Below are 243,793 nucleotides of genomic sequence, written 5' to 3'. Positions count from 1 at the left end.
GAAGACTCTCTTTACTAAGGAACCCAAGTAACAGGGGTTTATTTTAAGGCGGCAGGAGAAGTGGGGGGTGGTGGTTTCACCCCTGGATTCCTGTGGTGCATTTTTAGTAATAGAGAGGGAGGACCTTTTCGTTACAGCCAGCGAGTGAAAAAGAAACAATTGAGTTTGGGTTAGAAAGCAGCAGCTGTGGCAAACTTTCAGAGTGTGCTGCTGTTGGGGGATTGATGCTGCCTTGTGATTAAACACTGCTTACTTTCCTCTGCTCTGTCTGTACACCTGCGCATAAACACGTAGACCAGGAGACATGTGAAGTATTGGGCAGTTTCTGCCTGCCAGACAACTGACCCTGTGAAGCTTCTTCTAAACCCCCTAACATATGAAGCATGAAATGACTTGTCATAGATCAATGACTTAGTTGAACTGGGGAGGGAATCCTTTTCAAATGTGTGTATGCCATAAAACTGGCAAGCAGATCTGACACCTCAGAAGAAAGGAATAAAATTCAAAATGACCCCGAGAGAATAGAAAACTAGGGTGAAACCAAGGGCTCATCCACATTTCTTTGTTCCCCATTTCTAGGCACTGTCCAGGAGTGAGAGGTTTTACCGTATTTATTTTTTGGCCCAGCACTTTCCCCAGGAAAACCTGTGTTTTACCACTTAATTGGAGCAAATGGCAATCGGGTTTTTTTTGCAGATTGCTGCTGGTTCCAATTCAGCAGTAAAACGCAGGTTTTCCTGGAGAAAATGCAGGAACAACAACAAAAGGAACATTCAGACATGGACCTAGAAAACCCCGGACCCTCAAAATGTCCCTATTTTCCAAGGACGGTCCCAGATTTACAGAAGCCGTCCCGGTTTCTGATTTGATCCAGGAATGCCCTGCTTTTCCTTGAGGCTTAGGACACCCCTATTTTCATCGGAGAAATGTTGGAGGGTATGAAACCCAGAACTGCGCTTAGAAAGTGTGGAGCAAAAGTACTGTGAGTATGGATGAGGACAAAATGAAATTCAGCAGAGACAAACACAAAATTCTGGAGGGGAGGGGGGAATCAAATGCACAGGTTTAGGATGATTCCTGGCTTGGCAGCAGTACAGGTGAGAAGGATCTAGGGATTGTAGTCTATCACAAGTTGTACTGTACCTGAGTGCAACACACCTGGAAAAAAGGCTACTGCAATTTTAAGCTGGATGAATAGAACAAGAGTTTACAAGTCACAATAAGAAATGATTCCACTTTATACTAATTTTTGCATATTATGGGGTACTAGTTTGTAACCAATTTACTTTTATTCAGAGTAGACACTTGAAATAAATGGGCCTCAGTTAGTTTTAACTCTGAACATGGCTAATACAGTCATACTGTACCTCGGTTTAAGTACGCTTCGGTTTGAGTACTTTCAGTTTAAGAACTCCGTGGACCCGTCTGTAACGGATTTATCCACTTTCCATTACTTTCAATGGGAAAGTTCACTTCAGGTTAAGTACGCTTCAGGTTAAGTACAGACTTCCGGAACCAATTGTGTACTTAAACCGAGGTACCACTGTACTGCATACAACCAACCATGTCAAGTTCTGGCTGCCACACTTGAAAAAAGATTTAGACAAACTGGAACAGATTCAGTCAAGGGTAATAAAGTTGGTCAGGGATACAGAAAACAAGTCTTACAAGGAAAGACTGAAGGATCGTGATATGTTTAGCTGGGAGAAGAAAGAGGAGAGGCACGGCAGCTCTTCTTCCTCCAGTAAGCAGAACTAGATCAAATGGTTGAACATCAAGAGAAACTTAGGCTGAAGACAAGGCAGCATTATAAAATAGGCACAAGGGCAAATGTCTCTGGTGAGAGTGTTCTGTAGACAGGGCCTCATGGTGAGAGAGGAAATTATGTGTATTCTGTTAGTAAAGCAGTTGAACAATGCATTAATTACATATGACGTATAATTGTGTCCCAGTTTAAAAGCTACACCAGCTTTAAAAGCTAATAAATCGTCATCTTGATCTCACAGCAAGAATAATCACTGGGTGATTGTTCAAGACTACACAGGAATCACAATCACAAGGCCTTTTATATATAATTGGAGTGCTTTTATATGTTACATCCTGACTAGAGCATTTTAGGTCAGTCCTCAATAGGACTTTTGAGTATAGGATGTTTTGACTGTATTGTTATTCTTGTTTGTGTTCTGTTGTTGTGAGCTGCCTTAGAATGATGATTTATGATGAGAGGCAGGAGGAGGAGGAATACATCACTAAAATAAGTAACTACAAATAAAGGAGTATAAAGGAGTTTTTCTTTGAATGATTTTAGTGTTGGTTTTGCAATTAATAAATCAATGGTAATAAATAGTAATAATAGAAACAATAGCCTCTCCAAAAGGGAGAGAACGTGATGCTAGCATCCAATACCAAGATGAAGGTTTAGCAGGCTTGAATGTTGAGCATGCTGCTTTATGGAAGTGAGTCGTGGGCAACTTACAACCAGCAGGAGCAATGCCTCAACGCCTTCCACATACACTGTGTCAAGGAAGATTTTGGGCGTCTCAAACAAAAATGAGCTCTCTCAAACCCACATTCCCAGCATGTTCACACTCCTGTCTCAGCAACACCTATGCTGGCTCGGTCATGTCCACAGAACGGAAGATGGTAGGATTCCCAGGAACATGCTCTGCGGTGAGCTGGCTTCAGGCACCAGGCCTGTTGGGAGACTAGCTCTGTGTTACGAAGTTTGGAAACACGACATGGAAAACTTGGCAACACCAGCCCTGCCGTATGGGAGTCCCTTGCAGACGACCACAGTGCCTGGAGACAGGCATTCAGGTCATGCATCCATAGCAGTGAGCAGAGAAGGAATGACGGCTGGGAGGAGCGCAGAGAGAAGAAACGCCATGGTGCATCTGCAGCAGTATAACCAGATGCCTTCGTCTTCCCCGCTGCAATGTGTCTCTCTCACATCAGTCTCTACAGCCACGAGCAGGCTCTGCAACTCTCCCAATGGTTTGACTTCACCTCTGAAGGCACACTCTTCCATCGTCTGCCAAGACAGAGGGATGCCAACAGGCGAGGTGAACCGGGGTCTTCCTAACCACCTTCAGCAGAATTAACAAACCGCCATTTTGGAGCAGTTAAAGTGCTGTAAAACGGATTGTGCAGACATGGCCTTAAGTTCCCAGCACTTTATTGTACCTAGCTCAGTTGGCAGAGCGTGAGACTTAATCCCAGGGATGCAGGGTTTGAGCCCCATGTTGGACAAAAAGATTCCTGGTGTTATAAGAAAAAACTGCTCCTTTTTCCCTTATGCGGTATCCAAGAGCCTGTATAGAGTCTTTATGTAGGTTCTCCAGCGGTAGGAGAAAATAACAGAGGCCAACCAGAGAATACAGTAGTGCCTCGCAATACGAAATTAATTCGTTCCGCGAGTCATTTTGTATTGCAAAAATTTCGTCTTGCGGTTTTCCAATGTAAGCAAAGCAAAGGGGAAAAAATCGTCTTGCAAAGCGCGGCCATAGAAAACTTCGTCTTGCGAGTCAACAAAAAGATCGCAAAACGCTTTCGTCTTGCAAGTTTTTCATTGCGCGAGGCATTCGTTTTGCGAGGTACCACTGTATTAAGAAGCAAAGCAGCTATTAAGCATGATCTTTATTAAACTGTTGTAACAGGGTCCCCCACTCAACCCCATGCAGGGAGGGAGAGGAACCTAGAACAATGGTACAGTATCTGAAGAAGTGTGCATGCACACGAAAGCTCATACCTATGACAAACTTAGTTGGTCTCTAAGGTGCTACTGGAAGTAATTCTTTCTATTTTTTGTTTCGACTAGAAGAGCAATGGTGTGCAAGCTCTTATATAGACAATTGAAAGTTGCCTCCCCTGTAGCGTAAGACCACCACCACCACCCCCCCCAAAAATCATAGTCTACAGCAGACTACAGGGGCAGTCTACAGCAGAAAACCAGTCTGCCAGGAATCAGGATACCTGATAATGGCCACCGATTTGCTTTTACCTGGGCATCCTGGCCACTCTTTCGTGATGGTAAATACTCAGTTCCTGAATCCAGGTCACAAGCTCACCCTATTCATACACAGACACACCCTTAAGACAGGATTTGTGAGCAGAGACAATGGGGAGGCTTTCCCATTTCCTTCCTCCTTGCAGAGAAACATTTGAGGTCAATTTGGGAGTCAAAATAGTTTCAGGATTGCTCTCCTGTACTATTTCAGACACGTAGTTTATGTATGTGTTTGCTTTGTAAATTTATGAACCTATGATTTATACATATATGCAGCTCCTTTTTAACACCTGGGCGCGTGCGTAGCTGGGAGAGGCTCCGACCACAGCGCGCCTGAAGCTGAGGCAGGAGCCTCACAAAGCCTAATTATGTGGCTGAGGAGCGTCATGCCGCCACTGTCGACCTCCCCGCCTCAGAGGAGAGGAGTCCTCGGACTACGTAGCCGCCCAACAACGCTCCCTCGGCGACAACGGAGGTTGGTGGCAGTTAAAGGTCGCAGCGGAGAGGCGGCAAACAGCGCGGGGCGCTTGACAAAAAGGCGCGCGTGCGCGGCCGCGAGGAGGACGCCGCTCTCCGAGCGCGATGCCTGCCGGGAAACGTGCAGCTGCAGGCCGGAACCAAGCTCCTCCTTCTCCACTCCCGTCTCCATGGTAACCGCTCGCCTCTTCCGCCTCGCCATGGAGGCGCTTCACGTGACCTGTTCTCTTCCCACCCCCAAAGCTGGGGAAGTCACGTGATGTTTGGGTTATTTTTTTTGCTGCTTCCAGCCTGAGCAAAGCTGGTTCCGGGTCAATACAGGACGAGGCGGCTGGACGGGTAGCCTAAAAGCGGTTGGGGCCCCGGTGAGGAAGAGGGGGAGGGGGGACGGTGCAATGGTTTCAGTCAGGAGTGGGGTGGGGGGGGTGTTGGAGAATGTCAGCCCCACCCCTACCAGCTTCCCGTCAGGGCAGGCAGGAAGGCCCGACACGGAGAGGCAGGGGTTAAAAACCTGAATAGGAGAGGTGCTGAGGTGCGAGAAGCCTCCATGTTCAGAGGCAGTCTACCTCTAAGCATTGTGGGGTGGGGTGGGGCGGCCGGTCACCTTTGTCCCCTTCTTTGGAGTCCCTCCTCCCCCGGGGCATTTGGCGTGCCAACTGTTGTTAAGCAGCGGGGGGAGGGGTTGCGTGTTGCCTGATAGAAAAAAAATAGAAATAGAGGTAATCTTCCTCTGAAATACTTAGATGTAGGAGTCAAACGAGAAGCGTGAAGGTGGCAGTGCTGCCTTCCTGGAATGATCAGGCTGGTTAGAACAAGGTGCTGGAACAACATACAGTATTTAAGTAAGATGGTACCTGTGGTTGCTTTCAGAAACAGGATATTGAACTACGCGGACATTTGGCCAGATCCAGCAGCACCCATAGGATTTTAAGAGCAGGAACGGTTGGGTGGCTAGGTGACTAGATGTGGCTAAGGACAAACCTTCTGCAGTAAAACAACAACAAGAAAGCAATGTGGGTTTGCACAAGTTGTAAGGCTATAGCATCGGGGCAGCTGAGGACCACAGTGACAGAAAAAGCACTGTGTATCAGAGCGAGCTGATAATGGCACAGTGCTGAAGCTGGTGGGGCAAACTTCCACTGGCGAAAATTGCTTCTTTTTGAACTGTAGGGTTGGAAGGGACCCAGAGTGCCATCTGGTCCAAACCCCTGCAATACAGGAATCTCAACTAGAGCATGCATAACAGATGGCCATCCAGCCACTGCTTAAAAACCTCCCAGGACAGAGAGTCCACCACCTCCCGAGGTAGTCTGTTTCACTGTCGAGCAGCTCTTACTGTCAGAAAGTTCTTGCTGATGTTTAGCTTGAGATAGTCAAAACTTTCATTTTACAATACGTGTAGCCCAAAAGAACACATTTGCCTTTTGAGAAAGAAGGCAATTCCTGTCTCCCATTTGCACTCACCATTGCGCCCAGTAGGTGGTTGTGGTAAGCAGAGGTTGAATGGCCATCTGTCATGGATGCTTTAGTTGAGACTCCTGCATGGCAAGGGGTTAGTCTAGATGACCCTCGGGTCCCTTCCAGTTCTACAGTTCTTTGATTCTCTGATTAATTGGGAGAAGACTTAAACTTGACACTTCTGGCACTGGCATAGCTTGATTATGTTAGGTTTTTTTAAAAAAAAAAAGGTAAAAACCCTCTGATAGTCATTAGTTTTGTCAATTTTGAGGTTTGGAGAGGGCTGGTTATGAGATTACTTATTGTTGATCTATTGTCTCACAAACCTGTTTCAGATAACAGGCTCATATTCCTGCTTTTTACACAGCATAGACTTTAGATTTTAAAAATGGTGACTCGTTCAAGGACACACGTTGCATGTCCTTGGCTGATCTGAAAAAAGCTCTTCTAGGTGTGAAGCCAGTCCCAACTGGCTTAGGCACTCCGCTCTGGATTTGTATAGGGTTTACTCCTTTTTCTTCTGAAGATGTCCTGCAAAGCAATGGAGGTTTAGGATCAGAGTATTCCGTCTACCTTCTAAGGTTGATAAGCCCTATCAGTTTCCGCTGCAGCATGTGCAAAAACTGCTTTCTTTATCTATATTGGTCTTGTCTGCTCAGTCCATTGGAAGCCTGTCATTGCGTGCAGGGAAAGTTCCTAACTCACCAAGGGTTTGAGACCCATTGGCTACTCTCACCTGGTTTAGCCAGCCAGTCAAAGCCATTTCCCAGGGTGTGGCTGCTGACACATGCCGACAGCTTCTAGGAGCCACAGGTGAGAGATTAGTACAGGGTGGGGACCAAAGGTGGACAAACAACCCCAGAAGAAGCACAATGTGTCCCCCACCAGAGGTACTACCCCTCCTCTAATACACCATACATTCCTTGGAAGATGTATTGTAGCTAAATAATGCAATAAGGTACTTCTGCTCATGGTCTATACTTTAGCAAGATGATAAACCTTTTGGTATATTTGTAGTTATGTATAGATAAGTCATAATTGAAGATTTCCCCAAGAATCCATCGTGTTTTATTGGGAGTAATAGCTCAGCTTCATTAAGTCAAGGGCATGTCTTTTCTTGTAGTTTAGAGCTGATTGAGGACATTTTTTTTTCAGTTGAATCCTGACTCTTAGGAAAGAGGAACATGGGTGGCTAATACCAGGAAAATCTCCTCAGTAGTGTTATAGTGTCCTTCGGAAAAACTGAAGAAATAATTTGCTTCTAATTGACTTTTTCATTTGCATTCTCCATCTTTAAAGCTGAGGCCTGCCTCTTTAATAATTTCTGCTTCTCAGAGTGCAAGTGGTTTTAAGTTTGCTTCTTTTCAGGGGGGAAAGTACACTCAGATAAAAGGTTACTCAGCTCCCATGTATGGATTTATTGTCACTTGCGTTTTTGTGATAAAATTACTCCAGTAAGCCTGATGATCAGTACAATATACCTTTCTAAATCTCAGAAGCGGCAGTTGGTATTCAACCTATAGAACCCTTTCACTTTTAATCATTCCTCCGTAAAGTCTCTTGATTTTTATTTCTGTGCTCTTTTCACTAAAACAGGCTGCAGTAAATTCCTGTGTGTATGTAGAATACTAGCTTCTTAGAGGAGAAACGTTTGAGTTTCAAGAACATTTTGTTTGATGTTGTAGTGTGGTAGGCAGCTGCTAATATTTTTTTATACCAGAAAAGATGCAATTGGGATATGACCTATCTATCATACTGCTGGAAGAATTTCCTAATTTGGGGCTTTCAAATATAAGCACCAAGGAATCCTTACCAAGGCTACATCATTGGTAAGGAAATGAGGCATTTAATAGGAAAACAGGCTAAACCAACACTTGACAGTGCTTACATATTAGTGTTCTCTGCTTAAGGGTCCTGCTGGGTCAGGCCAAAAGCTTGTGTAGTCCAGCATCCTGTTTTCCACGTTGGCTAACCATATGCATCCAGGAAGTCAACAGGCATGGCTTGAAGGCTGATGGCCCCTGCAGCACAATACTGGTGACACTCTCATCTTCCATGAATTTCACTTAAGCTAGTGCCCATTGCTTCTTCCAAGCAGTGTTCAAAATTCACCAGGTGTATTTTGCACCTGACTGTGGCCACTCGCAACCAAGTGAAGATGCCTGGACACCAGAATGGCACCTGACATCTCCACCGTCTGGAGACACATGCCTGGGGATCCTTGGATCTTGACTGTTTTCACACACACTAGCAGCATATCCTGTAGAATTCTACCTGTTATATTTTATCAGCACAATCAGAATGAATTTCAGGAACCCAAAAGTCCTATTGCAAAATATGACTTTCGAGCTGTCAGGCCTAGATTATATATCTTAAGTTTCTAACACTGCTTCCAAGAAGTATATGGCTGGCTTCTTTTGAAAACAGAAACCTAGATCGAATGAACCTTAGTTTGAGCCAGAAAGGCTGCTATTATGGGTTGTATCCAATGCAGTGCTATTTTAAAGTCACTTAGCAGTATATTTGTCATCACTGGTGAAAGGTTTTGTGCCAGAGGAATGTTGTACAATCTGTAACTCTTGCATTGGATTCCTCTTGCTTAAGGGCCCTTGTGCTGGCAGGCAGAGAACATTGGATATAGCCCTGTGCTTTTAGAAGAGAGGATCAAATTGTTTGGTTTTTCTCAAAGCAAATAATGTTGCTTACAGTCTTTCCCTTTCTCACCCACCTTTCACACACCCCCAAAGAAAACCCTATGCAGTGAAATACATGGACATGTGATGTTTCTCCTCTGAAAACATGGAGTGGGTTCTCCTGAATGCCATCTGCTGAAATTCACATCTATTAATCTAGGGAGAGCTGATGCTGAGACCGGTAAGTAACCCCTTGAAATAGGCTTACAGTGGACTGTAAATGTATTCTGCTTGGTTAGTCCCAAGGTGTTCTCATTTATGTGTCTTTTTGACTACTGTGGTTCATAATTGTCAAATTTTAAAATATGCACACAACCCCAAAGGGAACCTCTTGTTCCAAGGATCAAGTAACGCATTATGTAAAAATTCTCTGCCTAGGTGGGCAAGTAGCCTAACTAGGTAAAAAGGAACTTCCTATGTTTCATCCCTGAGCGAGGCTGATGGGAACGTACAGCAGTGAGTGAGTTGATAACCTTTGTTGAATGGGTTTGTTTGGCTCACAGGCAGGGGCCAACAGATCTTTGATTAGCCAGAACCTGTGGTTGCCAGGATCCTTCCTTTCCTCCAGTGCGGCGGCAAAAAGAGTCTTATATCTAGCATCATACAGAGTTTCAGGACACCTCTGGGGTGCAGCATAATCTTAAGAGGACATCTCCCAGCCAGCTCCAAACTTTGAAGGAGAGCTTGATTTTTGTCTGTCTGCTGCATTCTTGAACTGCTTGGAACGCCTCCCAAGCGCTTCCCAGAGGTGAGGGAGACACTTGCCAGCACATGTGTGTTTGTGCACCCATGGCCGCTTGTCATTTACATCTCACATTTCCTTTATTTCTTACAGTATGCAGCTGGGGGAATTCCTGACAGCCAATCCCAAAAGGACAGAACGGCTGCTTACTTGTGTTTTTCCAAATGCTCTCGCTTAAGTAGGAGAATGGATCCTGATATTCGCTGCTGCAAAGTGTAATTTGGTTTTGTTTGTGTGTCTCCCACCCCCAAATGCTAGAGTTTCAGGAAGGGACCATGGATCTGCCCAGTGGGAGAAGTTTCATGCAAGTTCTCTGTGAGAAATACAGCCCCGAAAACTTCCCGTACCGCCGTGGTCCTGGAATGGGTGTTCATGTCCCAGCTACACTTCAGGGCTCACCTATGAAAGGTACCATTTCTGGCTGCATCTTGACTTATGTAGGAGTGTGTTTCTCTTGTCTGACATTCTAAGGGACATGGTTGAAAAGTTGTTTGAGATGGGGTTCCTTATTCAATGTTTCCTCCAATTACATGAATGGGGGGGAGTGGCTAAACCTAGATCTAGTTTTCTTTCTATAATGCAAACTCCCCTCCCCACCACACACACACAACATACCATTGCAGCGTAATTTTAAAGTGCTGTCAGGTTGATTTGTATCGCAACCATCCCCAAAGGGAGAAGAACGAGGAAATTATTTGGGTGGAAATGATGGTAACTGAGTTTGACAGAAAAGAGCAGAATTAAGTTGAGTCAGTCAAGGACAGAATGCACCATATGTCACTCAAAATGAACCACAATGGAGTCACCTTAACAAAAACTTCCAGGCTAGTCCTCTAAAGTCTTCATTTGTGGGCCTAGAAATGATTTAAAAGGTCACCATATCCATGAACCTATTCCGTCTTCTAACATGCTGAAATAATACCGTATATGTTGCAGCAGATTGCCTGTCTCTTATTTGATGTGCAGCCCTCAGACTGCCCCCTCCCCTCTGCTCAGCAGCTCCCAAAATGCACAGTTGATCTTACACTTGCCCTGTTCACATTCTTACTCATTATGTTGTTGTTCACGTGGAAGCACTTTGACATACAGAGAGGTAAGAGCTTAATACATGATTCCATCTTTGATGTTGCCATCGAGCGTATTCAGCAAACAGTCTTTTTGAGTGTTCTTGCTGATTTCCCCTCTTCAGTGGTTGTCCTAATTCACTGTCTCTGACATCTTAAATGGGGTTTGGGGTCCTGTTCAAAATAACCACCTGGTTGCATAATACAATTTTTGCGCATATTGGACTCATGATGAACTCATCGTGTCGCAAAAGCTGGATCCTGAGCTGGGGTATGTGATCAGGTTGTCTCAGGTTTGGCACGCAGTCTTCAGAAGTACACATGTCATGATTTTGCACCAAAATCAATATGTATTTATTTATTTAAAAGCATTTATATACTGCTTAGTATTTTCAAAAATATCGTTAAGTGGTATACGGTATCATTAAAACAGAAACAAACCTAAAAACAGGAGAACAGCAAAATTGAAAGCAAATGAAAACAAATTTGGACAATTCAAACAAATAAGCCTCATAAGAAATGCCTATTTACAGAGTGGCATCCAACTCAGTCTTACTCAGAGAACTATTGAAATCAATTACTTTGTTATTATTATTTATTGATTTTATATACCGCCCTATAGCCGCAGGTCTCAGGGTGGTTCAGAGAATAAAATCAGAATATAAAACCACAAAATACATAATCAAAATAAAACTACAACAACCCAATAAGACACACACCCCAACACACTATAAAAGGATGTCAATCAAATCAACCAAAGGCCTGGTTAAAAAGGAATGTTTTTGCCTGGCACTTAAAGGTGCATAAATGAAGACGCCAGGCGAATTTCCCTGGAGAGAGCATTCCACTTCAAGGGACTGAAGTCAGGCATGACTAAAGCTCATTGGTTTCAGTGGGTCCACTCTGCCCTAGATAGCAACCACGGATTTGGGTTTTGTTTTATTAATTGTAAGACATCTTTCTTCCACCAAGTGAGAGCTGAGGCAATTCATGGCATGTCAATAAAGCATCATGAAAGCAGCCCTTGATAACAAAAACAACGGAGCCATAAACACATATGAATGGCAATCAGGATGAATTTTCGGTGTACCCTTACTGGGAATTCCAGATGCTGAACCAGATGTGATTTTGCAGTCCTTGACATGGGGACATCCTGAATAAAGTACAGTAGTCTTCAACTTTTTCATGTCTGGTGACCACTGTTAATCTCAACCTATATATGCAACCCACTTAATTCTTTATTGTAGTTATTGGCTACATCTGTCTTTCCCCCCTCTTCTCTCTCTCTGTCTCTCCTCCTCCTCCTCATTCCAGAACTTAAAGAGAAATGGTGCCACCAGTATGAGCAGCCTTAGCTCTGAGCGCAAACCAGTTTTGGGTCATCAGCCATCTTTTTTTGAAGGCCAGTGAACCAAGTGACTTTGGGACAGCCTCCGTGTTGTTTTTACCTATGGCTGTCTATAAAATGTATACAGGGAAGAAAAGCACCTGAAGGCCCGAATCTTTGTAGCAAGTGAATTATCACATATAGTTGACATAAACCAGCCTGACGAGGCAAAATTGCTTATGAATGTGATGCATTGCCCATTGCTTCATTGAGCAATTTTTTTCACCGGTTATCGTGTGATGTGACTCGGCTTCCCCCAGCTTGTACAGGCGATTCTTTTCATCTGCTGAAATGAGACCACCCCACAAATTAACGCGCTGTCATTCTTGCCTTTCCAGATCGTCTCAACCTCCCAAGTGTGCTGGTGTTGAACAGCTGTGGAATAACCTGTGCAGGGGATGAGAATGAGATCGCTGCCTTCTGTGCTCATGTGTGCGAACTGGATCTGTCTGACAACAAACTAGAAGACTGGCATGAGGTAGAGGAGATTGTTCGAACAGTTACACAGACAGCTGCTTTTGCTGCAGGCAGATTTGGCTGTTCCAGGTGGATTCTAACTCACATTTGGAAATGCCAGCTCAGCTTTATTGTGATGGACCCAATAGCTTGTTATCTGGGAGGCTTTTGAACTTCTCCTGCCTTCCATTCCTTCTCCCAACTTCCCTGAAGCATGAGCTTCCTCTTCCTGAATCAGTAAGGCCTACTCTTAACTTCCATCTCTCAGCTCATGAGTCTCTTTAGGGCACCCAACACCAGTCTACTGCCCTGTGTGGCTCCTGCTAAGCTGCCACAGTTTCACCTACCATATGGGAGATAGTTGCCCTCTAACCTGGTACCTGTTCAGTTTCTCTGGGGTTCCATCTGGCTTGCGAAACATACCTGGCTGTTACCTGCATATGCAAAGATGGTTTCAAAGAAGTCATTCAACTTCTATACTAGCAGTATAGGTGGGCCAGTGGGCAAGAGGGGTTGGTTTATTTGCTACACCCTCCTATCCAACCTTCTGAAAGCCCTTAATTGTCGCTGTCTTTCTCTACCCCACCCCCGACCCTTGAGAAATTTGAATCATGCCTACTTGGACCTACGTGGAGTTCTGAATGTGCTCCAGTCAATAGTATGCCAGTCTCAAGGTCATGACCATCCAGCGGAATGGCCATGTTAGTTTGTTGCAGTGAAAGCAACAAAGATTGCATTCAAACATCAGCACATAAAGGCCTGAGATCCCGGGCTCATGTGCTCCATCTTCCCCCTTCCCTCAGACACAAGAGAGGAGATGGTGGCAAAGTGCAGTTTAACCGTTTTGTCTGAACCTGACAAATTACGTTTTTATGCCAAAAAAGGAATCAAATTGTGATGTGGGGGCTTGGTTTGTAAGCAAACTATGGTTTGTGCAAACTTTAGTTTGTCAAGTCTGAAAAAACTTCTTGTAAGAACATAAGAGCAGCCCTGGTACAAGCCCAGCATCCCATGTCACTTACCATAGTGGTCAACCAGGTATCTCTGGGAAGCCACAAGTCGTACACCAAGATACCCTCTCCCACGGTTCAGAGCGTGATCGGCAAGAGCTCTGATCGGGCGGCACAGGAGGTGTAGGAAGGCAAAGACAGACATGGCGGAAGTGGCTCACTGCCACTCTTTTCACATCCGCCAGACAGTGTGTGCATATTCTAATCCTGGAGACCAGAGGCTGTGGTACATGTGCTCACATAAGGCATTTGGGGGAATGTGTATACTGTATGTTGGCAAACCTTGGGGGTCACAGCCCTTCAGGACCTCAAACCTACGAATGGCAGGGGCCTTTCAAGGGACATTTCCAAGTCTGGCAAGCCAAAAGTTTTCTAACTAGCAATGCCAGCAATTGAATCTTGGACTGAAATTTCTGCATTGCTGGGGGTTGGGCTAGATGACCCTTGGGGTCCCTTCCTACTCTACAGTTTTGTTATTCCATGACTGTTCCATGTGCAGATCAACTGCTTTGCCACTGAGCTATGGGTACATTCCACTTGAAATAACACCCCGGTTCTCTGTTGGTTCTAAAACAATGCTGACTACATAGCCTCTGTGATTGATGCCCCAATTGCTTTATCGTGTCAGGGCCCACCTACCACGAAAACTCGCTTGCCTGGTTGTAGACTTGAGGTTCGTTCCCCATTCTTTTTTGCCAGAACTACTAACGACAATTTGTTCAGTTTTATACCACATCTCTTTGCAGCCTATTTTGTCAAATGAGGTTGATTTTGGTTGCAAGAGAGAGTGAGGTGGGTAAGGAAGGTTGTAGCAGCAGCTCACGGTAGGGATGCAAAGCCAGAGACAATATGAGATGGTCCATTGCCTGAAGGCTGCAGCCTTCTGACCACAGAACTGCTTGCTTTTTTTTTTCAAACTGAAGCCATAAGACAGCTGGGAATTTGCTTTGTGGAGTGGGGCAGAATGAAAACTCAGAATCTCTGGAATAAAAGTTCTTTCCTGGAAATGGAATTCAGTGCATGCAAGATGACAGAAATCATGAATAACCCTTGGTAAAATAGCCATTTTGACCAATGTTGGCTCTTGAGAGGTGTTTTATTCCCCCTTTAGCTGCCATTCAAGTAGATTTTATGAAACCTGCCAGTGATCTGGTTTTTCCCCTTATCACAGCTTTTTTTTTTAAGTGTGTAATTAAATGAAGCCTTGAGGTGAACAAGCAATTAGCCAATCAATCTAGATCAGCAAATAGCAGTGGTATGAATTACAGATAACTATCTTGAGTGCTGTTAGAATTCATATCATTCTTTGAGTCAGTGAGCCGTACTGGGAGTTTGGGTCCCATCCTGACCTGTCCTTATCCCAGCCCCCATGAACAGACTATTTGAGATTTGATTACTGCCTGATACGCATTTCTTTCTCCTTTCTTCTTCTTCTTCTTTCCCCTCTCAGGTCAGTAAAATTGTGTCAAACGTCCCCCACCTGGAGTTTCTGAACCTGAGCTCCAACCCTCTGAATCTGTCGGTCTTAGAGAGGACGTGTGCTGGGTCTTTTGCCGGCATTCGGAAACTTGTGCTCAACAACAGCAAAGCATCCTGGGAAACAGTCCATACGATACTGCAAGAATTGCCAGAGTAAGCCTGGAGCAGCAAGGGCAGAAAAGGGGGCAGGTGCCCTTTACGGACAAATTGGCGTATCAAACCGCAAGTAACAGAAGTTTGTGCATGGGATCAGAATCCCCCACTTCAAAGCTTGTTGCAGCTGTGAAATTCATTTAGGAAAGTAGCTAGAGCGTCGCTAGTCCTACTCAGAGTAGACCCATTGAAGTTAATGAACATAACTAACCTAGTAGCTCAAAAAGTTGTACTAGTCCTCTTGCCCCCATGTAGCTGTGTTAGTCATGCCGGCTTGAGTTGATTGCAACCTGTTGCTATCAGTTGGGCGAATGGCTGTTTCGAAGCCTGTCATTGTTAGCAGCCTGTTGCATTTATGATAAATAGTTTGCATGCATTTTAGAATGTTCAGAGATCTTCAGCTGCATTAATTCCTACAGTAACTCTGTAAGGTAGGCCAGGATGCCGATGCTGAGCTGTGTTAACCTTACACAAAAGAGATGGTCAATTTGCAGGCTCATGTAGAGGCGAAGATTTGAACCAGGACTTCCTAATATAGAAGAAAGTTGTCTTCTCTGCTCCCTACTTAGGGCTGTTCTACACATTGCCACGTAATAATGTGGTAGAATGAGTTGAACCACTTTGAAGTGCAGGTTGGAGTCTATGTATATGAATGCACCAAATTCCCTGCAAGTAGCACTTCGGCATAGGCCTAGTGCTGGACTAGAACTTATCTCTCTGCTGTGCTACCTTTCTGCTTTCAGGGATTTTAATTTTATGTGGTGGTAAGCATTCAGATGTACTTGTGCTCCACCTATAGTCTGAAGTGCTCCAGCTACATCACCTGAACAGTCCACAATCTTATTCTGCTGTATTTCAAAGGATTTGTGCCACATAAAAGATAATGTTATTTCCACTGATGCAAATTCCTGCCCCCCAATCTTGATTTGCAAATGATGGTGGTCCAGTGTAAATAGATTCTTTTCTTCTGAGATGCTATTCAATTATCAAGGCCAAAAAACTTGATAATGGAGATGCTGGGTGGCTGGCTGACAACTTCTGGTTAAAGATCTTGCAATTTTTTTTCATAAAAATCTAGATGTCTGGTTGCAGCATTCTGGGTGGGCTCCAACACGGCGTCATTCTTCCCTATACATGCCCCCGGCCTGTTGATTGTGGTGGGGGTTGTTGTTTTGTATTCATTACTGCTTGCTTTTTCTTGATAGCACTTCACACTTGATAGCACTTCACACGGAAGTGAGAGAATCTGGGGTAGTGTGTGGGGAGACTGACATTCCTGATGTGCAAACTTTCTACGTTGCAAGGCTTGTTTTGTTTTTCTCCCAGTTTTCCTACCTTCAGCCTAACACGTGACAGTTCAGGAAAACGACATTGCCACTTGATTCTGCTGCATGTCTATAACTTATTTCTATTTCACTAGAAGCCTTGGACGTATAATAACATCTAATTTTTTTCTTCTTGCAGCTTGGAGGAGCTCTTCCTGTGCCTTAACGACTATAAAACGGTGTCTTGTTCCCCAGTGTGTTGCCACTCTCTCAAGCTTCTCCACATAACTGACAATAATCTCAAAGACTGGACTGAAATCCGGAAGTTGGGGATAATGTTTCCATCACTGGACACACTGGTTCTGGCCAATAACTACCTGACAGCCATTGAAGACTCAGAAGATTCTCTGGCAAGGCTGTTTCCAAACTTGCGATCCATCAGTCTGCACAAGTCAGGTGAGGTCCCCAGTGAGGCATGCCCTTCTGGATCCAGATTTAAGACTTGCTATAAATCTTTCTAACATCCACACACACTTCAAATTTTGCAATTGAATGTGCTGCCTCTATCAACATGATCTTGTTAATATGGTAATGAGAAGGAAGGAAGCATTGGTCTGTGCCCACATTTAAATTTTATTTGGGTTTTATTGCTGACTCCTAAACTACACCTCATCACTTGTTTCTCAGTGGACCAGTGTTCTTCAGCATCTGCCTGTGCAGTTTCCAAAAGCATGAAGTTACTGTACTGTGAAGTACTATCTTGTTTACCATTGATGTATTAGCCTATTTTACTGGCTCTTGATTGCTTTTTGTGATCATGGACAAGGAGCGATGGGAGAGGGTATTGGGAGATACAAGCTTTTTAGAAAAATGAGGATGACACATCTCATTAGAATTCAATTTCATTTTTTCCATTCCTCAAGCCCTATGGGTCAGGAGTGGGGCACTCCAGATGTTGCTGAACCACAATTCCCATCAGCCCCAGCAAGCATGGCCATTGGCCAAGGGATGTTGGGAGTTGTGGTTCTGCAGCATCTGAAAGGCAAAGGGTTCCCTTTACCTAGTTTAGCTTCTCAGATTTTTACTGCTTGTGTGTGTATGAGAGGGTGAGGGGGTTTCTGCTTGATTCACTAGCATGTCTTGGTTTGCCTCTGTAACAGGCTAGGTCCATGCATTTGGCAAACTGAGGCAGTCATGAAATACTAGAATCCTGAGAGGATAGAACAGTCTTCATCACATCAGACTGAGATACATTTACATGGGTCAACATTCAAAAAATGTTCTGCCACATCCATCCAAAAATGGAAGTGGACCAATCCATTGTGTTACCTGATTTGACTGCATCCATAGACTAGGCTTGAGAGTAATTTATAATTCTGATTGCACATGTACTGGTGGAATGTCAATGTCTCCTTGTTTTCCCCAGTCGATTTTACGCACAGACACAAGAACACCCAATTACTTTGATTTGCTCCTTTCCGACGCCTTCCTTCCCTGAACACTCCCTTTCTTTAAAGCAGGTCTGCAATGCTGGGGAGACATCGACAAACTCAATTCTTTCCCCAAGCTCGAGGAAGTGAGGTTACTGGGCATTCCTCTCCTTCAGCCATACACCAATGAGGAGCGCAGGAAGCTGGTAATAGCCAGGTCTGCAGATGTTTTTTTTTGTTGTTGTTCTTGGTTGATTCTGGGTTAATGCAGCCAAAATAGTGTGGCCTTTAAACCCGTTGATGCCTCCGTGGGCTCCATTGGGAGGAAAGGCCAGATACAAAATCAATGAATGAATAAATCAAGCATGAATGGCTCAGATTTTTGAGCAGGTAGGGTGTGGGAGTAGCTGTAGAAAATGGCCTCTATGTGGAGTAGACAACTGTTGAGTCATATGAGCTCTGGACTCTTTACTCCTGGGGGGAAGATAGAAGCAGAAAATAATATTCTCTTGTGGGTGTTACATTATTCCACACATTGTGAGGCGCTACCACCTTGCTTCTAAACATGCCAAAATACCATCCTTGCATCCAAACTGAAGGAACTTTGGGAAAATCAGACCACCGGTAATCTTTCTGAGTGGAAGCTGTTACCTCAGTTTTGGCTAAGTGCTCTGCTGAGTACCAGAGGAAGGAAGTTATCCTGGCTTGGTTGGGGATTGGGTAATAGAATCCTTACTCATCAAAATCTTTTGAGGGGGAGCCCCCATCCATCAACATGCCTTGTAGTGTTCTCCTTACTTGTCAAAAACAGCTTTCTTGAGTGCTAATTATTTTCAAGTGCTCAGCAGGTCTTTTTCCATAATTGCAGTTCTCTGTTCCGAACTCAGCCTCAGTTCTGGGAGACAGTGTTGGTCTACAAGCCTTATTCGGGTTCCTGAACTGTTGTGGCTAGCTGTACTCTTTTTAAGAATGTTTGGATTATTGGGAATAAGTCTGATGACAGAATTATCCCACGTTTGCTACAAACTAGCAGCATAGGCTAGGTGCTGCTGAAATGAACTTTAGTGTACGTGTTCTTTGCATAGAATCTGCCATCTTGGCTAAACATGTTCATGGCTAAAACTCTGCACTTGGGACTTAAAATTATATAGCTTTGTTTACATGTTTAAAAGACAAATGCCCCACTTTTCTATCTAGTGAAGTAGCTTATGGAAATGATTTTTAAAAAATTATTTAGATTTAAGTATTTCATCTAATCATAAAGCTGTAGTAATAATAATAATAATAATAATAATAATAATTCTTTATTAAATTTGTATACTGCCCCATACCCACAGGTCTCAGAGCTGTTACAGCATAAAAACACAATATAAAAACACAAGATCCATTAAAAACAAACGAATAACCCCCACTCCCCAAATGCAAAATCTCAAACAGAAACCACCATTATTACAACATTTACTGGCAAATCCTTCCAAGAACTTGAGTAAATCAAAAACAGCTTTCAGTTGTCCTATAGCTGCATCAGATTAGGCACTGAGAGGGCACGTCCCAGGAGGGAATTCATTACACTGTTCCATGATTTGGGTGCTGCAACTGTGAAGGCCTTCTTGCTGTTGATTGCCTCCCTAACTTCCAAAGATGTGAAACTTTATGAAGGGGCACCTCTTTTGAAGATCTCATGAAGCGATCAGGTTCATGTAGGAAAAGATGTTCATGGCCCTATCTCTCAGAATCGCCACTTTGGGAAGCACAAGCCTGTGTTCCAACGATGCGCTAAGCCATTCCGTGGCTCAGCCCTGGGTAATATAAAAAGAGGAGGACCAACAGAGGAACACAGCAGCCACCATCTTCTGCTTGGTCACTTGCACGTTCACACTAAGCCACGGTTTGGCTTAGCTTTATATGTGAGCAGAGTCACTGCGTCATAAAATACCTACCTAACATTTGGTAACTCAAGTGAGCTCCCCATCTCCCCCCCCCCTTCCATTTTGCATTTGTGTAAATCTTATGAGTAGGCCACTATCAGACATGACCAAAACATTTGCGTCTCTAACTTGCCTTCCTGTCCTTGCCTGAGGGTTGGCTGCCTTTCTGTTTGCATTCTGCACAATCAGGAAGCAGCACTTAACAAACGCCTTGCTGAACTTACTTTGAGTGCCAGTATTTATTTATTTTAAAAAAACTGTCAGATATGCATTTATGTTCAAATTGTAACATGTGGTTTCAGATTAAATTCTCTTCGCCAAGGCACCTGCATAAAACACCTTTCCTTTAAGATTTCATGTTTTCAGTTATCTGGGGAAATCCCCTGGGAATGCAATACTCATCATTTTGCTGTTGTCTGTTAAATTTTGGGGGTATTCTTTTTTTCCCTTCTCGAGATGGTAACAAATTCCACCTCTTTTGAACATGGCAGGTTACCATCTATCAATAAGCTGAACGGGAGTGTCATTTTGGAAGGAGAGCGAGAGGACTCGGAGAGGTTTTTTATTCGTTACTACGTGGACTTTCCACAAGAGGAAGCCCCTTTCAGGTGAGAACTTCTGATCACAGAATTTTTAGAATGGGAAATGAGTTTGTTTAAAGTCCTTGAGTCATGTATGGTACCATAGTTCCTAGAAACTGTGAGCTGTAAACTGAGATCTCACCTTTTGCCTCATGCTCATTAGATAGCCATATAGCCTGTTTGCCCTACCTGTCATCAGTGTAGATATAATAATACTGACCTTTCCTTCAAGGGTGTTGTAAGGATTGCTGAATCTAAAATGCTAGACAAATGTTAAATTGTATGGGTAAAGTGTGGATATTTTCACCTGTTTATCATTTATACCCTATTGTCAGTGTCCCTGGCACCTTACAGTTTTATGTGGGCAGGATGTGGCTGTTAGTTCGGTGTAGGCGATTGATATTCCCACCTCACTAAACTGAGCCCCTACTGAGAAGTCAGCAGAGAAGTCCTCTGGGAATGGGTTCCAGTCCGTCAGTTCTGTGCCAGCACTCAGTAGCTAATCCTGGTGCCATCTGGTGTTTAAGCGCCCTTGAGCTCCAGAGACACATGTGCCCAAACCGAATGTATTTAGATGGCATCACCTGTGTGCCATTTTCCTCCTTCCTTCACAAAGGAGTGAAAACTTGGTCATGCTCCATCGGTTGGAATGCCTGGCCGCTCGTTGGCACTTTGCATCCCCAAGGACAAGAGCAGGTTTGAAAAGGGTGCCTTGTTGTCTCTCTCTCTCTCTCTCTCTCTCTCTCTCTCTCTCTCTCTCTCTCTCTCTCTCTCTCTCTCTCGGGCAGAGTCATGTGTGCAGGCTGACCTGACTGCTGGAAAAAGGTGTGGGGTTAGAGGAGAAAGCAGGAGGCCCAGGTGCAGAGAGGCCACTCCGGCATGAGGGCGGCTGATAGAACTTGGTGGCAGCCTTCTCTAATGGCACCAGAGTGTATTAACCTGGAATCCTTCAAAACCTTTTTTTATAAAAATAATAATGCCACAGTGTGCAACTAGCAGTCCACAGGGCAGCACTTCCTGGAGCAGTCTGTCTTGTAAAAGGGAAGGGGAAAGTCTTTCGAGATCCATAGAAGTGGGTTCAGGGTGGGAATGCAGGCCAGAAGGGATGGAGGAAAAGGACCGAAGGAGATCTCTGACTTGCAAAGGGTTCTGTGGCAAAATGTCCTACTATGTTTTGAGGCCCTGTTGAGTGGGGAAAATAATGACTGGAAGACTGCAGGGTCTGTCTGTGTGACCCCTATGAATAACTTGCTTGGAGAACAATACAGGCACCTCCCAGTTTACTTGGGGGTTACATCCAAGTGAAATTGTGTATATTTGAAACACCATTTAAAAAGCCTGCAAATCCTCCATCCCTCCCCTTTTCGTGACATTTGTGGGTCACTTTCAGGTTCGGCGCGACATGCACATGCACGTTCACGCACATACCGGATGGCCCTAAAACAGCCGCTCCCTGCACTTCCCTTGAAATATATTGCAACCATTTCTCCTTGGCTTCTGCATTAACAATCGTACATTCCTCTGGAATTGGGGGGGGGGGGAGGTATGCCACTGTGAAATGCTCAGATCTGACCCTCTGTAGGGTGTTTCATTTAAGTTTGGGCTGAAACCGCTCTCCGCTCATTTCTCAAAAAGTATGTCCCGTTCTTCTCCTGCTTTCTTTGTGTGAGTGGGGAGGAATTCCTCTGAAATCCCCAGAAGTTCTTTGTTGCTTACCTTGCTGGATCTCTCCGGAAAGTGTGGGCAAAGAAGACGACCTGGAGGAAGCGTTGTGACGTTTCCCACCAACCCCACTTCCCAGAATGCTTTGGAGTGATGTGAGGTTGCAAGGCATTCTAGGAAGTGCGGCCTGTGGGAACCTACGGAGAGAGTATCACCCCACATGGCTTTTCTTAACGTTGAAAAGGCAGGGAGGAAATGGCCACTCAGAAGTGGCAATTCCACCCTGAAATTTTTTGATAAATTCTCCTCCCCCACCACCCCGCAAAGCAAATGATATCCCTGCCCCCCCCCAAGGTTTTTGTTTGCCCTCCCTCACCCACCCAAAAAACGGTCAAGAATTTTTTGTGTCGATTTTTGCTTCCGTTCTAGAAAGTTGTTTTCTGCCTTTTCCAAACAGGTTTCGCGTAGGAAGCAAGGGGAGCTCGGATCCTTCCCCCCCCCCACTGCCCACCTGCTCCCCGGTTCATAGCCTTTAAAAAATGCTGCAACCTCTCCCATCCTTCTGTGCTCAATGGCCCTTTTGTCCGAATGCCCTCATCTGTGTGGGGTCTCTAAAAGACTTGTGCGCCCATTGAAAGCTGTTTTTCCGCTCCACAGAGCTAGTGTGCCGTTTCAGGGATATCCATGGACAAGGCTGTGCATGGCTGGGGTGGTCTCCCCAGTGACAAGGGTTCAGGTTCCACATCCTAGACCTTTGGCCCATGATCGATGTTCAACCTGTGGTTGTGTACTTTTCCCCCACCCCACCCCCCATTTCATTCTGGGTCTCCCTGTCCAGCCCATATTACAAACAAAAGCCTCTCTCTCTAGCCCTCCATTTCTTCCAGGGCTGTGACCTTTACATGAGCAGTGTCAGTCCTCTGCACCTACACACCCAAAACAACAACATTTAATTCATTGGTTGAGTCCTGCATGTGACATATAAGTGAAATAAAAATCACACGCTTTAGTGACTTTATTGAATTTGCAAGAACTTTGAGGCTTGAGGAGTTAAGCATAGCAGCCGTAGTGCAGAAGAACAGATAGCAATGCAGGGCACTGACTTTTTATTCCAGACCACCAAATGACCTGGTTTCTGAGCCAGCAACAGTGTCAGAAGAATTGCCTCCTGTGATATGAATCCACAGTAAGCCCACAACTTACATGGGGGCTATGCTTCAGGGATCGGCCCTAAAGCAAAACCTGTGTATAATCAACACACATTGGGTTCAATGGTGGGTGGAGACGCTAAAGTTATTTTTCCTGGATGCCCATCCCCATTCATTCATTCATTCATTCGTTCATTCACTTTTCCAAGCATGCAAAACTTAATGCGCACAAGTTAAATGCATAAGCTGCAGGCTTACTATACTTGATCCTGGAGATCTACTGGTGCCCTGCTCTGTGTCTCCTTACCTACCCTCATCTGCTGGATGTTGCAAGAGAAAGGAGCTTGTAATAGTGTCGTGCTGTTTTGTTTTGGTTTTTTTGAGATTTGTTTGCTAGATGTTATATATTTGTTTTTAACATTGTTTTAATTCTATTATAGCTTAATTTATTTTTTGTTGTTTTTAACATGTTTTTAGCTTATGTACTTTGTCCATGTCTGTTTGAATTTTTGTTAGCCAGCTTGAGTCCTGGTTCTGGAGGAAATCAGGATATAAATAAATAAAATAGTAATAGTAATAATATTTTCTGTTCCAGCGCTGAGGTGCTGAAATGCCCCATCACTGCTCTCCTTTCAACAGGCCCTTTTAAATAGTTATTTTAACTATATCATTTGGTAATATTTAAAATGTTTGTAGGTTTGCCGCTTCGATTTTTTTTTTCACGTAGGAAATTTTGAAAATGAAACTGTTCATTGTTTTCAGAATTTTGGTTGCAAACAAGATTGCTACAAACTTGTGTGTGAGGATACTTAAAAAAAAAAAAAGGACTTGAGGGAAATGCTGATCCAGCACTATGCAGATGTGCTGTTCATATGAAAGCATACGTGCTAGGCATGTGAGAGCCAAGCTGAAAATGCGGGAAGCAAAATGTCCTGGAAATTGCCATCTTTCTCATTTGGGGATACAGGCCTGCTTTAGAAATGACCTCTCTCAGTAGTTTAGAGCCAAGTTGAAGGAAATCCTTCTGTAGCCCCAAGTTTCCAATTCTTCCGCTTCATTTTGCTTTCTTCTTAGCCTGCTTGTTTTTCCCCCCTATATGGTTTTTGGACCTGGGGACAACAGGAACATCACCTCCGCTGATTGAGATGTTGTTTCCAAGCACTCTCAAAAGTGCGCTTTTGAGCTTTTCCATATAAGGCAGGCTTTTGTCCGGAACTGCTCTGTCGCTTGTACCTCTGCCCTAGTAGACCATGCTATATAACCGCAGAAGCAGTTGGGGGGCCCATGCTGTGTTAAGCCGTGGAAGCTGCTACAAAGTGCTTGGTGCAGGTAGAAGTGTTGAAAAGCACACTGGGAAGCTCCTCCGTTAACTTTCCCCACTACAGTCGTAGGCGACGGCCCCTTTTCTGAAAAACATATCTTCCTCCATCTTTGCCAAGTAATAGTTTCCCATGCGGGCCGATCCTATCTGCCGATTTGCAAGAGCAGGCGCAGCTGCCCCTGCCGGAGCTTTCCGCCCTGATAAAGGCTGTTTGTGTCCAAGATGCTGGGGAAATCATAGCGCACTGCGTCGGTTACCTCATCCTCCGGGCAGACAGAGGCTTCGCTGTTGAGAGAGCATTCCTACATTTAACATGAGTCCCTCGGGGGGGGCCTCCCTCTTCCGTTGCCAGGCTCCATCATCCTCTTGACAGGAGCAGTGACACAGCAGCGATCACGTTTAAGTCCCCGAGCCGGACAGGAGACAAAAGGAGCTTTCAGTCCCAGGCATCGTCTGGAGACTCTGAAATGTTACCTCCTCTCAGCCGCTCTTTGTCTTTGTTATTTCAATTACCTTGTGCTTCGGGTTGACTTTTTGCCACTTTCCCAGCCCCGGCAGAAGAGACGCTGCCTCCTCATTACCAATTGGAGAGATACCTGAAGTGAGGGCGATGGGAGGAGAGAAGCGAGGAAACACTGGTCTCTCTCTCTCTACCCAGGAGCCCAGAACAAAAGAGCATCTCTGGGAAGATGGCGAAACTTGCTGAGCAGGTTCATGACCGTCCAGGCAGACACAGCTCTCGTCTTCCCCTTCGCTCCTGATTTTTTTTTTGGAGGCACAGATACCTTGATGGCGCATTTGATGGCGGAATGAAATTCAGGCCATTTGCCTAGATCAGAGTGCAGAGTAGGGGAAAGTAATATTAACAGCTGCTGCTAAAGCAACATTAAACCATGTAGTGTTTTCACTTTGAAAGAATTAAGAGGAGAAGGGCTGATCTCTGCATGTCCGGTGAGAGCAGAAGGCGAGGCTCTTGTCACTGCTGCATCCTCACTTAGGTTATGTGCCTGCCTACTAGCATGGCAAATGACTCTTCAGTCACTACCGGTAGCAGTGCTGCTAAGGTGGAAATTCAGGAGTCGCAAGGCTCAGTGTACCTATTGCTGTCAGTTAGAATGTTCCATCAGCAGCAACCAGCAGGGCTTTGAGCTGGCAACAGTGGCAACAGTCTCTCTGAACAGTGGAAACAGCGAGTTTCAGCAGTGCTGTGCACAATCACCACTCTGGGCTTGCCTCAAATCTTACAAATCTCTCATGGATCAGTCCTGAGAATTCCAGTTAAATTACTTAATGACACATAATAATGTATCAGGAAGATTTTAATGCTTAATGTTTTACTACGTATTTTATATATGCTGTATTCCACCCAGAGTGGTTGGGGAAACCCAGCAAGATGGGCAGGGTATTAATAATAATAATAATGATAATAATAATAATAATAATAACTGCAGGAAACGCTTCCTAAAGTTGCAGCAGGGAAATTCATTAAATTGAAAGCATAGAAGTGAGAAGTCCATTGGCTTCTGCTTAGTTTGGGTGGTCCAGTTCCAGATTCTGGACCCTTTTAAAAATTCAAAATGTTGTAATTCCAGGGCACCTAAAGGATTATCTCCTCTCACTCAAACATTCTTGTTCTTTAAGTTCATCTTCAGAAGTTTGAGGAACAGTGACTAATACCTTTCCCCATAGTGGGCTCTGGGGTGCTGAAATGTCCTTCCTAAGGGTTTCTTGGTCCTCTTTGCTGTTGGTCCCTTCTGGCGGCAAACAAATAATTTTTCTCCTCTTCTCCCCACAAGGCTATTTGAAGCTGTTTTAGCTGCTGTAGTGGGATTTCTCTTCCCCTTGGTTTTATCAGTTCCTCTGCCGTTCCAGTGATTTTTGCTTTAATTTCAAGCTTCCGTTTTGTGTTTTATGCAGCTAGCCTCCTTGAAGGGCTTTGATGCAAGAATTATTTTAATAAAGTAACTGTATAGCCAAGAACACGTGAGTGCGGGGATTTGTGGCACCAGTTGTAATGCCCATCTCTTTCTCTCTCAGGTATCATGAGCTAGTGACGAAATACGGTAAGTTGGAAAAGCTGGCGGTGGTGGACCTGCGGCCCCAGAGCAGCGCCAAGGTCGAGGTTCACTTCAAAGACCAGGTGGAGGAGATGACCATACGCCTGGATCAGACGGTAGCAGAACTAAAGAAACAATTGAAAGCGTTGGTCCAACTCCCGACCAGCAACATGCATGTCACTTACTTTGACCATGAAGCTCCTTTCGGCCCTGAGGAGATGAAGTACAACTCGCGGGCTCTGCACTCTTACGGCATTCGGGATGGAGATAAAATCTTTGTGGACTCCAAAGCCAAATAGCCCGCCCCCATCGCCAGGGGGTTCACGGCCACCTCATGTACGCAAATTGAGGACTTTCTGGAAGTGGGGGGTTCGTTTCGGTTTGTTGTTTGAGCTTTGGTTTTCTATACATACCAGGTAGTTTCTCCAGCAGGCCCAGATCTGTGAGAGGTGTGCTGCGACCCAGTGCGGCGGCGGCGGCGAATTGTTAAGAGGAGGTGATTTGACTTCAAGTGTGTGTGTGGCTTTTCTTTGGTTTCTCCCCAACTGCTCCAGTATTCCTGTGAACCTAGCATGAAAGTCTTTCTTCAAAGCTTTAAGAGGGTTCTTGCAGTCACTCAAGTCAGGGAGCTCGCACTTTCAGGCCATACACGGGGTACGTGTTGAAAAGGTTTTGTGTGGCTCAGTAGCCGGGCTCCAATTACAAGCGGCAGAATTGGTGCCCCTTCACCTGGGTGGCCTCTCAATCTCTTTGTTTCCTGAGGGTTAGGTTGGAAGGGGGATGTTCTATAAGCAGTGTTTTACTAGACTTTGGTCTACTGGATATCCAGTGCCCTTCTGGATTTCACTTAAGCTGAAGGAGATCAAAACTTTGACAGGGGTTGACGTGTGTGTGTGTGTGTGTGTGCGCACACTGCAGCTTTCAGGTCACTGCTAAATCACAATCACTTGCATAACCTTTTTGGCTTGCTGACTCTCAAGGGTGTCGCAGGGGCCAAACTCAGTGCAGATAGTGCTGGACATTTAAATGGGAGCCTCTTCGTCTCATGGGCAAGTTCATGTTGGTCACCCGGTCATATGTTTGATCTGTTTCATGAAGGCTCGCTCTCTTCACTGCTGAGATACCCCTCTCAGCTTGCAAGCAGCTCTTAACGGACTGTCACCATCCTCAATGTGGCTGAAGAACCCTAAAACCCTTGCTTTTTTCTTTTTTTTAAAAAAAGCATTCTTTGATCATACCCTTCTTCCAAGGAGCTGCGGGTGAGGTACATGCTTCTCCCCTCCCCCATTTTTTTTTCTTTTTTTTGTTTTATAATAACCCTGTGAGAGAAAATGACTCTCAAGGTCACCCAAGGAGTTTTACAGCTAACTGGCAATCTGAACCTGGGTCTCAAATCCAAGTCCTATGCTAAGCTTCTACACCGCAGTGGAAACCAAAGGCCGGGCCTTCCTCCCCGTCCAGCGTTTGCTGATAAATTAGCACTTTTTTGAAGCCAACGCAGAAATACAACAGATGTACAGGTCCTCTGAGGTCACTGGGGTCCTGTCTCTGCATGAGTCGGTTTTCTAGACTTGCCTTTTACCACTTGAAAGGTGTATTGGAGTGGTGAGTTTTGCGGGGCCACCACAGATGAGCTCCTCTTACACCCCATGGAAGCAAACCCCCCCCCAAAAAAAAATTCTTGTGGGTGCACCATTTACTGAGGAGTATACGAAATTGTCATAAAGAGTAAAAGGCCGACCCCTGTTCTTGGAGATGTCTTCTACCCACTTTCATGTAGCTCAATATAATTGATTCTTATGATTCTTATGGCGGGGGGGGGAGAGAATTCATTTATTATTATTATTATTGAAGAATGCTTGCTTTGTAAATCAGGCAGGGCTCTCTCCCACAGCAGTGCCCTTCCATGCTCATCTGTCAGCTTGACAAGTTGAGAATCAACTGAGAATCGCTCAGTTTTACACATGTACATTTAAAGGAGGGGAGGGAGGAAGTGGGCTTCCCAGCAACCCCCCCCCCTAGCAGTGCCGCTAAGCTCTTGTTACCCATAAACTTTTGACCTTCCTTCCTTAGCTTCTCATGCAAGGTTTCTTTCCCATAATGCCTCTGTTCTCTTGTGGGAGTGCTTCTTTTTTATATACGTACATCTATCCAAGAGTTTGTGCATTTTCTTCTCCTGCGGTGTGCAAAACAAAACAAAATCCCAGTAATCTTATTTTTATTTTTATTTATGGTAAAAGTCCTTGCCTGGACGCCAAGCGTAGAAAAGAGGGCAGGATTTTTAAAAATTACAAATCTCCCCTCCTATGACCATATAAAGATGAGCAATATAGAGCAAACCAAGGCTTGCATGTGGAATGTGGTAGTCCATTCTCTTTTATTTCACTGACTCCAGTAAGAAATAATTGCCTATGTATTATGTGGAGTCATTCCAGGACATTGTGTTGATGAACTGGCACTGGGCTTTCTAAGCTGAGACAGAGCTGAGGTTCTTTCCTGTCCATTTGGGTAGCAAAGCTTCAAACCAACGCTTTGTTTATGGTGTGTGTGTGGGTATATGTATGTATCTATCTATGTATGTATATTTACACATAACGGGAAATGGCAATGTTAATAAGATATTTTATTATAAAGCAAAGTTTTATTGAAAGATAAGGTTGTGTAATAATATTAGATTATTATTTTATCTGTGGACCTACTGTATGAAGTATGTTAGCCCCGTAATCTGGGCCTCTGAAAGACTTTAGACTGTAAAGAAGTGGCCATTTGGGTTGTGCAGAACAGTATTTCCCACCTTCCTCCTGCCCATCTCCAAGCCCAATATTTATACAGTAGTAACAGGAGTTTAATGAAATATTTGTAACTGGTGGACATCCGACTGCACAGGTGTCTGTGTCTTAGAAGGAAACATTCCACATATTAAAAGTTTATGAAGGGATTCACTGAAGAACCATGTGTGTGTTTCTGTTATCAAAAGAGATTGCCATCTCAACCTTGTTTGTGTGTGCCTGCAAGGGAGTTGCGTGAACGCTGCACTAAATTTTAAAAGGGGGGGGGAGAGAACTGGAATTTTGCAGCTTGTATAATTAACTAATCAAGCAAGTTTTGCAGGTGTTTACATTATTCTGCTAGTCTTGAGGGAGAAGGAACGGGAACCAAGACTGTACTTGGCCACCAGAAATGGTATTTGGCCATCTCTCTTCTGAGACTCCAGGTGTGTGTTTCCATTCAGAAAAGCTAGAAACTTTTTTTTTTTAACGCTCGTATTCCGTGGAAGCGGAACTCTGCACCTAGCAGAAGGCGTTCGGCACTTGTGCAGAACCCATGCTGTTCTGGAAAAACCTGCCAAGATTGGGAGAAGCCGTACAGTGATACCTTGGTTCTCAAACTTTATCCATTCCAGTAGTCCGTTCCAAAACCAAAACACACTTTCTCATAGAAAGTAATGCAAAATGGATTAATCCATTCCAGACTTTTTAAAACAACCCCTAAAACAGCAGTTTAACATGAATTTTACTATCTAACGAAACCATTGATCCATAAAATGAAAGCAATAAACAATGTACTGCAGTCACACAGTCAATCAGTCAGTAGCTGAACTGGGTTCCACACAGTCACAAAAACAAAAACAAAACAAAGAGAGCCGCAAAAACAAGAACGCAAAATAGCAAAAACAGACAGACCTCACTCAAAATGGAAGCATGACACTCAAATTGGAAGCATAACACTCAAAACGGAGTATGTTCGTGTTCCGGAAAAAGTTCACAAACCGGAACCCTTCGGGTTTGCAGTGTTTGGGTTCCAAGTTGTTTGAGTACCAAGGCATTTGAGAACCAAGGTACCACTGTAATCTTAAAGTTTTGTTGTTTAACCAGATGGTTGCAAGGTGGCAGAAGGATTAGAAAAAAGGAGTAAGCATCATATAACCGTACCTTGCTCTCTCAAGCACACACACACACCCTGCCCAGATGTAAATTCTTTGGCAGGATTAACATGGTAAAGCTAGTGGACCATTATATTTTCCAAATGGTGCCAATCCCACAAGACAGCGTTCTCCAGCTATCCACATCCTGCACACGGCATTGACTTGAACATGCACTTTGGGGGTTTTTTATTTTTAAAAATGCACCCCAAAAAGGAGAGAAGTTGTGCACATCCTTGCCATGCTTTGATTGTGGAGCCGCACAAAAAGTTTACAACCAGTACTGATGATGCCATGTTGGATTGTCTCTGTGTCAAGTTCTTCAGCGGAGGCCGATCTTGGGGTTTTCGTTGAAGAATATATGCGCGACAGCCGCTTTATACAACATTACCCACCCGACGAACAGGCGAGCACACTGTTGCATAAAATGGCTATCGTTAAATATTGTTGATGGATTGCCTTCGACACAGCCTTCTCGAGGTGGTTTTCAATCAACCATCTGAAGTCAAATGTGTATGTGCAATAAGCTAAATAGCATGGATGGGAAGAATGGCTTCCTTGGTGGAAACATTCTGAATCATGAACATCTTTTCCAGCATGGACACCTGCACCCTCTTTAAGAATTGCAGCTTTCAGTTCCTAAGGCAGCAAGCTTATAGTTCTCATCAGGGTTTGGCGCCTGCAGAAAGCTCCATGCCTTAAAGAGGAGTTGCCGGGGGAGGGGCGGGTATAAAAGTCACCAGGAGGAGGAGAGGCTTTTACTGTTTATATATTGTTTTTCCTCCCCCCCCCCAAATCTCACATCGTTTCCAACTCCCAATCCTTCTCTTTGCAATTGGAATAAAATTTCCCAATTCGGTATAGGTAGCACTTTCCTGAAATAACTGGGCAGCCATTAAATGGCATGCCCAGAGTGGGTAAACCCCTAGAAAGGGTTGTATCCAGTAACTTCCCTACTCCCTGTGAACCTGCTGAAGTTAATGGATAAAACTAAGCCATGAATTTTAGTGGGTTTGCTCTGGGTAGAACTACTACGATTGCTTCATATTAACATTTCTGATCCTCTCTGGGAGCTTTTGTTTTTTGTTTTTTTTGGCTGATGAGAGGTATTAAAAATTCTTTTAAATCAATAATGAATCGTGTAAATTACCTACAACATTTAACGGGTTCATGCTGAACTTGCGGGATTTGAATGTACTAGCTTCAGAACTCAGGGAACTGTTGTCTCTGGGTACCAAGCTATAGCAAATGAGAAGCGATCTGTATGTGGTTCTAGAAATATGGCCTGAAGGAGGCCTGTTGGTCTACAGAACTTGAAGGAAACCAATTTCTGTGCATGCTAGACCCAAATTTAGCATTCAGAATAAATTATGCAAATTATCTAACCTGTATCTTCTATCATTAAGTTGGGCAAAGAAGTTGGATTCCCCCTCCCCCCCTTATGGAATGCAGGGCTAAAGCTTTATTGGGGGGAAATATATAGGATTTTATTTTTTTGTTTGCATGATAGAAGTTGGGCTAAGATTTTTTTTTTAATTGAAGATTGGCAGGGGGTTGGACTGGATGGCCCTTGTTGTCTCTTCCAATTCTATGATTCTATGAAAAGATAATTAAAAGGTTGTGAACTGAGCACAGAAGCTGTTGAAAATGTTGCATCTTCTCTGGCTTTTTCACCTTCAGTGAGACAAGAATGCCGAAAAAGTGAAGTGAGGAGATTGGAGTAACTTGTAACAAGGTCCATATATTGTTGACCCATACGCAAATATTTGCTGATTGAACCTTTAGGCACATAACTGTCTATATAGTGCTGGTTTCAAAAGATGTTCGTTGATCCTAAATTTCCCTAGATAGCACCTACCATTTCCATGCTCCAAAACGCCCAGCCGTGGTGGTTTCGAACTTCTGAACACTGACATTCTTAGATTGCTGAACTCTACAACACATGTGCCACTGGTGTGCAGGCTGTGCATGACTCCCTGGGTATAAATGATGCATATCCCTAAAAAGCAGAAGCCACATCAGATTTATAACTATAGCTAGGGGAGTGGGGGAAAACACAGGTCCGTTATATAACATATATCATTTTAAAACTAGTAATGGTTTTTCAAGAAGTTGCTACAGCATCTGCTGGTCCATCGGACGGTGTGCTAATTTAATCAGGCATTGTTTGCTAATGCTGCCATGCAGACTTTCCATAGATCCTTGAGTTGCAATCCCGTACCTACTCACTGAGGACCAAGTCCCATTGAACTCAGTAGACAAGTACAGGATCACACAGTTGAAGTGGCAATTCAGGCCATCTAGTTCAAATACAGGAGGAGATGGGATTGAACAAGACTGGCATACCTAGGGTAGAAGTTATGTCAATAAACAGGAACAGTGAGGAGCAGCAGTTGCCGCAATGCATTCGCTCACTTGCCTATCCCTCTCAGGCATGTGAGCATCCAACGATGGCAAGGATGAGTGTCCTACCACTAAAGTGTCATGCCACAAAGCCACCCATGGAGCTGTCAGTGCTATGGTATATTGCAGGCATCCCCAAACTTCGGCCCTCCATATGTTTTGGCCTACAACTCCCATGATCAGTGGTCAGGACCAGTGGTCAGGGATGATGGGAATTGTAGTCCAAAACATCTGGAGGGCCGAAGTTTGGGGATGCCTGGTATATTGAGTGCACCTAATAACTTACCGGCTAACATCTTGTGCATTGGTCAGGCGGAAAAGCGAGTTATTTCAAGCTTCTTTATTCCAGAAGATCCAGTTCCTTCCATCGCAACAAAGACCACCTGCACCACTTCAGTTGCAATGGCCCAGTGTACATCTCATTTGAAAACTGCCGCAATGGTTGCAGCTGTGCCAGTCCACAAAACTGTAACACGGGCATGCAGGGTGTGTGCCATTGGCGAAGACTTCCGAATGGAACGCAGGGATTTGAAACCCTGAGCTTTAGAGAACTCATGTTAGACTACCTGAGATTTATTTACCAGAAGTGTCATGCAAGATTCATGGCTAGAAGACTGAAGACTTTGTCACATGTCCTTTATAGAAGAGATGGCATTGGTTTTGTTGAGTAAGTAAAATGTTGGCGCAGGTCTCTTTAATTTCTGCAGGCAGGAGGGAAAGGCAGCCTAGCATTGAATCCTAGCTGACACTGATCACTCCACCTTCCTCACATGACTCTTCCAACTATCAGCCTCGCTAGGGCAAGTAACTAGACCAGGCATCCCCAAACTGCGGCCCTCCAGATGTTTCGGCCTACAACTCCCATGATCCCTAGCTAACAGGACCAGTGGTTGGGGAAGATGGGAATTGTAGTCCAAAACATCTGGAGGGCCGAAGTTTGGGGATGCCTGAACTAGACCTAATTCTACAATACATTCTGAGAAGACATGATGCCTTCTTCCTTAGTGCCCAATGGCATCTCTTCATTATTATAAATTATTGCACATGGAATAGAATTGAACCAAATATCCTGCCTTTCCCAACTTGAAGACATAAGTCAGGTCAGAATGATAACCGTCAGGTTCCTTTGACCACTGAAGTGGAGAGTGTCTGAAAGTTGTTGAAACCAGTATTAAGGAAAGAAATTAGCACAGCAGTATATATTTTGGACAGGTACTGCTTGTCCTACAGAGTCTTTGTTCTAATGTTGAATAAATGGCCATTGGTGTGTCGTGAAATTCTCTGTTTTTGTCCTCCATCCACCTGAAACGTCCGCATCACTCTCTCTGCAAGTACTGCTTCCCAAATTACATTATATCATCACTTGGCAACTCTTCAAAATAACCGGAAATGACAGGTGTGACCATTTTACCAATTAAGACATATTCTAACTGATAAAAAAGTGCCAAAGCTAGTGTCCTAGTGGGAACAGGATGGACTAATGCACATGTAATTTGGACTGAAACATGTCGGCAGTCTTGCAGTGTCTCTGTTGGTGTGTCTCACATAGCAGATTTGTGCCTCCATTTTTGCTTTGGGATCTTGTGTGGATTATCTTGGGACATTGAACATCCAAATGCTATCCTCTTTAGTTTCAGTTCACATGTCTTTGTGCCACTAACTAGGATGGGGAGTTGGCTGAATCTGCACTGCAGTTGGCCGGGTGTGTGTGTGTGTGTTGGTGAATAAATGGTGCAGAACCAATTATGCAGGACGGGGCTTACCTAGGACCACCACCACCCCCAAAAGAGGTCACCAGCTTCTCAACAGATTGTCACTCTGCCCTTAACAACCGCTGAATCTCTGCAGACATTACTGAGCACTTGTGCTAAATCTCCAAACCACGGGACACTGCAGAACAAGCTGCTAGAACTGGCAGTGCTGGTTTGTTCCCTTACAAATTGGCAACTCTATAGCCAGGTTCTTTCCTGAAACAACACCCCCCCCCCTCCCTTAGCCCTTTTGCAACAGGTTTGCCAGGCTGAAAGGTGGGGCATGGATTTGGCAAACTGGAAAACCTCAACTGGTTTCTGGACATCTGTTTGAATGTAAAATGAACCACAGTACAATTAACTTGGAAGCCAACAACCCTCACTTCTTGTGTGTGCGCATGTGTGTGTGTGTGTGCGTGCTTAATTTCTATGCTGTTTAATGCTAATTTTGTAATACTATATAGACCCTCCGTCAGGAGCACAAAGAAGGAAGGGGTGCCTTTTCTCCCCCCCCCTTGTAAGTGAAAAGTGATTCTGGTCAAAACAGCCACATACCTGGTTCCTTGTAGCTTTGACATTTCCCTCCTGGATCTACTGGAAGGTTTAACTTTTCAGACAGAACAAGAGCGAGAGGCTGCTCCAGACTTACACGGCCCACATTTTTGATCTGCGTTTTTTGATTAGCCAACTTGTCAATAACCATTAGAATGGGAAAGTGGATTTTGTCCTGAACTGGAACTCGTCACTACTCCATAAAGGAGGAGAAAAAGCTGCTTTGTGTTGATTTTCAATAGAAAGACCAAAAGGACTTTTGGGGGGCATCAGCCATCAACCATAATTAGCAAAGGGGACTTTTGGCAATGTGCCCTTGACATAATTTCTTTCCCCCAGGTTTTTCCAAGTTTTTTGTTTTCTATTTCAGATTTAAATTTTCTTCGCCACAAACCAGGTTGGTGATTTCTTTTCCATGTGTATGGTTTTTTTTTTGGTTTTGGTTTTAAAAATCTTAACTTCCCTGTGCAACTCTTCACCTGAGTCTGTCCCTTGCAAGCTTGCTTTTATGACAGCATTTCAGTGATGTCTTGTAAAATAGGCAAAGTTGCACCTCTCTTTGTCTGCCATTTAGGAGCCCAGCAAAAAGTTTGAGGAGCTGAAATTAATTCTAACCCTGTAACAATCCAGAAATATGTTCAGTATTCCAGGAACTCTTGGATTTATTTGATAGAACATGTCATATTTGCTATATCAATGTCAATTCCTGGTTTTATATATAGAGATAAATGCTGAATTTTCATCTTGATATCTTTATCCTATACCTATCATGCATACATTAAACTTACATAGAATGTTAGTATGTCATTACATATATCTCTCTTTTACATTGTACAGTTTTATCATTATAATCTCTGTCACTCCTACGTTTTAGGGAAATGAATCTCTCTCTCTCTCTCTCTCTTTCTCTCTCTCTCTGTGTGTAAGAGAGAATGTTAGACAAGAGTACATTTACAAGCCTTTAGCTAAAGGATTTAAGCAGCTGTGATTAATGATAGCTTTACATTGCAGAAGAAAGGCGACATCTGAATGCAGTAATTTATTATTATTATTATTATTATTATTATTATTATTATTATTATTATTATTATTAAAAATTGTTTACTGCCCTATTCTCACAGGTCTCAGGGCGGGTTGCAGCCTTGAGGGGGCTGGAAGAGGAGGGTGGTCCCATGCATTCGTGGTTATGATAACTAACTTTTACTGCATTCAGACGTCGCCTTACTTTCTTCTGCGAGTGGGAAAGCTACCCAAAGCAAAGTGGATCAGCTGAAAGCAGTAAGATTGAAATTCATCATATTGAAGGCTTTCAGTGGCTCATTTCAATGGCTCATGTTATAGCCTGACCCAATGATTGTTTTAGAAGTAAGTTCTGCTCATTTACAGCGGGACTTGGAGGTGGCAGGTCGTATCCAACTGAATCCATGCTCAGAATGGATCCAATGAAAGTTCATTGATTTCAGTGGGTCTCTACTCTTGAGTATGGATTCAGTTGGCTACAACCCGGTATGTGCGTATGACTGGAGCTGTAGTTGCTACTGTCTTTTGCTGGCTTTTGCTCAGGTTTCTGAAGAGATATAGAAATCTAAACTGGTCCCATTGTCATCTCCTAGCATATACGTGTGTATGTAACCATTCTGGGTTCATAGAATCAAAGAATTGTAGAGTTGGAAAGGACCACGAGTGTCATCTAGTCTGCCCCCCTGCAATGCATAAATCTTTTGTGCAATGTGGGGCTGAAATCCATGACCCTGAGATTAAGAGTCTCCATGCTCTGCTAGCTGAGTTTATCTGTGGGATCTTTGTACGACTTGTCCTGACATTCAGTGCTCCAGACCAACTTGGGCACAAGTTGTGGATTTTAATTAATAATAATAATAATATAATCTGTAAACACCCTTTATGCCACTGCCTTGCCCCATATTCAGAGCCCCACACAGCTCCCTTCAAAGGAGGGTCAGCTCTGTGGGTGTCCTGGGGCTGCTCCCCCCCTATTGAACTAAATACAGGCGGCATTGTGGGTTGACTCCAATGATGGACCTACACAGAATAGTCCCATTGAAGTTAATGGGCACGGCAAACAGGTTCATTCATTTCAGCGGGTTCTACTCTTGAACTTTGTTGAAGACAGCCATGTGAGTTCTGTATTATTATTTATCTACACGGCTGAGATACCACTTAACGGCAATTGTCTCTTAATTGCTGTACAAGAAACACAAAACAGAAAAGGCGATGATCAGTTAAAACTGTAAAAGCAGGCTTCTGTTAAATTCGGCCTGCTGGATTTTTTTAAAAAATTCTTTACTACGCATCAGAAGTTCAGCAGAGATAGGGGGCCTGAATGACCTCAACTGGATGGAAGTACCACAAAATTGGGTCCACACTACTGAACGCATTGCAGCTTCTGGTGGGTCTAAACCTTGCATCTGAGCCATGGAGACCACTAGAGGCAGGGCTTTTTTTCCCAGCCGGAACGCGCCGGAACAGCATTCTGGTACCTCTCAGCTGGGTCCCAGAAGTGGGGTGAGAGATCTGACCAGCCTCAACAAAGCTCCGCTGAGCCTCCAGCTTGTGAGGAGACCCTTTCAGGAGCTTGTAGAGGATGTCCCATTCCTCAATGAGCAAGCCCCCACATTGTTCCGGCTCACATGAGCTGGAGAGGCGGGTTGGGTGCTTGTTAAGCTGCTCAGGTGAGGCATGGAAGCCCACCCCCTTGCCTCAGCAAGCCTCTGGCTCATGAGAAGACCCTCCCCACCCCCAGCCCATAGAGATCCTCTTTGGGCTCCGCAGTGGGTCTTCTGAGGGACATTCGTTCCGGCACCTTTTTTGCCTCGATAAAAAGCAGTGACTTCCCTGAAGACCTCAGTGACCGGGCAAGGATAAGAAAGAGGGTTGAAGCAGTCCTTGAGGTACCTTGAACCCAAGTCATTTAGGGCCTTGCAAATTAATACAAGAGCCTTTCAGCTGGTCCAGAGTGGCAGTCCATGCTTCTCTCTTTTGCAATAGATTCCTGGGCAGAAATGCAAAAATCTGGCCCTGATTTAATAAAAATGCAAAGGTAATGAAACTCTGAGCACTTTACATTGAGAGCGATTTTGTACCGGATTAATAATGTATAACCAATTCCTCTGGGCACGAAAGGAATTAAAATACCCACGTAGGATTTCTGTATTATTTATGGAGCTTCGTTTTTATCTCATCTCCACACAAGCTTCCCCTCCCCCCCCCGCCAAACCCTTTGCAAAACTGATATCTGTGTTAATGCAAAAGATGGGCAGCTGTGTCAATGTTTGTCCTCCCATCCTACCAGTCAAGAAATGTGAAGTGTTCTTTGCCTCACCAGCTGATACAGAAAGGGAAGGAAAAGACGGCGACGAAGAAGAAGAAAGGATTAGTTAAAGCAGTGTTGAAAGTCTTCCAGCGAGGAGAGCACTCCACGGTAGATAATTGGCTCTCGTTTTGGTATACAATAAGAATCTGTTCAGCCAAAAGCTTTGTAGCATGGAGATCATTGAGGAATTGTTTGGGGTTATTAGGGGAAGGAGTGTTTCCTCTCCAAGCTATTTTCATATTCAGACCTATTAAAGCTGACACTGGTAGCACTTTCTAGCAAACCTGCCCCCTCCAGCATTGTTCCCTGAGTTTGCCCCGACAAAATGAGCCAAACAAACCCTTTGTTCCCCTTTTCAAACAAGAGCGGTGTCGTTAACCGCGACCTAATTAAGAGGTTTTGTGTTTGTGGGCACGGATGGAGTGACTGGTTTCCCAAATTTCCAGCCGTCTGGTCCCGCCAAGCGATGCTGAGGCGATCTTGACGTACGCTTTTACGGTGGGATTTACATATGGGACCTGGTTCTGGATGGGCGACTGATTTGCTGCACTTTCTCCTCTTCCTCTTCCTCTAGGATGAATTACCCGTCGTTCTTTAGAAGCTGGGTGGCTTTTGCCTTCATAATTATTCGACAGCAAGGTTAGTATTTCGGCTGCTCAGCGGCCGGATACTGATACTTCCCTTGTAATTAGCAATCCGCTCCCGTCAAAGATACGCCGCATAAGAACCAGGCATGTATAGCTAATGGCTTCTCAGTTTTGAAAGCAGAGTAAGTACATCCCGCGGGCTGCTGCCGGACTTATTTCCAAGAAAGTGCATCCTTGGGACGCCAAAACTGGTGCCCTGACCTTAGCATCCCACCCCACCGACGTCCACGGCAGCAGGGAGGCAGCTTCCCAATCCATCCCACTGGAGAACTGGTGTGAGTTAAAGTACCAGATAGGCAGGGGCACTTGGGTGAGTCTGATTGTCACCAGCTGGAAGGGAAAGTGAGTAATGCCTGTGATTCTGCAACTCAACCTGCGTCCCACAGCCACGTGGAATCACACTACGTGGAAGGAACTGCCACACTACCAGGCACCCTGTTTTGTAGGAGGATAAGGAGCCCACATGGCACCTGCTTTTGCTTCTGTACCACCAGAGAGAGGTGGTTATCTCCTACCTGAGCAGTCCCATTGTCTCCTCCCGTACGCAGCTAATTGCACGGGCAGATCACCTAAGGAAGTCTTGCCCCATGTTCTCCTCTTCCCATTCCCTTAGAGAAGTAGGGAAGTGATGATGTGGGGCAGTGTCTTCTCTGTGGTGGCACTGGGTTTATGGGCCTACCTCCCCAAGAAGGCTCATCTCTCCCATTCTGGTTTAGTTTTTAAGCTTCAGCTGAATCTAATTCTGTTTCAGAGGGGTTTTTCTTTTGAGATTCACAGAGGTGATTTTGTGCTTGAAAAAGTGTGGCTTCTGTTAGGTTGGCGGTTTTATTGTTTCAGTTTTTGTTTGCTTATTTCTGTATGGATTTATTTTATTTTATTTTGCAAAATGGGAGGGGAATGGTGTTGTAATAAATAGCCTATCCCTTCCCCTAGACAGGTGAGCATGTTTAGGGACTGATGCCGGAAACCATTATTCAGACTAGTTTCGGATCCCAGTGGAAAACTGCACATCGCTCCCCGCTTTGATCTACCCTGCAGAACTTGGTCCCAATAGAGGGAACCGGTTGTAGCGCTCTTCCTCATAATGGGACCATGTGAACCTTTGGGGATGTTTGAAGAGGCTGCACCTGCAAAGATGTAGCTCATTGCTGATTCTTAAAGCAGCTGTTAAAAGGAAAAGTTGGGCTCAGTTCCACTCTTGGGAAAAAAAGAAAGAACAAAACCCCTACATTTCACAGCTGTGACCCGAGCTGTAATTGTTCAGCTATTACATAACAGCTGTGAAATGATTTTGCTTGCTCACTATCTCTCTGGCAAAGGAATGCTTGCCAGAGACATTAACATCGTCTGTATCCATATGCAAAAACATGTTGATTATCTGATTGGCTGTGCTGCCTGCCAGTCTCTCTGTTTTATGGCAACTTATCTTTGCATGTTTGCATTTAGAACAGGTTTTTTTTTAAGAGTTCCAGAGACAGAGAATGTCTCATAGCAATATCTTTCAAGCCCTCTGTCACTTGCAAAGAATAAGGTATGTGTGTTTTGCATTGTGTGCAAGAAATTGGTAGTATGTTTTTGAATGGGCAAATATGTCAATTTTGGTTTTTCTTGGGTTGTCTGCATTTCCACCTCAGCTTGTGGATTTTTTTCCCCTGGAAAGAGTCATTGTGTAAATTCATCAGCATTTTAGTGCAAATTTCTCCTAGTATACACATTTTTGCAAAGCAATGTTCCCTGATATAATGCATTTTTCCATGTTGCTTTCAGGAATATGTGCATTTCAATTCACACTGTATCCTACCCTATCCACACTGTACCCACATCTAATTCTCATTTTTAAATTTTGGTACACATTACTGGGTTTGAGAAAATGCATTGCAAGATTTGGAGAAGTGCAATTTTCAAAGGATGGCTGTGTTTAAGTTCATGCAATTTCAGAAAGTGTGAATTGGGTAGATTGACCTTTAAATAATTTCTCCACCCACCCACTCCCATTCCTGTGCATGGTAGCTTAGAATGGCGTGGCAGCGAGCAAACAGAAGGAGCGAGCCATTTCTGCTAAGGAGCATCTCTGCTGAGGTTAGACAATAGCTTTAGGGTGGTATTAAGGGGATTAGAGTAGAGGATGGGCTGATTATTAATTTATTTAATTGCCTTTGTGGGGAGCCCAGCATTTCTCCAGGGTGCTCAGCATGTCACATGTGGTTCTTGGTGGCATTTGGAGTTCAAATGCATCAGCAGAAATTGAACTTAAAACCAAATAACTGTTGCAGGAGCACACTTTACCCTTGATATAAGTTCACTGAGACTCTGGGTTTAGCAAGGTGAGGAAGCTGCATTTATTGCAGGAAATGCATGCTTGGTGGGAAATATCCTAGTTGTAACTAAGTTAAGATGAGAGAATGCCATGAGTAGGAAATGAGGTCAACAACCATAAGAGTATCAGTGTAGCCTGAAGGAAGGTCAACAAAGGCGAAAGGCCAGTCTAGGAAGTCTGGAGCCTCCCCCCCCCCCCGGACTCTCTGCTATTTTGTGTGCAGACACATCAGCCTCCAGTATGGGCTGAGTTGCATCTCACTGACAACAGTTCTCCCTTCTTAGTCTATCCCAGGCATAGGCAAACTCGGCCCTCCAGATGTTTTGGGACTACAACTCCCATCACCCCTAGCTAACAGGACCAGTGGTCAGGGATGATGGGAGTTGTAGTCCCAAAACATCTGGAGGGCCGAGTTTGCCTATGCCCGGTTTATGCTCATAGCACCCTGTGTGAGCTTCATGGTTAAGTGGGGATTCGAACCCTGGTATCCCCAGGTCTGGGTTAACACTCCCTAATCCAGGGATGGGGAACCATTTTTAGCCAGGGAGCCACATTCCATTCTGGGCAGCTTTCTGGGTGTCCTCATCCACAGGCCCAAAGAAGAGCTTGTGTGAGTGGTTTGGTGCAGGGGTCAAAAATGCCAGAGAGGTCAATTCTAGTGCTTTATCGTAGAAAAGTGAAAACTTACAATGCAGTGTCAGAGACCTTCCTGCCTTTACAGATTTGGGGCAAACCCTGAAACAGCAAGCGTTTGTCATGACCATCCACGAGAGGCTAACGTGTTAAGCATGACTTATACAGAAAACACCATGCGTCAGTTTGGCCAGAAATTTCTGTCGGCCCACCTGACCAATGAAGGCATAGGTGGTAGGCATCCAAGCTTTATGGGTAGCTCCCCTCCCAAGGCCAATAGCCAAGCATCCCAAGTCAGCAGATAAGCATAGCATCAAAGCAGGCCAATTAGCACCTCTCAAAGCAAGTGGATGAACATATTGCAGGGAATAGCATAGTCCCAGGGTAATGCATACCTGCCAAGTTGCTGTCAGAGAAATAAGGGACAGGGCCGGAAGTAGCAGACCGGAAGTAGTGCTGCCGCCATTTTGGAACTGGGCAGAGCATGCTCAGAAGTGACTTTTGATGCTGCTTTGCCCAGTTCCAAAATGGCTGCTGCGCCAGAAGTCACACTGCAGCCTTTTTGGAACTGGGCAGAGCAGCATCAAAAGTTGCTTCTGAGCATGCTCCGCCCAGTTCCAAAATGGCTGCCACGCCAGAATAAACCGGGGGAAACAAAAAAATCCTTTTTTCCAGCTAGGAACAGCTGGAAAAACGGGCATTTCCTGGGGGAAACGGGAGACTTGGCAGCTATGGGGTAATGTGGGCTACCAAGTTGACCTTTACAGGCCTTCCAGGTCATTTTCACCATTTGGTTCTACAGACTGGGGACCACATGCCAATGCTGAGTACACCCAGAAGTAAAGTTGGTGGAGGAGAAATGTAATTCTTACATTTGCATGGTAGGTTAGTTTCTACATACCCTGCACAACCTCACTCTATCAAGCATCCAAGGAACCGGTAGGCATGATGAGGGTTCAAGGACACATTCCAGCCAGGCTAAAACACCCAAGGAATGAGTGAAGCAGGGTGGGCGAGGGCCGTTTCTTGGGGAGATTCCCCAGGGCCAGATAGAGACACCTGGAGGGCCACATTCAGGCCCTGGGTCCAAGGTTCCCCCACCCCCTATTCTAATCCTTACACCGCACTGGTAATTTGCCAAATCTACTGCTAGGGCTGACAATAACATGTTTTTTCTAGGCCCTGTAGATTCTATCAATTCTATTTTAAGCATATGCAAGCACCTTAACCTTAATTCCAAGTTGTTAGAAATTCAGCAAGGCGCTACCGTATGGGAGTTCACAGTCCCATCATCCACAGTTTGCCTGGACACGAATATGAAAAAAATGATACATTTCCCACAAGGGCCTTATTTATTAAATGCATGGATATCCCACCTTTCTCCCAAAATGGGATTCAAGGCGACTCACAAAAATTTGAAAGCATCATGATAAAACACAAAGTAATTTTAAAAGTGTAGCTAAAGACCCTAGTTAAAATACAATAAAATGCTTTTAGCACCAATAATTCAAATACCGATTGCCCCCCAAGGTTCCAATGGTCAATATTATCTGGCCTGCCAGAACAGGAAGGTCTTAGCCTACCAGCGGAAAGGCAACGAGGAGGGAGCCTGTCCAACCTCTCTTGAGAGGGAATTCCGCAATCTGGGGGCAGCCACAGAAAAGGCTCTCCCTTGTGTCACCACCAGCTGTGCCTCTGACGCTGATGGGATTGAGAGACCGTATTTGCCCGAAGAATGTGAGGGGAAGCGCTAGGGAGACCAGGGATTTCCCTCATCACAGCAGAGGGTGGAGCCTGCATCCTGCTGCGCCGGGCCATTTAATTATTTCAACGATCTCAAGTCCTTGTAACCGATCTCCAGAGCCAGGACAGTTGCCCTCTTTCACAAATGTTTCTCAAACAGATCCTTCATGCCTGTCGTGGTGCCAAGCCGGAGGGCTTTTGTTGGAAGTTTGGGTGCAACTCAGCTTGCCGAAGAGGGCTTTACATGCGGTTAAGGCAGATAGCGCGAGGCCCTTCCACATTCCCAGACTATCCCTGTACCTTTAACCTATCAGCTTACTTCTCTTATCTCTTTCTTGTTTGGCCTGATACGTCTCAGGTTGCATCCTGTTTACAACTTCCTCCTCCTTCTCCTCACACTTCTCTCTCTCAGACCTCTGGATGAGAGGTCATCTTCATACTATCCTCTGAGAACAAAGGGAGCAAGCCTGGCTGCCTTATTCCTCTCTAGACTAGTTAGTGGGAACTTTTCTGTCCAAGTTCAGTATCTTTCCTGCAATAAACAACTTTAGTATTTTCTTACCTACCAGCATCTCTCGGTGTGGGATTGCAAAAAGTAAAGGCCATTCTCTAATCAGATTCACTTGCCCAATGCATGCTAAAGGCTTCAACAAAGGCTGGTTATCTCTATAGTTTTCTTATTGGGAAAAAGACCCATGGAGGCAGCCTGCCAGGCCCCTAAACAGCATGCTCAGAGCCCACAGAGTTGGGGAAGAGAAGGGAAATTGGGAGTTGGAGAAGAGGAGAGGGTGTAGGATGAAATGTATTGGAAGAGGGAATGACCGGCTGGACGCTGGAACAGAAACACCACACTGCAATATCTGTTGCAGCTCCCCTCTAGATGGCAATACAAGGGCCTTGCTCATGAACTTGTGCAAGATTCGGACTCATAATTTCTCACACAGCATCCAAAAGAGCTTTTTCTGTGGGCAGAAAATGCTTTTCTATCAAGGCGGCACCTTTTGATTCAAGCCACAGGCCTAGTCACCACACACACACACACACACGCACACACACACACACTCCTAGTTCACACGTTGTTGTGTGAAAAGAACTCAGGTCTTTCAGAAACCGTGAGAAGGAGGCCCAGACCCCAAATCTGGGTCAGGACCTGGCAACTCTATCTGCCATTGTAGCATTTAGCAAATTAGGAGAAATGTCATTGCATGATGACCTCACCGTGGCTGAAAGCAGAGGTGGGAATGCGTAATGTGATTCAGAAAAGGGCGAAGGGCCTTGAGGTTGTGGCCAGGGATGGTGGAGAGATTGGATTCAGCACGCAAACCCATCAAATCTGCACTTTCCAAAGCAATATGTCCAACGAAACACAGCTAAGCCTTTGACATTCGCACTGCTCTGAATTTTGTGAGGCAGTTCTCCAACTGAACCATGTTTACCAAGATGCATACAGTGGGGGAAAGTGTGCATAAAAACGTAAACAGTGAAAATAATATACAGAAATGTGTTACGGCAGAGACGATTGCTTGCAAAATAAGTCAAAAGTGCATATAAAAATGTGATTATTAGGAATAATTCGTACTAAAACCAATGAATTTTCAAGAGGTATTTTTAAAAAGAAAGAAAGAAAATCAGCAAATAGCTGCAAAATGTGGAGAGCTGAATTTAAGGCTGGAAAAAATAAGAAAGTGAGTGAACTGAAATCCAGGAAGGCAGATGGAAGGCAGATCCTTCCATCCCTAGTTTTGGCCTTTAGGTGTTCTGATCGAATTGTTAAGGCCAAAGAACAGGAAGACGGCCAAAGGGACTCTCCTTTTCTCAAAATCCAGGAAGACGCAGTGGGAAGGTGCCAGTGCTGGGTGACTCAATAGGCCATTCTATGCATATAAGAATAAGAATAATAAATTATACCCCACCCATCTGGCTGTGTTTCCCCAGCCACTCTGGGCAGCTCCCAACAAGAACACCAGTAACAATAATAAAAAACAACGACATTTTTACTCCTTCCATTCTGTGTAGGTTAGAACAATTCAGCAGGTGCGTGACAAAAATATTATACACCAGATACTGTCCAAAATCATTCCACTCTTTTTAAAAAGTTCATATGTTCATATTTCATTGGCCAGTTCTTCAGTTTCTGCAGATATATCTCCCTTAATCTCCATTTAAGGAGTATATATATATATATATATATATATATATATATATATATATGAGAGAATGTGATTTTTTTTAAAAAAAGAAAAGTCTTGAGCAGTCATCATGGGGAAAATCAGAACTTTGTTATATTTCTTTACACTCCAGACTCCCCCCCCCCCCCGGCTGTCTTCCATTCTCTTTGCAATTACTTATCCCCACTTAAACCAGGGGGACGTCCTACCATAGCTGCCAAGTTATCCCTTTTTTACAGGGATTTTCCCTTATGCTGAATAGGCTTCCTCGCGAGAAAAGTGAAAACTTGGCAGCTATGCGTCCTACTAACATACAGTAGATGAAAATAATGCAAGGAATCATGTCCTGTCATGTGCTACAATTAAGCCATGTTTCGTTGTTATTTTAAAAGTTTTATTTTATACGGTTAACTATTGTTCTTACTTTGAATTGCACCTGGGGGATCCATCACCTTTTCAGTGCTTAGGGCTTCTCAAGGTCTCCATGCGGCCCTGGTAGGCGCCCATATGAAACTTAACATAGGACTGCAGCAAAGAGTCTTAAACAGAGGGTGAATTGTTTTTGCCTTTGGAGGCTCGGCTGAGCATTCATTGACTATAACGAGGGCAGCAAAGTTCTTTTCTAGCCGAGACGGCATTATCCCCTCATGTAAAAGCATCAGGGAAAGAAACCTCAGCCAAGCAGATACAATTCAGTTGATGTTGTGTGAGCAGGGGTTTCTGCCCGTCATGGGAATGTTTCAGGATAGAGCTAGTGCCATTTCGCCTTTGCCAGTAAGGCCATTTCAGCAAGTGGTTTCTCTGGGAACACCTGCAAACTTGTATCAGTGTTCAGGCTTGAAGGTTTGGCACCCAGCTCAGCTTAAATCAATGTGAAAAATAACTTTAAACATGGCAGATCAGACAAACTTCAGGGGTTGTTATATCCAATCTCGTCCTGCCTACTCAGACCCACTGAAATCAATTGTCATGACTGACATTAAGGACATATCTCATACCCTCCAACATTTCTCTGATGAAAATAGGGACATCCTATGGAAAAGCAGGACATTCTGGGACCAAATCAGAAACTGGGGGGGCTTCTGTAAATGCGGGACTGTCCCTGGAAAATAGGGACACTTTGGGGGGGGGGTCTGAATTTGCATGTGTCTGCTCTAAGGTCCACAGGTTTCACTTTTGCTGGTCCTTATATCTTGCCTGAGTATAGTGAATGTGTGTGTCATTCTAAATTACCAGCTACGACTCACCGCAGATACAAGTGCATCTTAGTGGACGGGTACTGATTTTGCTTGTTCGTTTTAAATATTAAAGGGGCTTTCAGGGTGAGGGAGACGAGATGGTTCTGTTTGTGTGCCAATGGTGACCGCAACGAGGTGGGGCTGGCATTTTAATAATAGAACGTATGTCCCAATTACAGCTCAGGCCATGGCAATTTTGTATCCGTTCTGGCCCAACGACACCAAAACGCCCAAAGTGGATGACGGCAGCTCCCCGGAGATCAAGCTGTCCTTCCCATTCATCTTCTTCGGAGTCCCATATCGAACCATTTTTGTAAGTACAGGGCTGGGGCTGCGGAAGCCGCCGGACCCTATTATTCATTTTCCCCGCCATTAACGTCTGCATTTTAAACACAGCTTTTCCTCCAGCATTTCAGGGCCGAGGAAGATTTATGGGATCCCTCCTGACAAGTTCTTAGATTTCATGAACTGATAGGTTTTATGATTAAGAAAGTCAGAGGTATATTTAATGGGCTAATGTTCGTGGGGCAGGGATATAAAAGGCAATAAATTGCCTTTTGCAGGTGATTAAACACCAGAGAGACACGAGGGCCTTGACACATTGGACATTATTCCTGTTGCATGACACGCAACAAGCGTATGGAGGGAGCAGCTGCAGGAAAATGAAGATTATTTATTTTGTTCCAGCTTCGGGGGATTTATTTTATTTTATTTTTTGCATCTTTATTTGTTTTGTTTGTTTGCTTAGCAGATGAGCTGTTCGGCTGACTTGATCTCCCATGGTGGTGCTTGAAAAGACTAAAAAAAATTACCTCTTTAGTGCAGGACCAAGGGGTGAGCAAATACATGGGCAAAATGTGCAGAAAGAGACCTCAGCTGTCTTACGCTGAGTCAGACCCATCCAACCCAGGATTCTGTACTCTGACCAGCAAGAAACTCTCCAAGGTCTCAGACAGAGGGCCTTTCCCACCTTCTGGTTCCTTCTGGCTCCCCATCTCTCTAGTTTCCTAGAGACCTTCAACCTGTAGTTAGATGTGGTGTAGTCCCAAGGAGGCTCCAACAGTGAAGCAGAAATGTGTGGTGACACTCTTGATGGATGTTACCACTTTAGAAAGTGATGTGGGCAGATGTGGTTGTTTCCCCATGGGGAAACTCGCATCTAACGGAGCAGAAGACTGCAGGAGATGTGCAGGATAGGGCTGAGTATGCACCATACATTGGAAGCATACGACTTCCCCAGAAGATAATTCCCACAAATCTCTTTAGACCAGTCTGCTTTGGTGAGTATTCTGTGAAAAGGTGACCATGATGAGAATGCAGAGTATGGAAATTTCCAGGGGTGGGGTGGGGTGACCCCTGGGTTTCATTTCTCTGGGGTTTTTTGAACCTCAATTCTATCCTAGCCTCAGGGTGAGATGAAGGCCGCAGAGGAGCCTAGAAATATAGCCCTATTTACAACCCATAATTGCATAGCCCAGCCTCTGCCACCGACTCAACCTACGCAAGCATAATTTTAAGCTGACATTTCTGCCTCTCGCTGCCAAGGCTTCCACTGGCTTAAATCAAACCATTCCACTTTCCCTCGCAGGTCAACAACAATGGCGTTGTTTCCTTTAATGTGCTGGTCAGCCAGTTCACTCCAGAGACTTTCCCCCTGGCTGACGGGCGGGCTTTTATCGCTCCTTTCTGGGCAGACGTCCACAACGGCATCCGAGGGGAAATCTATTACCGGGAGAGCACGGATCCTGATCTCCTCAAGAAGGTCTCCAAAGATATCCAGAAGTATTTCAAGAACCTGCCATCATTCAACGCTGTGTCCATTTTTGTTGCTACTTGGGAAGAGGTCACCTTCTACGGAGGCAGCAGCACAACCCCGGTAAGGGTGGAACATTGACGGGATGGGATGTACTAAAACCAAGTTTAGAATTATTTCACAGTGGAGGAATTTAGGAAGCTGCTTCATGCTGCGTCGTGCTGAGTCGTCTCGCTCTGTACTGTCTACACTAACTGGAAGGGGTTCTCCAGGGTTTCAGGCAGGAGTCTATCCCAGCCCTACCCCAAAGATGCCAGGGATTGAACCTGGGACCTTCTGTATTCCAGAGAGAGGCTCTACCATGAGCTTTTTGTCAAAGTGCATGTTCTGAGTAGGAGCCAACACTAAACTCCCAAAAGGAGGCCCCTTCTGTATAGCAATAAGTACAAAATATGCACATACCTGGTTATGCTTGCTGATCTTACCTATGGGAGCAGGAGTTTGTTGCATGATTGTGCAGTAGGAATCATGTGGGAGATGTAGAGGGGGCTGTGACTCCAGGCTCAAATATTTGAGAGGACACAATCAAGTGCCTCCACAACAGGCACAGAGCCTTGGCAGCTGAGATGTAACGATAGACAGGTTGGTCTAGCGGGCAGGTGGAAGGAGGCAGCAGGCGATGAGTCTCTTGGAGGTGGGCTCCGTTCACTCTCTGTGTGGGATCTGTTTGTGCCCACCCGGCATGTGCCCCAACCCAGCTGCCCAATGGGGGGGGCAACACTTGTCCCACCCAAGGCACTGGCAACCCACGCTACGCCACTGGTAGGAATTCACGTTGTCTTCCCAGGACTTGCACAAGACGTCTATACAGTCATACCTCGGTTTAAGTACGCTTCGGTTTGAGTACTTTCAGTTTAAGTACTCCTCGGACCTGTCTGGAACGGATTAATCCACTTTCCATTACTTTCAATGGCGAAGTTCACTTCAGGTTAAGTACGCTTCAGGTTATGTACGGACTTCCGGAACCAATTACAGTCATACCTCGGGTTAAGTATGCTTCAGGTTGAGTACTCCACGGACCCGTCTGAAATGGATTAATCCACTTTCCATTACTTTCAATGGGAAAGTTCGCTTCAGGTTAAGTACGCTTCAGGTTAAGTACAGACCTCCGGAACCAATTGTGTACTTAAACCGAGGTACCACTGTATACTAAAAAAAACCTGTATGTGAGAGCATTGGAAGTGATGGAACCATACATGGGTTTCATGAGCTAAATTGTAAAGCAGTAATTGCAAAGCAGCAAAGCTGATAGTAAAGCTACAAGGAACACCCAGTTTGTGGCAAGAATTCTGCAGCAGAGGCAGGCCCCTCTAGGCCAGAGACAGGGAACCTGTGGTTCTCCAGACTCACATCAGCCCCTGTCAACATGAGAATCAGTCCAACAACATCTGCAGAGCCACTAGTTCTCCCACCTCTGTTTCAGTCCTTGGCATGTGGCGATTAATCTCATGACAATGTGCCGGGCCCTGGAGGTGTTACAAAGTCCAAAGTGGATCCATTTCGGATCTGCCTTGCACCCCGAACATCTGAAATGCATAAATGGTGTTTGCTGATGTCTGTAAGCAGAATTCAGTGGCAATTCCATTTGAAATCAATCTTGAAAGGCCGAGTGTTTGAAATGTCAATATCTTTCCTTGATTTCTTCTCGGGACAGTGTTGTGTCCACAAGTTACTGGATGAGGCTCAGTGACGCCAAGTTGAGGTATGGGTTTTCCACATCTGGTCAGGACACTTGTAATTAAACTGCCTCGAATAAGAGCCTCTGCTAAATCTTGTACTGCTCTCTTAATGTCAACTGGTCACTCGTCTGCTTGCTGTTTCTAGAGTTCTTTAGGCCAGGGGTTCCCAACAAAATTTTCTCGAGGACCCCTCATCGAGCCGCTATTGTGACAAGGACCCTCATTAATTCCTAATCCTAAAATTAAAAAGTGAGAGCCAAATTAAGAGTCTTTTTATATTTTATATTTATACGTTTTTTACAGTTACAACAGAGTACTCCATCAGTATACAGTTAGTTTTAATTTTCAGTTCTTAATGAGATGAGTTAAATCTGTCCTTTGAGTCCATTATTTCTGAAATATTAGGTTCCAAACTTGAAACTTTCACTCTGAAATCCGATCGCATGTAAAAATAGCCAATTCCTATATTTGTTTTTCATGAAACACATGGAAGAAAATGCTTGCTTTGTTTACAAACACTACTGTTTTGCAAAGAGGCAGCGCGTGCCAGGGAGGAGGGAGGGGAATGGAGAAGACAGGGTACCTGCGCAGTAGTGCACAAATGAAGCCGACGCGCGCAAAGCATCTTGGGGAAGTGAGCGTTAGTAGAATGCGCGCGCTGCCTCTTTGCAAAACAGTAGTGTTTGTAAAGTGCCACCTAACGGCATACAGCAGAACTACTGCCTCTATCTAATTCTAGTTTTGCGCTAGACTCTGCTCATGCAGGAAGCGGCCAAAACAAAAAATCTGTTATCATACGAAATATATTTAATATATTTTTTTATTCTAATAGCATCTTGCGGACCCCTCTGACATAGCTCGCGGACCCCTGGGGGTCCCCGGACCACCTGTTGGGAACCACTGCTTTAGGCGATTAATTCTGTGCTTTTCCTTCTCCACAAGCCAGTTTCCAGATGCTCTGCTTAAGTTACTGCAGAAGTCTGGAGTCCAGCTTCTCAGCTTTGCTCATTTCGAGCCCATTAGCATTTTCACTTAGTGTGCCCCAGCTTTTAACAACTTGATAGTGAGTCTCTCTATTGAAGAGAGACTTCATCTAAATTGTAGGCTCCAGGGTGGGAAAAGGGTAGGTGCTGTTGTCAGGGGCAGTACCTGAATGAAAATGCTGTTTGACCTAGTAAGCCCAGCCAGTCTCTCGAGTCGCCAACTGGTCCCCAGGGGATATTTAATGGAACCAAGAGAGATCTTCCAGATATAGTATATAAATGAAGGTGTATATATATCCATAGATTTATATGTGTGTGTATATACCTCACCTTCAGTGTCCCCTCTCTGCCACAATAAATTAATCTTTGGCTGCCATCCATTATCTTAAAGCCTGCCTTTGGGGAGAAGAAAATAGCCCCCCCCCCCATTAAAAAAAATGTTTTGGCCCAAGCGACTGATCTGATTTCCAGAACTTTATGGCTTTTAAATGTAAGTAAGCACAGATGGAATTTCTCCTCTGTGATGTTAATCAGAGCAGGCGGGAAAGGAGGGCCATTTCAGAAATGAAGGTTGCTTGCTTGTGTGTCCAAAGAATCTAACCGCCGCACAAAAATCCCAACAGGGTTCTTAAAAGCATAGAAGGGGAAAAATGAAAGAGAGCCATTTGCAACGCTATCACAACAAAAATCAAGCTCCAGTCAAAGAGGGGATTGATCGCAGTTGGCTGCAATGCTCATTCATTGATTGCAGCTAATGCTGATATTATCAGGGGAGGGGGCACTGTTCCCCAGTCGCTAGTGCAGAGACCAGAACTACCCACACGTCTTACAGATGTTGAATATCTAATAAAGGTGGCATCATCGAGTGGTGTGTTTATGGGTTGTATCCACTTAGCTTCAACTCAGAGTAGACCCACTGACATTAATAGATGTAAATTAGTCATGTCTATTAATGTCAATGGGTCTACTCTGAGTATAACTAGGATTTGATTTTGATTTTCTTTCCGCTTTGTGTTTGCTTTTGGTCGGTGTATTTATTTATTTTTGTATTTGACTATTTTAAAGATTCAAATGATGCAGAGGGCATAGTTGATTGGCAGTGTGTGTGTGTGTGTGTGTGAGAGAGAGAGAGAGAGAGAGAGAGAGAGAGAGAGAGAGAGAGAGAGAGATTTGGTCCACTACTCAAACCTTGATAAAAGTGTCATGGGTGCCAGCACAAAATGGCTTCCATGGGCAACAAGACAGGGGAGAATGCACTCTGTAAGAGTGAGTTCCATCACAAAAAAGCACATATGAAAGACTAATAGACTAATCTTGTTCTGCTGTCCTTGTTGTACAGTGGTACCTCGGGTTACGAACGCTTTGGGTTACAAACTCCACAAACACGGAAGTAGGTGTCCCAGGTTGCGAGCTTTGCCCTGGGATACGAACACAATTCCCGGGGCCACGGGAGGCCTATGTAGGGAATGCGTGCCTCAGGTTAAGAACGCTTCAGGTTAAGAAGAGACTTCCGGAATAAATTAAGTTCGTAAGCCAAGGTACCACTATTTCTTATGATGAACAGCATAATAGCAGCTCATTTAGAGAGCATATGAATGATTATATCATTTCAGTCTGCTGAATCATTAGTCCATCTTGGCCCAATATTGGACCATCAACCTATCTAGCCCAGAGGCGGCTGACCTATGTCCCGCTTGATGATGTTGGACTTCAATTCCCATCATCTTTGCCTAGTGTTATGCTGACTGGGGTGATGGGAGTCCAACACAGAGCGACACAGATTAGCCATACCTAATCTAGTTCATTTTTGTGCCTTGATAAGGTAATGGACTGGATGAGGGCCAATAACTTGAAACTCGATCAACACCAGACAGAGGGTAGTTACTTTGAGTGGGCTGCTTACCTGCCCAGGTGAATAGTGTCTCAACCTGTTCTGGAGAAGGTTGCATTCACTGTGAAGGTTCTTAGTTTGGAATTCTCAGTGACCCCTCTGTGTCATTAGAGACACAAGTGGCCTCTCTAGTTTGGGATGCCTTCTACTAGCTTAGGCTAATACACCAGCTAGGATCCCACCTTGCCCGGTTAGGATCATCACACTGTGTTGCACCTGGGGCTACCTTTGAAAACAAATTCAGTCTCACAAATTCAGCTGTGAGATTCCTAACTGGGACTTCTTGTGTTGCAAACATATAACACCAGCACTTTGCCATCTTCACTGGCTCACAGTCCAATTCAAAGGACTGGTGTTGACCTTTGGGGGCCTTCATGGCTTGGGAAAATATCTGAAGGATCTCTTCCTCTTCTCCCATGTACCTACAAAGACCTTGAGGTCTTTGTCAGAAAGCCTTCTACAGGTGCCATCACTAGATGGGGAGTTGTGGGTGGCTGGTGCAGAGTGTTCTGTTTAATGAAGGCTCCCCAGTTGCAGAAGACCCTCCTCACAGAGGACCACCTGCTGCTTCCTCTAATGTCCTTTTGGAAGTCAGTAAGGACCTTTCAAACCCCCACCCATCCTTTCAAATCTTGTTGTGACCTTTTCTATCTGCTCTAGCTCTTATGTTCTCTTCTCCATTCTTTGATCCTGATAGGAATTTTTACTCTGATTTTTACGCCGCATCACATTTGATTGCATTACTGTGGGTTTTAAGTTGTTTTATATATATACTGGAGGGGGGGGAGCCACTATTTTATTTTGTTCCGTCGAAAACATAAATATAATGCAAATAGTGTGTGCGTGCTACTGTGATTAGCAAAGCATCTTTTTTATCAAAATGTTTTGGGTGCTGATGAAGGTGGGAGGCAAAACCTTTTCCCACACTAATAAAAAAATACTCTGTTTTGTTCATCTCAGTAATTTATATACTATATTAGTGATTAACTGAATACTAAAAGAGACCCAGAGCAAGCTTGCATGAGGTGCTGTTTGATGCTTCTGTAACCACCTATAGGGAATAAATAAATATAGGAGGGGTTGAACCTGGGACCATCTACGTACATAACAAACATACATAATGTTATTTGTATGCTGCCTTTCCACAGTTCAAACTACGCTCAAGGCAGCTTACAACATGAAAAAAACCACATACAGGCATTCACCTAGTTATGAACGTTCTACTTGTGTGTGACTGCTTTTATGCAGGTCGTTGCAAAATAAATAAATTGATTTGTTGCGCCTTCCCATGCTCGGGGCTGCTGCCTGGAAGTTGCACTTGGTCACTCACTTGCTGTGATGTGAGGGATTGGAGAGAAGGCTCGGAGCAGCAGCCCCAAGCGAGGGAAGGCCCGCCAGGCAGCAGCCCTGGTGGCACATGTGAGTCTCTATCTCTCTCCTCCCTGCCTGTCCTCCCTATTAAAGTGAGGTGCTCCCCCCTTTACGCTATTTCAGTTATGTGCATGGAGCCCAGAACATAACCCCCACATAAGTGGAGGGATGCCTGTAACTACAACATAACAAAAGTAATTATAAACAATAAACAAAACCAAAAAAAGATACACAACTGAAAGGAACAATTTCCACAGAAATAACAAGTTCTAAAATAAAGATATAAAAAACTAACAGCAACAATGCCCTGCCCCAACAATGCCCCCTGTAAACAATACCCCAGCCCAAGCGTCTGTTCTGTGGCCTCAGCTTTTGTAGCTGGAGTCAGTCCAGGCCCTCCCCTCCCAGGCCAGGTGGGGAAAGGCCTGCAAGACAGGAAGCAGGTCTTCCAGGATTCACCGCCAAGATGGTCTCTGGTCTCTTCACCAGCCTTAGCTTTAGCATGCAATGCATATCCTCTACCATTGAGCTAAGGTGTTGACCAAATACACCTTTCTGCCATTTTTCAAACCTGATCAACTTACATGATATCCCAATGAAGCATCATGAGATGCCCCCACTAAGCAGGGCCACGGTTTTGTTTTCCAGGGGGGACAGACATTGTTGTTTTGTTTGTTTCCCCTGCTGTCTCCACTGGGAAACCGTGGCTGTGCTCTGAAGCAACAGGCTTTCAAATCAGCTGTAACCAAAGGGCATGCTCCTTCTTGCTTCTTTGCCTTTCCTGAAACGAACTTTACCAATCTCATTCTCACTCAGTTCAAAACGTCTGGAGGAGGCAGCAACGTTGAGGAAGCAATGGATTGTTTTGGGGAGAGGGAATTGCATTTGCGACGCGGTGCAATTTGTTTTGAACGGCACCATCCTTCACACAAAACAGCGAGGAAAAGACACTTGAGATTTACATACAGAATATAAAAGAAGGTGGACACTTAAGTTCCCTTTCAATGGAACTTGTAGCAACATTGCCTTTTCCCCAACATCAACTGGTTTTGGTTTGTACCCTTGCAGAATGGTGTTCTGAAAGAAAACTCATAAGCGGGTTTCTGGTGACTTTTTTGTGCAATAGACTCCACAATCTGTTGCACAATGAATTCCTGCTAGTGCAACTGCTGCATTGGATTCTTCTGCTGCTCAACATGAATACTCATGTGCAAGAGCCCTTGTGCTGGCGCGCAGAGAATCCTGGATGCACCCCCTAGTAAGCAAATTATTCCGCAACAAGTCCAACAGTGGGCTAAAGGCTGTTACGTTTCCAGAGCCAGGCTCTGCCCTTTCTTTGAGGAGTGGAAGATCTTAAAAGGGGCAGGCCACTGGTTTGGAGCCCAGAACTCCTCCTCCTCCTCCTTTCTGACAGTTCCCTCCACAATTGTTGCCTGTCTTGAAAAGTCAAGGTGGCAATGTGGTCTCTGCCACAGGGGAAATCGATTCATTGGGCAGGGAAGATGCTGGCATGGGGGTATAGACACTGGAGGTCCCCATTCAGAAGTCCCTGACTCAAGAGTCACTGAGCTGATGTTCTCAAGCTGTGGTTCAGATCCGGGCGTGGTGCTGGGGCTTGGGTTGGTTTCTTCCTTCAGTGCTACTGCCTGGCAGAGCCAAACAGCCCATAGCTGTCAAGTTCTCCCCCCTTTTAATGGAAATTCCCTTATGCTGAATAGGCTTCCTCGCGAGAAAAGGGAAAACTTGACAGCTATGAAACAGCCCCTCCCAGCTGGAGCCCAGGCTGCTGAAAATGAGGAAGATTCATTGTCCAGTTGGCTGGCTGGAGTCAGCCCCAGGACCTGAGGGTACCTCACTGCCTAAGCCGATGTTGTCCCCTTGATGTTCAGTGACTCACCCCAGCTGCACAAAGATGCAAAGCTTCCCAGTTTGAGCCCTGGCAGCGCTCGACAGCTCCAAGCACAAGTTCTGGAGCTGATAAACTGGAAGCAGAGCGCAGCTACTTTACTGCCCCCGTGCAACTGCTGAGTTTCCCCTGTGGTGTTCCAGCCTGGGGAACAGAAGGAAACGTTGTGGGTCTGCTGAGTGAAAGGGTGGATATCAATATATGAGATCAGTAATATAAATTGAACATGATCCAGTTGAAGTTCATTGCAACTAAGCCTGCAATTTCATTGTGCACAGGTTGTACATTGACAATAAATGGGAAATGCAGTTCTGCGAGAGGTAGACTATAGTCCCAAGGATTCTTTGAGAGGCATCATGTGCTTTAAATGTATGGTGTCAATGTGACTGTGAAAATGGGGAGGGGGGGCTTTATTTGTTTAGTGGGGACACCTCTAGTTAAGGATGTCAGCTGCAAGCATGTCATCCCTGGTCCAGATCTCATCTTTGTCCCAACACATCTTCTGAAGAACATTGCAGGATAGTGTCTCTTTCTTTCTTTTTTAAAAAATAAAGGGGGTGGGGCATGGGGGAAGAAAAGTCTTTCTTTCTTTCTTTTAGTGCTTACCTTATCATACTGGAAAGTGGTTGGACAAACATCAGTGTTTGTTTTGACTGGGCTGAAAAACATCACCATCAACATCAACAACTGATGGGGTGTAAAAGCCAGACACCCAACTCTTTCTCCACCTTTCCACCCAAAAATACAAGCCAAGGGAAATGGCTTCATAAGTTAAGAGGAGCATTTGCTTCACTAGTGTGGGTTTTAGATTTATTGGGCCAAATTGGTTCTTGGTTTAATCATTCCATTAAAGTCAGGGGAATTAAGGATGCTGGCCAGAGGGAGGAGAGAGCTGGTCCGCTGGGCCCACTTTTATGGTGGTTGAAATAGGAGGTTCTATAAAACACATGTCATGGAGGGGCCATAAAAGGAGAAGTTACACACTGCCAAAATTGCTTTGAAATTGGGCCTCTTCCAGGCACTGGGCAATATCCCGACCCAATGTAAATTGGAATCTCATGCATTTAATTCTCCGAAGCTGAGCTATTTTAACTCTGGCTGAGCATTCGGCTCTGAGCGGCTGCCGTTTGATGTATCATCTGCTGGACTATTTTAATATTCTGTGATTTCGTATTTTGAACTTCCAATTGCATGAGGAGACTTTAAAGCAGCTTTAACAGGCATTGATTCGTTAGCCTGACCACTCTGCATCGCAGTGAGACAAGTCCCAGGGGGACAGATCCAGACAGCTATGCTTACCGCCACCACCTTTTAACTCGCACATTATGGACAGCCCAGTCTTGTTTTTTTTAGCATACTACTGGGGCAAAACACATAGACTATCAATGGGCTTATTGCAGTTGAAGCATTATCATGCCTATCTAATATAGCATTTAACTGTTGAAACTTCTCAACTTAAATTGCATACCCTCCAACATTTATCCAATGAAATAGGGATGTATTATTATTATTATTATTATTATTATTATTATTATTATTATTATTATTATTGTCAGAGGGCCTGATATGGCTACTCTAGAGTAACGACTCCAGCATGGTCTTTTAAGGCTTTTATTAAGTGCTGATTATTTACAGTGTTCAGAGCGGTAAAAATGCATCCTTAAGGTGAGGTGTCAGAACCTCCGAATGGCGATTGGCGCGTTTTCTTCCAGCACCAAAGCTTTGGTAGACCCAACCTCTTCCCCCTACGTTTGCGTCGCAATTCGGGAGTTGGGGGGATTGGTCTCCCCCCCGTGCGCCCAACTTCCTGTCCCACCTAAGGCATGGGCTCCACAACCTTGCCTGAGCCTCGGACACCACTTCCTGACTCTCCGCTGGAGGCAGAGCTCTCCTTACTCTCTCCAGCGCTTGGGGATGGGCTGGAACTTAAGATGGGAGGGACTTCCCTGTATCCCTTGTCCCTCACATCCACCCCCCTCCCAGGCTCCTCTCCCCCCCTCCCTAGGGGCTCTCTGCTTGCTGGGGACGAGTGAAACCCCAAGAAGTCTGTGGCATCAGAGCCTGTGGGTGTAAAAATTTTTCCCCAATCCTGCGATCTTTCCCCTTCCCCCCTGAGAAGACGGGAATCCCAAAAAGTCAGTGGCGTCAGAGCTGGTGGGAGTAAAAATTTTCTGCCAGTCCTCTCCTGCCTCTGACGTAGTCGACCTCGGTGAAACCCACACCTCTTCTTCCGTATCCTCAAATTCCGCTTCCCATCTCCATGGAGAGCTGCTGCCTGCGATCCCTTCCTCCCGCCCCTCCCCCTCTCCCTCCCTTTCCATGTGCCAGGGCTTGGGCCTGTGGGGGAAAAGGGCGTGGAACTCTTCCACTAAAAATTCCTCAGGTACTTCCGTGGCCGGTATCCACTCATTGTGAGACGGCGGAGTGTCCTCCCATGCTATCAGGTACTCCAGCCCTCTCACACCTCTCCTTGAGTCTAAAATCTCAGTTGCCTCATTGAGCTGTCGGGCGTCTCCCGTCTCCCCCCCTCCCTCTGGAGGCTGATCGCTGTCCCTGAACCTGGTACTTTCTCTGTACGGCGACAGCAGCGATCTATGAAACACTGGGTGCACTCTCATGTCCTCAGGCAGTGCTAGCCTGAAGGCTACCGGGTTGACCTGTTGCGTGACCGTGAAGGGGCCCAGCCTCCTGGGTGCTAACTTCTTGCATCACCCCCTGGTGGGAAGACCTTCCGAGGATAACCAAACCTTGTCCCCCACCCTGATGACCTCTCCCGGTCGCCTGTGGCGATCTGCCCCCTTCTTGTACGCTTCCTTGGCCCTCTCCAAGTGTTCTCTGAGCTGCTGGTGCACCGTCTCCAGGTCCTCTGCCCAATCCTCTGCCTGTGGGCCCTCTTCCTCCTCCTCCCCCTCCCTCTTCGGGAAAGATCTGAGGTCGCGCCCGTAGTTGGCCTTAAAGGGCGACACCCCTGTGGAGACGTGCACCGCATTGTTGTAGGCAAATTCTGCTAGTGGCAGGCGATCCACCCAGTCCATTTGCCTCTGGCTGACGTAACATCTCAGGTACTGCTGCAGAATGGCGTTGACCCGCTCCGCCTGTCCATTGGTCTGCGGGTGCCGAGCCGTAGACAAACTGACCTCCACCTGCAGGAGGTTCATTAGCCGCCGCCAGAACCTGGAAACAAATTGGCGGCCACGATCCGAAATAACTCTTAAAGGCAATCCATGCAGTCTGAATACGTGGTCAACAAACAGTTTGGCCGTCTCTTCTGCCGAGACCGCCCTGGCACACGGTATAAAGTGGCACATTTTGGACATGAGGTCCACCACCACCAACACTGCGGTCTTGCCCCTGGACGACGGCAGGTCTGTGATGAAGTCCATGGACACTACTTCCCACGGCCTGTGCGGTGTGGCTAATGGCTCCAGCAAACCTGCTGGTGGCGCTCTGACCACCTTTGCTCGCTGGCAGGTGTCACATCCCCTTACATAATCCCGAACATCCTCCCGCACCCCTGGCCACCAGAAGTGTCTCATGACTAGGTGAGTGGTTTTGTCCCTTCCGAAATGACCCGCCGTTGGGTTGTCGTGCATCTGCTTGAGGACCTTACCTCTCAGCTGTTTGGTGGGCAGGTACAGGGCTCCCCTGTAAAAAAGCAAACCCCTCCTTTCCTCAAAGTCTTTAGCCTGCTCCCTCCCCCCTCGCAGCTCTCTGAAGATGCGGGAGGCAAACTCATCTGCTGCCGTCAGTGCTGTGAGTTCTGCCTCGCTCACCACTGCTGCTCCGCAGGACCATGCTGATGGGGGGAAAATGTGCCTGGGCACTGGTGGCAACTCCTGCTCCATGTACTCTGGTTTGCGGGAGAGGGCATCCGCCCTGACATTCTGCTCCCCCGGGATGTAGTGGATGGCGAAGTTGAAGTTCGAGAAGAACTCTGCCCACCGTATCTGTCGCTGGTTGAGCACCCTGGCCGTTCTCCAGAACTCCAGGTTCTTGTGGTCTGTGCACACCTGGATGGGGTGCTTGGCGCCCACCAGGAAGTGTCGCCAGTGCTGGAAAGCAGCGTGGATCGCAAGAAGTTCCCTATCAAACACCGTGTAGTTGCGTTCAGGCTGTGTCAGCTTCCTGGAGAAGAAGGCACAAGGTCTCCACTCTCTGTTGGCGTCCAGTTGCAACAGGATCGCTCCCAACGCCCGGTCTGAAGCGCCTGTCTCCACGCGTAGGGGCGCATCCTGCACCACGTGGAACAGGTTCTGGTCGGACGTGAACACCCTCTTGAGGCTTTCGAACGCTGCTTGCGCCTCTGGCGTCCACCTGAACTTCTGCTTGCCTCTCAGGCAGTCCGTGATGGGAGCCGTAACCCGCGAGAAGTTCTTGATGAATTTCCTGTAGAAATTGGCGAATCCTAGGAGGCGTTGGGCATCTTTGCGCGTCCTGGGGCTGTGCCAGTCCAGGATGGCCTGCACCTTGTCCTTGTCCATCGCCAGCCCCTTGTCTGACAGTTTGTAGCCCAGGAAGTCCACTTCCCTGGTGTGAAACTTGCACTTCTCCAGCTTCACATACAGGTGGTTCTCCTTCAGGCGCTGCAACACCTCCCTGACATCCTTCACATGTTGCACTGGGTCAGCGGAATAGATAAGGATGTCATCCAGGAAGACCAAGCAGTTCTTGAAGAGAAGGGACCCCAGGACGTGGTGCATGAAGGCCTGGAAGCATGCTGAGCCCCCTTGCAACCCGAAGGGCATCACCAGATATTCAAAAGAGCCCAGAGGCGTGAACATCGTGGTTTTCCACTCATCGCCTTCCCGGATCCTGATCAAGTTGTACGCCCCCCTCAGGTCTAGCTTGGTGAAAATCTTGCCCCTGCATGCCGCTGTCAGGAGATCGTCCACTCTGGGCATGGGGAAAGCCACTGGCTCTGTCACTGAATTGAGCCGTCTGAAATCCACCACAAGACGGCGCTGTTGCGTGTCTTTCTTGTCCACCCAGAAGACCGGGCTGCCCCCTGCTGCCTTGCTTTCTCTGATGAACCCCCATTTGAGGTTCTTGTCGATAAAAGCACGCAGATCCTCCAGTTCCTGATCTGACATGGCGTACAGCTTGGCTGGGGGTATCGTTGCCCCTGGCACCAGGTTGATCTGGCAGTCGAAAGACCTGTGTGGGGGTAGGTGGTCGGACTCCGCTTCGCTGAAGACCTCCTGCAGGTCCCAGTACTGCTTGGGTATCGCCTCACCCCCTTTGACATGCATGGTGGCCACCGTGGCTATTGGAGGCCCCTCCCCTGGTTGGTGCTGCATGCAATGTTCCAGACAAAAGTCCGACCCAAACGTGATGCATCTCTGGTGCCAACTTATGGAGGGGTCGTGGCGCGCCAGCCAGCTCATTCCCAAAACGATGGGGGGGTCTGAGATGGTTGTGACGTTGAAAGCCAGTGTCTCTGAGTGCCTTCCCACCGTCATTCTCATGGGGGGGGTTTGATGAGTGATGGCCCCTCCCAGCAACTCTCTGCCGTCAATGGTGGCTACGTGCAGGGGAAAATCCAGCTGCAAAAGCTGGATCTGGTGCTCTTCTGCAAAGTTTCTCGAGAAGAAGTTGGCTGAGGCACCACTGTCAATTAAGGCTAGGACCGTCAGGGGATAGCCATTTGGGAGCGTTAGCGTGACTTCTAGAACCACTCCTGCTCTGGGAGGGGTGGGCTGGCTCTGCTCCTCTCTGTGCGGGTGGGCGGGCTGGGGCTGTTGTCTGCTGACTGTGCCTGGCTGCTGCCCCTTGTCTCCTGCAGCCAGGCTGTCTCGTTTCCCTGCTGTGGTGCTGCTTCAGTGGGGGAAGGTACAACCGTTCCCGCCTTTCCTTGCCACTCCCTGCGATGAGGGCAGTCTCTGACGCGATGCCGGGGGGAGTTGCAGAGAAAGCAATTCCCGCCTCTTCCCTCCTTGCGTCTTGGCGCCGCCGGGGTTTGAAAAGCCCGCGCGCGCGCTCCACCGATCTCCATCGGTTCCGGCTCTGGGCTTGGTCTGGGCGGGTCTGGGGGCGGGCCCTGGGGTGGGGTTTGGTGATGTGGTCTGTCCTGGGAGCGTGGGAACCAAGGTTTTGCTGCGCGCGTCGCTTGTTTGTCATTCCATCTGGATTCCTGTCTCACCCCCACCGCTAGCGCCGCTTTGCTTAACTCATCCATAGTTCGCGGTTTAGGACCTCTTGCCAGCTCATCCTTAACGTCTGCGTGCAAACCCAGGTAGAAGGCTGATTTCACTGGCTCACTTTGCAGATCCCACCCCAGTTTGTGCACCAGCATGGTGAATCTCACCCAGTAGTCCCTAACTGTCGATTTTCCTTGTGTTAAGTTATGAAGCTCCTCTTTAGTGGCCTCCATTTCACTGTCACTAGCGTACATTATTTTTAAAGCTTCTAGAAATAATTTTGCGTTCTTCATGCAAGGATTTTTTTGCGCGATGAGCGGTCTTACCCATTCTCGGGCGGCCCCCGTCAAATGCTCTATGATAAAGGAGACTCTGTGCGCGTCATCTGGGAATTCTGCTGCATGCAATTCCAGCGCATAATTTATTTCTGTCTCGAATCCTAGGTACTCCCTAGGGTCGCCGCTAAACTTGGTGACTAGGCTCTGTCCCCTTCTCACTTGGACTAGCTGCGGCTGGGGCGCCCCCCCACCTCTAGCGGCTTTCTCCTCTTCCAACTTTTTCTGCAGGTCCAATACCATCACCCTTAGCTGTTTCTCAGTCTCCTCTTTTGTCCTCACCTGGTCCACCAGCTTGTTCAGCTCCTCCTGCGCCCCTCGCACTTCCTCCTGAGCGGCATGCAATTGCTGCTGTGCCTGCGCTGTGAGGTTCCGTAGCTCCTGCTTCGCTGCTTCGGCCTCCAGCCTCCAATGCTCAGCCTCTTGAGCGCTCATCGCTGCACTCCAAAGTAGCCAAAAAAAGATTCGGAGGTTGCTGTCAGAGGGCCTGATATGGCTACTCTAGAGTAACGACTCCAGCATGGTCTTTTAAGGCTTTTATTAAGTGCTGTTTATTTACAGTTTTCAGAGCGGTAAAAATGCATCCTTAAGGTGAGGTGTCAGAACCTCCGAATGGCGATTGGCGCGTTTTCTTCCAGCACCAAAGCTTTGGTAGACCCAACCTCTTCCCCCTACGTTTGCGTCGCAATTCGGGAGTTGGGGGGATTGGTCTCCCCCCCGTGCGCCCAACTTCCTGTCCCACCTGAGGCATGGGCTCCACAACCTTGCCTGAGCCTCGGACACCACTTCCTGACTCTCCGCTGGAGGCAGAGCTCTCCTTACTCTCTCCAGCGCTTGGGGATGGGCTGGAACTTAAGATGGGAGGGACTTCCCTGTATCCCTTGTCCCTCACAATTATTATTATTATTATTATTATTATTATAAATAAGGGCACATTCAGGCCAGGCCAGCCTCTCCTGGTTGTGGCTTTGAAATCTATTCACTATTAGATTAATTTCCAGGCCCTTTTCTTTTCTCTCCCAAGTAGGAAGGTCTTCTAAGCTTAAATAAACAAACAAATAAATGGCCAGCATATTCTGTTGCCTGGGTTTTGGTGCAAAATATTGTTTACTGTTCTACAAAAGCCAGGGTTTGCATTATTATACTATCTGAATAGGGAAGGTAACCGAATAAGATAACGCTTGTATGGATAAAAATGTGATGGTGGGAACTTCCAGAACAAAGTTTTAGTCATTTAGTCCAGTGCTTATTCTAACACTGCCATCTATAGGACGTACAAAGTACAAAATGGGTAAATTAAGATATTTTTGTTGGAGCAACATCTGTTGAGGTTGAATCAACAGCGGAACGAAAATTCAGTGTGTGCATGGGGGGGGGGAGCAGACTAATTCTTTACTCTGTCTTGCTTACAAAATGTCAAGATTATATCCCAATTTAAATGTTTTCAGCACTAAATGTTTTCAGCCAACTAAAGGTGCCATTGGGCTTTTATGGACAAGAAAACAAAACATTGAATTTTGGTGTGCTTAAGATGTTGTGCCCTAATTTCATGAATTAAAAAGTTGCACTTATTTGTTTATTTATTTTTTAATTGTTTGGAGAAATTATTCAAACTCGAAGGAAAAGCTTGGCCAAAGGGAAACATTTATCTCACTGTCTAAAACAAGCATTTGTGCTTCAAACAGGTGAACACCTTCCAGGCTCTCCTGGTCTCAGATGGAACATCCTCATTTGCCATCTTCAACTATGAGGAAATCAACTGGACCACAGGGACTGCAAGTGGAGGAGACCCTCTGACAGGCCTTGGTGGTGTGATGGCTCAGGTAGGAACTTGAGTTTCTCTCCGCAGGCTGCCTTCTCCAGTGACCATTTTGATGCCTGGCATCCATGAGGAAAAAGCAGGCAGCTCTATGGGTGTAAAGAACAGTATCTAACACCCCCCCCCAAAAAAAAGGTCCTAAGTTCCGGAGATGTTGCCTATTTCTCCACCTATAGCATCCGAGAAGAAGGGACATGTTCCTCTCCTCCTCCCCTTCAAGGCCCAGAGGCTATGTTCAGCCTGAGAAAACAGGAGGCAGGGCCCATTTTGAAAAGTGGGCCTGTGCCTTGCCCTGAGGCAAAGATCTTAGTGATAGATATGGCGGTGCGGAGTGGGGGAGAAGTAAAGGAGTTGGAGGAAGATCTGGATCCATCCATTCCTCTATGGCTCATCAAACCTGGTGGTCCTGTGGCTAGTAGCAATAGGAATCACAATAGGAATAGAATGGCAGAGTCACTACTCAATGTTCAGAGCATGGTTCAAAGAAACAGACCGAGCCAGACCACTGGTCCATTTAGGTCAATATTGTCCATGCTGGCTGGAAGCAGCTCTCCAGGGTTTCAAGCAGGGGATATTCCCAGCCCTACCTGCAGATGACGGAGATTGAACCTAGGACCTTCTGCACAAAACCAGCTGCTGTTCCATTGAGCTATGGCCCTTCCCTGTAAGTTCAGTGTTTGCTTCAGCACAGAGACAAAAATGCTTCTGGATACCAGTTGTTGGAAGCCACAGAAGAAGAGACGTCCCTGGATTTGGTTCCTGCTCGAGAGTTTCCCACAGGCATCTGATTGGCTGCTGTGAGAACAGGATGCTGGACTAGATGGGCCATTGTTGGGTTTGTCTTATGTTCTTATTCCAGAGGGTTGTTGCAGCGAAAACAGCAGTCTTGTAGCACTGAAAGATTAACTAATTTGTTCCACCATAAGCTGTATGATAGACGCTAGAAGATGAAGCCCACTTCATCGGAGGCATATCGTGGGGCACCACTTTCATGAATAGTCACTGTGTTTATTTCCCCACTTAAGCTCTCCTTGAATTGCAAGAGACTCTACTTTTATTGCACTTGCCATTTTCCACTGAATTTTTCAATTTCCCCCACTCGGTGCTGGCCCAAGTGTGTGTGTATCACACATGCTTTTTTTAAAAAAAAAAATGAAAATTCTTTTTTCTTTTACTTTCCTTCCCATTTTCCCTGGTTTTTTACAATTTCTCCCCCTTGCTCATATCATAACCACCATACAATAACCTCTAATTTCTTCTGTTGCTCATACTTCAAATCCTGCTCATGAATTCATCATACTATATTGCTTTAAATATTCTGAAAAAGGCTTCCATCCTTCCACAAAACAATCCTCATGTATCACACATGCTTATGCATACGCTTGCCAACTGAAGATAACTGCGCAGCTGACAAAGTGTACCCTGCTTCACAAAAGGTTGCACCTGCCTTCGCCGCTGCATTGCTTTCTGGGTGTTTGGGATCAGGACTCATCATCACTACTGATGGGAGTTCCATCAATCAGTCCATCCATCTCTTGATGACGGTCAGTGACCAATATTCAGAAGGAAACTTTGTGCAAATGTCCAAAATAAGTACAAAAAAACCCCCAGAAAACCACAGCAATAGAATTACTAATAACTGCATCATACAATAGGAATGCCAGGCACAGAAAACATAGTTGTAACGCTGCTGATATTAACCCTGTTGAGTTTTATGTGCAACGCTTAGTTACCCTGGAAAACAGGGGTGTGCTGTGATCTAAAAGGAGCAAAATAGCATAAAACGCAGCTGCGGTAGAGGCTGGATCTGCTGCCTAAGGCAACCCCCCCCCACCTTGCCTCATGGGTGGGCCAACCCTGGCTGCTGCCTTTTACTCATCCCCCCCCCCTCTCCACTCTCCCTTATGTATTGTAGGCTGGGTTCAACGGTGGAAATAGCACCAACTTTTTCAGCATACCTGGTTCCAGATCCCCCGATATAGCCAACATAGAAGAGACAACCAACGTCAATGTGCCGGGCCGCTGGGTGTTCAGAATCGATGGGAGGGAAATTGACCCAGCCAACGGGTGCAGTTTTAGAGGTAAGCAATTTTTTTTTTAAAAAAAATCCCACTTTATGTTGTTTCCACTTTTGATCCAGGCAGCAAAATGTTGACTACACTGACCATCAGTGTTTCGCAGCAATGAATACCTGCTCTGGCAGGCAGCCTCTGCAGCCCGGCAGTGTTTGACATATGCTTTCAAAACTTCTAATGCACATTAAATATTTGTTTATTATATTTATTCTTTTGGGGGGGTCAAAGAATGAAAATCAAAGCAACTTACCAAAAAAAAAGGACACAGAACACATTAAAAACCTAGGTTAAAACAACTCCAAATATACAAATAAGAGGGCAGGCCACACCTGTGCTACAAACATATCTCTGCTTTTAAGCCCGTTTAACTGGGGTTGTCATCATATTTCATCCTAAACTGAGAAACTTAAGGTAATTTCCTACTCAGGCAGTAGGAATTAAAAGGGGAGCTGAAAGGTTCTGTGAAATTGCTTGGAGGAATTTCTTGCATCCCTGCGGTGACTCTCCTGAAGGAATTACAGGAACTGTAGTTTGAGGGGATGGCGGGGGGGGGGGGGGAAGCAATAAGCTATGAGAGTGTGGTAGTGTATTGTCATAATTTGTGAATATTCATCCTCGCTGGTAATGTTGGTGTTAATTAGCGCAGAGTACCTTACAGTCATTATCTTAACCTGTCTGATAATAAAGGACAAATGCAGTGGAGACCGCTAAGAGCCTCCCACATTAAAAAAATTGATCTCCTTTAATGCTAGTAGGTTGCATAGTTCTCTCACTTCCTTTCTTATCTCTGGTAGTAGCAATTAATGGGAAACGCTAGCCAGGTCAGTCTGTTGAAGTGAAAGCAGCAAGGAATCCCACGGCACTTCCGTTTATAGCAGTGGTGGAGATCCTGTGGCCTTCCAGATACAGTGGTGCCTCGATAGACGAATTTAATTCGTTCCACGGGTCTTTTCTTATAACGAAAAAATTCGTCTAGCGAATCCCATAGGAATGCATTGATTTATTTATTTTTTGCCCATAGGAACGCATTAATTGAATTTCAATGCATTCCTATGGGAAACCGCAATTCGCTAGACGAAAACGAATTCGTCTAGCGAGGCAACCTCCGCTAGAAAAAACCTTTCGTTAAGCGAAAATTTCGTTAAGCAGGGCATTCGTTAAGTGAGGCACCACTGTATGGCTGGGCTCACATCATAGAATCCTATAACTGTAGTGTTGGAAGGGACCACAAAGATCATCTAGTCCAACCCCCTGCAATACAGGGATCTTTTTTGCCCAACGTATGGCTCAAACCCACGACCCTGAGAATAAGAGTCTCATGTTCTACTGTCTGAGCATCCCTTGAGCGTTGGGCAAGCTGGCTGGAGCCAATGGGAGTTGGAGTCTAACATCCGCTAGAGGGCCACAGATGAGCCACGAATATCAACAGAGGCATCCACAGAACATCAGATGCATCAGTTTTTATATTAGTTTCTATGGATTGTTGCATTGTTTAAGAGTTCATTGGATGGGTTTTATGAGCTTGTGTTTCTGTGTTTTGTTTTGCTTTTAACATGTACGTTGGCTATGTGATTTGAAGCAGTCTATAAGATTTTTTTGAGATGTTTTAGATGTTTAGATGTTGTTGGGTTACCACTCCCCAACATCTCATGACCTTTGGGCATGCTGCCTATGAAAAATGAAGGGTCACAGTTTCCTCATCAGTGGAGGCTGGTCAATTTGGGCGAGTGGGCAATTTAGGCAATCTTCCACTTGGTCTCAGCCAGCTCCCACCCTCCTGGGACAATCCCAGCCTGTCATCTTCCTTCTCCTCAATCTCAGTGTTGCCCTGTAGAACCCAGCAGGAAGAAGGAGGATGGGGACAAAACTAGAATCAGTTGGCTCTTCCTGATATTGACTCTGGCTCCACCTACAGGTGGTCTCCTGACCTTGTGCCCTACCAGTCCCAACAGACACCAATCAGCACTGTTCCCCATCCGTTCTTTATCTGCCCCAGCATGTCCTGAGACACTGAGGCTTTCTCACCATTTGCAGATAACAGAGAAAATGTGCGGATTGTGCTCACGTAATTTGCAACTAACAGACAAAACAAAACAACAAGAACCACACCACAAGGCCGCCACCACTTCATTACTGCTTTTCTATTAAGTTATGGTCCTCTTGTGCTAGATTTTTAAAATACCAGCACTGATAGGGATCCTATTAACCTTATCTTTACAAACACAACACGCTAGCTGATAACAAGCGAGCCCCTCCTGCACACTCCGTTGGAAATGCCATCGCCTTAAAAAGATGCTACGGCTGATCAAACATTTCCCCGGCTCCTGAATTATGGATCTCAGATGCGTTAACAGGCCTCCCTGCATAATGTGTGTGTGTGAGCATCAGTATAAACAGGACCAAAACTATCTCTGCCACCCCATAGGGACTTGAGTGCAGGGAGATTATAGCATTTGCGGTTTAGGAATTTAAAAGAGCATATATCCTTTCTCTGCCACAGGTCTGAGAATATTCTTTCTCTGCCACCTGTCCGCACACTGCTGGGATCAGAACATGCATCGGTCCATCTGGCCATGTTGGATTGGGGAGCCCCAGGGCTGACCCACAGACAGGAGGGTCAGCCTGGAGGCAGAGGCGACTGCAAGCCAGAAGTTGAGTTGGGAAGCCTGTCCAAAGCTCAGGGGCAGGAGTGGGTTGGAATGAGGATGAAGGCAAGCCAACAGATGGGGAAACTGGCAGGCATGGAAGCATGGAGGGAGGGAGATAAAGGAGGAACAGGCAGGTTGGTAGGCAGAGATACCTAAAGCAAAGCTAGTGAGCCATGTACCAGAGTCTGGATGGTGCCCAGGCAATGACCCAAGCTCAATATGGTGGAAATGACAAGGAAACTTCAGCTGCAGACAAACTTTATTCTAGACTTTATGGAGACTGAGAACTGGTTTTAGCTAATGCAGACCATATACAACCTAGAACTATTCCATATTTCTTTGCCCCTGAAAAGCTGGTTTCATTCTGAAAATTGATTCTGCATTACCCCACAGTGTGTCCATGTGAAAACAGGTGTGGGGACCACAGCAGTGGGAAGAGAGTGTATCCACACCTGCTCAATGACGTTCAGCGGGGGGTGGCATTTGCCAAAATTACAATTGCCACTCCCTTCTTCATTCACCTGCGGCATGTGCCAGGAGGAAAAGGCTTGGATAACCTAAACAAGGGGAGGGTTTTGCAACCCGAATCAAGTAACCTGCAGAATCTAGAATCCCCAGACCACACCCCTCACTAGTCCTGTTGTGCCTCCTCCTTGGGCCTTGATTTCATTTCATTTGGTTTACATCCCAGCCTTCCTCCCGGAGGAACCCAGGGCAGCAACGCGTCATTGAACTCTGATAATATTTCTTACTTGTTTGGATGGCTGACAGAGATGTGTGTGGGTATGTGTGGAAACTGGCCTACTGTGCAAAGGTAAAATTAAACTTCATTGCTCCACCCAGCACTAGCATGTCTCCCCCAGAAGTTTGCCTGGAAGGAAATGTGGCCTTCAGGCTGAAAATCATCCCCCACCCCTGATGTAAGGAATTCAAAATTTTGTATTATAGATAAACACACACACGCCGTGGTTTATTTTCTGTAATGGCATGTCTATCATGAAGTATTGTTGCTTCAAAATTATGCTACTTGATGTTTAATTACTGCTAATTCATACTGGAGGAAAATGAGCCTAACTAAGCAATTGCAAATTAATGCCCCTTGAGTTGCAAACATAACTCACCCAATTGTTACTAGAATTCAGTTACAGCAGTGGCGGCGTATTTGAGATGTAATTCACGCTGCACGGATGTAGTAATTTGTTGGTGCCAGAAGACTTTGCCGGAGCTTAATTGTGGTCAATGCACTGCGATTTGAACATGTTGAGTTTTCGTCTTCTCGTGCTGTGAACGTAGAAGTGACACCTACTGAATTCAAGCAGCTGCCGTAATTCAGGATTGCTATCATTTGAAGTGTGTGTGTGTGTGTGTGTGTGTGTGTGTGTGTGTGTTTAAAATGCTGAGCTACTGCTCTGAAAGAAGGAAGTACGTATGCACAAAGGCTGGGGAGTGGAGGACAGTAGAAAATATATTGGGAATGAGACATGCTGGTGCAGACACACTCCTTAAAATGTCACATTCTAGTGCTAAGGTTATATATCATGGTAACAGATTGCCATCTCCTTGGACAACATGAGAACAGAATGCTGGACTCAATGGGCTATTGACCTGGTCCAGCAGATCTCTTCTTATTCTCCTCTGCTGTTTGAAACTGACTGTTAGTATAGACCAGGGTTTCCCAAACTTGTGTCTCCAGCTGTTTTTGGACTACAGTTCCCATCATCCCTGGCCACTAGTCCTGATAGCTAGGGATGATGGGTGCTGTAGTCCAAAAACAGCTGGAGACCCAAGCTTGGGAAGCCCTGATGTAAGCAATCCCAACCCAGTGGTAGTTAGTGTGGTGCCTTCCGGATGTGGTTAGTGTACAGCTCCCATCATAGGAATTTAATACGAGAACAGCTTGCTGGATCATTCCAATGGCCCATCTAGTCCAGCATCCTGTTCTCACAGTGGCCAACCAGGTGCCTGTGGAAAGCCTGCAAGCAGGTCCCAAGCACTCTCCCCTCCCCGCAGAAGTGTCACTGCCTCTGACCATGGAGGCAGAGCACAACAATCATGGCTAGTGGCCATTGATAATCTTCTCCTCCATGAATTTGTCCAATCCTCTTTTAAAGCCATCTGAGCTGGTGGTCATCACTTCCTTCTGTGGGAGGGAGTTCCATAGTTTAAACATGCAATGCGTGAATAAGTCTCTTCTCTTATCGGTCCTGAATTTTCCAGGGTTCAACTTCATTGGATGCCCAATGAGTTCTAGTCGGTCATGCTGGCTAGGATTGATGGGAGCTGTAGTCCAAAACTTAATTTTGAATGCCTCTACCCAAGCTAAAAGGGAACCATGAAGTTATTTCATTCAATAGAAGTTTCTGAAAGTGATTGGGTAGAACAATCCCATCATGTGTAGATAGAATGGGTTGAGAATCTGTGTTAGAGCAGCTCCCACACCATAGTCCTGCTGGCTAGCTGTGTCCAGAGTGGGAGGCAAAGGAGGCTGTTTTCAGCCCCAAGCCCTGGCTAAAGGGGTGGATTTTCAACTTCTCTGAAAATTCAGCAAAGGGTACCTGTTCCAACATCTGTTAAAAGAACATCTCAAAGCTGAGGAACCTTGACTGAGAACATCTGCATCATCAAGGTCAAGGCAGACAATAAAGGCCATTGAGAAGGCCTCAGGTGGCAACATGGGTTGATACTTCACTGTTGTCATTGCCATCTCAGTGACCAAATTTATCATCCATAATTGGGAAAAGCAGCTGTTGGGGGATTTTGGGTTCTACCCGATGCTAGTCTTACTCAGAGCAAACCCATTGAAATGCATGAAAATGCCTAAGATCCATTGATTTCAGTGTTTCTACTCTGAGTAAAGCTAAATTGAATACTACCCAATGAACATGACTAAGACTTTAAGTTGATTTACTCGGAGTTAAACATTGCATCCAGATCTTTGCTACAAAATGGGCTGATTCTTATTGCTGTTCTTATTCTTTTAGGCCAGTTTCTCCGTCAAGGAGAGATATTCTGGGAAAGCGCAAACTGCTCCATCAAATGCCGTTGCCTGGATTTCAACAATGAGATGTTTTGCCAGGAGGTGTCTTGCGGCCCCTACGAACTCTGTGAGCCAAAGGATAAGTTCTACCAGTGTGTGCCAGTGGAAAGCAGCACTTGCGTGGTCTTCGGGGACCCTCACTACCACACTTTCGATGGCTTCCTCTTCCATTTCCAGGGTTCTTGCTCCTACCTCCTAGCCAGGCAATGTTGGCCAGGATCCAGCCTCCCTTTCTTTAGCGTGGAAGCCAAGAACGAGAATCGAGGTGGCTCTTCTGTTTCCTGGCTAAAGGACATCTCTGTCGAGGTTTATTCGCACAAGATAATCATCCCCAAAGGCAGCTTTGGGAAAATTATGGTGAGTCAATTTTTTCATTATGGGGAGAAACTTCAATTAAGGGCCCTTGAGTCATTTAAAATTAGGGATTAGTGAATACGTCAATTTCAGAGTGGATTTGAGAAGGGGGTGGGTGGGTGCAATGGGAGGGGGGGGGGATATCCTGTTGCACAAGCAGAAATCTTTGTGCTGGATGGATGGTTATTTAGCACTGCATTGAATGCAAGCCATTATTATTCAATAATACTGGTCAGGTTAGCAGAAGGTTTGTTATAAAATAGTAAATAAATAGTTTTTGGACCCTCCTCTTCCCCCCGCTCCCTCTCCCTATGTCCCCTCCTCTCTATTTATAAATATATTTCTAATAAAAGAAAACAATGTTCTGTATTTTGTACCCATCCTGCAGATAGACGACTTGGTTATGTCTCTACCCGTTTTCCTGGAACTGGGGGCCATAAAAATCTACCAGAGTGGTTTGTCGACAGCAGTAGAAACTGACTTTGGACTCTTAGTGACCTACGATGGAGACCATTATGCTGCTATTTCTGTCCCAGGCTCCTACATCAATGCCACATGTGGTCTCTGTGGGAACTACAACAAGAACCCCGAGGACGATGTGCTGCGCTCAGATGGGAAAATGGCCACATCGGTGCTGGATCTGGGGGAAAGCTGGCGTGTCTATCACCCCGAATGGAAGTGCTCCCCAGGCTGCTTAGACAACTGCAGCCTTTGCGATGCAGCGACCGAGTCCCTCTACTTTGGCCCTGAGCACTGTGGCTTTATCAACAAAACTGGAGGCCCTCTCTGGGAATGTGGCGCCATCGTTGACCCTACAGCTTTTGTCCACAGCTGTGTTTACGACCTGTGTAGCATCCGAGATAACGGCACCGGAGGGCTCTGCCAAGCGATTCAGGCTTATGCCTTGGTTTGCCAAGCCCTTGGGATCCCCATCGGAGAGTGGAGAGCACAGACAGGATGCGGTAAGTGGACATACAATGGAGCTTCAGAAAGATGCAAACTTCCAGGAGCAAACAAGATGGGAACAGGGGCTGTTCTTGGACTACAACTCCCCAAGGAATGGGTAGATTTGTTGATTTCCATTTCTCTCAGTTTCTCGTTCTCCCAATCTTCAGCTTTGTTCTCCACATCTCCTCATCAATTTGTGATTTATTTATTTATTTATTTATTTATTTATTTGTAAAAAGATGAAGAAGCGGGGCCACTGTTGCAAAACAAGGATTGTCTCCAACTAAGTCCTACTCATCACAGACCCACTGAAATTAATGGACCTAAGCTAGTCATGTCCATTAACATTGATGAGTACATTGGGTACAAACCCACATTTAATAACATAAGAACATTGGACAAGCCATGCTAGATCGGGCCAATGACCCATTTATTCTACCTTTTTGTTCTCAAGGTGACCAACCCAGGGTTTCCCAAACTTGGGTCTCCAGCTGTTTTTGGACTACGATTCCCATCATCCCTGACCACTGGTCCTGCTAGCTAGGAATGATGGGAGTTGTAGTCCCAAAACAGCTGGAGACCCAGGTTTGCGGAACCCTAGACTGGCCAGATGCTTGTGGGTAGCCTGCAAGGGGGACATGAGTGAAACAGCACTCTGCCCACCTACGACCCCAAGTTAATTCAAAGGCAGAAAGCCTCCGACAGCGAAGGCAGATAGATAGCTATTGCTAGTCATCTCCTCCATGAATTTATCTAATCCTTTTGTACAGCCCACAAAGCTCGTGGCCATCACTGCCTCCTGTGGGAGTGAGTTCCACAGATTTCACTCTACACTTCTTTGTCCCCAATCAGCACTGCTGTGTCTTTGGAGAAAAGCTAACAGGTTGGCAAGAGAGTTGGAGCTCCCGGCATTCTCCAGCATGCTGGTTAACGCCGAACTGATCTAGTGCCCTTGATGCACATTTTGATTTCTTCACTTAAGACATTTCCATATTGCTTCGTTATTCACCCTTCCAAGCAGCACACATCGTAACAATCCTTTGCTGAACAAGGCTCTTAACCACGTACACAGGAAAAGGAGAGGCGAGGACAGAGCAAGTGGCTGTGCCGCGGAGCAGTTGCTTGTACCCAGGCTTGAGGGTGAGGACTGTAAGGTTAACTTTCGCTGATTCCCTTTCTGAGTAGAGCTGTGGTTTCAGCAGCCTTCAAGAAACGTCTGTGGGAGCACTGGGAGGAAAGAAAGAAAGAACCTCTCCAACCAAATACTGAATGAGCTGAACACAGAAGAGCCAAGAGGGGCTGGGATTCAAGTCAGCATTGTTGCCATGAAAGCTGATTCAGCCCTCTCGCTGCTTACAATCCAAGGAAAGACAAAGGGACACTTGAAGTAACTAAGGAGCAGCGGGCAAAGGACAAGCAGAAGCGAAACCACTCTAGTTTGCTCTTTGCTCCCTGGATGGAATTCAATGCTGGGTCGGTGGAAGGAATTTAAGTGCCCCCGTTGAATTTGAGTGAGAGACGTGGCAGGATTTACAGCTGACATTTGGGGCTTGGATAAATTGGGGGCATCCTTACTAGCTTGCCTCTCTCTCTCTCTCTCTCTCTCTCTCTCTCTCTCTCTCTCTCATTTGTCACCTGCATCATTCAGCCGACTTCATCTTGATTTGCACCTGCCCAACTCAGAAAAGGAAAAGGAACTGCGAACATAGGAAGCTGCCTTATACTGAGTCAGACCATTGATGCATCTAGCTAAATATTGCATGCACTGACTGGCAGCAGCTCTCCAGGGTTTCAGGCAGGGTCTACTCTGAGTTGGACTAGCACTGATACATGTCTCAGGTATAACCATCTGCTGGTTTAAGAGAGCCCTACTAAAGCAGATGCCTTCCAGATGTGATGGTGATTAATGTCATTTATGAATCGCTTCCCATGAGCCATTCCAAAGTGATCGACAATATAATCAGTAGGCACAGTATAATCATAGAACCATAGAATTGCAGAGTTGGAAGGGACTCCAAAGGTCATCCAGTCCAACCCCCTGCACAAATAACACAGCTTTCACATTTTAAAAAACAGTTAGAAACAATGATAAAACACATGGCTTTTTTTTCAGCCAGAGCTCACTGGAACTCAGTTCCAGCACTCTCTTTGCCCTTCTAAGAGAACAAGGGAGGCATTCACGGTGCGTTCCGGCACCTTTTTTTCTAGAAAAATAGCACTAATTAAAACACAATTAAATATGTAAACACAGTTCAAGACAACAGCAGCAGCAGCAAATGATTTCAAATCCCATGCAGGTACAAACTGGGAATATAGTTCTCTACTTGGAAGACTTGCTGAACAGGGTACTCCTTCACCAGGCACCAGAAAGGCAACAGAGGAGTACTTGTGTGGCAAGGAGTTCCAAAGGCTGCCACACTGTAGGCCCAGTTTTGACATAATGCAGAACGAGACTCCTAACCGGATGCAATGATCGGTTGCGTAAGTAAGGGATGAGACCATCTGTTTTGGACTACAGCTCCCATCAGCCCCAGACAGCACAACTGCAGAAGCTATCGTGGAGGGATAAAGCTAGGAATGGCTACCGGCCATAAAGGTTATGTTCCATCTCCACTGTCAGAGGCAGTGAGCCTCTGAATGCCAGTCGCTGGGACTCACAAGTGGGGATAGTAGTGGTGTGCTCAGGTTCTGCTTGTGGGCTTTGCATTTGGTTGGCCACTGTGAGAACAGGATACTGGACTAGATGGGTCATTGGCCCCTGATCCAGCAGGGCTCTTGTTATGTTCTTAAGCTGAATGACAGCCTGTGTGGTGTAGTGGTTAGAGTGTTGGGCTACGACCTGGGAAACCAGGGTTCCAATCCCCACTCAGCCATGAAGCTCACCAGGCCAGTCACTCACTCTCCACCTAACCTACCTTGCAGGATCGTTGTGTGAAAGAAGAGGAACCATGTATGCTCCTTGGAGAAAAAGGTGGGCTATGAATGCAATAAATGAACTGGCTAAATCAATAAATGCCCCTTGTCTGCTTCTTCCAGCTGCTGCGGTGCAGTGTCCAGAGTCCAGCCACTACTCTGTGTGTACCAGCAGCTGCCCGGCCACCTGCTCAGACCTCACTGCCCCCTTGACCTGCACCTCCCCTTGCACCGAGGGCTGTGACTGCAACGAGGGCTACGTCCTCAGCACAGACCTGTGCGTCCCAGTCCACCAGTGCGGCTGCGATGTGGACGGCCAGTACCACGCCATCGGAGAGTCGTTCTGGGCCTCAGTGGACTGCACGGTGCAGTGTTGGTGCGAGGACGGAGGGGAGGTCACCTGCTTCAACTCCTCCTGCCAAGAAGGAGAGGTTTGTGCCGTGGAAAACGGCTACCAGGGCTGCTACCCCAAGAGGGAGACATTGTGTCTGGTCTCCCAGGATCAGGTACTGCACACCTTTGACGGCGTTACATTCGCTTACCCCCCAGACAATTCCTACACGCTGCTCAAAACCTGCCCAGACAGACCCAGCTTTCTGGAAGTGGACATCAGCAAAAAGAAACCGGAATCAAGTCCTGACTGGCTTCGGAGCCTCATCATCCATATTGCCAGCCAGGAAGTCAAGATTGGAGGCATAGACAACTCTGAAATCAAGGTACTGGCTTGTGTCAAACAGCATGCTCAGTAAATTCTGTTGGTGAAAGGTCATCCGGTGAACTTCAGAGCTGAGTGGGGATTTGAACCCTGATCTCCCAGGGTCCTACTCTGAGTCCCACTGTCCTCCACTTGTGTGCCCCCTAAATAAGTCTGGGGGTTTCCCCGCCTCCCATCTTTAAGTCCCTGATCTTGGTGACTTAAAGGGGAAGCATGGGGAGATGTGGGGGGAAAAACTTTGCTGGTCTCTTCCTTGTTCACTTTTAAGCCTTAGAGTAAGCACAATGGATTTTGACAGGTAGGCAGCTTTGCCCACTTATCAAATGTGGCCTGCAAGGCTGACCCTGATAAGGATTGGGCCCACGGAGCCAAAAAGTTTCCCCACTCTTGGCCTGGACAGATCCACAGCCTGACATAGCAGAGCAAAGAGTTCTGGTGGAACTGAATGTAACATTCATTGTGTACTGCAAATATGTGATTGTTTGCTAATATCCACTCAGATGCTGAGCCAGTGGTTAAAATGCAGGTCTTCTAAGCCAGCAAAACAATGCTTAGCAATAATAACAAGTGCGTTCATACTGAACGTGTGTCATCTGCCCCCCTGTCCTGGCTGCCTGATGAATACAAGGGTTGGTTCTTTTCTTAATCCTGCCAAGACAAAGGATCAACTGTGATAGGAAATGCAGAGTGTCTCATTAGCTACACCCGCCACTGACATTCTCCCCCAGATACGCATTTTATCAGGCAGTGTTAACACTAATGACGGAAGACACAAAATGAGTTTACATGAGCGATCAAACAACCTCAGCTTGACGCTGTGCTGCTCACAGTTAAAAGAATTGTGTGTCTCTTAAAAAGACAGATATATAGAGAAGGAGGGAGGGACGGAAGGAGATGATGTTATCTGCATGAGCGAAATTTACATGCAGTTTTATAAATATATAAATAGCAGAAAGTTTAGGCAACTTTGACGATGGTTAACATTTGAGTTACAGTCACCGCTCGGGCTGCATACTTTTCAGGGTGCGAATGGCCCCCCGAAACGGATTGAGTACGCAACCCGAGGTACCACTGTATATAGATGAATAGAAAATGGTATGAGATGCAGAAGAAAATGTTGTTAGTGGGCTTCATGGAGGGGAGGAGGGAGAATTCAGATAATTCAATATTTAATTATTGTATTCTATGTTTGAATGTCAAATCAGATAGATAGATAGATAGATAGATAGATAGATAGATAGATAGATAGATAGATAGATAGATATAGTTTAGGCAACTTCAGTCAGGACTGTAGGAAGAGAGTGGGGAGCCCCCTAACTATGGAATTCACTTCCACATGAAGCAGCAGCAGCGGCCACCAACCTGGATGGCTTTGAAAGATTATAGGACAAATTCATGAAGGATAAAGGCTGTCAGTGGCTACTAGTCACAATGGCTCTGCTCTGCCTCCACAGTTGAAAGCAGCAATGTTTCTGAATACCAGTTAATGGAAACTACAGGAGAAGGGGTGGAACTTATCCAAGTTTGTAGGCATAACTGCCTCCTGCGGGAGCAAATTTCATAGTTTAACCATGTGCCATAAGTTCTGAACCTTCTAACACTCAACATCACTGGATGTTCCCAGGTTTTAGTAGCCTAAGAAACAGAGACAAACATTTCTCCACACAATCCTATTCACCTCTATCATGTCCCTGCCCTAGACTCACCTTTTTTCCAAACTAAAAAGCCCAAAACCTTGTAACTTTTCCTCCTAGGGGAGTTCCTGTATCCCCTTGACCATTCTGACTGCCCTTTTCTAAACTTTTTCCAGCTGTACAATCCTTTTTGAGGTGAGCTGACGAGAACTGTATATACAATATCCCAAGTTGTGGTTACACCATAGAGATATTATGAGTTTTAGTTTCAACGTCGTCCCTAAATTTTGCAGGCTTCCAAAGCCCTGCAGAAACCTGGTAGACCTTGTGGACTGAGATAGGAGCAAGATGGATTTACCTGCCTGTCCCAGTCAGCAGTGCCTCTGCTCCACTGGCTTGAACACTGGGAAACTCCTCTCCACATCCTAGGCTCATGCACACAGGCAACACTGCCACCTGGTGGAAGGATGTGTGCTTTAGCGTTCGCGCTGGACAATTTATTTAAAACAGTTTTCAGCACAAACAGCACCTTCGAACCTGTCTCATACGATTTGCTTGCATGTATGAGCACTGCTAATGTGTGATAGGAAGCAGAGGAGAGACATTATAAAAAACAAATTCACCTTTTCGTCAATCAGATGGTGACATTTTGTGATGACATTTTGCTGTAAAAACTGATTTTGCAAACCTGTGTTTAGTAGTCAGACTCCATCCCTGCTTCATTCCACCACCCACCACCTCCTATTCATTCCAACAAATGCATGTTTACACACTGGATGTCTGCATCTGCAGATCAATGTGTCTCAAACACACCTCTGTCAGATCAAGCGTCTCTGACCTGCATACTGTGATCACCTCAGATTTGTTTGTTTTAAAATATCAGGGGTGCGAGTGCCTAGAATGGTTTGCTCTGCAACAACCACAGGAGCAAATCACTTCCCAAAAATTAGATGCAGGGGTCAGCAAACTTTTTCAGCCGGGGGCCGGCCCACTGTCCCTCAGACCTTGTGGGGGGCCGGACTATTATTTTTGGGGGGAAATGAATGAATTCCTATGTCCCACAAATAACCCAGGAATGCATTTTAAGTAAAAGGACACATTCTACTCATGTAAAAACATGCTGATTCCTGGATCGTCCACAGGGTGGATTTAGAAGGTGATCGGGCCGGATCCAGCCCCCGGGCCTTAGTTTGCCTACCCATCAATTAGAGAGTTGGACGGATCATTTGAAGAACTTCTTGTGATTTCTTTGCGTCAAAGAGTCCTTACAGATCACCGTATTACTGCACCAATCCCTCATCTTTGGGACTAGGCCATTTCAAGGGCAGTCCATATAGCTACTAGCCATGATGGCTATAAGAAACCTCCATGTTCAAAGGTAGTCTACCACTCAGCAAAGCCGGTGGTCAATTGGCTAGCATTGTCATTCAGCTACCCACATCCCAAACCTACTTCTGAACCCCAGAGCCCCTTAGAAGAAGAGAATAGCTTGGGCAGACGTAGCCAGCCCTGTTCTTCCTTGCCCAAGGACTTTCCAATGCACTTTTCAACAGTTTTGAAGAGAATAAAGGGAGGGAAAGGCCAGGAATCAGTTTCACAGAGCCGAGAGGCTTAAATACAGGAGTAGGGATGTCGATGGAACATAGGGACACAAGAAGATACCTTACACTGAGTTAGACCATTGGTTCATCTAGTGCAGTATCGCCTACTCTGACTGGCAGCAGCTCTCCAGGGTTTCAGGCAGGAGTCCTCTCTCAGCCCTACCTGGACATGTCAAGGATTGAACCTGGGTTCCTCCGCATGCAAAGGGGTTCTCTGCTACTGAGCCACAGCAGAAAACCCAATTCTGTTTGCTCCAAATGGGTGCTAAAGAGCAGTTTTCCCCAGAGGAAAGCAGCAGAATAAGAGGAAATGTGGATAAGCCTTTGTTAGCTCCGCCTGTCCTTGGCTCTGGCGCCACCTACTGTTGGCCTCCCTGCTTTTCACCCTCCCGTTCCCAATGGACACTAGGCACCACTGGCTCATCTCATCAACTTTCCTCTTCATTCATTCATTTGTTCTCTTCCCCTCCCCCCACTCTTTTTGCAGGTGAATGGATATGAAATGGAGCTTCCATATTTCCATCCTTCCAGCCAACTGGAAATCTACCGCAGCAAAAACGGGACCGTGGTTGAGTCCGAAGGGCTGATACATATCCTGTACATGGACTCTGGCATGCTGGAGATACGCCTCTCAACGATCTATTTCAACTGCACCGGGGGCCTCTGTGGCTTTTTCAACGGGAACAGCAGCGATGAATTCTGCTTCCCTAACAGGAAGTGCACGGACAACCTGGCAGTTTTTCTGGACAGCTGGACAACCTTCAATGAGATTTGCAACGGGGAGTGCGGCGACCTTCTCAAGGCCTGCAACAATGATTCGGAGCTCCTGAAGGACTACCGAAGCCGATCGAAATGTGGCATCATCAACGATCCCACCAACAGCTCCTTCCTGGAGTGCCACTCAGTGGTGAATGTCTCCGCTTACTATCGGACCTGCCTCTTCCGCTTGTGTCAGAGTGGGGGGAACCAGTCAGAGCTCTGTGACTCAGTAGCCCGTTATGCCAGCGCCTGCAAGAATGCAGAAGTGGATGTCGCTCCGTGGAGAAGCTTTGACTTTTGCCGTAAGTCAGTGCGTGCGCCTTTTTGTCAAAGGTGTGGCCCTTTGAGCAGACCTCCACAAGTCCCTTAAAACCTCAGATCCATTTTTTAAAAAGTAAATTACTAGTCCTCGTGGATTATTTATTTTATACAGGTTAAGATCCAGAGAGCTCATTACAGGGATCTAAGGAGCTTGCCTTGTGTGCTCAAAGACTTATATGCAGTCCTTTGGGTCCTGCCATTCAATGTGTACCTTTTATCCACAAGGGCTCAGTGTATTGTATTGCATTATATTTCTTTCCCATCATTCACCCTAAGGCCCCCAGGGCAGGTTGCAACATTAAAAGACAATATTAAAAACAATTTAAAACAACTTACAATAGTAAAAAACAAGGCGTGTCCTCAAAGTATACACCTCAAGTGTCAAAAGCCAGGGGCAGCATTCTCCAGAAGCTGTATAATGAAGGTGCCAGGCACACCTTTCTGGGGAGGGAGTTCTGCAGCTTAGGGGCCACCACAGAGAAGACCCTCTCCTGGGCCGCCACCTCCTGAGCTTCTGAGGGTACCAAGAAGGCTCCCTCTGCCAGTTTCAGCACCCAAGTGAGTCTGTAGAAAAGGAGGGTGGTTTTTCAGATATTTGGGGCCTGAGTCATTTAGGGCTTTAAACAACCATGTTGAGTACCTTGAGTTGGCCCGGAAATGAAATGAACTGGCAACCAGCTTTAAAAACAGGGTTTATATGAGATGTAGGTGGAACCCCAGCCAGGAATCTGGATGCTGCATTTTGAACCAACTGGAATTTCCTAGTCGTCTTCAAGGATAGCTCCACGTAGAGCACATCATAATAATCCAACTTCGAAGGTAGTATAGTGATCTCTAACAAAAATGGGTTGTAGCTGGAGAACCAGCTGGATAGAGCTTAAAAAAAATAAGGCCCTTCTAGCCACTGAGGCCCCCTGAGCCTCCAGCCACAGTGGAGACCAGGAGCACCCCCACAGTGCAAACCTCCTGCTTTCAGGGGAGTGCAACCCCACCCAGGGAAGGCTGCCTTCCCACCTCCCAGACATGAGAACCTGGGACCCATAACAGGATTCGGGTATCCCACACACATACCTGCAAAATACACACACACACACCCCACCCACCATAATGCATTTCACTCATCTATGTAGATTAAAACAGTGTTGCAAAAACATTACCTTTGTGCCTGGGGTGTTCTCTCTCTCTCTCTCTCTCTCTCTCTCTCTCTCTCTCTCTCTCTCTCTCTCTCTCTCTCTCCCCAGCTGCTTTTTGCCTCTAGATGCACTTTCTTAATTAAGTAATTTTCAAAGAATGTGTTCTAGGAGACATCAGGAGTTTTATTGCTCCGTGTTCTTGAATTGCAGTAGGGATCCCGACTTAAGCTGTAACAACAGAGGCTCATTTGAATGAGAGAGACGGTTGTGTGGGGGAGGGGATTTCTTTAGCTATGGTGATATTCTTGCTGACAGTGGTATTATTATCATAATCTAAAGGCAGATGTAGGCAGATCACACTGCAGAAGCTCAAGAAGGCTTAGCCAAGTTGATGCAAACGGAAGGACTTGGCATTGGAGATTTGGCAGGCGATGAGCTTTCACACAAACTCGGAAGTCTGTGAATCTTTTAAGGGGAGCAGTTGGAGATACACTGGCTGCAGTCATACATAATGCTAAACCATGGTTTGTTTTAACTATGCTTTTTAAAAAAAGAAAAGAATCATCCTACGAACATGAAACCAGAGTTTTTAAAAGTCACAGTTCAGGAACTGATTCGCATTGTGATTTGTTGCCAGAATCATGGTTTGTTGCCAGAGCTGGGTTTGGACACTCAGACCACACTTTGGCTAAACAAAAACAAAAAACCCAGTTAGCGTTTTGTATAAAACTAGGCCGTTGAGTGGCCCTTTACTGAAGCACAAAGTTCTATCCAATGCTAGTCCTACTCAGAGTAGACTCACTGAAGTGAATGGACAGGACTAAGGACCCCTTTAATCATAGTATGTAAATGAGGGTTTCGGAAACCTGGTTCCCCCCCTAGAAACCACCTACATAAAAAGAGCCCGGCTGGATCAGACCAGGTCTCCACGCAGCCCAGCCCCCTCCTTCTCATGGTGGCCGATCAGATGCCTTCAGGAAACCCTAAAGCAGGGCTTAAAGGCAACAGATCTAGTTCATTCCCAACATGTGTGGGTCTGCAGTCCTGATATTCAGCACCCAAGTGGATAAAGCTGAACCAGTAAGAAGGGCCACAGGTTCCTGATAGTTAAACCATGGAACGCACTCGCAGAAGAGGCAGTGATGGCCATGAACTTGGGTGACTTTAAAAGGGGATTGGGCAAATTCACGGAGGAGAAAGGCTACCAATGACTCCTAGTCATGATCCCATGCTCTGCCTCCACGGTCGGAAGGAGTAATGCTTCTCAACACCAGCTGCTGGAAACCTCAGAAGGGGAGAGGGCTCTTGTGCTTGGATCCGGCTGGTGGCTTTCCCACGGGCGCCTGGGTGGCCACTGTGAGAAGAGGATGTTGGGCTAGATAAGACATTAGCCTGACCCAGCAGGCTCTTCCTGTGTTCTTATGACTATAACTGAAACAAACTTAACAGCATATTGATATGAGGCGGCCGGGGGGGGGGGGAGGATAACAGGGTAAACAGGAAGGATACTCCATCTAGCCCAAGGCTGTGTAATGTAGCACAATGCTGAGAGGATAATAAACAAGGCAATGCAACACAATGACAATCTGAATGACAATAATTGACAAAGAAACTAATAAAGCAGCTTGAATAAGAATAAAATCATGCAGTAATATTGCAAGGCTTTGCATTGTCTCTTCCCTAATAAAACTCCCTCCAGAGGATTTAGCTGAGAGCATCCTAGGCTATCCCGACTTCCCTCGTGTTTCTAAATTGCTGAACATTACAGCATCAAATTCTAGTGCAAAGGATCAAGGATTCTTCCACCTGAAACACATAAAGCAGGAAGAAAGAAAAGGGAAGCGAATTAGACCTCTTAGTCAAGAGGCATACTGGCTCTGAACATGGCAGTCCCTGTTTAATCTAATAGCCACTGATAGGCAAATGAATGGAGGAGAACACTAACTCCCTTTTAAAGCCTTCTAAACTAGTGGCCATCAGCCCCATCATGGGGCAGTGAGTTCCAAATGTTAAGTATGTCTTGCTTTAAACAAGGGTTTTCTTTTGCCTGTCCTGAATCAGTTTCATTGTATGATCCTGATTATAACCCCCAACCCCACCCAGCCATGGGGGAAACTGTTCATGGAACCATAGAATTGTAGAGTTGGAAGGGACCCCCTGCAATGCAGGAATCACGCTAAAAGAACGCCATCCATTGCCATGGAGAGAGGCTTGTGCGTGCACCTTTCTTGCTTAGTTTGAAAATGGGAATGCACACGACACATCCAGGGCATTTGTACTACAAAGCACTTCACCAAACAATTGCTCAACCCTGATCGCTAGGACTGTATAGAGGAGGGGCTGGGCAGGACTGAGCCCAGAGTGATTGGCCTTAGTTTGGCCTGAAAGCCCATCTCCTTCTGCTCAAAAAAGGAGAGAGGGATGAATAGCTCTGGTCTGGAGCCTGTGATTATAAGCTTCCAGAAAAGCAGAATCATTTTAAACCTCACCCTGATATCTTTGACAGCTGCAGACCAGAGTGTCCTCATCTTGTTGGATTTTTAAGCCTGTGCTGACTTTTTGTTTATGTTTTTCGGGAATTAACCTTGCCTGCATGCATTTCCAGGCTTCTGTTCAAAAGCATAAGGACTGGAATGTAGCTTTCCCCCCCCCCCCCATTTAAACAGCAATTTGGGATTCTAAAGACATTGACACCTACGCTCAGTACAGAATTTGATTGCAGATGGGTGCAAAACACATGGTCCTGTCTAGACCTGGACTGGACTAAGGGTTTATCCAAACTTACCTTTCCTCTTCTCTTTCCAGGCTCTGTGTGTGAACATTTATCTTAATTTAATTTTTGCCCCAGAGCTTTCCTTGCAAAAACCTGCTCTTTAAAGTTCAATTGGAACAAATGGCAATCTGGGAAAAAAAAACATTGAATTGATGTTTGCTCCAATTGTGCACCGAGTGGCAGGTTTTCACAGGAAAAGCTCCGGGACGGAAACAGAAATGCTCAGACAAGGAACTTTTAAGCATGGACCTATGACTGGAAAGAGAGGGGCAAAGGACAAGTGCGGGTAAGCCCTTAGGTGTGGAAGCCGAGAAGGTAATTCAGGATTGGAACTAACTCCTATCTCCTGAGTTTTTCATTGCTTTTCCACCCTGAGGCATGCTACAATGTTGAGGCACAGCATGGCAGGACTTCAAGAGAAAGTGGCTAGCTGCCAGCTGAACTTGTGCTTCCCCCCTTTTTTTCTTTTGCTCCAGCTCTCACCTGCCCGGAGAACAGCCACTTTGAGGAGTGCATGACCTGTTCGGAGTCCTGCGAAAGCCTAGGGATGGGCCCCATCTGCCTGGACACTTGCACGGAAGGCTGCCAATGTGACGATGGCTTTGCCCTCCGGGGCACCCACTGCATTCCCAGGACCGAGTGCGGCTGCAGCTTTGAAGGCCACCAGCTCTCCACCAACCAGTCGTTCTGGATGGACATTGACTGCCAGTATTTCTGCTACTGCAACGGGTCCGACAACAGCGTGCACTGTGAGAACATCCCCTGCAAAGAGGATGAGTACTGCATGGAGGAGAGCGGCCTTTATTACTGCCAGGCTCGCACCGACGCCTCCTGCATCATCTCCGGCTACGGCCATTACTTGACCTTTGATGGGTTTGCTTTCGATTTTCAGAGCAGCTGCCCCCTGGTCCTCTGCACCACCATCTCCCGGCAGAGGTCGGAGAGGTTGGAAACATTCCCCGAGTTTACAGTCACTGCCAAGAATGAGGATCGGGACCCTTCCCTGGCCTTGTGGGTGAAGCAGGTGGAAGTGGAGGTCTTCAGTTACAACATCATCATCCACCGGGCCTACAAGCACACTGTGCTGGTGAGTTAACGCAGCAACACTGAATCGATTTATTACAGTCTGTAGGCCAGAATTGAGAAAGTGTGCAATACATACAAATGTCAGAACAAAACAGATGGAAAAGTAGAACATAGAAACCACAACAATCTCAGGTTAGCCCCTGAAGAGGGCCCTTCCAGTTTTAGGTGGTGAGTTTTTCTCTTGTTCTCACTGCTACTGATACAAATTCAGCCACTGTCAGTGATACCTTTGGGTTTTAACTTCCATTAGTTATTGAACTGGGGTCACATTGTACCTGAGAGCCAAGCAGCTCTCCATTTATGATGGGGAGGTGACAAATGCTCCAAGGGGTTGAGGATGTTGGGCAAGGGAGCAGAAAGAGAATAGGTGGATAGAGATGTAAATTCATGGCTAATTCTTCTGGAGACTGAGGGACAGGACCGCCTTTGAGGGACTGGCATCCTTTATCCCAGGCATCCCCAAACTTCGGCCCTCCAGATGTTTTGGACTACAATTCCCATCTTCCCCAACCACTGGTCCTGTTAGCTAGGGATCGTGGGAGTTGTAGGCCAAAACATCTGGAGAGCCGTAGTTTGGGGGTGCCTGCTCTATCCTCTAGCAACTCCTGAAAGATGACTGTCAACTCCTGTCCTCCTGTCTCTGAGAAGCAGTAATGCTTGCTTGAAACCACAAGATGTAGGGTGCTCTTGTGCTTGGGTCCTGCTTGCAGGTTTGCCGCAGGCATCTGGCTGGCCACTGTGAAAACAGGATGCTGGACTGGATGGGCCATTGGTCTGATCCCAGCACTAGCAGACCTACATTTATGGGGCCTTGAAGCTTGAACTGTTATGGGGGCCCCTTCGTAACCAGCAATGAGATCTGAGTAGCCACTGCTATCTTCTTCAATGGGGTTGTTCCACAACAATCAGCACATTACACACACACATACTAGAACATCTCATATTTTGATAACAGTTGCTATACTGGATTATATCCCATGTCAAAGTAAATAGAGTGAATCAAAATTTCCTATGGCTTATAGTTTGGGGGATGAATATTAGAGAAATGTTATATACATGCATGATGCATCATAGAATGATGAAGTTGGGTCTACCAGACCCAATTTTCAAAGCCATGTGGATTAAAGTCACTTCTGGAGCCCCTCTGGGATTAGTGGCCCTGGAGCTTAAATTTTATCATTTTCATAGTAAATCTATCCCTGGATCCCATCAACTGGCATTCAGAGGCATACTGCCTCCAACAGTGGAGAAAGAACCTAGTCATCATGCCTAGTAGTCACTGATAGCCTTTATTTCCAGTATATAACTTTGCAGTGACTGCAAACCAGAAGGATCTAGATATGTTTAAGTGTTGTGGAAACCAATAGGGCTTAAATGCACTGTTAAATATTGTTTCCTTTGCATTGGGTTGTCAAGGTTAGCTTCGTGTATTATTATTTTTCCTGCACAGTTGAAGGAGGAAAACACTGTCATGGATGAAACTCTTCTGTCACTGTTTTTACATGTCTGGGCTCAGTCCTCCCGGGAGCAGAATGTTGTTGGCTTGTTCTCTTTTAAATAGCAGAGAATCCACAGAAGTGTTAAACAGGAATCCCAAAGGACTGAAATGAAAATCTGAATTCAACCTCCTTTAGCATTGTGGTGAGGATGAAGTTGGCTATTCAGTGACTCTCAGTCACAGAGTCAGCTGGAAACAGTTGTTTCATGCCTAAGGCAGGAAATACAAATGTTGCCCTGCATGATGGTAAAAAGACAACAGTAAGATAAATATTTGGCAACGTTCTTCCCCCTAACAGCATCCAGAATTTGCTACCTAAGACGGACTGATTCAGCTTGCCTACCAGTAGGGCTGGCACTGCTCAGTAATGGGACATCACAATGTCTCCATATATCATGGAATCAAGTCCCTGTCATGGCCTTGGCCTCAGGTGATAGATAAGGCTAACTAATTGGCTGAATTTATATCCTTTTTCTCCAAAGAACTCAATGTGGTGTACAGGGTTTGCTCCCTTCACATTTAATCCCCACAACAATCCTGTGAGGTAGGCTAGGCTAAGGAGCAGTGAGAGCTTTGGAAGGAGTGAACTAGAGGGAGGCTCTTATAAGGCCTCAATCAATGCTCAACTTTCATTGGAGAAAGTTGTGTACTTGGAGCCAGCCAAGGTGCTGAAACCCCAGCTGCCGGTCCTTGTGGATTCTTGCTGAGAAAAGGTCAGAACCATCTCACATGAGATGGCTGCCCATAGCTCCCTCTCCATCTGTACATGAACACGTGATCTGTTGGGTTTTTGTGAGTCCAAGGTGGGTGGAGGTTACTCAGACCAAATATTTGGCACGTGTACTGTTACAGTTGCAGACTGTAAATACTGGTGCACCACAATCTCCCCATTTGTCAGATGAACCTGGAGTGTTTATTATGAACCCGTAGGCACACTCCACCTTGATTTCAATGGGTTTCAGTGAACCCAGCTTTGTGTGTTTAACTATTATAAACCAGTGTGCGGTGCTTCTCTCCTGCTGGATAGATGTGTCCCTTTTCGCTCATGGCACTGGTATTCTATTCTCTTTCTTCCAAGGAGCTCAGAGCAGAGTTTTAACTTGATGACAACCCTATGAGCAAGTTGGACAGAGAAATGGTGACTGGCCCAAAGCCACACAACAATTTCCACAACTTGCGCGAAGACCAGGTTTTCTGTGTCAGACCATCTTTCTTTGAAACCCACCTCCCAAAGCTAGTTATTTATTTTTCAAGATTTACATACCATTTGATTGTAGTAAAATCTTAAAGTGGTTTACAAAATGTATTAGGTAATAAAATTACCAGTAAACAAAAACAAAAAACAGTTAAAAAAACAATTTGGATTGTTCAAAAAAAAAGAGAGATTAAAGTCAACGATAAACTAAACATTGGATTAAAAGAAGTCAACATTCTATGCTTCTAGAGAGGCTAGCCTAAGCAAAAATGTTTTTAGTGGATGCCGGGAAGGGGAGGGGAGGAAGGCACTTGCCTCATGTCGATAGGCAGGGAGTTCCAAAGTGTGGGTGCTGCCACACTAAATGGTTATTTGCTAATAAATGCAGAATGAGAATGGTGGTGCCAGTTGTCTTGGTCACTAGCTAACTTCACTGCATCTCTTTGCAGATCAACAATGAGCGCCTTTACCTACCCTTGAAGCTTGGACAAGGGAAAGTTAACATCTTTGCCTTTGGTTTCCACATTGTCGTGGAGACCGACTTTGGGTTGAAGGTCGTCTATGACTGGAAAACCTTCCTCTCCGTCACCGTCCCACGGAGCCTTCAGAACAACACGTACGGCCTCTGTGGGCGATACAACAGCAACCCTGACGACGACCTCCAGACCTCAGGTGGCGTTGCCGTCTCTAGCATCAATGAGTTTGGCCACAGTTGGGCCAAGAGGGACCCCTTTTGCCAGGTTGGCTGTGGTGACAGGTGCCCTGCCTGCCGTAAGGTGGAAGGCTTCTGGAAGCCCCAGCAGCTGTGCAGCTTGATCCCCAGCAAGAGCGGCGTCTTCTCCAGGTGCCACAGCAAAGTCAACCCCACCTTCTTCTACAAGAACTGCCTGTTTGACACCTGCATCGATGGTGGCGCAGTGCAAACCGCTTGCAGCTGGCTGCAGAACTACGCCAGCACCTGCCAGACCCAGGGGATTGCTGTAACCGGCTGGAGAAACTTCACCTTGTGCTGTGAGCTGAGCCTGTTTTAATCTCTGTCGTTGTTCATGAAAACTGTCCTTTTGTTCCATCTCCAGCAGCTCCACTGATGTTTAACAGGGATATTTCTGGGTTGTTGTTTTTAAGGGGGTACTTTCTTCTTAAAGTAAATTTGGGGAGGCGATCGTAGCTCAGGGGTAGAGCACGCATTTTGCACACAGAAGGTCCCAGTTTATTATCTGTTTCTTGCATTCACACCCCACCACCTTTCTCTCCAAGGAGCTCAAAGTGGTGTACCTGGTTCTGCTCCTCCTCAATTAATCTCACAACAACCCTGTGGGATATTTTAGGTTGAGAGGCAGTGACTGGCTCAAGGTCACTCACTGAGCTTCATGGCTGACTGGGAATTTGCACCCTAGTCTCCTGGGTCCTAGTCTGACACTCTAACCACACTGGCTTCAGTTGAAAGGATCAAGTCAGCAGGTGATGGGAATGATTCTGTCTGAGGTCCTGGAGAGCCAGTGCCGATCAGAATAGAGCACCCTAGTGTAGGGAGAAACAGTCTGATGTGATATAAGGCAGCTTCTTATGTTACTATGTCTAAAAGTAACCTGACTAGGACTAGGCCTGGTTCTAAGTAAGCAAGTGTCTAGATCTCGAGTCTCAACACCACACTTAGGTCCAATTTCCTTTCCTGTTCTAACAGCTTCAAAAATAGCTGGCTGTGTGTTGTTAGCCATAGCTCCTGCTAATCTGTGGCCCTTGAGATGTCCCAACTTGCACGGCCAATGGTCAACAACGAAGGGAGTTGTAGTCCAGCAAGATCTGAAGGGGCAGAGGTTCCTCACCTCATGCTAAAAGGAAGGGGTGGGCCAGGCAAAAACAAAGAGAGGAATGATTTGTCATTGGAAACAATGGCAGAGAAGAGTCTTATTGCCCAGGCAAGACAGAAATCTTGACATGGAAGCTTTTATAGGGGGTCATAATCTAGGCTGTAGTTGGTAAGAAGCTTCCTGGCTAGTCTATCTGTCACCCACCTCCTCACTGGCCAAAGCTTGGTGTTGTGCAGGGGTCGAGTCTCCACTTTAAGCAAAGGAAATGATGGATTTGTCAATTTCGGGTTCTTGCTATTTCTCATATTTCCCATCTTAATAATAATAATTATAATAATTTTATTATTTATACCCCCCTCCCCCAATCTGGCTGGGTTGCCCCAACCACTCTGGGCAGCTTCCAACACATATAAAAACATAAATTCAGTTCCCCACATTTCTACATCCATTTTTGAAAATTCATCCACATTTCAGTGCAGATTTTCCTATGCATTTTGGCCTAACATACACGTTATTTTCACAAAGCAGTTTCCCCTAGTACCATACAATTTTGTCCTCTGTCCTCGGTAAGTTGACCCTAGCTGATGCATGTTTGCGTATATTACTAGGCTGGAGACATGCACGGCAAGGTTCGGATAAATGCAAAAGTCAAAGGATGACTGTGTTTTGATTCGGACATCGCTCTGCAAAAGCGTGAATTGGGCAGATCTGCCTTTAAATGCGAGCTGAATCAGATATCTCCCCTCATCCCTAATGACACCTCTCAGGCCTCGGATTTCACAAAGGCTGTGAGCCTGAGCATTGGCATGGATTCTTATTTTAAATGCACAAAGCTGGCTGACGAGGCTTTTGCCCTGGGTGCTGAAGAGTCAGCTGCTTGGCACTGTTCCCCAGTTCATCAGTATGGCTGGCCATCCTTCTGCCCAGTTCCAGGTCACTTTGTGGTCCACTTTGCAACAGCAGATTCAGTGTGATTAACTGCTCAGGGAGACATCTGAAATCTCCTCTGCTCTGCCTCAGACCTCCCTCTCAGTTTTCTTTGCCTCGTTTAATGATTGCTCTTTACATGGAGAGGTTGTTGTTGTTGTTGTTGTTATTGTTGTTGTTGTTGTTGTTGTTGTTGTTAATCTTTGCGAGACCCTCTGAGGTACGCAGAAGTGGAGCTCGGGTTGTATCAAAGATGGAGAACAGTTTCATGATGCTGAGGTTTGCAGGAAGGAAACAATGAGTGAATTGCTAGGAATGGAAAGAAAGAAAGAAAAAAAGAGCGAGCTTCTCTGTGCCAAGGTTTCCCAGAGAGAGGCAGAGACTCCGATTAGGGCACCTAATGACAAAATGGAAAGTATTGGATAAAAATGACACAGATAAGAGGAGACAGCGGAAAAGAATAGCTCAACAAATGCCTCAACATGAAAGAGATGTGTACCAGAGTCACGGAAGATTATCTCTCATGTCACCGGCTTCATAAAGGAAACGCAGCCACAAGAGGATGAATTATGGGTTGCTCCCTAAATCTGACAGATATTTAAGAACTCAGCACAAAAGCTCACTTTGACTTTGGCAATTCCTTGGATTCATTGCTGCAAACCTGCTGTGGCATCTCCTAACAGCCTGCCCTTGATCTGGCTGCTGTAAAAGTTGAAGCTGTTGTCCTTGTATTGTCTGGAGTGCCGTGTGGGGCAGATTTTCCCCAGCAGTTAGCTCATCAATGGGTGTGCATGCAAAAGGTCACAGTTTCAGTCTCTAGCGCAGGGGTGGGAAACCTCAGGCCTTGGAGTCATGTTCAGCCCCCCAAGCCTCTGTCTGGCTCTCAGGGATCTTCCCAGGCCACAGCCTCTCCCCAGCCAGGTATCTTACTGCTTCTGCTTTGCAGAACCTTGAGTATTTTTGCCTGGCTGCAGTGTGTCCTTGGATTCTGATAACACAGTCTGCACCTGCATAACAATTGTTTTTAGTTGTTTAACCATTTGTGTGTTTGTTGCCCCTGGGCTATTTTGGGAGGAAGAGTGGGACATAAATTTAATAACCAATAGCGACAAAAAATAATGAAAATGTGTTGATTCTGAAAGTTATAAAATTAGAAGGAAAGCAAGCAAGCAAATAAATAAATAAATAAATGATACTAACATGTGCTTCATTGGATATTCATTGGAGAATAGAGAGGGGTGTATTAAGTAACTGGTCTGCTGTACAAAGGTTAAAAAATCATGTTAATTGCTCCATTCAGTTTTGCATCTGGCCCTGCAGGCTGAAATGGGTCACTCCTGATTGCACCCCCTCAAAAAAATGCACCTGGGGCAACAGCCCCCCCCCCAGCCCCCCATGCTATGCCACCGGCCAGATATGTAGCTTCATACACTCACTTTGCTTTTGAAGCACTGTCTAAATAATAAATGCATTTGACTCATCCAAAAACAACTGGGACTTTGTGAGTATTCTAATCCAACATTTACAAAGCACTTGCTATCACTGTGGTCCTTGCTCCAAGGCCTAGAAGCTTTACTTGCAGCAGGAAGGAGAAATAGCCTTCTCAGTGTGAGTGGCATGCAGAGTGCCATTGTCACTGCCAGGGATGCTGGGTCTTGTGGTCCTTGACAGGAAAAGACATATCACTGGGATCTGGGAGCACAAAAAGCCACCACCTCTGCCATTCACTGTTCCAAGGTAAGCTTCCGGGGGATCTTGGAACAGAGGGAGACAGATGTGGCTCACTGGACTGAGCCAAGCACAGTCTGCCTAATTGTAATGAGAAATGCTAAACCAGGCATCCCCAAACTTCGGCCCTCCAGATGTTTTGAACTACAATTCCCATCATCCCTGACCACTGGTCCTGTTAGCTAGGGATCATGGGAGTTGTAGGCCAAAACATCTGGAGGGCCGCAGTTTGGGGATGCCTGTGCTAAACCTTTCCAGATGGGACCTGCTTGTTTCCAACCTGTTGTGCTACAGAGTAGGCCCACTGAAGTTACTAAACATGACTAACGTAGGATCATTCATTTTGGTGGGTCTGCTCTCAGTAGAACTTAGTTGGCTACAACCAGCAGTGCAGTAGCAAATTCAAAAGTGGGTCACAGCCACACCCCTCCTAAGATTACACAACCATCTAATATTATACAATAATAATAATTTGAGATGCATTGCAATGATCGATGCAGATATCTCTGTGTTGCCTTTCAGCCAGACGTATTTTCTGGGCACGGACATGGGCAAATGTTTTGGAGTGTTCTGCACCATTCTCTTGAAACTGAAGCACCTTGTGTTTTCAGAGTTCCCAAATGCTTTGCTTTGGAGCATCCCATGGCTAAAAAGCTCTCCTTTCACGCTGGCTGTGCGGCTCTAGGGCATTGCAGACAGGGACTCTACTGCAGAAATAGTAATTAATTTTAAACCCACTGCAACCTCATCACTGAATACAAACCTACATAAGGAAGGACAGTCAGCTGCAGCATTCTACCAGATTGTCCCCTGCCAATGTACCCCCTACACCAGGTGTCCTGTGCCTTCACCAAGGTGGAAGGGGAGTCAGGTACCCCCCCCCGGCCCCCAGTTAGAAGGGAAGAACTGTTAAATAAGCAAAGGTATTTTTCTTGCACATCCAAACCCATTTCTGGAAAGATGTAGGTTAAATCTCCAGTCCCAGCGGCAGCTGTTCTTCATTTGTCAAATGCAAATGTTATTAGTTTATATATGCGAGCAAAAGAGTGCGTATTTGTTCTAAGGAGGCCTGTCTCTGTGGTCAATAGGATTACAATCTACCGTTCAATTACTCTCCTCATAAATGAAGATGCAAAGCTCCTCCGGCAGGCAGACCGTCTGGCAAATCAATTGAAAAGTCATTTTCATCACTAATAAGATTTAAAAATTAAATTTGGATCATTTTCTATTCACAAATTGATGGCCTAAATCAGCTCTGCTCCTGAAATTCAAGGACCTGAATGCAGCTGTTAGATGGAGAGAGGAGGAGAAGCAGAGGACTTGTGGATGTTCTCCATTCTGCCCTTTCATCTTTTGAGTGTTTGCAGTAGCTTGGCTTTTCAGACTCTCATAGGGTGGATACAGTTGTTTTTCAGAGGCACAGAAAGGTGCTCTGGAGGAGCAGTGGCGGCTGCATCCAGTGGGCAGCCAGATGTCTAACCTCCTCCCCCCATGGCCTGCTGTTACCCACCTTTCTGTGTCAGGTTGACAATAGCAGAGGAAGCAAACTGCACCCTCAAAGGACTTGATCTGGCCTCAAGACTGCCATTTGCTGACTCCTGTGTTGGTCGGTGGAGCTGAAGAAAGGTGTTTGCCCAATGTGAGACTTGGGGGTCTCTGTCGTACTGGTTTCCAGTGGTGGAGGAAGGTGCGGGGAGGCGGTCCGATATGGGCGCCATCTCTCAGGGGGGTGACAAGAAGGCACCCCGTGGGGGCTTGCCCTGCCGCCCCCGGGCGCGGCAGCACAAGCCACCATCATCGCACTGCTGCAGCCGCGAACGGAGGATCCCTTCGATGCCACTGCAGCCACAAGCGGAGGATCCCACCGCCGCTGCTGCAGCTGCGAGCAGAGGATCCCGCCGCCATCTGTACAGCGCTCGAGCGGCAGTGGCGGTATCGGTGCCACTGCGCATACATCGTACATAGCGGTGCCATACATGCACCGTACATAGCGGCGCCACACATGCGCTGCTGGGTGGTTTGCCCTACCCAACACCTCGCACCGGGTGCTTTTCCTTCGCCCCTCTCTTCAGATCTCCAGATTTTCTTTTGTTCAGAACAGAGCCTTCTTCATTGCAGTTCCCATTTAGGTATTAGGTGGCTGCTCCATGGTAGGACTGCCTCTCCTCACTACAGAAGGTCAGACAAAAAGCCTACCCAGGCCAACTCTCTGATCTCACAGGGGTCCACCTAATAATAATAATAATAATAATAATAATAATAATAATAATAATAATAGTGGCTTACCTCCAGGCTCTGCAGAACCTTTGCTCAACTCACCTGTGCCTATTCTCAGGCTATGCTTGCGTCTCTTTCTCATCGTTTGACAGTAAAGGGTCTGGAGCCAATGTGCCATGCAGATCTCCTCCCCTTTTGCTGTCTCTCAATAAGTATTGTCTTTATCAGTTGGAGAGGGAGAAAAGGAAGCACTCCTTTTGGCTTAGTCTTTTCCTTGGTGGCAACTGCAGCACTGAATTTTCGAGGGAGCATGAGGAAGATGGTGGGAATCCACCCCCCATATATTTCAGGTTCCTTGTTGGGGGCAATAGTGCTGAGCAAAGCTTCTCCCACTTGGTTTCAAGGACAGAGGCAATGCATTCTCTGGGAATTACAAAGAGACGCGGCCCTCTCCGCCCCTTGGTCATACTGGGTCTTCTGGTGTGCATGCGAGGGGAACATTGAAGTTTGACCATCAGGCAGGGGTGTGTTGCCGTGTTAAGAATTTTTTCTTCTTTTCTTCCAGCCGTCAGCTGCCCTCCCAACAGCCACTACGAGAGTTGTGTGAGTGTGTGCCAACCCCGCTGCGCTGCCATCCGGCTGAAAAGTGACTGCAACCATTATTGTGTCGAAGGGTGCCAGTGTGATGCGGGCTACGTCCTCAACGGCAAGAGCTGCATCCTGCCTCACAACTGTGGCTGCTATTCCGACGGCAAATATTACGAGGTAAGGCACCAATTCCAAAATGGCGGCTCCCAGGGCTTCTCAATTGTTTTGTGAGCATCTTCTTAGTCATAAGAATATAAGGAGGCTTCTAGCCACGTTGGCTATGATCTGCCTTCACAGTTGGAAGCACAGGAGCCAACTCCTAGAGGCTGAGGGGTCTACCCCCCCCCCCAATAAAATATTTGAGAGGGCTGGGGGCCCCCAAAGTTGATGGACATTGCCATTCAAATGGTGTGCACTCTGTCATGTGATTGATTATGCAGGGCAGGGCTTACTTGGGCTTCCCACAATATTTTGTTCAAGTTGGCACCCCTTGCTGGAGGCAGTAATGTTTCTGAATACCACTTGCTGGAAATGAGAGTGCTTTGTGTTCGAATCCTGTTTTCATGTTTCCCACAGGCAGATCTGGTTTGCCCCTATGAGAACAGCATGGTGAACTAGATGGGCCATTGGACTCAACCAGCAGGCTCTTCTTTATGTTCTCAGGTTAAAATTTAGGAATAGTGGCATGTTTCACATTAGCTTTCTTATCCGACAAATATTTTCTTTGAAGTATGTTATATTGATTTCGATGGGCTTAAGAGTGCTATTCCCCACCCTAGTTCCGTATCAGTTGGAGGTGAGCAATAGGGATCGGCTCTTTTTAAAAATATTGACTGATGGTGAAGAAAAGCACCTTGCAGGATGGCAAAGTGTCTTTCCTTCAAATAACCCCAGGGTCAGGGACCTGCCAATGTGGTGGTGGTGGGGATGCTACTTATCTGAATGGGGAGGAAGTTTTTCACTTTCTTTTTACCTTGTCTGGCATCGTCTATGTTTTGGTGGACTCAGATAATCTCTCTTGTTAAGGCAAAACTCATCTTAGAAATTCAGACTACTTCTAAATTGAAATTCGGAGTGTTTGCTCGCATGGATGTTGTTGTTGTTTTTTAAAAAAAACAATTAAAAATGCATATACGTATTATATTCTTTCTGTGACTTGGATGAATTTTCCATGAGGATCAGGCTTAAAATATCCAAAGGGGATATAAGAATGAAGCGAGATCCTGCTCAAAAGCTCCTTTGCATTCATCAAGATTCATTTTTAAAACATGTGTTAGCAAATCCAAAGCACAGTTTTCATGGTTCATGTTGCTTTAAGGAGGAATTGGGGGGGGGGCTCTCTGTTTTAGTGCGGGCTCTGATGCTTCCATGCTGTCATAAGTGTTGCATAAAAACGAGGGTTTCTTCAAGGAGCTCTCCTCATCTATATTCTTCCAAGCAGCAGCAACAATGACAAAAAAAATAAAAAATAAAAACCAGCTGTAGAATTTGAAATCGCACACTGCAAATTATGGTGTTTTTCTACCCTAAGCCGCCTGTGGGATTGGATTGTAAATGGTTTCCAAATGAGAAGAAACCAGAGGATGGAGATGGAATGCTCTCTATCTGCCGTCGTTGCGTCTGACAATGTCTCTGCCTTAATAGCTTGATTTTGGGGGATGTAAACACAATGCCCTTGGGAACTCGCTCGCACTCCTTCAGAAGGGTGAAATTTCCTCATAGATAATTTGCGGGTGCTGCAGGCAGCCGTTTCTCTCTCTTTCTTTCTTTCTTTCTCTCTCTGCTATGCTAGTTTGCATTGCTGTCAGCTTTCGGTCTCCTTACAGCGTGATCCTGAAATAATGAACAACGGTGGTGCATTTAGTGGCTTAGTTCTGTGCGTTATGTAATATTAATCAGTTTAATCCACACAATGGAATGACAAATTCCCTGTAATGAGGCTGAGTTTCCAGACTTGCTTTTGCATGGTGGGGTGCGGGGGAATACGACAAAATTAAACTTTAATTTGATGACCTCGTTTGCATGAACCAAGAGGGAGATCCTTCCCTGTTGCTTATGCCAGTGTGACTACTGAATCCCAAGAATTTACTCCTAGTTAATATCAATGAACGATATAAATTCAGGAGAAAAGAGATTTTTAGGCTTTGAATTCACTGATCTGAAAAAAAATACTGTAAATGAGTGAGACAGGAGCACAATCAGAGACTAGAATGGAGGCTCCTTGTTTTGTTTTGGGGATAATGAATGAATGTGTAGCATTTCAGTGGTGCCCATAGTTCCAGCTTGTGACAGCCCTCATTTTTTTAACACCAGTCCTGATAAATCACTATCCCTGTTCGTCTCTATTTTTGCTGTGTGCTGATGCCTTGTAAAGATTTTGGCAGTGCGAGTTGCTAGAGTTTTTGCCAGTCTTCAGAGCTGAGCTTCCAACTCAAGTTACATCTCTGGGTCAGAGGCAGGTTCTTCTTGCATCTAGCGCACATGCTTAGAAATGCATGTTCATTGGCAGCCTGTTGTGTGATAAGAGCACATGATTTGGGTCCAAGTTACAAGAAAAGAGATTCCATAAAAATGGTAGAGTATATAGAACTGGCCATGATGACTGGAAGAGTGAGAGAACAAAAAAACCAGAAATCTCAAAAAGAGTGGAATAAATTTAGAGAATATCTGAAAGTATACTACAAGCCAACAATAACACTAATTGGCTTGACATAATACCTACAATTGGTTAAATTAAAGGGGTACAACGGAGATAAAGACAAATGAGAAAATGTATAGAAATAATGAAATGAGCAGAAAAGTGAGGAGATGAAAATAAAAAACCAGATGTGAAAGGAGGAGGAAGCTAAGTTCGACAGAACTGATAAAATAAGAAGCGGAAAAAGAAGTTGATATTGAAGGATGTGGGGTAGGGGAAGTGGTGGTAGCAGTTGTATTTTTGTATTTATTTATTTTTTACTATATCTTGATGTATTGTACATAATGATTAATTGTACATAATTGCATACGAAATGTTTAACTGTTTATGTTTGGAAACTTAATAAAAATCATAAAAAAGAAAGAAAGAAAAGAAATTCCAACATCAGGATAATTACATTCCGATCCACACATTCAAATGTGGAGAATAATGTTTTTATTTCCCGATTATAATGCTAGCACTTCTAGCTCATTTTTAATGTTCCTTTTCCCACTGCAGTACCTGTTGCATTATGGAACTGTGCCTTGCTGAGCAATACACTGGCACGCTGTGCTAAATTTCATCCACACCAGTGCCTTCTGCTCCCCCATGATTCCCCCATGAAAAGAACAGGGAAGAACTGTGCCTGCATATCACCCCAGATTTCCTTACTCTGCTCCTGCGATTTTCCAGTGTAAAGGGTCTGCAAATTGACTTTTTTCTGACTCAAATAACATGGAAGTGAGTGCTAAACATGTTATGTCCCTTCAGTTTTCCAAAAGTGACTATTAAGTCACTTGAAAGCCCAAATATAATACAGAAATTAAGATGCAAGGTAATTCTGGGGAAAGGGAATAAATCACTATGTGAATGCAACCTAAAAGGTGCAGATCCAATCAGTTTGTATCCAAATTCCTAGAAACTGAACTCCTCAAGCAACCCTACATGTCTCCCGTGGAAGGTTGAAGGGTATAGAATTGTTATGGAATTTGTTATGGAATTATTTTGACATTTAAAAGCACCCTTTACCTCTTCTTTCAAAGTCATAATTGCAACCCTTTTGCAAGGTCTGTTGTATTGCCAGTTCGGACTGCAGGATGGCTGCCAATGAATAATGGCTCGTGTAGACAGCTTTGCCTCTCCCCTTTCCTGCAGTTGCTCTCCTGCTTTCTTTTAAAATGTGGCTACTGCAGCCCCTTATCAACTGAGAAGCAAGCTCATGTGCTCAATTATTCTATAAATCTAATAACAAGAGGGGTGGAATGTAATGCATGCTCCTCTGCAAAAGTAAACATCGGTGGTCAACGGGATATTTGTTGAGCTCTGTTTGGAACGAGGAGAGAAGCGAGGTTGCTGTGGAAACTGTAACTTTGAATTTCCTTGCTTTTACAAGTGATGAAGGTATCGGCAAGTAGTATTGGTTTTGAATTTTTCACACGCCTTTTTGGGCGGCCAGAATTAAGCCCACAAGTCAGGTTGTGTGTAAAAACAAACCTGGAGGAAGGGAGGGGAGGCAAGCAGCACTGGAAAGCTTGGTGACCTTGCAGTGCTTTGGCCAGCTTATAGGGAAGTGATCTAGAGTCTCCTTTCATTCATTTGCCCTTGCCTGTTGGAAGCAGTGCTTTTTTTTTTCTGGCACTACTCAAACAGGCACATTCCCCACCCCCACCCCCAGTCTTGCAATGACCCTCATGGTCCCTTCCAACTCTATGATTCTACTATTCCTTCTCCCATCCCCCATGCCCAGTTCCTAAGAAAAAGGCTGATTAGGTGGAAAGGCAAGTGTCAATGCTTTTATTTCAGACTGTCACTATTTTCAGATGGGATTCAGTCACATAATGGCAAATTCAAGTTGTCAAATTAAAGCTGATTCTCTTGTGCAACAAACCTGGCTGCTTCCTCCCAAAATTGGACTTAATGTGAAAAGGAAAGTGTCGAAAAAATGCACTAGAAAGTAAGGCATAAACACTTTCTTGATACAATGTCATCTAACCTGCCCGCGAATGAATCAGAATGAAAACTCAGTAGATAACCAGTGTTGTCTAACCTACCTGCAAACTTCGGACATACAAATCGGGATGAATGGTGAATAAACAGTGACCTTTTCCCCACAGTTATAATAGTTCAGAAATTGTGTTAGGCTAAGGGCAGGCATGTATGTATGCCACTTGATTATTCAGCCGTTGACAGCTGTCAATTGAATGTGAACTATTTCCACCCTACAACTCTTGATTCGCTCAGATGTAACACCATACCATGGTTTGGCATTGTGTGTGCGAACAGAGCCTCATGTTCAGGCACTTCTTTCTTCCACTGCATGACACAACTTCTTCACTTACTGTTAGGTTCTCAGCAGACCATGGCCTGCCCTTAAACCAGGATACAAAACCTTGTTTATTTCCTTGATTGGGATCCTGGTTTGAGGACAAACTGTACTTTGCATGAACCATAGTTTGCTGTGCTCAGCCACAATGGCAAACAACGGAAAAGAAAGTAAAAATGCACAAGCATGAGGCTCCGCTCATGCATGTAAGGCCAAACCATAGTTTGGTGTTACAGCTGAGCATAACCCGTGTTTTAGAGGTTTATCTTTTGTATGTATGACTGCTGCTCTTTGCCAAGCCTACTAGTGCACACTTTAAGGATTTTCTGGCCATATTTAGGAGCATACACAGGCATCACATCACAGATAGGCAGCCATTCTCCAGGAAACGACCCTTTGGGATGCCTGAATGTATGCTGGGGAGAAACACACAGACAAATTCAACAGGTTTCAGTGTGATAAATGCCTAAAGTCCCTGCCAGTGGGTTTTCAGCCACCCACAGATCAGTTGACAACATTTAGGGTGTCTGTTTAAACAGGTACTGCATGACTGCCCTCTCCTGGTTGCAAGGAACACTATGTCAATCAGCACAAGAGTCTGCAGAGCCCTGTTCTGTTGCAAATGTCTTGAAACCAAACCAAACCAAGTTTTAGGGTCAGGCCACTATCTGCTTGAAGAGCTGATGATGATGATTTTTTTTCCCTAAAGAAAAGAGAAGTGTTTATATAATGCCCTCTCCTGAAACACCAGTGTAGTATACAAACGACTGGCCATTCAAGGGACATTTTAAGCAACTGCTCAAGTGTACTTGCATAAAAAAGTATTCAGGAGATTCTTGAAAGCCCGTAGTAAGGATGCCTGCCAAATACATATTTGGAAGATTGTTTTGCAGCATGGAAATAGCAACACTAAATGCTCAGCTCCTAGTGAAGGCCAGTTGGGCCTCTATAATACAGCAGACAACAGCACTTCTCCAGATTCCCTCAGTGTTCGGGCTGGGATATAGGGCTCTGTGAGTTCTTAAGGAACCCTGGACCTATTAGTAGTAACAACAACAAAAATAATTCTTGTTTTGTAGCTAGCGTTGCTCAATATGAATGGGATCTATTTCTCACATTGCTTTTTCTGACCAGGGAGCATCATTTCTTTTTCTCAATCCAGGTATATCACATCAAACAGATGAAACTTGGTAGGGGTCTTAATACAGACGACTGCCCGAATTGGGGGGGGGCGATTTCATTTGATTCTTTTTAAAATGTGTCTCCTACTTTCTCTTCAAAAGAAATCAAAGCAGCTACCAATGTGGGTATAATTAAAACAATCTGGACCATCACAATACTAAACAAAAATGGCACAACAGCAAACAAAAAAGCACTGAAGCAAACCTGCATAACCCCATCAAAGCAGTAAGCAAAGAAATGAAATCAATATGAAGACACAACCTCATCAACAGCAACAAGAAGGACATTCAGAAATGGCAGCCAGCCACCACTAAAAGCCTCCCAGAAGAGCCAGATCTCGTATCTAGGAGGCTGACAGACAATGGCTGTAATACACACTATTCATTTAAAGTTCACTCTCTTCCTCAAAGAATCCTGGGAACTGTAGCTTATCCCCCGCCCCCCGCCCCCAGAGCTACAATTCCCAGCACCCTTAACAAACTCTAATCCCCAGAACACTTTGAGGGAGGCGAAATGTGCTTTAAATGATGGGACCCAGCATGCTTTGCTGGGTATGGTGTTCTGTAGGGTTGGCATCATGACTGAAAATGTATCACTCCTCAGACCCACCCACCCCACTTGTTAGCTAGCAGGCACAGAACCGGACCCAGAACCTCAGATGCTGAAAAAAGTGCATGCACTTTGGATTCCCGTTTTTGATTTGGGCATTCATTGTACACACCCTTTTTGGATGGATCCACTGTGGGTTTGGAAAAGTCATTCATGTTATGCTTCCTTCTCTTCCTTGCTCATTTCCTGCAGCCCAAGCAGCTCTTCTGGAGCAGCGACTGCACCCGCCGCTGCCGCTGTTTCCGCCGCAACCTCATTCAGTGCGACCCACGGCAGTGCAAGTCGGACGAGGAGTGTGCCCTCCGGAATGGAGTTCGTGGCTGCTTCAGCAAGAAGAGTTCCTACTGCGTTGCAGCGGGTGGAGGGGTGTTCCGCACGTTTGATGGTGCTTTCCTCCGCTTCCCTGCCAACTGTGCCTTTGTCCTCTCCACAATCTGCCAGAAACTCCCTGATGTCTCCTTCCAGCTCATCATCAATTTTGATAAGTGGTCTTCCCCAAACCTGACAGTCATCTCACCTGTTTACTTCTATATCAATGAAGAACAGATTCTTATCAGCGATCGTAATACTGTCAAGGTACAGTACTGACTCATTTAGAATGCTAGATCATAAGAGCCTGCTGGATGAAACCAGTGGCCCATAGACCCAGCATCCTGTTCTCATAGTAGCCAACCAGATGCCTATGGGACGCCCCACCCCCTCTGGTGGTTTCCAGCAACTGGTATTCCAAAGCATTCTGCACCTACTTTAACAGTGGAAGCAGAACAAGGGCCATCAGGGGCAATTTAATCCATAGGTAGCTGGTGGTCCCCTAGGAACTGTCTAAATCCCAAGACTCCAGTAATGATACACACAGCATCCTATTCTAGGTAGTAAGCAGGTCCATGGGGGCGGGGGTGTTCAGTCAAGAGTTCATGTACAAATGGGGCTCTTGACACATCCAAGTAGATTCCTGGGTGTGTAGAGAAGTCAATCTAGATACTTACACACCAGTGGAGAATCCTTGCTCCACTCTGTCACTTTCTTGAAGTCCATGGTCTCACCCTTTAGGTACAGAAAATCTGATCCTGATGTTATGACATACTTATGCTAATATTAGGTGCTTGTCTTGACTGTTAACTAGGACCTGAACCTGCAGCCTCTGAAATTGAAACCCCCTCTAGCACTAGCTGAAGAGTTGGCTTTCCTTGCTAACAGAAAGTCCCAATCTTTTTTGTGGAAGTTACTGGTTGGGAATTTGCAACACTGAATTCTGAAATTCAAATTTATCCATTCCCAAATTCAGCTAAACCAATCAGGTTAATTTGATGTCTTCATTGTGGAAGATGACTGGCATCAAGTCCTCACACACAATTTGAACATAGGAGTTTAACCTTTCAAAACTGAGCATTACAATTTTTCATATGATCTTGTCCATTTTTATAAGTTAGCCAAAAGAGAAAAAGATGCATCGATGTAGCATAAAATATTGCTCGATTTCTTGATCAGGTGAATGGGACACAGGTGAGCGTCCCCTTTGTGACTGGTTTGTCAACCAAAATCTACAGCATAGAGGGCTTCCTGGTCATTGATACCAGCCCAGATATCCAGATCCATTACAATGGCTTCAACGTCATCAAAATCGCCATCAGCGAGCGACTGCAGAATAAAGTATGTGGCCTTTGTGGGAATTTCAACGGGGATCGCACAGATGATTATGTCACCTTGCGAGGGAAGCCGGTGGTGAGCAGTGTGTTCCTGGCACAGAGCTGGAAGACGAATGGCATGCAGAAGAGGTACATGGAGTGATGCAGGGGGACTGGGGGAAGGGCTGCAAATTTCAGCCAGGCAAAAGCAATTGAGGGCAGGGAAAGACAAAAGCAATTGAGAAAGGTGTGGAGCAGCACCAATGAAAGTCATGGCCTGAGGAGAAGAGGTGTGGTTTGAGATGGGATGGGACTTGGAGGCACTGTTTTACAGCGGCTCTGTTCCTTCCTGGAGAGGTGAACCCAGAAGGTGGTGCTGGGGGACTCCTGTTGGCCTGCAGGGTCCCTCAGGGTTCGGATCTGTCCCCCATGCTATTAAACAAAAATCACTAGGAGAGGTCGTTGGGGTTCGGTGCCACCAGTATGCTGATGACACTCAGGACTCAGCTATACAGCTACAAAAAAACGTTTTAAGTGTGTTGTAAAGGGCAATATACAAATGTGACACTAGGTGGTGAGAGTGAGCTATGGCAAAGTCAATGTATTTTTTTCCCCAAACCCTTTTAAAAAACATTTTCACAACATTTTTTCTATGTGTGTAGATTCCACCTCAGTTCTATTTCTCCTTTCCACCTACAGCTGTCTCGGTTCTAAGCCAGCGTCTGTCATCAGTAATGGACTGGATGAGGGTGAACAAACTGAAGTTTAATCCAGGCAAAATAGAGGTGCTCTTGGTCAGTCGGAAGGCAGAACAGGGAATAGGGATTCAGCCTGTGCTGGATGGGGTAACACTTCCCCTGAAGACACAGGTTCGCAGTTTGGTCCTGGTCCTGGACTCAGCCCTGAGCATGAATGGCCAGGAGTGCATTTGCACAGTGAAAGCTAGTTCACCAGCTGCACCCATTCCTTGAGATGTCTGATTTGGCCACAGTGGCACAGTTACATCCCATGCCTTAGTTACATCTCATTTGGATTGGTGTAACACACACTACGTGGGGCTGCACTTTTCAAAGCGCTCAAAAACCTCAACTGGCTCAAATAGCTGCAGCCAGATTGTTGGCTGGAGCTGATCGTAGGGAGCTTAGACTCCCTTGCTAGAGCAACTGCACTGGCTACTGGTGGTCTGTTTCCAGGCACAAATCAAAGGGCTAGTTGTCACCTATAAATTCCTACATGGCTTAGGTTTGAGCTGTCTGAGAGACTGCATTTCCTCATACAACCCTGCTCAGGTTCTGAGATCTTCGGGGGATTCCCTTCTCTTGGTCTCATCACCCTCACAGGCATGCTTGGTAAGGATGCAGAAGAGGGCCTTCTCAGTAGCTGCTCCCAGATTTTGGAGCACCCTCCCTGGAGAAGCTAGAGTGGCTCCCTCCTTGCTGTCCTTCTGCCAGCAGGCAAAGACATTACTGTTCCAACAGGCTTTGGGGAATCAACTGCTTTTAATTAAAGGGCTGGTGCTTGTTGTATTTATTGCTGTGTTTTAAACAGATTTTAGATATGTATATAGTTTAAAAACTATCAGTGTTAAATTGTTTTTTAATGATAGTTATTTCTATGTTTTTAGCGATTCTTCTTTTTATTTGTAAGCTGTCTCGAGTCCCGTCAGGGAAAAACCACCACCACCACCACCACTACTACTACAATAAGAGAGTCCTGGGGGCCAGATAGTGTGTTCTGACCGGCTGCATTCAGTCCCCTCAGGCCCTGAGGTTCCCCACCCTTGCTCTAGGTGAAGTAAAGGACAAATACTCATTTCCTGAGCCTGCTGCAAAAGCAGGGACAAGAGTTTGGAGACTGCAGAATCCCAATCTGCACTTGTCTCTTTATATATTATATAAAAAGAAGTAGACTTTTAGATATTTCTGGTTGCAGTGAAAATCTTAAAAGGCTGACAATGTCTATTTAATGAAAGATAAGACAGGGTGGGCTTTGGTTCTTTCAGGGGCCAGAAGATGCAGCTTCTGCATGCAACACACATGCTGGGTCATAAGCAAGTGGGAGCTAGGAATCATGCCAGGAATCAGAGGTGAGGAGGTCAAGTCAGGGAACAAGCCTCAGCCAGCAGAAACTATTATTGCTCAAGCAAAGTCCAAGCCCACGTAGGAAGCCTTTTTATAGTCCCTCCTGTTGAGAAAAGCCAGTGGCCATCCTGGGTGAGTGGAGCCACTCTTTTGTATGGAGACTACTCACTGCCTAGAAATATGTTCCATACTCTAGCCCAGGCATCCCCAAACTTCGGCCCTCCAGATGTTTTGGACTACAATTCCCATGTTCCCTGACCACTGGTCCTGTTAGCTAGGGATCATGGGAGTTGTAGGCCAAAACATCTGGAGGGCCGAAGTTTGGGGATGCCTGCTCTAGCCCTAGTGCCTCGCTGCACACACTCATGGTTTCCTGATACAGCTTCCACCACTGTGCTCTTCCCCGTGCTTCTTGTACACCTTTCCACATCTTCAGTATTCTGCAGTCTTTTGTGGTTTTTGTGATTCCAGCTGCAATGAGCTTCAATACGCTCAGTACGCTGCCACCTGCGACAACGTGCAGATCCAGGTCCTGCAGAGCGACAGCTACTGCCTCAAACTTACTGACATGAAAGGCTTCTTCCAGCCTTGTTACGGGCTGCTGGACCCAATGCCCTTCTATGAATCCTGCTTTCTCGACGGCTGCTACAACCAGAAGAAGTACCAGCTCTGTGGCTCTCTGGCAGCCTATGGGGAGGCCTGCCGCTCCTTTGGAATTCTCAGCACGGAATGGATTGAGAAGGAAAATTGCTGTAAGCGAGCTAGGATTAGTTCCATCTTCCTACTGAGAAATTCTCAAACTTTGTCACAGTGGGCTTCCCTAAGTCAATAAAACAGCTATTCAAGGGCACATCTGGCATGTTAGATCCTGCTGTTGACCAGTTACATTATTGCAGGTTTATCGGGAGCACAATAAAGGGCTATCTAGACAACACTTTCAGCATGTAACAGTCTTGGGTGCTAACTTTTTATTTCAGGGAAGAGGCATTGTAAAAATAAAAAAATAAAAAAATCCTGAACACATTAGTTCTTAGACTCTGAAATATATGAATTGTACCAAATACTTGGAGTGGAACCACTGAAGTTAATAGCATGGTCTACATAGATTCATTGATTTCAATGGGACTGCTCTGAGTAGAAGTTAGTTGGATGCAGCCCTGCATTACAGCCAGTTGATTCTCTGTGTTCTTTGCCATCCAAGCTTAGAAATCCCCTCTGGGTAGTATTCTTGAACTTCGTCATTGCAATGGCGAATATAAAGACCGAACATAATTCCTAACATGTTTCCTAACAATAAGACCTAACATGATTGATTACACTTTAGATTAATTCACATCTCCCCAACAAGGGCTGGTTAACACAGGAGAAAAGGTCCAGGTATACTGGTTCCCTAGCTATGGGGGAGGTCTTCTCTTGTGTTAGCACTTTGTGTGTAAGTGATAAACAGCAGCTCATGCAACTGGTCTTAAAATAAATTGGTTGTCCTTCTTTGTTTTCCCCTCCTTTTTCCTTTTTAGCAGGAGTGGTTGAAGATCCCTGTGTGGGGGCAGATTGTCCCAACAGAACTTGTGAGGTGGAGAACGGAGGAGAGCTGTGTGGCTGCATAGAACCACCACCCTATGGAAACAGTGAGTGACCAGTGGCCGTGTTGAAGCTGCCAAGGGGTGACTGGGAAAGCATCTCTAGTACATCTCTGTTACAGAGGGACCATAAATGCATTCATAGATGATCCAAACAGCAAGCATTCTCTACTTAGGCTTGCCTAAAACCTGCAGCCCCCAACTCCATGCGTTTTCATAGATTCCCCTTTTATGCAGGCAGTGTGCCTGTATCATGGATACTATCCAGGTGATGTGAAATATCCATTTCAATAATAATAATAATAATAATAATAATAATAATAATAATAATAATAATTTATTTATACCCCGCCCATCTGGCTGAGTTTCCTCAGCTACTCTGGGCCATTAAAACTTTACTAGACAGTCACAACCAGCATTGAGTCTCTGGCATGATCTTCTGCATGTATCACTGCATGTCCTTCACATATATGATCCAGGCACAGTAAATTAACAGTGCATTGTCCCTTTAAGAACAGTCCAGCCTTCTCCCTCCCTCACATCCCTTAGTTTAGGACGTGGGTGGCCAATGCAGTGCTCTCTAGATGTTGTTGATTTACAGCTCTCACATCATCCCTCACCATCAGCCATGGTGGCTGGGCTGAAGAGAGCTTAGCATTTGGTAAGCTTCATATTGGCTACCCCAAGTTTAGAAGAAAATCTGCTACCGTCCAGCGAGTAACTTGTGATGTCAGTCTTGGTGCTCATAATTTCAAGGTTTGTTGAGGTTGTAGATCTGGTTTTCATGTTGGCTGAGTATTGTATATGTATATAATGCAGCGTTAAGTTAAAGTCACCTAGCAGTGTATTTGTTGCACTGCCAGAAAACTGTTGCGCAAAGAAAAACAAAGTACATTTCCAAAGATAGTTAAGAAACAGATTGCACACAAAAAATCAGCTATTAGACAACAAGAGTTGACTGTTTCACAAACAGCTTCCACAATTGCAGGTGCTGCATTGGATTCCTTTGTTGCTCAACCTTTAAACTCTTGCTCTAGTGGATGGAGAACATTGGAAGCAGGCTTGAGTTTTTCTCCTTGCAAATAATATCAAGTATGTGTAGTCTTAAGGAACCTTGGGTTTTTCCCTCATATCTTCCATCTTTTCCACCCCTAGCTTAAGAAGTACCAGGCATCAATTTGTAGGTGTGATGACACTAAATTTTTGTTTCTGGAATACTGTTCATGCTCTTAGATACAAGGATGTTACAGAACGATTGTAGGACTAAGATGACAGTAATTAATGATTTAAATGGAATTTGTTAGGATGGGGTGGAAGTTTCATACTGTCACAGAAACTTTTAATTGCTCTTCAGCTAAGATACATTTTGTTCTAGTTCAAACAATTGTAGTTTGTGCAATGCCAAGTTACTTTAGTGGTGAGTCAGTACACGGGAACATAAAAATGGCCCATTATTTCATCACCTTATTTCATCTCATTTTTCTCCCTTGGGTCTCAGCACTGGATTGTTTCCTGTGGCAGAATTTTCCATTGCTTCATCCAGCCTTGTTTTCCACTTGCCCTGAGTCCCGAGGCTTCAACTGATTTCCATACAAATACACAGTATTTTTTTATTTTTAAAAAATCCCAACACCATTAAAAATCAATTTTGCACAGCTATCTTCCTTGCTGTCGGTGAATGTCACTTGCTTGTAGCCTCAGCTTGCCAGCCCTGGAAAATATCACTTGGAACTGTCCATCAAAACCGAATTGAGGAGGGAAGGGGATTTATTCTGCATCCCCATTAAAGAGTCTGACTTAAGACTTTTGTCCTGGTAGAATGCCAGGCGTATTTTGGGAGATCACATAAGAACACATGGATGGGCAAAAAACTTCCTTGGTGACAAATCAAATGCCATCTCCAAATGTAAAAGGATATAGAAAACAGCTTTTGTAGTAATCAACATGAGAGATTGTTGTATGGCATGACTGCATGACTAACATTGGTAAGATTCAATTAAAATTGGTTAAATCCATTTGTCACTTGAAACTCAAGAAGCAAAACAAGGTCAAGGAGTACCCTTCTAAGCAGGTGTAATTTACCCAGGACAGGATAGACTCCTAGACCTCTCACACTTGGCTTGCAATCCATCAAAATCACCATCTTCTTGAGATTTATTTCCAACTTGTACTCTCTAAGGATTGAGTGCTGCACCAGAAACTGATGTAAAACTTAAAATAGAGCTGGATGTTATCTGCATATTGCTGACACCACACTGCAGTTTTGTACAACTGCACCTATCACCTGCATATAAATATTAGACTAGCTTTACACTAGATAAGCCATTAATATATGCAAACAGTCATTCCTAGGCACCATACACTTCCATCTTAATGAATTAATCTTACAATTAATCTGACTTCCTCAGTCTTGCATAAATAATAGGAGAGGAAATCAGCTGGCCATCAGGACTAAGACTTTGATTGAACTGAATTGTTAATGTTCACGTCCTTTACTTCTATTTTCGACAGTGTTGTGGCCTTTAAATGGTTTTTTGACTAGTAAATGTGATAGAAATCCATTTACCAATTGCCTAGCCCTTATCTGCACACAGCTCCCCACTCCTTTTCTTTTTCATTGCAGACACGCAAGACATCCTGGATGCTGAGGTGACCTGCAAAGCTGCCCAGATGGAGGTGTCCATCTCAAAGTGCAAGCTGTTTCAGCTGGGCTTTGAAAGAGAAGGGGTGCGCATCAATGACCGCCACTGTCCCGGCATTGAAGGAGAAGATTTCATCTCCTTTCAGATAAATAACACCAAGGGCAACTGTGGAAACATAGTGCAGGTCAGAATGTTTGAGGAACTCTGGATTTGCTCCTATTCTCATGACACTCTTCTTCAGCTCATTGATTGTTCTGGGCTTGTGTCACTAGAGTCCTGCCATGAAAAGGTTTTGCATCCCTGACATCAAAACATCTTCAAATGCATTCTGAATGTTATATACATACAGCAACACTACTGTACATGGTACTTTATAGAGTTTCATAAGCAAAAAAATATTAAGCCATGTCAGGAGAGCCAGCAGTAGTATATCACACTGTGCAGGATGGAGTTAACTCTTTATTAACAAAGCCCATGATCTGCACAGGAGTGTCGGGCCTAATGAAAACAGCAACCCATCTCCAGTAGGTGTTGCCCCCATGAAGCAGTTGCTGAGACTGAAGGTCCCCGCCCCCCACAACTGCCTAAGTCCCCTGCTCTCCAGGGTGTTTCCCAAGCAATCTGAGTCTGTGTTTGTGTCTCGCCCAACTCTTCCCTGCCCTTTTAATGCCTCTTCTGGTTCTGGGAGGCAAGCAGGTAGGGAAGCTAATCTCCCAGACAAGGAAGGGGAAACCCCCATGACTCTTCAACAGCCTGACTCACCTCTGCTTCTTGATCCTGTTACTTCCTCAGCTTCCGACATCTCCTCTTCCCTCTCTTCTCCCTCTGATCACTCATCGTTGTCCCACCACCATTCCCTGAGCTCTGAGCCATCCTCCCTTGTTGGTTCCCCAACTGGTTCCTCCCACTATTCCTCTGTATCCAACCAGTCCATGACAGGCAGGACCTGCCCTTAGGAAGCTTATGATATATAATAGACTTTTATCATAATTTTAATTTATTATAAGTAATCCTGAAATTTTATTTAGGGCTATCCACAAATTCAAGAATGTTTTGTCAACTGATCATCTACTTTTTAATTGATTCCTCAACTTGCCAGACTTCCATTCTTCTCAGGCTATCCACAGACCACATAAAGAGATTCTTCGCTCAAGGTAGCTTCTTTGGGGTTAGTCTTCTGTTGGATGGTTCCCTCCATTTCATTTCATTCAACTTAAGCAAGAAAATTTAGACTGCAATTCTGTATACACCCAGTTTAGAGTAAGTTCCACTGAACTCCATGCAGGTTACTACTGAGAAGACACATATTGCTGTTAAGTCTAAAACACATATTATGGCTTTGGATACTATTAAAGAGTCGCAAGGGCATCTGAACACTTGAGAGGCCTTTAATCCTTCTACGTGTATCTCCCCACCCCCACTTTTTTTTCCTCTGCACAGTCCAACAGCACCCACATCATGTACAAAAACACAGTCTGGATCGAAAGTGCAAACAACACTGGAAACATTATCACTCGGGACCGAACTATCAATGTGGAATTCTCCTGTGCTTATGAGCTTGACATCAAAATTTCTTTGGATTCTGTTGTGAGACCAATGCTCAGGTAATAGAAACACCTGCTTCCTATGTACACATGGAGGTCATTTGGGTGGGATGGATAAAGGACCTCCTCTCACTGACTTTATTTGGGAGGGTACAGGATCCTCTGAGGTGACACCCGCAGGAATATATGGAGTCAATTCACATGTTATATTGCAGGGGTGGCCAACTCCCAAGAGACTGTGATCTACTCACAGAGTTAAGAACTGGCAGTGATCAACCCCCCTTTGGGGGGTTCAGGTCAAAGTTGTTGAGTTTTTTTTAGGAAAGATGAAAGCTTGTTCCTTAGGGGTTCAGGTCAAAGTTCTTTTTATGGGCTGCAGGGCTAAAATGTTTAGGTTTTTTTTTAGGGGAGCCAAAGTTCAGTGTCCAGTGATCTACCAGTAGATCACGATATATTAGGCTGTGCATAATATATTGGATTTGATTTTCTTTCTTTCTTTCTCTCTCTCTTTCTTTAAATGCTGGTGTCATTCCTGTATCTTGAGTTCATGAGAGCACTGTCTGAAAATGGGCATAAATGTAATCCAATTCAGGAGCTCCAGGCATATACCCATTATGTGGTTTCTGTGAATGGAGATCCATGTGAATGGAGATCCATAGGGTGTCCCCTATCTTTGCAAAAAAAACTTACAATAGCATTGGATGTGAACCAGCCCTGCAACTGCCCAGTTAGTACCGCTCTTTGATCACTCTTTGATCCTCATATGTTTGTACCCGGGACTGAAAAAGATATTGTCCCTCCTGTAGAGGCCTCTGATGCCTAATGTTTGAAAGTTCTCATGTATGCATAAGCAACACCATAAAATAATTAGGGGGAAAAACAGCGAGTCATGATCCATGCTATTTGTCTGAAGAACGAGGTAGCTGAATTGCTGTTTAGAGCTTATTTTAGTCCATTCATCACTTCATGGTGTTTTAGCATTTTATTGTAATCTATCCTGATAATATACTTGAAAGGGCACTGTCTAAATATAATTAATTAATTAATTAATAAGCACCTGAGGCAGATTTAGACTTGCTTCTCTGACTCAGCAAACCTGCTCCATGGTTTCTCCAGGATATTTTCTCTATTCACTCTTCGTTAAGTTTTATTACTCTCCTTTTCAGTGTTATTAATCTGACAGTGCCTACACAAGAAGGCAGTTTCACAACCAAGATGGCACTGTACAAAAACTCGTCCTACAAGCATCCCTACCGGCAAGGTGAAGTGGTGCTGACCACCCGTGACGTGCTATATGTTGGTGTCTTCGTCCTTGGGGCAGATTCCACCCATCTCATCCTAATGCTAAATAAATGTTATGCAACACCTTCTCGAGACAGCAATGACAAGCTCAGATACTTCATCATTGAAGAGGGGTAAGTGACACCCTTTTCCCTTCCTCTGTTTTGGAAATTCCAGAGATTCCTCACAGCTGTGTTGAGAGCTGGGCCTTTTTTCTTTTTTGGCGTTGTAGGTGCCAGAATATAAAGGACAACACAATTGGGATTGAAGAAAACGGAGTTTCACTGACTTGCCGCTTTCACGTCACTGTCTTCAAGTTCATCGGTGATTACGATGAGGTTCACCTCCACTGTGCCGTTTCACTTTGCGACTCAGAAAGATACTCTTGCAAAATAGTAGGTGGCATGGACCGTTATATCCTGGCCCGGTAGATTTGCATAGCTTAGACTCTACACAGGGGTCATTACCATCTTATATAAGCTCACCTCAGTGGTTATGGTCTGCAGGAGAGACTCTACTCAAAGTGCCCTGAGACAGAATCATGGAGTTGGAAATGACCTCAGAAGTCATCTAGTCCAAACCCCCAACTAATGCAGGAAACCCACAGCAATAGCATCTGTGTAGATGGGGAAATGCATGCATTTTGAGGGGTGGGTGGTGCATTATGGATATCTCAGTAGTCGCCCCTAAACTCTGGAATCCCCAGGAAGATTACCTGTGCTCTCCAGATGTTGTTGGACTACCATCATCCCTGGATGATGGACATGGAGCCCAACAACATCTGGTGGGCCACACCTGCTCTAAGTCTTTATGCTGATTTCTAGTTGGATTTCTAGAGTGGCACACACTTACAGTAATCTTCTCTCCTTGTTTGGTCAGAACTGTCCTCAGAATGCCAGGAGGGCCAATGACTATACCAAAGAGCTCAACGAGCAGATCATCTCTGTGGGGCCAATCAGGAGGAAGCGTAAGTCTGGCATTTCTTCAATTTCCTGAAGGATGATGGGTTTACTTTACTCCATGACTACAGTGGTGGGATTCAGCATGTTGCAAAGACAGAATCCTGCCTTTGTTAATAATCTCTCTGGTCCCCAAGGCAAGGTAGAAGGAAAAAAATAGTTTTGAGCATTGAAGATGGAAGGGTTCAGAGCCTGACTAGCCATAAACCAGCATCACTGTGTAAAAATCAGTTTTAATATGAAGCAGTGGTAACTTTACAGTGTCACTGTGACCCAGACTATTACTCCTTATTGGAAATAATCCACTTTCATTTTTTACATCTTGTGTTTTAGGTTTAGACTGGTGTGAAGACAATGGAGGTTGTGAACAGATATGTACAAGCCAGATGGATGGGCCTCTATGCAGCTGTGTAACAGGGACTTTGCAGGAAGATGGCAAGAGCTGTCGAGGTGACGTATCCAGGCATCCCACGGGTTATTCTCTTAGGAAGGTTTAGAAGCAAGGCCTCCCTTTAATGCCAGGAACTGCCCACTTACAAAAACAGACATCCCTTTGCTTTAAAATGTTTTACTATTCTGGCTGTTGTAACTTTGTCATGAACATATGAATATGCCTTCATGCTACAGACCATTAGTCCATCTATTCAGTACAGTCTGCTTCAGCAGTGGCTCCTCCAGGGCTTTTTTTTCGGCTGGAGCTCACCAGAACTCAGTTCCATTCTAAGACAACAAGGGAGGCATTCATGGTGCGTTCCAGCACCTTGTTTTCTAGAAAAATAGCACTTGGCTCCTCAGTGGTTAAAATGAGAACCTTCTCCATGAAAATCATGTGCTCTGTTGCTGACCACTGACCGTCCCTACTTACCCTCCTCTCCCTAAAATTTGTGACATACTTTATGGACGACATGTCACACCTTCCTATATGAATATGTATGGAGAGTCAGTCCGAGCCAGCTTAGTTGATTAATGATAGGAGTTTTAGTTGAACGAACGAACTGCACATGGGAAAAAGCTGTATTTCTGAAGCATACTTTCTTTGATTTTTAAATAGGCCTGGTATATTGTAGCAGGCATCCTCTTAGAAGAAGCATTCTCTCACTGTAAGAGAACAGGGAGAATGCCTCTGAAGGTGCTGTACTATCTCTAGTTTTTATAAGGCCTCATGTGTGTGGTTTTTTTTAATAAAAAAACTCTTAAAATTGTTCCCTGATTAATTGGGAGGTACTTGTTTAAAAGTATTTTAAATTGATTAATCTAACTGATTAAATTGATTATATATTTGCAGCCACATTATAATTTATTGTACCATCAAGATCTCACTAGCTGTATCCGGGGGTTACTAAGAAAATCAAAACCAGTGCAAGAAATGCAGGCTCTGCTTCTTTAAAATGTGGCTCATCAGTTCTTTCTCTTCTTCTTCTTCTCTCTATAGCAACCAGCTCATCAAGTGGACCTCAAGCCAGGCTGCTTCCCCTCATTGTTACCCAGCTATCATTATGGTGCATTCTCTGTAAATTGATTCCAACATAATAATTAACCTGCAGCTTCTACTTAAAGTACTGTAATTTACTTTAACCCTTCCAAGTCCCTGTAGGATACGCGCATGCAACCCTAAACCTGCGACCTGCACTGATGACAGTCATCGCCATCTACGACAACACTTGTCCATTGCTGCACTGGAGTTGTTGGCCTGCTTTTAATGGTCTTAAACTTAAAGAAAGCTGGAAAAATTTAACAGGGCACTGCACTCTTCTAAACATCAGGGATGTGTCCAACATGATGCGTAGCAAATAGTAAACTGTGTTTCTCCCTCTTTGTCTTCATTTTTTAGGACAATCCCCACTCTCTCTTCCTGTTTAAATTTTGGAGGAAAGTATTTTGCCTCTTTGATTCCTACTTGATCTTGGAAGAAAAGGAAAATGGACTGTAGGTAGTCATGGATTTGGTGCCCTGAAATCTATGAATTGTTCCCTGTAGGCTCCTACTTTGGAGGCCCTCCATCATTGTGATTTAGTTCAGGCTCTAGCCATTTGTTTGTTCATTTTCTTTTTTATGTGGTTGCTGTGAGTCTTGCATGCACAAGAGAAATTAACCATTGTTAATTTCTTCATAAAACATCCAATTGAAGCTCTCCATTCACACAGCAGGGCTAGGAGAATCAATAGATGGGGGCAATCTACAAGTACCTTGAAAATGTCACCATAGAGTGGTTGGCATGTGGGAAGCCATCCCAGTTTCTGTTGCAGCTGCCATCATTGCCACTCACACATCCAGTTTAAATTCTCTAGGAGAGAATTCTCAACACCTCATCAAACTGCAATTCCCAGGATTCCTGGAGAAGCCATGACATTTAAAGAGGCAAGGATTGATAACAGCTTCTAGTGCAGGCACCCCCAAACTTCAGCTCTCCAGATGTTTTGGACTACAATTTCCATCTTCCCCGACCACTGGTCCTGTTAGCTAGAGATCATGGGAGTTGTAGGCCAAAACATCTGGAGGGCCAAAGTTTGGGGATGCCTGTTCTAGTGTTTCAGCCTGAGATCCTATCCCTTTAATTATGCTGACATGTTATCACTGAATTCAGTAAATAGCTCACAAAAGAGCTCTGGACAGCTGGGATGTCTCCCCCCCCATCCCCTCCCCCCCATCCCAATTCAAACTCTGTCCCTTTTTGTTATACATTCAGCCAAATAATTTAAACATGGTTTATTCTTAATAAAACTTTGTGTTCAGATATGCTCATTTCCTGTTTGTTATTGCATCACATGGGAAATCAAGATAAATATAAAATAGTGTTACACTCACATATATTACTCTGAAATGAAACATAAGCGTATCAAAAAGCCTTACATTATCCAGGTGCTCTTTTCCTCTCTTCTGTTTCTGTTAAATACCCTTTAAATGAAATATATCATAGAGAATGAGTTAAACATGTACCTCAGTCAATTATGTAGCAAGCTCCTCTGTGAGAGCAGAATATCATTCTTGTTAAGGGAGAGATATTCTGTTAATAGTGCAAATCCTAGTTTTAATAGGTACATTGGACTAGGTTCAGTAGAACAAAATGCCTCCAGCCATCTGCAGAAGGGGGCATCTGCATTAAACTTGACATACTTAGTACAGGGCTTAAAAAATGAATAGCCCAAAGCTGATGTAAGAACATGAGAAGAGTTTTGGATCAGTCCAATGGTCCATCTAATCTAGCATCCTGTTCTCACAGCCAGCTGGATGCCTTTGGGAAGTCCACAAGCACAACCTGAATGCAACTGCATCCCACCCACCTATGATACCCATCAAAAGGTGCTCAGAGGCATACCGTACTGCCTCTGAGAGTGGCAGTGGAAAACAGCTATTTTGGCTAGCAGGCATTGGCAACCCAGAAAGCCACTTCAGACAGCCAATGCTCAGGCCTCAAAGGATTATTCAGGCACAGAAAGGAATAACGATTCCAACACTGCCCCACTGTGATTGAGCAGGCCATATGGAGCCCCTGAGTTGGCAGATGGGCCAGGTATAAGGAGTCTTGCCTTCTGCCCTTTCCTGATGCAAGGGAACAAAGGTAAGCACACACTTAGAAAATAAGAGTTGAATGTCCTTGAGTCAATCGTATTGAGATAATCCAGGCAGCTTCCAATAAGCAGCCCATGTACTCAGACACCGTGGTGGGGAGTGACATTCTGGGGCTTGCACAGGCAATCTAGCCTCTCTGTGCACTGTGAAGCTTCCTCATCAAGGGTAGTCCTACCTCTCAAATGCCCCAAGTCAATCAGATGTCAGTGGCTGGACTCTTTGGCATGATAAGCTCCTGAAATTAAGACTGTGGAAACAGTTGGTATCTACAGCCAAGGTGGTTAAACGGCTCCAGGTCTATGACAGGCACTTAAACTCCACCCACATATATGAACAGCAAAGAACTGGACTGTCTCTATACACATAAGTTAATTTTATGAAGCTTCCTGCCACAATTTGTGGTGATGACCATGAGCTTAGGAAGCTTAAGATGGAATCACACACTTTTATAGGGGATGGGGAAATACATGTAACTAATTAAATGCAAAATCTGTATTAAAAAAAAAACACTACAAGGAAGGTCCTTTGCATAATGCAAAATTAACTAGTTACTAATGGAAATAACTAATGGAATTTGCAGCTATTGCCACAAGATGTAGTGATGGGCAACAAATGATTAGACAAATGTATTTATAAGTCTGTTAATTGGTATTGACCATGATAGCTAAATGGAACCTTCAGATTCAGAGACATTCTACCTGAAAACAGCAATTGCCAGGGGTGGGGGCAAATTGCAAAAGAGAGTTGTTGCACTCATGGTCTGCTTATGTTCTTCCTGGAAGAATCTGGCTGGTCACTGTGTAGAAAATGGATGCTAGACACAATGGACCTATGATCTGATTTAAGAGAATTATAGTGCTTACGTTCTGTTGTTTATGCCTTGAACATTAATATGGATATAGTTGTCTGTCCCCCAAAATGCTTATAACTACCCCCGAGCCACATATTCCTTTCTACCTGAGCTTTCTTTTCATATTCCAGCAGATCTTCCATGTCCTCCTCCACCACTTTATTCAGCTCTGTCAAGATAACATCTAAAGCCTGAAATACACAAGAAGGGTCCAAAAATTTAGATGAAAAGGAAAAAGTGAGGGCAGTAGCTGATCCAGAGAAAGAAACAAGCTGAACACTTTCTTTAAATTGAGGTTTTTGCACAAGTGAGGTTACAGCACAAAGGTTTCATGCACTGGTTTTTTTTTTGTTTGTTTGTTTTGTTTTAATGAAACGAGAGATCTGATTTGATGTGAACCACCTTGCTGTTTTCATAATAAAAGGAGTGTCCGCCACATGAGTAATTTGAGACAGAGCAATATCCCATCAGATTAGAGTCAAAAGAATGTGCCAGAGCCTGGAGAAACACAAACCATGTGCCCTGCCAATCTTTCACATTTTAAGATCTATTTTTAAGGCTCCTTGCAGTACAAAGAGGAATTTAAAACTTGCTTACTCTGCTGCCATCTGCTGGAAAATTTGGTTTACAAATTGCTGGTTTGCAATGATTTCACATCACAATGTTTTCCCCTCTAATAATGATATACAACCCTTGAGAGTCAGTAGTCCATCTGATCTGCAGAGTGTACAAAGATAAACAACAATGACTTCTTGAAAAACACCACTTCCTTCAAATTAGGAGGGCAAAGTGCCTCCAGAGGCAATGGGCATTTGAAAGGTCATTCAAGGACATATCAGGACAGGCATTCTTCCTGTGGCTATAGGATTTTGATATTCAGGACTTAAGAATTGTACTTTTCGATTTTCATAAGGCTTAAAAATAAATCATATAACAGCCTTTGGTCCAGAATAATTGCACCATTCACCTTCTGGTAACACTATGTTTGATGTGTGGCTAAAGAGAAGCAAGAATCTACTGAGGATAATGGAAGTTATGTTTCATACAGCAAGGAAACAAAGAATAATAATTGAGGGGTGGAGACCCTGAGAATGTGTGCTTTAACTCCTAGGAATTATCTGACGAGTGCTTAATTCTAGTTTTCTGCACTACAAGACTGTTACAATCTGCAACCAGACTGTCAGAATGTTGCAAACAGATTATATTTAAAAGGTTGTCGGAACAACTGAAGGAGCACACTTGTCTATGCATTCAGTGGCAACTGGACACAAAGAATTAGGTTAACAGTGCAGAGGGGGAGCCCATTTTAGCTTAAGTGCACTAAGGCTGATAGGATAGTTCAGGACAGGCAAAAGAAAATACTTCTTCACACGGTGCATAGTTAAACTGGAATTTGCTACCACAAGCTGTAGTGATGGCCACCAACTTGGATAGCTTTTAAAGAGGATTAGACAAATTCTTGGAGGATATGGCTATGATCTGCCTCCACCGTTGAAGGCAGTACTGTATGTCTCTGTAAAACAGGTGCTGGGGACAGAGGTTGGGAGAGTTCTGTTGCTCTCAAATCCCGCTTGCAAGTTTCCCACAGCAGGGGCAGACTTTGGTAATCTTTCATAATATGGTGCCCTGTGCAAAGCAAAAAAAAATTGCACCCCAAAAGGATCTTCTCAATTATGGATCTTCTCAATTTTGCACTCCCTCAGCCTAGTGCCCTGTGCATGGCAACCTTCTGTACCACCTTAAATCTGGTGCTGCCCACAAGCATCTAGCTGACCACCGTGAGAACAAGATGCTGGATTAGATGGGCCTTTGGCCTTATCTAGCTGCAGAGAGGCAAGCTGCCAATAGGGAGTAAGCCAGTTTTGTCCTGGCTTACACATGAAAAAGAATGAAGAGGTAGTGTACCATTTCAAACTACTGGTATGGAATGCCACTTTTGCATCCTCCCGTGTAAAAGCTCACTTTTAATGAAAAGGTAGTGTACGGAAGGAAGATCCTAGATCAGACTGTTCCCTGTTGGGCTAGTTTTCTACTTACAGGGCGCAATCAACAATGCAACACCCCATTCTGCAGGCTATTATACCACCTCAGAACTTGGCCTCTTTGTTCATCAGTTCCATCCCCCAGTAAAAGGTAGGTAGGAAGTATTGAGAAAGAGCTACATATTCATTTGGAAGTAAATTTCACATACTTAAATGGGACTTCCACACTTGCCTTGAGGAAGCCTTTTTTAATTATAGTTTTACTTACGATACATACAGCAGCATTCGGTACCAGCCTATGTGTGTGGAAGGCAAATACCTCCATTTATCCTCCACCTCAGATACATATGATACTGTGAATGCAAAGCTGCTGTTCTGTGAGTGTAAGGAGCCCACTACCACTATGTACCTAGGGCAAATGCTCCGTTGAGGCACTTAGGACAACTACTGCACTGGAGTATTTGACTTAACTTCAGCACTGTGAAGGTTAAACAGAATATTTAATAGGGAAAGAGATATGGTATTAGGAGAAGCAATAATCTCTATGATTAGCAAAAGGAGGGGGAATCCAGCAGCACGTGATGAAGTAGTTCTCAACTAATCTTTCTTTCTCTCTCTGTGTGTGTGTGTGTGTTACATCCGACCCATTCCCCTTAATTAGCTCTGAGCCTGCTCTGGTAGAGGTGGAGGAGAGGCAGGGTGGGTGAAGCTCCTCCGGACACTGCAGTACAGAAAAGATAAAAGGCAGCCAAAACAATCAACATTTTAAAATATGAGCCTACTTACCACCTCGGTAAAAGCTTTCAGATGGAAATCTCCCAGGGGGATGTTTTCAGAGGTAACTCGCTGCTGCTGCTGAATGCTAAATAACTGCTTAAGGAGAATATCGAACATAAAATCTAGAAAGAAAAAGGTAGGCAGGGAAGATCGAGGGCCAAACTGGACATGGCATTTGTCATGCAGTTTGCCCTGGTGAGCTTAGAATTCTCTCTTTTTTATATTTATTATTATTTATTAATTAAATATCTACACCGCTCTTCATCCGAGGATCACAGGGCAGTTTACAATAGAAAAACACACAAATACACAGCACAGTAACAAAGTTACTAGTAACACACAGTTTAAAAGGCCATAGATTAAAAACAAACAAACCTGAAATTGCCATTTTCCCAGTTGGAATCCCTCCTCACCTGAGTGCTTGTTTTTGCAATGTGAGAGGAATTATCACGGTGCCAATGGGCCCTTTGCTCCCAAGGCAAATAACAGTTGTGGAGAAGGCAATTCTAATCAGGATTCCAATCAAGCCCCTGCCCTGCCGTAACAGGTCCTGATCTAGCTTTCCCCCCACCAAATAGCACTGTATCCTTCCTGCCCCTAGAAAAATCAGCCATAACAGCAATGTGGCTATATCCGCATAAAACTGGAGTGCAATGATTTTCTTGAGGGATAATTGATACCCACTCGAGAAATGTTGGTAGGACACTACAGCCGTATGGGCAGGGCTTTTTTTCAACCAGAACTCACAGGAACTCAGTTCTGGCACCTCCTGGGTGGAAGCCATTGCCATTATAAGAGAACAAGGGAGGTGTTCATAGTGAGTTCCAGCACCTCCTTTTTTTAGAAAAATAGCACTGTGTATGAGTGTAGCACTATAGGTAACTATAGCCATTCCTGCACTGGGATAGACTGGCCAGTTGTCCATGCTCTGGTGACTTCTTGTTTGGTCTACTGTGATGCGCTATGTAGGGCTGCCCTTGAAGATGGTCCATCTGCTACGTTGGTAAGGGGAGCAGCCCAATGTGACTATGTGTTACCACCGGACCTGAAAGCATTGCACTGGCTGCCAGTGAGCTACAACAATTTATGAATGTGTAGAGCCTCTTTGAGAATTTATAGTGGCCTTGCCAAAATGCTGTTTACTGAATATATTGCAGATATTTTATCTATTAACCCCCCCGCCCCCGAAAAAAAATCTGTGAATTTTGTTTTAGGAAAAATGTCTGAGCATGAATGTTCAGTTCTGTCTGACTCCCAGATCATGGTCAGTGAGTGGCATGCAGAAGCTGCTGCTTACAGGATTCCACTTTTGCCATGCTTCTACTCATTTGTTGTAACATGCAAAGGCTGACTCCTGCACTCGGTGGCAGATGCACCAGACCATCTGAATATTAAGGGTACTTTAAATCTGCAGTGTAGGTATGCCTAGTATCCGTCATATTTAAGCCCGACAAGCATTGTTCATTCCACGGTAACCTTCCTTGGAAATGTAATCAAAGCTCACATCTCCGCCAGCCCTTTAGTGTTTGCAAAAGGCTTCTTAGATCCCCAGTGTTAAATAAATCCAAGATATTATGGCTTTCCCCAAAGTTACAGGCATTCTCCTCCCTCCCCAGCCGTTCAATACTCACTATCTAAAATCGCGCTTGAGTGCTCCTTCCCAGAAAACCTTGGGCCCTGCAAACTCATCTTCCCTATCACACGCTCCAGGAGAAATATATCAATAAGTTGTTTAGCAGCAAACACAGCAACCTGGGAGGTGAGGAGACAGAAACAGACACCCCCATTACATTTCTAAAAGAAAAAAGAAAACATTCTTTAGGAGCTGCTTCGTAAGGTTTCTCATTGTGCTCAATGAGAGTTCCAGTGGCTGCCCTTATAGGTGTGCAAACAAAACAAGCTCAGTCTACCCAGCCTGGTTTCAATGCTTTCAGAAGCGTTTTTCCTCTCTTTTTAAAAAGAGCAATAATGGGGGGGAAATTATTTGTTCTTATTCTTGTAACAGTTTTATCTTTTTATACTCGAATATGATATTATTGTAATCTGCCCTAGGACCTTATAGTGAAATGTGGGCAAGAAATCTTATTAATAAATAATACACCTGCTTCCTGAGAATTAATGAAAGGACATATATTCCCAAACTCTACATGCAGCACAGCCTACTGAAGGGGTAGACCAATTCCCCTGTGGAAGTGGCAGCAGTGTCCAGCTAAAGTTCAGAACAAGAGGTTCAATACAGCAAAAACTGGATGCCTCTAAATCCAACCAAGATCAATGGGAATGACAAGTATTTTAGTATTAATGAGACACTGAACTGCGACATGGCATTTAACTGTGATGGTTACACATACTTAACTTGCTGCATTACAACCAATTTCTTCAAGTGCATGACAGATTTGGAATTATTCGGCTTACCTCTCATGGACAATCTAAAAGTGTATAAATATTCTGACATTTTAAGAGATAATGATCCATGGCAGATCATATAGTGCAGGGTCAAATTGTTAATGCGCTTTAATTCAACAGCCTCGTGTTTTATCCATCCCCCAAAGCCTTTTTGTCCTCAAGTATGGTGACCTTAGGGTCAGAGAAAGATTGTCCCCGGAGGCTGCACTGCTGATTTCCTTAATCAGGATTGTGCCAAGCAGCACTGAACTTGAAAAATGTCACAAAGTGTGATTTCTTTCTTTAAAAAAGCACAAGTTTCATTAGACCTTCCAGTTTTGTGAAGAAGTGTGAGGTATCGCAAGCAATTTCTGTTGCAGTCTAAGGAGTCAACAAAAAAACTTGTGTTAAGTTTCAAGAGTCAGGATACCCCCTTCTTCAGTAGTTGCTTCCTAATTATTTTATTCCTACCTGCTTATACTGCTGCTGTGTGTTTCTTGCTTTTACTTGACCTTTTATTTTTGCCACAACCTTCCTAACATATTCCAAAAAACCAAAATATTCAAGTGAAGTCAATTGTACTAAATTGTTAACTTGTAATAACACAAGTACAGCCCTCCTGGATAAGATCAAAAGCCTTTGTTTCCCAGTCTGACCAACGACATGCCTCTGGGAAACCTCCAAATAAGGTATGAGGGCAACACCTTTCCCCTGTTATTTGCACCCAAATAAGTACAAACTGCTTTGATGGTGTTTCCTGCTTGGCAGGGGGCTGGACTGGATGGCCCTTGTGGTCTCTTCCAACTCTATGATTCTATGATTCTATGACTTCTGAACATGGCTAGTCCATCTAGCTATCATGACTAATATTCATCGGAATACTTATTATCTTTCATCAATTTACCTTAACTCTTTTTTCTTCCAATATTTTTCTTGGCTATTTGAATAACAGATATAAAATCACATAACTGGACACCACCACCACCACCACCACCACCACCAAAAGCAAATATCAGGTAATACATAACAAAACTATTCTCATCTATCCATATGGAGAATCCAAATATACAAAACACAACGACTCGGGGGCTGCTTATAAATCATTCAGTTCATAACAAGATCTTGTGTCCAGAGGGCGTATATTCAGTCTGTCCTGCTCATGACATCCAGACCTGCAAAGATGTCCTTGGAAGTCTGTTTTTAAGTTCAGTTTGTTAGTGTATGAAATAAATGGCCCCCACACTGCATTGAATTTGTCTGCTTTTCCTTTTATTGCTTTCAAGTTACGTGTTTTCTCAGCAAGGACTAGACATTCTTGTAGCATAAATCTACAGTCCTTGAAAGCTTTCCTTGTATGCACTGTGGACAACTGTGGACAACTGGACAACCAACAGTGATACGATCACTAAGTCTTTAGATTTTATATCAGTATTCAAGCCCTCGACAATGGTTAGTAAGGACAGTTGGGGTGAGAAAACCAGCCTGAACTCCTTTTGAACACCACCTAAGCCAAGGTTGGGGGGACTCTGGCCTTCCAAATTTGGTTGAACTGGAATTCACATAATCTCTCAAAAATGGCCATGGTGGTAGGGAATGTTGGGAGTTAGAATCCAGCAAAATCTGGAGAGTTCCCCACCCCCAATCTAAGCTATGTGGAAACACTATATTTAGATTTTATAGATAAGGCTTATCCACGCCTACCTTTCCTCCGCTCTTTCCAGGCACTGTCCATGATTTAAAGCTCCATGTCCAAGTGCCCTTTATTTTTTACTCTGGAGCTGTCCCCACGAAAACCTGCTCTTTAAAGCTCACTCAGAGCAAACAGCAATCTGTAGAAAACCCAAATTGGTGTTTGCTCCAATTCAGCTTTGAAGAGCATGTTTTCATGAGGAAAACTTGCGACCCCCCCCCCCAAAAAAAATGCTCAAACACAGAGCGTTAAAACACTGACCTGTGCCTGGAAAGTATGGATAAGCCCTTAGTTAATAATAATGTATTCCAGGACAAAATCAGAGTTTTCCTGATGCCAGGTTCATATCTTGATTAGGGTGGCTATGAAATATGCCTCACCTTCACACCTCTGCCTGGCCAAAGGGTGAGTTTTGATATGCTTCATGGTTGCTGTTGTTTTTCAAAAAAAGGTCTTAAAATGCCACTTTGATGCTGAGAATCAGTGAAAGGAAAAATGCTTTGCTTGGGTACTAAAGGATAAGAACTGACAGGCAGCATAAATACTTGTGGCATATGATTTATAGATTACACCCTGTCGTGTTGCAGGGAACCTGGCATGCATTGTAATGGATTTGGTTTCTAATAAGGAAGAGTGCATTGTGATTTTGTGTAGCTCCTCGCTGACGTACATGCAGAGATGCTTGTTTGTGGAGATTACCTTGGCAGAAGAGGGGAGGTTGACGCCTTCCTGCCTGATATGCAAATAAATGAAGACAGGTCTCTGCATTGTGTCTGACTATAACAGCAATCTTCTTTCTTTCTTTCTCCAAGTAATTAGAATGTGAAGGACAGAGTCCAGGCTGAATGGTGTGCCTTAATAGTGAGATGAATCTCAAAGAGAAATGGCACTGAACAGACAGTGAAGAGTGGTGGTTAGAGAGGCAAACTCATTTCAGTGCATCAAGTGGAGGGCGCCTGCAACCCTCACTGCTCTTGTGGGATGATTAGAAGTAATGAAGTTCATTTTATTAATGGCAATTAATATAGAATTTGAAAATGGCAGTGGAAGGAGAAAAAGCTCAATGGCGGGTGAAGGGGACTGTGCATATTCAGAAAACCACCAGGAGTCACTTGCTAAATTTACTCTTTGAATGGCAAGTCTGAGCATCCTGGGCTTTGTCACAGAGACCGAAACTTCTGCCCTCCCCCAACTTACTTTATTATACCTTCTGATACATTAGCTCACCCTTCCTCCAGGGTGCCTAAGGCTGTGTAAATGGATTTCTTCCTCGTCCCCATTTTATTCTCACCATGCTCCTGTGATGTAGGTTAAACTGAGAGATCATAACTGGTTCAAGGTTACCAAGTGAGTTAGATGGCTGAGTAGGGATTTGAACCTGGATCTCATAGGTCCTAGTCTAACCACTATACCATACCGCAGCCTTCACCAAGCTGGTGCCCTCCAGATATTTTGAACTCCCACATGTTACAGCTGTGCTGGCTGGCAATATTGGGAGCTACTATGTTTTTGTCTTTTGAGGCATTATTATTTTAATTACATAGTACAGTAGTTCTGTTTTCTATTGCAACATAGCTTCTCAAAGTCACTGTTTGCAATATATATACATATTGTTGTTTTATAAACAGCTTGTCTTAAGTACTAAGTGGTATACAAATATTTAAAATATAATCTAGAATATACGGTAGACCCCCAATAGTTTAATAGCATCAAAAAATATAAAAAGTTCCAGTTATCTATTTCATGGTTTCTCTTAAGTTCAGCTAGCTTAACTGATAGAATAGTTTGGCCATTATTATATAATTGTAATCGCTTATGATTAAATTAATGGAGATCAATAAATTATTATTATCCATGACTGCAAAATGGACAATCCATGTTCCATGCAGTGTAACTTTCAGAAGGCTGAAGACAAACTAGAGGGCACCAGTTGTCTTCATATACTATTTCTGGCTTCCCAAAGGTAAGAAACAGGATGGTGGAATACACAGACCTTTGCTCTGAGCCGACAAGGTACTTCTTAAATTCTTAGAGCACAAGTTCTAGGCTTACCTCTCCCTTCTGCAGTTTAAACATTTCAGCGTGATATTCATCAAGGACAGTCTCAACTAAGGCCTTGGCTTCCTCCTCAACAACACACAAGATGATCCCATCCAGCAGTTCCTCCTGGTCCAATTCTTGCTGTGCCTCTTGGATCTGAGCCAGCAGTAAAAGAGCATATACAGTACCATCAGAGAAAAATTCTGCACTTATTTCCTTTTGCACGGGGGGCAGAAAGGAGGAGAGGTGGGAGAGAGGTGGCCACTATATTACTCACTAGTTTTGGCAAAGCTGCATGTGCCACTTCAGTCACTATTTCATCCATGCTATTGAAAATAGCAGCCCTGTTGAGGTAGTCAGCGACAAAGTCCTTCACTGTGCTTTTGACCACATCAGTAGACGTATCTCTTGTTGCTTTTGCCAAGAATGGGTCTAATGACAACGAGTGAGTAAAGTTCTCCGTGTCTGACAGGGGCTCTTGTCTGGGAACCCTGGGAAAAGACTGGCCTTGATCCAGAGAGCTATGAAAGACAATAAACAGTTTGTGCCTCTCTGTGCAAAGCTCCTGCACAATTAATGGGTGAGATGAACTAATCAACACAGCCCTGGTCAGCAAGCATTATTAACATCTTCTAAAACGCAATGCCATAATCTCAGAATTAATTGGATAATTCAGCAGTTGAGCCATACTTGTACATTAACATTCATTAACTGCTTCAGTTAAAAGTGCAAGATTTTGTATTTGTAATCTTTACGAATGACAAAGTATCTGGACAGTTACTGCTTATTTTCCAATATACTTTGGTTTTTATTGATACATTAAAAGTTTTTCTATTCTTGTAATAGTTGTATATACCCCAGTGTGCATAGGTTGGCATTCAATTACATTTTACTCACATTACTCGCATTTACTCATTTTACTCACAGACCCACTGAAATTAATAAACATGACTAAATTAGTCCCATTAATTTTAATGGATCTGCTCTGAATAAAACTTGGTTGAATACCATCTATAGCCTCCTGGTTATGGGTGGCATTCAGTGTTGTGCTATTACAAACATTATGTCTGCACAAGCGTATCAGCTTGCCAGATGGAACAATCCCCATTTTCCCTGCAAGCTGTTCTAGGCATTCTCCACACCCACACCCACTCGAGCCAATTCGGGGCAGTGGGGGAGAAAAGAGGAGGGAAGTCCTGTTGCACAAGTGGAAGTTCTCGCACAGGGCTTCTGCTGATAGGGTTCATTAGGTGAGTCCTATGTTTTTGTTGGGTGGGGAATCATCCTTTATTTTCTATTCTCTTATTTATCATGCTAATAGCTTATTTGCTGTTCCACATTATTGCCACCAACAATTATTCACTTAGCTGCCTCACTTAGGCTGTCATACAACAATAAATGCTTGCCTCTGAGTGCGTCCCATTGAATTCAGTGAGGCTTAACTTCTGTGTAGGGACTGCACCATGGGCCTAGCCAGGATTTATGTTGGGGGGGGGTAGGAGTTTTGTTTGGTGGCGGGGGAGAACCAAGCTATCCTTGATGCTATTGGTCAGATAGTTACCAGTAAATATTCTTATTTATTTACTTGATTTAGGGGGGCAGTTGCCCCCCCTGCACCCCCCCCCGACTACACTCAGAGACTGCACCGTTTGTGAATGTAACATCATCTGGCACATTGCAGAACATTATTTATGCAAAACAATTCCTTTCAGATGGGGGGGGAGTCATTTTATAAAAATCCTAGTCTGATCATATCAAAGCAATATTCAACATGCAAAAACATTCAGAATTTGTTGTGGAAAAGCAATTCAATAACTTTCAATGCAAAGGAAAAGTGTTTTATTACTTACTTGGATTTTTCATGTTCACCTTTTGAAGGTTTTCTATAAGTGAATTTCAAAGGCTGAAGTCTCTGAATCTGTGTGAGACAGAGGAACATTGGTCACTTACAGTGCCGGATTTACATATAAGCTAAACAAGCTATAGCTTAGGGCCCCACTGTCTTGGGGGCCACACAAAAATTATGAGTCTTTGTAAATTGTGTTTCTGAAGGAACTTTTGTTATTGCCAAATGCCAGTGTGTTTGCATTATTAAGTTTGTTATGAATAAAAAAATCATTTTAAGTTAGAACTTTATAATTATTTTACTATTTATATACGTCTTCTTAATTGTAAGGTAAAGGTAAGGGGACCCCTGACCATTAGGTCCAGTCGTGACCGACTCTGGGGTTGCGGCGCTCATCTCGCTTTATTAGCCGAGGGAGCTGGCATACAGCTTCCAGGTCATGTGGCCAGCATGATTAAGCCGCTTCTGGCGAACCAGAGCAGCACACGGAAATGGTGTTTACCTTCCCGCTTGGAGCAGTACCTATTTATCTACTTGCACTATGAGGTGCTTTCGAAATGCTACCGTAGGTTGGCAGGACCCCGTCACAGGGATTCAAACCGCTGACCTTCTGATCAGCAAGCCCTAGGCTCTGTGGTTTAACCCACAACACCACCTGTGTCCCTTCTTCTTAATTGTATTTCACTGTTAATATACTTCTTCTTAATTGCATTTCAGTTCAACAATTACTTTGATAAAATACATATTTTGTTATGTGCAAATGGCTTTAGATACCTATTAGGTCCCTAAATTACAGTGGTACCTCGGGTTACGTACTTATTTAGTTCTGGAGGTCTGTTCTTAACCCAAAACCGTTCACTTGTGCACTTTCGCTAATGGGGCCTCCTGCTGCCGCCACACCACCGCCACGTGTTTTCTGTTCTCATCCTGGGGCAAAGTTCGTAACCCAAGGTACTACTACTGGGTTAGCGGAGTTTGTAACACGAAGCGTTTGTAACCCAAGGTACCACTGTACCATATAGTATATATGTATTCAACACAAAAACAACAATTTGTTGTTGACAAAGGACAGCTGGATATATAAAGGGCCCCATTACCTTCAGTAGATTAGGGCCTCATCAAACCTAAATCCGGCCCTGGTCACTTACTATGAAGGAACCTTCTGGGCAGATATACAGAATGCATCCAGGTGCCAGTGGGTTAACCCTTCCATTGCCAAAAATATCATCATCATCATCACCGTCATCACCATTATAGACCTATCCTCATTCATGAACCTGTAACAACCATTTTACAAGTCCTTCAAAGCCAGTTGTAATCATCACTGCTTTTCCAGTCTCCTGGGGAAAGAAATCATGGGCACAAGCCACTGCAAATGCTTCCTGCAAATGTGCCACAGAAATAAATAAAACTAACTGTATTCTGGGAGAGAACTCCCCAATGGATTCTGCACATCACCTTTTTGGTGTATGGTTTAGGTAGGATACAGTGAGAAGACACTAAGAGAGATGGACTGCTGGCTTTTATTTTGGTTTATTTTCAGCATTTCTAAGATAACTTTCAGGGCAAATTCCTTTCAGGGCAGTTCACATACAGGTTTGAAAGTATGTAGTAAATTAATATGAACCACAGCACTGCAACTGCAAACTAAAGCACCAGTCTTAAAACACTATACCTTGAGAAAAGCTGTGAAGTCGTCCATGAGCATTTCCATGAGGATTAACAGTTTAGTACATCTGAAAGCAAACTCAACATCTCCCCAGAAAGAGGGAATTGGGGTTCTGGGTTCCTAGGAAGTATCCAGAAAGCAAAACTTAAATTATCCTCTGTAAAAAGAGAAAGAAGGAACAGTAGTTCTCTAACTATTCTTTTGTATGTGTGCAATGTGCAATGGTGTTTGTACTTACCGTACCTGTGTTGCTAGGCTGTGTGTTTTGCAATACTTAAAGCTCAGCTGTTTCCCAGAAGTTGACCTGCAGCACTTCAGAAATCTCTTTCAGACTGTCAAATTACAGCCACAGGTCAGAAGCTATTCCTAGCTTTGATGTTACTGGGCAGTCCCAACTCCTCTGCTACCCTTTGCCATTTCCTGTCCCTGTAATAATGCACCAGTATTTTTTTTAAAATGCATTCATAAACAAGTAAGATAATAGAAGGAACAATTTTGTGGGTTGTTTACATATATTTACATATCTTCAGATATACTGTTACCCCTATAGCTCTGGCTAGCAAGTATTTTTAACAGGATCCATATTATGAACTGAGGGAAGGGTCAATATGAACAATTCAATACACCGTTCATGCACCACACATTTGGGCTCTGGGAACCAAGTCAGGTGTGACTCATTGGGGATCCATAATTGTGGGTCACAAGCTGCAAAATTTAGTTGATCCTGCTAGCTGGTTATCTTAAAACAAATATTATATAAAACACAGGCAATTTACAGACTAGGCTGGTTGTCAATTTTCCAGTTAAGCAAAACACAATCATCAGAATATCTTGCTCGTAGGGCATCTCTTAACTAACATTTACCTAGTTTTGTGTCACTGAACCTAAACTAAACTGGCATTATAATTAGTGTCATCATGTGTGTATGTCTTTGAGCAAGCTGCCAGACTAGTACCTAACAACTCCTGTAAACATTTATGATGCAATCCTTTGCAGGTCTGCTTAGAAGTGAATTCAACTGCAAATGCAAATGTGATTGCAGCTTCAGTATGGTTGGGGAAATGCCAGTATCATCAATCCAGATCTTAAAACATCAGACCCTCCAAGCACCTCTATTTTCCATGGACATCCCTGATTTAGAGAAGCCGTCCTGGTTTCTGATCTGATCCTGGAATGTTCCACTTTTCCTTAGGATGTCTTATTTTCATTGGGTAAATATTGGAGGGTATGGAGTTATCTGATCCCCGAGCCATCTGAAGGCAATCCTGTATAGGGAAGGTTTTTTTTAAAAAAAAATGTTTAATGTCTTATTATGTTTTTATATATGTTAAAAGTTGCCCAGAGTGCCTGGGGCAACTCAGTAAGATATATGGGGTATAAATAGTAAAATTATCATTGTGGAATGGGACGTCCCTATTTTCAACAGAGAAATGTTGGAGGGTACAAAACGTTTCCTGAATAAGGTAAGTCAAAGTTATGCACTCAGGCATACTAGTGTGCCACAAGAGAATTGCAAGCACCCTACTGGAAATAAGAAAGTAAAGATTCTTGAGAGCCTAACATACTCATCCTCAGAGATTACCTGTTCTGTCTCTGCAAATTAATAATAATAATAATAATAATAATAATAATCTAGCTCTGAAAGTGGAAAACTCTGAGACTTTGCATGCTCCAGGGTGTGCCTCCTTGCATTCACGAAGCACATGCAGTACAGTGATTCCTTAACTGGGGGATGAATTAATTATTTAATCTTTTCTTATCTACAATCTAGAAGGCAATTAACACTGCAGATCTATGCAGTTTTACCTGGGTGTAAGCCCCATTGCAATCACTGACCTTTCTTCTGAATCAACATGCACAGGCTTGCCTGGCACAATTTAGACCCAGCTTCTTATTTAAACAGAGCACGGACCGTGCTTTTGTGCTATTTAGTGATATTGCTTTAGATGTCATGGGGAATAACAGATGGGCAACATTTTGCTGCGTCAACAGCCTCAGCTATTATCGTTATGTTATTTAAGGGACATTGTGCTTGGCACACTTTGGCTCGTTAGAGCAAGGAAGTAACATACAGCAGAGTTACTCTGGTGCCTCATAAGTGTAATACAACAGAACTTTTGTAGAATAAATACAAAGCATTTCCTTTTATACTTAATAAAAAAGGTTTTGTTTAGTGTAAATGTTGGAATAGACTGGCTATTTAGTCCAAATTTGCCAACTTGTGAGAATTGCACCAGAAACACTTTCTTCACAAGGAGGCCCAATACCTGTTACATTCATGTACACAAATAAATGAGAATAAGCAGAGCAAAATGTTGCTATAAATTCCCCAGTCAAGCACCGTTGCTTTTTTCTTTCTTTCAACCTCTCCCTTTTTCTATGTGCCTGCTCACTCTTCAGCTGCTTTCTCTCTTTGCCACATTCTTATTTTATCTGTTAGGGTTGCCATACGTCCGGGATTTTGCAGACATATCTGGAATAGTGCAGTCAGCAGCAGTGTCCAGGTGGAAATCTGCAAATAATAATAATAATAATAATAATAATAATAATAATAATAATAATTGCAGTTTTTGCTGATTATCCATAAAAATAGCTCCAAAACAGCATTTATTTATTTTTTGCAATTTTGCCCAAAAAGATCACCAACTTTTGGGCAGAACCAAAGAAAAGTTCAACAACTTTGGTCAAAAAAGACAAACAAACCAAACAACTTTGCCCGCCCCAAAAAACACCCCCCAGTGTTTTTTTTGTGTGTGTGCGCGCACACACACACACACACATGCATGCACATGTATGTGTGTGTTAAATCCTGTGTATCTCCAAAGTATGCAGAAGTATCCAAAAGGGGGTAAAATGGGGGAGGAGTGTGTATGTACACACAGACAAGTGCAGTGGTTGCAACAGCCTCAGCCACAACCACAAAGAATGCCTCACTGCAGGGGCATCGACTCCAGAAGGAGCAATTAAATGCATATAAGGGCATAGGATTGTATCTTCTTATTTTGCATAAATTTATTTAAATAGGCTGCAGCTTCTACAGGGAACCCTCTGAAATAAGAATAAGAATAATGTCCCAGATAAATGCAGGCTCTCTTTCCCCCTTGATCACAATCTATAGGGTTGCTCTACAGCAGTGGCAGGGGAACTCAGCTCCAATCATTCCTGATCATTAGCCATGCTGGCTGGGTGACTGGGACTCATAGGCATTGTAGTCCAGTAACATCTGAATGGACAACAGGTTCTCCATTGCTCTACACACCTGCTTTCTGCTGGGCACACCAGCTCTCTCAAAGGACTAAGTAGGAGACACAGAGTTTTAGTATAGGACCCAGCAAACTTCAAAAGTTTCATGCTGATGCCCTTCTCTTAGAGGACATCTGGCTCCAAGCGAGGAAGTGTTCTTGGTGCTACGGTACTAAATAACTAGAGCAACAGCATCATGCCAAAAGTCTGGAAGGAATCTTTTCCCATTCCCATGGGGTCAATCTGTGTGTGTCCATAGTTAGGAAATGTTGCAATGCAATGCAATCCTGAAAAGATTTTATTCAGAATTGGATAGGATTGACTTCCAGATAGTGCGCATATCTTCGAAGTCTTGATCCCTAGACTTGATGGGGTTGCTTTGGAGGCAAAGAGGTCTTCTAGGTTTCTCCCACATCCTCCTCCCTTCCATAGAAATTATTTTATTTATTTATTTATTTATCTATCTATCTATCTATTTATACTTGATATTATATATTTGAAATATGAGTGAATTATTAAGATAAATAGGTTAAATTGAATGTATTGAATAGTATAGGCGAAATACACAGCATTTGAGGGTAAATATAGAAACCATGAAAGGGGATATGGGAAGTCAATTGATAAAGTAAAAATTTGTAACGCTTTTTTTCTTTGTGGAAAAAATAGTAAGAATTTTTAAAAATCAAACAAACAAATGCATAGTACATATACGTACAGCCAGTCTTATACCAGAGGAACAATGTCTTTTTATATGTGTGGCTCAAGCAGATCTTTTATCATTATTTATTTTACTGCTCTTTTCATTCTGTACAGAGGACAGAGTTTATTCTGAATTTGTTAAGTGTGATACCAGATGGTGATCAAGCGAACATCGCATATTTGTTGTTTCATTTGGGACAGCTGCAAGATTTGCAGCGGCTGCCCAAAAGCTGAGAATTTTATTGAGGTAAATATGGTGAACTGCAAGTATTTAATGGGATGATTTTAATATATTAGTTTCCTTTAACCATTTGTATGTTAACATTTTTGAGTACTGTTGTTGTTATTATTACTTTTGGTATATTTTAATGCAAATATATATATTGGTTCTATATATTTTTTCCCGTGGTTGATATGACCATGAAGATTGAAATAATAAACTATTCCATTATAAAAATCTGAACATGTGGTAGTGGGCAGTCAGAGGTGGATTTCAACCACTTGGGAGACCACTGTATATAGTTTTATCCCTTTTATCCCTTTTTTGTAAAGTTTGTGAGGGTTTTCTTACTATCACGTGGTGAATAATTTTTGTGAAGTGAGATAAACTTGATTACTGTAAGCATAGCTGCCAAGTTTTCCCTTTTCTCGTGAGGAAGCCTATTCAGCATAAGGGAATTTCCCTTAAAAAAAAGGGAGAACTTGGCAGCTATGCTGTAAGATGGTCACGTCAAGCTGCTGTTGAGGCTGAAACACCTGAGGTAAAAAAACAAACAAACTAGGCCAACTTTCCCCTCAGAGCTCCATCCTCGCCTTGAGAAGCTTCTGACAGGGTGTGTTTTTTTTACCTCAATAACGGAAAAACAAAACAAATCAGCGCGACACGCCTAGCCCCGCCCCCTTTCGACGCTCGGCTCGCCCATTCGCTCGCGGCCTCCTCCTTTCCTCCAACCGCCCCGCCCCTCTCTGGAGACCCGTCCAATCCGACGCCGTACCTTGAGCCACGCACCGGTGTCGTCACACAACAGGCTAGCGTCGCGCGACTCCTGGCCAGAGGCGCTGACGTCCCATCAGGCTAGCGCTTCCCTCTCTTACCCACCGAGCCGCCGGCTCTTTTCCTCTTCAGCCATTGGACCGCTATCCGGAACGGCCACGCCCACGGCTCACCTGCTCATACGTCACGTCGCGAGAGAGTTGTATTTCGACCTGCGCAGCGCTTTTGGCGGAGTAAGAGGAAGGAGCGGCGCAGGATCAGGCAGGCAAAGGAAACACCTGTGGAGGGCGAGGACATAAGCCGGGCGGTTCCCAGAATACAACGGGGTGTCGCCCCCCACTAGTCCACCTTCTGGTCCTCCTCCTGGGCGCAAGCCCCTTTTGGGTAAGTAGGATGCAGTTACTTGCGAAGCTTAAAATTCAATCCGTTTGGGCATCATGGTGGCTTTTCAATTGCAGGAGCTCTTTTTGAAACAGCAGGAACAAATTGGCAGGTTCTGTAGCTTTTCCTCAAAGCAATACGGGGGAAGCTGCCTCTTAGGCCATAAATTTAGAACATTATTTAGTTATTTATTACTTGTATAAAAGGTAAAGGGACCCCTGACCATTAGGTCCAGTTGTGACTGACTCGGGAGTTGTGGCGCTCATCTCGCTTTATTGGCCGAGGGAGCCGGCGTACAGCTTCCAGGTCATGTGGCCAGTATGACAAAGCTGCTTCTAGCACACGGAAACGCCGTTTACCTTCCCGCTGTAGCGGTACCTATTTATCTACTTGCACTTTGACATGCTTTTCGAACTGCTAGGTTGGCAGGAGCTGGGACCGAGCAACAGGAGCTCATCCTGTCGCGGGGATTCAAACCGCCGGCCTTCTGTTCAGCAAGCCCTAGGTTCTGTGGTTTAACCCACAGCGCCACATGTATACCCCACCTTTTTCTCCGAGAAGCTCAAGGTGGCATGTATGCCCCCCCATCTTCTCCTCGCAACAGCCCTGTGGGGTTAGGTTAGGCTGAGAGTGTGTGGCTGGCCCAATGCCACTCTGGGCAGCTTCCAACAAAAGATTAAAAATACATTAAAACATCAGTCATTAAAAACTTCCCTAAACAGAGCTGCCTTCAGATGTCTCATGGGTGATTTCAGATCCTAGTCTGACGCTAACCACTGCAGCACATGGGCATCACAATATAAATTCACTTCCCAGGCTTCCTCAAACGTGGCTCTCCAGAACTTTTTCCCATCATGCCTGACCACTGGTCCTGCTAGCTAGGGATCACGGGAGTTGTAGGCCAAAAACATGGAGGGCTGAGTTTGAGGAAGCCTGCTTCAGTCATAGCTGTCTTTTCCCCCAAAGAATTATGGGAGCTATAGTTTATTAAGAGTGTTGAAAGTTGGTAGGATGCCTCCCAGAGTGAAGGCCAAAATAAGGAATTAGTATAGCTTTTCTAGCCTCTTTCCATGTCCGCAGGTGGTTTCCTGCTTCCAATGTATCTAAAAACTATGTAAAAGTTTATCTTACCAATAAGCTCTTCAAATTCTTTTATGTTTGTCTTACCCATTAACTAATGCTTGTTTTGCCACATTATGTGTTCCTTCTTATTAGACTTTTAAAGAAAAGCTTTTTTACTTCCTTGACTCTGCTCATTGGCCATACTGGCATTCTGTTAGATTATTGTATATTATTAGTTCACTAAACATATGGGTGGGAACTCATTTGCATAGGGTCCTTGTTAACTCAGTGTTTTCAGGAATACGAGCTTTTTATTTGCAGCATTGTAGCCTATTTTTAGAAAACCCTACCTGTCAAGGTTACCATTCTTGTTTCTTCACTGTGGCTTGATGTATCCCCTTCCATTAATTTCTGGCAATTTTATGCAGGTACAACAATGGATCTTGTCCTGGCATATGCAGATGACTCTGTTTTTACGCCATATGTTTATCCAGCCGCATGGCCAGAAGATAACCCTTTTCGACAGTTTATTAGCCTTGTTGTCATAACAAATGTGGGTGCTCTTGTCCTTTATTTGCTGATTGGCAGTCTCAGCTACTACTTCATATTTGATCACTCGCTAAAGAAACATCCTCAGTTTTTGGAGGTGAGTCACTGTGTCACAGCTCTTCTCTTTTCTAAGTTCTTCAGTGCTCTATGGCTAGGCTTCAGAGAGTCTTGTATGTACCTTTCTGGAATTTCTGTACACAGACAGGCCTCTGCTGTATGCGGTGGTGGTTTTGTTTGCTTGTTTGTAACACTAATATTTTGAAATGCAAACAGTTTAGATTTCAGTGTGATTTGCTATTTCAGTGAAAGCATTTTCTTCTCTTAGCATTTCTAGGCCTAATAATGCTGCTTAAGGTTGTTACACTCCAACTATTTTGTGCAAATGTTCATTGGGTCATGGGATGTAGTGAGGTCGCCTTTTCAATTCACAGAGGTAAAGAGCTCTAAGGCAGTGTTTCTCAACCTTTTTTGGGCCACGGCACACTTGTTCCGTGAAAAAAAAACACGAGGCACACCACCATTAAAAAAGTTAAAAAATTTAACTCTGTGCCGCCCTATATTATAATTATGACTGTAAGAAACACTTGCCAAATATTGCTTTCCAGCGGGTCAGTGTAGTTTATTGGCGGCCGCCAGGCTCGTTTGCACTGAGCTTTGGGAAAGAGGAGGAGAAATATTGCTTTCCGGTGGGACAGTGTTGAGCATTGGCGGCCGCCAGGCACGTGACAACGCAAATCGCCCTTCTCGTCGCCGCACGTCGCGGCACACCAGCCAGCGTCTCGCGGCACACTAGTGTGCCGTGGAACAGCGGTTGAGAAACGCTGCTCTAAGGGTGGCTTTCCCCCCTATTCTTTCTGAACCTGCTTGCTTATGATTGCCGTGGTGACTCTAGTGCTTGTGTTAACTAATCTGGATTACTGGAGTATGAACACATGGAGTACTCATATTCCAAGTAAGATTATTGGTATATCTAGAACATAATTTAGGGCTTCCCAGATGTTGTCAGACTTCATCGTGGCCAGCAGCAATTGGAATTGTTGTCCAGCAACGTCCTGATCTAGCCTAACAACTTTCTACCTGACTGGCAGCAGCTCTCTAAAGTCTCTTGCAGGTGACTTTCAAAGGCTTTGATGTGTGGTATCCTCCTGAATTCAGAGATACTGCGGTTTGAACCTTGGGATTTAGCTCTTCTAGTAAAGGAAAGCTCTTTGGGTGAGGTTAAATAAGCAGGGCCTCACAGCTATTGTGCCATAAGCATAGACCCCCAGGGTAGTAACTCTAAAGCAGAATGCAGGCAACAGTAACAGGTGGGGTCCTAGGAATCTCACAGCTAACTTAGCCACAAACATTGTTACCTGATGGAGAATAGGTTTTGCCTTTCCTTACCAGTTCTAGTAAACCTCATATGTCTTGAGATAAGTCCCTTTAACAAGGTCTTTCACAAAGAAACATGACCTGTTTATCTTTCTGCTTTGTGGAAGAATAGATACCGTACTTAAGTTTTTTAAAACATGCACGCTTCTCAAAGCAGCATACTGTACTGGCAACAACTAAGCTAGGAAATCTCAGTTTCAAATGTCATTTTGTCATGTGACATTAGGCAAACCCTTCTCTGCTTCAACTTCTCACCTGCAGTATGCAGATAACAACACGGCTCTGCCTTAAAAGGACTACTGAGATAATATATGTGCTAAACTTTCTAAAATGCTGTAAATGTACTGGATATTATTTTATACAAAGTGTCTTCTCTTGTGTTCAGAATCAAGTGCAGCGTGAAATCAAATACACTCTCAAATCAATGCCATGGATCAGTGTCCCCACTGTTGCCATCTTCTTTGCTGAAGTCAGAGGCTACAGCAAACTCTATGATAACATTGAAGACTCTCCTTATGGTAAGGAAACTGCTTGGCATGTCCTCTGTATTGGTTCAAAGTCTCTGTCCTTTCCTTATCTCAAGAGTCCACTTTATGTAACTTATTTCTCATTTCTTCTAACCACCATTTGTTGTACATAGGATGTCCTCTTATTTATTTATTCTCATGGAACCTTACTACATATGACATGCATATTAAAGCCCAAGCACTAGAATGAAAGGGAGTCAGATCATTCGTCCATCTAGCTCAGTATTGTCTGCACAGACTGGCAGCATCTCCCAGCACTACCTAGAGATGCTGGGGCCTTCTGCATGCACTACCACTGAGCTCTGATATTTCCCCATTGTCCTTGTTTTGGGGAGGGAAGGGGTTGAATGTGCAAAAGCAGCAGAAGATAGAGTGCAAAACCCTACCTACTGTTTCTCTCCTTCAAATTCCTTCCACGACTTGAACAAATGCTGGCAAAGACAGTAGAATCATAGGAATGTAGAATTGGAAGGGACCCCCAGGGCCATCTAGTCCAACCCCTGCAACACAGAAATTGCAGCTGAAGAATATCTGAGAGATGGACATCCAGTCCCTGAGCTAGCTTTTCAGCTGCACACCCTCCTCGGTTTTCAGTCTCAGTCAGGCTATACTGCAGCATCCCTCATTTCAGCCCTGCCTTCACACTGACCACTAGAGCACAGAGAGCAAAAAACACCCTGCTATTTACTTCGAAGCTCCAGCTGGGCAAGTAGCCCCATTGTCTGTCATGAGATGTTTACGCCACTGCTGAATCTTGCTCACCTGCCATGCAGGTAATAAGGGTATAATTATTAGGAGATCTTCTCCAGCCAGTGCTGTGAAGTGGGCTGCCGCTGCTTCCTTCCCCAACAGGATTCTTCAAAAGTTGCAGGATATGCAACTTTTGTGGGCTTCCCTTACACTTAAACATGCATGGAAAAAATGCACCTAACCCTACCTTATGAAGAATAATGAGGGCCATTATCATGGAGGAATTTATGGGATTTGTAGATACAGAAGGGATCCACCAAGGGTCAGCTAGTCCAGGGGTCTCCAAACTACGGCCCCCGGGCCGGATGCGGCCCAATTGGCCTCCCAATCCGGCCCGCGCCGCCCGCTGCCGCCGCCCGATCTTGCGGCGCGCGGCACGGCGACGATCTTCAAAATCGGCAAAAAATCGCCGAAAATCCTTTGTGCGCATGCATATGGGCCTCTCCCGACCCAGAAGAGGTCATTTCCGATGCACTTCCGGGGGAGGCCCATACGCATGCGCACAAGCGATTTTCGGCGATTTTTTCCGACCGTGTGCGTGTGCGCATGCGCACGGGCGCGCACTCCCCGCCCTCCGGCCTGCTGCGCGCGCACTCCCCCGCCCTCCGGCCTGCTGCGCGCGCACTCCCCTGCCCTCCGGCCTGCCGCGCGGTAAGTCTGGGGACCCCTGAGCTAGTCCAACGCACCCACCACAATGTAGGAATCACAACTGAAGCATCCCTGACAGATAGCCATCCAACCTCTGCTTAAAAATCTCCAAGGATGGAGCGTTTGCCATATTCTGAGGGAGTCCACTTTGAAACAGCACTTATCAGAACCCCCCCCCCCAAATGTTTAGTCAGAATCTCCTTTCTTATAAATTGGATCAGTTAGTTTGCGTCCTCCACTCTGGAACAGAAGAAAACAAGCTTGCTCCACGCAAGGGAAGTATTGCTCAGGTTTGTTTCTCAGCTCTGACTCAGCCCATCTTCTGGGCACCTGGACAAATCACTCCGCAACCTCCTTGGGATGGGCAGTTTTTCCACTGCAGCTTTACAACAGCATTTCAGCCCACATATTACTCACTGCCATATAAAAGGCAGAGACACACACACACACACACAAAGAGAGCACAAATTGTAGGGAGAAAAGTTGCTTACAGAGTAATGAGGCTTCCAGTGAAATCCTGTATCAAGCACTTCTCATCTGGAGAAAGTGAAAGAGAAGGAAGCTCCCAGAGTGCCCTTAGCAACAGCCTTAACAAGAGGACAGGGCTGGTCATGAACCAGCCATGTGTGAGTGAGGCAAAATATTATGTGTGTCTGAGAATTATCTATTACTCTCACCCTTTAGCCATGGAGATAGCAATCAGCATCCAAAGTTGCTGTAGCAAGGGCGCAACAATTCAGTTGACCACAGATGATTGACAAGTGATGTCAGATGACATCATCTGATTGACAATGGGAAACAGTTTAGCAAAGAAGTGGCCAAGTTGGACCCCCTGGAAGGCAAAGAATGGTCTTCAGGCCAGACGTTCTGAGCTCCTATTGTAGGTCAGCAACATCTGAAGCAGTGCCTTCGGCTTAGTCAATATGTGTTTCTAAAACACCTTTGTCCTTATTTGAGCACCTTGCCCTGGTAAACAGACTTTGTTCGGCGGGAGTTGCTCTTCATGTTTTATCTCTTTAGCCTTCAGATCCTTTCCAATGTATTAATTATCTCTGTTTGCTTGAGATTCAGCGTTGCCAAAGGCTCAAGTAAGGAAACTTCTTTCAAAATGGATTTCATAAAAACTACTTTTTGTTTTCATAACCCAATATTGCACAAATCCAGAAATATTCTAAACATTCTTAAAGGTCTATTTTTTAAAACACTCACACCTTTCTTTTTTTGTCTAGGTTGGTTTGGTGTTATCCTCAGCATGCTCTCTTTCCTCTTCTTTACTGATATGTGTATCTACTGGATTCATCGATTTCTCCATCATAAGCTTGTGTATAAGGTATGGCAAAGTGTTAAATAGTAAGACATGCTTAGAGAACAGTGCACCCAATCTGGATCATGCATTCCATGTGCAGATGAAGGTGGAGTGAATGGACTCTCCATGTATCAAGGCAGTATATCCCTTGTTACCAGATGCTGGAGACAAAAAGCAGGGAAGGACACTCAGTTTCATGCCTTGCTTCTGGTGCAAATAGAATGCTAGAGTAGATGTAACTCAGTCTGATCCATGAAGGCTTTTCTAGAGTTGATACAAGGATCAGCCAGTTTGGAGATAAGAAAACCCTGCATCCATTGTGCTCTTCTCTAGCATGGTTTCCCCTGCAGCAAATCAGTTATGTGGTCATAAGCCAGGTTAGCATTGTGCTGTTTCTTAAGCTTTTCTGGGTTGTGCTGTTTGAGTCTTAATTTCTCGGTTCAGTGTCTACATAACTTGCTTAACTGTGGACCACTAATAATAGGATTCAAGGCAGATGTGTCTGAAGCTGTGTGATAAATATATACTTTGAAGTAGGAAACTTACGAATATGCATCTGGCCCTAGAGGCTACTTGCTTAACGTGCAGGAAAAGCCAGAGACCTAAAAGACTAGCACCAGCAGGCCACTGTTGATAGGATCAAGTGCAAAGGATGATATGGCCCCGAGGAAGAGAAAACCAAGGAGTTAATTTTCTCCAACTGCTAAGGGGGTACAGTTACTGTGGTGCTAGATCTCAAGGCATTGAGCTGGGAAAGTTATCCAAAAGGGTGGCAAAAATGATGAGAGAATGGAACATTTACTTTAAAAGAAAAGTTTTTTTAAAAAGTGTCATCAAAACATAGGACAGACATAGTACAGATGTATAAATCATGAAGAGCATAGAGAAAGAAAATTACGTAGCATTTCAAACACTCAGTAAGATGTGGATTTCACTCTTTTCACCAAATAACTTGATAGTAGTTGTCTCTCTTTTCTAAACTAAACTAAAAAGCCTCAGATGCGTTAATTCTTCCTTATGGAAAGCATGGTCCAATTTGTCAGTTGCATTTCCCTTTTCTGTATCTCTCTTTCCACCCCTCAACTCTCCACACTTTGCTTTTTAAAGACTGTGCACTAGATTTTAAATGTAGCCGGTCCACGGATTCATGTAGCAGAATTGTGATCTTTGTCATCTTATTTTGCAATAAAATAAAAGCCTAGCTTGATTCTCACTTACCTGTAGTAGCCACACACACAAATAATCCACCACCTCTCTGCCAGAGCATCTCAAAATGGTCTTTCCTTGTCACGGGTGACGCTTTCTGTTGCTGTATTAAAGTGAAAGTGTTGTGGGCTGTTTCTATTTCTATTCTAAGGTTCTAATTCCTCTCTTTTCTTCCACAGCGTTTGCACAAGCCCCATCACCTGTGGAAGGTCCCAACTCCATTTGCAAGCCATGCTTTTCACCCCATGGATGGCTTCCTTCAAAGCATCCCGTATCACATCTATCCATTCCTTTTCCCCCTGCACAAGGTGACCTATTTGGGCCTCTATGTCTTCGTCAATATCTGGACAATCTCCATCCATGATGGGGACTATCATGTTCCTGGCGTACTGAAGGAAATTATCAATGGTGCCGCCCACCACACTGATCACCATTTGTTCTTTGATTACAACTATGGCCAGTATTTCACACTCTGGGATAGAATTGGGGGCTCATACAAAAACCCTTCTGCTTTTGAAGGGAAAGGGCCCCATGATTATTTGAAAAAGCTAAAAGAAAGCAAATCGAGCAGTTTTAAAAATGGCTGTGGGCATGAGGGAGTGCTAGAGGAAGGCAGTTTTAAAAATAAATAGGCCCCTCCCTCTCCAAGGATAGGAAAGCCCTATATGCATTATTTTTAAATAACTGTATATAAACTTCCCTCTCCTGTAACACTACCGGGAGACAGGCACTGTAGACATCACTCGGAGATCTTGGTGATGGAATTATAGAGTTGAGAACTAAGTTGTTCTGTAATGAAGACTCTGCTTAGTAAGGCAGAAATACATAAGTTGCGAGTTGCAAAGCAACAACTTTGTTGGATACAGTAATGGAGAAAATGCCTGTAGCTGATGATGCTATTGATAAGTTAATTTGGGAACACTGCCTTTTCTTGCACAATACATAGGAGCTGAAACCTGACATGAACTCTGTTGCTATTGGAATGAGTTTAGAAGTCATTTGCTTCTTTGTGCAACCCTTAACACTCTTGAATCCATAGTTTGCAGTTCATTTGTAATTCCAGCAAGATGCTATAAGTCAATGTGTGGAGTTGACAAACTAGATAGCTGCCTTTGTGACTGCGTTTACTAGCATGAAAATGGGCTTGCAGGATGAATATCAAACATGCAACATTCATGTCACTTTCTGTTTTCCAAGTGCCCCAGTTTTTCAGATAAGGTAAAACAGATGGTTTTTCACGAAGCATCACATGTCCAGATTGCTTTATAGGTTGTTTTCAAAAGATGCTCCCTAACATTTTAGAAAATATGTGTTGAAATGCCCTTTTTTCTTAATTGAACAGCAAGGTTAATGCCTGGCTTCTGTTGTGGAGTAGACACGTGTTTGGTATTTCAATGTCCCTCTGTTGAAAGTATCACAATGCAAATGCAGAAAATAAGGCAAAGGAACTATTGCTATGTTTTCAGAATGCCTTTGTTATACTTTCAGGAATCCTTTGGATGATTATCTTATAGGGAATCGCACTGAAGCATACGGTAACATTGCCTTTCCATAGAGTGCATTGTATATTAGCAGAGCAATGTGATCTAGCTAAAGACAAAAATGATCAGATTCTTAAGGTTGTAGAGCACACTCTGCAATTCTCGAGGGGCCATATGAGAGTGAAGGAGACAGGTTTGGTCAAGTGAAAAAAGCTGTCTTAGGAAGTTTTTTTAAGAGCTGAATCCCATTGTGGAGTTGGCTTCCGTTTTGAGCCTTGTCAGTGGGTCCAGTCCACCATTGAGTTTATTTTAGTGGTGCTTGCATTAGTCAACTTCTTAGTAGATTAAACCCAGCACATTTTCTAAGCTGTCTCATTGGCTCTTCTTTTTTGCAATTTGCTGTTACTTTCTTTCCTCTCAGCATGTGTCACTTTGAAGTCTAAATGCCAAAAACATTCATTTCAACAGTGCTATGCTTTACTGCTTTGATATAGACAAATGCATAGAATTTCAGAGACATTGCAAAACGGAGTTCTCTGTTTGATAATTATATCATATGAAGGATTGTGTTTTCTGGTTAAACCAGGCAGCAGCCTGTGGAAACTGTCTTTTCGTTTTTTTAAAAAAAACTGTTTTCAAGAGATAAAAGCATGACTGCTATTAAAGATATGAAGCTTTACAAATTAATGGAAGTTGTGAGCTTTCTAGAACTTCATAAGGCTTATGTCACGAGTAAGTTTGCTTGTATGTGCCATTTTCCTTGTATCCATAACTTGGTAAAGAAGCAAAAAATATCCACTGAAGATTTGAGACCAAAACTTTATGGCCTTCAGAATAAGGGAAGGCAGGAAGTGCCCACACACACACACACACACACCAAGTGAGACCATGCCATTATAGAGGTGAGTCATTGATGACTGTAGTAAACAACTTTGGGTCCTTTTTTGAGCAGCCCTTCCCTTCCAATAATTAGGTGAATTGCATCCATTCTTGCTCCTTTTCCCTTTGTGTGACACGCATCTCCTCACGCTGGGGAGCAACTTAGTGCTACTTAGTAATACTGTATATATGTGGTGATAACTGTATTTTGCAAGGATACAGCTTGCATTTTTTTTAAAAAAGGCCCCCATTCTTGTGCATGGCACTGTGTGGGCAGAAATCATAAGGGTCCTGTTGGAGAACGTCCACTGATTAGGCAACAAAGCATCTTCATAGTGAATGCCTCACTGTCCTTTCACATAACCCCCAGCACTCATGAAACAAATCCCCTAGTAATTCCTTTGCTCTCTATCATCCACATCCTTGCTTGGGTAGAAACAGGGAGACGCTGAAGAAAGCTGAGTTCAGGTTGTTGTTGTTGTTGTTTAATGTGGAAAGCTATCTCTACTGTTGAGAGAATCATGAATAATTCCACCCTACTGAAGGATCTGAGCACCTTGTGATTTTCCTTCTCTTAAAATACATATATGCATCTCTTCAGCTGAAGATGCAAATTAAGACAGGCTGTGTAAGATTCAGTCTAGGGGTTCTTGAAAGCTGTCACTGAAGAAGGAGCTGCTGAAGCCATCTGACATTATTTGAAGATCTGTCGTCGTTAATTGTTGCAGTAGAGAGAAGTCAGCTGGTTCTGACTGGAGTGTTTGGGAAAATCTTGTTTATATTTTATGTGGCTGTAGGAACCTCTGATGTGTGTGCACAGCTACCTTACCTGTTGGTATGTGTTTTAATGGTCATGCGAGCTCTTGTCTTGGCTGTGCCCATCACTGGAATGCAGCTGCTGGAGGGTTAGGCAAGAGCGACTGCAGGCCAAAAATAGGTTCCTCACCTTTGGTTTGAACTGGCATGTTTGCAGAAAGGGTTCTGCCCCCTCTCCCAGCCTTAACTAACTTAACCGTTAGTTAAGTCAGACATTTTGTCTCTCTCTTTTCTAAAGAGGTACAAAACAAACAGGGATAATAGGGCTTTGTATTTTGTTGTCTGTAAATAATAATTAAAAAGTGACTGTGGCTTCCAAATGGCTGTCAAATGGAGTTGTTGATCACTCATACTAATGTTTCCTGGTGACAAATAATAAAGAATTTTAAAAGGAACTGGATATAAATGAGTGTGTTTCCATGTACCTCTGTGGTTAACATAAGGCATCTGTTCACCAAATGCATACGGACTCCATCGAGCCACATGCTTGACCCTGAATGTCCAAAACCAAAGGTCAGAACATCAGTCATGTTCATTTTAAAGCTTTCTCTGTTTATCCCAAGTTTCTTTCTTTTCTTTTAAACTGTCTGTTTTGTAATTAATGATACCACTTAAAAGTCTTGGACGTTTGCTCATTGTGGGTTCAACTTATATGGGATCCCTTAGGGGAATTACAACGCATGCTTTCATTCTCTCTCTATACACACACACCTTTTTTGCTGCTTACAGATAGGGATGGATAAATCTGTCAATTTCTGTTTCTCATTTTTCCAGTCTTTAGTCCAGTTAGAATCATAGAATAGAATCATAGAGTTGGAAGAGACCACAAGGGCCATCCAGTCCAACCCCCTGCCAAGCAGGAAACACTATAAAGCATTCTTGACATATGGCTGTCAAGCCTCCACTTAAAGACCTCCAAAGAAGGAGACTCCACCACACTTCTTGGCAGCAAATTCCACTGTCGAACAGCTCTTACTGTCAGGAAGTTCTTCCTAATGTTTAGGTGAAAGCTTCTTTCTTGTAGTTTGAATCCATTGCTCCGTGTCCGCTTCTCTGGAGCAGCAGAAAACAACTTTGTCCACATTTCTATATGAGTTTATGGATTTCTTTACAGTCCTTGTGAAAATATGTCCGCGTTTTAGAGTCTGTTTCTCTTAAAATATATTTTTGTATGCCTAATGCTCACAATCTTGTGGGGTCAGTTTCCCCTTATAGGATGTTTTTGTATGCTATTATCACTAATACATGCATGTTTGTACACATTATTTGGCTGGAGAATTACATCAGAACATTCAGGAAAGTGAATGCCAAAGGAAAGCTGTGTTTTGGTTCATGTATTGTTTCAGGACGTGCAAATTAGGTTGGTTCTCATCCAGATTTCCAACTTGCAGATTGAATTTCCACCCTGCTCTCCTCTAGAATACTGTCCAAAAGCACTGAATATTATTGCTAGCTGATAGTACAGTCAATCACAATTTATTGTTCACAAACTGCCTAAAGTTCTAAGCAGGGTAACAAAAAACAACACAGACAAAATCTTGCCCAAACTGTTAAACATGGTGCCAATGGAAGTAAAGAAGGTGGAAATAAGAGTATAATGAATTTAGTGTATATATCTTTTAAAATGCCTACAAGATGGAACAGCCACAGCAATTCCAGAAGGGAATAGCCCACTTTTGGCTGGTCCCAGTGAGACTGATGGAGATGACCTAGCTGCCTCCTCCTCACTTTTGAGAGCTGTCACTTAGAATGGCTATTTTAGGTGCAGCTCTGCATCCTATGGTCTGATTTTCCTAAAATACAAGAGCTGTCCCCACACCAGACATTTAAAGCACATTCTCCCCACCCCCAAGAATCCTGGGAATTTTAGCTCCTATGATCTTTTTTTTTTGTGGAGGGAGTACTTTAACATGGTGCACGCAGCCCAAGTCCCTAAAAAGCATACAGGTTCTAAGAACATGCAGGCTGGCCACGAGGGGGAGCCCTTTAATCTACGTAGTCGGAACTTTCTGCTGTTGGAAAATAAATCTGGTACTGTAGATGGAAAGAGACCTTCAAACTGCGAGAGACACCAGCAAGAAAACAAAAATAATAGCCTACTGCATGTCATTATTTTAAAAGGCAGACTGAGAAAGCAAGTGCTTGAGTTAAAGATCCACAGGATGCTCCAATCATAGATAGTTTGGGGTATGTTGAATATGTCCTGAAAAACCATCTGTTAGGACTGCTGTGCTGGTTTGCTGGTTTAAAGACCACCACTTTTTATTCCACATTTATCTTCAGCAGCAGCAATTTGATAGCACTTTATGAGCACAGGGTGGGAGGGCTGAACATGCCACAACTGTAGGTTTCTATGAATTCACAGTTGTGTGTGCTGCTGAAAAGTTTAAAGCAGCAAGTGGCTTGCATCTTCAGCACATGGTGAAAGTCCCCAGCTCATCAGCATTTCCCTCTACTTTCATTGTGCCTTGGGTGGGGGAAGAACCTGAAAGTATATTGGGGATAAATTATTTCTCAAAAGTCTCATACCCTCGAAATGTACTAGACCTAGAATGTGAGGGATAACTTCCTATTCATCAATCTAAGGAGGAGTTAGTGTTTACCATATTCCAAAGTAATATGCAACCTTGATGGCAGAAAGCGAGGAGGAATTAACCTTTTAATGAGGGTGAAAGAGGAGAGCGCAAAATATGGTCTGAAGCTCAACATCAAAAAAACCAAGATCATGGCCACTGGTCCCATCATCTCCTGGCACGTAGAAGGGGAAGAAATGGAGGCAGTGAGATATTTTACTTTCTTAGGTTCCATGATCACTGCAGATGGTGACAGCAGTCACGAAATTAAAAGACGCCTGCTTCTTGGGAGAAAAGCAATGACAAACCTAGACAGCATCTTAAAAAGCAGAGACATCACCTTGCCGACAAAGGTCCGTATAGCTATGGTTTTCCCAGTAGTGATGTATGGAAGTGAGAGCTGAACCATAAAGAAGGCTGATTGCCGAAGAATTGATGCTTTTGAATTATGGTGCTGGAGGAGACACTTGAGAGTCCCATGGACTGCAAGAAGATCAAACCTATCCATGAAGGAAATCAGCCCTGAGTGCTCACTGGAAGGACAGATCGTGAAGCTGAGGCTCCAAAACTTTGGCCACCTCATGAGAAGAGAAGACTCCCTGGAAAATACCCTGATGTTGGGAAAGATTGAGGGCACAAGGAGAAGGGGACGACAGAGGACAAGATGGTTGGACAGTGTTCTTGAAGCTACGAACATGAGTTTGATCAAGCTGCAGGAGGCGGTGGAAGACAGGAGTGCCTGGCGTGCTCTGGTCCATGAGGTCACGAAGAGTCAGACATGACTAAATGACTAAACAACAAAGTAATATGCATTACAATCTAATGTGTTGTAACTGCACCACTGCTCCCACCATCTATGGCTGTTGCTCACTAAAGCTTTCCATTAGAGGAGGAAGGTACAATGTGGGGTTGCTCAATGATGCCACAGTGCCCAACCTCAAGGCAGAAGAGGGATCCTTTAAATGCCTTGCAACAGGAACTCACGAATGGCTTGTGAAAGCCATGCGGCTAAGCTGGAGCAACCAGCTTAGCTTCTTCACATGCTGAGTTCACCGGTAGACTGAAGGGGAACAATGACTTGATTACCTAGTGCCTCCCAAGGTGAGCTAAGCCTGGCAGGATAGCTTACTCTATGGTCTTAACCTTTTCACGCATTAATTAGATTTAAGCATCTTGGTTATATGAGGCTGGTTATCCCACAGGAACAGAACAGGTTCCCAAAATGCAGACCGCTGTTAAAAAGAACAGTTTTGTAACGAAGAGATCATGTTGCTAGCATGGTATGATTGCTGTAGGTGGTCTTTGATGGGGATCCAGACCTGTGGAAATTTGGGGTAAGAGAAGTACTGAATACCAAATCCAAGCACCTGTACGAATGGCCTCTCAAGACCTGCAATACAGCAATCTGTGTATGTAGCTCTCCTCATTGTGACTGTCAAATGTGTGCTTTCCTGAAATTGCCTTTTTTAAATAAATTAATGGCATGTGGTTGTAATTGCTATAACTCTTGAATGCAAGCACAGAAGTGGTCACTCTAATTGCTCCGTAACTGAATTAAAGTGACATTTGCAATATTAGCAGTTAAATTGTATTAACTTTCTTTCAGTCATAGTTCAATTTATCTTTCAGACAAGTGAGCCAGAGGCTAATCAGTTGCCCCATGTTTATTGGTGGGTCATAAAATGTGCGCTTAAGCTGCTATTTCATTAGCTTTCATTGGGGGGGGGATGCATATTAAGCATTTAATGAACTCCATGTTTGGGGTTTTTTCCCTTAAAAAACACCCACTCCTAACTAAAAGATGGAAATCTGAGTCATAAAAATCTAGAAAAAGCCCTGTTGGAGAAGACCAAATAGCCCATCCAGTAAGATACAAATTCTTTATTATACCGCTGTATACCCAAACAAACTAAAACCAACAACTATACAAGTAAAATATCAAAACATAAAAATACATTAAAGTGGGTTGTCATATAAATGGTATAAAATAGCAGGAGTGTCTAAAACATGTATAAATATGACGTCCAACACGATACCTTAAAATATGGCAGCTAAGAGTGAGCAAATAAATGATATAACCGGATTAAAAAGTGTAGTGTATGAGAACAGCAACTGGATGGGAGGAGTTACAGGTAGGTAGCCGTGTTGGTCTGAGTCGAAACAAAATAAAAAAATTCATTCAGTAGCACCTTAAAGACCAACTAAGTTTTTATTTTGGTATGAGCTTTCGTGTGCATCTGATGAAGTGTGCATGCACACGAAAGCTCATACCAAAATAAAAACTTAGTTGGTCTTTAAGGTGCTACTGAAGGAATTTTTTTTTTATTTTGGATGGGATGAGTTTAATTGGGGGATAGTTCCTTTTGTGTTTCTAGAAATCTAGCAACAATCTCTGTTAATCATTTCTTTGACTCTGCCAAAAGGTGGACCAGATACATTCAAAAGTCACACTTAGAAATCTTGAGAGAACGGGGGTCACCAATCTAATTCGACCACCTTTATAGACATTACAGGTAAGCAGATGTCATTGCCAAAATTGGTACAAAGGCTCCCAAGATGGGGGAGGCACTCTTTGTTGAAGTTTGGATGCTGGACAGATGCCATTTTGAATCAAGGTGGCAGACCAAATTGTGACTTGTGTGCAACTCCACCTAATTTTTGGCATGGCAGGTCCAAACTCACAAGTTGCACTATCCATTTAAAGATCTCAAAATACCCGAGCAGCAGCAGGCACTCCCTGCTAGTAAAACAACATGTCCTAAAGATACCACAGTCTGAACTGAACTTCCTTCCAAGGAAATCAAATGCTGGGAAAGTGCTGGAGCTTCTCACTGTTCGGAGATTGGGGCTCACTCAATGTGAAAACACCGCAGCCAGATCAGGGTTGGGATGATTTGATGTTAAAGAAGTGCACAGTTGCCTCCATCCATATTATGAGCCATTAAAGCAGTGATAAGAGACCCTTGCCTTTCTGGTGATGATGGACCACAGCTCCCATCATTCTTGTCCATTGGGTGTGCTGGCTAGTGGTGATGGGAGCAGGAGTCCTTAGACACTCCTGCCAAACGTGGAAATAAACTCATAAAACAGCAGCTGGTGTCATGTTTAAAAGGAACTTCAGCCAGAGAATCACTTGACCTTGAAATGTTGCTTGCTTTTCCATCTGGTACCCCCAAATCAAGATAAATCATTCAAAGCGCCATCACTTTCAGACATGGCTTTTCTATTACTAAGGTTCCAGAACAGGCTCTCAGCTTGGATAGATGGGAGACATCTTGGAATCTTGGTTACAGAACGGAATTGTATAGTTGATTGTAATCAGATTGGCGATACTATGCACTATTTGCTGTTCTTTCCATTTGGAGCCCAGAGGAAAAACATTGCCCTCTATTCTCTTCAGTTTTAGTCGGACCAATCGCCTCAGGAAGTGCTAATTGAACTTCTATCTGATAAACCATTGCACATTAACTATTTGGCAGCTAAATTTTCACTGGCAGCTAAGAAGCTGCGCTCTAGTTATATTAAGAATTTCAGTGTGTTTTAAATCTTAATTCAACTTTTTGTTGCCCTTGGAGGGTGGAATACATACGGTAGCTATTAGTGATTGTTTTGTGATTTTTCCATATTGAGTTTTCTTTTAATTCATGTACCGTGTAGGTATGTCTACATTTTAGATATTGTAAGGCCCTTGGCTATGCACAATGAAAACTGACTTATGTCGGAAGAGTGCACTTCATGTGACTCTTTGTGAGTTACCTATCCTGGATTTGCTGCCCCCAAGCACAGCTACGAAGTTATGTTTTGTACCTGTAGCAGCTGATCCTCTCAAACCCAATGTGAGCATGTGCAAACGCTACTGAACCCCACACAGTCAAAGCTGATGAGAACAGAGAGCAAGCAATCATACAGAGATACATTAAGCAGCCTCCCTGTGACAAATGTTCTGGCCTCACAGGAACCCCCTTTAACATAGAGTCCTCTAGATAGTGTGCATTACAGCTTCCATTAGTCTCAGCCAGAATAGTTGATAGCCAGAGATGGTGGGAGTTGAAGTCTAAATATCTGGAGAGTAGCGCATTGGCCACACCTGATGTCATTATTTAAAATAATTTTTTCTCCTGCTTTAGAAATTACTGTGTTATTTTGTATCCTGCCCTTCCTCTAAGGACCTCAGGGCAGAGTATCTTCACAACAACCCTGCGAGGTCGGTGGGTCAGGAGATAGAGTTTTGCCCAACTCCCGCCCCCAGCCTCCCATGAGCCTAACTGCTGAGCAACGCTGAACAGTAAATTTATCATAAAATGTTGTCTTTATATCTAATCGGGATGGGCCAAAGCTGCTGTTGTGAATGTTATAGAATTGACCAGATTCCAATTTATTGCTTCTTTAAAAAAAACCTGTTTCCTGCCTGCCTTCCCAACTCCATCTTGCTTGCAGCAACAAGATTTTAAAAATCGTATTTACATGTGGGACAGGACCAAAAAGGCAGCATTGTAGGATTGCAAATGGAGGTGTTTCCTTTTAAAAAAATGTGATTGTGTGTGCCCAGATTTTTAAGTGAGTGTGGATGCTTTTTACACATGTTAACAACATCGCTCCCAGCGTAAAAATTTCCCGACCCTTTCAAGGAAATTAGTTACATTAAACAGATTATTTCAAAGCTGGGTCTGCAGTCTTGTTTAGAAAATGTACGTACACAGCTGATGATGCCCCTTGCCCCCCAGTTCTCCGGCATGGTTTTGCATTACCGTTTGCAAAGCCCTTCCAGCGACTAGAGTGTCTAATAACAAAACAGCGGTGGATATTTATTACGCTTCCAGCTTTCTCATTTTCTCCATTTCGAAACAAAGCAAAACACAACGTCCTGGAGAGTCTGCATTGCAGCAAGATGGTGATTTGCTGCCTAGGAGACTGTCTTCAGGACTGGCAACCATTTATTTGCTGTGCCCTGCCGGCGACCTTGTGTCTTTATAGGCACCGCCTCTTTGCTAGGCTCCCGGCGTCCTCCCCACACGCGAATGAACTTGGATGGCTGTTTGCAGATTAACTCAGGATCAATAGCGGGGTCAAAGGCCGAGCAAGAATAAATAATCAATCTGGAGGGAATAAATTAAGGCCTTTCTCGGGTTATTCATGGACGGCCTTCATCTCTCCCAAGTACTCCTTAGGCCAATTAATCTCCTTGGTTTAATTTACGCCTCCCAGCATCTAATAGCAACCAAGGACGTTTCTTTGAACCAGCCTGAAAATCGCCAGGTTTTTTTGCTGCTGCTCACAAGTCAGTGGGCAATTTGGTACAGCCGCTCACAGCTTCACTTCTCTAGGGACGAATAGGTATAATTCATCCTATCCTGTGCATGCAGAAATGTGTGAGCAGGTAGTGACCTATAAAGCATGGGTAGACAATGTGGTGTCCTACAGGTGTTGTTGGACTACAAATCCCATCATTCCTGATTGTCGCCCCTGCTGACTCCAGCTTGTGGGAGTTGTAGTCCCAAACATCCCCTGCCATAAGACATTCCAGAGCCCTTCTAGCCCTACCTACAGCCAGGCATACTACTACATCATCCATTCATTTGTATGCCGCTCTTCCACAAAATGGTACCTGAAGTCAGTGGCGAAGCTGCATGCTCCAGCCACTGGGGGCAGAGAGCAGGCGGGGGTGTGGCTGGCATGCGTCCCAGGGGCATGGTGTGTGTCCCAGGGGTGTGGCGCCCCGCCTGTGGGGGTGTGGCGCCTGGCACGGTGGGGAAGTGTGGCGCGTGTCCAAGGGGGTAGCCGCGATGGTAACCCCATCCCCAATGGTGCAGGGAGTGATGCCCTCCCCCTCCGTTCCTCGTCCAGTTCCTGAAGTGTCTCATAAGAGAGACACATACTGTCTAAATCAGGGGCAGGCTACCTAAGGCCCCTGGGCCAGATGTAGCCCAATTGACTTCACAATCTGGCCCACAGACGGTCTGGGAATCAGTGTGTTTTTACATGAGTAGAATGTGTCCTTTTATTTAAAATGCATTTCTGGGTTATTTGTGGGGCCTGCCTGGTGTTTTTACATGAGTAGAATGTGTGCTTTTATTTAAAATGCATCTCTGGGTTATTTGTGGGGCATAGGAATTCGTTCATTCCCCCCCCCCATAAAAAAAAAGTCCGGCCCACTACATAGTCTGAGGGATGGTGGATCGGCTCATGGCTGAAAAAGGTTGCTGACCCCTGGTCTAAATCAAGGGAAGTAATAGTCCCACTCTTCTGCTGTGGACCAGACCCCACCTGGAGTCCTGAGTCCTGTGTCCAGTTCTGGGTTCCATTATAAGAATTCTAAGGTCTCAAATATAGAGTAAATATTCATAAATGCACACATATCTAACTATATAAACCATGTGTCTGAAATAGTACGGGAGAGCAATCCTGAAGGCATTCTGACTCTCCCAATGACCTCAGATATTCCTCTGCAATAAGGGAGGCAAATGGGGAAAGCCTTCCCATTGCCTTTTCGCTTACAAATCCTTTCTTAAGGGCATATTTGTGTATGAATAGGTTGAGCCTGTGACCTGGATTCAGGAACTAAAATATTAACCATCACGAAAGAATGGCCAGGCTGTCCAGGTAATGCAATCAGCAACCATTATCAGGTATCCTGGCAGACAGGATTTCTGCTGTAGACCACTTCCTATGATGTATGTATGATGATTTTGGGGTGGCCTTTGGCTAAGGGGGTTGCGGAGTGTCAAAATTATTTAAAGGTTCCTGCACACTTTTGTTCAGGGTCTCTCCTCCAGGGACGGAACTCTCCTGCAACAGAAACGTAAATATCTGCCTTGCTTTCCACTGGATCCTGCCTCCATCCATTCTTTGACCGATCATGGACTTGGGAGACTCACAGTCCTATGGGGAGTTGGGCAGCAAAAGCCAAACCCCAATTTTTACATCTGTTCCACAATTTTAGAAGGATATTGACGAGCTGAGTCGTGGGCAGAGGAGGGCGACCAAGATGATAAAGGGTCTGGAAACCAAGCCTTATGAGGAGCTGTTGAGGGAGTTGGGTATGTTTAGCCTGGACAAGAGGAGACAGAGAAGAGATATGATAGTCATCTGAAGGGCTGTCACATGGAAGATGGAGCAAGCTTGTTTTCTTCTGCTGCTGAGGGTTTGTATACCTCAGAGCTACAATTCCCAGAGTTCTTTGGGGAAGAGGATTGGGTATGTTTAGCCTGGAAAAGAGGGGCCTGAGAGGAGATATGATAACCATCTTCAAATAGAGGCTTTTCTGTTGGGATTAGTAGATAAAGAAATCTTAAAAGTGGATCAAAGATTCTTTATGTATGCCACTGTGGCTGCTAGAATACTAATCGCCCAGAAATGGAAATCACAAGAAATTCCATCAATTACAGAGTGGCAAACGAAGGTTTTGGAATATATGGAAATGGCCAAATTAACCCACAGAGTTCGAGACCAGGATGATGCGAAATTTCGATTAGAATGGAGTAAATTTGTTGAGTATGCTAAGGACAATTATAAGGGAATGAAAGCGTTAGCGGTAATAGCATAACTCCTACAACGTTGTAATTATGAATTAATCAGAAAATACGAAAGAGGATTGAAATAGTTTACCATTTGGTGGGAGGAGGGAAGTCGCAATGGATTGAATGCATAATGTACAGTTGTATTAATGTATTTATGTTTAATGGAAATGAATAAAAATTTATTGGTTTTTAAAAAAAGATAACCATCTTCAAATATCTTAAGGGCTGTCACATGGAAGAGGGAACATGCTTGTTTTCTCCTGCTCTGGAGGGTAGGACTCGAACCAATGGCTTCAAGTTACAAGAAAGGAGATTCCGAAAGAAAACTTTCTGACAGTAAGAGCTGTTCGGCAGTGGAACCGTCTCCCTCAGGAGGTGGTGGAGTCTCCTTCCTTGGAGGTTCATAAGTAAAGGTTGGGTGGTCATCTGTCATGGATGCTTTAGCTGAGATTCCTGCATTGCAGGGGGTTGGACTAGTTGACCCTTGGGTCCCTTCCAGCTCTAAGATTCTATGATTTTTAAACCATTCTGGGAACAGTAGCTTTGGGAAGGGAATAGGAAACCTTCTAAAAAACCCTCAGTATAACCTTAACAAACTACAAATCGCAGAATTTTGCAGGGGAAGCAATGATTTTAAAAGTGGTATCACAGTGCCTTCAGTGTGTGGTATGGATGTGGTCTGAATGTACCTCACAGCTCCCTCCCCCCCCCATCATTGCTGGAGTTACACCCCCATTTTCCAGTAGGTAAGGCAACTGAAGGAAACAGCCGAGAGTGGGTTTGGCCCTACATGTCTAATTTTAGCTTGTTTAGCACTTGAGAGAGGATTAGCTAGGCTGTGATTAGCTTAGCTTATTTTCCTCTGCATTACATGTGAATTGTTCATGCTTTTATAGCCTTTAAGGAAAATCTTAGAATGACTTGGGGGATGGCGGGTATTAAGCATCAAAGGGTAATCCAACCACATTTATAATTTCTCTGAACATCTCTGCAGAGGAATAAATATGATTTTTTTTTTGGTACCTTATCGTTTCTTCATAGGTAATTTGGCCTCACCAAATATAAAGAAATAAAATATTAACTATCCACATGTTCTCTTCTTCTGCCACAGGGTTTAATGATATGCACCCTGTCGTAGATCTCTGCTTTGCCTATGAAATGCAATTACCGCTCCCTCCTGCTTTCAAAGTGAAGGCAGATGTTATATGAAAATTTACAGCTGCAATCAGCACTCGACAGGTTATGAGCCTAAATCAAAGCAGCAGCAATAGTTGGGAGGGGGGGGCACAGGATCCTATATCTGTTGTCCGGGCTGGGCTATTGCTTGCAGTTTAGATGAGCCTATGGGGTCAGCATCCCTCCGGCCTGATGGTGTGGCATTGCTGCCCTTGGACTCCATCTGCCTGTAGAGCACCCCCTGCTCAGTTCTAGCACCATAGGAGATGACTGGAGCAGGTCGGGTGTCTTACTGAAGAATCACCTTCCAGTGCAGGTGGAGCTAACGGCTAGGATGCTGCTGCCACTGTAGGGCTCAGACTCAGCTTGTTTGTGGCCAGAGTAATAGTGAGCCCAAACCAATGAACCACCAGGGATACAGCAACACGACAGAGATCTAGAAGACCTTATTGCTTAAGCAAGACCGGAGGAGGAAGCCCTCTTCAATTCATCCCTGTCCAGGAGGTTCTGGTGAGCAGAGTCATTCCAGGGCTGTAAGGTACTTCACTGAGGAGTACTTTTGGCTCAGACCCCACCTCCAACACCTTGAGGATTACCTCCCCACATTTGGACTGACCTGGGCACTGTGATCATCATCTGAGGCTCTTCTCCATGTGTCCCCACCATGGGAGATCTAGAGGGTGGCAACATAAGAGGGGGCCTTTTCTGTGGTAGCTCCCTGTTTGTGGGCTACTAGCCCCAGGGATGCCCTGCCTTGACCCCCTTATTACTTGTCTTTAGGTGCTTGGCAAAAGCATTTCTTTTCTGCCAGACCCTTTGGCTTCTCATTATCCTTGGCCTCTTTCAGTGGATGGGATGTTTTAATCCTGCCTTCTCTCTCTCTCTCTCTCTCTCTCTGATATATATATATGTGTGTGTGTGTGAGATATATATGTGATAGATAGATAGACAGACAGACATACACACACACACACACACACACACATGTATGTATGTATGTATGTATGTATGTATGTATGTATGTATATCCCTGTTTTAAGATAAGGTTTATTTATTTATTTACTGTTGTTAAGTAGCTTTGACTTATTTTTTTGTAAGAACAAACCAGAGAGTTTTAATAGTGTGCATGCACATGAAAGCCTCATACCAATGACAAACTTAGTTGGTCTCTAAGGTGCTACTGGAAGGAATTTTTTTTTTTTGACTACATCAAACCAACACGGCTACCTACCTTTAACTAAAAATAATAATGTTGATTATAAAGATGAGTTGTCACCTGCAGTACTGTGTCTCATCACATGGGGGCAGCTGCACATGAATCTGTATGTTCCTGACACTACATTCGATCCTTGAAGCTTCATCTGCAGCGATGAGCAAGTAGTCACACTTAAGAACTAGTGAACCAAAATTCAGAATGGACAGGGATCCTCAGTGGCATCAAAAGACACCAAACTGCTCAACAGGGCTCAGAGACAGATGTGTTGAAATGCAGGCGATGATGGAATTCCAGCCAGCTCCACAGACCCATCCATCCAGATTTCCATTCACATGAACTAGGGAGAAATCCTGAAAATCTCACCCTAAATTTATCCCCCAGCCAAAAAAGATAAACAGCCCAAAGGGGACTGGACATGCCAATGAGGCATGGACAGTTGAAGTATGTGCAACTGTGTGTGCGTATAAGAGAGAGAGAGAGAGAGAGAGAGAGAGAGAGAGAGAGAGAGAGAGAGAGAGAGAGAGAGAGAGAGAGAGAGATCTTCAAAGAGAAGAATGGATTGGAGTCTCCCAGAAGCCAACATGTCTATTAGGAGGTGAAAATGGAGTTCAGCTTTTTGTGGCAGGTCCCACTTGCCTACTCTGCATAACGTTCAACGGATGAAACAAAACAGTACAAAAGGTTCAGCTTCAATTGTAAGACTTGCAACAGTGGCCACCTTTATCTGCGTATGTGTATTTATGCATTTAGACAGACAGAGCTTTCACAAGAAAATTCATGACATCAGTGACCAACAGGTGGTGTGTGTGTGAGAGAGAGACACTTGAGTGGTTCTTATCAGACTTTATGTGTGCACATTTATCATCTTATGCGACAGGGGCAAATTTTGCATGCAAGTCGTGCATCTGAGTCACAAAATGAGCTACAGGTGTCGTTAAAAAAAGGTATCCAACAGGTGAACAAAGGCACCAAAGATGCTCCTTACCTGTGGCGCCATTTAGTCTAGCACTGGCACTACCAGTTGGCATGGACCAAGACTGGTGATGGGTGACACCGCCCCTCATCCCTGACCATTGGCCATGCTGGTTGCTGGGAGTTGGCGCCTGACATATGGAGGGCCAAACTTCAGAGGTGCAGGCAATATTGCCCTAGATAGGTCAGTGGTATAGTTCATTGGCCCTCAGGCAAGGCTCTCTGTTTAAACTCTGGCAGAGCTGAACGGTTGCGCAACAAAGGAATCGAACGCAAGTGTTGTGCTAACTAAAGTTTATTGAACAACAGCTGGTTCTTGTTGTGCAATCTGCTGCACACCAATCTTCGGGAATGTGCTCGTCTTTCCCCCTTCCACCGGTGCAATAAGTATACCGCAAAGTGACATTAACTTAGCGCCACATTGGATACAACCCATGATAAGGCAGCTTCATATGTTTGGTTTGCTTTGAAGTGCCTGGTCCACCCATCTCTGAAACATGCAAAACAGCTCTGAACAAGACTCTCAACCACCCACAGCATTCTCCCCCCACCCATCCACTGATGATCCAACTAACAGATCCTAGTCTTTGCAAGTAATTCCTGGCCACCCAAACCTCCTTTTTTGAAGCAGAGCCTGGGGGATGGTGACGCAAGAGCAGACTTTCTGTGGCAACATTTTGCAAGAGGCTCTGAAAAGGCCACCCATCGATCCAGCCAGGGGTCACTCAGAATGCATGGCCATCTTCCATGCAGGGGAAACAGAGTGTAGAAGGGAATGAATCATAGATCAAGATAATGAAACCGTTACTGCCACCAACGAAACTCGCCCATCACAAGCAGTGGGAAACAGTGGATGTCAGATGAGCCAGAGTTGAGACCTGCCAAGGAAATATTTTTTTGACGTGCAACTGGTACCACATACATTCATCTGGTAGGGATGTATATCTGGGTCCTAGCTTCCAGAGAAGAGATTCATTCTCTAGGGATGACAAAAACAAAAACAAAACAGCAATCTGTTTATCTATTTATGTAAGCACTTTAAAAAAAAGCCTACTTCTCAAGTGGAAACAGGCCAAACTGTCTGGAAAAATTCCTTTCCCAGTCTTGGGTGGTGACCCCTGTCTGGCTTCCCTGCACACTTGCTTTTGGTCCTTCTCATAGCTGTCAAGTTTTCCATTTTCTCGTGAGGAAGCCTATTCAGCATAAGGGAATTTCCCTTTAAAAAAGAGGGGAGAACTTGACAGCTATGGAACTAGAATCACTGCCTTGGATCTCAGTACCAGCCACTCACCCCACTCTTAGAGACATCCTGTCTCCCTCTAACCCTGATCTTTCTTCCCTAGATCATGACTGTTCCCCATTTGACTCGCTTAAGGAGCTGCCACTTACCAGCAGTTTTTGAGGCTTATGTCCCACCCCCATCCTTTTTATTATGCATTCATGGCCTGTGCTCATGGTACTGGGGCAGTTATACGCCATCCTGTGTACTTCTTGCACCTGCAGATGTTTTGGGGGCAGTCATAACTGCTTGCATGCCCAGTAAATTCTTACTGAAATCATCATGTACCATAAATGTTCTGGCTTATTTCTTTATATTGTTCTGCTTTTGTTGCACTGTAGAACAAGAGCTCCCCTTCCAGGGGCACTAATGCAGTAACAACGGGGAAGCATTGCTAATAAAGAACAGCTAATAAAGTGGAATTATGTGGGGAACATCATGTATAAATCCAGCACTAATGCGCTATTATTGCACCAGTGATAGGGTACAGAATACACCTGCAATAAAACACCAACCCAGGGGGGCCCTTAACAGGAAGAGAGTTCCACAACTTCAGGGCCACCGCCAGGAAGTTCCTGTGTCATAGGGTCCAATGTCCTTTCAGCCCTCCCCCCCTCAATAAAATATTTGAGGAGGCCGGCCTGCCCAAAGTTGATGGGCATTGCCCTTCAAATGGTGTAGGTCTGTGCCGTATCTTGGGATTGATTATGCTGGGTGGGGCTTGCCTCCCTCCCCTCCCCACAATATTTTATCCAAGTTGGCACCCCTGCCCTGCCTTGTGTGCTTGCCAAACTAAGCGATTTCACCTGTGGACGCATGAGATAAAGCCCTCCTTGAGTATTTTCTCCAGGTGATTCAAGGCAGCTAATTGGGTAATAATTACAGGGCTCAGAATGAAAATGGCCCACCTGTCAATCACCGGACATCCTGTGACAACATTACACTTCAAAGGGAAAATTATTCCTTTCCTCACTTCCAGTCCTGGATTTCAATAAAGCGGGAGTTTTACAGTTTTTTTTTAAGAACTCTGAACTGCCTCGAGTCCACTGGCAGAAAAGTAGCATATAAATGCAATTGGTGAGTAATAAAAATGTTGTCTTTATGGGGGGGGGGCACCCGTTCGAAGGAGCCTGCTTGGTAAACCATGTTGCAGTGGCTGACCACAGCTAGAATGCAAGGGCTGTAGCTCAACAGTAGATCACCTGCTCTGCATGCAAGAGGACCCAAGCTCAATATAGACAGCTTCCTATATTCCTAGAAGGTGAGAAGGAAGGATGAGCTGTTTTGTTTGATTTCTAAGTGCAAGCTGAATTACCGGTACCAACAAGGCTGGCCTTCCCCTTAGAAGGTTTTTTTTTTTTAATTCACAAAAAAGTTGGTACTTGCCCATTAATGAGATGAAATAGTCTCCCCATCCCTTCTTTTTTGATCTGTCTGCAGCAAAGAGGATGCAGAAGCAAACCTTGAAATATCATCTCGCCACCCCACCTCCTTGCCAGCCTCCTCTCTTGCCTCAAGCAATGAGTGTCTCTGGCTTGACTTTCCATCCATCTGGGAAATGGCACAAGACAAAATGTGCAGACAGTGGCCAGAGGACATGACTTTGATGGAGCGGCTCTGCTCAAGGAATGCTTAATTCTTCCCAGCCCTATTACCTGAACATCCCTTGGGATCCCCTTAGTCACCAATCAAGAGTACAGAACAGCTCAGTTTCTGCCCTCTGATGTCTGTAGTTGCAAACACCAAGAAGACAGGCTGCATGAATTAAAGGACAAAGATATAATTATAATAATTATGATTATTTCCACTTATTAATTGCTTCCTGTAAAAAATCTTGAAGCGATTCCAGCATTCAATCAAAACATTAGTTGTAGCTCATGCTAATCCTACTCAGAGTAAAATAAAAAAATTCCTTCAGTAGCACCTTAAAGACCAACTAAGTTTTTATTTTGGTATGAGCTTTCGTGTGCATGCACACTTCTTCAGATACACTTGAAACCAATAAAGATATGAATATCTGAAGAAGTATGCATGCACACGAAAGCTCATACCAAAATAAAAACTTAGTTGGTCTTTAAGGTGCTACTGAAGGAATTTTTTTTTATTTTGCTTCGACTCAGACCAACACGGCTACCTACCTGTAACCTACTCAGAGTAGACACACTAAATTTAATGGACCTGGCTAACTTACATTTATCCATTTCTGTATATCGAATCTGAGTAGAACTTAGTAGGCTATAACCCATATAAAATAAGAAATGTTTTCAAAAATAAAATCAAACTGAGAACAGATGCTGACTTGGATGAAAAAAAATCTCCGCTTCGCATAATCCTTTTTCCCATCTCAGTCTTGACACGGAGGTACTGTGGACCCCGATAACTCGGAAGGGGGACCTGTGGCCCTCCAGATGTTGTCAGACTCCCTTTCCCATCAGCCTCAGTCAGCATGGCCAATTGCCCAGGGGTAATGGGTGTTGTAGTCTCAACAAAAGAAGTTAAAAGAGCAACAACAGCATGGCATTACAGGAGTTGTAGTGCGGCAACAGGCAACAGGATCCTCACCCTTGCCTTGCCTTAATATTTTATATATAAAGTCAGAACTTTCTAGATCCAACCAGCACCAGTAGGATTTGACGTATAATAACCAAATGAAAAAGAACATTGCCTCTACTTTTTTTGTAGCCGTGATAGGGAAACATGTTTCCTTTGTGACATGTGACTGCCCTTAGCTACTGACCACACTTAATGTGGACGCATGGGGTGCATTTCAGAAGCCATGCAATGGCTAAAACATTTGAAAGGCTAAGGAGGGCCTGGTATGGCTTCGAATTGGATGAGGGACCACGTGCTGAGATTCTGGATCAACTGAATCTGACCTATTTACTCATCCCAAGGACAGGACTCAGAACAAAAGGGCTTTCTTGGAAAAAATTGAGCCATCTGGAGCCACTAGACTCCACAAAACCAACCCAGAGGAACCGGTGATCAAAGAGACTGGCTAGGAGGTGGAATCAGTCATGGTGAAACATCAGACACTCTGCAGCAATGTTTACAGCCTGATAGACTGAACTGAATGGATTCGGTAACCCGAGATCCCGGAGGGCATCCTCAGAAGGCTGCTGGTGAGGTCTGCTGTTCACAGTTGGCATTGTCTGTGTACATGTTGGCACTTCGGACTGGGTGGTAGGCTCATTTAATTATTAAATGCTTTCGTGTTCTGGCAAAGGGGAAGCGCATCAAAGCGCTCTCCCAGCCCAGGAGGGGAGGAAAAAAATGCATGTTTACATTGTTCTTGGCAATGCCATAGAGCCCACGTCACAGTTGCGATTCAAACCTCAGGAGTATGCAGATCACACCGAGGAGAACGGCTTTCTTAAGTCTGCAATCCTAGGCACCCTTAACTTGGCAGAAAATGTTATTGAACCCAGCACTGGCTGGAGGGACAACAGACTCGCTTATGTATAAAAATGCTTAGGTTTCAGCTGCATAATGCCTGGCAAGAACCTCATAGGAATTCTTCTGTCATGCAAACTGGATTTTCTTTCAACTGTGGGTTACCAGTTGGGGTGGGGGTGTGGGGCATGAACAAAAAGTACAAAGGGAAATGGAGATTTGCATAAAATTTACATATGCAGACCCTCCAAGTGTCCCCATTTTCCAGGAACAGCTCCAGATTTACAGAAGCCGTCCTGGTTTCGGATTTGATCCTGGAATATCCCGCTTTTCCTTAGGGCTTAGGTTAGGACATCCCTATTTTCATCGGAGAAATGTTGGAGGGTATGCATATGCTGATTTCTATGTACAGATGCACACTTAGAAATGTGTATTGTAATTTAAACAGAAAGACAACTCATCTCACCCTACGGTAGTGAGAAAGACTGTGGCCTGCCAGATGACTCCCATGCTCCTGCTGCTCAGTTTTCAGACAACCAGGGTTTGCTAATGGTTGACAAGAAACACCATAGTCTTTGCAGTTCTCCCTTCTTAGGGTTTCGTACCTTCAAACCAGATTCCTGCAATTAGAGGGCTCGCCTCTTTAAAGAACCAGTGTGGCGTAGTGGTTAGTGTCAGACTCCCAGGAACCTAGGAGACCAGGGTTGGAATCCCTACTAGGCCATGAAGCTCACTTGGTGACCTTGGGCAAGTCACTGCCTCACTGCCTAACCTACCTCACAGGACTGTTGTGGGAATTAAATGAGAATGAGAGAATCATGAATGCCCTGTTGAGCTCCTTGGAGGAATTGTGGGATATAAATGAATGAATGAATGAACGAACAAAGTGGGACCGCAGGACATCCTGTCAACATCGTGATATAGGCTGCTCCTGAAAACTGCCTAAACCCTAAAGCTTTAAATGACGCCTTGCCATGCCATCAGTATGTTTGTGCATATGTGCCTATGTGCCCATTTACCTGAGACAGCACCTTTTCTTTTTGTTCTTGCACCCTGGGAAATCACTCTCCCTAACTGGACCCTATTCTTTCCCCTTTGAGTGTTCATTCCTTATTGGTGTGGGCCAAGGTGGAGCTTTCCCTCATTTCAAGTTCAGCTCCCTTCTCCCCAGGTTCTCTGAGATTTAAATCCCTGAGCCCAAGTATGCGCATGAACAGCAAAGCATTGCCATGATGTACACAGCCTGCCGTTTTACGCCTTGCAGCCGCCCTGGTCTGTTTTTGATAACAGATCATGTGCAATTAGGCTTTCCCAGTACATTGCAGCGTAAATAAAAGGCACCTTCTTGTCTTTGGAAATATTATTTTACAGTATATTATTTATGTACATTATTTCTTGAATTTGTATAACGCCCTTCATCCAAAGATCACAAGGCAGTCATGACGTAAAAATACAAAATGAGAACACAAAATACATCATAAAACAAAAACAAACCACATTTGTTCAAACACATTTAAAAGGCCACAGAACATTAATCAGCCCAAGGCCTGGTTATAGGGCAAGGGAGGCCACTGCATGGAGGATGAAGAGCTTCCAGGAATGGGGAAGGGGGTGGGGAGAAATCAGCTGGTGAGTCTTGACATGATAATACGGTCATTGCAAGTGTGTGTTTTCACTGCAAAATGTTGCAGGGCATGGTGTGAGTGCTTCGACGTGTGTGTCTGCTGTTCCAAGAATTGTTCCAGTGGCCTTTTAAGTGCATGTAATTAATTGGATAATTATTTGGGTCTATGCTTGTGTTTACCCTAGAATAAAATGGCTTGGAGGGATTTTTGGCTTTAATTGGCACTGCATAAGTTGTGACTTACCAGGGCACTTTACACATTAAAGATTAAAATAATGTTCTCTCTCTCTCTCTCTCTCTCTCTCTCTCTCTCTCTCTCTCTCTCTCTCTCTCTCTGTGTGTGTGTGTGTGTGTGTGTGTCTTTACTAGAAAAAGACATCAGATTCAGGTGGAAATGCCGGCCACTTGCCTGACAGGTTACTGGTACATTATGGTTAAGTATGTTAAGGCTATAAGTTCAGTATGCATAAAATGCAAAATGTTGAATGCTTTGTATGTAAAATGCTATACAGAGAGGTTTGCATTAGGCAAGAGAGGTTTGTCTCTAGTTACAGGTGGCAAAGAAAAGGGTGGGTGTTTCCGTTCAGGTATATTGGTGACTCATCCCAGAAACCCAAGAGGATAATCCCTGCTTGGCCATGAAGCTCACAGGCTGACCTTGGGCCAGTCGCTGCCTCTCAGCCCTACCTACCTCACAGGGTTGTTGTAGGGATTAAGTGAGGAAGGGGAAGAACCATGTAGGCCACCTGGAGAAAAGGTAGGAAATAAATGCAAGAAATAAAAAAACTATAGCACTTAACTCAGGGGTAGGCAACCTAAGGCCTGTGGGCTGGATGCGGCCCAATCACCTTCTCAATCCGGCCCGCGGACAGTCTGGGAATCAGCGTGTTTTTACAGGAGTAGAATGTGTCCTTTTATTTAAATGCATCTCTGGGTTATTTGTGGGGCAGGGGAATTCATTCATCCCCCCCCCCCGGCTCACCAAATGGTCTGAGGGACGGTAGACCGGCCCACGGCTCAAAAAGTTGCTGACCCCTGGCTTAACTGCTATTTTTAAAAAGCAGTGCCCCTTTTCTGCCACATAAGAAGCATACCTCTTTTAAGATGGTGATGTTGCATCACACACACACAATCACACACACACAGAGTGCTTTTTTCTGGGGGTACGCAGGGGTACGCATACCCCTAAGTTTGGCCTCATTGTGGGGCAGTATTTCAATATGAGTTGGAAAATGAGAGTACCCCCAAACATATTTTTTTGGGGGGGGAAAACACTGCATATACACATATACGCAAGCAGCTCTTTATTACCATTGATTTTACTCTTCATAAATCAAAATTTAAATAATTAGCCAAGTAAAGCTGTGGTCTTAAACACACTCAGTAAGGCGTAAGCTCCAGTAACCCCAAAGAGGTTTTCCTTACACAATTGTGAGGAAATTGTTTTAGGATGGCACTTCACAAATTATTTTATCAGGAGACAAGCCTCGATTCATGGTCCTTGTGGCTGACAAGGGAAGTAGGAACCCATACTGTTTTTTGGGGGGGGGGCTACTGTAGTGAATAATGCGGTAACCACTAAATTGTATGCAAAATCTTATTGCCTCCAGGCTTTCCTTTGCAAAGAACATCACTCTCTGTCCAGTCAAAGTCAAGTTTTCTGCAGAAAGAGGATTTGGAAATATTAGAAAGGTTTTGTAAAAATGGAATGCAAGCTCCCTTGGTCTGAAAAGTAACATTGTTCAAGTCAGCTGCTTGTAGCTGATGACCTGCACAAAGGCCAAAATTTATCCTTTTTGAATTTCCATGCTGAAAAAACCTACAGATATTCTTTGAATGCCTCAGCCAAATGTTCACTGCAGATTTTCCCACACGGACTGTACAGTACTCATTTCCAAGCGGTGAGAGGTTTCAGGGGGGTCCCACTGTATACCCTGCGTTGGCTTCCTTTGGAATGAGTTCAGATACGAAAGCTGGGCATAGGGCAGGTGTTCATGGTGGCAATTCCCATCCATTAAGCTTATCGTGGGAGCAACAGGGCCATAGGATCCTTCCAGGGAGCAACTCAGCCACGGCTTCTCCCAACAAATTCTGGGAGCTGTGGTTTGTTAAAGAAGCTGAGACCCATATCCCCTTCACAGAAAATTCCCAGAGTTTCCTGGGGAAAGGGGCTGATGGTCAAACCATTCTAGCAACTGTAACTCTGTGAGGAAATCAAGGGTCCCCTAAGAACTCTCAGCTCCCTTAAAGGACTACAGCGGGGACCCCAAACTAAGGCCCGGGGGCCGGATGCAGCCCAGTCGCCTTCTAAATCCGGCCCACGGACAGTCCGGGAATCAGCATATTTTTACATGAGTAGAATGTGTCCTTTTATTTAAAATGCATCTCTGGGTTATTTGTGGGGCATAGGAATTTGTTCATGGTTTTTTTTTTCAAAATATAGTCCGCCCCCCCTCAAGGTCTGAGGGACAGTGGACCGGCCCCCTGCTGAAAAAGTTTGCTGACCCCTGACGCAGGTCCCATAACTCTTGGAGGGAAGTCATGTCTGTTTAAATGGGCATCATAGCACTTTGAATGTATGGTGGGAACGTGGCCCATGTCTTTCCCAGTTTGAATTTTAAAAACCGTAGGCTCAACTCATTCCCTCCCTCTGGACTGGTATAGGTACTATTTTTCCCCTCATTTTTCTGTGTGATCCATTACTAACCTGCTATCCCTTTTGATGTTTTTACTTTGCACAGCCATGCGCCCCAGAAAAAGACCCTACAGATGCTGCCCCTCCCCTCCTTTAAGAGGAAAGAAGAACAATTTATCTCATACCTGCATCAGCCTCCGGTCAGGAGAAAACACTGCTCCATTGTTCTCTACTTTCCCAAGAAGGTTTAGCAGTTCCAAGGGCAGCCTGTCCAGGATTTGTTTTCCATAAGACGAGAGTGTGCTGCATAATTATTATGTGTGTGCAGTGTCTATGTGGAATCCTATGCATGTCTACTCAAAAGAAAAGGCCTGTTCTGGTCAATAGGACTTACTCTCCCGGGAAAGTGCGCATACAGCTAGATTGCAGCTTGTGTGTATTTGTGCAATATTTGCTTGATGTGCATCTATGCAAGCAGAGCGTAAATAGAGACAGACACCAGGATTATCAAGGAATGGATCAAATGCCCTACATCAGTTCCCCAGGCAGAACGGTCCACAACCCAAAGGGGGGGGGGCTTCCATGTGAGCTAATCCACAGCTCCTTCTCTCCACTTCTTTTTCTGTTTGCTCCACGCTGCGGGGGGGGGGGGGAGCTACATAAAAAGAGCCTGCTGGATCAGGCCAATGGCCCACCTGGTCCAGCACCCTCACTGTGGCCACAAATATGTCTGTGGGAAACTATCAAGAAGAGCAGGGCCGTCTCAAGCCGGCCGGGCGCCCTGGCGCCGTGGCGCGGAGATCGCTCCGGCGCCCCCGCCCTGGTGGTCAAAGTGCAAGTAGATAAATACAGCGGGAAGGTAAACGGCATTTCCGTGTGCTGCTCTGGTTCGCCAAAAGCGGCCTTGTCATGCTGGCCGCATGACCCGGAAGCTGTACGCCGGGCTCCCTCGGCCAATAATGCGAGATGAGCGCCGCAACCCCAGAGTCGGTCACGATTGGACCTAATGGTCAGGGGTTCCTTTACCTTTACCTTTTTACTCAAACCGAAGCGTACTTAAACCGAGGTATGACTGTATCGATAAATCACCCAGCCCTAGTGCCCACAAGTTCTGGTGTTATGACAGAAGGAGAAAAACTTTCTTCTATCCACTTTCTCCACAGCTTTTTTTAAAACAACAACAACAACAACAACAACAACGTTCCTGTCACCTCTTACTCTCCAGAAGTGTACACAGTAGTCCAAATGCAAAATACTCATTCTTCACACTCTTCCTCTCATGCATCCACTAGCATTAGGTCCCTTCCCTTAGTCCGGGAGAGGGGAAGCCACTTTCTCCATCAGACGCCTGTTGCTTTTAAAGTCTGTGATTTCCCCAACTGTCTCCTAACAATTACTGTGACATCAGCGACATCAGCGGACCATACTGTGCGGTTTAACAAGTGTTGTCACTAGCAGTTAAATGGTCAGCCCGACCTAACAATGCAGTCTTTGTTTAGTTCTTTAAAAAGCCCCCACACACTAATTGTCAGGTCATTCCACTCGTACAGTAGCTCATTCACCTCTTGGGGGGGTAGCAGTACTGTGTGTGGTGCCTTTGTGACAGTCCCCTGGGACAGGGCCGGCTCTACCGTTAGGCAGAGCGAGGTTGGCGTTTGAGGCTGCAGAAGATGGGGACTGGCAGCAAGATGTCGTGAGGAGGGGGCCGTGTGCCTCCCGGGGCCTGCTGTTCTCTTAAAATAAAAATCAATGCCTAGTCTGGTAAGTTCCTGTGTGCAAACTGAGGAGATACCATCTTGTTCTACATCTCAGGCAGGAAGATGACTCAGCCCCCCCACCCCCACCCCACCTTGCTGTGGGCTATCAGAAATGGCTACAGTGAGAATATCACAAGACCTTGAGGACAATATCCTGATATCTATAAATAAAACAAACCTTTTAAAAGAAAAAGATTTACCACCTCCCCCTGCCAACGCCAACAGTAACAAATATTTTTTCCATAAACAAACAAACAAATATTTTTATTTCCAGCGATTGTGGATTAAATGACCCACATTTGTATGTGTTTGCATGCAATCTTAATTTTAATTCAACTGCATTGTTCCCCCACCCCTTTATTTCTTTATTTGCATATGCCATTGAAGCATATGATCTTGATTAAGTAAATACAAATACATTTATTTATTTTAAAAAGGAACCACCACATGTCAGGTTCTCACACTTGGAGCACATTCTGCCTTCCCAATGAAAGGACGTGGTTTTCTAGAAGTCCCACAGGTCAGAAATGACTGTGCATAGGTCTATGCTTAGGGATGGATGGAGCCCGTGGTTTCAATGTAATCTGCATTGTTTCCATTCCGCTACAATTCGGCTTCTGCTAAAATCTGTGTCTCGTCATCTCACTATCCACCCTGGCTGAAACTAGCATGGAGCACAACACATGGACAGCTTGCCTTGATTTCACCTGAAACAGCCACATGTCAGGCTTACATGGGATGTTCTCTGCCTCTCTGGCCCAGGCTTTTCAAAATATGGCAGGTAGTTTTTAAATAGGCTTCCTCAACAGGACCTGATTCTGCCCCTGTTCTCCAATGACATTAGGAGCAAAAAGAAAGAAAAGAAAAAAGCTGGATTAGAGAGGGCTCTGGTGTTTTTAAGGGGACCTCTCGGATCTGTCATTTGCCAGGAAGAGTGTGCAGGGTGGGGGATCAATATATTGTATCCCCCTTTCCTTGGAAGAGACTGAAGCGGAACGGCTGGCAAGCAGTTGCTATGCAGAGAGAGAGAGAGAGAGTTCTGCCATCATCTCCAAGGGATGTGCCATCCATCTCTCAGGCAGAGAGACTGCAAATCGCCGTGTCTCCTCAAGTCTTTAAATTGTTTCCGTCAGTTCTGCATAAGCAGGCAGCGGGTGATTCCAAAGGACCTTGAGCTCCCGTAGGACGTGCCTTTTTTCTGCCCCAAAGTGCATCTGCTACCCAAGAGGTTTAAATGCACCCAAAAGGTGTTTGTGTGTTTTAAAAGGCTCGGAGCTTTTGAGCGCCATAGTGTAGAGTTGCCTGCCAAGGTCTCTCCCTGACATATAAACGGGTAATCTTCATGAACCATGGCCAGATTGCTCCCCCAGCAGCAGCAGCAGCAACAACAACAACAGCTGTCTCCAGAGAGGAGCTGCGAGAGATGTTACTGCTAAAATATGGAGCCTTGAAATTGCACCATTACAATTTCAATAAGGAGCATGGGAGGAGAATGATGATGCAGGAAATATGCTGTCAGGGACGCTCCTCTTCTGAGAAGCTGCCATTCGTACGGAAACCAGCTCTGGATTAGAAATCCAGCGCCAAGCTAAGAACGGCAACCATTTTTGTTTTCAAGGAAGTATGTTTGCTGTCAGAACCTCATTCGTTGACAAAGTTTCTTTAAGAAGAAACCCAGAGGAGTATCAGGATGTAGGCATGTCTTGAAACACAAGCAAGAACATCAGGGACAGAACCAGCTGAGACGAACTTGGAGGAGGACTTCATAGCCCAGCACCTACCCGGGGTGAGGGGAGTTGGCATCACTGAGGGACACCCTGCAACACATATATTCAAAGTCAGAGGACTCGGTGCTCACCGGCTGGGCACAAATCTCAGCTCCAAACGCTCCATCTTCACCCTTAGGATCCCAGGCTAGGAGACAGTGACAATGTCAAGCTGATGTACACATGAGAAGGTACAGGCAGAGTCATTTCCAGGAACTGCAGAGAGGTCACCTTGGGCAAGGTGCACTCATTGGGCCCCCCTCTCTGACTTGCTTTTCCTGCAATCCATTTGCTTGCCAGATCTGCCAGAATGCATGGGGGAAGTGGAGCAGGTGGCTTTGTCCCCCTCTCTCTGGTCTCCGCTTGCATGGTGAGAAGACAAGGGGGGATAGGCATGGACAACAAGGAGGAGGAGAGCAGGACAAGGGGCTTTGAGGAACTGCAGTGAGTCCTCTGCTGCGCTTAGCACCTACCAGGGGTGAGGGGAGTTGGCATACACTGCGGCTGTCCTGGCACCGGCCCTGTCTGTGGGGCACACCTGGTGCCATGGGCCAGGAGTTGACTTCACCTGCTGAGCAGCAGCCTGAAGGAGCAGAAGGCAACGTCAGTTGCTGTAAACATTTGTCGTTCCTGGCCAGATCTTGCTGCTTCTTGTGACCTTGGACCCTCGGTTTTCTTGACCACCGGATCATCTGACTACGTGAACTCAGATACTCCTGCCCTTAGGACTGGACTGAACCTTGTATACAGACTCTGCCTCCAGGCAAGTAGTCCCCCCCCCCCGGCTTGGCTGACTTCTCCCTCCACTGAGCTCTGCCGTGGCTGGCAGCATGATGACAATGTGACACTGAGCCGTTCTTGGAAAGAGGATGCAAGCATCGAGGCATGCTCCAGATAAGACACACCAGAACTTGAACCTGAGCCTCAGTGGGCCTTCCTCTTAAAATAAGGGGCAGCAGGATCCTTGGGTGGCCACTTGCACAAATGTGGACCTTGGGGCATCAGTCCCCACCATGAGGCACAGTGATGTGCCCAGAAGACACTCTGCCCAAAAGGGGATTCAAGGAAGGCCCACTGCTCTTGGTTGTCCCCACATCACATGGAGATCTGTACTGATCATTGCAATGAACCCCTAGAAAGCTGTGTATTTCTAGAAGTGAGCTTGGCTATGAGGGGCCATGGCTGTCACTATGTAGGCAGCATCTAAACTCTGTAACTATTGACATTAGGCAACCACCTTCACAGTACGCTTTACGAATCTCTATATATAAAAATGTAAAAAAGGTGAAACTGTGGGCTCCACTTTTCTCCGAAACCGCTTGACCGATTGTCCTGGAATTTGGACACAACGGTCCATGCCACTACCCGAATGTTTGCACAACCTCGGATTGCTCACATCTCATACCTGCGCAGGTAAAAACCTGCTTTTCCACAAAATAAAACAGCGCCCTCAAGTGGCGTTATTCCCACAGTTCCTCCTCCCTCCCCATGGAGTCTAGCCCACACCCACAAACCCCACCTCCGCCACGAGATCCTGTAAAACAGGGGGACTCTGAGACTCAGGGGGATCTGAAAGGGGGCTATTACCCTCCATTTGACAGACTAACGCACAGCAACGCGTGCAGGGCCAGCTAGTTCTGCTATTAAAAAAATGAATTCTTTAGTCAGCCTGCGCTGACATGCAAAAGCTGCTATGGGTTTGGTTTTGTAATTTTAGCTTAATTGTTATTGTATTTTGAATTTTTTTAAAAAAACTTGTTTTCAACCTTGACTGTAACAGATAATTATAACGTATGTTTTGCGTTCTTTTGTAAATCACTTAGAAGCTTCATTTACAATTAGGACATACGTACGTAACTCTTGTTCAATTAAATTAACTGTTGCACGTCTGAATCTGCCACCAGCCGATTGGGTCGCATAAATGGAGGTGCACAATTTTAATCATGGCAGGATTTCCTCAGGAGCTGGGATGCGTGAATTATGCCGCATTGCCTCCCCTGCCGCAGCCTTCTATAGCCGTGTCCTTGTGATTCTGATTTAAAGGTTGCTTTGCCCTGGCAGCTACTCCATCTCCCCCAGACCATAATAAACTTGCTTGTTTTTTCCCCCGGAATCCCATTTTCTCTCCCTCCAAATAACCCAGGGCGCTCGTGCGCACGGAGCGTTAATTAGCCACAGCAGCCCCTGACTTGAGAATTGAACGGTGCTGAGCTACTAAGGAACTGCAGCATGTCAGGATGATCAGAGCTGCCCAGGAGGTTAAGTGACTAAATGCCTGCAGGGAGGGATCACAGGTGGGTCTGTGCCTAAGAAGGCCTGGCTTTGATGCCACTTCTCAGGTGTCAGGTGTTGGGCAGAGCTAGCTGGTCTGCAAAGGGGAGCCCTCAAAGGCAGGACTGCGGGGGAACATTTAGTGCAAATATTTCCTAATGCAACATATTTTTGCGTTGCATGGGGTTGGGGTAGATGACCCTCAGGAGTCCCTTTCAGCTCAATGATTCTACATTTCTCACGGCACTCTGTCCATTATACCACACTCCTCCTTTGCCCTGCATTGGCCACCACTTGTGCTCTGCATTTCCTCTTATGTAGACGTGTTCGCACAGCCGTTTCCCCCTATATAATGCATTTGCATGTTATTTTCACTAATACTGTACCTTTGTTTTAATGCACGCTCTACCCCGGTAGATGCCTTTCAGCATTCATTTCTCTGCTAGAGAACTGCACTGCAAAACTCACAGAAGTGCAAATTTCAGAGGATGGTTTTGTTTCCGTTCCCGTATTGTTTCGAAAAGCACAAAAGGTTTGCTATGTCACGTGAACTGAATTTAACTTTCCGCATGGGGAAAGTGCAGGGAAACCTAATCTGCACTTTGCAAAACAATAAGAGAACTGAAATAAGACAACTGCTGGAATACAGTCATCCTTCAAAATTCTCAGAATTTTTTCGTGCATTTCTTCAGCCTAGTATCATGTACAAGAATGCATATACTGGGGGGAAAGTGTCCCCCCCCCAAAAAAGTGCATCTATTTGCAAAAGCAACATACAGATATGCATTGTATTCAGGAAAACAGCTTGCAGAAGCGTGGATATGAGGCTAAACTGCATAAAATGGGTGAAGTTCATACATCACGGATTTTCATGAGAAATTTTTTTAAATATCACAAACTAATGTGGAGAAATGAATTTATGATTAGAAAATTGAGGAAGTGAAGGAAGCTGAATTTCACCATCTCCACCTGTATCTTGAACTCATGCCTTAGGTTCTACAAAACATAGAAACTTGCTTTTTAACTTTTGGAAGGGAAATCTGGGTATCTGGCATTGAAGGTTCAACCAGGGGGATGATCCCCACCCCTCACATGCGTATACATGGACACTCATGGAGGGGAGCGCTCCAAACATCACTTACTTTGGCATACATTGCATGAAAATATGTGTGTGGGTGTGTGTTCTAGGGAATGCTAACGTTAGGGTTGCCATACGTTCAAGAAAACCTGTATATGTCCTCTTTTGGGGGACAACATACCCCTCTGGGCGGATTTTTTACATTTTAAAGGAAATGTCAGGGGTTTTGGGTTTTGTTTTATGTGCATACTTGGGAGGGCACTGTGCCCCAGAAGCAGAAGTGGAGCAAGGGCATCACAGTGAAGATCAGGGAGGAGCTGGGGTCCTGCCTCTGCTCAGGCTGGCAGCTGCTTGGGCTTGGGCTGCTCTGCATGCTGTAGCTACTGCCAGCCCGAGCTGAGGAAAGAGATGTGTGGCGGCAGGCCTCCCCCCCATGCCTCTATCCCCAGCTTGGGCTGGCAGCAGCTTGGGCTGTCCTCTTTTTTGCTCTTGAAGATATGGCAACGCTAGCCAACCTGTTGACATTCTGACCCCCAAAGTGGGTGGTAGCACCCCCTGGTGGAAAGTGGGATTTCCGGGGGGCAGTAAGAATCAAGGTGGCAGCAGGAGGGGCGGGGCTGGAGGCAGGGCTATTTTTCTGGGAAAAGAGGTGTTGGAACTCACCATGAACGCCTCCCTCGTACACCAGTGTGCTGTAGTGGTTAAGAGGGGTAGACTCGTAATCTGGGGAACCGGGTTCGCGTCTCCGCTCCTCCACATGCAGCTGCTGGGTGACCTTGGGCTAGTCACACTTCTCTGAAGTCTCTCAGCCCCACCCACCTCACAGGGTGTTTGCTGTGGGGGAGGAGGGGAAAGGAGATTGTTAGCTGCTTTGAGACTCCTTCGGGTAGTGATAAAGCGGGATATCAAATCCAAACTCCTCCTCCTCCTCCTCCTCCTCCTCCTCCTCCTCCTCCTCCTCCTCCTCCTCCTCCTCCTCTTCTTCTTCTTCTTCTTCTTCTTCTTCTTCTTCTTCTTCTTCTTCTTCTTCTTCTTCGAATGGCAATGACACCCACCAGAGAGGTGCCAGAACTGGATTCTGGTGAGTTCCAGCTGAAAAAACGCTCTGGCTGGAAGTATAAATGACTCTCAGACATAGGAGCCAACTCCTAGGGGCCAAGGTCCCTGTCTCTCCCTCCCTCCCCCGCACCACTATAAAGTAATTGAAGGGGCTGGGCCGCCCCAAAGTTGATGGGCATTGCCATTTAAATTGTGTTCATGTGCTTATCATGTGATCAGTGATGCAAGGTGGGACTTACCTGCCCCCCCTCCCAATATTTTATTCCAGTTGGCACTTCTGCTATCAAACTTTGAAAAGCTGGTGTCACTGGATATAGGTCTTCCATTTTGTGGAATTAATTAAGCTAAATAGTTTTTATTGGATGTTGAAGGAATGTGCAATTAATCATTGATTTATTGTGTTATCATTTTCCTTAGTGGGTCAGGCAAACTGTTACTATGAATGATGCTTTTTATAGGGTGGCACTGAGGATGAGTTTATGGAACCCAGTGGCCAGAAAAGGTTTGGCAACCACAGCTATGATACCTTTTGCTTTCTAGGATTCCCACTTCCCTCTGCTTTCAAAACTCTGTGATTTCCCTCTTGGAGGCCAGCAGAAACCACATATGGGCCGCAGGCGCCAGCAACCACAGGCGTGCCCACGATTGGTCCCCGTGGACCAATGAAGCAGGATCAAATTTCGGGCACAGCAACCACAAAAAGTAGCAGCTGAAGCTTTTCGTTGCCTTTATTGCAGCAGACTTGGGATGAAACCGTGGCCGTGGTGATGAAAGGGGTTGCCCTGCCAGCTAAAGCCTAGCAAAGCAGCGCAGAAGGCTGCAGGGTTACGGAGCCCCCCCCCCTTTGAAAAGTGCTAAGGAAGCTGTTTTTTGAGGGGGGGCTATATAACCGCTCTGCAAAGCGATGGGCCAAAAGGATGCCGGAGCCTGCCAAGAAATGTGTTCCTGTTTCCCTGACCGATAAGAGAACTCCCATAAATCACACTGTAAAGAGCAGGCTGACTTGGGGGCAAAGAGGACTTTCCTCTCACCCTCTTTCACCATTGTGCACCATCAAATTTCATTTATTCCAGTGTGTGTTTCTCTGACTTTTGTTTCTCGAGTGAAAGGCTTTAAAAAGCTGGGTTTTTAAAAATAAAGTGTCTCGATGTGCTTGTTTTATTTTGCATTTATTGTTTTAGTTTTATCTATGAGCCAGCTGGAGTGCACTGCTTTGCAGAAAGGCAAGGCAGAGAAAATCTTGTAATAAATAAAATTAACACATTTGCACACCACACACGCTAAGAGTTCAGTGCTACACAGGGCTACTGAGAAGTAAGACACATTCAGTTAATGGAGTTTATTCCTGTGGCTGCAGCTGGAACCTTAGCAGCCAGTGGTAACTTCTAAGATCTGTCTTGGCAAAAAGAAAGTTTCATGTTTAAGAGCCAAGTCCACTTCCTTCAGACCCCTGAAACCAAAGTAGGTAATCAAGAACCAGTGTTCCTCTTGTGGATGGGCCTGACTCAAAATCTTCTATAAGTCAGTGGTCTGGTTTGACAAAAACCTATGATTTGTTAAATTGTGGTCTGTGAAACCATGGCTTAGAGCAGGCATCCCCAAACTCGGCCCTCCAGATGTTTTGGGACTACAATTCCCATCACCCCTGGCCACTGGTCCTGTTAGTTAGGGATGATGGGAGTTATAGTCCCAAAACATCTGGAGGGCCAAGTTTGGGGATGCCTGGCTTAGAGCTATGTGCAAACACCACCCAGTGCCTTCAATATGGTTTGTTTACTGCCAACCAACTATGGTCTGAAGCCATGGTTTGTTGCTGGCTTGCAAACATTGGTTTGTGTTAACTATGTCTTGGAGCTATGTCCAAATTGAATGTCCCTCTTTAACTGTGCTTTGTTTAGCTGCCCCATCAGACGAGCTTCAAAGGCATGAGGCAAGAGCATCTAGCAAACAAACCAAACACCTGTGGGATAACTTGTGGATAACTCATAGCTTCTTAAACAAACCATGGCATAAACAAACTACAGCTTAGCCTGTTTGTGAACCAGGTCACCAGCTGTCAGCCTGTTTCCCATATATGCAGAGGAAATTACTACGATGTATTTAACAAAGCCATATGAGGACAGGGAGAGCACAATTGCAAAGTATAAAATGTGCTACATACATGGTAAATGATTGGGTTTTTGTCTTTGACGGGGGGGACATTGTTAGGGTGTGTGTGCCAAAGGGTGTTTACATGCTACTGAAGGCAAAGCAACAACCCAACCAGAAGTAACTGACAAAGGCCATTTAGGATTTGTCTCCCTGTCCCTGCCAAAGTCCATCTTTTAATTTTGCATCTCTTAATGCTGTGCTCTGACCTCCCCGGGAGATTACTTCCCCTTGCCTGACACCAGAAGCGGATTTACTGCAGCTCCGTGGTGTTCTTAACAATAAGATCCAAGACCTGCAGGAAACAATTCTGCCCAGTGGATTACATACAAGCTGAGAAAACTTGGCCGGACTGTGCGGAAATGGGAACCGATTAAGTGGTGACCTGCCTGGCTTGTTTTTTGTGCCCACCTCATGAGATTTGGCACTTTTCTTAAAGTGCTAATTGCTCCAATAAGAATGAGAAGGCCACTCAAAAAAAGGCTCAGACCTGCTTCCTTCCTAGGTATCATTCCCTCACCTAACTCCACATCAGGAAACTGGCCTTTTTCTGGCTGCATGTATCCACTGCAGACTTGGCTGGACAGCCATTCCCTTTTACCTGTGGATTGGGAAACATTGGCAGAGAATTCTCAACACACACACACACACACACACACACACACACACTCCCCGGATTCTTTGTGGGAAGCAGATATAATGATATGAGGTATATAAGACTGCTGGGATAACATAATAGCAGCCTCCAAACATACGCTTTGACTCACGGTCCCTACAAGACAAGGGCTCCGATCTAGCAAAGGAGACAGGTCTTCCATATTTTTGCTGGTTTATGAACCGCAGGATTGCTTTCGAAAGGATGCACATCCCCATTCATCATTCTGGTTCAACTAGTCACACACAAATATATTTTACAAGTTATGGCAGCCTCTGTGGAAATCTCAAGAGAATAATGTCATGGCTGGAAATAAAGGGTGGCCCTTGTGCCTGAGCTCTGGGTCTTTTGCACTGGGTCACAGATTTCCTGCTGCTTGACCATTAAAGAAAAAAACCCACACCATTTGCATACAGGGTGGCTGGGCACTCTGCAAAACATATGGCTGGCGAGACCCCAGCTAATCACCATTTTTATTTGTCCAGAGGCAAATGTGTGTCAGGGATGGGGAAGAAACTCAATTCATTTAAAGGCAAACCTAGCTAACTTGTGATTTCCAAAACAATACGCAGACTCGGGAACCAGGATGTTCTTAACAGTGAGATCCTACACGTGTCTACTCAGAAATAAGCTCCACGGAGTTGAGTGAAATTTACTTCCAGGTAAGAGCTGAACGGATTGCAGCCTATGGCCATCTTTGCCTCTTGGAAATATTCAAGGTCTTTATCAAAACTTCCTTTTCCTCTCCTCCCTCTTTTATTTTTTGTTTGTCTCAAAATTTGTCAGGTGTTTTTCGCTTCAGAAAGCTAAATTTGTACTTTGCCTATGTTTATTTTTAGTTTTCGTTCTGTTCGCTTGTTTTTCTTTCTTTCGCTTTGCTTGGTCCCTGCACATTATTGAAGTGTATGTTCTTGTTTAAGTAAGTACTGTAAGTAAGTAAGTAAGTAAGTAAGTAAGTAAGTAAGTAAGTAAGTAAGACCTGGATGGAACAAACTTCCTTGTTTTGCTTTAGGCAAAATTCAGTGTGGCAAATGTTGGGTCCTGCTGATCCCATCAGCTTATTTGGACAAAACGCTGACTCTGTTTAAGGCCTCTTCGTACACAGCGGAAAAGGTAATCAGCTCTGTCTGTTCTTTGCAAGAAAAGATTTGTTGCAATTACTTTTAAAAAATTTGTTACACTAGTGCGTCTGCGGGTCTGAAATGCAACCCACACCCCTGGAAAAGGGAATTCCATGTCAACACACACTTCTCATTTGCTGGAAGGTTTTAAACTACTCCTTGAGTCTTCAATCTCTCTCTCTCTTTTTATGAAGCAGTGTGGCAAGGGACTTCTTCTTTTTTAAGTCTCTTTACCTAAGTGTTCATACTGTTCCTTGCTGATGGGATCCAGATGCAAGATAAATTCTAATGTGTTTCCCTCTCTACCCGTAAGCTATAGGATGGAGAAGCTGGTAGCAATGTATTAAGCATTTCCTTCAAGCACAGGGGGCGGAGTGGAACTAGCATGTCTGGCTCACTTTGGGTTCATTTTGCTCCTTTGTGGGAAACCACTTCTCAGCGGAGTCAGTTGTTGCAGTGAACTAGGGCTGGTGCAACACAGCAGTTAAAAGCATCAGCTATGATCCAAAGCTTTGGGATGATGGCCGGAATATAAATTTAAAAAAATGAATGAGGGTGTTAGACTAGGTCTAGGACCTGGGAGACTAGGGTTCAAATTCCCTCTGAGCTATGAAGCTCACTTCACGGCCTTGGGCTAGTCACTGTCTCTTGGCTTAATCTACTTCACAGGGTTGTTGTGAGGATAAAACAGAGACAGGGAAAATCATATGATGTCACCTTGCGCTCCTTGGAGGAAGAGTTAACAACGATCAAACCCGAAGCAAACAAATTGCAAAAAATAGAAACAGAAAGCTCTTTGTAGAGCCAAATGAAAACCATACACTTACTGTTGGGAGCAAACAAACAAACAACTTAAAGCAGGAACCTGGTCTGTCTATCTATCTATCTATCTATCATCTATCTATCTATCTATCTATCTATCTATCTATCATCTATCTATCATCTATCTATCTATCTATCTATCTATCTATCTATCTATCTATCTATCTATCTATCATCTATCTATATCTATATCTACAATATGCCAAAAGTAATATAGCATAATACTGGCCTACCTTGCAGGTTTGTTGTAAGGATTACTGAGATTGTGGACAGGAATTGCTTTGAGCACATGTAAAAAATGTGATATAAATATTTGTTTAGAAATTTTCTGTTGAGGAAGCTGTTTATTTACCATAATTACATTGATTCTATAGTAAATCCTCTAAAAATTTATCTACGTCTTCCAACAAACTCAATTCATCATGCATGAGGCTTGTTTTATTCACATGGCAGTCCTGTGGGGTAGATTTGGGTGAGAGATTGGCGCGGTCAAGACATCCTGCAAAAATGTGGTTTGAACCAGCCATAACGTATACACTAACCATGGTTTAGAGTAGCTTCCATAGGCTCAACACACCAGTCGCTGGAGGCAAAATAGTAGTAGTACTGTAGTAGTAGTACTGTAGTAGTAGTAGTAGTAGTAGTAGTAGTAGTCACCTAATAATAATAATAATAATAATAATAATAATAATAATAATAATCACCCACCCTGATCTGAAATCTGAAGTGCTACAGTTCAGGATTCCACCACACAATTCTGTGCTGTGCTAGAACAGCTTTTTAAAATCTTTGGGGATCTTCAATGAAGCTCTCCTCTCCCGCGATCTCAGAATATGATCAACCCTTCTGTAAGGGCAATTAGCAGAAATCTTGCTGCGATCAGGATTTCTTCCCCACCCTGCCCCATTCCTATCCAGCCCTGCCTTCCAGCTGAAGCTTGTGCCGTAGAAATCTCATAAGGAGAAACAATTTCATACCCTCCTTAATATAACGACCCCTAATACACTGGAGGAACATTTCTCACTAATTGAGTCAGAGCAGCTGAAAGGTACATAATTGCCGTCCACTCAATCAGTTAAAAAGAAAAAGAGAAAGAAAGAAAAAAGGATGCTAACTGGATTTGGAAGTGTAAAGCAGATCACAGGGAATGGCCTCAGCAAGATAAACACCAGCCCAATAGTAGGGATGGTCTGGTTTTAAGATCAATGTGTCGATGTACAGACCTGGTTACCTCTGCTGGTAACCAGTTTCAAACAAGTTTCAAACCAAACCCAAAATGCAGTGTATATGCTTTTCAACTCTATAAGCAGCAGAGAATTCCACTAGGACAAATCATAGCTCAGTCGGTAGAGCACAATTTCTTAATTTCACATTTGTGGGTTTGAGCCCCACATTGGGCAGATAGATTCCTGCATTGTAGGGGGTTGGACTAGATGACTCCAGGGGTACCTTCCAACTCTACCATTCTGTGATTCCTTGTGAGATTGCAAACATCGCTGTAACCTGCCCAGGTACCTTGCGCTGAAGGGCAGGTAAGAAATGAAATGAAACCAATAAATAAAATAACGTTAAAGCCCTGCTGGATCAGACCACAGCCCATCTAGTCTGTGTTCACATGGCAGCTTGTTCCGTTTTCAAGACTTTCCCCCAACTGTTAATATTTCCTGCACAATATTTAGCTTCTGCACGATATAAAAGCTACTTCAGGAGCTATAGTGGAATATGGTACTCATTTCTGTGTTATTTGCTTCCAGGATAAACCCATTGGCAAATAATATGGAAATGAGCACTAAACTTCTGTGATATCCCACAATAGTTCTAGAAGTGGTTTTTACAGCATGTGAAAGCTTAAATAGAATGTGGAAGTTAACACTTAGGTAATAAGTCCAGCATTCTGTTCTTACAGTGGCCAAGTAGATGCCCCAATCACACACACACACACACACAAGAGCAGGACACAAGGGCAATAGCAGCACTTTCTGCACCCCCTGTGATTCTCAGCATCCTACCTCACCAGTGGAGGTAGAACACAGCTGTCAACCTTATAACTTCGTACTTTTCTGATGGGCAGATTCAGAGCTGCTTCTCCCCTTCCTCCTTCCACACACAGGTGAAATCGAACAGGTGCAACCAGCAGCTTTGCAGGTAAGTGTGATTTTAATTGTTATTAAATGAGCCCGGTCTTGGCCAGGGAGGGCAGGGTATAAATAAAATAATAATAATAATAATAATAATAATAATAATAATAATAATAATAATAATTGTTATTAGCTGAGGTTTTGAGAGTTAATTTTATTGTATACTATTATATTCTAATAGATTATTGAATATGAATAATTTTATTGTATACTATTATATTCTAATAGATTATTGAATATTACCATATTGGCCCTAATATAAGCCGCACCCGCAAATAAACTGCACCTTTGAATCAGCGCTCCCGGGCTGTTCTGTCGGGGGGGGGGGGAGGAGTGGCACCACTTTGCATAGCTGCCAAGTTTTCCCTTTTCTTGCGAGGAAGCCTATTCAGCATAAGGGAAAATCCCTTTAAAAAAGGGATAACTTGGCAGCTATGCCACTTTGTTGGTGGCGTAAGGTCATGAATATAAGCCGAACTTTAACTTTTCACAATCGGAATGTGGGGGAAAAGGTGCGGCTTAATATTCGGGCCAACGTGGTACTTTATTTGATATAGGTCGTTGCATTTTAAAGCTGTGTTTTATTATGACTTTCTAGATTATTAGTCATTTCATTTCTATACTGCCTTATATTTTAAAGGAAAAATCTTAAAGCGGTTTACAACACATCAAAACATCGAATGAAACATATTCAAGCTTCAAGGAGAATATTTCAGATCCTTCTCCAAGGGGGTCAAAGATTATAAGGTGTGTGTTCTTTGTTGGATATTCTGTTGCTGTAAACCGCCTTGTGAATGGTAATATAGAAAGGTGGTATACTAATTAAAAGTGAAATGAAATAGCATCAAGTCTCCTGCCCTTCATCGACCCTGCCAAGTACATATACGGTGGTGGGGGGGGGGGAGAAAGAGCACAGGAGAGCCCCCCCCTTTTATTTGCTAGCTCAGCAAAAGTGCTTTCCCTTTCATCATGACACCCTCGGCATCAAGATCAGCCCTCTGAGCATTTTTGAGAGTGGTAGGAAGAGAGGTTGATGGGGACTAGAATATTTAGCATAGCTTTAATATTCCATAATGGGCCTCTGCCACCTGCACACGGAGAGTCAATCACATTCCTCTTTGCCTCTAACCCTAGGAGAAGCCGAGTGCTTCATTCTAGCCATTTATCATACAAAGCCCAGAGATGGAGGAAAAGACCTCAAAGGTCAGAAAATCCATCTTCCCGTTGTCAGGGGAGAATTGGCCATATATTATCATATATCATCCTGCAGAAGGTCTGACCTGGCTCATGCAGACGTCAGGAGAAAGAGGCATGGCAGGATGTGTTTGACAAGAGTTTGGGCCACCCAAAGGATCCTGGGAATGTTTGCTGTATTTATTTACTTTTCCCATTTAAATCCCACCTTCCCTCCAAGGAGCCAACAGAGGAGGTACACACAGTTCTCCACCTCCCCATTTTATCCCCACAACAATCCTAGGTTAGGCTGAGATACTGTGATTGGCCCAAGGTCACCCTGAAAGCTTCGTATCTGACCAGGGATTCAAACTAGTCCCCCAGGTCCTAGTCCAACACTCTAACCACTACACCACACTGCCTTCTCCCACTGTGGCTCAGGTCCTGTTCTTGTAGCATCAGCCAAACCACCCCTTAGGACAGGGGTCACCTATGTGGCACTTATGGATGCAATGGTGCCCTTGAGGTCTGCCCCTGGTGTACATAGAATTGTAGAGTTGTAAGGGACCCTGAGAACCATCTAGTCCAGGAGTCCCCAAACTAAGGCCTGGGGGCCGGATGCAGCCCAATCGCCTTCTCAATCCGGCCCGCGGACGGTCCGGGAATCAGCGTGTTTTTACATGAGTAGAATGTGTCCTTTTATTTAAAATGCATCTCTGGGTTATTTGTGGGGCATAGGAATTCATTGATTTTTTTCCCTCCAAAATATAGTCCGGCCCCCCACAAGGTCTGAGGGACAGTGGACCGGACCCCTGCTGAAAAAGTTTGCTGACCCCTGATCTAGTCCAACCCCCCACAGTGCAGGAATATGCAGCTGTGTCAACATCTCCCTGCCAGCCACTGCCCCTTTGGTCATGAAGTGAGGGTGGTTACCTTCTTCCTGAAAAACAACATAAGAGAATGGAAATAGGAACTTGGAAGAATGTTGCTCATCCCCACTTGCCTCTTTCAGTTCCATGTGCTTTTCAGTGCTCTCCAGATCCCTTGGGAAAGCAATGTGTGATTTGGTGGTAGAGGAGACATCAAGAAGGGTGTGTGTGTGCCCATGGCACTGGCTCAAAAATCCAAATGTGCCCAGCAGTCTACATAAGTGGGCAACCCTTGCATTAGAACATCAGAGAAATATTTACAGAGTGTCTTGTGATGACAAATGAGACTAACAGTCCCCTGTTGCCTGCCTCTTGTATATGGGACACCCCATTGGCTGAGTAGTTGTGACATCATGGAATGTTCCCCAAAGATTCTAAGCACATGGGGGAAAGGAACCATGGAATACAGTGGAACCTCGGTTTATGAACACCTCGGTTTACGAATTTTCGGTTTACGAACGCTGGAACGGATTAATTCACTTTCCATTACTTTCAATGGGAAAGTTCACTTCAGTTTATGAATGCTTCAGTTTAAGTACTCCGCGGACCGTCTGGAACAGATTAATCCACCTTCCATTACTTTCAATGGGAAAGTTCGCTCCAGTTTATGAACGCTTCAGTTTATGAACAGACTTCTGGAACCAATTGTGTTCATAAACCAAGGTACCACTGTACTGACAATTTAGGAGCCTGGCGAATGGTCCAAGGGAACTTGACACTACAGCACCGGTGAAACTGAAAAGATGGAGCAAGTAAAATGGGAGAAGCGGTGATCAGGTATGTGTGAAGCGCCTCTAAAGGGAATGGAAACACTAAGCACACAATAGCGGTAGGTCGTTTTATACCAGGGTGGCTAACCTATGGTTACCTAGATGTGCCTGGACTCCAAATCCTATCAGCCCAGCTTGCGCGGCCAATGGTCAGGTATGATGGGAGCTGTAGTCACAGGTTAGCCACCCCTGTGATCTATGTGCAGTCAGATCACCACCTTTCCCATGAGTGCTCCTCCTCACTGCTTAAGAGGGCCAGTGTGGTGAAGCGGTTAGAGTGCCAGACTAGGACTTGGGAGAACAGGGTTCAAATCCCCACTGGGCTGTGAAGCTGATCAGGTGTCCTCAGGCCAGTTGCTGCCTCTCTGCCTAAATTATCTCAAAGGGATTAAATGAATAGGTGGATCTGTACATGCATTACTATGAGTTCCTTACTGAAAAGATGGGATAAAAATGCAGTAAGTACAGTAAGTACAGTAAGTACAGCAAGTAAGTAAATACAGATATTGAATAAATAAACATAAGGCTAGAGCAAAACGGATGCATTTTCCAGCTCCAGCATATTTAGTATGCTGAGTTTACCCGCTCTCGTTTTACAACATAAGAAAGCAAAGGAAGAAGAGCCTGTTGGATCAGGCCGCTGGCCGACCTAGTGCCTTCATTTATACCCCTTCAGAAAGGCGCTTGTCACATGAGACCATGGGCTCTTCTGTAAAGCTCTAAAGGTGCTTTGAAACACACACGTGCACGCACAAAAACACACACATCGCAGGGAACCCGGAGGAACCTTTCCAGGGTTCACGTTCTTCTTTTTGCGCTTGCAAAGAAAACATTTCTGCGCGGGGCAAAACAAATAAAGGCGATGTTATCGACTCTTTTTTTTTAATTCGCGAAAGCCCTTTCGCTTTTAAGGTCCTGCTGCTGTTACTTCTGGGAGGTCAAAGCCAGGAGCAGGCAAAGAAGATTACGGAGAAAAGCGTGCGTGCGTGTGTGCGTTTTGTGGGGGTGGGGGATGGATTGACACGTGACTTGCACCCGCACACCGTGGCCGGCTGGTGCAAGCCAGAGGCTGCGAATGCAAATACAAACAACAACAACAACAACAACACACCAGCGAATAATTTCGCTACGCACGCGCCCGCTTGCTCGCTGCTCTGCCCCGCACCGCGCAAAAGGCAAGGGAGGGTTGCAATGCCCCGGGAAGCAGCGCGTGCAGCCCCGGGCCCTTGGCGCGCGCCGGAGCCGAGCTGCCTGCAGCTGGCCTGAATCTGCTCGCTGCTGTTGCTCCCTCGCCACCCCCCTCCCCGCCGCCACCGGGTTTCCCGGCTTTGCAATCCTATTGCACATTCTGTCCTGGCGGCGGCGCCCCACTTTGCAGCTAGCCAAGCCGGCGGAGCGCGGAGGCAGCGAACATGGCGACAGGGAGAAGCCGCGCCGGGGAGCCGCGCTCTCCGCTCCGGGAAACGGCCCCCCGGCTGGCGATGCCGCCGCGTCTCGCCCTCCTCCTCCTCTTCCTGCTCTCCGCCTGCAGCCTCCGGCCGGCCGAGTCCACCGACAAGACCTTGCGGCTGCACGCCGCTTACACATCCCGAGCCCAGGACCGGGGCTTCGAGGTGCTGCGGGCGAGGAGTCCCGATGGCACAGTCAGGCAGCCGGCGCCGGGCGAGATGCTGCGGAACAAGCGGAGCGCCGCCGCTGCCCAGCAGCAGGAATCCATGAAGGTGTACGGACAGGTGAGCGGGCACCTTTGGGGCCACCTTCTGGCACCCCTCCATCGCCTTGTCTCGCAAGGCTCCCCCCGATTTGGCAAGCCAGCCAGCCAGCCAGCATCGCGCGGAATTTGGAGCGGGGAGGGGGCGCGCGCTCTGCTTCCAGGTCCTTGCGTTTTCTTTGCAACATCCTCCACTCACCCCCTTTGCAAAAGGAGCTTTTGTTATTGCCCCCCCCCTTTGCGCGGCGCTGTCTGGTTGGAATGCACGCAGTTCTCAGTCCAATGTTCCTTCGTTCACCGCCGCCTTTGAGCCACGCGCGGTTTTAAATTGGGTAGTGGGCGCCCTTCACTTCGCCCTGCCTCTTCCTCCCCCCACCATCATACTCCGCATCCCCCTCCCTAAATGGATCAGGGGCTCTGGGCTTCCTGGCTCTTAGGCGATCTCTCTCTTTCCTTTTTTGTTGTTGGGGGGGGGGGGAGGTTTGCGACTCAGGTGACTCGCAGGTCCAGTTGCAAAGGTGGTTGGTGGTTGTTGTTGTATCACACGCGTAACTGGTGGGAATCGAACTGTAAATATATCTTCTTTGGAATCGTTCAGTGTCAGATGCAAACAATGCAGTGCGGGGAACGGATAGCTGCAGCAGCTTCTCAGCCGCTGCTCGGGCAGGAGGCCAGTTTTGGGCAACCTTGGATCACACTGTCATTTTTATTTTTATTTTTTTGCTCATCTTGCAACCTCCCTCCCAAAAGTTTAAAAGCATCCGACTGGGATTCAGGTTGCCACTGTTGTTTTTCCTTTCCCCTTTTTGCTCTGGAAAAAAAATGGCAAGGAATTGGTGCAACTCAGGTTAGCTTTGCAAATTAGTTAACTAGTCCAACATTGTGACATAGCCCTTTTTGTTTGTTTATGGTCTTTGGAAGGAAGGAAAGAAATATATCCAACTTTTGCAAGACCTCCTTTCATGGTCACCTGATGGCAGTTCTTCCTCACCATAGGCGAGCAACTGTTTACCTTTCACCTTTTTGTCACAGGCTTCTCTTTCTGAGATCCATCCAAACTAGAGGTTTAATTCTCATCTTAAGTTCTGGCGCAGCTTAATTGGCACATCCCCCCTGGGAACAAGAGAAACACACCTGTGACTTAACTTAAGACAGTTGTCTCAGGTGTGGGTCTGAAACACCTTGCTGTTGCTTATGCATGTAAGCAGGGGGGAAGTTACTTCAGGAGAAAAAAGCCCTGGGGTATCAATTTCTGGATTTTGATTGTTCAAACATCTTATTGTTTTGCCTGTTTGCAAACCTGAGATGGCAGTAGGCATCTCATACTGAGTCCTTTCGGAGAAAACAAGTCTTTTTTCTCCCCCCCCCCTTTTTTTGCTTTTGAGTTTTCCTTTCTCCTCTTCCCTCCAAATCCCCTTTCCTTTTGTGTTGTGTTTTTGGTTGTAAGCCTTGAGAGTGGGGACCATTTTTATCACATTGGTAAACTGTTCTGGGAACCTCCCTCCCCCAGCTGAAGAACAGGATAAAAGACTTTAAATCAATAAATAAAAATAACAGACCCTCTTCGAATGATTTACCGCAGGGGAAGGTGTGTAAGAGGATAATACCACATTCCTCTGAACATGAAATCTCTCAAATGCATCAAGTTGCATACCTGATAATAAGCAGGTGCAGGTTGTGTGTTTGATCACTTTAGGCCGGAGAGTAATGGTAGGTTTCTGGGGTACCAAATAGTCTCCAGCAATTGTTGGACTACAACTCCCATCATCCCTAGCTAGCAGGACCAGTCATCAGGGATGATGGGAATTGTAGTCCCAAAACAGTTGGAAACCCAAATTTGGGAAACACTGATAGAGGCTTTTCATCTGGCCTCAACCTCTGATCCCAAGGTATAACCCCCTGCCCTGCTCCAAATCATGCACACAAGAATATGGGAAGCTGCCTTAGTTCATGTCTGACATCCACCTAGCTCAGCACTAACAGGCAGCAGCTGTTCAGGGTTTGCGGCTTGAGAACCTAACTGGAGATGGCGAGGATTGAACCTGGAACCTTCTGCATGCAAGGCAGATGTCCTACCACTGAGCTAGGGCCCTTTCCACATGGGAAGCTGCCTAACACCGTGTCAGACGGTTGGGTCCATCTAGCCCATTATTGTCTACACTGATTGGCAGCAGCTCTCTGGGGCTTCAGACAGGCCTTCCTCCCAGTCCTGATCCTGGGACCTTCTGCAAGCAAAGCAGATGATCTGCCTCTGACCTATGGCCCGTCCCCTAAAAACACACGGTTCTATGCCTTGAACACTTCCACCCAAGCTGAGATGCAGTCAAGGGACTCCTTAATTTCCTCTTCTGCATCGTTAACACAGCATGGGATTCCTGCCTTGCAGGGGGTTGGACTAGATGACCCTTGGGGGTACCTTCCAACTCTACAATTCTGTGATATTCTCTCTCTCTCTCTCTCTCTGTCTGTCTCACGAACAAGACACAGGGAAATGGTACTGAGCAGCTGAGTTCCGAAGGCCTGTCTTGCTGTTCTGGGAAATGAGGTTAAGAAGCCTATAATTTCTTTATTACACGACAACCCTGCATGGTAGGTCAGGCTGAAAGACAGTGAGCAGCGGCCTCCAACATCACCCAGTGAGTTTCACAGCTGAGTGGGATTTTGATCCCTGATCTCTCAAGTCTGTGCCTGCTTCTGCAACCGCTATACCTCAATTGGTGGAGCCATGGTTTGCTGGCCGGTGCCTCACCCTATTCTGTATGGCCTGTTAAAAACTGCCAGGGCAGAGCATGGGTGGGGAACTTCCAGCCCTGGGCCCCCAATATGGTCCTCCAAACCTCTCCATCTGGCCCTCTGGACTCTCCACATCTGTCCACAGCCACAGCCATCAGTTGCCTTGCTTTGCGCCTTCCTTGAGGCTTCTTGCCTGGCTGGACTTTGTCCTTTAACTCTGATCATGCCTCTTGCTTGCCTGCTGGAAGGGCAGAGGAGAAGGTGTGTGTGTGTGTGTGTGTGTGTGTGTGTGTGTGTGTGTGTGTAGAAACTACTTCACTGTAAAAGAAAAAAATCTTTTCTCCGGCCCTGTATTGGAGGAATGTGTAGTTTTCCCCCCCCCCAGTGAATTAGAGGACTCACATTTAATTTTAGTCCCGATGGGAGGGAGGGAGGGAGGGTGTTGGACTTGTACGAAGTGTTAGAAAGGAGAAGGGTTAGAATACCCTTGTGGAAAGACTGTTCTTATCCGTGCTGAAATCAAAGAGTTACTTGCATTTCTAACAGCCTGCCCGATCCGTTTTCAGAAATGGCAACCACTATTTTTAGGCGATACAGAAAAGGAGCATTCAGAGCACAGCTATGCTTCCTTAAAGGCGTTCCCAGACTTTATCCAAATTGTGCTTATTTGGCTCTTCCCCATTAAAAAAAATGGCCTTTTGTTGATGACGTGTGTCCACATGTTGGGCTAGTTTGCATTTATATTCCTTCTTTCCACCTAGTTTCACAGATCTTATATATATAAACAGAAACTGGAAGAAGAAGTGACCCCCACTGTGAACTATGGAGTATACCATAAAGAGGTTTATTTATCCAACACATTTCAACTCCTGCTGGACTTTTTCCAGAGAAATTCAGAAAACTGATTCAAAATATATAGGTGCTACCTCTTCTCTTTCTTATGCTACTTTATTTCATTTGCCTACAGCAATCGAATGGTTTCAGTTTTTGCTTTTGCTTTCACTTCCTTTTGGGGGTTCCTGTTTTCTTTGCATACAGTATTTTATTTTTAAAGTAGCCCTGTAAAAAAATAGGGAAATGTAGCCAGATCAAGAGGACAGCAACAACTCACTTCCAATAGCAGAGGGGATAGTGGTTCAGAAAGGTATTCAGGCCAAAGATGCTTTGTAACAGAGAAGTTTTCACTTGTTGTTTTAAATGCCGCTGAGTGAAATCTCCTGGGGCAGGGAGTTCCACAGGGGCACTTCAGTGGAAAAGGCCCACTCTCATATACCCACCTACTGTGACACACATAATGGTGGAATATAGAACAGACCCCAGTCTGATTTTAAATCATTACATATATGGTTTTCTGATTTTAAAACATTATATGGTTGTTGTTGTTTTTTAAAAAAATTGTTTGGTTTTATAGATGATTGTTCTAAAGCGCTCTGATTTTTCTTTTTCTGTGTAAACCAAGGTTTGCAAGCCAACAGCAACAAACTATGGATTTAAGCTGTGCTTTGTTGCCAATGAACAAACCACAGTTAAGCCTTCCCATGGGATCTTGAATTGTAAGCTAGGGTTGTCATCACAGTATACTGAACCATGGTTTATTAAACAATGGCTTAGCATTATGTGCGAACCTTTCCCAGTAGCTTAACTGTGGTTTGTTTATTGGCAAGAAAGTGTAGCTTAAATCCATAGTTTATTGCTGTTGGCTTGCAAACCTTGGCTTGCTTGAACTATGGTTTGGCATTCTGTGTGAATCTAGCACACTTCCTTAACCATGGTGTATTTGACTGCTCACTCCAGATCCTCATCAGGCTACAAAGACAAGGTCAGTTCGGGTGACAGTGAGTGGGGGAGCAGGCATGAGCCCCCTCTACTGATTGTCCAAGACTGGCACTCTTGGAGCACTATTTCCCCCTGCAAGATCAGCATCGTCCAAGAGCCTTGGTGATCCAGCTTGCTAGAGGCTTCACAACCCCACCTACCATTTTTACAGTCCCGGGTAGGCAGCAAAATCAAGAAGTAGGGTGGCTGGATAACTAGGAACATGGGAAGAAACAGTCTTCGTCCCATCAAGCACATCATGAATTTGCCTACATCTACTCTAGATGTTAGGGACGTGGGTGGCGCTGTGGGTTAAACCACAGAGCCTAGGGCTTGCCGATCAGAAGGTCGGCGGTTCAAATCCCTGCGACGGGGTGATCTCCCATTGCTTGGTCCCAGCTCCTGCCAACCTAGCAGTTCGAAAGCACATCAAAGTGCAAGTAGATAAATAGGTACCACTACAGCGGGAAGGTAAACGGCGTTTCTGTGCGCTGCTCTGGTTTGCCAGAAGCGGCTTTGTCATGCTGGCCACATGACCTGGAAGCTGTATGCCAGCTCCCTCGGCCAATAGAGTGAGATGAGTGCCGCAACCCCAGAGTCGGTCATGACTGGACCTAATGGTCAGGGGTCCCTTTACCTTTACTCTAGATGTTGCTGGACTGCAACTCCCATCAGCTCCAGCAAGCATGGCTGATGCGTAGGGATGATGGGAGTTGTAGTTCAGAAACGGGAGAGCCAAAGATTTCTTGTGCCTGGTGTACACTGCCAAGCCATGATGTTCCAAGGTTTCAGACAGGGCACATTCCCAGTCCTAGCTGGAGATGCTGGGGATTGAATCTCGGACCTTCTGCAAGCAAAGCAGGTGCTCTACCACTGAGCTGTGGCCCCTCCCAAAATAGATCCATTGGACGGATCCACCTATCATCCAGTACTAGATCCACCGAGGTGGATCCACCTACTTCAGTACTGCCTTCACTGACTGTCAGCAGCTGTTCAGGATTTTGGACAAGGTTCTCCTATAGCTCTACCTAGAGACGATGGGGATCGAACCAGGAAGCAGATGTTCCACTGCTGAGCCACAGCCCTTCCCATAGCCTCCTCTATTTAGAATGGTGGATCGCCAGCCCCTGCCTGTGCCCTCTTTTATTTCTTTGTTCTCCACTCAGACCTACACACCCCGTTCTGCTAGCAGAAATCGAAAGCTTATCTGTCCGAGGATTTACTTTCAGGCAGATAGCTTCCCACAGTTATTACGTGTCACATGGCATTTATTTACCTCCCACCCCACAAATAAAAGCAGACACAATGGCAGCCTTTTAAAACCCAAAGAGAAACAAAAGCTCATTACAATTCCCTGCATTACGATTTCTCGTTATATCGACATTGATGGGTGTTTTAAAAAAAAGAAAGAAACAAAAAAACCCAGTTATTCCCAGAAGTGTTCTGGTTATCTAAATTTCATGGCCAGCCTGAATATGTCATTGTAACCTTGTGTCAACAATGTGTTGTGTTGCATCAGCTGTCTGGATATCCAAGTGTTTTCCTCTGTGCCCCTGGGGCTGTTTGGATGAAGGGAGTTTGCACTGAAATGCTAATAGCTTTCCAAGATCAAACAGGATTCTTGCTTATCCTCACTCATCCTGGTTATGTTTTGGGGCCCACCTGCACTATTCATTTAAAGCAGCATCATAGCACTTTCAACTGTCATGGTTCTCTCAAAAGGACCTTGGGAACTGTATGTGTTATGGGTGCTGAGCGGTTGTTAGGAGGCCCTTGTAGCTCTACAGTTCCCAGAGTTCCCTGGCAAGAGGGATTGATTGTTAAACCACTCTGGAAATGTGGCAATTCAGTTTGGAATGAGAAAATAAGAGGAGCCTGCTGGGTGAGGCCAGCGGCCCATCTAGTCTAGCATCCTGTTCTCACAGTGGCTAACCAGATGCCTGTGGGAAAACCTGCAAATCAGGATCCAAGCACAAGAGCTCTCTAACCTCCTGTGGCTTCCAGCAGTTAGTATTCAGAGTCCTTCCTGCCTCCAACCATCCTGGCTAGTAGCCGTTGATAGCCTTGTCCCCCTTGAATTTATCTGAGCCAGCTTTATAGCCATCCAAGTTGGTGGCCGTCACTGCCTCCTGCGGGTGTGAGTTCCACAGTTTAACTTCCTGCCTTAGTCCTGCTCTTTTTAGTAGCAGTTTTTCATCGTCTTCCACACGCAGTGCCCAAAATATAATAAAAACAGCTAACGAATAACATAGAAAAAACAACAGATAAAACTGTAAAAGCTCTGCTCCCAAGTCACTGTGGTGTGTTGCCTCCTGAGATCTTTCGAACTTGAGACATTCTCCCGCAGACTGCAGTGATCCCACATTCGAGATGTAGGGAGCTTTTGACAGACGAATTGGATTCCACCTTTAACTTTATTTGGACTGAGCACATGGCCCAGGAATCTTCTAGGCCTGGGTTTTTAGAGGAAGATGGCGGGCAAGCTGTAGTTTATTGAGAGTGCTGGCAATTGAAGCTCTGTTAAGGGTAAACTACAGTTCCCAGAATTCTTGGGGAGTTTTTTTTTGGGGGGGGGAGGAGGTAAATGCGCATTAAATGTGGTTCAAATGTACGGCGTGGATGTGAATTTGTTTGTTTAAACCTATATTTTGTGCTTCAGTCCTTGTGAGCTGCTCTGGTCTTTGCAGAGTAAGGCTTGCATCCAGCTGAATTCTTGAAGCAGACAGGTTGAAATAAATGAACCTAACTTAGTCGTGTCCATTAATCAAGGGGTCTACTTTGAGAATGACTGGCATTGGATACAACAATCCTGTGTGATTAGATTATTTGTGGTTTTCGACTGAATGAGGGAAGAAAATAGCTTGGGCATGTTTTGCTTTTTTGAAAACAACAACAGCAACAACATTTAAAGTGGTTTGGGAAGCCAGCTTTGTTAGCATAGTGAAAATGGATTTCTGTGTTTGCCGTGAACCATAGTTAATTTTAACCCAATTTGCTGGCTTGTCAGCCATGGGCCTTTTCCAAGAACAACCAGACCTTAACCTCCTAGTATTCAATTTTCTTCATAGCAGGATCTGTTTGGCATCTCATAAAAACGGCTTGATTAAGGGGGAAAGCTCGATAAACATTAACTTTTGCTTAGTTTAGATAATGTCCCCCCTTTACAGCTGTTAAAAAATTAGTTATTACACAGAATTAGTTCCTTATAACCCTATTTCACCATCTCATTACTGCTCCAGCCTTGCAGGAGTGAATTATTATTTTAATTATGCAGATCAGGAAACTGAGGCTTGAGAGGTGAAGTCTTGGCTCATGGCCACCCAGTAAGTTGGCAGCGGTTGGGACGGGCAGCTGGATCTTACAAAAAGCAGGCAGAAGTTCAGTTCCCTTCCCATCTTTATCTCTGTGCATCTGACTCCCAAAATAGCTAAACATTTCATCTCCATCTGTTGTTCTCAAAGCAGTTTGCAAGTTGAAAGTGTTTCTGTTGTCCCACCAGGGAGGTGGTGATGGAATAGAGATACTGTATCTTTACCAAAATGGCAGAATAAGGAAGAAATCCTTTTTTCTCTGAAAGTCCCAGACTTTTATTCTCCCTACCTGCTGCATTACAGTTGTACCTTGGATCGCGAACGCCTTGCAAGTCGAATGTTTTGGCTCCCGAACACTGCAACCCCGGAAGTGAGTTTTCCGGTTTGCGAACGATCTTTGGAACCCAAATGTCCCACGCGGCTTCCGCAGCTTCCGATTGGCTGCAGGAGCTTCCTGCAGCCAGTCAGAAGGCACATTTTGGTTTCCGAACGTTTTGGAAGTCGAACGGACTTCCGGAACGGATTCCGTTCGACCTCCAAGGTACGACTGTACTTCCCTTCCAAAGGAATCAACCACACACCCATTCCTGATCCTGCATCGTAGTGTAGTGGCAAATTCAGAAGTGCAGAGTCCCTCCAGGATAGTCACAGCCACACACCCTTCTGTGATTATACAACAGGGTAGCTTAGCTTGTTAAAGCATGGTGCCGATAACGTCCAGGTTGCTGGTTCGATCCCCGTACGGGATAGCTGCATATTCCTATACTAGATGATCCTCAGGGCCCTTTCCAGCTCTTCAATTCTATGATTCTTTGATTCTAACCTTCTAAGGCAGGCACCCCCAAACTGCGGCCCTCCAGATGTTTTGGCCTACAACTCCCATGATCCCTAGCTAACAGGACCAGTGGTCGGGGAAGATGGGAATTGTAGTCCAAAACATCTGGAGGGCCGAAGTTTGGGGATGCCTGTTCTAAGGCTATACAAGAATAATAATTAGGACATTGCAACAATCAATGCAGATTTCTATGTGTCGTCTTTCGGCTAGATCTATTTTCTGTGCATGTAGACGGGCAATTGGATTTGGAGTGCTCCAGTCTCTTTTGGAGTGACTTAAGTTGTGTTTTCCTTGAACTTCTGTTGTATACAATAGGACTTGCACATTATTCTCTTGAAAATGAAGCACCTTGTTTGTAAATGCTTAGCTTTGGAGCACAGAACTCCTCATTGATCTTCCCGCATGCCTTCTCCAGAGTGACCTCAGGAGCCAATCATTGTTGGTTGACTCACCTCCTTTCATGCTGAAAGTACACTGGAGACTGGGACCCTGCAGCTGAAATAGGCATGGATTTTGGCCTCTGTGACCCCAGCCCCCTACACCTCTGTCCTGCATCCAGCATTATTGCAACGTCTGAGTGGGAAAAGGGATTGTTTTATCTTATTATGAAAACATCCAAACAGGACCGCTTTCTGGCGTGAAAAACATGGGAGAAAGATCTGGGTTATGTAATTGAGACAATTGTGGTCAAGCAACCATGTGAAGACAATTTTTGCCAAAATTAAAGAGATTGCACTGAAAATTATACACCCATTATATAGGCTATCTGTTAGGGTTGCCATATTTCAAAAAGCAAAAATTCGGACACAAAGGTTTGGGGGAGGCAAAGTTGTTGAGCTTTTTTTTAATTTACCGGTAGTATGACAACCTCAATACCTGTGCAATCGGCTCACTTGACCTCCACAATTAGCCCTAGGTAAAGGAAGTTATGCGGCAGCACTTACCGCCGCTTCTGGTGGGAATAAAGCCCAATATGAAGGCTTCTGTCCGGGTTCCCCCAGCCACTCTGGGCGGCTTCCAACAAAATATTAAAATACAGAAATCCATCAGACATTAAAAGCTTCCCTAAACAGGGCTGCCTTGGACATAAGGAACTGGTTAACATTACAAGTGATAATATTGAATTTACTCCAGAATTATTTTTGATTTCTTTGTTTACGGGACATAAGGATATCAAGTCTAAGGACTGGATTTCACATTTGTTAACTGCGGCTAGACAAACCGTCCCTCAACAGCGGAAATTTTTGGATTCCCTAAACTTACTTGCATGGTATAGAAGGATTTGGAGTTCAGCAAAGGCAGAGCAAATTACACATAAAACCACAATAATTTTATGCCACCTGGCAGAAGTTTATTACATATGCACCAGGTAAACACACAACCTCCTCAAAGATTAACAAGTTCCAGGGATCATGTCACATACACGAAAGTTGCCAAACATCCATGACTGGCATTATTGTGTGTTTGCCTGGTGCATATGTAATAAACACTTGTAACACTGGTTAACATTACAAGTGATAATCTCTTTTTCAGCTCTCATATTCCTTGCAAGTACTTCCAGAACCAGGATGGACAGCAACGGTGATAACGGACATCCTTGCCTTGTTCCTTTTTGTATTTTACATTCATTCGTTACCACCTGATTTACAATTAACTTCGCCTTCTGTTCTGAATATATTGCTTATATTCCTTTTAAGAATTTGTCTCCGCATTTAATTTCTTCAAGCAATTTTTTCATGAAATCCCAGGACACATTGTCAAAAGCTTTTTCAGCATCTATGAACATCCATTGCTGCCTCTTTTTCTTTCTTTCTTTCTTTTTACCTCCAGGTATTCTATCACGTTTAAATTATTTCTTATATTCTCCTTCATTTGTCTACCTGGTAGAAACCCTGCTTGATCTTGATGTATATATTCACCTAAGATTTTTTTCATTCTATTTGCTAAGATATTTGCAAATAATATATAATCATTATTTAGTAATGAGATGGGCCTATAATCTTTTATTTGCATTAAATCCAAATCTTGTTTTGGAATCACTGTTATATAAGCTTCTTTCCATGTTCCTGGAATTTCACCTGTCTTTTAAACCTCATTCATCACATCTTTCAGTGGATTTACTACGGTAATTGTTCACTTAGCTTTTTGTAATATTTTGCCATTAATCCATCTAGTCCTGGAGACTTACCACTTTTTGTCCTATTTATTGCCTCTGAAATTTCTTGAACTGTTATTTGGGTATTTAGCATCCCTAATTGTTCCTTTTTTATTTTTGGCAGATTACTATTTTTTATATATTCCTCTATTTTAATTTTTCCCCCCATTTCCTTTCTTATACAAATCTGAGAAATATTTCAGAAATGCATCCCTTATTTCCTTCATCTTATCTGTAATTTTCCCATTTACATTAATTTTGTTTATGGAATCCCCCCCCTTTTTTCCAATTGCCATGCTAGCAGTTTTCCTGACTTATTGGCATGCTCAAAATATTTCTGCTTCATTCTTTTTATTTTCCAACTTATTTCTTCATTCACTATCATAGAATATTGGGTTTCTAATATTCTGATCACCTGCTTTACTAACACTTTATTAGCTTTTTTTGACAGTTCCTTCTCCTTTTCCGCAATTTAATCTAAAATTTCTTTTTTCCTTTTTCCTTTCAATTTCCTTTTAATCGAATTTTGTTGTATGAACAGTCCCCTCATCACTACCTTACTTGCATCCCAGACCGTTTGTAATTTAGTCTGACCTTGGAGGTTTATTTCAAAAGAATCCCCCAAGGTCTTCTTTGCTTTTTCCATAAAATTTTGATCTTCCAATAAATCTTCATTCAAACTCCATCTAAATGTAGTTTGACTTTCTTTTTGAATTTCCATTCTGGATGACAAATAATTAAATGCTTGCTTTGTTCTGCTACCTGAAACACTGGTATTTTCAGATGAGATCTGTGCTGTTTTACATGCCAATATGCCTTCCTGATCCAATACAGTGGTGCCTCGCTAGACAAATGCCCTGTAAGACTAATTTTTCGCTTAACGAATAGGTTTTGCGATCGGAGGTTGCCTCGCAAGACGACAAGGTTTTCTATGGCCGCCGAAGCGAAGCGTGGCCATAAAATCCTCCGATCACAAAACCTAGCGAAAGGGGCATTTGTCTAGCGAAAGGGGAACCAGCTGTAGCAAGGTGAGAAGGCAAAGGAAGATCAGCGCCTCTCAGCTGATCTTCCTTTGCCTTCTTTCCGCGCTGCAGCTGGTTCCCCTTTGTGTTCTGCTGGTCTCTGCCGGTTGCCGCGGGCAGTGAGGGGCAACCGGCAGAGACCAGTGGAACACTAGCGCAGGAAGAAGGCAAAGGTCTTCCCACCGCCGCCTGGCCGATCCAGGCGGGAGGTGGCGGCGAGGAGAAGAGCTTCTCCCCGCCACCGCCTCTCGCCGCACACAGCCGGCATGGGGCGCAGCTTCGGAGACCTCCGAAGCTGTGCCCCATGCCGGGGAAGGCAGGCGGGAGCTGGTGGCGAGAAGAAGAGCTTCTCCCCCCGCCGCCTCTCGCTGCGCACAGCTGGCATGGGGCGCAGCGAGTTCCAGTTTCCCATAGGAATGCATTGATCAATGCATTCCTATGGGAAACTGAGACTCGCTAGACGAAAAATTCGTTACACGAATTGACCCGTGGAACGAATTAAATTCGTCTAGCGAGGCACCACTGTAAGTGTAAGTCCCACACAGTGTAAAAACTGAGATACGAAAGCTAGGAGCTAAATGACACCTTGAACCTAGGTTATGGGTGCAACAACGGAATGTCTAGGCATGCTTTTTTATAACAAGAAAACAAAGCCGAAAATGAATGAACTGCAGCTAAGATATTGTGTTCATTTTTCACATGGTCTAGTCCTTCCCCTGCCCACCCACCCCTAATATTCTTAAGAGGGTCTCGGTCAGGTTTATCTCCATCTGATTGTGTCCTAGGTTGTGCCCCCATCTGATTATGTCTAGCGGGGTAGCTGGGTTAGTCCATTCTAGCAAAAACAACAAAGAGTCTTATGACAACTCAAAAGACAAAGAAATCTATTCTTTATTATGTATTTAGAACTCAGTGACCCAGTGCAGAGTCGCACATAGTGTTCTTGATCTGCAGATTGGGATCGAAAGACTGGGAACAGGTTGCTCACCTGTATTTTTCATCCTTTCCGTCTCTCATGTGAATGGAATCTTTATGCATAAAGATGTTGTTTATGCATAACTGTTTAGCATTGCACTTGTGTTGGGCCGAGCAAACTGTGGTTAAGGCTAAGGCTTCGGGAACTGTGATTTGAAAGCAGATTTTGATATTTATTTGTAATCTTTTGTACCTCCCCTCTTAAGGTTTAAGATCTCCAGGGCGGCTTACCCATAACATGATGCAACTAAGAGTAATTTAAATCAATTCAAGCTATTCAAAAGAAGTTTAGTAGTGACTCAGCGGGGGCGGGCGGGGGGAGCTCATTTTAGCATGGATGAAAAGCATCGTCTTCCATGTCTGCAAAGCATGAGCAGTCATAACATATGTTTGTATGTTACTTTCTTTGCAGACTTCCCCCTAACATATGCATTTGTTTACACATTGGTTGGTAGAAGAACAAAATTCATGGGAATGCGAATTTTGAGGCTAGTGAAAGTGTTTCGGCTTGTGTATTGGATTGAGAAGTGTGAATTTGCAAAACAACCACAACATCCCCACACACTTTAATTTCTCTGCCATCCTAAGTGACCCCAACCTTGAACTAGATGCTAGGTGCACCACAGAGAAAGAGAAAGGAAATGGAGACTGGGGAAAACCTAGGCCCTGGCTATCAGCAACAACAACAACAACAACAACAACAACAACAACAACAACAACAACAACAACAACAATTTATTATTTATACCCTGCCCATCTGGCTGGGTTTCCCCAGCCACTCTGGGCGGCTTCCAACAGAAATATTAGAATATACTAATTTCTTAAAGATTAAAATCTTCCCTAAACAGGGCTGCCTTCAGATGTCCTCTAAAAGTCTGGTAGTTATTTTTCTTTTTGACATCTGGTGGGAGGGCGTTCCACAGGGTGGGTGCCACTACCGAGAAGGCCCTCTGCCTGGTTCCCTGTAACTTGGCTTCTTGCAGTGAGGGAACCGCCAGAAGGCCCTCGGCACTGGACCTCAGTGTCCGGGCAGAGCGATGGGGGTGGAGACGCTTCTTCAGGTATACTGGACCGAGGCCATTTAGGGCTTTAAAGGTCAGCACCAACACTTTGAATTGTGCTCGGAAAGGTACTGGATCTTTAGGGGAGGTCCTTCCCTCAGTCCTGCTACCCTTTCAGGCACTCTTGGTGGGGATGTGGGAGAGGGCCTTCTCGGTGGTTGCACCCTGACTTTGGAAGTCCCTCCCTAGAGAAGCCAGACTGGCTCCCTCCTTGTTGTGCTTCTGCCAGCAGGTGAAGGCTGCTGTATTCCTTTTTAAAGGAAAGGGCTTCAGTAGTGATGTTTTTTTTGTTCTTTTAGTGTTCAATTGGAATGATCTTTCATAGGTTTTTAGCTTTTTGTGTTTTATCGGTGACATTTTAATTAGTGTACGCTACCTGGAGTCCCAGTCTGGGGAAAAGAATTAATCATAATACAAATCAGGGCAAGAAAATGCTGTTATTGCAGTTGTACAGATTTAGGATTTGTTACGGTGTGCACAGATGGGGAGTTGCTGGCCCCTCAGAAGTTGTAGGGTTATAATTCCTACCGTTCCCGAGAATTGGCCATGGTGGCTGGGACTGATAGGAGTCCCCTCCCCTCCATGGGGATTAGGAAGTTGTGCCAGCATGAAAAGGCATTAAAGGGGGTTCTAGGCAACTCTGAAAGACCCTCTCCACCTGTGGGCAAAGGCTGCAATCTTAGAGCAATCTTACCGTAAAGGTAAAGGTAAAGGGGCCCCTGACCATCAGGTCCAGTCGTGCTTTATAGGCCGAGGGAGCCAGCGTTTGTCCGCAGACAGCTTCCGGGTCATGTGGCCAGCATGACAAAGCTGCTTCTGGCGAACCAGAGCAGCGCACGGAAACGCCGTTTACCTTCCCGCCGGAGCGGCCCCTATTTATCTATTTGCACTTTGATGTGCTTTCGAACTGCTAGGTGGGCAGGAGCTGGGACCGAGCAATGGGAGCTCACCCCGTTGCAGGGATTTGAACCGCCGACCTTCTGATCAGCAAGCCCTAGACTCTGTGGTTTAACCCACAGCGCCACCTGGGTCCCCCTGCCACCTGTAGTTAGCCTTAAGTGTACATTGCTACAGACATAACATGATTTGCTAATGCAAACCACTTGACGAGGGGCTGAAGGATTTGTTCTCAGTAGGAGAATGAAGAAGAGCCAGCCAATTTTAGGTCCCACAGTCCGTCCTGCAATACTTGTACCATACTGATGAGGGTGAAGCGACCGGCACATCTCCGCTCTGGGTTCTGTCTCTTGGCAGAGGTTGGCAGAACAATGAGAATTGCCCTTTTTGTGTCTGTTGACGTATGGTTATCCTCCCCGCCCCCCAATCTCCTCCTAATGCGCTCGAAGGCCTCGCTGGAGAGAGGAGAGGGGGTGTAGCGAAGCTCTTGCCTTGAAATAGTTGCTTTCACGCTGGAACCTCGCAGGTGAAGTTTCAGTAAGGTTGGTTTATGGAACGGCATTCAGGCGATGCTTCTGTTCTGCCTCCCCGCCCCCTTCTTAGAACAAAAAGAGGGAAGCTGCAGCTCAGCCGTTCAGATCCAGGGTGGATTTGTTATGCAACGGCGTATCCTCTCTCTCTCTCTCTCTCTCTCTCTCTCTCTCTCTCTCTCTCTCTCTCTCTCTCTCTCTCTCTCCCCCCCCCCCCCCGCATTTAGACTTTGGGCAGCATGTGGATTAATTCTGTTCTGCTAGCCTGGTGGAACTGGCTACGGACGGTAATTCCAAAACAAGCTGCTGGCTTGTGGAGATGACAAGGGCTGGCAGTCCTGCGATGTTAGAAGCCTGGAAAACTGCCTTAAAGCAAGGCTACATTCACACAGCAGTTTATTCCATTCCGTTTCCCTAACTGCTATATTTGAGCTTTCTCACAACGTTAAAATCCACATGCAGAAAACTAACTGTACATAGCACACATTCATTGCTCATTTCTGTGTTACTTGGTTCCAGGAAGAAGAAAAACAAACATTTTGCAGCCCCCTTAACCCAGAAAATGGCAGTTATTAAAGTGATGAAATTTGGTGGGGTATTCTGCCATATAGATGTCCCCTGCTGTTTTTCATGGGGGAACAGAAGCAGGCATGTGCAGAAAGAGGGAGGGGGGGGGGACCAAGTTGTCCAGTGGCTTCCATTGTTGTATCATACCATGTCCACTGATGTGAATGAAATTCATTGTGAAACGCTTGTTTATTGGACAAAAGGCCACAGTTCCATAATGCAACAGGTACCGCAGTGTGAAAGGAACGCTAGGAAATGGGACAGAAGCACTAGCGTTAAAATCAGGAAAAGTGACACAATTATCCCTATGTCTGAATGCACCCCAAGGCAGACCATTGGGTCCATCTAGGGCAGTATTCCAGGGTTTCCCAAACTTGGGCCTACACCAGTTTTTGGACTACAGTTCCCATCACCCCTGACCCCACTGGTCCTGCTAGAATGATGGGAGTTGTAGTCCAAAAGCAGCTGGAGAGCCAAGTTTGGGAAACCCTGGTCTACACTGACAGGTAGCGGCTGTCCAGGATTTCTTGCAGAAGTCTTTTTTCAGACTTACCTAGAGACGCGAGGGATTGAACCAGGGACCGTTTGCATGTGAGGAGTGTGCTTTGCTGTTGAACCGCAGTCTTTCCTTTCAGTAATGCTACCGCCTTAATCTAGATGGCATTTATTTATTTCAGATACACACACATATATACATATATATGTATATATCTATATATCTACACACACACACACACACACACACACACACACCACTTAATTATTTGCAATTCTAAGCAGTGTACATAGAAACAATACACAAAGATGGAACCATAAAACAGTGTCACAACATGGGTGAAAGGATTGCACCGCTTGCAGCTGCTTCCCCAGGTAGCAAAACTCCCTGCCAGTAAGAAATAAACCAACCCTAGGCCATTTTTTGATGTGCAAACATTCACAGATCCTTCCCCGTTGCCCTGTGAAGCAGTACAGTTCATTCTGGAGCCTCGTGCTCGCTCTGTCCACCTCATTTCGTTCTGCCAGCCTGATTCATTACAGGGAAAATAGCTATTTACAAGTCAGCCTTTCAGAGTTTTTATGACTCAAATAAACCTGGCCTCCTCAACATGATGGGGATTAAGACATAAATTTGGGCATTGTGGTCTTTGGGGGGGGGGAGAAGCCAGGAAGCCCAGATTTTATTGACTCATCACAAAAAAAGGGGAAAAAAAGAAATCCAGTGAAGGCGTTTATTGGGTTTGAGATTATGAAGGTGGTTCTCGAGTTCAAAAAGACCGGTGTCTTGTGGCTTCTGCTGTTTGTAGTTCTCTCCTGCTTCCAGTTTCCTTACTCAGTCCTACTGCATGATTCGGCGGCGCCAGATTCACATTGTGGTTTTGCGAAAGGCACACGCAACAGTTCCCTCCTCGAAACCTGAAGGAGACCTGAAACCTCCTTGTGTCCACGTCTTCAAATCTGTTCCCACCCTTTCGGCTGAAGCTGCTTCTTTGCGAAAACACGTTTGCCTCATTGCACCACATGCACTGGGGGTGGGCTAGTGGGGAACCTCAGGCCTAAGGACCAAGCATGGCTCCCAGGCCAGTGGCGTAGGAAGCCGCTTGGGCACCCGGAGCGGCAAACATGACACGCACCCGGGGGCGGGGCATCGCTACATGGTGTGCATGCGCAGCGTTGCTACATACGACGTATGCGCATGCACACTATGCATGCAAGCTATGTAGCGGGGTGCCGGCACCGCCGCTCGCGTTGCCTCCCAAAAGACGGAGCTGGGAGTGGGCCACCCCCCTCCTTGCTACGCTCCTCCCCCAGGCTTCTCTGTCCAACACCCAGGACTCTTCTCAGGCCGTACTCCTCAGTAGGCTGCAGTCTTCACTGACTCTGTCTGCACCTTCCTCGAGTGCTTTGGCTTGGCTGGAATGAGTCCCCAAACCTGGGAGACCAGGGTTCAAATCCCCACTGGGCCACGAAGCTCATGGGGTGACCTTGGGCCAGTCCCAGCCTCTCACCGTCACCTGCCTCTCAGGGTTGTTGTGAGGCTAAAAAGGGAGAGGAGGGGAACCATGGAGGACAGGCAGGATAAAAATGTAACAACAAATACAGTAAATGAAAACAAGTGTGGCCCTCCGGTGGGAAAAGGTTCTCCACCCTTGACAGAACATCATGTTCTGTCGTGTTTTGGGTTTAGATGCTGAAATTTGCATTGTAGAATCATAGGATGGTAGAGTTAGAAGGGAGCACGGGGATCATCTAGTCCAACCCCCCTGTAATGCAGGAATCTTTTGCCCAATGTGGGGCTCGAACCCACAACCTTGAGATTAAGAGTCTCGTTCTCTGCCGACTGAGCAGTCCCTCTGGTGCTTCTTGGCTCTGCTGCGAACTCGCAAAGCCACACATAACTCTCTCAACATCGACTGGAAATGCGAATAAAACGGGCCTGCCTTACACAATTGTGGTGAAGGGTTGCTGAAAGAGTTTATGTGAAATGCTCTCAATTCTGAAGCATTGCAGAAGGGCTGAGTATTATACATCGGTTTGCTGGGATCTCTGTACAAAGAGGAATCGCTGGGATGCAGGCATGGCGGCAAAGTAGCCTGTTGTCTGCTCCAAGCACTTGGGATTAGTGTCAAACCTATCTGCCTGGGTATGTCCCCTGCTCCCCAATTGGAATAAAACTGGGACGAGAAGCGCTGGGGTTCATATCTCTCGTATGAAAGAAACTGGTTTTGTATTGGGGCTTCCTACAGGTAGCAGAGATGAGAGAGGCTGAGCAGAACAAATCTTTCTGTTGCATGCTACGCTCAGTGCAGGGTTAATGTTACCAGCAGCAAAACACCTGCTTCCAGCTCCTGTTTACTTCTTAAGGGCGGCTCCATTAAGGAAAGCTGTTCCTGGGGCAACTGAGTCCAACCACATTGTCTGAGTCACGAACAGGTGATTAATTAACAGCTGAATGAATGCTTGAAAACACCTCCGGCAGGCTGAATCTTCTGGGAGCTAAGTATAAATATCAGGGTGGGCGTTGAGGCATCATTGTGTGGCAAGCTTCTGAGAGCTGTCTATCACACTGTCAGAATATACGTGACATGCACGCACGCACACGGGGCTGCCACCTCAGCCTGCGCTGCTCGCCAACCCCACTGATTGTGATGTGGCACTGCAGAACCTCCAACGGCGGACTGCGTGATGACAGCCTTACATTTATATGTATATGGGAAGATATATATGACTTGCAGCATTGATGAGAGGTGTATGGATACAAGGAGAAGGAAGCAATGGATGACCCTGGATGGACTATATGACATGGCTTGTAATAAGCTGCCTTGATCGGGGTTACAAATATTTAGGTTTTAGTCATGGTGTGTGTGTGTGTGGGGGGGGGGGAGAAGCCGGTACATTTGAAAGATTGGTTTAGCATGAGTGAAAGCAAACTAAGCCTTTTGAGGAGCGCTTGAAGGAGCTGGGTGTGTTTAGCCTGGAAAAGAGGGGACAGAGAGGAGATATGATAGCCATCTTCAAATATCTTAAGGCCTGTCACATGGAACAGGGAACATGCTTGTTTTCTCCTGCTTTGGAGGGTAGGACTCGAACCAATGGCTTCAAGTTACAAGAAAGGAGATTCCGACCAAACATTTAAAAAAAACCTTTCTGACTGTAAGAGCTGTTTGACAGTGGAACAGACTGCCACGAGTGGTGGTGGAGTCTCCTTCCTTGGAGGTTTTTAAGCAGAGGTTGGATGGCCATCAGTCATGGATGCTTTATTTGAGTTTTCTGCATTGCAGGGGGTTGGACTAGATGACCCTTGGGTCCCTTCCAACTCTTAAGATTCTATGATTCTAAGATTTAGATCTCCTGCCTTTCCTTTCATAGGAGCCCAGGGTGGCAAACAAATGCTAAAACCATAAAAAACGTCTTTAAAAAAATCTAATACAGATGCAGACTGTCATGCAAGCATCTTGCAAGCATGACATCAGTGGCTAAGCATGATGGCTTAGCCACTGATTTGCATCCTTCCGGCCTGTGTTTTAAAACACCCACAAGGTAACAAGCAATAACTTAACATTTGATATGGGATATAAAACCATGACAGCAGAAAGAAAACCCACGTCATCAAAATGGCAACCAGCTATTCCCCCAAAGAGCAGTTGCTATGAATCAATTGTTGGATGTCTTGTGAAACGTGTTGGTTTTGGCCAGCTGTGTAAAAGGCAACATTGCATCCTCCCTTTAGGGCAGGCACAGAGCGTTAGGGTCAGAACTGAAAAAAGTCCTTTCTGGTCTTTCCAGTACCTGGAGCCCAGACTGGTTTTGGCAGAGATGGGGAAGCTGTGGAACTCCCTGCCTCTTGACACCAGGCAGGTGCTTTCACGCTATTCTTTTCGGCCCCTGCTAAAAAGATCATTGTTTCGGCGAGCCTATCCAGACATGTGAAATGTGTTTTAATCTGGTCTTTAACTTATTGTTGATTTAAATTATTTTTTGAATGTTTTAAGTAGCTGTGTTTTTTTAAAAAATAATTTATATTAAATTTTCTAAATTACATTTCAAAATATTCATTTAAACAACCTTAAATCAATGACTTCCCTTCTCCTTCTGTGGTTCATTTTGCACACCATACATCCCTGCATATTTTACATGAACTAAACAATTCAGTAATCCATTGTTTCATCCATCAGAACTTATTTACACCGTTGAATTTATCTTAATGCACCAGCGTTTTTTAATAAACACAAATTTCACCTATATATTCAGTAAACATTTTCCAGTCTTCTTTAAACTTGCATTCTTCTTGTTCTCTTATTCTATAAGTTAAGTCTGCAAGCTGTGCGTATTTCATCAGTTTAAGTTGCCTTAAATAACTGTTTTTAAAAGTTTTTTTTAAAACTAATATCTTTGTTCTTTTATTCTTTTTGTAAACAGCTTTGAGGTTTTATTACAATCAAACAGTATCTGCACTTTCCGGAAACAGCTGAATTATATTTTCCCCCCAGCTGGATAAATGCGTCTGTACCAAGACGGTCTACTTGCCAGAGTTTTAAGTCTTGTTTTAAATCAATTCGTTGTTTTTCAATTTTCACTGTGTTTTTAAGTACCGGTATCTTATGTGTGAATCACATTGAAACAGAAGTTTAGAAGGTGATTGATAAATTAATTGCAATTATATAATAGTGAAATAAAATTAATAATACTGAGCCAGGCCATTGGTCCAACTAAGTCAGTGTTGTCTGCACTGACTGGCAGCAGCTCTCCAGGGTTTCAGGCAGGGGTCTCTCTCAGTCTTGCCTGGAGATGCTGTGGCTTGAACCAAAGGCATTCTATGTGTGAAGCAGATGCCCCACTCCTGAGCTAGGGCCCTTCTCTTAAGACGCAGGTACCCATATGGCTGCCTTATACTGTCAGACCATTGGCCAGTCTAGATCAATATTGTCTACACGGACTGGCAGTAGCCCAATAGTCAGGGATGATTGGTGCTATCATTGAGCAACATTTGAAGGGCCAGAGGTGAGCTTTCCCCATAGCTGCCAAGTTTTCCCTTTTCTCGCGAGGAAGCCTATTCAGCATAATGGAAAATCCCTGAAAAAAATGGATAACTTGGCAGCTATGGCTTTCCCTGATCTAAGGCTTTAACTGTCAACACCAGCAGTTGCTATATTTAAGAAACGTGGAATTATATTTTGAAATAATTGCGGGCCACAGAACGGAAAAACACAGAGAACAAAGAATAAAACCACTAATTAAGGGATGAGGGCATGTCACTGATTATGGTCCTTAGTATATAATGCATAGCTGCCAAGTTTTCCCTTTTCTCGCGAGGAAGCCTATTCAGCATAATGGAATTTCCCTTAAAAAAAGGGAGAACTTGGCAGCTATGATATAATGGGAGGAGCAATTAGAATATACCGGTAGCAGCTCTAAAGAAAAGTGAATGGAGTTCTGCAAAGTTTGAATGTCCCTGAATCACAATCAGAGAAAGATATAGGCATCTGAATTCGATTGGGATGTGGTCAGAAACTTCCACTCTCCTACACGGGCGATAAATGGAACCGCGGGGCTGAAATACCTTCGATATTGCTTGCTTGTTGCACTTTGCCAATCGGCTTTGCACAGAGTGCTAGGTAGGCTCTCAAATTTGATCAATCCACTGTTGAGAAGGTGGCTTGGGAGACTTCCAGCTATGTTGTGCAGCATGCAGTTACTTAAGAAAGGTCTTGAGGCAGGAATCCAGGAGTCCTTTCGTTCCAAACCTATGGCGATGTGTGGCTGCATCATGTCTTTTGAACTGGGACCTGGTGTAGTTATTTCACATTTGGTGAAATAAGCTTTCAGCTGATGACTCCTGGTCCATCTGGTTTAATATTGTCCACACTGACTGGCAGCAGACCTTGAGGGTTCCAGGCAGGAGCTCGACATCCCTACCTAGGGATGCCAGGGATTGGATTAATTTATGTCATCAATTTGTGAATCACCTTCCACGTTGACCTCAAGGCAATTTGCATAAAAGCAACTAAGAATATCTTTTTTGAAAGTGCAGAAAATGACAACAGGCAGAGATCTATTCACCCAGTTGGGAAAAAACCTTGTAGAGTCTAAAACGGCTGTATGACACAATAAGGGGAGCTGCTCGGCAGACCCTGCTCAGATTTATGGTGGAGCAGGCTTCTGATATTTTTTAGGACCTTGAAGGAGAAACTCCATTGCAGAAAGCTGTGGCCTGCTAGGCATATATATAAGGGATGAGGCAATCTCTCAAGTGAGCTGGTCCTGAGCTGTATAGGACTTAATATAGGAAGCTGCTTTATTACTGAGTTGAGCCATTGGTCTTTTGAGCTTGGTATTGTCTACACTGACCGGCAGCTGGGTTTCTGCGGTTTGGGACAGGGGATGTTGTCTGGAGATGAATAGGATTGAAGCTGGGCCACTGAGCTGTGGCCTTTCCCTCATAAACTGGTACTAAAACCTTGAGCAGATTGGCAGCCAGCAGAGATCCCACAAATACTATATGCTGGTGGAAGTTTCCCCCCAAAAGCAGTCTAACTGCTGCATTCTACACTGGCTGCAGCCTCCAGACCCACCCCATAGATCTAAGTATACTGAATTTTCCTGTTATGCTGTTTACAATCCCCCAATGATATGGGAAGTATGGTATACAGCTGTATGATACCGCTCTAAGCAGCCATGGCTCCTCCCCCCAATGAATCATGGGAAGTACAGTGGTACCTCGACTTACGAAGGTGATCCGTTCTGCGGCGCTCTTCAGAAGTCGAAACCTTCGTATGTCGAAGCGTCCAATTTGCGCATGCGTGAAGTGCGATTTTGCGCTTTGCGCATGCACAGACGGAGTGTGCCGCTTTGCAGGCGCAGAACGCGCGCGCGGTGAAAATACTTCCGGGTTAGCGGACTTTGGAAGTCGAAACCTTCGGAAGTCGAGACATTCGTAGGTCGAGGTACCACTGTATAATTTCTTCAAAGTGCTAAGAGGGGTTAAGAGACACAGAGCTACAGTTCACAGAGTGGTTTAGCAAAATCAGTCTCTCTTCCCAGCTGTAGCCCACGTGGTACCTTCCAGATGTTGGATTCCAACTCTCTAAGAATAATAGGAAGTGCCCTGCTGGATCAGGCCAACAGCCCATCTGGTCCAGTGTTCTGTTCTCACAATGGCCAAACAGATGCCTATGGGAAGTACAGGTTCAGGACCTGAGTTGGACTCCCATCTTCTCCGACCATTGGCCAAGCTGGCTGGGGCTGCAGTCCAATGTCACGGAGTTCCCAGTCACCATGTTGCCTATCTGTGTTCTAAGATAATTACGTTCCTTGGTTGAAGTTGGTATTGAGGCTCAGCTACCGTATTGACCCGAATACAAGCCACAAGGGGGGGGGGAATAAGACAATACCCGAGGAGGAGCGGAGGCCGAGGGGAGCCAAGGTGGCAGCGTCTTCATTTCAGCAGCAGCAGCAGCGGGCAGCAGCACTTCCAGAGGGCCAGCACCACCGTGGGATGGGCGGAGAGAGGCGGCGGCTGGCAGGACTCAAGCGCCCCTCGGGCTAGTGCCAGTCCCAGCACACCGGCTGGATCCCCTGTTCCTCCTCCAAGCAGACCTTCTCTCTCTCTCTCTCTCTCTCTCTCTCTCTCTCTCTCTCTCTCTCTCTCTCTCTCTCTCTCTCTCCTCTTCCTTCCTCCTCGCCGCCTTCTGGCTCCCAGGGAGCCTGCCCAGCCAAAACCAGGCAACATCCAGGGACAAGCCCGCTACTCCAAGCCAATTTTTGTAAGGTCGTGAATATAAGATGTACTTATTAATTTTTCACAGTCAGAATTGGGGGGGGGGGGGAGAGGGAGTGTGGCTTGTATTCAGGCCAATACGGTACTTCTTCCTTCCTTCACTGAAAGAGGTTAGGATCCACACTTTCTGGCAAACAGACCTGCAAGCATCATTGGTATAAGACCTATGGGGGAGATTTTAATCCTGTGGTAGTATTTGCACTCCAGATGGATTTATTCTATCCTATGAAATATCTATGTGCTAGAACATGGGTCGTCAAACTAAGGTCTGGGGGCTGGATCTGGCCCAATTGCCTTATGGATCCCGCCCCCAGATAGTCCGGGAATCGCCGCATGGATTGGCATGAGGATTCTGATCGTTCGGGCTGCGCCATTCCCCCCCCTTTCCCTCACACACACCGTGGCGGTGCCTCCTCCCTCCCTCCTGCTTCTCCCCGCCCTGCAGTCCGGCCCCCAACAAGGTTTGCGGGAAAAGTTTGCTGACCCCTGCGCTAGAAGAATAAGTCTTGCAGAGTTAGAATCAGCATGGCTCTGTTCGCTTTGTTTCCCTTACTGTTGACAGTGTGCCACGCTGGAAGTGGTTGAGTTGTCAAATTTGTTTCGATTTCTTTCCCCTTCTTATGGAGGGGAGGTAACTGGTTCAGGCATTAATCCATATGCACAGGTTCAAGAAGAAACAGGAAGGCAAACTTCCTACGCTTGCACATGATGTAATGAATGGTAAATAAAAAATAGCAGCTTCCGAATCTCTCCTGTGGAAAGATGTGTTTTTGTCTCACAGCTCACAGAAACCCAAAGATGAGCCCTGCTGTGTTTTTGGTTGAAGTGGGCTTCTTAGAACTTGACAGCATTTCCCAGCTGGAGGAATCCTCAAAACAAATGTATTTATATATATTTCAGAAGCCGAAGCGTCATGCTATAAGACTTGAGAATTTCTGTTTTGTTAGGCACATTGTGTGTGTGTGTGTGTGTGTATCATCTGTATATACAGGGGCGTACCCAGGATCAAAATTAGGGGGGGGCAAGGGGCGGGAGGGGAGGGGCCACAGTGGGAATTTGGGCGGGGCTACGTGGCCTGCGCCTCCCAGCTCTTTCGAGGAGGCAGCCCCAGGCTCCCGCTCCCGGTGCAAAGCTCCAGAGGCGCGTGGGGAACGCGAGCCTGTGGCTGTCTCCTCCGCGCCACCCAGGTCTTCCAAGGAGGCGGCCCCAGGCTCCCGTTCCCTGCGCAAAGCTCCAGAGGCGCGCGGGAAACGTGAGCCTGGGGCTGCCTCCTCCGCTTACGCTCCCTGCTCCCGCTTAGTGCTCCTCCGCTTACGCTCCCCGCGCGCCTCTGGAGCTTTGCGCCGGGAGCGGGAGCCTGGGGCTGCCACGCTGCTCCCCTCAGCCTTTTGCTTCTAGGAGGGGCAATTGCCCCCTCCTGCCCCCCTGCCTACGCCCATGTGTATATATCTATACAGTGGAACCTCGGTTTATGAACACCTCGGTTTATGAATTTTCGGTTTATGAACGCTGCGGACCCATCTGGAACGGATTAATTCACTTTCCATTACTTTTAATGGGAAAGTTCGCTTCAGTTTATGAACGCTTCAGTTTATGAACAGACTTCCGGAACCAATTACACCCATGTTTCAGTTTATGAACGCTTCAATTTAAGTACTTCACAGACCCATCTGGAACGGATTAATCCACTTTCCATTACTTTCAATGGAAAAGTTCGCTTCAGTTTATGAACGGTTACTCCGCGGACCGTCTGGAACGGATTAATCCACTTTCCATTACTTTCAATGGGAAAGTTCGCTTCAGTTTATGAACGCTTCAGTTTATGAACAGACTTCCGGAACCAATTGTGTTCATAAACCGAGGTACCACTGTATATAATTATTGCAAGAGTGTTCTGCAAATATTCCTTAACTAATTAACAAGGTTTTCAAATTCCTTTAATCCTTCCTTTCTGGAAATTTTGCTCCTCTGCTCATCTTTCTGGCTAATAGGCACACACGCACCATGTCTTTCTCTCTCTCTCTCTTTTCCATCTGAGTGTTAGGATTCCCTTGTGTGGCTGTGTTGACCTGGTGTAACAGCAGGGTGACCGGCTGGTTTAGGATCTGGGACAGACACAAGCAACAGACAGAACGAGTGCAACTGAGCCTATGCACACAGATCTGCCCCCCCCCCCCCACACAAGAGCTTGCCCATATTTTTTTCTTTCTCTTTCTTTAAATGGCAGACAGGCATCTTCATAAATAAATTAGAGGTGTAGAATCATTGAGTTGGAAGACACCTCAAGAGACATCTTGGCCAAGGCCTTGAAGCAGCAGAATAATGATTGGTCTTGACATTTGCTGTGTTTAAACAACCCTGCCATGGGTCAGATCAAGAGGCAGCAATGCACATGGGGGTTGGTTTTTTTTTTTTGGTGTGTATGTGTGTGTGTCTGGTGGACGTACTAAAATAGTGGGATACTGTATATAGGAAGCTGACGTGGGGAGCCAGGCTTTCTAGTTAAGAGAGTGAAACAGACCATTCGTAGATTCAGGACAAAATGAAGATATTATTTACACAATACAGAATGATAATGATGATAATAATAATAATAATAATAATAATAATAATAATAATAATAATTCTATCCCACTCCTCATCCAAAGATCACAGGGTGGTTTACAGTTTACAGTCATTAAAATTCTAGAATCTGCCCTTTTCCCCCACAGCCACTAAGTTTACTCAGGAGCCCCGGGTGAGCGACCTTGTCAAAAGGAGTTTGAAATTTCTCAGTCTACTGCATCACCCCAGTCTACATGATTACTGACACTCCCATTGCAAGACTTCCCTTTGCAGAAGGCATGCTGATTCTAACTCTGCAAGACTTATTCTTCTAGCGCAGGGGTCAGCAAACTTTTCCCGCAAACCTTGTTGGGGGCCGGACTGCAGGGCGGGGAGAAGCAGGAGGGAGGGAGGAGGCACTGCCACGGTGTGTGTGAGGGAAAGGGGGGGGGAATGGCGCAGCCCGAACGATCAGAATCCTCATGCCGATCCATGCGGCGATTCCCGGACTATCTGTGGGCGGGATCCATAAGGCAATTGGGCCAGATCCAGCCCCCAGACCTTAGTTTGATGACCCATGTTCTAGCACATAGATATTTCATAGGATAGAAATACCTCTACAAATAAAGAAATAAGATGTGCTTGGCAATTTTATCTTTAAAAACACTTCCTGTCAACTTGTGTGGGACAGTACTGGCCATAGCTGCCAAGTTCTCCCTTTTTTTAAGGGAAATTCCCTTATGCTGAATAGGCTTCCTCGCGAGAAAAGGGAAAACTTGGCAGCTATGGTACTGGCTCCTACTGTCCTGGATCTAAGAGATCCCTTTTAAACCTTTACCTTTTTTACAGTGGCCATTTCCCAAACCTTGGATACAGCAGCCCATCTTTGGAGAAGTTACGTATTTATGTGAGATTAGCAATACCTAATTTGAGGTTTTTGGTTTTTTTTAAAGAGCTCCCAGGTGGATACCATCCAGAACTGGCAATGTGTTCATTTTTTCATTTGTCACAAGGCTCGGAACTCAAAAGCTCCGCTTGAACCAGAGCCCCAGTTCTCATTACGCCTTGATTGCAAAGCTTTCTGATGAGATCAAGGCCAAGCATCAAAAGACCCTCGGCAAGGTTTGCTTGTCTTGGCGTAACCCAGAGAGGCAAGAGCATCCCCTATGGGCTTGTTCTCACAATCGTTGAGCGGCCGCCCAGCTCTTCCTTAAAAAGAGGTTTTTTGCTTTGATAACATTTATAATGTTTGGAGTGTTTAACATGCATTAAACCTTGAGCTCTGCCCCGTACCACTTCTGAAGAGCGTAGGTAGTTTCAGCTGCTGGTTTTTAATGAAAAAGGAATTAAATCGTTAAGTGGAAGCCTTCTAGCAAAAGCAGGGTTGGAAATGCACGATCCTTCAGGGGAGGTGAGATTGTTGATTGCGGCCCATCTTGAGAGTGCCTTCTCTTAGCTTCACCTTCCACATGATGTAACAAACAGGTTTGCATTTGCCTCCTGGGAGACAGTCCCTGTCTCCTGATGCCTTGATGAATAAATAGTGGGAAAGGAATGGCCAGGAGCCAGAGACCTGAGGAAGTGAAGTGATAATAGAGCAGGGAAGTGGCGCGTGATTCTGTTTTCTTTTTTTAATCCTAGGAAACGAGAAAGTTTGCGAGGAAATTGCTTGGTAATGACCCCATGCCCTCCTTTTGTGGATCAGATTATTTTTCCATGAACAGTGTAGGCTGGACGCTTTCTTGGACGAAAAAGGGTCTCATCGCTGTTGTACATGCCTTGATTTAGCCTCGACTTGGACTGGACTGCTGTAATACCCTCTGTTTGGAGCTGCCCTAGAAGAGTGTTTGGAAGCCACAACGGCTGCTTGCAAATGAGTGTCTGGTGCCATGCTGGTTTTAGTTTCCCTGACTCCCAGTTTGTTTCTGGGTTCATTTAAGAGTGCTGGTTTTAATGTTTTACAGAGAAATCATAACCCCTAAACCTGTTTGCTAGAGAGGATTATGATTTTGAATTGTGGCTTTTTGATCAATACACTGGCAGACTGTGCTGAAATTTGAAGGGTGGGAAAGAACTTATATTGCCCCAAATTTATGTCAGCCTCCAGAGATGTTCAGGGTTAACAAGGTTGCAAACAGATCCCCCACCCCACCCTTACAGAAGCAAAACAGAAATTAGGGCCAAAGTTTTGCTAGATTCCTCCGGATTTCGGGAAGTGGCTTTCATACCAGGCGAAAGATCGCGTAAAATGTGAAAATGAAGAGGTAAGGAAATGTCATGAAGATGGAATAAAATGCTGTCTGAATGCAGCTCTAGTGTGATGACACTCACATTGGACGTTCTTTTAACAAGACCCTTTCTTTCTTTCTTTCTTTCTTTCTTTCTTTCTTTCTTTCTTTCTTTCTTTCTTTCTTTCTTTCTTTCTTTCTTTCTTTCTTTCTTTCTTTCTTTCTTTCTTCTCCTTCCCCAGGTCAGCCTGAATGATTCCCATAACCAGATGGTCGTTCACTGGGCTGGAGAGAAAAGCAACGTCATCGTCGCTTTGGCCCGTGATAGCTTAGCCTTCCTAGGCCCCAAGTTAAGTGATGTAAGTAATTTTGTGTGTGTGTGTGTGTTTTTAAAAAAGGTTTAAGGTGGAAAATAACACAGATAACCAAACACCGACACAGTTAGTTGCTTAGCATGGATTAATGCTCCAGCCCTCAAATCAGTTTCCAACTAGTGCCTAATTTCTGTTTTGTGCTGTTTTTCGCACCCTGCTAAAATCTTCTTCATGTAGGCAAGCATAGCCAGTTATGTAAAGCTGACATGTATTTTTACGTGTAATTTTATTTTATAGCATATCTTTTAAACCATGGATTTACTTTATATTGTGATCCCCTCTGGGGTCACTGCTTTTAAGTTCTGACTCTTATCAGTCATTTTAATGATGAAATAATAAAATAGGCCTTGATAAGTAGGCAGCTATTGAAGCCGTTTCAGGCTTCCCCCAAAGTGTGCCCCAATCATTTTAGGGAAAATTAACTTCTCCTTGTTTTAGGCATGGCTCAGTTGTATTTAGTTTATTGTAAGCTGCCTTGTTGTACACCACTTTTTGCGTGAAGGGGTTTATAAATCTGCAAATGTCATATTTATACAGAGCCATTAATGCTGTATTTTTAGAATTTCTGTTTTGTTGGAAGCCGCCCAGAGTGGCGGGGTATAAATAATAAATTATTATTATTATTATTATTATTATTATTATTATTATTATTTAGCTTGGTGCTGTCTAGGGTTCCAGACAGGGAATAATTCCCAGCCGTACCTGGAAATGCTGGGGATTGAATCTGGAACCTGCATGCAAAACAGATACTCACTACCAGTGAGCTATGGCCCTCCAGGAACAAGCGATTGTTGTTGTACAGTAGCAGGTGCCTATTCCCTGACTTGCAAACTCACTTCCCTACTCCCTCCCTGACCCGCTCCTCTTCCATTTGTTGTTGCTAAGGGTGAGCAGCTGCAATAGTCTGTCCTGTCTCCTGAGCAAGCCTGAGGATGCTCAGTTGACACCGTTCTTAATACAAGGAGGCAGCCTCCATAGCTCTGCACCAGGAAGCCCCCCAGTGCAATGCTATAGCAGCTCTTTCCTCTTGTCCTGGTAAATAAAAATAATTCTCAACTTCCTTGGTTTTTTTAATTTTATTTTTTTTAAGAACCACATGATTGGATGGGGTGGAATGGCCTTTTTTTATGTGTGTGTGTGCGCGCGGTTTGTAACATTAGCATATTTCCTTGCTAGGTTTATATTTCTTACGACTACGGGAAAACGTTTAAAAAGATATCGGAGAAATTCAATTTTGGCCCGGGGAACAGCAGCCAAGCAGTGATTGCTCAATTCTACCACAGCCCAGCCGACAACAAGAGGGTAAGAAATTAGAAATGGTTTGAATGCGTAAACAAAGGATTTCAACTGCACCCCTTCCCCTAGATTTAAATAAGGGTGTTCTAGATATTTTGGGGTTGAAACTAGGGTAGGTTCCACATTTTTTCCTGAAAAAGATCTAATGCAAGTATCTGACTCTTTCTCTCCCCTGCGCCGCTTTGATCTTTGCTTCTTTCTCTTTTCTGGGCTCCATGGTTGATCCCACCTAACTGGGGGATCTCCTGAGCGGTGCTCAAAGTGGTTTAACAATCCTCCTTCCCAGGGAACTCTGGGAACTTGTAGCACTGTGAGAGGAATAGGGGTCTCCTTACAACTCTGACAACTCTGAGCACCATGAACCATCTACAGCTCCCAGGATCCTTTGGGAGAAAGCCATGCCTGTAGTGTGTTGAATGTATTGTGTGAAAGTGGTAAAGGCAAGAGAAACATCCATTGCTCCACCCACTTTTGCCTCTGGCCCCACCCACCCCAGGCACGCGGCCCCTGGAAGCCTGCCTGTGAGGCCATGTGGCCCTGCTATGATAAGTAGATGTTATGGAAGGAGAAGCTGTATTTGTAGTTTCCATTTTTGGCAGTGGCTATGAGGTTTGTTTTGTAATGTCTAGTTCCATCCTTGGATGAGCTTGTCGATTGGTGTGGAAAATGTCAATTAAACTCACCCCCCAGCTCCTTGTTTTGGCCTCTGCGAAGTCTTCACTTCACCGTTTTGGTTAGTGATGTAGTGTCTCTGCCGTGCCTTCAGAGCAGACCAAGAAGGCCTGAGTGTCTGCCATGCTCAGGCAGAACAATAGAAATCGCTGCAACCAAAAACAGCTGTTTACCTAACAGCAAATGGGTTCGTGTAGCCGAGGGAAAATATTTGTCTCCTGAGGACTATAGATCGCATTTGATCAAGAAAACTGAGTAGCTTCTTATTTTGTGGTGGGGAGATGGGAGAGGGCAGAATAGAAAACAAAAGTCTTCCGTCGTTTTTTTTAAAAAATTCTCTCACTAAAAGCAAAGGCTGTACAGTTGTCTTCTGTGGCAGATGTGAATCCTAAACTAGCTTTGCAAGCCAAGCTGATGGGTGCCTTGCAGAAATGAAGTCGCCAGGCTTGTCATCTCCACCACTGAAGGAGGAGGCCTAGTCTAGCATTTAACATCATAACCTGTCCCCCTCCCAGCCTAAGGGAAGGTCTAAGCTGCAGGTTTTGAATTTTATTGTGCTATTTTCTTCTTTAGTGGGTTGTGCAAACTGCTGTTCTGAATAATGCTTTGAATAGGGTAGGGGGCATGGGGATGAGTTTGTAGAATCAAGAGGGCAGTGGATGAATTTTTTGGGGGGGGGACCACTGTTTTAAAATATAATTTATTGCATCGGTGAGGGATTTTGGCTACAGAAACTGGTGAAAATGTAACAAAAAGTGGCAAACAGTTTTTTGTTTGGTGTGTGTGTGTGTGTGTGTGTGTGTATGCAACTTTCACATCCAAGCAATTCTGCCAAGATCTGTGTGCTGATTTTTGAAGACCCGCTGATTTTTTTGTCCTACCCCTTCCTCCTTTCCCTTTTACAGTACATCTTTGTTGATGCTTACACTCAGTACCTATGGCTTACCACGGACTTCTGCAACACCATCCAAGGCTTCCCAATTCCATTCAAAGCGGCAGATCTGCTTTTGCACAGCCGGCTCCCAAACCTCATCTTGGGATTTGACAAGACCCATCCGAACAAGCAGGCGAGTAGATCATTGGCGGATGCACATGACGAAGGCTCCCAGTTTCTGCTTTTCTTTCTGTGCGTGGGGAGTGGGTGTCCTGCGAACGAGATGCTCTGTGTGGGAAGCTACCTCGGTGATCACGCGGAGCGCAGTTAAACTGCGGAACTCCCTCCCACTGGAAGCAATGACGACCCCCGACCTGGATGGCTTTAAAAGAGAAACTGGCCAAATTCACAGAGGATACAGCTATCAGTGGCTACTAGGCATGATGGCTATGCTCTGTGTCTCCATAATCAGAGGCAGCAAGACTTCAGAATGCTAGTTACTGGGAATTGCAGGTGGGGTGAGTGCTGCTGTTGCTTGTGGGCTTCCTACAGGCACCTGCTTGGCCTGATCCAGCATTGGCCTGATCCAGCAGGGCTCGTCTTAATGTTCTTAATCATTTGTCTGTCTTGTGTTTTAGATTGTTAACCCTGTTCAGAACCTGACTCTTTTAGAGCATGAGACTCTTAATCTTAGGGTTGTTGGTTCGAGCCCCATGAGGAGCAAAAGATTCCGTGATTGCAGGGAGTTGATCTTTGAGGTCCCTTCCAGCTCTACAATTCAATGATTTTAACTTGGTGCCCTGTAGATATTTCCAGCTGCATCTCCCACCACCCCTGATCCTCGGCCATGTTGCATGGTGGCAGTTGGAGTCCAACAACATCTGGCAGGCATATTATTATTATTATTATTATTATTATTATTATTATTATTATTATACCCAGCCCATCTGGCTGGGTCCCCCCAGCCACTCTGGGCGGCTTCCAACAAAATATTAAAATACAGAAATCCATCAAACATTAAAAGCTTCCCTAAACAGGGCTGCCTTGAGATGCCTTCTAAAGGTCTGGTAAATTTTTGTTCTCTTTGACCTCTGGTGGGAGGGCATTCCACAGGGTGGGTGCCACTACCGAGAAGGCCCTCTGCCTGGTTCCCTGTCCGATAGAGCAGGCACGTCCAACAGGTAGATCGTGATCTACCAGTAGATCACTGGACGTCTGAGGTAGATCACTGGCTCCCCCCAAAGAAGCTCAACAACTTTGGCTCCCCTAAAAAAGCTCAATTTTTTTTGTCCTGCACCCAAAAAAAACAAAAACACCGGGCTTTCCCCCTCCCTATAAAAGCTCAACAACTTTGACCTGAACCTCAAGAAAGGGGGTAGATCACTGGTAGTTTTTAATTCTGTAAGTAGATCACAGTCTCTTGGGAGTTGGCCATCCCTGCGATAGAGCATCTGCTTTACATGTAGAAGGCCCTAGGTTCAGCTCCTGACATCTCCTGTTGTTGGAGGGCGGCGGCGGGGGGGGGGGGTGTCTTCTGCCTGAAACTTTGGAGAGCTGCTGCCAGTCAGTGTAGACCAAAATGAGCTAGACAGGCCAGTGGTCTGACAGCTTCTCAGTTCTATGGAAAAGAGGCCTTCTGCAACCCTGCTCTTCCTCCTGTTCTCAACCATGCTGTGTTCAGAGCCTGGTGAAGGGAGAAAATAGGCCAACGATTCCCACTTCCCAGCAAGAAGCCTGCCTTTGTTCCTCGTCAGGCCTGCTCTGCATTGTTCTCATGCCCGGCTCTCCAAATGGGCAGGAACCCGGGAGGTGGAGGGACGCCAGACTGCCTAACTCTGCTGCCCTGGTACTTGGCAGGAACAACAACAGTGTTTGTCTTGTGTGGTCACATTTGGGTGGTTTTTCTTCCCCGCTCCCGCTTTCAATGTTTGGATGTTTCCTTCACCATAACTGAAAGGCGGTTAGTGCCCTGGGGTTGGTGGTAAAAGCTCGGAGACGATTTCTCGCTTTGACTCGGTTAGCCAGAGTGACACTTCTCGCCCTTAAAAAAAGAGAGAGAGAGGAGAAATATCTCCCGGCTGCCAGCAACAGAGAGCCAGAGGGAAGCATCACTTTAAATCTCTCCCAGGTCCTTTCCCTTGCCGGTGAGCTCTCCTCTCATTGTATTCCTCCCTTTCCACCGACATAGGCTCGCCCTGATCTCAGCCGCCCCGGCGCTTGCTACTCGCAGGGCGAGATTGCTTATAAGCTCTTTCTGCACCAGATCCGCTTGGGGTTAAAAGAGATTTTAAGCTCCCGGCCTTGCTTGGGGGCAAGGCCTGCTCAGCATGCTGGCTCTGTGAGGCTTTCGTGAGATTTCATGGGGGCCACCTGAGTTCCCACAAGCATCCCCGGCCTTCCAGAGCTGTCACGCTGAGTGGGTCTTGCCTCTCAAGCAAGGCCTCTTTTTCCTGCAAGGTTATCTGGCATGAAAAGGGCTTTTAAGCACTCCGGCATGCTACCTGGGCAAGGAGCTCTGGGAGCACAGGGGATTTTCTCTCCCTGCCCCACTAGCTACCTGCGGGGCAGCTCCAAGGGTTTGGGTATCCCTGAATTTCGTGTATATGTGGAACCCTTGGTACTGAACCCCCGCAGAAGAGGCGACTGCACTGGACTTGCTTCCTGATGCTTAGGACTTTGCAGGCTTAATTTAATTTGAACCAGAGCGGTTCATTGGATGGAGGAGGGTATAGTGCAGGGTTCCCCAAACTAAGGCCCGGGGGCCAGATGCGGCCCAATCACCTTCTAAATCCGGCCCGCGGACAGTCCAGGAATCAGCCTGTTTTTACATGAGTAGAATGTGTCCTTTTATTTAAAATGAATCTCTGGGTTATTTGTGGGGCATAGGAATTTGTTCATATTCCCCCCCCCAAAAAAAATAGAGTCCAGCCCCCCACAAGGTCTGAGGGACAGTGGTCCGGCCCCCTGCTGAAAAAGTTTGCTGACCCCTGGTATAGTGTCTTCTTAACCATTGTGTGCTCATGTGGGGGGACACGGCTGTGGCCAAGTATAAGGTGCAGCATATCTCTTGCACTTTTAACTCCTTCCTGCACCCATCGTCCCATATTTCTTCCTCTCAGCACCCGCCTTTGGCAGCCTGAGACAGCTTAATGCACAGCATCCAGGATCCGCCCTGATCCATGCATTCCCCGGCCATCTGGGTTTGGCTGGTGCACCAGAATCCTAACCTATTTCCCCATGTTCTAATTTTTTGCAGCTCTGGAAGTCGGATGATTTTGGGCAGACGTGGATAATGATTCATGAGCACGTGAAATCGTTTTCCTGGTAAGTTGTGTAATTCTTTGCAGGCTTCTCGGGAGCTTCTTCTTCCTCCCCACCCATTGGAATGTAATCTACACCTCTTTCTGAGCAAGGGGCTCGAATCCCGGGCTCTGCTACTCCAGGATGAAGGTGGAGTGTGGGCATCGTATCTTTAATAGTCTCCTTCCTTAGAAAAATTAAAAAGTTCCTTGCATGGATCATCATGCAAGTTAAGATTTAAAAGGGATATGTACAAAAAAATGGAAAAAAGGGGGAAACCACCAGAGAGGAATTCAAACAAATAGCCAGCACGTGTAGAGACAAAGTCAGATAAGCTAAAGCACAGAATGAACTCAGGCTTGCTAGAGAGGTTAAAAGCAACAAAAAGGGCTTTTATGGGTATGTCCGTAGCAAAAGGAAAAACAAGGAAACAGTGAGGTCACTTAGAGGAGAAGATGGTGATATGCAAACAGGGGACAGAGAAAGGGCAGAACTCCTCAATACCTTCTTTGCCTCAGTCTTCTCCAAAAAAGAAAACAATGCCCGACCTGAAGATATGGAGCAGATGATTCAGCAGGGGAAATTTGAGAATTCCTGGAGAACAGGTGAAGTCCCAGCAGACTGGAGGAGGGCAAATGTTGTCCCTATTTTCAAAAAGGGGAAAAGAGAGGACCAAACAATTACCACCCAGTCAGCCTGACATCAATACCAGGAAAGATTCTAGAGCAGATCATTAAGCAAACTGTCTGTGAGCACCTAGAAAGGAACACTGTGATCACTAAAAGTCAGCATGGGTTTCTGAAAAATAGGTCATGTCAGACTAATCTGATCTCATTTTTTGACAGAATTACAAGCCTGGTAGATGAAGGGAATGTTGTGGATATAGCCTATCTTGATTTCAGCAAGGCTTTTGACAAGGTGCCCCAAGCTGAAAGAAGCTGGTAAAATGCGGGCTAGACAATGCTACCATTCAGTGGATTTGTAACTGGCTGACTGACCGAACCCAAAGCGTGCTCATCAATGGCTCCTCTTCATCCTGGAGAGTAGTGACTAGTGGGGTGCCACAGGGTTCTGTCTTGGGTCCAGTCTTATTCAACATCTTGAGCAAGTTTGCAGATGACACCAAATTGGGAGGGGTGGCTAATACCCCAGAGGACAGAATCACACTTCAAAATGACCTTAACAGATTAGACAACTGGGTCAAAGCAAACAAGATGAATTTTAACAGGGAGAAATTTAAAGTACTACACTTGTGCAAAAAAAAATGAAAGGCACAAATACAGGATGGGTGACACCTGGCTTGAGAGCAGTACATGTGAAAAGGATCTAGGAGTCTTGGTAGACCACAAACCTGACATGAGTCAACAGTGTGATGCAGCAGCTAAAAAAGCCAATGCAATTCTGGGCTGCATCAATAGGAGTATAGCATCTAGATCAAGGGAAGTAATAGTCCCACTGTATTCCGCTCTGGTCAGACCTCACCTGGAATATTGTGTCCAGTTCTGGGCACCACAGTTCAAGAAGGATACTGACAAGCTGGAACGTGTCCAGAGGAGGGCAACCAAAATTGTCAAAGGCCTGGAAACAATGCCTTATGAGGAACGGCTTAGGGAGCTGGGTATGTTTAGCCTGGAGAAGCCTGGGGAAGAGAAGGTTAAGGGCCAGAATAGCCATGTTCAAATATATAAAAGGATGTCATATAGAAGAGGGTGAAAGGTTGTTTTCTGCTGCTCCAGAGAAGTGGACACGGAGCAATGGATTAAAGCTACAAGAAAGAAGATTCCACCTAAACATTAGGAAGAACTTCCTGACAGTAAGAGCTGTTCGGCAGTGGAATTTGCTACCAAGGAGTGTGGTGGAGTCTCCTTCTTTGGAGGTCTTTAAGCAGAGGCTTGACAAGCATATGTCAGGAATGCTTTGATGGTGTTTCCTGCTCGGCAGGGGATTGGACTGGATGGCCCTCGTGGTCTCTTCCAACTCTATGATTTTATGATTCTATCAGGGACAGGAGTACTCTAAATGTTTCTTTCAGGTGTGCATGAGGTTGCCTTCATGCCTGGCTTATGAATTTCCTAGCTGGGGCTTCCGGTCTAGCGCCAGCGCCGTCCGGTGGGGTTTGCTTCGAGCTCCGAGGCAGCCCGACTTTGCGAGGGGGGGGGGAAGCAGCGGGAGCGGCGCTGCACCCCATAGAACCCAGTGTCGAGCGTCACTGGGGCAAATGCTCAGCGGAGCCCCAATTCCGACTCCCCAACTCGCCGGTAAGCTCTAATAAGAGAGGCCGGTGCAGGAAGGGTTGAAGTCGTGGGGGCCATTTTGAGCGCGATTGTTGCCCTCGCGGAGAGAAGCTCCGAACTGGAGGCGGAGAGCGCTAGATACTTTCAAAAAAAAGGATTGAAAAGATCGGGAACCGTGAGTAAAAGAATTTAAAATTTTAATTTACCTTAAATTCGGAACGGGGGTGAGACAGAAAAACGGAAGCCGATCTCCCCCCACTGATGATAAGAAGAAGCAGTAAAAGGAGTATTACCCGATGCCAGGGAATGGAAGTTTACAGCCTAAACAATCCCAAGGATTGGAAAAAATAGGATTCTCCCCCAGAGGCAGGGCAAAGGGGGAGAACTGTACTAAGCTGGGAAAACCCCTGCAAACAGTGGAAATTAAAGAGAGAAGTCCCTCCCCCCCTCCCGAAAGCGGCAACCCGGACAGAACAGCAAGTGGATGGGGAGGTTTTAAAAGAAATATTGGAACAGACTTTTAGAGACTTTTAAGTGAATAAAAGGCTGAACTGAGGGAAAGTAGAGATTGGACTGCTTAAATTGGATTTGCTGCAGCCAGATTGAAATAAAAATCAAGGTAACAATAGTTGGAATGGATTTAATGCATCCAGTTGGCTCAAATTGGAGTAGTTACAATTGGTGACCACTTCCTGTTTTCCAACTTCTGCTCTGTCCTTGAAGAGCTGGGAAAATGTCAACAATGGGTTATGCTCCTGTTTTCCAGAGAAAAGTTATGAAACTCTTGTGGGAAATAAAAATCAGTATGGATAAGACTCAACAGCAAATGGAAATAATAAATCAGGATGTACAGGAACAGGACATAAGTGAATCAACAGCGAAAGAAGATGAGAGGACATATGAATCGAACAATAATTTAATCAAAGAAGACGAGGATGGTTTGGATATGCAAGACAAGAAAGATCAAATTCGGATTTGGAATACCCCCCCTTCGGAGGGGGTGGAACAAGAGCTGTTTGAGGGGCAGGAAATCCACAAGAAAAACAATGTGCAAACAAGATGGGAACACTGGGGGGAGGACAGAGACATTTGGGTTGAAAAACATGTTAAGAAAGGGGAGGGATGAAGGAGGATGAATATATATTGTTTAATAGGATGGATAAAAAGGGATTGAAAACTGGATTGCTGATTTTGGAACTTGTTGGAATGGAAGGGAATAGCCGTGATCGGGGGAGGGGGAGGGAAAATTGAGAATAATTGATAAATCAAAGACTGGGAATGGAAAAAAAAGATCTAAAATACAAGGAGGTCCTTGGAAGAAAATTGTGGCAAGGGAGGGAATAAGATGTATGTTTGACAGAAGCTGGATGTAATAGTAATTGGGAGTATGATGGTTTTGGCAAGACGATTTGGGACGGTTGGGTGCTTTCCCCCCTTGTCGGTCGTCCCCAGGCTGGGGGCCCCTGGTGGCAGGGGGGGCTTCTGGGGTGGGGGGGACGGGGTGGTGGTGGAGGGATCCAATTTGGAAAAAGACTCACTTCCCTTCCTTTTTCCGCCCTCTGGGACTCTTCGTGGCAGGAGGGGTTCTGGGGGGCGGGGGAGGAAGGGGGTGAGAAAGGGGGATAAAAGAGAATTATTAAAGAATATGGATAGTAGATTAATATAAGATTTGAAAGATTAAAAATAGATCGAGGAATATGATAAGATAACTGTTAAATATGATTCAAAATGAAAATCAGATAGAGGGGAGATCGGGGAAGCCCACATAAAAATAATGTTTATGAAAAATGATTAGCTAATAATAATTTTTTTTTCTTTTTTTTGTCTTTTTTCTTTTTACTTTTTTGTTCCTCTTTTTCTTTTTTGTTTTTCTTTTTTTATGAGTGAGTATTAAGACTAGATAGATGGTTGGAAGGATACCCACTTGCATCTCTCCTGCTAACCTGGAGCCTCTTGGTGGCAGGGGGGGGTTCTGGGGGTGGGAGGGAGGAGTGGGGAGAAATTCAATCATAAAAATGAACCACTGTCGGCTGCCCGTTTTTCGGGGGATCCTCTTGTGGGAGGAGAGGGCTCTTGGAGGGTGGACAGAAGTAGGTGGAAAATTTGTCATGTTATGTTTGCTTTTGTATGTTCTTTTTATTATGCGAAAATTAATAAAATATTATTTTTTTTAAAAAAATGAATTTCCTAGCTGACCACTGTTGGAAACACAATAATGGGATAGTTGTGCCTTTTGTTCTGATGCAGCTGTGCTGTTCTTATGCACTAAGCCTTGACTACAGGAGAAAAGTCAATGAGCTGCGATGCTTGGCTTTCACCTTGGAGGTGCAGCCATTGTGGTTCTTAGCATTTTTGAAATCTGAAACCAAGGGAATGTGTGTTTTTCATTATTTTCTGCATCAGTGAGGGCTAGAAACTGTACAGTGGTAGCTCTGGTTACGAACTTAATTCGTTCCGGAGGTCCGTTCTTTAGCTGAAACCGTTCTTATCCTGAGGTGCGCTTTCGCTAATGGGGCCTCCCGCTGCGCGCGCGCCTCCGGTGCACAATTTCAGTTCGCATCCTGGGGCAAAGTTTGCAAGCAGGAGCAGCTACTTCCGGGTTAGTGGAGCTCGTAACCAGAAGCGTTCGTAACCAGAGGTACAGTACCACTGTATTTAGAAGTGTTTATTTAGGGTCTATCTCCCAAACAGATTACTTATCAGGTCTGTCGTGCTGCATGCTGTCTGGTGTTTCATGGGCCTGCAGATTAGAAACATAAACAATGAAATTTTGAGCAGCGGAGGTTTTCAAAGGCCACTGGAGGTTGCACCAAACTGTCTAGGAGAAGATGGTACCTATTGCCCATTAGGTAGAGCAGTGTTTCCCAACCAGTGTGCCTCCAGATGTTTTGGGACTACAACTCCCATCATTCCTGACCACTGGTCTTGCTAGCTAGGGATGATGGGAGTTGTAGTCCCAAAACATCTGGAGGCACACTGGTTGGGAAACACTGAGGTAGAGTAATGAAAATGACGAGCAGTAGATTTAGAACAGACAAAAAGGTGGGGATATAAAGGTAATGCAACAATAATGGTATACATAGAAAAGATGGTTTCCTTTCTTTTCTTTTTCTGACAAGGGGTGTTGAACCCTATGACAAACCCTACGCAGTTTACATCGAGCGCCATGAGCCCACCCGGGCCTCCACCGTCCTCCGCAGCACCGATTTCTTTCAAACCAGAGAAAACAAAGAGATTCTGCTCGAGGAGGTTGAAGACTTCCAACTCAGGGAAAAGTATCTGTTTGCAACAAAATCTGTGGTAAGGAGCATCAAGTTGACGATCTATAGAGCAGGAGTGGGGAACCTCAGGCCTGGAACTCTGTACACGGCCCTCAAAGCCTCTCTGTTTGGCCCCTGGTACTCTTCCCAGGCCATGCAAACCCTGCTCTCGTTTCACCCCACAAGTGCTTCTGCTTGGCCAAATCATGCCTCTTTCTTCCTTGGAGGAAGGGTAGAGAAGGGTTGTTGCTCCACCCGCTTTTTCCTTTGGGCACACCCACCGCTGGCAAGTGGCCCTCAGAGGATTGCCCAGAAAGGAATGTGGCCCTCAGGCCTGAAAATAAGTTTCCTGTCCCTGCTGTAGAGGGAGCAGCTTAAAATAAAAGCACAACCCAAATTTATAAAGGAGCACAGTGCATAGATGTCAAGGAAGCAGAGGCAGATTTTTGAGCATCCAGCACTGTCCCCAAAAATGCTCTGAAAACACTTCTGCATTAGCTACAGAAGAAGAGGAGGGGAACATGCTGTGAGCCTCAAAGGAAAGCATCAGAGTCTCAGAGTCTCCTTTGACTTGTGTTTGTGATCCAAATTTATGATCCCTTCATGGGGGTCTGGCAGGCAGCCTGCATGTACTGCAATGCTTTTCTGCTTAGGGAAGATTAAAATAACTCGGAAGCACGTTAATATAGACCACAGATAGGGAATCTTTGGCCCTCCAGATGTTGTCAGACTACGACTCCCATCATTCTGGAGGACTGGCCACGCTAGCTGGGGCTGATGGGAGTTGGAGTCCAATATCTGGAGGGCGTCAACTTCTCCATGAACGAGCATCTTGGTTCGAATGCAAAATTCAACTCAGTAAGACGTTACCATTCATGACTGTTTTAAACGGGGAACCCAGAATTTTTGGATTAAAAGCCTCTCTCCTGTGCCCGCCACATTTTATGACCAGAAAATGCACATTATGTCGTTGCAATTCTCTTGTGTGAGAGTCAATGAGGGTATACCGGTTAGCAAGCTGGACTGGGGCTTGTTTTTCAAGTCCACAGCTCAGCCCCTAATCATGCTTGGTGAGCTTCTAACCTACTTCACAGGGCCGTCGTGAGGATAAAGCGGGGAGCGTGTTCACTCCCTTGACCTCTTTGTAGGGACAGCGAGCGGAAATAGCAGAACAAGCCTGAGTTTGTGGTTCAGGAGCATGCAAGATGCAACAACAGAGCAAAAAAAAAATGCCAGCCTGCTTCTATTTGATTTTAGTACTTTAGGCAGATCTAGGTCAGTGTGAAACACGGAGGCTCTGGGAAGAAGTTTAGATGCCTGTAAGTAATAGGCCTATGTAGGTGGGAATGGAAGAGGGGAATGGATGGGGAGGGTTTCATGGGAGAAGAAGAGCTTTTGCAGTACTATCGAGGAAAAGTATGTTGGTCAAGCAGAACGAGGCCCTGATAATATCTGCTGATTGTCTGGATAGAGGGCGGAGAGGAGTGTTTGAGCGTGCGTAGAAACTAGCCTACTGCATACAGGCAACGCTTTCATATGTTGCTCCACCCACTTTTGCCCCTGGCCCTGCCCACCTTTGCACGTGGCCCCCAGAAGGCATGTTGTATGCTGACATCTGGGAGAGTAGCCGTAGCTCAGAGGTAGAGCTTGCCCCCCCCCATTGCTGGACTCCTTATCATTAACATGTTATGGTTTTTTTTTTCTTTCAGAGCTTTTAACATGTGGGATTCTGCTTGCTGACCTAGAAATATTTTTCCGGCAGGCAGGGTAGCCCACTTTTGATCCCTGACATCTCCAGTTAAAAACAAAAAAAACCTAATAATAGCTGATGCGAGAAGATCTTCTCTGCTTCGCAGGGATTGGTAACCTTGTGGGACTACAACTCCCATCATCCCTGCCTTACTGGCCATGCTGGCATGGGCTGATGGGAGCTGGAGTCCAACATCAAAATGAGAGTCACAGGCTCCCCCCCACCCCTGCCACAAAACTGAGCTGGATGGTTTGAATTGACACAGGGCAACTTCATATATGGGTCATGGTACAAAATGATGAAAATCTCTCTCTCCCCCCCCACTTCCACCCCACTCTTAAGTCAGTTAAAAGAGCAGGGCTAGTTAAAACATTTCAACGCCACTTAATGGCTTGAACCAGCAACGATGTGAATGTTGGCATAGGTGGGAATCCCAGAACCGTCTTCACGTAATCCATCCCATTGTGGGATTGGGTCACAGCGAGTTTGGAGAGGAAAAGTGGTTCCTGGCAGACTCCCAGGGAAGAGGACAATTTAAAAAATAATAAAACCCAGAAAACTGTGGTGTGTGCATACCTGTAAAAATAACTTGGCTAGATACAACCCAGCATGGTTCCTTTTTGTTTTGTTTTTTTGCTGGTACTTCAATCCAGATGTGCCTACATTAGTTACTTGTAGCTAGGGATATTGGAGAATCCCAGTGGTGGCAGACATGGTGAATGTTTGCTCATGAGTCTCAAGTCTGCAAATGCTAATTTGCATTGCATTTCCTTTGCATTGAAATGAATGGTGTGGAGTAAGGCAACAGGATCTTAATTAATAATATGATTTAACAACGTAATTAAATAGGTTAAATTCCGCCACAGTGGAGAGCAAGGTGAATAATGTAGTTTTTGCCGGAAGCCAAACTGCAGCAGAATGGAAACATGGGTCGGGATGGAGGTCATTGCTTTCATACGTCCTTTGCTTTGTGACATTGAAATCATGAAAGAGAAAGATTCAAAAGAGCCAGCTCTCTTCCAGTTTATAATGGCTCCCCTGTCTAGTCATACGAGTCAACTTTTTTAAAGTTCGCCATAGGTGAGCATGCAAGTAGCACTTTCCAAGAAGTAAAGGGTTGGTAATGGGTAATGGCATTCAGGAAAGAAACCCTATGACTTCCCTTGCCATTTTATTCCATTGCTAAATCTAACTACATCTTGGGAACTGTCACCAAAATTTACTTTCCTTCAACTTGGGAACGGGCAGCGGGTCAATGTGGGAAGTTGTGCCTTTGTTGTGTGGCTTTGTTTATTTCTACAAGCTCTTAAATCTTAAAGCAGTGTTTCCCAAACTTGGGTCTCCAACTGTTTTTGGATTGCAACTCCCATCATCCCTAGCTAGCAAGATGGTCAGGGATGATGGGAATTGTAGTCCGAAAGCAGCTGGAGACCCAAGTTTGGGAAACACTCTCTTAAAGCCTTCTTCTGTAAACAATAACAAACAAACTCACTACTTTCACCCCCCCTCAAACCCTCAACCCCTTTCCTTCTCCCAGCATCTTTTAGGGACGCAGCAGCCATCCGTTCAGCTTTGGGTATCCTTTAACCGCAAGCCGATGCAACCAGCCCAGTTTGTGACGAGGCACCCCATTAAGGTATTGACATGTGGGAGGGAAATCCTTTTGCTGTCAAGGGCCGCATTATCGCACGACTAATCTGCTGGGGGCCGCATGTTGCTGGTAGGTGGGGTTTAAACCAGCTGTGGGCAGAGTCAAAAGGGTGGGGGCGTCACTCCTTTCCTTTCTCTTTCTCTCAATCTTCTTAACTGCCCCAGGGAAGGACAGAATGCTCTTGCAACAAGTCTGAACTTGCTGGATCCCCCTGCCCCAAATTTCTTCCATTGCTCCCTCCCTCCATTTCAGCCTCCTTCCTCCATTTCTCCTGGCCTTCTTTCCCCACGGTTTCACCCCTTTCCCCCAGCATGAAATCAGGTCATGGGCCACATTATCCCTTATCCCCACTGTAAGGGATGGCTGCAATCCAAAGAGATGGTTTGAAGAAATGTTTCAAACCCTTTGCTGCTTTTCATAACAATGGCTGCACTCCCATGCACATTTTTTTTTTTTAAAAAAAAATTTATTAACACTTTCCACAGTACGGTATCTCTGCTAAAGCAGACATACGGTAAAACGGAACGGGTGTGAGTGCCTGCGGAATTTTAAGGGAGCTGCTTATGTTTGGGTATTGTCTCCCCCCCCCCCCCGAATTTTAAAGGTGCGGCTTATAATCGGATGTGACTTATATTCAGGCCAATACGGTAATAAAAAAGAAAGGAAAGGAAAAGATATAGAAGAGATAGAAGAATAAAAGGTCCTCTCTCACAAACATATTTTATCCTCCCAGCTCTCACCTGGGAACGCCCCTCTCCTCTCCCAGCCTCTTGCCCTGAGAGAGCTCCCCTTCCCCATCTTTCTCACACAGGGTCCTTCAGACACACACCTTTAATGTGGGAATGGATCCCATTGAATGGTGTGGGGCTTGCTTCCTAGTAGGCATGCATTAGGAGCACGCTGCATGCCACTTTTTAGGTCTGTTTCATTTTATAGTTGATGTTTATAGTGTGAGTTTCAACCAATTTAAAATTCACTTACCGTAAACATACGTGCCAGAGAAACAATAGGGGAAGAGAACATTTATTTGTTTTTTGTTTTTAAGATGATGCTTAATGTGTTGCCATTGTGTTGCCTTAGAAAAGGCACCTCCTACTCTGGCTCAGAACAATTAGGTAGGCATGCAGTGGGGGCCTCTTCTAAGATAGCTTTCTTTCTATCGTTGAAAGTACAGCTTACAGTCGTCCATCTTCTTTGGCTTCCTATTCGAACATACACTCATACATTTGTTTGTCTGTAATCCTCAGAAGAGCTCCGAAAGGCAGTGCTGTATAATTATTACCCCCATTTTACAGATGGGGGAAACTGAGGCTGAGAGAGAATGGTTTGCGTAAGGCATGTGATTTCGCGGCAGAAGTGTGAGTGCTGAACTGGCCGTTTCCTGACTTGCAACTCACATTCGCATGCCTTCAGGGGAACCAAACGATTTTATTTTTCCCCTCCCAACTTTCTCTCGAAGGAATACTATATTGCGGACACATCTGAAGACCAGGTGTTTGTGTGTGTCAGTCACAGTAACAACGGCACCAACCTCTACATCTCCGAAGCGGAAGGCCTAAGGTTTTCATTGACTTTGGAGAACGTCCTGTACTACAGCCCGGGAGGAATGGGGAGTGACACTTTGGTCAAGTAAGTACATAGATGTGCTCCACTCAAGCAGAGAGATGTCTCTGTGCTACTTTTGTGGATTTTGCCCTTAGCTTGGAAAGGTCAGCAAAGGCCTGAAGAAATCTCCGTACCACACAAGCGAAGGTGCATTAAAATGAGATCAAATCATTCCTGTTCAAACAATGATGGCAAAGCACAAAATTATTCCAGCCAGCCAAGGAACAAATCTAATAAGAGTTTCAGCTCCTTCCTTGCAGGTAGTGGGAAGTTGGGGGGGCGGGGGCGGCAGGCTTTACATCAGGGGTGGGGATTCTGTGGCCTTCCAGATGTTGTCGAAACAACAGAGCATGTGCTTCTATAGCATGTGTATTGCAGAGATATTCCACTACCTGCAAGGAAGGAGCTGATACTCCTTGGCTGTTTGGAATAATTTTTGTTCCTTGGCTGGCTGGAATAATTTTGTGCTTTGCCATCATTGTTTGAACAGGAATGATTTGATCTCATTTTAATTCTATACAGTACCTTTTTGCTGCTTTCAGATACCAACCCTGCTACAACATACAATGTCGCCAGATTCTGCACAGCAGCGCTCAAAATTCGTCGGACGATGACCCGTGCCACAAACTACAGGTGAAACTCGGAAAATTAGAATATCGTCAAAAAGTACATTTATTTCAGTAATGCAACTTAATTATTTTTTCTTTTTCTTTTAATTTTTACAAATGCTTTCTTTTGGAAATTCCACAGTGATAAAACAAATAGTTACAATAATACAAAAATAAACATCGCTATTACATTTCATTAATTACATTCCATTTATAATTGACCTGCCTAAAGACAAATAATTACAGTTACAACAAATAAAGGCTTGACATATCTTGCTTTACATGTCATGCATCTATCTCATATATTGGTTTCACCTTTTAAGTTGCATTACTGAAATAAATGCACTTTTCGACGATATTCTAATTTTCCGAGTTTCACCTGTAGATTTAATGAGCACTCATATCAGAGTGGCCTGTAGACTGATAGCTAGTCTTAGATATACTAACCTCTTACGCTTTGCCACTCCCGCCCAATGTTCCTAACCCTTCTTTTAGACTTTCCTAGCTTTCCTTTAGATTTTTATAGACTTTTAATTCCTTTTAGGTTTTTTAATCATTTTTCAGATTTTAAATTACTGTAAATCACCCCCCCCCCAAAATGCTGGTTTATGACCATAATAAAGATTTGATTTGATTTGATTCCATTCCTGAGCATTGGGCTCAATAGCTAGATATATCTTGGGTGCAAAGTCCAGGGTAAAGAGATGTGTCAGAAGCTATGACATGAAGGTGCCAGATACATCTCTGTGGGTTGGGACTGCTCACTCCTCATAAGCCAGTCACTATCAGAGTCCAGAGTTGCAGGGGGTGATCAAAGACCCTTTAGTATTTCTGCAGCGGGGTCCCTGTCTCCAACACCCCAGAGCTGCCCAGTGAGTGTGAAACCGGGAGCTTTCAAGTCACTGTGGATAATTCTTCTCACCTTTTGTGCTGATGGGAACCAACCAGAGTGAAAGCAGGTGAGTCAGCCTCCTAGGGTCACTGTGGAAAAGGTGCATGAGAAGAACACAGAGGAGTTCTGTACGCTCAAAAGCAAAGCATTTAGGAACACAGTTAACACAAGACGCTTCCGTTTCTAGGGAACGGCGTGCGAGTTCTGTTACATACAGTGGAACGAGCGTTGCAAATTGTTTGCCCATTTATGTCTGCAGAAAACAGTCAATCTAGCTCAAAGGCAACACATGGAGATCATCGCAATGCCCCCCAATTCTTATTATTGTATAATTACACGTTTATTATTTAATCTGTTGTGTAATATTTTTTTTAAAAAAAATATTATTTATTCATTTATTTATTCATTTTATAAGAAACAACAACAAACAAATGGCATTTCTGACAAACACTAAATGAACAAAATCCAACAAACAAACTAATACAAAACAAAAAACAAAAATAAAATTATTTCTTATATAATTCTTATTTCTTTCACATCTCAAATGATTTCCCTCGTCCCCTTCTTTCTGAATTTCATTATAACACATGTTTAGCAGTTTATTCTCCATCATCTAAAAACCAAATCTTTATTTAACTATTCCATAATTTATTAACCAAATATTTAACTTCTACATTTGCTAACACTACTTCAGAATCTTATTTTAATGCTTCTAGCCTATATATCTCCACAAAGGAAATACTTTTCTAAATACTGCAATGTTTTTTCAAATATATTTTGAATTTTTTTCAATCTTCTTCCACCATCTCTTCCTTCTGGTCATGTCGTCTCCCAGTCATTTCGGCGAGTTCCATAAAGTCCAACATCTTTTTTTGCCATTCTGATCTGTTGTGTAATCTTAGAAGGGGGTACGGCTGTGACAGGCTGTTGCTGCGACTATCGTGAAGCGGCCCCGCAGTTCCGAATTTGCCACTGGTCACAATGGGGAATTGCGGCTAATGAAGATGTGTGGCTCAGTACTTTTGTTCTCTCTCCCCCCCCCCCAAATTTCGGCAGGTACTTTGCAAACGAGCCCTTTGCGGACTTCCACCGCGTGGAGGGGGTTCCGGGGGTCTACATCGCCACCTTGATCAACAGCTCCTTCAGCGAGGAGAACATGCGGTCTGTCATCACCTTCGACAAAGGTGGGACTTGGGAATTTCTCCAGCCGCCAGAGTATACTCGCTACGGCGAAAAGATAAATTGTGAGGTAATGATGCTGCGATGCAAAAGACGTCTCGCCGCCTCTTTGAGGGCTTTTTGGATTGAGTGTTATGTTCTCGTTCCCTGTCTAGGCTCAGCTGAAGCTTGTAGATGCATACATGGGCTATTCCAGGCTCTTGGGGAAGTGCAATGCTTCCACCTTAGACTTCCCTTGCTATTCCCCACTCAGTGGTGGCCAGCAAGGCAGCGTGGGTGGGGCTGCTGAACACCCTGCTACACAGCAACTTACCATAAGGGCAAGGCAGCGGGACCTACAGCTTCCCCATCCTTGGTGTATACACACCTGGGAAGAAAGGATAAATTATCTATGGCTAATGATGTTAAATTCTCAAGAATAATCTTTTGGAGAATATTCTCGAGAATATTCTTGATTAATGAGAATATTAGAGAATTTTCATTTAAAATGGGAGAATATTCATTTTAATGCATTGAAAATGATACAATTTTAATGCATTGAAAGTGATATAATTTTAATGCATTGAAAATGATACAATTACTTAATACACGTGTTTATTCATGGGTAAACTTGTTCAGAGGCCACCTCACACACTGTTGCACATAATTGTATAGGCCTAGGTACTTTTAACTGTATAAAGCATTAAAGCTACTTTCTGTAAAAGAAAAATATCACACTGATCCAAGGGTATAGAATTGCTAAGAATAAGGTCACATCAAAATAGAAAAAAGGCTATTGCATATAGTTGAAATACATGTGAATTCAAATGTTCATCAAATTAAATGAATAGCATTTTTTTAAACTAAAATAATAAATAACTCACATTCTGTAACTCACATTTCAGAACTGCCAATGGTGAATGACACAATGCCCAGTAATGTAACTGGATTTTTAAAAAATCATTATTCATTACTTACACCGGCAATATCAAAACTTGACTTATTATTTACTAGGATTTTTAAGTGTGGGTTGTAAAACTGGTTCTTACATTCAAATTTACAGTTTGTGGAGAATATTCTCCGGAGAATTTTCTAGCAGAGAATATTCCCATTCTTGAGAATATTCTCCGGAGAAGATTCTCACCTCACCTCACTATCTATGACCCTCAGTGTGAAAAACCTTTACCATGTTTCTTTCTGTTTATGCAATCTACACAACTTCCAGGTTTGGGGTGGGTGGTGTGGAGAGGGACTCAACCAACATTTTGTTGTTTTATGACTGTTTCCTATTTTACACCAGTGTGGTGTAGTGGTTAAGAGCGGTAGACTTGTCATCTGGGGAACCGGGTTCGCTTCCCTGCTCCTCCACATGCAGCTGCTGCAAAAGAACCAACCAACTCAACATCTTGGTCATTTTTTCAGGGGACTGAGCCAGTGTGGTGTAGTGGTTAAGAGCGGAAGACTCGTAATCTGGGGAACCGGGTTTGCTTCCCCGCTCCTCCACATGCAGCTGCTGGGTGACCTTGGGCTAGTCACACTTCTCTGAAGTCTCTCAGCCCCACTCACCTCACAGAGTGTTTGTTGTGGGGGAGGAAGGGAAAGGAGAATGTTAGCCGCTTTGAGACTCCTTCAGGTAGTGATAAAGCGGGATATCAAATCCAAACTCTTCTTCTTCTTCTAAAAAAAAAAAAATAGAAAATGGCTAGCTAGATTTTACCAGCACTGTTTTGATCCGCTTCTCTTGCACGGCTGTAGTTCTTGACTCTGTGCTTTTTTATTATTTACTGCTGTGGTTGTTTCTATCTTTTAATTTGTATGATGCATCAAACAGGGTTTTTTGGGAGAGACGAGGTATGCATAAAAGAAACTAGATGAAGTGAGAAATAAGTGGCCTTTAGCCCACACACCTGTGCCTCCAGAAGAAGAAGAAAAAGTCCTAGCCTTTAAGGGCTCTTGTTTGCTTTCTCTGGATTTCCCTCCCACATAGGCAAAAGGGTTGTGCAAAAGAAACAAACGGCATTATGTGATTTGGCTTTTTAACGTGAAACGGAAGCTGTGCACATTTAGCATGCTTGAATATGTACAGTGGTGTGTGTGTGTGTGTGTGTGTGTGTGTGTGTGTGTGTAAGCTTCAGACCTCCAGCGTTGCATTTGTTTGGAACAATGGCAGGCACACATGCTGCCTGTACTGCGGGGGAAGCACAACAAGTAATACTCGTATGATTCGACTCTGCTAGCTTTCCAAGGGCTGCTCTCTTCACCTGGCCCAGCGGCTGAGCCAGCTCCTCAACTTCCAACTGCGCAGAATGCCCATCCTCTCCAAAGAATCAGCTCCGGGACTGATCATCGCAACAGGTAAAGCTTTGTTGGCTTGTATTGATCTGTAGTCCATATTCCCTGACTCCAGCAGGTCCAGGAATACTCTGTTATAGGTAGAACACCTGTAAAAATGACTAAGCCAATGTGTTTCTCTATCCCTCACAGGGGTCAGCAAACTCTTTTTCAGTAGGTGGCCGGTCCACTGTCCCTCAGACCTTGTGGGGGGCCGGACTATATTTTGAAAATAATAATAATGAACGAATTCCTATGCCCCACAAATAACCCAGAGATGGATTTTAAATAAAAGCACACATTCTACTCATGTAAAAACACAAGGCAGGCCCCACAAATAACCCAGAGATGCATTTTAAATAAAAGGACACATTCTACTCATGTAAAAACATGCTGATTCCAGGACCGTCCGTGGGCTGGATTTAGAAGGCAATTGGGCTGGATCCGGGCCCCAGGCCTTAGTTTTCCTACCCATGCCTCACCCTCTAAAGCTAATTTGAATTGCCCAATTTATGGAAGGTGTACAGGTTCAGGCTTTGGTGAACCTCCAGAATCTCCAAAGATGACTAATGATGTTTCTCTGTGATTGTTCCTGAGCTGGCTTGGGACATTGATGGTGTGCTTCAAAGAGAGAGCTGTTCCCTGTAAGCCAAGCTAACCTCCCCCCCCCACTGTTCGCTGTTTAGCAGCCATGGTCACACCTCAGTGGGGAATCATGAATTAAAAAGCAGCCAAACCCTGACGATTCACACACTTGCTTTTGTAGGATCCGTGGGCAAGAACATGGCAAACAAAATGAACGTGTACATTTCAAGCAGCGCAGGGGTCCGGTGGAAAGAGGTAAGGATTTTGCAAGTCTCTGCATGGGGTCGTCCCCTGGTCCTGGGGTAGCAAGGAAAAGCACTACAGGAGAAAACAGTCCATTTATCTGGGAAGCCCTGTTTATAGATGCCCTAAATCTTCCAGCTGTTTTGGACCATAGCTCCCATCAGGCCAGCTACTGTGGCCATGCAGGCTGTTGCTGATGAGAGTCGTAGTCCAAAACATTTAGAGAACGTCAAGCTGGTTTAGGTTCCATCTGCCTATGAAAGACCACAGTTGGGTGGCCACTTCTGTAAACTGTGACAAGCAGGGGATAGGAACCTTTTCTCTCTCTGTCTCTCTCTCTCTTCCCACCTTCCCAGTTTTGCTAAGCAAAAATTGCAGACAGTGGTACCCTTTATATGTAATTCCTTGACATGTTCCAGCCAGGCAAGGATACTGATGCTGCAAAGCAGGGCAAAGGAGAGGGGTGTGGTCCGGGGAGAGGAGGTGTGGCCTCGGGAGAGTCCCAAGGGGCCAGATGGAGAGGTCTGGAGGGCCACACTTGAACCCAGGCCTGAGGTACCCCACTGCTGACGAGAAGGAAAACACAATACCTTGCCCTCCTGCCCTTCCTCTCCTTGTGGAGTAACTTCAAGCAGCTCTCCCATGTCTCTCAGATTAGGAGGAAATAATCCGGTTAGAGCCCATGACTTGGATCCCTGAACCTCTCAGTTTGCAAATTAAGCACAGCTCTTTTTGAATTTAAAAGAGCTGTGCATCGGTAGCGAATTGGGGTGTGTGTGTGTGTGTGTATTTTTCTTCTCAAAATCACAGCTTTTGAAAAAAAAGAAGAAGTCTGGCCGGTTTACTGTCGTGTGTTATGTTTGGCTGTTAGCCTTTGAAAACATAGTCAATGGGATTCTCTCTCTTTTTTAGGGGTGTGTGCGTGTGGAGAGAGTATGTCTGTGTGCTCAGCCAAAGAGTGTTGGCCACCTTCCATCAGGGGAGGGCCTGGCCCAAATTTTGCAAGTGCTTTTGGCTGATTGGGTGGTCTGGTCTGCAGTGGGGTTTGTGGCAGGCCTCTCCAGGCGGATGTTAGTCTAAGGCTGCATTCTAACATCTGCAAAGTGTTTAAATGCTGTGAATGGAGTCACCTCCTTTTCCTTTCTGAGAGTGGTGTGGGTTTGGTTTGGCAGCACCAAGGCTGCGAGGACAGCAGCAGGCAGGGTTTTTTTTTTCTGCCTCTGGCCTTGTAATGTATATCATAGAGAAAACTATTTGGGAGTGACAAATGCGCTATCATCTCAGTTCAGTTGTATGTTGCTTTTTCCACGGCAAAGCGGCTCATTACTTCAGAAAAGTTTGCCTAACAATTGACTAACAAATCACGAATTACAAGGTGTAATTAAAATCTAAATACAGTGGTACCTCGGAAGTCGGACGGGATCCGCTCCAGAAGTCCGTTTGACTTTCAAAACGTTTGGAAACCAAGGCACGGCTTCCGATTGGTTGCAGGAAGCCACAGAAGCCACGTCAGCCGTTCGGGTTCCAAAGAACGTTCACAAACCGGAACACTTAATTCCAGGTTTGCGGCATTTGGGAGCCAAAACGTTCAAGTTGCAAGGCGTTCGTCAACCAAGTTACAACTGTAGTCAAATAAATAGCCCAATCAAAGCAAATGGGGATTTTACTTTCTATGCCACTGGCCTTATAGCATATACGATATATAAAAATGGCTTGAGAGCGACTAATAGACTATCATCATAGTTCAGTTTTATGCTGCTTTTCAGTGGAAAGTTACTCACCGACTCAGAAAAGTGCGTATAACAATTCACTGACAGTTGTGAGGCATGACAAAATTTAAACAGGCGTGTGCATAGGAACACGCTATATCAAAGCATTTTGTATTAATAGGTAGACAATAAAATTAAACAATCCACTAATAAGAATGGCTAGCAGAGTGCCTGGGTGAAACTGCCTCAGCTCACGGGCAGAGGCCAAAGCATCTTGTTTTTTCTACTTCGTGGTGTATCACCAAACCACAATGTTTGGCTGATGATATACTGCAATGTTGAAAAGCTGATATCGCCCCGCCCTAGCCTCCAGCCT

At 44.9% G+C, this 243,793-nt stretch overlaps 5 protein-coding genes across 12 annotated transcripts in view; 4 read left to right on the top strand and 1 right to left on the bottom strand.

Moving 5' to 3' along the window:
- The first annotated feature begins 4,732 nt into the window (after positions 1–4,732).
- TBCEL (tubulin folding cofactor E like) lies at positions 4,733–29,255 on the top strand. Of its 6 annotated transcripts, none has more exons than XM_060268487.1 (9): positions 4,733–4,822; positions 8,689–8,815; positions 9,635–9,784; positions 12,166–12,305; positions 14,744–14,925; positions 16,390–16,646; positions 17,711–17,837; positions 20,040–20,156; positions 26,298–29,255. In XM_060268487.1, the coding sequence occupies exons 3-9, from the start codon at positions 9,652–9,654 to the stop codon at positions 26,614–26,616; spliced, it is 1,275 nt and encodes a 424-aa protein (XP_060124470.1). In that variant the 5' UTR covers positions 4,733–4,822; positions 8,689–8,815; positions 9,635–9,651; the 3' UTR covers positions 26,617–29,255. The 6 variants fall into 6 exon arrangements, with proteins under 6 accessions (XP_060124470.1, XP_060124466.1, XP_034995299.2 ...); XM_035139408.2 differs by having other exon boundaries at positions 4,752–4,848; XM_060268483.1 differs by having other exon boundaries at positions 8,689–9,784.
- Positions 29,256–47,209: 17,954 nt separating this feature from the next.
- On the top strand, positions 47,210–118,069 carry TECTA (tectorin alpha). Its single transcript, XM_060268588.1, has 22 exons — positions 47,210–47,335; positions 48,611–48,898; positions 64,823–64,960; positions 66,872–67,037; positions 72,661–73,073; positions 73,459–74,032; positions 77,055–77,647; positions 81,369–81,942; positions 86,344–86,954; positions 90,096–90,657; positions 96,895–97,094; positions 103,901–104,284; positions 105,197–105,483; positions 107,886–108,166; positions 108,932–109,042; positions 111,618–111,820; positions 113,077–113,240; positions 114,347–114,595; positions 114,694–114,856; positions 115,341–115,428; positions 115,754–115,870; positions 116,853–118,069. The coding sequence occupies exons 1-22, from the start codon at positions 47,210–47,212 to the stop codon at positions 116,948–116,950; spliced, it is 6,390 nt and encodes a 2,129-aa protein (XP_060124571.1). The 3' UTR covers positions 116,951–118,069.
- Positions 118,070–118,073: 4 nt separating this feature from the next.
- LOC118096952 (uncharacterized) lies at positions 118,074–132,591 on the bottom strand. 3 transcript variants are annotated; one of them, XM_035139409.2, is made up of 8 exons: positions 132,236–132,562; positions 130,565–130,632; positions 128,992–129,235; positions 128,727–128,870; positions 124,231–124,351; positions 122,609–122,721; positions 119,948–120,031; positions 118,074–118,315 (listed from the first exon to the last, which is right to left on the bottom strand). In XM_035139409.2, the coding sequence occupies exons 1-8, from the start codon at positions 132,272–132,274 to the stop codon at positions 118,307–118,309; spliced, it is 822 nt and encodes a 273-aa protein (XP_034995300.1). In that variant the 5' UTR covers positions 132,275–132,562; the 3' UTR covers positions 118,074–118,306. The 3 variants fall into 3 exon arrangements, 2 of the variants coding, with proteins under 2 accessions (XP_034995300.1, XP_060124471.1); XM_060268488.1 differs by lacking the exon at positions 118,074–118,315 and having other exon boundaries at positions 118,322–120,031; positions 132,236–132,591; XR_009556820.1 differs by lacking the exon at positions 118,074–118,315 and having other exon boundaries at positions 119,979–120,031; positions 120,438–122,721; positions 132,236–132,560.
- Positions 132,592–137,256: 4,665 nt separating this feature from the next.
- Positions 137,257–147,136, top strand: SC5D (sterol-C5-desaturase). The gene is made up of 5 exons (XM_035139754.2): positions 137,257–137,549; positions 139,037–139,254; positions 140,917–141,049; positions 143,686–143,786; positions 145,148–147,136. Exons 2-5 carry the CDS (start codon positions 139,045–139,047, stop codon positions 145,598–145,600), a joined length of 897 nt encoding a protein of 298 aa, XP_034995645.1. The 5' UTR covers positions 137,257–137,549; positions 139,037–139,044; the 3' UTR covers positions 145,601–147,136.
- Positions 147,137–189,546: 42,410 nt separating this feature from the next.
- SORL1 (sortilin related receptor 1) overlaps positions 189,547–243,793 on the top strand; it is a 113,923-nt gene continuing 59,676 nt past the window's right edge. The window contains 11 exon segments of the mRNA XM_035139112.2: positions 189,547–189,949; positions 219,118–219,234; positions 220,426–220,551; positions 222,123–222,284; positions 225,348–225,415; positions 230,745–230,925; positions 234,173–234,271; positions 235,746–235,915; positions 238,448–238,640; positions 240,787–240,904; positions 241,647–241,720. Of these exon segments, the coding sequence (XP_034995003.2) occupies positions 189,629–189,949; positions 219,118–219,234; positions 220,426–220,551; positions 222,123–222,284; positions 225,348–225,415; positions 230,745–230,925; positions 234,173–234,271; positions 235,746–235,915; positions 238,448–238,640; positions 240,787–240,904; positions 241,647–241,720 (1,629 nt within the window). The 5' untranslated portion in view covers positions 189,547–189,628.

This window comes from Zootoca vivipara, chromosome 15, assembly GCF_963506605.1.
Source record: "Zootoca vivipara chromosome 15, rZooViv1.1, whole genome shotgun sequence".
NCBI classification, from domain to species: domain Eukaryota; kingdom Metazoa; phylum Chordata; class Lepidosauria; order Squamata; family Lacertidae; genus Zootoca; species Zootoca vivipara.
The sequence above is the reverse complement of the archived record's forward strand: the minus strand, read 5'-3'. Positions and strand labels throughout refer to the sequence as shown.

Bases quoted from the DNA above. Each gene is read 5' to 3' on its own strand.
- LOC118096952 (XM_060268488.1), bottom strand. From the start codon at position 132,274: ATGGAAATGCTCATGGACGACTTCACAGCTTTTCTCAAG. The intron at 129,236-130,564 runs GTAAGTAATAAA...TGTCTTTCATAG, and splicing joins GGTGAACATGAAAAATCCAA to CTCTCTGGATCAAGGCCAGT. The intron at 124,352-128,726 runs GTAAGCCTAGAA...CTCACCTCCCAG, and splicing joins TTAAACTGCAGAAGGGAGAG to GTTGCTGTGTTTGCTGCTAA.
- SC5D (XM_035139754.2), top strand. From the start codon at position 139,045: ATGGATCTTGTCCTGGCATATGCAGATGACTCTGTTTTTACGCCATAT. The intron at 141,050-143,685 runs GTAAGGAAACTG...TTTTTTGTCTAG, and splicing joins CATTGAAGACTCTCCTTATG to GTTGGTTTGGTGTTATCCTC. The intron at 143,787-145,147 runs GTATGGCAAAGT...TTTCTTCCACAG, and splicing joins ATCATAAGCTTGTGTATAAG to CGTTTGCACAAGCCCCATCA.
- TBCEL (XM_060268483.1), top strand. From the start codon at position 9,628: ATGCTAGAGTTTCAGGAAGGGACCATGGATCTGCCCAGTGGGAGAAGT. The intron at 16,647-17,710 runs GTGAGGTCCCCA...TCTTTAAAGCAG, and splicing joins CATCAGTCTGCACAAGTCAG to GTCTGCAATGCTGGGGAGAC. The intron at 20,157-26,297 runs GTGAGAACTTCT...TTTCTCTCTCAG, and splicing joins CAAGAGGAAGCCCCTTTCAG to GTATCATGAGCTAGTGACGA.
- TECTA (XM_060268588.1), top strand. From the start codon at position 47,210: ATGGCAATTTTGTATCCGTTCTGGCCCAACGACACCAAAACGCCCAAA. The intron at 86,955-90,095 runs GTGAGTTAACGC...ATCTCTTTGCAG, and splicing joins CCTACAAGCACACTGTGCTG to ATCAACAATGAGCGCCTTTA. The intron at 108,167-108,931 runs GTAAGCGAGCTA...TTTCCTTTTTAG, and splicing joins GATTGAGAAGGAAAATTGCT to CAGGAGTGGTTGAAGATCCC.